This window comes from Microtus oregoni, unplaced genomic scaffold (genome assembly GCF_018167655.1).
Source record: "Microtus oregoni isolate MIOR12 unplaced genomic scaffold, Mior012 000015F_ref0000493, whole genome shotgun sequence".
Taxonomy (NCBI): Eukaryota; Metazoa; Chordata; class Mammalia; order Rodentia; family Cricetidae; genus Microtus; species Microtus oregoni.
Window position 1 is genome coordinate 20,204,783 of NW_024543074.1, and position 282,497 is coordinate 20,487,279.

At 45.5% G+C, this 282,497-nt stretch overlaps 11 protein-coding genes and 2 long non-coding RNA genes across 21 annotated transcripts; 6 read left to right on the forward strand and 7 right to left on the reverse strand.

Moving 5' to 3' along the window:
* Positions 1-3,267: 3,267 nt before the first annotated feature.
* Nlk (nemo like kinase) lies at positions 3,268-130,217 on the forward strand. Of its 2 annotated transcripts, XM_041664682.1 has the most exons (11): positions 3,279-5,003; positions 77,265-77,394; positions 83,564-83,619; positions 108,865-108,971; positions 110,403-110,488; positions 113,317-113,526; positions 117,105-117,206; positions 122,315-122,401; positions 124,465-124,663; positions 125,332-125,425; positions 128,428-130,217. In XM_041664682.1, the coding sequence occupies exons 1-11, from the start codon at positions 4,549-4,551 to the stop codon at positions 128,480-128,482; spliced, it is 1,581 nt and encodes a 526-aa protein (XP_041520616.1). In that variant the 5' UTR covers positions 3,279-4,548; the 3' UTR covers positions 128,483-130,217. The 2 variants fall into 2 exon arrangements, with proteins under 2 accessions (XP_041520617.1, XP_041520616.1); XM_041664683.1 differs by lacking the exon at positions 124,465-124,663 and having other exon boundaries at positions 3,268-5,003.
* LOC121456491 lies at positions 91,891-97,500 on the reverse strand. Its single transcript, XR_005975640.1, has 3 exons — positions 97,465-97,500; positions 92,845-92,926; positions 91,891-91,923 (listed from the first exon to the last, which is right to left on the reverse strand). It is a non-coding gene; the product is annotated as an uncharacterized LOC121456491 (long non-coding RNA).
* Positions 130,218-139,280: 9,063 nt separating the features above from the next.
* Positions 139,281-147,024, forward strand: Tmem97 (transmembrane protein 97). The gene is made up of 3 exons (XM_041664976.1): positions 139,281-139,510; positions 144,975-145,119; positions 146,061-147,024. The coding sequence occupies exons 1-3, from the start codon at positions 139,385-139,387 to the stop codon at positions 146,318-146,320; spliced, it is 531 nt and encodes a 176-aa protein (XP_041520910.1). The 5' UTR covers positions 139,281-139,384; the 3' UTR covers positions 146,321-147,024.
* An 84-nt stretch (positions 147,025-147,108) lies between these two features.
* Positions 147,109-152,730, reverse strand: Ift20 (intraflagellar transport 20). Of its 4 annotated transcripts, none has more exons than XM_041664979.1 (6): positions 152,597-152,730; positions 150,689-150,942; positions 150,410-150,538; positions 149,250-149,335; positions 148,036-148,139; positions 147,109-147,494 (listed from the first exon to the last, which is right to left on the reverse strand). In XM_041664979.1, exons 2-6 carry the CDS (start codon positions 150,759-150,761, stop codon positions 147,413-147,415), a joined length of 474 nt encoding a protein of 157 aa, XP_041520913.1. In that variant the 5' UTR covers positions 150,762-150,942; positions 152,597-152,730; the 3' UTR covers positions 147,109-147,412. The 4 variants fall into 4 exon arrangements, with proteins under 4 accessions (XP_041520913.1, XP_041520912.1, XP_041520914.1 ...); XM_041664978.1 differs by having other exon boundaries at positions 150,689-150,950; XM_041664980.1 differs by having other exon boundaries at positions 150,689-150,919; positions 152,597-152,724.
* Positions 152,731-152,926: 196 nt separating this feature from the next.
* Positions 152,927-165,822, forward strand: Tnfaip1 (TNF alpha induced protein 1). The gene is made up of 7 exons (XM_041664248.1): positions 152,927-153,063; positions 158,508-158,826; positions 159,771-159,940; positions 160,306-160,395; positions 160,472-160,524; positions 161,256-161,451; positions 162,748-165,822. The coding sequence occupies exons 2-7, from the start codon at positions 158,622-158,624 to the stop codon at positions 162,982-162,984; spliced, it is 951 nt and encodes a 316-aa protein (XP_041520182.1). The 5' UTR covers positions 152,927-153,063; positions 158,508-158,621; the 3' UTR covers positions 162,985-165,822.
* Positions 165,823-165,998: 176 nt separating this feature from the next.
* Positions 165,999-177,656, reverse strand: Poldip2 (DNA polymerase delta interacting protein 2). The gene is made up of 11 exons (XM_041664247.1): positions 177,419-177,656; positions 175,895-175,976; positions 173,886-173,983; positions 171,941-172,037; positions 171,705-171,780; positions 171,398-171,505; positions 170,639-170,775; positions 169,845-169,871; positions 169,556-169,681; positions 167,501-167,580; positions 165,999-166,967 (listed from the first exon to the last, which is right to left on the reverse strand). Exons 1-11 carry the CDS (start codon positions 177,577-177,579, stop codon positions 166,853-166,855), a joined length of 1,107 nt encoding a protein of 368 aa, XP_041520181.1. The 5' UTR covers positions 177,580-177,656; the 3' UTR covers positions 165,999-166,852.
* A 96-nt stretch (positions 177,657-177,752) lies between these two features.
* On the forward strand, positions 177,753-182,922 carry Tmem199 (transmembrane protein 199). The gene is made up of 6 exons (XM_041664919.1): positions 177,753-178,001; positions 179,172-179,245; positions 180,199-180,288; positions 181,277-181,319; positions 181,519-181,631; positions 182,042-182,922. Exons 1-6 carry the CDS (start codon positions 177,791-177,793, stop codon positions 182,135-182,137), a joined length of 627 nt encoding a protein of 208 aa, XP_041520853.1. The 5' UTR covers positions 177,753-177,790; the 3' UTR covers positions 182,138-182,922.
* A 1,921-nt stretch (positions 182,923-184,843) lies between these two features.
* Positions 184,844-186,757, reverse strand: Sebox (SEBOX homeobox). The gene is made up of 3 exons (XM_041665575.1): positions 186,379-186,757; positions 186,050-186,210; positions 184,844-185,916 (listed from the first exon to the last, which is right to left on the reverse strand). The coding sequence occupies exons 1-3, from the start codon at positions 186,473-186,475 to the stop codon at positions 185,536-185,538; spliced, it is 639 nt and encodes a 212-aa protein (XP_041521509.1). The 5' UTR covers positions 186,476-186,757; the 3' UTR covers positions 184,844-185,535.
* A 1,181-nt stretch (positions 186,758-187,938) lies between these two features.
* On the reverse strand, positions 187,939-190,915 carry Vtn (vitronectin). The gene is made up of 8 exons (XM_041664158.1): positions 190,781-190,915; positions 190,572-190,691; positions 190,158-190,493; positions 189,939-190,078; positions 189,638-189,794; positions 189,340-189,492; positions 188,399-188,752; positions 187,939-188,129 (listed from the first exon to the last, which is right to left on the reverse strand). The coding sequence occupies exons 1-8, from the start codon at positions 190,842-190,844 to the stop codon at positions 188,020-188,022; spliced, it is 1,434 nt and encodes a 477-aa protein (XP_041520092.1). The 5' UTR covers positions 190,845-190,915; the 3' UTR covers positions 187,939-188,019.
* A 2,467-nt stretch (positions 190,916-193,382) lies between these two features.
* Sarm1 (sterile alpha and TIR motif containing 1) lies at positions 193,383-214,548 on the forward strand. 4 transcript variants are annotated; one of them, XM_041664153.1, is made up of 10 exons: positions 193,383-194,027; positions 199,080-199,698; positions 201,141-201,353; positions 201,628-201,719; positions 201,826-202,061; positions 203,847-204,059; positions 206,238-206,340; positions 206,406-206,595; positions 211,025-211,146; positions 211,277-214,548. In XM_041664153.1, the coding sequence occupies exons 1-10, from the start codon at positions 193,561-193,563 to the stop codon at positions 211,404-211,406; spliced, it is 2,385 nt and encodes a 794-aa protein (XP_041520087.1). In that variant the 5' UTR covers positions 193,383-193,560; the 3' UTR covers positions 211,407-214,548. The 4 variants fall into 4 exon arrangements, with proteins under 4 accessions (XP_041520087.1, XP_041520088.1, XP_041520089.1 ...); XM_041664154.1 differs by having other exon boundaries at positions 201,634-201,719; XM_041664155.1 differs by having other exon boundaries at positions 203,994-204,059; positions 211,277-214,547.
* A 17-nt stretch (positions 214,549-214,565) lies between these two features.
* On the reverse strand, positions 214,566-221,417 carry Slc46a1 (solute carrier family 46 member 1). Of its 2 annotated transcripts, XM_041664159.1 has the most exons (5): positions 221,118-221,417; positions 219,906-220,758; positions 218,038-218,121; positions 215,878-216,034; positions 214,567-215,368 (listed from the first exon to the last, which is right to left on the reverse strand). In XM_041664159.1, exons 1-5 carry the CDS (start codon positions 221,343-221,345, stop codon positions 215,311-215,313), a joined length of 1,380 nt encoding a protein of 459 aa, XP_041520093.1. In that variant the 5' UTR covers positions 221,346-221,417; the 3' UTR covers positions 214,567-215,310. The 2 variants fall into 2 exon arrangements, with proteins under 2 accessions (XP_041520094.1, XP_041520093.1); XM_041664160.1 differs by lacking the exon at positions 218,038-218,121 and having other exon boundaries at positions 214,566-215,368.
* Positions 221,418-255,903: 34,486 nt separating this feature from the next.
* Slc13a2 (solute carrier family 13 member 2) lies at positions 255,904-280,138 on the forward strand. Its single transcript, XM_041665089.1, has 12 exons — positions 255,904-256,119; positions 270,515-270,643; positions 272,399-272,535; positions 272,631-272,830; positions 273,847-274,018; positions 274,138-274,260; positions 276,497-276,715; positions 276,893-276,981; positions 277,284-277,405; positions 278,279-278,440; positions 279,010-279,147; positions 279,594-280,138. The coding sequence occupies exons 1-12, from the start codon at positions 256,018-256,020 to the stop codon at positions 279,759-279,761; spliced, it is 1,761 nt and encodes a 586-aa protein (XP_041521023.1). The 5' UTR covers positions 255,904-256,017; the 3' UTR covers positions 279,762-280,138.
* On the reverse strand, positions 259,829-264,012 carry LOC121456694. Its single transcript, XR_005975653.1, has 3 exons — positions 263,904-264,012; positions 262,966-263,093; positions 259,829-259,911 (listed from the first exon to the last, which is right to left on the reverse strand). It is a non-coding gene; the product is annotated as an uncharacterized LOC121456694 (long non-coding RNA).
* Positions 280,139-282,497: the final 2,359 nt, after the last annotated feature.

Genomic DNA, 282,497 nt, shown 5'->3' on the forward strand with positions numbered 1-282,497 from the left:
GGAAGCCTGGTTAAGTTGCCAGAAACATGGAGCTGGCAAATGACAGCCCTCGGGTTTGACTCTCCCTGACCCGAGCGGCTCATACAGATCTCCAGTTCTTTGCTTTTTTTTCAGGCACTGTCCTATGAACAGGGTGTCCGACATTAAGTGAGACAGACAAGCTCTCTGTTCTGGCCAAACTCAATAAGCAATTAGAATAGAGTTCTCAGGGCTTGAGGGAGGCAGTGCCATGGAGATCTATAATAGAGTCATAGTCTAGATGAGGGGCAGTGAAGAGCTTTCCAAAAGAAAACGTGAAATTCCCGGAAGTCCGAAGGGTGCACCAGAGGAGTGGAGCATGGTGGAGAGATCTTTAAAGCTGAAAATGAACCATGACGTCTTAGAGACATCAAAGCGTGTTAGGAAGCAAAGGAAATTTAGACCGTCTCAAGCAGAGAGGGTAGAAGTGAGAGAGAGGTCCCCTGGAGTAGACAGGAAGCAGCTCATGCCAGGCTATTTATGCGTATTGACTTTATTCAAGGCTAGAGGCATGGTCAGACGTGTACACCGTTCTCCGGTAACCACAGGGAAGGAGTCCAAGAAACCTAAGAGAGAGCCTGAAACCGTGACTAGTACCAAATCCTACAGATATTCCCTTTTTCCTGTACATACATGCCTTTGATAATGTTTCATTTATAAATTAGGCACAGTAAGATGAAATAACAAAAATTATGAACTAGAACAGTTGAACAGCCATTAGCTTTAATTCTTGGGATCAGAAGTGTTTCAGATTTGGGATTTTTATTTTTAGGATTTTGATACCTTTATACATATAATAATATCTTAAGGTTGGAATCCAACTCTAAACTCAATATTCATTTATATTTTACATAAACCTTAAATGCATAGCCTTAAGGCAACTTCAAGGATTAAGGTAATAATATTTCAGTGATCTGTCACAGGACATCAGGGATGGGATCTTTCTTTCTTTCTTTTTCTTTCTTTTTTTTTCTGATTTTTTTTCAAGACAGGGTTTCTCTGGAGCTTTGGAGCCTGTCCTGGAACTAGCTCTTGTAGACCAGGCTGGCCTCTAACTCACAAAGATGCGCCTGCCTCTGCCTCCCGAGTGCTGAGATTAAAGGCGTGCGCTATCACCTCCTGGCCCAGGATTTTTCACTTGTGGTATCATGCTGACCCTTGAAAAGTTTTAGATTAGGGATATTTCCAGTTCTGAATTTTCAGATTAAAGGATGCTCAGGGTGTATTCTGTGTTCTCTAACACAAGTGATGTGAACATGGCCCCACTTTCAAAAACCTGTTCTCCCAATGTTTCTTGGGATGAATTGAGGTTATACAATGCCTGTGAGATAGAGGAAGTGAGAAGTGGCTTATGCTTTAGGATGAGCAAGTAGACTGCCTCGTGGTGCTGCTTCTACATAAACCCTACAATATGTGGGAAACGATTTGATGCCTGAAGGCTAAGTCAGGATTTCATCCCACTGCTCAGAATGGTGCGCCTTTCAAAATGTGTTTATTTCTGGAATCTTCTATTTAATGTTTTTGAATTACAGTTGATTATGGATAACTGAAATCATAGAAATCGAAATCTCAGATAAAAGTAGACTACTGAATTTTTTCCCTTATTTATTTACTTGTTTGTAAACGGTTTGTTTTTCAAGAGAAACTATTCCTTATTACGCCTATTGGTATTTGTGTGTTTGCTTGTTTTTTGAGACAGTGACTCACTATGTAGCCCTTGCTATCCTGGGACTCTCTTTGTAGACCAGGCTGGCCTTGAACTCACAGAGATCCATCTGCCTCTGCCTCCCAAGTGCTGGAATTAAAGGCATGTACCGTTATGCCCTGGCTACATATTTATGTTTAATAGTTCAGGAATACAGATCAGTAACAAACTTCTATGAAACTCAACCCAAAGCAATTCCTTACATTTCAAAACCACATTGAACTCTGAAATGTCCCCAGAATCTTTCACAAATCATGATTTCTCTCAAAAACCCCATTCCTTCTTTCTTGGTTTAATGAACAAACTTACGGGCAGCACCAACACCTTCGTACAGATGATGGGAACTGAAAAGTTTACTGTGTCCTCAGCAACCATTGGTTTAAAGGAGAGCTGCCCGCAGGGAGGGAGAAGCATTAAATATGCTACTATGTTAAGTTCCGGTGGTACTGTGGTGAATGAGAAGTGGAAATGGAAACATGTTCAGAATGTTTAAGACTACTTTCTTGATAGGAAGGGAGGAGTGGATAGGCAAAGAGGAGTAAAAGACAGCCACCAGGATTTTTGGTACACAGTTTTACTATGAATAACAGTTGTTAGCCTAAATATTTAAGAGTAAATTCAGTCTAAGTGAAATAATACCAAAGAATGATGATCTAGTAAAATGTCAATAACTGGAACTTACTTGACCAGAAAACTTTGGGAGAATATTACTGCTTGGGACTTTAACTGTAACTGTTTTTTTTTTCTTCTGGGTTTTAATTTGTATAAATTTTGCAGTCTGTTGAGAGAGCATATTGAAAATAAAGCCTTTTTTTGTCAAAATCAAGGTTAATCGACGCATCTACTGAGTTTCTTCTTATTAAGTAACTTTGAACCTTGAGTTTCTGAAGCTCAATATGCTTTTTTGCTCCTTCTATTTTTTCCCATAGCTTATGCCTTAGAGTTGTAGATGGCTCCTATCAATGGACCAGTGATGATTTGGACTCCGCCTTCTTCATCTAAGTCCCGCCCACACCAAGCCACACCCCTTTCTATCGACCCCGCCTCCTGAAAATGTCGTCTCCGATCTGACAGCAAATTCTCCACAATCCTGCCCAATAGGACATGTGAAAGGCGGGACCTATGTCAATCTTTTTTTCTTATTTGTCCAGTTATATGTCTATCTGTACTCAGTTCCATCCCACTTGGTCTTCATCCCAAGGATTGGTTTCTCTGTTCTTTGTTCCTGGCTCATGATTGGTTTTTTTCATTCCGCCCCTCTCTTCTAGATCTTGCAGGCGGGATTAGCACGCAGCTTCCTGCTCTTGCCAAAAAAATAAAAGAAGAAAAAGAAAAGAGGAGAGCGGCGAAAGAAAAAAAAAAAAGTCACGGAGAGCTTTGGTTTTTAATTGGCTTTCACCCTTGTCTATCAGGTCAAGATTTGCCTTTTGATTGGTCTGCCTGTCTGCCCATCCCGAATCGGGGGTGGGATTTCCCCAGGAGACCCACACCTGGTTACCACTGGTCGGACAGTGCGCCTGTCTGAAGCTTCCGGCCAGGGATTGGAGGCGGTCGCGGACAGGTGGGCGTGGATTGGCTAGGGGAGCCGGTCAATGTGAGGCGGGGGCGGGGCCTCGGCTGCTGGTTGCGCGTGTCCGCCGCTGGCTCCGCTCTATCCGGCTTTGCTAGGGGAGGTGAGTCCGGCCGCGGCGGCACTGGCGGCTGAGAAGGCGGCGGCTGAAGAGAAAGCGGCCACGGCGGCTGTGAAGAAAGCGACCGTGGGCACGGAAGCCGGGTGGGGGGGAGGGGGGGAGACGGAGCAGCCTTGAGCCCTGCAGGGGCCGTCGCGCGGGGGACCCACCCGCTCTCCCCCCCAACCCTCCTCAGCACAAGCAGCCGGCGGCGGCGGGGGCAGGAGTCAGCCTGCTTCCGACCGTCCCCCGCCCGCTTCCCGGGGCTCCTATTCTTTGGCCCCGGGACCCTTACCTCCTCCCGGGGCGGTTCCCTGTGTCTGGGCGTCCGAGTGCTGCCCACCGCTCTTTCATTCCCTCCCTGCACCTCCTTCCCTTCACTTTTGCCGGGGTTCTCTCTCTCCTCTTCTGTCCTGGCTGTCGCCTTCTCGCCTCACTCTCTTCTTCCAGCCTCCTTCCCTGGCTCATTCTGCCCAGTAAAGTTTGGTGCACCCCCCCTCCTCCCCAGACAGGTCAACCAGACTAGGAGTAGGGGGAGATGTAGGAGGGCCTGAGAATTCGAGGGGGGGGGGGAAACTGGAAGCTGGTTTCCCTGACAATTTACCCTCATCTTTTTGATTTATTAGAGTGGTTGGAATTTTTTTTTAAATTGTGTTTTTGAGGAGGTAGGAGGTGTTTAGAAAAGGATGTGGGAATGGAAGGGGTAGATGAGTCAACCCTCTTACAAGATTCCAAGGGTGGTGTGTTACCAGATCCTTTTCGTGTGTGGAGTTCAGGGGTTCGGGAGGTTTGGCCTTTATTCCCACAGTCAAAGTTGGAACCTCCCCCCCATTAAGAATGGAGTTTTAGTATCCACTTGTGGCAGGAATCCTGGGGGGAAGGGGCCCTTTTTCCTTTTTCTTTTCCTTTTTCCCCTCTTATTTTATGTTATTAACTTTTATTTTGTCAACCCACACCCTTCCACACACTCTTACCCAAAAGATCAAACACCCAAGATCCTCTAACTTCTCTGGATTGACTGATGAAGACATAAAGCCAGTTACGCTCTATGTTTTTTGAGGTGGAGTGGGTGGTTTTCTTCATTTTTTTTTTTTAAATGGCCAAATGACAGCTTGACCCAGTTTGCTTTCCAATCAAAGGGCATTTTTGTTTTGAATGTCTCTTTGTGGCGCAAGAGCCAACGCAAAAATGATGGCGGCTTATAATGGCGGTACATCTGCAGCAGCAGCAGGTCACCACCACCACCATCACCACCATCTTCCACACCTTCCTCCTCCTCACCTTCACCACCACCACCACCCTCAGCACCACCTTCATCCGGGCTCGGCTGCTGCTGTCCACCCCGTGCAACAGCACACGTCCTCGGCAGCTGCGGCGGCCGCAGCAGCAGCCGCAGCCGCAGCCATGTTAAACCCTGGGCAACAACAGCCATATTTCCCATCGCCGGCACCGGGTCAGGCTCCTGGACCAGCTGCGGCAGCCCCCGCTCAGGTCCAGGCTGCTGCAGCTGCGACCGTGAAGGCGCACCATCATCAACACTCGCATCATCAACAGCAGCTGGACATTGAGCCGGATAGACCTATTGGATATGGAGCCTTTGGTGTTGTCTGGTGAGTATCAAAACTACGGCTCCACATGGTCCTCACTGGGCAGTCCACGGTTCCTGGTTTACTTCCTCTTGACCAAAGGAGAGCAAGCTGCTCAACCCCACTTGAGGAGCCACCCTTGTTGGTGATGAGGCCTGGTGTATTGGCTCTCTGGGCCTGCAGTTTTTTGAGTCATGACAAGTGGTAGTGGAGCCCTGTCACCTAAGTGACACACGTTTGCAGACTGTTGGTTAAAAGTGCCTGTGAAGAACCTCAGTTGAGTGTAAGATACTCCTACAAAGTAGTGTTAAGTGAGTGTGTTAGATACTCCTCCAAAGACCGTGGTCATCTCTCATGTGTGGTAGTTTTGATTGGCCGCTCAGTTACAGAAGGCGTCAACAACTGACTCCCCCAACTTGGTTTCTTTATGGTAGTCCCCAGCAGAATATAGTTAGTATCATCAACTTTCTGGCCCACTATGACTTTTCATCCCTTACTTTGTGATCTCGGCCTTTTGAAGAAAGGTAGGTTTCATTGTTGAACCAATTTAAAAAAAAAAAAAATCATCACTTGAGTGGCTTATTTTAAACCGTGAAGCTAAAGTTGGGAAGTATGTAGCTTAACCTTCTGATAAGAATGCATTAAATATAGCACCACACACGAGCAGCACAAATGAGGTTAGTAGACTGGAGCTATGCCGTGGCCCACATTTGTGGTGATGTGGTGTCACCGACTCTTAGGGTGCTTTTAGTCCTTGGTCAGTTGTTTTGGTAGGAACTTTTGCTAGTAGTCGGGTGTGTGTTTAAAAGTCTGAAGATTTCTTAGATGCAACCTCTTTGCGTATTTGCTCTTCCTAGGAAGATTGGTGAAGCACAGACCGAACTGAGGATTTCTTCTTCCCTCCCAAGCCTTAAGAATTTCAGTGTAGAGAGATGATTTCCTGTTTTCAGTGCATGCAAACGTAGATTCTTAATGCCCAGCAAAGTCCTTGTCACAAAAAAAGGAACTCCTTCAAACTAGTCTGTAAATAATTTCTTTTTGTCTTTGTTTTTAAGGCTGAAGTTCAGCTAGGTATCATTTGCATAATAGCTATCTATCTTCATGTTTCAGAATTTATAGTCTTGGCACCTAAGTGAGCTGATTCTTAATTCTTCTTTTAAAATGAAGAAAACAGAGTCCAGTTTTTCCTCAGCTAGCCTGCAAGGAGGTTATTGCTGCTTTCGATTCCTAGTGGGAAAGAGTGTAGGTTATAATGGTTCCTTTCCAGTCACCCTGTTCAGGGACCTGTCTGTTCCTGCTTTCCTCTTTCTCTTCCATAGCACCCTCCCCAGGGACTTCACTATGAACTTCCATTCCTTGCCTAACCCTTGAGGTTTTCCAAACTCTGGGGGATGGGAGGAGAGCAAGAGAAAATTGGTTCCTCCTTTGACTCTTGCCATTTTACAAACTTTGAGTATCTGGATTTTCTAGATGTGGTTGTGCCTGTCAGTGCTGAAAACCAGGAATACAAAAAGGGAAACGGTTTTTAGAATTTACTCACTACCTTTCTGTCAAAAGGCGAGGTTACTTGTAGAAGTTTTAACTTCAGGTCTGTGGCAAGAATAAAGAAGGCTGAAAGGGAGTGCTCCAGCTTCTCATTGGCAAATGTTGTGCTAGTGGGTGTTAGCAGTCGCTCACATCTGAAAATGCACAAGCGCTCGGCAGGAATCCGTCCTACACCTCTGACACCATCTTCTGTGGTTTTGGGTTTGCCTTCCCTTACTGAATACAGTGTAAGTTCCTTGAGGATAAGAATTATATACCAAGGTACTTTTTTTTGTAACTTTTGGATACAAAGTATCAATACTGGCCTACAGCTCAACTATATAGAGCGCTGGGCCTCAAGTTTGGTGTGATCCTGCTATCTCTGAGTGCTGGGATTGCAGAAGTACCAGACTATGTTTAGTCTAGAACAGTGAGTGAGTCTCAACCTTCCTAATGCTGCGACCCTTAATACAGTTCCTCATGTTGTGGTGACCCCAACCATAAAATTAGTTTTGTTGCTACCTCATAACTGTGCTTTGCTGCTGTGTAAATGCCTCAGGCGACCTCTGTGGAACCGTCCTTTGATCTGCAAAGGGTTCGCAACTCATGTGTTGAGAACCCCTGGTCTAGAAGTCATTTTTTTTCTCTCTTAGCACCTAGGATGGTGCTATAGCATCTTACTGCTTTTTTGACTTACTGACTTCTTTGTTGGTTGGTTGATTGATCTACTGACTTCTTTGTTTTGGCGTAAACAATAGGCATTTATTTCTCTCAGTTCTGGAGGCTGGAAATCCAAGATCTAGGTGACAGCAGGTTGGGGTCCTTCTGAGGCTTCTCTCCTTGGTTTGTCAGTGGCTGCCATCTTGCTGTGTCCTCGAATGGTTTGGGTTTTTCTTTTCTTCTTAAATCCAAATGTTTTTTCTTTTTGATCTGTCTTTATTTCACAGTCAGGTTTTGCTAGTTCTTTCAGGGATGTTTTTATTAGCTGTTTTAGGTGAAATACAGTTTAGTTTGAAAAAAGGGAAGAGTACCAGGTGTGTGTTTTTAGTATGCAAATGCTTTTCTATTTTTATATTTACATATTGATGACTTACTGTCTGAATTGCTTACTTGGAATTTAACTGCAGTGTGACCTAAGATCGCTAAAACTAGAGATTGGATAACCAAACCAGAGTAAATTGCCAGTAGTGTACTGAAATTGGTGAGGGTTTTCACCATTTACCTTACTAAAACAGGCTTTTTCATTTTGATTTAAAAAGTTCTTTTTGCACCTGAAACAATTATTTCCTAAAATAATTAAACAGAAGATAAAAATATCCTTCTAGTAATACATCATTTAAGCCAATACTCTATATGTAATTATCTGGGTACCATAAGATTCACTTAGATTCAAACAGTCAGTTATTTTTTGAATACTTTTCTGGCATAGTTTATGACACGGAATTATATCTGCCCCCATTTCTTTTTATGGACATGCACCTTGGGGTACTAGCTAATAGCCAAAAGGTGGATATAAGTATTTTATACTAGTCTTCAGTGCAGCCAGGGAGTAATAGTCATAGAAATGATGCAGTATTTTACCATTCAGATTTATTACTGAACAATTTAGTGTACCTGACTTGATTTATGTTTCTTCTGAATTTTACTAGTAGAATAACATATCAGTCTTGGACAGTTGTGTAAAAATAGTGAGTTACCCATTAGCTTGCTGGTAAAGATGGTGCTTTGACAGTTCAATTAAGGTTTCATTAACAACTGTCTGCTGTGTTTTATCTCAGAGTAAAGGTTCCAGCTTACCTGGTAATGTGATCAGGGGTAGCCAATGATAGATGTTTCTCATTGGCTCTTAAAACATCATCTATAACTCGACCTGCATTATCAAATGTCAGGACTTCTGTGTGCTCATATGGATGTTTTCATAATACGGAAACAAAACACAAACACTAATTTTTGTCATTTGGTAAAGATAATATAAATGTATCCCTTTGTTTGTAGTTTACCTTTGCTAGAGAAAAATACCATGCTTTAACAATGTGACAACTTTGGGACAAAGTGCTTTTTAGGGTCTTATAAAGTGTATAGTTTAAATAATTGGAGTAAGCTGACCACACAACAGTTTGAGGGCTGCTAAGCCTAGGTGGTTTTGACATTGTCAACATAAAATATGGATTGGATTAATGCTACATGCTTCCTTGATAAAAGTGTGTCCAAGAAAAGCCTCTACTTTATAAAATTAATGTTTTAGCTTTTGATTTGTCTGATTAATTAAAAGATCAAAGATCCTTGGATTCATCCAGTCTGTTGTCTTTGTACTTCAAATATAGTTGGGAAGCTTTGAATGTTTTTATTTTAATACCTTTAGCAAGTTACTTTTATCTGTATTTCAAAACTTCACCGTCACTGTGGTGACACTTAGTGACTTATCGCTAAGCTTTGTGATCTTGATAATTTACTATTTCGGTCCCGCATCTGTGAAATGGGGATCATAGTGCTTATGTTAGAATTGGTAGGGAGTTACCTGAGGTGATCCTTATAGACCAATATATCTAGTATACTGTAAATCCTTAGTGTATGCTATTGTAGTCATTGCTGGTTATAAAAAAAAAAAAGGACAAAATGCTCTTGTTAATGTTCTGAAAGAATCTTCCTAGGTTGTCAGATTTTCCATGTGATATCAATTTGGAAATTATTTTAGGAGGCATGACTTTAAACTACCATACAGTGTCCCTCTCAGTTCTACTCATGCCAAGGAGATAAAGAAGGTTGAATTCGGAGCCAAGGAGAAAATACTCTTGTGCTCTCTCAATCAGACAACAACAAAACAGGTACTATGGGTAGTTTAGCAAGTGTTGTAGTCATCTTCTGAGCCACTGTAGAAACGACTGTGGATTTACATGCTGGGAAGTAACAAGTGAAGGATGTCATCACTGTCTAAGTTACTTTAGCGGAAATTCACTTGTGTTTAGATGAAAAGTAAATTTCCTGTGAGGTGGGGAGATGTGTGTGATTAAATGAAAAATTATTCAGTGTAAACTTTCATGCATGGTAGAGATTCCCAACTTGTTCATCTTGTGAAAAATTAGAAGTGTGTTTTCTATGGTCCTCTTACTCTGTAAATAAGAAATTAGATGTTGGAAAAATCGGGGAATGCTTTTGGGATGTTTGGGGGAAATCCTTGATTTAGTTACTTCAGAATAGTACACTAAAAGTGTATTTTGCTACTGTTTTCCAGGTTAAGAATCTGTAGTGTTGAGAAGTTTCTCTTCTATCAGCTGAGATTAACAGGCACTGTGGTTGGGGGGGGGGAGTAGTCTGCTTTGTGCAGAGAGCTTTGAAGAAGCAGAGCCTGCGCCATAAAAAGGAAATGGTTGCTCTTGTAGACATAACAGAGCATCCGTCTGAACTAGCAGTGTGGAAATCTATATTGTTAATTCAACTACAAATAAACATAGTTTTAGAAACTCCAGGTTCTTGATCATAAACAAAGAAGAGTCAAAGGATAAAAGTTACACAGTCTCATATTACTGTATCTGTTTTTGGTGATTGAGAGCCTGTAGTCTGTAACATTCAAAATGATTTTAGAGTTCAACTCTTTGGAGATTGTCCATACTATGTTTAAAAAAAAAACCCTGCAGTATAACAAAGTGTAAAGTTGTTTTATCATTGGAAATTAATTTCATGATATACTACTAAATATCAACTTAGAAAAACATTTTTTTTTCCTGGTTTTATTCAAGACAGGGTTTCTCTGTGTAGCCCTGGCTGCCCTGGAGCTTACTTTATAGACCAGGCTGACCTCGAACTCACAGAGATCTTTCTGCCTCTACCTCTCAAGTGCTGGGATTTAAGGTGTGCAACACCATCACTGTCTGGCAAAAAGACTTTTCATTTTCTTTGAAAAAAAGAAGTACGTTTCAAAAACTACCTTTCAGATCAGCTAAAACAACAATATCCCTAAAGTTAAATGTCTTCTTGGGCACCAGCTTGGGGGCTGATACAGCCCTCCTTTCCATTGCTGTGCCAGAGGAAGATGTTTGTCAAATGCATTAATATGTGTGAATATAGATTTTGGTTTTTTTTTCTTGCAAAGCATAACATCTGAAGATCAAAGTTATTCTTTGATGTAAAATGACCTCTGCTAGCCTACTGGAATGTTTTCCTTTATAACTTGAACTTGTCCAAGTTTTTATTGACTTCGTGGTATAATCGAGTGGTGGCTGTCTTATTGTTTTAAACCTTTTTTTTTTTTTTTAAAATCAGGCTTATAGCTGGGTGGTGGTGGCTCATGCCTTTATTCCCAGGAGGCAGGGTCAGGTAGATCTCTGTGTGTTCAAGGCCAGCCTGATCTACGGAGTGAGTTCCAGTATAGCCAAGGCTGTACAGAGAAACCCTATCTTGAAAAACCAAAATCAGATTTATTGATGTACTAGCATTTCAAGGATCAAGTTCATATAGGGTATGTTGCCTTAATATGCTGATTTACTTTGTTTGATGGAAATTGTCAAGGTTAAAGCAATTTCTTCCATTTGTCTCCTAACCAGTAAGTGGAATGAAGCTGCTTGGCAGATTGTTTGAGTTTTAGTTACGATTCCCTGTGCGTCCATACTACTTCCGTGAATTATTTGTTAACTGGGCCATCTAATGCACATCAACAATGATTTCCTAACCAAAAGAGCTTGTCACTGTGATCCTGTTGTTGCTGGGGATAACGGAGAGAGTGCCTGAGGCATCAGTGACAGTGTACTCAACGAATATGTGAGAAGTCACGATAGATTTCGTTGGGAGTTCAGAGGCGCATGGGCAAGAAATAGCAGCAGAATTCTAGCACTCTGAAACTCAGGAAAGATGACTTCTAAGGAACAACTGTTCTGAGAGTGAACTTCAGCAGTTCCTTGTAATGGTGTGAGCGGGAGCAGTGTATGCAGCGATGTCTGACAAGGATAGTAGTGATGTCTTCCTACACCTAGGTTCGCATCTGTATTTTGATAGTTTAGCTAAATCTACTGTCAGACAGTGAAAGTTTTTGGTACTTGGAACTCATTAGTCCATATTTTTGTTGTTGTTGTTGTTTGCTATGAACTGGCACTATTAGGAGACAGTAAGTAAGGATATTTAGTTCTGCGACTGATTTTGGAAGCCTCTTTGAAGCTGCTTCTGTCATTTCTGTTTGTGTTGTGTTGTCCTGAGCTACAGGGAATTAGCTTGTCTTCTAAAGGTCCTGATCTTATCTTGAAGGAGTTTATATTAGCTAAGTAATTTGAAAAATGTGTTCTTACTCTTAGATAGTTCATAAAACCTTAGTAAAAACTGAAACTAGTTAGGAAGATGAGCATAATGTCTCAGCCTCTTGTCTGTAACCCCAGCACTCCGAAGGCTGAGGCAGAAGGAATGCTGTAAATTCAAGGCCAGTCTGGACCAGTGCTGAGTTCCAGGCTACCCTGGGCTCAGAAGGATTCCTTATCTAAAGAAAAACAAAACCAAAATTCAACAAAACAAAACTGAAACAACAATCCTAACAATGCAGTATTTTCACTTCTGATAATACTAGTGTATTGTGTGTGTCCTAGTCCTTGTGCTAGGGAGAGCAAGTTGTAAATGGGTAGTTATAATTTAGTGTCATGAATGCAGCAAGCTAGGTGGCCGGCCCCTGAATGTTATTGAGAGCTTAGAGAAGGGCTTCTTGTGGACGGTAAGCTATTCACGCAAGAAAGCCTGCTTATTGGCAAATAAGCAGTTTCTTTATGTAAATTTGTGTTGTGTTTTTATGATAGTAGGTGAATGGGCCCAGATGCAAGAAACCACTGTTGCACATTGGGTGGTAGGAGATGCAAGCTAGAGCCAAAAAAGGTTGGACTGTCATGCTGAAGTGGAGGTTATTGATGTGGCAAGGGTGATAGGGCAAGAATCTTCATCTTTTCATGAAGAAAGTACCATATATACATACAAGGCATCTATAGTATTAAAATCACACAAGGGAAATGATTAGAGGAACTTTTAAAAATTTTTATTTTTGTGCTCCTGCTGCTGCTACTGCTGCTGCTGTGTGTTGTGCTCTCGCACGCGCTTGCCAGATGTTGATACTGGGTGTCTTGTATCTTTTTTGAGACAGGGTCTCTTACTGAAGAGCAAGCCCTAAGAGCCTGCTTCTGCTTCCACAGCGTTGGGATTACAGGTCCATGCTACCACCCTGACTAAAATGAGTTCTGGGGATCTAAACTCGGGTTCTTGTGCTTGCATGGCAAATACTTTACCAATTGAAGCAGCCCCTCCCTCTCCAGTTTATAAAATGAATTTCTTGTAGGGGCAGTGAGAAAGGAAAAAAAACTGAAACCCTGTAAATGGCAGCTCTTGAAAGTTTTTAAGTAAGAGAATGATGGATTAGATTTAATTCTTTGAACGTTTAAATTAAACGGTAGAGTTGCTAAGGACTGTCTGAGCCTTGGGGGATGTTCTGCTGTGGTGGAAGAAGTTGCTGGAGGCCAGACTAAAGTTCAGTCAGATAGGAAATGCATTCCCCAGGGTGACAACCCTGTGTGGTAAGAGGCTGTTAGAATAGGGGTGAGAGTTGGTTCACATTAAAAGTCCAGGAAAATTAGCATGGAGAAAAGGCCATTGCAGTTATTAAGAGATCATTGATGGCTTTCGAAAGAATGATTGTATCTGGTTTCTCCCTCAAATTGTGTGTGTGTGTGTGTGTGTGTGTGTGAGAGAGAGAGAGGAGAGAGAGGCAGGCAGAGAGAGCGAGATTCAGGGATTTTTTTTTTGGGGGGGTGCTGGGAGTTGAACCCAGGTCCTCTGGAAGAGCAGTCAGGGAGGTCTTGTAACCACTGAGCCATCTCTCCAGCCCCAGATTTTAAATGTTCTAAGTATCAGCCACACTTTATTGTTACTAACATTTTTTTAGACCCTAAGTTTGTGTTTGTAGTTTAATAAGCCAGAAAACTTGATGTTTATTGTGTACAGATACTGTTTTCTTTGGGAGAAGTTTATTCGTTGATGCTAATTACATAATAGAATACTAAACTAAGCTTGCCAGAAGACAAGATACAGTCTCATTCTGACTTTGCTATCAACAATCCTGTGACTCTACTAAAGTTATTAAAAGTTTCTGAACCTTGGTTTCCTTGTTTATAAAAATCCTGTTTCCTAAAAGTCTTATAAAATGGCATTAATATTTGAAAAGCACAGTGACATTATTTGTGGGCAAGTAAAATCTGCTAGTGACCACACAATGATTTTCTTCAGGGCAGGTAACTATGGAAACGTTTAAAGGTAACTGTTTCAAAGGTATAAAGGAAGAGTGAAGGCCTAGGATGAAGCTCAGTTGGTCGAGTCCTTGCCTAGCATGCACACAGGAGGCTTATCCTCAAATATATATATAGTTGGAGGTTGGAGACCAGCATGAGGTACGTGAGTACGTAAGACACTGACTGGAGTGTGTGTGTGTGTGTTTGTGTGTGTGTGTGTGTGTGTGTGTGTAAGATAAATGTCACCTTATCCAACTTTGAGATCAGATTTTAAAACAAGTTGTAATAAATTATGAATATTTGCTTTCATGTATGTACGTACATACGTACGTATGTGTGTGTGTGTGCCTGGTCTGGAGAAGCAAGAAGTGGGGCAGATTCCCTGTAATTGGAATTAAACATGGTTGTGATGGGTGCAGGGAACTAAACCTGGGTCCTGTAAGTGTAACAAGTGCTTTTTTTTGTTGTTGTTTTTCCAGACAGGCTTTCTCTGTGTAGCCCTGGTCTGTCCTGGAACTCACACTGTAGACCAGGCTGGTCTTGAACTCACAGAGATCCGCCTACCTGTGCCTCCCAACCACAACCACAACCACTACTACCTGGCTGCAACAAGTACTCTTAACTGCTGAGCAATTGAGACCAGATGATAAATATCCAGTTGTTCTTACCCTCCTTTTACTGACTGATTGATGAGAATTGTACATGTTCAGTAGCAGAGAAAAGCCTTCCTGTTTGGGCAGTTAGAAGCTATGGTAGTGAAACAGGATTTTAGAGTTTAGATTTCCTCTTTTGGGATCAGTGAGATAGCTCAGTGGGTAAAAGTATTTATTTACTGTGTGATTCTGAAGACCTGCGTCAGTACCCCGAACTCACAAGTTGTCTTCTGGCATCCAAAGGCCTGCCATGGAGCATGCACAATGCCCCCGCCCCCAACATAATAATAACAGTGAAAATAAGAGTTTCTCCCTCTCCCTACTTTCTTTTCCCCTCCCTTTCTCTTCTACTAGACATTAAACGCACCAACCTTTTAAAAAAATATTTATTTTTAATTGTGTGTGTGAGAGTATGTACGTGTTGGGGCCTGCTGATGGCCCCTTCTGAAGCTGGGGTTATAGGCAGTTATGAGCTACTGATAATTGAACTCAAGTCCTCTTCAAGGACAGCAGTAGGTTCTCTTAACTGCTGAGCCCTGCACCACCAGCCTTTATTTGATTATTTTTTTTTAAACACTTGAGATGATTTTCTTTTTTATTAATTTTTTTTTTTCTCTTGAGACAGGGTCTCACCATTGTCTCTCAGACTGGCTTAAAACTCTTTGTGTCCTATCTTAGCCTCTCTGCTGCCAGTACTGGTTTTTAAATTTGCTTTTTGCATAATTGGGAAATGAACCTTGGGCATTATCCATGCTTAATGAGTTTTACCACTGATCTACGTACATTCTAAGCCCTTCTTATACATTTTATTTCTGAGACAACGACTCACAAAGTCTCCCAGGCTGGCCTTGAGCTCACTGCTGCGTCTTAGTGCCTCAAGCTTCCAAGAAGTTAGTATTATAGGCTTGTCAACATCAGGCCCTGCTCTTGTTTTTAAAGTTTTAAATAAAACCTAATAATAAATATTTGGGTTTGTTTTGTTTTGTTTTTGGTGTATCATCAAGTAAGATGACTGGGGCAATAGTGTGTGGGTTTTTTGTTTCTGTTTTTTTTGTTGTTGTTGTTTTGTTTTTTGTTTTTTTGTTTTTCGAGACAGGGTTTCTCTGTAGTTTTGGAGCCTGTCCTGGAACTAGCTCTTGTAGACCAGGCTGGTCTCAAACTCACAGAGATCCGCCTGCCTCTGCCTCCCAAGTGCTGGGATTAAAGGTCTGCGCCACCACCACCCAGCAACAGTGTGTGTTTACATTGCTTTGTAAGTTAAGTTCTGAACTTGGGTAAGGGACTTACTAATTTGCACATGGATTTCTTAGAAAATGATTTTTGGCCCAGCTTTAAGGTTGCTGCAGGGAGAGACTGTGACTTCCCATAGTGATTTTGCAAGGGAAGGAGCTTTCATGGATGCATTTAGTGAAGTGTAGTGCTGCCCAGAAGGAAAATAATGAAAGCTATGAGTGTGATTTTACATTATCTAGACACAGTGGGAAAAGAGGGCTAAAGAAACAGGTGGAATTGTTTTTAGTAATATATTTTATTTAACTCATTATATTGAGAATACTGTTATTTCTATTAAAAATTATTGATGATATAGTTTACAGTTTTCATACTTTTTGTTGTAAATAGGAGCGGCAGGGCTGCGTCCCCAGCACCCTGGCCGCCTGCTAGCTTATGCCCCGAAATAATTACACGGACACTGTATTCTTTTAAACACTGCTTGGCCCATTAACTCTAGCCCTTACAGGTTAATTCTCATATCCCAATCAACCCATCTCTAATAATCTGTGTAGCATCAGTCTTACCAGGAAGATTCTAGCCTACGTCCATGCTGGGTCGGAGTTCATTGCATCTGCCTCAGAGAGAGCAGAGCTATAGCGCCTGCCGGGGAGAGGGGAGCATGGCGTCTCTGAGCTCACTTCCTCTTCCTCCCAGCATTTTGTTCTGTTTACTCCACCCACCTATGTTTTAACCTATGAGGGCCAAGCAGTTTATTTATTACTTAACCAATGACCTTCCTCCATCACATACTAAGACTACAAAAATCCATTTGCTTAGAGCACGTTTCAGTTTGGACTAGGCACTTTCAGCCACATGTTCTGTCTGCCTCACTGACCAACACAGTTCTAGTCTTTAGCCCCTCCTGGATTCATACACAGGTCTGTACCAATCCCTGTTAATGGAGATAGGATGTTAAAGATAACTATTTAAAAAGTTTAAAGGAAGAATGAAGCCTGAGAATACAGTACAGTTTGTAATGTGCTTATCTAGCAAGGACAAAGCCTGGGTTTTATCTCTTAGTACCGTGTAAAATTGGAGCACTCTGACCTACACCTTCCTGGCTGTCAGTTGTAAGTGGTGGAAGGGCTGACACCCCCCACCCCGCACCCCCACCGGTGAATTTGAGAAGGGCAGTCAGTCATTAGTGACTAAGGTAACACATTCATGAAGTAACAATTTATGTCAGACTTAGACAAACTAGAATCTTGTTCTTTGTAGAGGAATTGTTGTGTCTGTCCTGAGTTACTTAGGGGTATTTTTCTTTGATCTGGAGCTTTCTAAAGTAGCAGATTGTAACATTGGTACCCAGTCCTTGCCATATTTGCTTTCTGTCAATTAGAGCAGATATCTCAATTGACTCCTTTCTTTTCTTTGTGTTGTAGTTCATTATCTAGATGAGGTTCTCAGTTTTGTCTTCAATTCAAGTAATATAGAACTCAGTGGTGTCAGACAGCTAAGTCCTTACTGGGGAATAAACAATGCAAGCTTTTGCTTATCTATTCCTTGACCTAAAATTCTTGCTTTGAGCTACAGAGAAAGGTGAAATGAGGCATTTGAACAAATAGATAAAATTAGTCATTTGACCTAGATTGCAGCTTTTCCCCCTTCTGTCTGCATGGATAAAAATCACCGTCCAATTTACATAAGCAGGTGATTTTTTTTCTTACATGCTAATTTTCTTAATGTTCCATAGCAGAGAGCTACAGAGTTGCAAATTGTGTAAGTAAATTGAAATAAAGCAGGTGACTTTATTTCACGGTATCATCTCACTGTACAGAAGCACCCAGAGGGTGGAGTTCTCAAGTGCTTCTCTGGGACGCTGCTGCCAACCCTTCCTCTCTTCTCATTATTTTTATTTCTACAAAACTGTACGCTTAGTAATACAAATGTGGGGGGAATTTAAGCACATTAAAAGTAATCTAGAAGCTTAACAATAAGCATGTGGGTTCTGTGCATTTACAGGTGTGCTTGGATTAGTCTTTAAGAATAATGTGAAGCCGGGCAGTGGTGGCGCACGCCTTTAATCCCAGCACTTGGGAGGCAGAGGCAGGCGGATCTCTGTGAGTTCGAAACCAGCCTGGTCTACAAGAGCTAGTTCCAGGACAGGCTCCAAAACCACAGAGAAACCCTGTCTCGAAAAACAAAAAACAAACAAACAAACAAAAAAAGAATAATGTGAGAACTTTTAACCTTGCTTAATTGGTTGCTGTTTGTATTTGTTTTACCAGGCCCTTTGCATTATCGTAATTGGGATTGTGAATTTAGTTAAGTGTGTACTACAGCCACAGTTGGAAGTAAAAATTGATGTGGTTTTTAAAAAATTGATGATGTGATTAAAGCATTTCAATGGAATAGAAATTTTAGAAAAGTACAGCAATTGGTTTTAGGGACTGTTTCCAAGAAATTGGAAAATCAATAAGGCACCTTTCTTTATTAAAATATTTCAGTGTTAAAGTTACTAAAGAATGCCATTCAGTTCCTTTCATGTTTTAGTTGTGCGTGTGCCTTTGTGCACACAAAGACTTTAACAGTGCTGGTGACAGATCCAAGGTCACACATGTGCTCTACCTGTGAGCTACAGGTCCATCCTGTAGCTTAAAACCACAGATGTTACAGTTTTGTTCATTTACTGACATGTATGGCAACTAAATTATACTCTGTGGCTTTGAAGCAATGACTTGAAAATGGGAAATGAATCATAATTTTAAATAGTAAAAGTTCACCTAGACTCCCTATATTCTCTTTCCCCCCGAGTTTCGGAAAAGTAGAAGAGCTTGTAGAACAAAAGTCGAGAGCAAATGGAGGGGCAGCATTTAAATCCAGAGGGACAGTGGCAGTGTGACTTAGTGTCTGTCCTCTGATTAGGTCCTGGCTCTGTCCCTCATTGAATGTGGGTGCATTGTTTTCTCTCTGTACCCCACAGTCTTCATGCATCGGATAGCATGTGCAGTGACAGTAGGCCATCCAGAAGTAAGTGAAAGCTTAGAACTGTGCCTGCTACCATGTAAACATTAGCTGTCACTTACTGTCCACCTTAGTAAAAGTAACTTACTAACTTATGGAAAGCGTGCCAATCCAGCACTTTTTATGTTTGTTGACAGGCTATGTATGTGCCTCTATTTGAGATTTTTTTTCAGTTGTGTTTTTAAAGAAAGTCATTCTGATTTTAGAATGGCTGCTTTCCAGACACAAATTTTCTTTAGTGAATAAAAGAGAGATTTTGCCTGTTTGATTCTCTCTCTGTATTATCAAAGTAATAATGTTTATTGTAGGCTTGAAAAGTACAAAAAAGCCAAATGAAAAATGTGTTTATAGTCTACAACTCCAAGGGCAGCACTGAGTTTGACCTGAGCGGAATGACTTGAGGAGTCATACTTAGAATACATCAGCCTGCTTCCTGAGATTTGTGCAGTCACATAGCTGGCCAATGGCGAGCCAAAGCCTTTGTTCGTTGTTCTCATTAGTGATACTTCTCCAGCTAATATCCTTTAAAAATAAGGTCCCTGTATTAAAGCAAAGTCAGACCAAAGCAAACACAACTATACCTGAAACCTACAGAAGGTATCTAAAACACACTATTGATTTTGTGTGTACCAGTGACTTGAGGTTTGGTTTGGTGTCACAAGAACTAAAACTTCTAGGTAAAGTACTGTAGTAGGGGCTAGAGCAGTGATTCTCAGCCTGTAGGTTGTACCCCTTGGAGGTTGAATGGCCCTTTCACAGGGGTCACCTAAGACCATCAGAAACACAGATATTTACACTACAGTTCATTACAGTAGCAAAATTACAGTTATGAAGTAGCAACAAAAATAATTTTATGGTTGGGGGTCACCATAGCATGAGGAACTGTATTAAAGGGTCACAGCATTAGGAAGGCTGAGACCTGCTGGGCTAGAGAGATGGCTAGCAATTGAGAACATCTCAGTTTAACATCCTGTTAAATGTAACAGTTTTGTATGTCTATTGGATGCTGTATCATGCCTACCCCCTTTTGTTTTAAGATTAATTTATGTGTATGAATGCTTGCGTGATGTTTGTATACCATGTGTGTCTCTGGTGCCTAAGGAAGCCGAAAGGTGTTGGATCCCCTGGAACTGAAGTTACAGGTGGTTGTGAGCCACCATTTGGGTGCTAGAAAATGAACCTGGGTCCTCTGGAAGAGCAGCCAGTGCTCTCAACTGCTGATCCACCTCTCCATCCTCTTTATTTTTTTCAAAAACACTGTAAGCCCCAGAAACTTAAGAATTACTCAGTCATCTATCTAAATCGTCTTTTATGACTTTGGATTTATCTGCTTTGAGACTTTTTGCAGAAATGGCTGAGATTGAGTTAATTTACACTTAAAATGTTAAGAAATTTCTGGTCATTGCATCAGCAGCTCACTGTTACATAGTAGGTTTGACAAGCTTTCCTCTAGACCAAGGGTCTTAGAGCTTGTGTCTCTTGGAATTCTGATTTCTTAACCCTTAGCATGCCATCTAGTGCAGATCACATGTAGAATGGAAGCGTGCTGGTCAGAGCCAAGCACCCGAGCAGGAATAGCTCACTCTGCAAGGGTACTCTTTCTTGAGGAGGTCAGAGAGCCTTTTCAGAATATGGGCCCTGACTTTCACAGTTTGGGGATAGAGGACATGATCTAGACTGTTATGTGGTCAAAACTAAAGTTTAACTTAGCATAGTTTTTTAAAATTTTAAAGTAAATTGCCCTAATCTAGTCACATGAGCTGCTGCTGATGTGATTTGTGTCACCCAGCTCGCTGCTCTGTATTTTTCCATCCATACCAAATAATTCCTTTGTTAAACTCAGTTTCAGTAAATGAATCATTGTTTCCCAAAGAGTAATGATTATTTCTATATATAGGACAAAGCCCTAAGAAATAACTTTTTCAGTCTACAACATTAGCTAATGATTAGGAGTGACTGTCGCGTCATTCTGTAGGTTAAACTACAACTGTGTATGAAAGGGCAGCTGCTGTGTCAGCTCTGGGCCACATGATATCCCAGCTTTACCAGAAATGAGCTGACAGCAAGACTTGAACCATGAAATCTTTTGATATAGCTATGAAAGGGGTTTTCTGTCGTCAGCACAATTATACTATTAGGACAGGGTTTGGTAACCGCCTTGAAGAAGGTGATTGGAGTTGAAATCAAAATGACCAGTAGGCCACAGTTAATGGTTACTTGATGCAGTTGATATCAGTATCCGCAGATAAATCCCCTCAAGTCCCTCAGCAGTCAAGACAAAGATAGGAACACTAGACTGGTTAACTGGGCTAACTGGTTATAGTGTGTGTTAGCCGTCTCTGTGGGCGGATAAGCTTTAAAGAACTAGGTTTTAGGTGGAGTGTGGCTCTAGTCTGTAATCCCCGTGCAGAGGAAGCTGAAGTGAGAAGACAGCTTCAAGTTCAAGGCCAGCCCAGGCCAGCCCGCGCCACAGAGTAAAACTAAACTCCAAGAATCTAGTTTTCATAACTTCCATTTTCTTCTAATGTAAATGGTCATCCTGAAGACACATACAGGCTAATCTTTGGCCTTTGTGCTAATGAAGTGAAAACTAAACACTTAAACCGCCATAGCACATTATCTTCCCCAGGGATCCCCTGAAAGGGCCCAGACCTCATTCACTTCCTCAGCCGGGCACTTATTTATTGTTTGTTCTTTAGATGAAAGTTTCTAGTGCAAGTTGGTATGGGATGGTGGTTCTCAAAAACGAGTGCTGTCATGTATTTCAGGGTCCCTTCTTCCTCATGCAATGGAAGGCGACACTTTTAATGGTGTTTAGACGACCCCTCTGGTAATGGTTTTGTTGTTGTGTTTGGTTTTTGTCTTTTTAAAGAGCCCTAATCTAAAAATAATATAGGATAAATCAATTGTATTTTCAAAAACAGCCCTTTATTTTGAAAAGGAAGTCGCTCCCCTTTCTTATCCGTTTTCTATGATCTACATAAAGAATATTGCTGGACTGTTAGGGAGAACAGCACTTCAGTACAGTGCTGAATCTTGTGTAGAAAACTGAGTCAGTAAGCAGAAACTGTTCAGAGTCACGTCTGACATCAAGACACGCCAAAGCACTCCGATGCTGCTAACATAGGCAGAGTTTAATTCTGAGCTTGTTTTTCTTATTTCCTTGTTTCTGTTTTGTAAGTTTAGCAATAAGTGATGGCTTGGTGCCACTGAACACCTTAGACAGACACGGTGTGCTTAGCAGAGTGTGAAAGCCAGAGCAGCCCTGCTTGCTCCTTATGTATCTTAGAGGCTAGTCCTTATTGGATGCATGACTTGTAAGTACATTCTCCCAGCCTGTGCCTTGTTTCTCATTCGTTTGAGGCTTACTTCAAAAGCACTTTGACTGAGGTATTTGACTTATTTACAGAATTCAGTGAATTCTTAGACAGTTGTGCCAACGTCACGACATCCAGTTGTAGAACAGTTCTGTTAATATCTCACCAAAGTACCTAAACTGTGTTGTTTAATTTTGCTTATTTGAGGGCTTTATATAAATTATGAAGATTAAGTTTACTTTATTTTAAGTGGCTTAGAGGAAAGTATATAAATAGTGTGTGTGAAACGTAATAATTTTTTGTTCGTTTTTCTAATTAGCGAAAGTAATAAAGAATTGAAATGGGTTTGCTTTATTCTGTGTCAACATTTTAATGAATCTTTGAGGAAACAAATGATTCAAGGTTTATACAGAATCTGTGTGGCAACAAGCCTGGCCACCTGAGTTGATCACTGGAATTCACAGTGGGAAGAGAACTGCCACCCAAACGTCCTCTGACCATCACGCATGTATGTATATAAATACATCCATATCACACAATAATACATTTTTAAATTATGAAAACTTAGAAAAATGAAGGGATCTACTAAATACCTCATAGTATGAGTACTCTCTCTATTTAAGCTCCACAAGCTAGAGGAGAGGCTGAAGGGGCTAAGTATGTCTTTTGAGAGCCAAGTGTGACAGCCCACTCCTGTAATTCCATCTCTTTAGATCTGAGTCCTGAGAACCGTGTGCTTGAGGTTAGTTAGCCTGGGGTATGTAGTGTGGCCTTAATTCAGAAAATGTAAATGGACAAAAATACTCCTTTATGGCAGGCATACCCATGATTTTTCTTCTCTAGCTAAGTTTTGTGGTATCCACCACTGTGTACTGTTTGCATATTTTCACCATATAAAATTTTGTTTAAAAAAAAATTAGACTTGAACTTTTTCTCCTTGAGCCTCCTAGGCAGTCAGCTCATGAAGGTAAAGCTTCATGTCTCCCTTCCACTGACTGCCAGAAGCTCACTGAGTGGACTTTATTCTTTATGTGACGTATACTTTATGTGACGCGTTTGGCCGCAGAGGTTGCTGTTGATGCTTGGGGTGAAGGAATGGAAGGATTGTGTGGTCTGAATCAGTGGTGGAAACAACAGTTTTCCCGTGAAGCAAGGTGTCTTGATGCATGACCAAGTGAACCTAGTAGTAAGTAAGAGGCATCCTGCTATAGCCCAGGGGAACTGGAGAGAGCGTGCAAATCTTTTTGGTGTCTCATAGTTGGTGCCCATCTGAGTGATTTCAGCTTGACTGTTACTACAAAGGAGAGAGTACTCCTGGATTTTCAGCTAACTCCTTTGCTTCTGATCTGTGACTGTGCTTGCTAGTCTTATGTCAATTTGCCCAAGCTGGAGTCATCTGAAAGGAGAGAACTTCAGTTGAGAAAAATGCCGCCATAAGAACCAGTTGTTGGGCATTTTCTTAATTAGTGATTAATGGGGGAGGACACTGCCTATTATGGGTGGTGCCATCCTTGGACTGGTGGTCCTGGGCTCTCCAAGAAAGACTGAGCATGCCAGTAAGCAGTACTCCTCCATGGCTCCATCAGCTCCTGCCTCAAGGTTCCTGCCCTCACTGCTTTTGAAGATTAATTGATAAATGGGATAAATCCTTTCCTTTCCAAGTTGCTTTTGGTGTTTCGTTATAGCAATAGTATCCCTAACCAAGACAATGAAAGAGCTTGCAGGATTTGCCACTTTCAGTCTCTCTAAACAAAATGTCTATCAATCTATTGTCTAAAATCCCTTTAAAACGATAAGAAACAGAAACCAAAGCCCCCAAGACTCACTCAGCCTCTTGCTAGTCTGTGTCCTGTAATGCAAACATGGTGTTTTGGTCAGAAGAAGCAACATGCTAGAAACAATAATGAAGAGGCTGCAGACTACCCTAGACTTTTAGCCAAGGCAGTGATGGAAGCCAAAGAAAAGTACAAGGAACAGAGTGCAAACAGATGGAGAGGCAGTTAGTACTGCCATCCTCTGCTTCCAACCTGAGTCTCGTCAAACATAAGACCCGGGACGGATGAGATGGTTCAGCAGGTAAAGGCACTTGCTGCCAAACAAGTAAGTGATTAAGCCTTAATGAGTAGATGGTGGTGGGGGAGAGGGGACTAAGGCAGGGAAATCACCTGAGCGTTGTAGGCCAGCGTGGGCTATAATAGTTCTAGGCTAGCCTGGACCACAGAGTGAGATGGTACCTTAAAAAATAAAATAAAAAACCTGAATCTGAATTTGGGAGAAATTTTAGTTTTTTTGAGAATTGAATAATCCTTGGATTAATTGATCTTAAAAATTGTATTTAGTTATCTATTTTGTATTGTGGCAGTCAGAGGACAGTTTGCAGGAGTCACTTCTCTCCCTCCTCCATGTGGGTTCCTGGGGTTCAGGTCAGAAGGTTTGGCAGCAACTCCCTTAGCTAAATAAACTATCTTCCCTGACCCAACTGATTGATCGATACAGTCTCACTATGTAGCCCTTGCTGGCCTGGAACCCACAGAGATCTGTCTGCCACTGCCTCCAGAGTTAAAAGCATGTATCACTTTATTTTAGTCTTTATCACGTTTGTATTGGGGAATGGGCTTATGCTGTGGTGTACATATAGAGGCCAAAGGACAACTTGCAGGACTTGGTTCTCTTCTTCCTCCGTGTCGGTCCAGGGATTAAACTCAGGTCATCAGGCTTGGTGACTCACAACTTCACCAGTTGAGCCATTTTGATGGCCCCAAACCCAGAATTTTTTATCTTGTGTGGTCTGTGTGTGTGCGTGCACACACATGTGCAACATACTAAGAAATAATGAAGATGCTGCAGAATATTTTAAATTTTTATCCAAGACAGTGATGGAAGGCAAAGGAAAGCACAAGGAACAGGGTGCAAAGTGCCTCAGTCACTCCTTGCTGACATTTGTTCCCTAAAAAGTATTTGCTGAAATGACATCCTAAAGAGAAGATAATATTACAATCTAAAAGTTCTTTTATGTTGCTTCTGATTGTCTTCTATAAGGTTCCTAATTCCTGTCTCAAAAGATGTTGCTTGTCAAATCAACTCCTTTGTCCTCAGAAGTTTACTTAGTAGTGTGGAACATCTCATTTCTCATTCCTGGGATTTTTATTTATAATAAATGAGGATTAACAGAAAGGACTTAGGACCAAATAAGAACCTTAAGAAATAAGTGAATGAGATGGGAAACGGGTGTTTACTTGAAAAACGGCAAGCCGGAGAAAAGTTTGGGTAAAGTAACGCTTTATAGAAAGCCCAACCAGCATAAGAGAGGTCTGTGCTTTTAGCCCTTTAAATAGCTTAAATAGCTATGATTTCAGTTAAATGGTTTTACAAATGTCCAGATTTAAGATGTGAAAAGCAAAGTTTCAAACCCAGCTATAGGAGTTTGTAACATTTTATCGATAATTTGGATACTAACAGAAAGCTTATCATATTTGTAGATCATTGGGAACCAAGAAAAGATGGCTGTAAACATGGTAGATGACAGCTATTCAGCGTGGAGTAAGGGTTACAAGCAGATTTAATGGAAGGACTTGTTGAGCTTGGTGTCATCTTTAGGTTAGGGGACAAATTTGTTGAAGACCTATGTACTAGGCTTTGAACACTGAAGTAAACTGGATAAAAATTAATGTTGTACAGGGAAGGCAGACATTAAACAGGTTACTTTTAAGTTCTTGAGTCTGTAGAGAACTTGTGGTGCTTAGCTGGTGGTGTAATTTTTAGGTGTATTGGCTTCACTGCATTATATCTCCTATTTCCTCATCTGTAAAGTAGAGACCCATGGTATTTAACTCAGATTTTTTTTTTTTTGGTGAAAATTTAGTGTAATGATGATCATAAAATACTGCTGTGTTTTATTCTTAGTAAACATCAAGACATTAGCTGTTTGCATTATTATATATTAGCACATCTCATCCTGGTTTTATGGAGAAGAATGAGTGATTGTGGTAACTAGTTTTGTGGAGGAGGCCAGTCCTTTCTGGCACTGTCCCTATCTGGAAGAAACTTAAGTATTTGAATATTTGTAAATAAACTGTAGTTAAAATATACATCCAGGGCTGAGCGTGTAGCTCAGTGGTAGAATGTTTGCTTAGTATATACATGGTACACACAAGAGTAAATACAGGGTTACATTATGTACAGGCTGCTTATTGTGAAAAGATATGAATGATATACCCAGGGCTTCAGTTTGGGCAAATCTTAAAGGACACTTTTCCAGCATTACGTTGTCCATAGTATCCTGGCAGTTATAATTGTCTTGTTAATTAGGCTCGATTAAGGGAATGACTCCTTAATGAGATTTCGATGATGAAAGGATGCAGGCACATCCAACTTTTTATGTTGCAACACGACATTGTCATTTGCAAAGCTTACTTGAGAACTTTTTAAGGGCACTTGTTGCTCTTCCATAAGGAATGAATGACCCAGCACCCAAATCAGGTGGCTCACAACTTCCTGCAACTCCAATTCCAGGAAGTCTGACACTTTCTTCTGGTCTCCATGAACATCTGTGTGTTTGTGGTACACATACAAATGCCCTGCCCCACACGAATTTTAAGAAAAATATTTCAATGTTAATGATGTTTATGATTTTGTGTTGAGCTACATTCATAGCTGCTTTAGCATCTGTAACCCAAAGGCCACAGGTGGGACACAGAAATTTCTTAAAAATTACAGTGTAGCCGGGCGGTGCTGGTGCATGTCTTTAATCTTAGCTCTCAGGAGGAAAAAATAAAGAAGACCAGAACTGGGGCTGGAGAGATGGCTCAGCAGTAAGAGCACTGGCTGCTCTTCCAGAGGACCCAGGTTCAATTCCCAGCATCCACATGGTGGCTTAAAGACATCTACAGTGGCATCTGATGCCCTCTTCCACCATAAAGGCATACATGCAGATAGAGCGCTCATGTACATTAAACAAATAAATAAATTCTTCTTAAAAATTACAGTGTAGAAGAAAATATTTGTACACTACACATCTGAAAGATCACTTATAGCTGGATTCATAAAGAGCACTCAAAACCTAGAACTGAGCTAAGGAGCATAGCTCAGTACCAGATAGACTGCCTAGCATGTGCAAGGCCATCAGCTAGATCCCAGCATTATCCAAAGGAAATAATGGTAACGAAACGAGCATACCTTTAATGTGGGCAAAGGCTTGAATAGAATTGCTTTGTTAATAATAATAATAATACTGAAAAGCACTTGAAAAGATGTTCAACATCTTCAATCATTGGGAAGAAAAAACCTGCAATGAGACAGTACTACATACCTATTAAAGTAGCAGTAATTAAAGAGAAGAACCATAGACATTACCAGATATTACAAAGATGTGGAGCAGATCAAACTTTGCTGGGGGTAGGGTGAATGTGTGTAAAATTATAATCAATTTTGAAAACAGTTTTCCAGTTTCTTATAAACTTAAATATGACATGGCCATTACACTTCTAAATATTAACCCAGAAGAAATGGGATTTGTTATCTATACAAGATGTATAAATATGAATGAATGTTCATCACAGCTTTATTTGTAAAGGCCAAAACTAGCTGTGCATGGTGGTGCACATCTTTAATCCCAGCACTGGGGAAACAGAGAGGCAGGTGGAGCTCTTGAGTTTGAGGCCAGCCTGGTCTGTAAAGTGAGTTCCAAGCCAGCTAAAGCTGTACAATGAGACCCTGTCTCAAAACAACAAAACCTCAAACTATAAGAGTTGGTGAAAAGGTCTTAAGTTACAGTGTACAAATGCAATAAGAAACTGTTGGTGTTGAAGTGTGCATGTAACAATGTAACACAGATAGTAAGGATTGAAGGCTGGACAGGGTACCTTTAACTGCTGGATAAAAAGTTACTGGGAATTTGTTAGAGCAGTTTGAACTGTATGGCATGTGTGAAAATGGTTGTATAGCCTCTTGTGTGAGGACAAGGAGGCTTTCTTGACACACACTTGATTGTTTGTAAATAAATTGCATCTATGACATGTATACAGGACTGAGGATACAGCTGTTCTTCCCAGAAAGGTGACTGTAAAAGAAAGAAAAGTTCAGTTGGTACTCTAGGTGAGGGTTAAATTGAGAGGTGAGCCTTGGGCCGATTTTCAGACTGAAGGGAAGTACCATAGAGAGGAAGAGGTTGAAAACTGAGGATCAAATGATACTGGAGAGAGAACATGAAAAGAGAATAGTATCCAGAGACAAGAAGTAGAGGAATGCTAAGTATATTAATAATAAACTGGACTGAGGGTGGAACAGAAAGCCAGCCAGTCCTTGCATCCTTTGGCTTTATTTTCTCTGTAAGAGAGCAGCTGGCATCACTAGTAGAAGCGAGGAAAAGGTACACTAGGAACCTAAGGAGAGAGGCAGAGCTTCAAACAGTCAAGTTGAGGAGTCAGGAAAAGAAATAACTTGAGACTAGTGCTAAGATTTGTGAGAGAACTTTGAGGGTCCCCTCGCCGAGAGTATAAATATAAAACTATGAACCACTGTCAAATAACCATAAAAAATTCTCAGTGTCTGGAGATAAGAACGCTGTACGTTATGGGATATGTGTTTTCATGTCACTGCCAATCTGTCATACAATCTGGGTGCACAATGGGAATATCACTGACCCAGACTTCTATAGTATACTACTATACTACACTACATTCTCCCAGCTTCCAGATCTCTAGTTATTCTACCAGTGGTTCTCAGCCTTTTAATGCTGCAACCCTTTGATACAGTTCCTCATGTTGTGACCCCTAATTTTATGAAATTATTTCAGTGTACTTCATAACTGTAATTTTGCTGCTGTTAGGAATTGTAATGTAAATGTCTGTGTTTTTTGATGATCTTAGATGAACTCTGTGAAAGGGCCTTTTGCTTCCCAAAGAGATTGAGATCCACAGGTTGACCTGGCTCTAGACCATTCTCCTTACTACTTTTTGAGCCACTTTTTAAGAGAAATCTGATCATTTTAATCATCTGCTTGAGTCTATCCAGTAGCTTCCTAGATTCTGGTAAAATAAAGAGATATTAGCAAATAAGGGCCTGCATAATCTGACGTCTGACTCTCATTTATTAGCGAGTGCTCCCTCAACCTGCATCTAACCACAGTGAACTGATTTTAGGTTTCAAACATACCATGGTCTCTCATGTGCCAGTGATTTTGTACATGAAATTTCCCTATATCATGGCTTTCTACATGCTAGGCGGTCTTTGCTGCTGAGCTATGCTCCTAGCTCAGTCAGTCCTAGGTTTTGAGTGCTCTTTATGATATTCTTTTTTTTCCCTTTATGATATTCTAGATATAAGTGATCTTTAAATGTGTATTGTATAAATATTTTCTTCTACTCTGTAATTTAAAAAAACTGTTTCTTTGTTTGAGATTATAATATTAAATCATTTCTTCCTTCCCATTCCTTTCTCCAACATTCCCATATACTCCTCCTTGCTCTTTTCCAAATTCTTGGCCTCTTTTATCATTGTTACATTTATGTGCTTATGTGCATATGTGTATATGTGTACATATAGATATATATTCATTAATAAATACAACCTCTTCAGTTTGTATGTATGTTTTCAGGGCTGACCTTTTGGTATTGGATAATCCACATTAGCATGTCTCTTGTTGAGCTCATGTTTAGGCTGACAGTATTGGTGAAGCTTTATAGGTGTAGTTTTAAAATTCCTAGGAGCAGCCTCCCTGTCCTCAGGCACTTAAAATCCTCTTCAACACTGATCTCTGAGCCTTAGGTGTGGGAGGTGTATTGTAGATGTGCCAGTTGACTGGGCTCCACAATTCTGCATTTTGATTGGCTGTGGTTTTCTGTAATGGTTCCCCCAATGAGGAGTGAATACTTCACTCTGTTTAGACCCTGGAAAAGGATGTCCACACTGTGATTAAAATATTTTTTCTCAAGCTGGGCGGTGGTGGCGCACACCTTTAATCCCAGCACTTGGAAGGCAGAGGCAGGTGGATCTTTGAGTTCGAAGCCAACCTGGTCTACAGAGCAAGTTCCAGGTCAGGCTTCAAAGCTACAGAGAAACCCTGTCTCAAAAAACACAAACAAATAACAAAAGAACAACTTTTTCTCTCCTTTGATGTCTTTTATAAGTCACATATTTTAATTTGGTTAAATCTAGATAGTTTTTTTCTTTCGCATATCTTTTTGTTTTTATCTAGGAACTCTTAGCTACCTCAGATATTCATATTTATTCTACTTTCTACTGGAAGTTTGTAGTTTAGTAGTTTATGTTGCAGAAACATAAACCATTGTATTTTTCCTTTAATTTATGTCTTATATAGAGGTGTGATTTTAATTCTCTAAAATCATATTTTCTTTTTTGTTTTGTTGTTTTCAAGACAGGGTTTCTCTAGCTTTGAAGCCCGTCCTGGAACTAGCTCTTGTAGACCAAACTGGCCTTAAACTCACAGAGATCCTCCTGCCTCTGCCTCCTGAGTGCTGGGATTAAAGGCATGTGCTACCACCACCCTGCTAAAGATCATATTTTTAAGTTACTGCCTTGTGATAAAGTTGTTATGATGAGAATATATGGTCCATATGCTATCATTTTTTTGGAATTTGTTGGGATATAGCTTGTGGCTTTGTGTGAGATCAGTTGTTACATTGTGTTGCCTTTTCAGTGTTGAGTTTAGTATGGTAGTTTATATATGCCCACATATATAAACATATTTTTAACATTATTTTAACATATATTTTAACATTAGTTTTATATCTAAATCTTTTATATATGAGTTTGGTTTATTCCACTTTTATTTGTAGAGGTAGTGAGGATCAAACCCAGGGCACTCTATGTGTAAACAAGTGCTTGATCTCTGTGTTCCTCGTTCTTTTTTTTTTTTCTGTGTTGAGGAAGGCACTAAGTTGCCCAGGTTGACCTTGAACTCACTGTGTTGGGTGTGGGGGTTGAGTTGAGGCTAGATGTGGCTTAAACAGATCGCAAGTACTCATTTTGATGAGATTTTAGTCAGCAGTCAACTAAGATTCACAACATTTTCATCAGAATTCAGTCATACTTCAATCAAAATTGATTTTTGTCTCCACAGGAAGTGCACCCCAGTGAATTCTAACCATGCACCTCCCTTTTTCTGCCCTAGGCAAACACTTTGAGGTTTGCCATCTTTGATTAGCATTTGTCTGTTGGATTTTATACAGCTACCCATGCAGTGAAGCTGTGTATACTCTTAGGGATCAGGCTGTTGGCTGTGTGTTTACAGTTCGTCCGTGACACTTGTGTTTATCAGTGTTTTTGCTTTTGCTTTCTTTTCAGTACCGAATCACATCAGTGTGTGCACATAGCACAATGTATTCTGTATGTTGTTTCCAGTTTCAGGCTGTTAACATTTCTTTTCTTTTCTCTGGATAAACATCTAGGTGTAGAATTGCTGAGCTGTAGATATATATTTAACTTTAGTGAAACTGCCAAACAGTGTTCCAAAGCAGTTTTTTTGTTGTGTACCACTGCCCCAGAGGTGAGGTTCCAGTTGACTGTGTGTGTATACTTGGAGCATATAATAGTCTTTGAATGGGGCCATTTTAGTGTGTGAAATGGTATCTCGTTTTAGTTTTAATTTGCATCTCCATGGTGACTAATGATATTTGGCTCATTTTTGTGTGTTTATTGGCCGTTAGAATAACAGTTTTTGCCCTATGAAAAGAATTGGTTATCATCATTATACTTTTAGGAATCTTATATTCTCTTTCTGGATATCAGTCCTTTATCCATATTTTCTCTTAGTCTCTAATTTGCCTTTTCATGTTAAAGTATTTTTTGGTGATAAGAAATTTTTATTTTATTTATTTATTTATTTATTTATTTTGTTTTTTCGAGACAGGGTTTCTCTGTGGCTTTGGAGCCTGTCCTGGAACTAGCTCTGTAGACCAGGCTGGTCTCGAACTCACAGAGATCCGCCTGCCTCTGCCTCCCGAGTGCTGGGATTAAAGGCGTGCGCCACCATCGCCTGGCAAGAAATTTTTATTTTGAAGAAACTAAGCTTACCTTTTTATTTATTTTTTTTTTTTGAGAAAGTTCTCTGTGTTTTTCTTGATTGTCCTGGATCTCACCTGAGGCTGACCTTGAACTCACAGAGATCCACCTTCCTCTGCCTCCCAAGGGCTGGGATTAAAGGCGTGCACCACAACTGCCCTGCTAAATTTACTATTTTTTTCTTCTCGTACTGTTAGTATCTTTTGGTTTGTATAAACCTTTGCCTACTCCAAGATTATGAAATTATTTTTCTTTTTTTATCTTAGAAATTTATTTATTTTTATTTATTTATTTATTTATTTATTTATTTTTTATTTTCGAGATAGGGTTTCGAGACAGGTAGCTTTTTTTGGTTCCTGTCCTGGAACTAGCTCTGCTAGACCAGGCTGACCTCGAACTCACAGAAATCCGCCAGCCTCCCGGGTGCTGGGATTAAAGGCGTGCACCACCACCGCCCCGCTTATCTTAGAAATTTTATAGCTTTAGTTTTCATGTTCAAAGCAGTGTCTGTCTCATTAGTTTGGCCTATGGAATGAAACAGGGTTAAAGAGTCTGTTGTTACTGTTGATTCCTTTTTGTTTTGTTTTCTCGTAACACTGACCTATTTTTGCAACTTAAAAACTTTCTTATTGAATAGCTTCGATCTGCCTGGAGAACCAACTAGTTGACTATGTAGGCGTCGTAGAGTTTTAGATTTTTATTCCGTGTAGTTCTTTTGTCTGTTTTGTTTGTTTGTTTGAGCCAGGGTTTCTCTGTGTGGTCCTGGCTGGCCTGGAACTCTGCCTGTCTCTGGCTTCTGAGTGCTGGGATTAAAGGTGTGCACCACCAGTGCCCATCTTGTCTGTTGTTACCAAAACCACATTTTCCCAATTATTATAGCTTTGGGATAGGATTTCTCAATCTTAGCACTGTTGACATTTTGGCTTAATAATTTTGGAGGATGGCTATTCTCTGTTTTATAAGGTGAACAACATTCCTAGTTTCTACGTACCTACTAGTGACAGTCTCTCCAGTTGCAGCAGCCAACACCTGTCTCCATTTAATACCAAATTACTTTGGGGTGACAAAAGCAACCCTTGGTGCATTCACCAAGGTTAAAGTAACCCTGGACAATCAGTTAGTGCAGTTTCTCCAGTTCTTTTGTTTTCATTCAAGGGTTCTTTTATTCTAGAAACTTTCTAATTATTAGAGAATTAGTTTGTCAGTTTCTAAAAAAAAAGAAAATACAAAGTTGTTTATCAGGAAAATGTTAACCCTATAGCTCAAATAAGAGATTTTACTTCTTACGTTGAATTTTCTCATCTATGAACATGTTATATTTGCTGACTTATTTAGTCCTTATATTTCTTGAAAGTGTTTGGGAGTTTTATTTTAAGGTTTTGGATGAAAGGTTGCGAAAAGATTTTGTTAGAGGGTATGGATATGACTCACTAATAGAGTGCTTACCCACCATGCGTATGGTTCTGCTCTCAATCTCCAGCACCCCTTCCACATACACACATTTTGTTAACTTTAGTACTAGATAGTTGGTAATTTTCAATGTGAGTAGAAGTAATATTTTATTTTCAATTTACTCCCAATTATCAATGGCAAGTAAGCCCTCTGGCTTTCTCCCAATCTTAAACTCAATTAAAACATCGTATTTCTTGAGGGAAATCTTTTTCAGCAGCCCTCTTTGTTCTACATGAAGGCCCCATGAGAAAGAACCTGTGGGTGTGGTGCAGACTCTTCAGATTTCTGATGAATCAGACCAACAGTTTTCAACAAGGAAAGGCTGCTAAATGATTTTGTTAAGGGCTAGAAATGTAAGTCCATGTGCAAGACCCTATCTTTGTTCAGTTCCTAGCAACACACACACACGTCTTTGTTCACTGTTCTTAAGAATGAGAAGGATTAGTGTTTTCTCTTTTAGCAAGGGCTTGTCTTTTTTTCTGGAAGTTTGTTCATTTACACATTCCTTAAGCTTCCAACTTTCTCTGTACAGTCACTTAGCCAGCCAGCCAACAAAAGCTATGACTTTGTGGTATACCCAGTTTTTTTTTTAGTCTCTTGTTTTATTTTTAATCCTAACTAGAAATGTTTAACCAGTTTTTTTTTGTTTTAGTATTTTCATATGTTTTTTTTAATATCCCTTATGATACTTTTCGTGTGTGTGTGTGTGTGTGTGTGAGAGAGAGAGAGAGAGAGAGAGAGAGAGAGAGGAGAGAGAGATGTGTATATGCATGCATGACATAGTGTGTATGTAGAGATGAGAGGGCAACTGTGGGTGTCAGGCCTCAGCTTATACTTGCATCTTGCTTCAGATAGGATCTCTCTTGTTAATTGCTACTAGCTGGCAATTAACTTCCAGGCTTTCTCCTGTCTCCACCTTGGCTTTTACATAGGCTCTGGGGATTTGAACTCAAGTCATCAGACTTGTGCAGCAAGCACTTTACCCACTGAGCAATCTCTTCATCCCTATTATTTTACTTTTGACATTTCTGTGTGTTTTATTTTATGTGTCTGATAAAGTCTAGTTTAACAATCTTTCAAGTGAAGCATTTAATCTATTTATGTTAATTATAAATAATTCTTCTGTATGTTTCAGAGTTTGGTTCTGTGATCAGTCTGCAAATACTCAATTAATATCATAGTATTTCTGTATAATCTACATACATCTTGTATCTATCTTTATTTGTAGTTGTTCTGTCAGTTCTTCACTATGTAGCCTAGACTAGCCTCAGAATTCATGGTCTGTCTGCTATAGCCGCCTGAGTGCCGAAGTAAAACTAGCTTCCTGTGTACTTTAGAGCAAATAAATTCATTGTAAACAATTGCTATACTATATTGCTTAGGGAATAATGACAAGAAACATCCATTCACTACACGTGTTTAGTACAGATTTTCCCTCACGAATATTTTAGTTGCTGCATCCTTTTTCCTCCTTTTGTATTTCTTGGGACATGTTGAGGATGCTTCATTTTTGCACTGTGTAAGCCTCTTACCTGCAGTCTTTTTGATATGCTCTGTAGTTGGTCGTTAGGTCTGATTTAAGTGTTGCTTTCTTGTTTTTTTGTATTGCATCCTCACAGTCATTGGAATTTCTGGTAATTTTTTTGAAGCCAGAAATTTGGGGGTTTGTTTGTTAGAGGTGATCTGGGTCCTAGAATGGCCTTGAACTCATGGCATCCTCCTGTCTCAGTCTCCAGAGAGTTCAGATTACAGGTGTGTGTCATTACACCTAGCCCCACCAATGAGTCAGTAAATACTTGCCTTGAATTTCTTAGGGCAAATAACTTGCTTCAATTCTAACCTCATAGGGTACAAATCTGTGGCCAAGAATTCACAATGGACAAAATCCTATAGTATAACTTACTTAGTTTTAGCCTGCCTACCAATATGGATCTCAGTCAGCCCCTCTGCGGTGATCGTGCAGCCATTCTGAGGCTGTTGTGGAAGAAACTTGAGTTTCCTTTGTGCTCAGCATCTTTTCACGTATTTGGAGGTGTATAAGAGCATGAGCTAAGCAGTAGCACAGAAGGGTTGAGAAGAGTTCCTTCTGGGAAGACTAGCTGTTTATTGAGAAAGCATAGGTCTGGTCAGAGGGGAGGATAGGAGACAAGCTGGTTCATGGTGCTCTGAGGAGCATAATTCACTTTAAGAAACATTTTTCTAATAGGGGCCTTTTGCTTAATGTTTCCCAAATCAGAATGCTTCTTAAAATTTACATCCTGTAGATTTGAAGTACTGTTTTTTATTTTTATTATTATTAATATTATTATTTTGCTTTTTCGAGACAGGGTTTCCCTGTGTACTTTTGGAGCCTGTTCTGGAACTCGCTCTGTAGACCTGGCTTGCCTCGAATTCACTGAGATCCACCTGCCTCTGCCTCTCAAGTGCTGGGAATAAAGGAGTGTGCGACCACTGCCCAGCCAATAATGACATTTTCTGCTAGTGGAGACTTTGTTAATGAAATATGGGATAATCTTATTGCTCATTAGGGAAATGGCTGTATTTATACTATGTGATCTGGCAGACAAATCAGTTTTAAAAGCATTCAGAAACAGACTCTGAGCATTAAATTCTTTCAGACACTGTGGTGCTACTCCGATGGAAACAGCTCTAAGGTGATTTGTGTGTAACTAGTAGTGGTTTTTATACAAGGTCCTGCTGAGCAGACTGTTCCAGTGCAGGCAGTCACTAGTCAGAGATGCACTCTCCACCCCCGCTCCTGCCTCTGAGGGGCTGCCCATGGAGTGTGTACAAATTATTAGGCAAGAGTGGCACGGACAGCAGCTTCTTGGCATTGCTTAGGCACTGTCCCTGTACACTGTGCCTCGGTTTCATCTGTTTCTAGTCTGGAATTTCTTTTGGAATTTTTGGCATAATTGGAGCCCACAAACTTCCTTCTCTTGTTTTGCTAAATAGGCATTTGAGTGAAAAAAAAAAATGCCTTAAAACTTAAAACCACAGTAAGTTTCCTTCTTGAGTTCTGACTGCAAAACCCCGAGCTGGTGTAGAGCCTCCTCTGTTGAGGACTTTGGAAGCCCAGGTTTTCAGTATAGACCATGTTCACAGTACCCTCACCTTTGGGTCATCTTTCTGACTCAGTTTCCTCTCCTCAGACTGTTTCTTCTCTCTTTAAAACATACACTATGTGCTCTTTTCTTAGCTACTTTCCATCTGTTTTGAAATGGGTGGGATATAAATAAAAGCTAAAACAGCAACAAACAAAATCTATGTTTTAGCAGTGTTTTGCATATAGTGAAAACAGTAATTGAAGCTTGTGAAAAGAAAAGTCCAGTTTGTTTTTTCTGTGTCCTCAATGAGGTTAGATGTTTTGAAGAAAGAATTTCCATGTGGGGTTTCTCAAAACCGTTGTGAGTTTTCAAGTTATTTCTAACATAGAGACATGGGACCTTTACACAAAATGATAATTGAAAATTAGGATGGGAGTGGCAAGATGGCTTACTGTTTGCCACCAAGCATAATGGCCTGAGTTTGATCCCTAGGACCCACCTGGTGGAAAGAAAAACTGACACCTGTCATCCTCTGACCGCCACATTCACATCTTGGCCTGTGTGTTTGTACAAGCACTGAGACATATACATAAATTCAACAGTAGTTTAAATAAAAGTTTGTATGGTTTTAAATGTTACTGTTGAATTCTGTTTGGACTGTTAGAACAGGACGCATAGGCTGTGTAGTGTATAGACAGCAGGCTTCTTGGTGGCCCAGAAGTCCAAGATCCTGTCTTGATTCCAGACACTTTGTGTCCTCACATGGCTATGAGCGGGAGCCCTCTGGGGGCCTCTTTTTCTGTGGAAGTGATATTTATCTGTGTAAACTAGGCTGCTCTGGTGCATACCGTCATCCTGACTCAGCCTCTTACGTGCTGAGATTACAGGTGTGCATGCGTGTTACCATGCCTGGCTGTGGGTAGTTCGGTAGTTCTCACTGTGTTGTGGTGTATTCTCTTTATACCTGATTTGTTGAGGGTTTTTGGTTTTGGTTTTGGTTTTCGGTTTGTTTGGGTTTTTTGATAGTTTTTGTTGTTTGTTTACTTTTGTTTTTGAGTCACATTTTCATTGTAGTCCAGACTGGTCTCAAACTCATGACATTCCTGCCTCAGCCTCCTGAGTCCTTGAATAATAGACAGGAGCCACCATGGCCTGGCTTAAAGCACGCATTTTCAGAACTGTAATTGGACTCATCTCAGGACATTTTGATCTCTCCCCAGCTGTACTTCATGTGAAGTATATTCAACCAAGAGCCCAAATGAAATGATCCCAGTTGAATGCTGTATGTCATTCCCAGCCCGTCTTTTGCTTTGCTTTACACTTCTCTTTTCACACTGGGTACAAACCTCATTCCTTGCTTTCTCCTTTCCCTTGTTTGCCAGTCCTTTGGTATAAAACTTGTTACCGAGAATTTATTTTTTGGGAATATTTAAATAATACCTGTACCATCTCTAAGTTAAAGACATTAATCTAGCGATAGCATTAGGTGTCTTGATCAGTTTGATGAAGCAGATGCTAAAAGCTTGCGTTAAGTTGTGGGCATTTCATATTTTTGACCATGCTGTGTTTAAATTCATTCATACTAGAGACGATAGACTAACTTTAGATTTTTCAGGTTTTTGTAACATTAACATTGCTTTACTGTTTTAGTCATTGTTCTGTTGCTGCATAGACACCGTGACCAAGGCAACAAAAGGAAGCATTTAATTGGAGGTTTACTTGCAGTTTTAGATTAGCCTGTGATTATCATGGCATGAAGCAGACATACATGGCCTTTTAGTAGTAGCTAACCGAGAGTGAGGGAGGGTGGTAGGGAGGGGGAGAGACAGGGAGGAAGATTGGGATTAGTGTGGATTTTCGAAATGCCTCCTCCAACAAGGCCCCACATCTTAATCCTTCCTAAACAGTTCACCCACTGGAACTAAGCAATCAAATACGTGAGCCTGTGGGGAGCATTCTCATTCAATTATCATAGGCCTCCTGTAATCTTGAAATTTAATTATTTTAAAGGGAATGCAGGTTTAAAGAAAATTCCACTCATAGCTGTGGGGTGGTGGTGTCGGCGGCACTGCCTGTAATCCCAGCACTTGAGAGGCGGAGGCAGGCAGATCTCTGAGTTCAAGGAGTCCAGCCTGGTCTACTGAGTGAGTTCCAGGATAACCAGGGATACACAGAGAAACCTTGTTTTGGAGGAAAAAAGAAAGAAAGTAGTACTTTTTTTCTCAAATATGTTATCATTGGAAGATCAGGAGTTCAAGGCCAGTCTTGTCAATGTCATGAGTTTGAGGTCAACTTGGACTACATGAGACTGTCTCAAAAATAAAAGGGGAAAACAACCCATTGGAGTTCTTAGGAGGATATCCTACCCTAATATATACTTGTGCACTGTTACGTATTTTGGCACTGAGGAGAATAACAAGAAGAAAAGGAAGGGGAAAGGAGACACTATGTGGAGCCAGTTAGCCAGCCTGAGGTCCGCAGACTTCAGCCCAGTGTTGCAGCATCTCCAGTGACACAGGTTTGATGTCAAATGAAAAACTGCAACAAAAGTGGATATGTAATGAGTGCTGGGGCCAGCTCAGAAGTGCTCATCCTGGCAGTCTAGGAGTCCCAGCTCCCAGAGGGTACGTGCGGTTATTTGTCGTGAAGGCAGCTAAATAGGAATTTAGAGCCTTGCATATCCAATATAAAATAAATAAAATCAAATTATCCAGGCATAGTGTACACATCTGTAACCCTAGCACTCGGGAGGCTTGCGGGAGGGAAATTCATTGAAAGCTTGAAACTTAACTAGGTTTCAGGGTGAGACCTGCCTCAAAAAATTCATTATTAGATCTTCTGAAATAACAGGACAGTATGCCTTTTTTTTGCATTGAAATAAAAATAACTTTCAAGTTTCCTTTGAGGGTCAGTAAGATAGCTTAGTGGAGAAAAGCACGTATACCAAGCCTGACAACCTAATTTTGATCTCTGTCCACATGGTGGAAGATGGAACTGATTCCCCAGAGTTGTCCTCTGGCCTTCACATACTAACCCTGGTGTACATACGACACACACACATACACACACTAAATAAATGTTAAAAATACTTAATTTTGCCAGGCAGTGGCAGCGCACACCTTTAATCCCAGCACTCAGAGGCAGAGGCAGGCAGAGTTTTAGAACAGCCAGGGCTACACAAAGAAACCTTATCTCAAAAAAAAAGAAAAAAAGGCTCTTGATTATCTTATAAAATAGATACCAGTTTTAAAAAGAGTAGGTTTTGCTTTTCAGATTAGCTTTACTTTCACAACAGTTGATCTTTGTAGTTTATATTAAATTAATTTTATGGCTAAATTGTTGCAAGAATACAGCTTTCCTGTCTGTTTCCCTGCCGCCATGCACACACACCATTCACAACTCACAACAGCTTTGCTCTTTTGTTTTGTTTGGTTTTGGTTTTTCGAGACAGGGTTTCTCTGTAGCTTTGGAGCCTGTCCTGGAACTAGTTCTTGTAGACCAGGCTGGCCTCGAACTCACAGAGATCCACCTGCCTCTGCCTCCCAAGCACATTGGGCACATTGTGGCTACCATTGGAACAAAGGGAGCAAATGCATCTGTTCATGAAGCAGAAGAGCCTGGTGAGGAGCAGGATGGGACCAGTGTCAGATTCAGCCTGCAGCCACTCCACCTCTTTGGTTTGTTGGTGGCTTCTCACAGCCAAGGTTAGCAGATCAGTGTGGCACATATCTTGTCAAATATTTTGGAAGTTCACTGAAACCAAATTGTACACCCATAATGTTAGCATTAGTTGCTTGAAAAGATTTCTTTGGTGTGAGTTGTTTTAATTGTTTAATTTTTTTAAAGGAGCCTTTAAGTGTGAAATTTTAACAAATATGTGATAATTGTCATATATTCTTGAGTTGCTATCAACAGTAAATCTATTTAAAGTTAGCATGTTGACCACTTCTTACTATACATCAAATCAAAACTGCAAGTACAAACCAAAAAACTAGAGGGAAGTCTTCTATTAGAGGACAGACTGAGTGAAGACCCAAGGCAGGCTTTATTCTGATATGCTATTAACCCTTTACATGGCAGTGCTGTATCTGCTGCGTTCGTAGAAATAATTGGGTTTTATGTTGATTTGGACGTTACATATTCTCTGGTTTTCACTTGATACTGACCTCTTTAAGCAAATTTTGTGTCCTGTAGCAAAGCAGCTGCCAGAACATGTTAGGTAGTTAGGTAGGAACACATTTATGCCCACATCGCTGAAGCCTTGTTGCCTGCATAAAAGGAAGTTTCCCTCCTGACAGCTGCTGCTTATTAAGAAAACCCTTGAGTAGCAACCTTGCTGCTGCAGCATGTTAGGATTGGTTTCTTCTGACAAGTTTGGCCAAAGACAGTACTTTTCTGTGTAATCTTGTGTATTTAATTAACTGCTATTAGCTACTTAAAGGTGCTTGGGTGTATACAAGTGTGTTCATGCTTGTGCATGTGTATACACATTTGTGTTTGTATACATGTGCATTGTGTGTGTTTGTGTGTGTGTCTGCCATAATACAGAAAATCTGCATTAGCTGAATTATAAGAAAAATACTTTGGCAGAATGCAACTTTACAAGACTGATGCTTAAGTATGAATTTCTGCTGATGCATTCATCCCACTTTTATGAATCCCTTGTTTCTGAAATTAGCACACATCTCCAGCCTTTTGCAAAGGGTCAGGTGGAGTTAAAAGTACAGTCCCCTCTGTTCCCTTCTGCTCCTCTTATCAAAAGATCAGTTTGGATTGTGAGCTGCAGTTGAAGAATGCAGTCTCTTAATGACCTCTAAAGTTGATGGTCCAAAGAGGTTTATTTGTCTTCACCGAAGCTTTTCAGGTTTTGAGTTAGCTAGAGTGCTTTTGGCTGCGAAAGCCGAAATGTAAACATTGAGGGATAACATGTTTGTAGGGCTAAGTAATAGAACATGAGGAGGAGCACATTCTAGAATTTCCTCATTAACCCTAAAAGAACTTTTAGCTATTGGGCTTTTTACCATGCAGTTAGTGCGAGCTTTTGTGGTTCTTGCTAAAGAGTGTTTTAGTTGGTCATAAAACTATCAGGACTATTGGAGTTACGGTCATGTGGGTAGAAATAGGCAGAGGAGCACATGCTAGGTTGTTTTATTAAATCTCCCCTCCTCCATGCTGCCTTCTGCTTGCTGCCTGTGCCTTTGTTTTCAGAGCGCTGTGCGCCAAGGAAGTGGCGTGAGCTCTAGAATCTAATGTTTCAGTACTGATACGAAGATGGTGGCTGTTGGGATGATGCCTCCTAGCACAGAGCCTTGTTGAGTAAGGAAGTTGGTGTATGTATCTCCCCTTTTGCATAGCAAATGAATTTGTATATAGAGATCTTTATTACTTTTTTTCCTTTTTTTTTTTTTTTTTTTGAGGCAGGGTTTCTCTGTTTAGCCTTGGCTGTCCTGGAACTCACTGTGTGTAGACCAGGCTGGCCTTGAACTTGGAGATCTGGCTGCTTCTGCCTCCCAAATGCTGGAGTTAGTTAAAGGTGTGCACTGTCACCACCTGGCATTCTTTATTATTTTTTATCAACAACAACAAAAAAATGTTTTTGGGATGGAGAATATTATTTTATGTGTTATTAATTAACAGGAAGTCACATTTGAAAAGGAAAACTTTCTTATGAGATTCCTATATAGATTCAAGAGTCTTTTGAATTTTTTTTTTTTTTTTTTTTTTTGAGATAGGGTCTCTCTAAGTAGCCCTCCCTGTCCTTAAACTTTATAGACCAGGCTGGCTTTGAACTCATAGAAACTTACCTACCTCTGTCTCCCAAGTGCTAGGATTAGGTTTGTGCCACCTTACCCAACCCCAAATGTCTTTTTATGTTTCTTTCTTTTAAAAAATAATTTATTTAATTTTATTCTATATACATTAGTGTGAGGATATCAGATTCCCTGAAACTGAAGTCACAGTTGTTAGCTGCTATGTGGGTGCTGGGAATTGAACCCGGCTCCTCTGAAAGAACAGCCAGTGCTCTTAACGTTTGAGCCATCTCTCCATCCCGTTTCTTAAATTTTGACACCAAATCTCATTAAATTTCCCTGGCTGGCCTTGAACTCAGTCCCCTTGACTTACTCAGACTTCCAAGTAGCTGGGATTACAGGCCTGCGTCACCAGGCCTTATTTACGTTTGTTGTTGTTTTGTTTGTTTTTTGAGACAGTGTTTTACACTGTAGACTAGACGGCCTCAACCATTGGAAGTCTATCTATTTTAGGCTCTTTAGTGCTGGAATTCTAGATGTGAGCTCTGCCAGTAATCCTGTTGTGGACTATGGTTGGAACTGTTAGATGATGGCTTTATAGCAATTAAGCATTCTTTCTGCAGCATGGAAATAAAGCTCCGTGGCCATAAGCCTCCTGTATATTTGCATATATTAACTATGGATCTCTCTGACCATTCAGTAGAAATGCCTTTTCTTTCAGAGGTAGGAGTCTCATGCTGCTAGATGACCATGAAAACTCTTTGATCTTAAAGGAATAAACATGAAGAGACTATACAGAAGTGGCCATAAAGGAAAAATTAAAACACACTGGTTCCCAGATTTCTCCCCCTCTAGATACTGAGTGTTCCTGTCTAACACAAAGCAGTTATGAGAGAAACTTTATCATGGCACAGTCACTTAGGACTGTGACCAAAACCCCCTAGCCTAATATCTGAGAAGACAAAGGCCCACTGGACTTCTGGTGAGTTGGAGGCAGGGTTCAGAGTGAGGAGACAAAGGCCCTCTGGAGTTCTGGTGAGTTGGAAGCAGGGTTCAGAGGAAGCAACCTGGCTATGAACACTTTATTTTTTTTTTAAACTCTGTAGTTATTTATTTATTTATTTGTGTACAATAGTTTATGCCTGCATGCCAGAAGAGGGCACCAGACCTTATTACAGATGGTTGTGAGCCACCATGTGGTTGCTGGGAATTGAACTCAGGACCTTTGGAAGAGCAGGCAATGCTCTTAACCACTGAGCCATCTCTCCAGCCCCTGAACACTTTAATCAATATGTCTGGGCTCCTGATTATGATCCTGGCTCTGCCTCCTGAGTTCTGGGAATACAGGCATGTGCCACCAGACTCAGTGATTAAAAAAAAAAGTTATGAATTAGAAAATACTATTTTATTAAGTGTGTGAAAACTGATGAATGACTGAGTTAGCAACAGATGAAAAATGAAAAAACAGAGAGGCAGTAATGGAGGATAAGGTTTTCATACCCAGAATTCTGAGACTTCTCTCCACTGCCTTTGAGTGTCTGCAGGTTTGTCCTGTGCTGTATAAGTGAGTGTCAGCACATTGAAGTTCAGCTGATTCATCACAAAAAGTGTTGCTGCGGTAGTGACTTTATTTCTTATTTGAAGTGCTTAAGATTTCTTGTTTGTTTGTTTGGTTGTTTGGTTGGTTTTTCCAGACAGGGTTTGTCTTCTCTGTGTAGCTTTGGAGCCTGTCTACTCTATCTGTAGACCATGCTGGCCTCGGACTCAAAAAGATCCTCCTGCCTCTGCCTCCCAAGTGCTGTACACCACCACCGCCTGGATGTGCTTAAGAATTTTAGCTTATCAGATCAGGTTAAAATTGTTGTCTTATGTGCCCTCCCCCGAAAACACTATTCTGTTAGCAAGTTTCTGTGACTAATTGGCTTGAAACAGTTTATTGAATCCTGCAAAAGGAGGTTTCTGTTCATCCTCTCCCTACCAAGGGCATTTTCCAAAGCATCATTCTAAGTAAATAAATTCACACCCAACTGAGAGGTAAAATACCTATTTTAAATGTTTTAGGTTTCTTCTGGAAGAATAAATAGAGTTTGTATGAATATTCCGGACTCACGTGTATTAATTTGGAGTGTTTACATGAGTACTGTGCTGCCTTCAGAGTTCCTGCTTCCAGGGCTGAGGAGATGGCTCAGTTGGCACAGCACCCCTTGTGCAAGCATGAGGACCTGAATCCAACCTCTGGCACCCCATGTAAAAAGCCAGAAATGCTGGTGTGCACTTGTAGTTGAAAGAGAAAAGAAATAAAAGGAACTAGAACCCTGCTTGTTTACCAAAAAGCATCCCAGCGCCAGGGAAGCAGAGCGCTGGGGCTGTCTGCCAGCAAGGCTACCTAATGAGTGAGCCTTGGGTCCCAGTGAGAGACCCTGTCTCAAAAACAAACAAACAAACAAACAAGAAAGTTGGTTCCTGGGGTTGCCTTCTGTCCACCACATACAGGTGTACTCACCTTCCTGCACCCCTGTCTCCACAGATCACCACTTCTTTGATGTGGGTTAACAAATTCTACTGAGAAACACAGTTCTAATCTTGATCTTTCTCTTCAGTAAATCACAATTTAAAAAAGCAGCCATGAGAATTTTTGTTTGTGTGTTTTTTAAATTTACTTAACTTTATTTTATGTGCATTGGTGTAAAGGTGTCAGATCTCCTGGACCTGGAATTATAGATAGCTGTTAGCTGCCATGTGGGTACTAGGAATTGAACCTAGGTCCTCTGGAAGAAAGCCAGTGTTCTTAACCACTGCACCATCTCTCCAGCCCCTTGTTTATCTTTTTGTTTGTTTGGGTCTGCCTTAGGTTGTTTGTTGATTTGGTTAGGTCTCTCTGTGTAGCCCAGATTGGCTTCAGTTCACAGTCCTTCTGCCTCCTCAGTGCTGAGATTACAGGCATACACTACCTTGTCTCATAACTATAGTTTGTTTTTTAGTGTGTTTTTAATATGACATCTGTTTATGATTCAAAAGCCACAGATTTTTTTTTTCATATCTTCTATCACCCAATTACCCTCTTAGAGGCAAAGAAAAATGATATTGAGGTTGTTTTTATTTTTTAGGGTCCTTCCTAAAATCATGCATAATTCCATCTATACTAAATTGGCCAAAAATAAGACACACCAGCATTGTGGCTGTGAGAGGAGGGAAACCCAGTCTTTTAATTGGATGTATTGTGGCCTTTACAAAGCTTACAGTTCTGCTTCTGATGAAAGGGAGAATATACTGTTAGCAAACAGAAGTGTGTGTAAGACCCTTCTGATCTGTATTTACCAACACAATATGGAAGTATGTTTATGTAGGGTGATGTCGGCACACACCTTTAAACTTGGGAATGGAAAGCAGAGGCAGGTAGATTTCTGAGTTTGAGGCCAGCCTGGCCTACGAAGAGAGTTCCAGAAGAACCAGGGTGGTTACACAGAGAAACCCTGTCTCAAAACAAACCACCAAACAAAAAGCTATGCTTACGTTGGTTACTGTATATGAAGCACATAGGACTCCTAATGGAGATAGACCCTTCTTACACTTATGTCTCATTTTAAAATGAGAATTAAATTTACAATGGGTGCATAGCTAGCAGAATAATTTTTGTAAGGATTTTGGTGAATATTTTACTATCAAGTAAGCAAATAAGTGGGTTTTCAAGAGGCAGAAAGTCTAAGCCCCTAGATATGAACATTCTAGGTGTGAACATTCCTACCTCATTTCTAACATGCCTAGAGTTCATATTTTCACAAGTTAGGATGTCATTTGGTAAATTCAAGCCTTTTATAGGTTGCCTATATACAGGGACCAAGTGAGAATTAACTGAATCAAAGGTGAGTTGAAGTGGAGGCAGCAACTGGTGGGATTGGAATCAGAAAGGTCTATTTGAGTCTTTGATTTTTGTGTATTTTATGCGCTGGCCTCAATTTCAGGGACATCAGAAATGATTGTTATGCTTGGGAAAGATTAGGTCAGGTCAGGTAGGCGTATTTGGGGAATAACTGCTGTCTAGTATGGCAGTGGAACGGAGTGTACATGAAGGAAGGAGATAGAGCCAGAAGTAGATTTGGCTTCTAATGTTGGATAGAAATTTAAATTTTATTTTTATTGTTTCTGTTTTTGTTTTGTTAAGACAGTTCCTCTATGTGGCCCTAGTTGTCCTGGCCCTCACTATATAAACCAGGCTGGACTGGTGGCCACTGAGATTGGCATGTGCCACCTGGCATCATTTTTCTTTTGTTGTTGTTCCAAGTTTTTGAAAAAGGGAAGTTTTGCATTAGATCAGAATATTAGGTGATAAATCTATATAAGATTCCTTTAGGCACTATGAATTGTAATTTGCAATGCAGTTGGAGTGTAGGCATGTGTCTGTGGTGTCAGCTTGAGGAATGCAGTGCTTGCAGGATTGTAACTAATACAACAGTGAGATTACCAAGGGGAAAGTTCAGAAAAAAGAAAAAATGGGGTGAGCCGGGCGGTGGTGGCGCACGCCTTTAATCCCAGCACTCGGGAGGCAGAGGCAGGCGGATCTCTGTGAGTTCGAGACCAGCCTGGTCTACAAGAGCTAGTTCCAGGACAGGCTCCAAAAAACCACAGAGAAACCCTGTCTCGAAAAAGCCAAGAAAAAAAAAAAATGGGGTGAACTTTTGTAAACGCCTACATCCTCCAATGCTCTTCCATTTTTGTTTTGTTTTGTTTTGTTTTCAAGACAGGGTTTCTCTGTATCTCCTGGCTGTCGTGGAACTCACTCTATAGGCCAGGTTGTCCTCAAACTCACAGAGATCCACCTGCCTCTGCCTCCCAAGTACTAAGATTAAAGGTGTATGCCATTACTGCCCAACTTTGTTTTTTTTTGGGGGGGGGGTGTTTGTGTGTGTGTATCACTGACTGTCCTAGAACTGTCTCTGTAGGCCTTGAACTCACCAAGATCCTCCTGTTTCAACCTCCCAAGTGCTGGGATTAAAGGCTTGTGACACCATCTCCTGTGTGCGCTCTCTCTCTCTCTCTCTCTCTCTCTCTCTCTCTCTCTCGCCATGGAGTTTAATTTTGTGGGGTCTGGGTGATTTTAGTTTCTTACAGTCTACACTTTACCAGCTGCAGCCATGTTGTAGGATGTTACTCTGGTATCCTTTTTCTTTTTTGGTGGATAGATATTACTACTTCACTTGGCAGTGGTCTGTACTTAATCAAGAAACATGTAATATTGGAGTGTTTCTCCTGTTTGATATTAGACATTGATGATAAAATCATTCTGTGTTTATTTATTAGCTAAGACACTTGCATAAGGAAAGAAAGAGAAAGAATTCATATAGTGTTTTGAATTCAAGTTAATTATTAAAGTCCTGACTTTACACTGTGTTTCCTTCCCATGTGTATGTGTTAGGAACCCTGGTATTCAGGGCTCTAGAAATAATAGAACTGCATATGAGTCCTCATTTTTTTTCTCCTAGCTCTTACAGCTCTCAGGATAACAGCAGTATCCTTGCAGTTAGTGAAAGCAGCTTTGTTAAAGTATGCTTGCTTTAGCACACATCACATACTGAACTGTGCAGTTTGTTAAGTTTGATACACACCTGAAGCCATCCTCCCATTTTTCTCTTCTATGCTTCAAATTCCACCTTCATTTCTAAGCCCTTTTCCATATGTTAGTTTTCACTTTTCAGAATTTTATATAAATGGAATTGTATAGAATGAACTCTTATTATCCCATTTTTGCACTACATTTTCAGGTTCAAATACGGTGTTACCAAAATCAGTAGTCATTCTTTTTCTTTTATTGCTTAGTAGTAATCTCATAGGACTGTACCATGGTTTTCTTTTTTTTATTCACCTGTCAATAGACATTTTGTTTTTTTCCCCTCGTTTGGGGATCTTACAAATAAAGTGGCTGTGGAATACACTTTCATTTCATGTAGGAGAGGAATAATTGAAAAACACAGTGAACATATTTTAACCTTAACTTTAGCTTTTTTCATTGTACTTCCTCTTTTTGACACTTAGGTTGAAGATTTTGTAACTTAGACATTTTAATACCTATGTTAGTGGTATGATTTTACTATTAGTATTTGGTTAACTGGATTTTTGGGATAAATATCTCTTCAAGTCTTTTCTTATAAGTGTGTTAATAGAACTTTAAGAATTTTTTTAGACTTGCAAATCAACTGTATTATTTGAAACAAGTTCTCCTAGTTTGTGGCTTGTGTTTATAGGCTCTGAGCAGCCCTGGCTGTAGTTCAGGCAATAGTCCAGGCTAACTTCAAACTCCCCGTCTTCCTGCCCCTGCTTCCCAAGCACGGGGACCACAGTTGTGTGCTGTTATGTGCAGCTGTGACTTGTCTCTTGCTTTCTCTTAACTGTGTCTTTTGAAGAGCAGATGTTTTCAATTTTATGACTACCAATTTATCAAGAATATTTATGGTTCAGAGTGTTTTATGGCTCCATTTTATCCTCCTTGTTAGCTTTTTAGTTGTTAACTTTTTGTTGTGTAATTTCATTGATTGAGGATTTGCAATATACATTTTTAGAAAGACTTAGGTGTTTCTTCTTTCTTTGTTTGTTTGTTTGTTTCCTTGTTTGGTTTTTCGAGACAGGGTTTCTCTGTGTAGCTTTGGAGCCTGTCCTGGAACTCACTCTGTAGACCAGACTGGCTCAAACTCATAGAGATCCTCCTGCCTCTGCCTCCCGAATGCTGGGGTTAAAGGTGTGCACCACCACCACCCAGCAAGACTTAGTTATTTTTATTTAAGTGTATATATGTGCCTGCATGACTTTATATGTACCATGTTACATGCAGGTGCCTTCAAAGACCAGAGTACATCAGATCCCTGGAACTGGAACTATAGGTCATAGGGGTGCTGGGAACTGTGCAGCCCTTGCAGTACACATCACATGTATACCTTTACTTGCTATTGCACTACTTTATGTGCAGAATAAAACTTTCCCATCATCCACCTGGTCCTGCTGCTGCTGCCATGTCTTATGTTTTATTCCATTTGTTTTAAGTTCCACACTACATGTTTCACAGTTTTAGTTTAGCCTGCCTGCCTGTCTGCCTCTCTCTCTCTCTCTCTCTCCATCCCTTCAGGGTTTCTCTGTGTAGCCCTGGCTGTCGTGGAACTCACTCTATAGACTAGGCTGGCCTTGAACTCACAAAGATCTGCGCTTCTTAATCTCCTGAGTGCTGGGATTAAAGGTGTGCACCACTGGCATAGCTAACTGTCTTTTAAGATTTAGGTAAACGGGAAACTTTTTATTCAGCTATGTATTGTTAATATTTCCCATTAAAAAGCACTTGTTTCCAGTGCTTTTCTTTCCTTTGTGAAGATCCAGTGTTTTACCCAGTATCATTCTTTCGGCTGATATATACATTGAGAGTATTTAATAGTAAAGTGTATCAGAAACAGGTATAACATATAGATAACATTGATAGCGTGTGCTATCTTAATAAAATGTGTCAGATACACATGTGACATATTTTATGTGGACAGTGGCTTATGACAAATTTCTGTTTGCAGATGTGTCTAAAGCATAAACTTCCCTTAGTGATGTATGTCATTGAGTTGAGAAAAGAGTTATTATGACCTGCTTTATTTTATTAGATGTAAAATAACTTCTCCCATATAAATTTCATCCACTAGTTACATTTCAGTAAACTATCAAATAAAAATTATTACTATCAATGTAAGACTTATTTCCTTAAAAAGTAGTTATGTGAACGTTGATGGTATAGTAGTACCCGCCACTTCTCCAGTGGTGCCCGAGCCATGGAAGGCTATATGGACTGTGCTTTTCCTATGTGCTTGGTAGTGTTAGTGCCACAGTTCTCTGCCTAGATGTCTCATTTCCATCATGACTTTTGTGTTCCGGGAACATTGTTGAGCAACCCTGTGATGCCCTGACAGTCCAAAAGGGTACAAATCAGCAAGGAGGCAGGTAGTATATGTACTGTGGAAGTGCTGACCGAGGGTAGTTCACGTCTTAGTGAGCGGTGGAATGGGAAACCTTGGTTTGTGTCATCCTGCTCAGGCAGTATTTGTTCATTTAAAACTTGCTTCATTCTAGAATTTTCACTTAATTTTTTTAGACTGTAGTTCACTGTGATTAGGTGAAATTCAGAAACCGACCTATAGAGAAGAGGGTTCGACTGTACTCAAATGGAACTCTGGGGCTGTTCTGTCTGATGTTAAGAGACCCTCATTAATTTTACTTTGAAGTCTCCCAGAAGACACATCACAGGTTTCATGGCATTTAATTCAAGTAAAATATCATATGGTCAGTGTCCATCTCTTTACCCTTCCTTCTTACTAACACACTTGTCATGTGTCTTCCAAAAAAACCTTTTATCATGCTGACATCTGATTTTTTTTTTTTGACAGCCAGCTTGCTTCTGTATTCTGAATTCCATTTTATCATCTTTTGAAATATTGCCAGGTAGGTGCCCCTTGTTGAACCAGAAAGACCAGAAATCATTAGAGCTGACAACACACAGATTTTTCTTACATGTGCTGCCAAAGGGCATGACCTTTTTGGATTGCTGCTATGTGGCACAGGCAGCCTTTTCTGTCCATTTCTAATGGAAGGAGTGAGGATCCCTGACAGCACTAACTTGTCTTCGGCCGTATGCTTCTGTTCTTACTGCAGGAAGATTGGTCTGTTGCTCATAGGACAAAGGAAACCAGGATAAGTGAGGGTATAGAGACAGTAGTGATAATTTTTCTCCTAAGAAGAATTTAGGTTATCAGTTTTGGAAAACATGGTGCCCGTTTCTTTCTCTCTTTGTTTTTCCTCCAGTGCTGGGAACTGAACCAGGGTCTTGCTCATATTTACAAATGCTCCACAACTAGTCTACAAGCCAGCACCTTTTGTTTTTATTTGTGGGTTTTTGTTTGTTTGTTTGGTTTTGTTTTTATCATTGGTTTGTGTGAGACTAGGTCTTTTGTAGCCTGGGCTGACCTCAGACTACATTTTCCAAGTGCTGGGTTGTAGGCATACATCTCAGATTTGTTTTCTTACCCCATCCTCAATCTTATTATGAGTGATCTTCTACTTCACCCTCCCAGGTGCTGAGATTATGATTGTATGCCACCATTAGGCTAAGATTTTCTTCATTTTAGCAGTACTGGAGCTTGAACCTTTAGCCTTATATTTCCTAAACAGATTGCCTACAACTGAGCTACAGCTAGCCTCTCAACCCTTTGTTTTTTGTTTTTGTTTTTTTTAAGATAGGGTTCCAATGTGCCTACCAGACTGGCACATTGAACTCACTGTATAATTCTGACTGACCTTATACTCGTGATCCTTATGCCTTTTTAAAAAAGTGCTAGGGTTGTGGGCATGCACTATCACAGATTTCTTTATAACAAAAATGGATTTAGAGAACAAGACAAGCAGTACAAAAACAAAATAAATAAGCTACACATGCACAAATCTAGAACATTTACTTAATATATGGCACTTCTCCCATTTTGGTTTTGTTTTTCTTTTAGGAAGCCCTGGGCTGGGAATTTCCTTGTTGGACCTATGTTCAGTTCCCAGCACCTATATCAGGCAGTTCATAATCACCTGTAACTCCAGCTCCTGCTTCCAGACCTGACACACTGATATCCATGGGCATGAGTATTCACATGAACATATTCACACACAGACATACACACATATACATGCTTTTTTTTTAAATTTAAAACCATAGAACAGTGTTGTAGGAATTTTAGTAGGCTAAAATTTAATAAACCGTATTTTATAAAATTTCTGTTGTCTAATTAGGTTTAAGTTATTAAAGCTGTCCTTTCAATAAACACTATTATGTAATAGATGGTTAGGAGGTAATAGTAAGTGACGTGAAATGCACTGTGTATCCTGCCCTTGGAGAAGCAAGTAAGAAACTAAATTGCTTATTTTTTTGGTTGTCTTTTTAAAAGTTTTTCTAAACTAGATTCCGAAATATTCTCCCCCACACATAAATAACTGAGCAGTAAGGGAGTTGGAGTGATATACCTTAATAAAACAAACAGTTATGTTTTCTTTGAAATATTCTTGTGAGCACATATTGCAAAAAATAATACAGTGGTTCTGACTCTGAAGTATGCATGTCGTTCCTTTGTTTCTTCTTCCAGATAGGGTCTTGCACCCACTGTGTTACCTAGGCTGACTTCTAACTTATGATCCTCCTGTTTCAACCTCCTGAATGCTGGAATTAATCAGATGCCTGTCTGAATGACACACAAACCTAATGAAACCAAAATTGCATTCTTCCAAAGTAGCTTGATCTGTATATAGCAGGCATTTCTAAAACTAGAGCTTTTGTGAGTATCTCCATTAAGGCTCCCTCCATGTTCTCGTTGTGCCTTCTTTAACTTACTCCACAGGCATCCCAAGAGGATCGCAGTTTATAATAAAGAGAGGACTCCTGGTAACGGAATTGTGGTTGGAGGGCCCATGAAAGTCCTTGGAAAGCTGTGTAACTGCTGCTTCACACTTCAGAGAGAGAAGCTGACCTACAGTACAAAGGACACTATCTGTAGAGCCCAGTAGACTAACTGAATCCCAGGTCAGCTTCATTGTCTGTGACCCAGGACAAGTTTGTTAACTTTGTGCATCACTTTTCTAGTTTGACAAATGCAGGTAATGATCCTTGCCATGAAAATTACACATCAAAGGCCTCACTGTTCGTTATTTCATTGGTTCAACAAACTTATTGGTGTTGTACTGGACATTTGAATGGTTTCTGCTACTGTTAACAGTTGATGAACGTTATGTCAAGCCTTACCCTGCTGTCAGACTGCCTGAATCAGGATATGGTCTGCACTGTAGCATGTTAGCATTTCAACCGAGCATCTCGAAGAAGGATGACAGGAACAGCAGAAAACAGAAAGACTCCTGCTTATTAGTGTGTGATTGATTCACAGAGTTTGCCAATGCTAATTACATTTTTGTCAAGTGATCCTTAATATCTGTTGAATGCATAAAAGGTCTTGCTATGGTAGGCTGAGGAGGTGGTTCAATAGGCAAGAGTCCCGAGTTCAAATCCCCAGCACTCATGTAAAAGGCTGGCATGGCTGCATGTGCCTGTGACTTCAAAAATTAATTGGTAGGCAGAAAGATGCCGGTCCTAGGAACTCCCTGGAATGTTGAGTCTGGAGAGAGAGATCCTCAGCAGAGCAAACTAGAGGAAGACATACATCACATATATGACCACATACATCACACACACACCCCCAAGTAGAGATTAAAGTGAACCAACTTGTTCTTATTTATATTAGGTAAACTTAAGGTTTTGAAAGGTTGTAATTTTTTCAGAACTTTACTAACTATTCCTTAGGTTTCTGAACAAATAGTTTGTGAGTCTGATTTCCTTTTTAGGAGCCTAAAAGCAAGAATTTGTTTCAGTGTATATAATCTGAAGGCAGGGCAATGAAGACAAGAAAGTGTAGTTTTGTGCAGGTGAAAGTGAGGGTGAGTGTAAAAGCTGGGTACTTGGATTAAAAAGATTATCAACATAATCTCTTAATTTACATAATCAGACTTGAAGGTGGATATAAGTAGCCTTAGATACATTGAATGCAAAAATTTTAATTGCTAAGATTCCTGTTTTCTTTATCTGTGTGATTGTCTCAATGAACCAAGAAGCACTCCATCTGCATCCTTACAACTCTTCTTTACTCAAAGTAAAAGGGGCCTGTCCCACTGGCTCCTTTTTCATAGTTCTAGTCTTTTGGGGGTTGATGGAGGATTTGTGATATGTTTACTGGCAGAGTAAAATGGGAAAAAACATTGAGAAAAGAAACAGTAGGCACCTGAAGCGGAAATTGACAGAGAAAGACTGTCTTCGTGGAGCAAGACTGGGATGAGACACAGTGTTAGTTAATGTTGCATATGCTGCAGCTGCCACCTCCCTGTCTTAGGCCCCTTAGCTCCCTTTTCCTCTTGAGAGTGCAGTGCTTTCTCTAGCTGTGAAGAAGTCAATTTGCATAGTGATATGGACCCTGGGGAAGAGTTTGCTGAAAATCCTACGTGGCAGCATTGTCAGGTTCATTCCATTTGTAGTTTGAGATTAACAGCTTTGTGAGTTGGAATTTTATTACTTTCTTCCTTTTTTCTTTTTAATTTTCATACTGTACATCATTGTAGAAGAAATTTAGATCTCATGGGAAAAGATGATACATATCTCTATCTAGCTTCTGCTTATAGAGGCAACGATGCCAGTGCTGCAGTGTGGCTGTATATTGCTATTGTCAGGGCCTTTAGTATGAAGCAAGGTGCAGGGCTGGAGAGATGTCTCAGTGGTTAAGAGCACTGGCTGCTCTTCCAGAGGATCAGGGTTCTTTTCGTAGTACCCACATGGAGGCTTACGACTATCCATAATTCTAGTTACAAGGGATCCAATTCCCTCTTCTGACCTATGTGGGCACCAGGCATGCACATGGTACCCAGATATATGAGCAGGCGAAACACTCATACACATAAAATAATACATGTTTTTATTTTTTGTTTTTTTGTTTGTTTTCAAGACAGGATCTCATTATATAGCTCTGGCTGTCCTGGAACTCACTGTTTAGACCATGCTGGCTTTTAACTCACAGAAATATGCCTGCATCTGCTTCCCAAGTGCTTGAATTAAAGGAGCGTGCCAGCACAGCTGGCTAAAATATTTTTTTCATTTTAAAAAATAAAGCATGGCATGAGTAGAATTCACTTCTTGATCAAGATTAAACATCTCTACAGTTGAAAGGAACATTCTGTTAAATGACCCCTCCTGTCATGCCCAGGAGTAGTCTGGCATAAGTTTATGTGATGTTGGCATAGGGTGAGACATGATCTCACCAAGTAGCCCAGGATGGCCTGGAACTTAGATTAAAATTCTTCCTGCCTCTGCCTCCTGAATACTGGGATTAAAGGCATGCACCACCACACTGGACTCCGGCGTAGCTTTTTAAATGTGTCTGCTCTTTCAAAGGAAAATATGCACAAATCTCTAAAGTAGCTGTTTAGAATTACATCAACAGTGCGGCCAGATGGCATTGAGACACTCACTTTAAGTATTCTAGGATTTTCTAAAATAGCTGGCAGAAATAGAAAAGCCGCCTTTTCTCCCTAAATGTATTCCTGTCCTTTTATCTTGTGCGTTTTAACTATTGCATTTAGATTAAAATCATAATGCCAGAGTGGAGAAATTTTTTGAGAATTAAATTAGGTTTTATTTTACTTTAAACTCACAATTATTCAGGTCTAGCAATTTCACAGATTAATGAGCTTCCCTGTGACATTTCCATATACACGATTGTTCTAGCTGTATTCACTCTCTACCACCCTCTTAGTCCTTCATGCATTCCCCGTTCCCCAGAGTGGAGAATTCATGAAGTCCTAAATGTCCTGTGCTTTATTAAATACCGACATCGCAGAAGTTGTCAGTACAGGTGTTCTTGTATAGGTCAATGATATACTTAGTTTGGAAAAGTCTATTGAGTGGTAACATTTCAGGCAAATCTGGTTTAAATAACAAGTAGATGTCAGTGAAATAGGGACTAATTTTTTTTTGGTTTTTCGAGACAGGGTTTCTCTGTGGTTTTGGTTCCTGTCCTGGAACTAGCTCTGTAGACCAGGCTGGCCTCGAACTCACAGAGATCCGCCTGCCTCTGCCTCCCAAGTGCTGGGATTAAAGGCGTGCGCCACCACCGCCCGGCTAGGGACTAATTTTTGAAGAGAACTTTTGAAAATGTCTACATCCTTGCTTTTAGTGTGTAAAGTTTACCTTTAAAGTGTTGGTTGCCATGATTAAGGCGGAAACACAGAAGGGACCAAAGCTCGCAGAACTATTCCTGTAACTCATTGGCTAGAAATTTGAGTTTTTTTTTGTTTTTTTTTTTTTTTTAAGGAAAATTTCTTAAATATTTTTCAATCCTTCAGTATTGCTTCAGATTTCTGGAGTATTGAAAGAAGTGAAATGTCTGCTATTTATATTTGGGTGGAGAAAGATATAAGAGCCTTAATATTGGGAACCTGACACTTGAGCATCAAAAGGGAAGCTTAACGAGCCATTGATGAATCTATCAAAAGCCCATGAAGGCTCTGGAGAGATGGCTCAATGGTTGGGAACCAGTGTTGATTCACAGCCCCAAGTGACAGTTTGGGCTGCCAACTTTTTATGACTTTAATTTCAGGGATTCTTTTTTTTAATTTTTTTATTAAATTTATTTATTTATTAAGGATTTCTGCCTCCTCCCCGCCACCGCCTCCCATTTCCCTCCCCCTCCCCCGATCAAGTCCCCCTCCCTCATCAGTTCGAAGAGCAATCAGGGTTCCCTGACCTGTGGGAAGTCCAAGGACCGCCCACCTCTATCCAGGTCTAGTGAGGTGAGCGTCCAAACTGCCTAGGCTCCCCCAAAGCCAGTACGTGCAGTAGGATAAAAAACCCATTGCCATTGAGAACTCAAGAATAATTCCAGGGATTCTTACACCCTCTTCTGGTCTCTACAGACACTGCCTATTCATGGTGCACAGACATATGCAGACAAGACACCAGTGACACTCGAAATAAAAATAAATCTTAAAGGCACTACTGTAATTCCCCATTCAGACTTCTATTTCCAAGTATCAGAGGAAAAATGCACTTGTGTGTACATGTGTCATCTGAATATTTCTTAGTAAAGAAATGAGGCCTCAGGAGGTGGTGGTGCATGCCTTTAATCCCAGTACTCGGGAGGCAGAGGCAGATGGATCTCTCTGAGTTGGAAGCCATCCTGGTCTACAAGAGCTAGTTCCAGGACAGGACAGGCTCCAAAACTACAGAGAAACCCTGTCCTCTGGAGGAGGGGAGGAGTGGTGGTGGTACACACCTTTAATCTTAGCACTAGGAAGGCAGATGCAGGTAGATCTCTGTGAGTTTGCGGTCAGCCTGGTCTACAGAGTGATGAGAGTCAGGACAACCAGGACTACACAGTGAAAGTGTAACCCTGTCTGGAAACTCACACCCTCCCCGCAAAAAAAAAAAAAAAAAAGAAATAAAAAAAGAAATGAGGCCTCTGACTGGGAAGATGGTTGAATAGGTAAAGGCACTTGCTACCAAGACTGATAGCCTGAGTTTGATCCCCGGAACTCACATAGTGGAAAGAGAGAACCAACTCTTGCCAAGTTGTCCTCTGGCCTTGTGAGCTATGGTACGTGTGTACACACTAACATACCACAAATAAATATAATTTAAAATGTTGAAAAGAAATGAGCCTTAACGAATCTACTTTTTAATACACTGTGATCAGGAACACGGTTGATGAAATCTTTTACCAATTTGGCAGATGAAAATAATTTCTGTTGGGCTGGAGAGATGGCTCAGTGGTTAAGAGCATTGCCTGCTCTTCCAGAGGTCCTGAGTTCAGTTCCCAGCAACCACATGGTGGCTCACAACCATCTGTAAGGGGGTCTGGTGCCCTCTTCTGGCCTTCAGGCATACAGACAGAATGTTGTATACATAATAAATAAATAAATTTAAAAAAAAATAATTTCTGTTGCAAAACAGAAATATTCTCTTCTGCAGCAGTTGCTTGCAGAGACACAGTAGCAGGATGTGCCTGCCCCTTGCCCCCATGCTCGCCTTAAACTGTGTCACGTTTGGAAAAAGCAGTACACCCACCATGTAAGTTATTTTTACCACATAACTTGTGTAAATGCCAAACAATCCATAGAGCAGAGGGTTTCTTGTTGATAATGGAAAAATTTAAACTACACTATTATTTATAATTGACCACGTTTTTAATGTTTCTTTTATTTAAGAAGGTTTAATAAGTAAGTTTCATCTTTTTGTGTATGTGTATACCTAACATGTTTTATTTTTCAATGGGTAAATAAAGCTCAAATCTTTATACTTACAAATTCACATGCTCATCACGTGACATTGTTGCCTCTGCTTCTGTAACAGATTGAATTTCCATTTTTGTTTCATGGCAGATGTCACTTGGGTTTTTAATTATTTTTCTATTTGTTTATTGCCTTATTTATTTATCTTATCTTCCCAGGTTGGCCTGGAGTTTATTGTATAGCCCAGGCTGGCCTGAATCAACTAGAAGCAATCTTGTCACAGCTTCCTCAGTGATTGAATTTCAGGAGTAAGTCATGGTTCTCTGCATTTAAGTTCAACCATGTTTTGTTTTTTTGTTTTGTTTTTCACCAAGATTTAATATAAGGACCCTGTCCCCATCCCTCAGCTACAGAGCTATTTAACAACTGTGCTTGTTGACAAAATGTTTGGTTCTTCGCATTTCGAACTTTCCGATTCTAAAATTTTCAAAGACATTAACTGATTTTTAATAGATTAATTAGTCATTCTTGTTTAAGGAAGTGGCTGGTTCTAGCATTGTGACATTTTCCTTTTATAGATAAATTACAGTTCCAATAACCCTAGTTTAAAAGGTGTACACACAGCTTGTTTTTACTCATCTCTGAGAGCAAACTGTTTCATAAGTTTCTTACAGTTGGCTTTTTGAGACAGGGTTTCCCTGTGTGGGTAGCTCTGGCTGTCTTGTAACTCACTCTGTAGACTGTGTTGGCCTCAAACTCAGAAACCGTCTTGCCTCTGCCTCCCAAGTGCTGGAATTAAAGATGTGCTAGCCTCACCACTGTCACCATCACCTGGTGCTAAATCTTGTTTTTGCTTTTGAGACAGTCTTACTGTGTAGACTAGCTGGTCTGGAACTCACTGAAATCTACCTGCCTCTGCTTCCCAAGTGCTCCGGTAACCCCCCATATCATTTATCATAAGAAATAAGCAGTTATGTCCTTTTGTGTTCATAGGCTAAAGAGGATAGGAATTAAGAATTTTCTTCTAATAGTAAATCTGGATGCTTTAATAGCAATAATGTAGAATTCCCTCGACTAGGAAATGAACTCAGCCTCTTTGGTGCTCTGATTACAGGTATTGTTTGTTGTTGAAATTCACCAGGATTTAAAAATGGGCCCACTCCTTTCTTCTTTTTATGCGAGGTCTGCTGTACTAATTGACAAAAGTTTGACATCTTCATTCCTCAGAAGGACACATATATGTTAATGATGGATAGCTTGTTATTTAAGAAAACATCTAACTTTGGGTGTACAAGGTTCCCCTGACTCAACTATTTATCACAGCTAGACAAAGCTTTTCAGTGACACTCTTGCATAAGTTTCATTTGATTTGGTTGTTCCTGTAGTTAGACTTCACGGAAATAGAATTGCAGGTCAGAAGTTCCAGTCATTTTTTTTAAGGATCTAGGTGTACAGTACCAATTTATTCTCTAAAAATATTGTGCTAATTAACACCTTCCATCATGAGAATAAATTTTCTAAGTCCATGAGAAAATAGCCCATAGTTTCAATTTAATTCCTTTTAATAAAAGTGCAAAGAACTGTTTGTTTCCTCATTTTGCCTTCTCTTAAAATTAACATTCACATACAATAATATTTACCTAAAAAAATTTTACCTATTTTAAGTGTACAGTTTAATAAATTTTGGTGACTATGTATAAATATGGGGTCATCACTGCAATCAAGACATAGAATATAGGCTAGGAATATAGTTCAGTTGCTAGAGTGATTGCCTAACATACATGTAGCCTGGGATTTGAGCCCTCGCACTCTGTAAACTGATCACTGTGGTGTGTGCTTGTAATCCAGCATGGAGGAGGAAAAGGCAGAGGGTTGGAAGAGACTGCACAGTAGTTAAAGATGAGCCTGAGCTATATGAGATCCTATAAAAGAAAAAAGAAAACAGGGAGGACCCGGGAAATGACTCAGTTGTTACAATTAAGATGATCTGAATTTTGGTCCTCAGATTTCATGTAAAGTCATGCACAGTGATGCACACCTGCAATTTCCCACACTCCTGCAGTGAGATGGGGGCTCCCTAGCCAGCTAGCCTAGTGTTTACAACTGCAACCAAGGTACCCTGTTTCAAATTAGATGGGAAATGAAGTCTTCAGCTTCCCACATGCACATGGAACAAAAGCACGTATAGTCATGTAGAAATACATGCACGTGGGTATACACATGAACAAAAGGCAGCTGTGTATATTACTGAGTTATATTCTACAATATAGCTGTGCTAAAATTTGTCAACTGGTTACTTGATGAGTCTAGACTGCTGAATTTTTAGCTTTTTTTGTGCACAGATCTTTAAATGAGTATATATTTTCATAGCTTTTGGGTGACCTGTTTAGGAATAGCAAAGCTAGATCACATAACTATATTTATTTATCCCTGTACAATAGTGTGATACTGCTTTACAAAGTGTTTGTACACTTGACATTCCCACCAGCAATAGATGAAAAGTTCAAAATGCCCCACATCCTTATTGCTACTTATTTTTTAGTCTTTTTTTTTTCTCCATCCACTCATGTCTTGGGAGCAGAGAAACATGAATCCAGTCAGAAATACAGTATTGTTAGAGGCGCATATGGCAGTGTTTAACTTTCACCGTTCTTGTCCTTGTGAGATCTTGCTGTGTTTTAATTTCCATTTTTCTGGCTGGTCCTATTGGAGTTTGTTTGTTTCTTTGTTTATTGACTATCTACAAATGTGTACAAAATTTTTGCCCATTTTGAATTAGATTGTTAGTGATTCTGGATAAAGGAACCTTGTTAGATATGATTTTAAAATCTGCCTTTGATTTAGTAACTTGTCATTTCATTTTTTAACAGTGTCTTTGGATGAGCAAATTTTTAATATTAAAAACTCCACTTCGTCATATATATGTATGTATGTACACATACACACACACACACACACACACACACACGTTTCTTTGGGTCCTGGTGAGAAACTTTTTTTAGCCTGAAGTCACAAAATCTTCTCTATGCAATTTTGTTTTTCTCTTTCTTCTGAAAATTTATTAGTTGCAGCTCTTAAACTCTTAACATTATAATTTGTAGATTGATATATTATATTGATATATTCTTCTATTAATTTACCTTTTTTATAGGTTCCTCAGAATTTGTTAAGTGAATTATCATGCATATTAACAGTGATGACCATCCAACTTTCTCCCCATCTGTGTGCCTTTTATTTACTTACTTTGATCCTTCTGTACTGGATAGATATCCTTTATATATTTATAACTGCTAGCTCTTGCTCATAAACTACCTTTTGTGTGTGTGTGGGGGGGGTGTTGTTGTTTTGTTTTGTTTTTTGAGATAGGGTTTCTTGGGCTGGAGAGATGGCTCAGGGGTTAAGAGCATTGCCTGCTCTTCCAAAGGTCCTGAGTTCAATTCCCAGCAACCACATGATGGCTCACAACCATCTGTAATGAGACCCTCTTCTGGCCTGCAGGCATCCATATAGACAGACTATTGTATACATAATAAATAAATAAACATTTAAAAAAAAGCTACAGAGAAACCCTGTCTCGAAAAACCAAAAAGAGAGAGAGAGAGAGGAGAGGAGAGGAGAGAGATAGGGTTTCTCTGTGTAGCTCTAGCTGTCTTGGAACTTTAGACTAGGCTGGCCCTGAACTCACAGAGATCCAACTGCCTCTGTCTTCCAACTGCTGCCGCCCAGCCATAAACTACATTCATTTATTTATTTATTTATTTAGGTTTTTTGAGACAGGGTTTCTCTGTGGTTTTGAAGCCTGTCCTGGAACTAGCTCTTGTAGACCAGACTGGTCTCGAACTCACAGAGATCCGCCTGCCTCTGCCTCCCTAGTGCTGGGGTTAAAGGCGTGCACCACCACCGCCCAGCCATAAACTACCTTTTTATGAATATAAAAGTCCTTGATTTCTTCTAAAAACTTTCTCTTGAAATCTATTTCATCTAAATTTAACATAAGCATTCTTGTCTCAGGCTTGTTTTTTATTTGGTGTCTTCTTTGTTTTCATTTAATTTTACCTGTCTTTATGTTTAAAGTATCTCTTTAGACAGCATGTAGGTGGACATTATTTATGTTAAAAAGATTTGAGAAGTCTTTGTCTTTGTGTTTGTTGTTTCCAACAGAGTCTTGGTGTGTACTAGACTTTCTGCCCTTCTACCTCTGCCTTCTGAGTGCTGGGATTACAGGTGTATGCTTACATGCCCTGCTAGTCTGCTCCCTGCCTCCTGCCCTTTTTTTTTTAAATTGGAGGTTGCAGGTTATGAATCTTTAAGGTAATTAGTGATCTACTGAAGTTTTGTTTTCTGTTGTCGTCTGCATTTTTAGATTTTCCTCACTTCCTGTCCTCTTCACTTTTTAATAACTTGAACCATATTTTTTATCAAAATACAGAGGCTTGTATTAATTTTTAATCATCTCTAGAAGTCTGCTATTAATAGTTACTTTGCTCAGGGGCTAGAAAGATAGCTCAGCAGTTAGGAGTGTGGGTATTGTTCTTGCCCTAGCTAGACGTCTTATGCCACCAAGTAAAACCTCCAGAAGACACAACTTACTTATGTCATTGAAAATTAAGAAATTGAGCTTGTGCCCAACTAAAGCTTTACCCTCACTGACTAGCCTTCACATTGCTGGAAGGCATTTTCCATACTACCAGAGCAAAAAGTAGTAATAGATATCACACAAGAATAAACCCTGCCACCTATGATAGTGATCTACCTGCAAGTTATACTTGTGTAACAGTGACACAAAAATGTTATGGGAGGATTAGAGAGATGGTTCAGAGTTTAAGAGCACTTACTGTTCTTCCAGAGGTCCTGAGTTCAATTCCCAGCAACCACATGGTGGCTCACAACCATCTATGATGAGATCTGGTGCCCTCTTCTAACTTGCAGGCATAAAATCTTTAAAAAAAAAAAAGAAAAAGAAAGAAAGAAAGAAAAGGAGGAGGAGAAGAAGAAGAAATGTTATGGGAGTAACCAGTCACTTTTTAAAAAATTGATTTAAAGACCACTTCATGAGATGAAACCCAAACCTTACACTGCTGAAGTGGCTGAAACTAGATAATCATGGGCCTTCAGGAAAAACCTGCTGCTATTATTCTATAAAAGGAATATAGTAATAAAATTATTCTTAATGGCACAATGCTGTACCCATAGATAAGTGCATCCATCACTCAATCCTCATTAGAAAATCTTCCTCTTGAAGTAGGTGGTAATTAACACGGAGACCCCCAACTGAATTATAGTATGCAGAGTACCTTCAGCAACAGGGCCTTGACCATAGCCTTGGCAGTGCCATGTAGCAATGGAGCCTATGGGACCCATTTGGCCACAACTCAATAAGATGTAACACATTTCTGGCACTGGAGGTTTTACTTGGTTGGCATAAGATGTCTAGTTGGAGCATTTTTTTCTCTTGATTGTTTAAATTCTTTTCATATATGTATATATTTTAGGAAACTTCTGTAGTAGATTTTCTCTCTCTTTTTTTATTTTTTGTTTGTTTGTTTGTTTTTCGGACAGGGTTTCTCTGTAGCTTTGGAGTCTGTCCTGGAACTAGCCCTTGTAGACCAGGTTGGCCTCAAACTCACAGAGATCCTGCCTCTTCCTCCCGAGTGCTGGGATTTATTACCGCCCAGCTCTGTAGTAGATTTTCATAGACTTTTGAAAAGCCATAATCCTTCCTTTACGCTTGTCTTAGTTGGGGTTTCTATTGCTGTAAAGAAGACACTATATGGCCATGGCAACTCTTGTAAAGGAAAACATTTAATTAAGGTGGCAGTTTACAGTTTCAGAGGTTTCATCCATTATCAGTATGGTGGGGAACATAGTGCCTTGTAGGAAGACATGGTGCTGGAGAAGGAGCTGCTACGTGTTGAGATGCAGGCTACAGATCGATGCACTGGGTGTGCCTTGAGCATTTGTGAACTCTGAAAGTCTGCCTCCACGGTGACACCCTTCCTCCAACAAGACCACACCTACTTCAATAAAGCCACACCTCCTAATAGTGCCACTTCATAGTGCTTAGCATTCAGTCCAACTTCAAACAGCCAAAAACCGGCTGGGCAAACTCCATTTCTGATGTCAAAACACTCTCCAACTTGACGGCAACACACTTCTTTTTCTTGGGCTGGTCCCACTCCCTGTTAGCAGCTCTCCTTGGCAGGTATCCCTTAGCTATGGAATCTCCAACATCTTGGGGTCTCCAAGGCAATCTAGGCTTCAACTTCACAGCTTCATGCAATGGCCTCTTTAAGCCTCCATTTAGGGGCACCCCTGACACATGCCTGGCACAGCAGTTTTTCTTAGTCATGGAGGCAAATCCCTTTCTTCTATCCTGAACTCTAAAGCCAGAAGAATCATGTGGCTGAAGCTGCCAATTATGCTGCTTTCTGGGGCTGGAAGATGACACTCTTGTTCAATTAAATCTGCACTAGCTTTCTGTTTTCCTTCACTGCCTAAACTTGGCTGTCTTGGAACTTGATCTGTAGATTAGACTGGCCTCAAACTCAGGATCTGACAGCCTCTACCTTCCCAGTGCCTGGATTAAAGGCATGTACCACCGTACCTGGCTCTAAGCTTTTCCTTAATTCCTTATTACAGTTTGGAAATTTAGCTGGGTCGGATCTTACCCTGAGGTTACCACTTCCTTTATTCCATTTCTTAGTCCGTTTATCTCCATGAACACAGGACTTTTATTTATTCATTCATTCATTCATTCATTTATTTATTTATTTATTTAAGATTTCTGTCTCTTCCCCGCCACCACCTCCCATATCCCTCCCCCTCCCCCAATCAACTCCCCCTCCCTCCTCAGCCTGAAGAGCAGTCAGGGTTCCCTGCCCTGTGGGAAGTCCAAGGACCTCCCATCTCCTTCCAGGTCTAGTAAGGTGAACATCCAAACAGTCTAGGCTCCCACAAAGCCAGTATGTGCAGTAGGATCAAAACCCAGTGCCGTTGTTTTTGACTTCTCAGCAGTCCTCATTGTCCACTATGTTCAGCAAGTCCGGTTTTATCCCATGCTTTTTCAGACCCAGTCCAGCTGGCCTTGGTGAGTTCCCGAAAGAACATCCCCATTGTCTCAGTGTGTGGGTGCACCCCTTGCGGTCCTGGAGTTCCTTGCTCATGCTCTCTCTCCTTCTGTTCCTGATTTGGACCTCACAGGATTTTCTTAAATTGTACATTTTCAATTTTTTATTTGCTCAGCTTGCTCCTTTTCATTATAAATCTTCATTAGAGTTAACACTAATAACCATACAATAGTCTATACTTGGCTGTTTTGAAATTTGCTCTGCCAATGGAATTAATTTAAAACTCTTCACTTCAGCCATAGGCAAACTTTTCAGACAAGGGCAAAAGGCAATTTGTCACCAAAATATTACAAGAATAATAGACCACACTGCATTCTAAAATTCTTCTCCTCTGAAATCTCTTGAAACAGCCCCCCACAGCTCAAATCATATCAGCACCACTGTCTTCCATGTTCCTACTAGTGTGGCCCATTAAGCAATGCCTAAAGCATTCCACTGCTTTCTGAATCCAAAGTACCAGTGTCCAAATGCCTCAAAAAAACAAAAAAAAAAAACATGGTCAGGCCTGTCACAGCAATACTGCAGTCCCTGTCCACAATCCTGTCTCCCATCCTGGTCTCCATTTAATCCTTCATTCTGGTTTTCTTATGACTCTCCATAGTTTCTATTTCCACTTCCTCGTGAAACCCCCCTTTCCCCTGGTTTCTTACTCAGAACCTAACCTTTTGGTTATTTGGATTGTAGCACATATTTATAACATCTATACATAAGAAAAAAGATGCAAAACTTTTTATTTTGGGTCTTAGATCTTACTTGGGAATGGTTGTTTTTAGCTCTACCATTTACCTGAAGATTTCATAATTTAATTTTCTTAATAACTGAGTAATATTTCATTATGTAAATGTATCACATTTTCATTATCTGTTAGTTGATGGATATCTAGGCTATTTCCAAGTTACGGATATTATGAATAGACAGCAATGAATATGGATGAACAAGTATCTCTGTAGTAAGATGTAGAGTCCTTTGGGTATTGTCAGTTTTGTTGTTCTTTGTTTGTTTTGTTTTGAAGACAGGGTTTTTCTGTGTAACAGTCCTGTCCGCACAGGAGCTCATTCTGTAGACCAGACTGGCCTTGAACTCACAGAGATCTTCCTGCCTCTGCTTCCCAAGTACAGAGATTACAGCCCTGTGCCACTACTGCCCAGTGGTCAGTTTTTTCTTATCTGTGGATTGGGCTGGAGGCTGTCATAGTTACTTTTCTATTGTCATGACAAAACACCATGACCAAGGCAGCTTATAAAAGAAAGTATTTAATTTGGGGCTCATAATTAGAGTCCATCATCGTCAGGCCGGGAGCATGGTGCAGTAGCTGAGAGCTTATATCTGATTTACAAGCACAAGGCAGAAAACGCTAACTGAAACTTCAAAGTCCACCCTTGGTGACATATGTCCTTCAATATGGCAACACCTCCTAATCCTTCCTAAACAGTTCCATCAAGTGGGAACCAAATATTCAAATATGAGCCATTGGGGGCCATTCTTCACCAAACCATCACATTCCTTTTCCTGGCCCACACAAGCTTGTGACCATATCATAACACAAACTGCATTTAATCCAACTTTAAAAGTCCCATAGTCTTTCACAGTTTAAAAACACAGAGTACAAATTCCAGCATGGTAGTCAGTGCTGTCTGGCCTCTGCTGTCTCTGGTTACTTATTAATGTCTCATTGTTATTTCTGGTATTCCTTTTTCACCTTGATATGTTTGACAGTGAAGTGTCTATGTGTGGATCTCTTTGTGTTTGTCCTATTTGATTTTATTATGATATTTGTAAATTTCTATTTTTTGTGTATGAGTGTTTTGTGTACATGTATGTCTGTGTACCACATGTGTGCCTGGTGCCTGAGGAAGCCAGAAAAGGGATCAGATTCTCTGGAACTAGAGTTGCAGACAGTTGTGCGCTCCCATGTGGATAGATACTGGGAATCAAACCTGGGTCCTCTGGAAGAGAAGCCTGGCTCCAAACGGCTGAGCCACTGCTTTCCTTTGGTCTGAGTGTGGGCTTAGCACTTTTCCTCACCCTTCAAAAGCTTGGAGTTGGCCTGATGTATGTGGAGGTTGAGCCTTCTCTGGTATCTTTTGAGCATTTACTCAGCCTCTAGTCCTCCAGGGATGTGTTGGTTAGAAAGCAGAGTATCTTTGTTGACTTTTCTCCAGCCCTCCATGGATGTGTCAGGGTTAGGAAGCGGAGTATCTTTGTAGATTTCCAGGTTTGTGTTCACCTGTTGGAACAGCTGCCTGGGTCTGGCAGGGATGTTAGTCTTCTCTGCCCTTCTTCAGTGGCACTTGATGCCTGAGCACACAGGTCCACTGGGTGTTGATGTCCACTCTTCACTTAAGGTCACATTGCCTTTGGGTGGAGAGAGAGGCTGTTTTCACCCTCTCAGGTGACACTGGCTTCTGTGAAGGTGGAGAGGGTGGCTCCAGAGCAGCCCCTTGCAGCAGCCAGTGACCTCCCACTGTTCTTATTCACACTTAGGTCATTTTTCATAAGTACTTGTAAATGTGTCACTTGATTCTGGCCATTTTCTAGAGCCCTGACATTGTCTTTTTCCATGTTGTCTGCTTTCTGCTTGTTCTCAGCAGAGGATTTGCTGACCTCTTCAGTTTGTCACAGCTGGAGGTCTTGCCTCTTGTCTTTACAGTATTTTTTGTTTTGTTTTGTTATTTTTAACAGGCTAACTAATTAAAAACCTGAAGCACATCTATATATTGTAGCTGCTTCAGCATTTTGCTTCACAATGGAAGAAGTTGGAAGATTGTGATTAGATCAGATCGGGGTGGGACTGTAGTCTTAAATTCTGCTGACAACTCTCCTGTGGAATGCTTTTTAATAGCATGTTCTTGTGTAATGATGAAGAAATGTTTATTTTTTTAAGCAAGCAAATTCCTTTGAAACTCTACCAAAACTCAGAAAAGATAGCAGCCTAATCCTCTCTGCAGAATGAATCTTCAGCATAGAAAGAAAAAAATATCAAATCCATTGGGTTAATGTAGATGTGTGTACATGAGAAAAATAATGGACAAGATTGTCTTCGTTTTAAAAAATTGCTTACTATGAAGCTGAAATGCTTCCCTCCCCCCAGGAAATTAAACTTGGCAGTTTGTTTCAAAACCATTGGCCAGATGTGGTGGTGCACACCTTTAATCCCAGCACTTGGGAGGCAGAGGCTCTCTATGCATTCAAGGCTAGTCTAATCTACATAGTGAGTTCCAGGTTGACATTGTGAGACTGTATCTCAAAAAAGGATGAGGGCATGATCCGGGAGATGGCTCAGTCATTAAGCACTGGCTGAGTTTAATTCCCAGCAACCACATGGTGGTTCACATCCTTCTGTAATGAGATCTGGTGTCCTCTTCTGGCCTGCAGGCATTCATATATAATAAATAAATAAAATCTTAAAAAAAAAGAGGTCCTTTTGCAGGGAGCCCAGGTTTGGATGAGTACCCACGTGGAAACTTAAAACATCTCCGACTATAAGGGACCTAGCACTCTCTTATGGCCTCTGTGGGCACCTGGCATGTACATGCATACTTATATGTATGTACATACAGAAACACATGCAGGAAAAGCATTCATATGCATAAAATAAAAATAAGTAGATCTTTTAAAAAAAATTTAAAACCAGGCCAGGCATAGTGGCACACTATGGAAGCAGAGGCTGGGGATCTCTGAGTTCAAGGCCAGCCTGGCCTACATAGGTTTCAGCCCAGCCATAGCTACATAGTAAGACCTTATCTTGAAGAAAGACAATTTAGTTTTTAGTTACATATTAACACATGTACAGGAGCAGTACATGGAATGCTGGGCTCTGTGGGTTATAGTAGGTCCAGACCTCTGTGACCACCGTGCTAGTGGGAACAAGACTTTTCTAGCACCAAAATGTCCCTGTGCCTTCTCCTGCCACTGCCCCCTCCAGAGCAACAACTGTCCTGACTTTTGTGGTAAGGCCTTCCTTTCTTAAGTGTCTGTTTTCCAGGTATGCCTCCATGAGCATCTTGAGTTCAGCATTGCTCATATTTTTAGTATTATGGAAATGAAAGTTTACAGTATGGTTCCTTCTTTCAAAATTATGTTTGTTATTTATTGTTTTCCATAGCAGTACTTCATGTTAATTGGTGTAGAATATTCTCAGTGAGTTTATTTGTTCTGCTGTTTGTATTTGAATTATTTTCACTATTAAGGATGGCACAAAGTTTGCTGCTATGAACATATGCATATATGTTTTTTCATACATATGCATTCCTTTCTAGTATATACCAAGGAGTCAGATTTTGGGTCTTTGTATCTTTAGTAGACCATGCCAACTGCTTTCCAAATGATTTGCCATTTTATACCCCTACTTGTTGTCTGTAAGAATTGCTGTCACACAGCCAGGCGGTGGTGGTGCACGCCTTGAATCCCAGCACTTGGGAGGCAGAGACAGGTGGATCTCTGTGGGTTTAAGGCTAACCTGGTCTACAGAGTGAGTTCCAGGACAGGAAGGTTGCTAGTGTTGGTATCTAGCGTAGAGGATGCAATGAAGTTAGTCAGTCAAGAGTCAGACTGTACACTGAACTTACCTGTTCCTGTAGTAAGCCCCTACTGCTGAGAGTAAAGAGTAGTGCCAGGTAGCATTAGAGAAATAAAACACAGATAGGAAGCCCACTGGAAAGAACAAGTTTCTTCATCCTCCAGCCTTGCATCCTCCCTATTGGAGAACCTGAGCCAGCTGACAAAGCATAGTGTACAGAGTTAGTCCCCCTCCCCCCAATATCATAGAGCAGTGTTAAACTGGGTGACTTTGAAGTTAACTTAGTACCTGGCACAGCCTTCCTACCTCCCCTGTTCTGCAGAAACACTTTCTCACTTTGAGAGTCTCACAGGGTAGCTCTGGCTGGCCTGAAACTCTGCAGTCTGTTGTCTCGGCCTCCATAGTGATGCCATTACAGGCATGGCCATGAGTCCTGCCTTTTTGTTGCTGAGACACCTTGTGGTTCTCAGGCTGCATCAACTGACTACGTAGCTGGTGCCGGCTTTGAACTCCTGATCTTACTGCCACCTCAGGTGATGGAATTGCAAGTACACCACCTCCATCACCCTGCTAGACAAGTGTTATGAATCTTTCTGTAAGTTTTATTAGACTATGTTATGTCAAAATCATACCATGAGGTTTATTGCTTGATAATAATTCCCTGTATGTAGTAGGATGGTTTCTCTAACATTGTTCTTGTATATTTTTAATGATTCTGGAGCTCGAACCTAGGTCCTTATACTTGCCAGGAAAGTTGTCTGCTACTAAGTTGTAGCCCTAGTTTTTCCTTTCTTTTAATCTTGAGATAAGTGGGTCTCCCCTCACCCCGCCCCCTTACTGGGGACTGAACTCTTACGTGCCTATGCCATGACTCTGCTGGTAAGATCCTCAGCCTACTTTAAGATTTTTTGTAGTCTGCAAAGTTGCACAGTTGTAGACCTGCTGCTGCATTAATGGGACTGTTCTTTGTGTGACATTTTCTGTCTTTATGAAACCTAATATATCACAAAAACTGCCTAGTCTTTTAAGAGTTTTGGTTTTTTCTCTGTTTGCTTGGAGTTTCCATTCCAAACTGTTATTAAACACCTGTCTTTAGGAAGTCATCCCTGGGATTAAAATGTTTTGATTTTAGTTGCCTGTTGTGACCCCTTCTTTCCCGCAGTTGTTGAAATGCACATGAGAGATGTCAATGATTTTCCACTGTGGCTTTGCACAGTGGTTTTGTGAAACCTTTCCTTCATTGCCACTGATTTCCTACCCATGTAATATGTAGGTCTGTTTCTGAGAGAGAACAGTGACCAAAAGGCCATGAGAACTCTTGTGGCAAACTGGCCTGTGTCATATTTACCCTCTGACATAAGAAGATGCCTATTGAAATGTCAGGGTGGCTACTTTCTTGCAGGCAAAACAGACTCTTCACAGAGCCCCCTGACAGTGACTGCACATAGACCATAACCCCCATAATAGGTTTCTCCACTGATACAGTAAGCCAGAACAAGGTGTATTGAAACAGTATAACAACAGGTTTATTGGAGCAAAGCAACTCCCAAGTGTGTTCTCAAGTCCCAGAGATGGAGGCCATTGGAGCTGCACCCTTGAGCTGAAGCAGGGAGACTTTAGGCTTTAGGCGAAGGGTGATGACGTGTCCACAAGTTGGGTTTGTGCCTGAGTGTGGTCAAAGCTGAGCAGTTAGATGGGGATTTGGATTGTTGGTGGCAATAGGAGAGGCAGTTTCAAAAGTCAAGAATGCAGAACTGGGCCTTTTGGCACCTTTTCTTTGTTTGGAGACTCTGAGCAGGTGGAGTTTAGAGGGAGAGAGAGAGAGAGGGAGGCGGGGGAGAGGAGAATGAGAATGGGGCTTTCTGGATCATGCAGGGGTGAGCTGAAGGTTCCAACCAAACAATATGTAATAGAGATGGAGCTAATTTATGATCTTAAAAACAATCAGATGGGGGCTGGAGAGAAGGCTCAGCAGTTAAGGGCATTGACTGCTTTCCCAAAGGACTCAGGTTCAATTCCCAGCATCCACATGGCAGCTCGCAACTCCAGGATCCAACGCCCTCAAACCAATAAAATAAAAATTCAAAAACCATAAACAATCAGATGCTCTTAAGACCACAGGAATTAACATAAAATGGCTCTTAGTTATGTTTTAACTTATCCAGCATTATTGGTTTGGGACTGAAGAAGTGTTAAAAGTAAAGTATGGGCTAGCAGGTACAGTCTTTATCACTAGGCCAGAAGACCCGCGGGGTTTTTGTTGTCGTTGTTTTATTTTGTTTTGTTGTTTGTTTGTTTGTTTCTCTGTATTGCTCTGGCTGTCCTGGAATTCACTCTGTAGACCAGGTTGGTCTTAAACTCATAAAGATTCACCTGCTGCCGGGTTGTGGTGGCGGCACGCCTTTAATCCCAGCACTCGGGAGGCAGAGGCAGGCAGATCTCTGGGAGTTCGAGACCAGCCTGGGCTACAGAGCTAGTTCCAGGACAGGCTCCAAAGCCACAGAAAAATCCTGTCTCAAAAAAAAAAAAAAAAAAGAAAAAGAAAAAAAGATTCACCTGCTTATGCCTCCCAGGTGCTGGGATTAAAGGTGTGTGCCACCACCGCCCAGCTGAAGACCTACATGAGTCTGATCCCCAGAACCACATAGTGGAAGGAAGGAGCTGACTCCTATAAGTTGTCCTCTGATTTCCACATATGTTACGGCTTTTGATTTTTCTTTAAGTAAGGTCTTACTAGCAAAAATATTTGAATACAGTTATAACAGTCTGGTTGGATGGCCTGCCTATTCCTTATCAGCACTCATGGGTTTCACTACAGATGCAGGTGGTGGTGGGCAGTGCCATTTACTAAAACACAGAGGAAACTTAAGTTCACATTGAACTCTTTCATTTAAAGAAATTTCATTTGCTTCTTCTAATCAGTATTATCTGGGAAGGTGGGGGGTGGGGAAGAATGAACATTTTTCACTGCCTTAGGTTAGCTATCTTAGAAGGCCCTTTCCCTCACAATAGAGATTGTTTTCTTATGCATATAGCTAACTCAGATTCCAAGTTTGAATTGTAGAAATTAAAAAACAACAGCAATAACAAAAACCTGATTAGAGCAAGTGATCTAAGTAAGGAAGATATGAAGGGGTAAGAGGCTGGTAAGCTTGAAGTCCCCAGCTAGCAAGCCCACAGCTTGGCGCAGACTTACCTGTTGAAGTTCTGATGAGGAAGAACAGTGAGACATGAAAATATATTCTTTTGCTGGAGAGATGGCTCAGCGGTTAAGAGCACTGCCTGCTCTTCCAAAGGTCCTGAGTTCGATTCCCAGCAACCACATGGTGGCTCACAACCATCTGTAATGATATCTGGCGCCCTCTTCTGGCCGCAGGCATACATGCAGACAAAATACTGAGAATACTGTACACATAATAATAATAAATAAATAAATCTTTAAAAAAAAAAAAAAAAAAAAACGGGGCTGGAAAGATGGCTCAGTGGTTAAGAGCATTGCCTGCTCTTCCAAAGGTCCTGAGTTCAATTACCAGCAACCACATGGTGGCTCACAACCATCTAAAATGTGATCTGTATGCCCTCTTCTGGCCTGCAGGCAGACACACAGACAGAATATTGTACACATAATAAATAAATATTTTAATAAAAAAAAAAAAAAGAAAATATATTCTTTAGTCCCTATGTTTTTGTGTCCTTGAATATATAATAAGGACTAAAGTAAAACATTTTCTAGACTTGTCAGAAATTTTACCACAGTTTGCTATTTTCTTAAGTTGACTTAACCTATTTGTAAAAATAGCCTCTAAATTATTTTCAAAATTAATATGAAAGCATAGTGTTTAGAGTTTAGTAAAGATTTTGTTGCCAGGATGTAAACTGCATTGGTGTAGTTGAGAGACTAATTGTGTAGGTGACAAAACCCAGCCAGTTGTGGATAACAGTGTAACAGGAGTAGAATGAGAAGGGCTTGATTTTGTTAAATCATTTTCACTATAAATTATTTGATTCGAATGGCTAAAAGCCTGTGTCAGAAAGATAAACTTTAAGAGTGCCATATAAAAAAAGACTCTTCATATAAAACTGAATGAGGAGCATAACAGTTTCTTGGAGATTCTCGCCAACCAGCCCAGTGATACTTAAACAACAGTTTTTAAATGTTTTTCTGGTTTAACAATATCTTAAGTGGCATTTTAATGCCCAGGAAAGTGTCTCTAGGGATAAGTTCCATCTTGGCTCCTTCTAGCCGTTGGCTTTGTCTATGATGGAAGCAGATATGGTTCAATGTCCAGGTTCCTGGACTAAGAGAGCTTTATTTCATAGTGACCACAGTGGTCTAAAAAGCTTCCTGCTTTGTGGTTATACTCTTAACAACCTCTGTCTCTGAAAAATGGCTTGTGGGTTCTTCTGACTTTTAAAAATAGTTGAACTTGTGTCCTAAATGCAAAGAAGGATTGATAGAATTTGGGCAGATGCAAAGAGTGATTCTCAAAACCTTTTTAATTTTTATCATGGTGCTTGAAAATTTGAGTATTAGATTTGTGGTGTAGCTCTGTTGATAGAGTTATGGCCTAGCTTGCATAAGGCCATGAGTTGAGTTCCTCAGCACATTAAGCACATTAACTGGGCGCGATGGCACATGCCTGTAGTCAGAAGGTAGAGGGGGAAGAGGGCCAGAAATTCTAGGTCATCCTCAACTACTTAGCAAGTTCAAAGCTAACCTGGCATATGTGGGACTGTTGAAGGAAGGAAGGAAAGAGGGTGAGAAGGAAGAAACAAATGAATAAATGAATCAAATACTAATTTAAAACTTAGGAAGTTCCACATGCTGATACAATGGGAATGCTTTTAGGAGGTCAACTGTGTGAATAGGGCAGTGTGCTATTTCGGGCCTCTAGTATTTAGCAGGGAAAATGACTGACCGCTCAATGAATTATAATTCTAAAAATGGCTCCCTTTTCCCAAAATAAAGGTGCCCTAAGTGTTATCTGTGGCTGTGGAGCCTCATTAACAGGTGCAGCTGGAATAGCCACAACATTGCCATGCAGAAAAACTAAATACAGCAGGCCTTTGAGTAACAGAGCAAATATAGGAATACCTGCATTCTTCTTCCACGTTTGCCTCTGCTCTGTTGTATTGTTTCTACTGAAGTATCTGCTACTTCAAGTTAAGAGAACAAACTCAAAATGGCCTGAATTCCAGCACAGCCATTCATATTCATCATAGTTCTATTTTACCAACCACAAGCTCGACCAACTTCTTTGTAAGTAAGAATAAACTGTTACACAAGGCACAATAGTAGCTTTGACCCTATGTAAGTGTTTACAGTGTGGGCTCACCTGAGAGTAACTTTACTTTACCACAACAGGGTGACTAGTAGAACAAATCAGGCTAGGAAGAACAGTACGAAACCCTTGCTATCCATTTTTAAACTAGTATTTATTGGACTGGGTTGCTAAAGATGCTAAAAATTATCAAATTAATAATAACAATTGACTTAGGTAAAAACCGTCATTGGATGCCTACAAATGTGATGAGGACTAGATTTACCTGGGAGATGCCTCATTGCAGTGACTAACGTTATTACCAATAGTGACACCACGTGCCTCCTAATATGACACCTCCTGAAGGTACTTCTTTGTCAGCAGTACATAATCTGACTCTAATGGGAAAACACCAGAGAAAAACCAATTGAGGGACAATCTACGAAGTGACTGACCTGTATTCAAAAACTGGTGACAATACAAGGGCATAAGTAACTGTTGGATCCGAACAGACTCAAATACAAGTTTGATCCAAAATTTTTCTTCCTTTTTATTTTATTGCCATTTTAATCTTGTACTAGATATTGTTCTATACTGAAAAGGGGAAATGACTTTCAGTTAATAGTCTGACTGTAACTTACATTTGCTTTCTCCTCCCTTACTCTCTGATTTTATATGGATTTTAAGTGGTGGTATAGATTTTGCTTTTTATTTCCTGTGCAACAATCTATAATATCAATCATTGGATTAATTTAGCTACATTTTAAGCTGTTGGAAACTCAGGCTAGAGATGTAGATTTAGTGGGAGAGCTCTGCCTGGCGTGCACAGAGCCCCGGATTTGAGCTTGAGGACTGAAAGGCAAAAACAAAAACAGCTTTTGTGTGGTGCACACCAGCCATCCTTGCACTTAGGGGCTGAGGTGGGAGGATCACTGCCAGCCTGGCCTACATCGGGAGATGCTGTTTTTTTAAAAAAGTAAAGTAAAATGTGATAATTCTTATTTTACCAAAATATGAGCGTGTATCTCTTAAGTCTCATGAACACTTAGTAGGGCCACTAAAATGAAGGAGTTCAATGTGAGTCTTAGACAGACAGGTAGATAATGGGATGCTTCATTTGCAGGAAGGCAGACTTGGATGGTCATTTGATTTTTGTGCAAACAGGATAAGGGAATTGAGTGATTGTAGTTAATTGAATGAGTAATTAATTAGATAAATTAATTAATCAGATAACTGTACCCAAGATTATGATTGGCTGTTAGTCCCATAAATGGTTTCTGGTGCTGTAGTAGCTGCTGAGAGCAACTTGCAATCCTGTTCTAAGATTTAATTAGTAACTTGAATAAAGGCCCTTCATGGCACATGGGTCTCAGTTTTAGGTGACCCAAACCTAAAGCACAGGGTGATAAGAGCAAGAACTGAAAATGATAAGCAGGGTCCTAACTCAGGTGGACAGCGGCCAGAAAGAAGCAACATCTTATGGGTCTTTGGCTGCCAAAGAGCTAGCTAATGATTTAAAGTATTTGGTTTAGTGTATGGATTGAGTCTTCAGGAACATGGTTATAACAGGTGGTTATAAAGCTGTGAGGTGAAAGGGAATGCTAGTTGTTAAAGAAGCTGTAACCATAGGACAGCCCATGCGACAAGAATGTTGAAGCAAAGAAGGTCACCATTCAGGGCTCCCCCACCCATCACTCCAGCTTCTGAAGAGGGAGCATTACTGTATAATTACAGATGTCCATCTGTTTGAGAAACCAAATTATATAAGTTGTATTTGACTATCTCTTCAGTCTTAAAAATGGTTCTGAAAATAAAATATAATAAGATTTTATTTTATCATGTTGTCCTATGCTGTTGCTTCCCCCAGTCTTCAAAATAGCGTTCCCACTAATATTCCCACCTCAGTTGGATTAAATGATCTTTAAGAATATTCATAGAAATGTAAATGAGAGCGGGCAGCGGGGGAGGGAGAGAGAATATATGAGCTCTTTGAGACAGGGTTTTCCTTAAACTCACCATCCTCCTGACTCAGCGTCGTATTAAATTCTGGAATTGCAAACTAGTGCCACCATATTTGGCTTCAGATAAGGTTTCCCTTCAAAATACGGCAGCTGAGCGGGGTGGTTAGACGTTCTCTTTGTATGTGTACTCTTGTCATCTTTTGCACTGAAGCCCTTTAGCATTATTATGTGGACTTGATAACAAGTGTTTTAAGATACAAAATATTTGTCATTATCTCTGAAACATTGGAGAATGAGGTTTAGAATTGATTTCTCTTTTTCCCTCCCTTTTCCCCCCCAAATATTGCTTCTTTAGGTCAGTAACAGATCCAAGAGATGGAAAGAGAGTAGCACTCAAAAAGATGCCCAACGTCTTCCAGAATCTGGTCTCTTGCAAAAGAGTCTTCCGGGAATTGAAGATGTTGTGTTTTTTTAAACATGATAATGTAAGTGCAATTGGTGTTTGGGGGAAACTATTTACTAGACTTGGTTCGCTGACTCAGTTGAGAACAACAGTGAGTGCAGAGGGAATAGAATTCAGTTGTAGTTTTATGTCGAACTCAGAGCAGAAAGTATAGTGTGGTACTTTGAAATACCTGTTGGCAGGCTTCATTCCACATGATCTTGCTGAAAAGGTCACAACAGAGGAGTCTTATGTCTCCACTGTTGGTGAGTGGTTCAAAGCTTCACAGTGTCTTAGAATCACTTCAGAGTCCATTTTTGCAAAATTTGACTTGGAGGTTTGAAAATTCTACTGCACAGCTCTGACTTACACAAGGCCTGATCCCAAATTAGAAACACCACGCACATTTGTTTCCAGGCTATCTTGGAATTACAGTGTAAATCTATTTGCTGTTTTTGTTTTTTGAGACAGGGTCTATGTAGCTCTGGCTGTCCTGGAACTGTTTATATAGGACCAGTCTGGCCTCGAACTCAGAGATCCACCTGCCTCTGCCTCCCAAGTGCTGGGATTAAAGGCGTGCGCCACCACACCTGGCTTGGGTTGTCTTTTTGATTCAAAGAATTTAAGCTACTAAATAAGTTTAAAAGCCCTCCACAAAGGAACATTTTTGTTGGGAAATAGATTAGAAAAAAATAACATAGCCAAGACTGAAACAAATTAGACTTTTTCTGTGATTGAACCATGAACAAATTTAAGTGGGTTCTAGATCAATTAACTGACAAACTAATATTAAGTGAAGCAAAACAAATGTTGGTATTTAGTTGAGGAATAATTCCAATATTCAGCACAAAAGTAAAGCATGTATTTATACGGGTAATTTAAGTTCAGGAATCATTGGCCCTTGATTTTAAATGTTTTGTTTTTATCTTTTAACATTTAGGTTAGAATGTAGGAAAAACAGTTTCTGCTATAAAGACAGGATAGTCCTGAAGGTAAGATAGATAGTTTGCTTCCGGCTGTTTAGAGATACAAAGACTCATTGCACTTTAAGAAACCACATCTCCTCAACTAATCCTGAGTTAGGCATCAGATTCATGTTAAGTTTACTTGGAGTTTCTTAGCACTGAACTGTTTTGTTTTCATGTGAAAAGAGCTGCCTCATTCTTCACATAGTACTCAACTATTTTTATTGTTGTAATTAAAACCTATCAAAAAATATTCCTTGTGAGTCTGTGCTTGACTGCACAGAAACCTTAGTAATTTTGGCCTAAGTTCCAGTCTCACTTCTTTTTTTTTTTTTTTTTGGTTTTTCGAGACAGGGTTTCTCCGTAGCTTTTTGGTTTCTGTCCTGGAACTAGCTCTTGTAGACCAGGCTGGCCTCGAACTCACAGAGATCCGCCTGCCTCTGCCTCCCGAGTGCTGGGATTAAAGGCGTGTGCCACCACCACCCGGCCAGTCTCACTTCTTATGTGCTAAAATGTATTTGCTTGGACTAAGACTATAAGACTTATTATATGGCTCACTGGAAGCTGCTTGGCTTGACATGTCTTGATTTATTGATTATCCTTCATGAACACCCTCCCTCTCTCCCTTCTTTCTTTCAAGACAGAGCCTTACTCTATCACATAGGCTGGCCTCAAACTCATGACAGTCCTTCTGCCTCATCCTCTAAGGGTTAGAATTATAGCTGTGAGCCACCATACTTTACTAAAATCACTTTTTTTTTCTGAGACAGGGTTTCTCTGTATAACAGCCTTGGCTCTCCTGGAACTGTGTAGACCAGACTGGCCTTGAACTCATAGACGTGTCTGCGTCCCACGTGCCAGAGTTAAAGGCGTGCGCCACTACTGCTTGGCAAAAATCACATTTTATTAAATTTTTCTAAAAAGTATTGCTGGGCTGGATAGGCATATGCAAGGCCCTGAATCTAATTCCCAGCCCTGGGGAAATGCTTCTTGTAGCCCACTCAAACTGCCTAGCACTGGCGTCTGTTTAAGTTTCAAAATGCCATTCAAGTTGTTGGTTTATACCTTTATAAATCAAGGCCCCTAGATTTTGGAAATGTATGCTAGAATGATGTCTCATGCTTGCTTAGTTCCTCATTTCTTGAATTCACCCCAGTACCACCCAACATCAGAGCACAGACCTGCTGTCCAATGCCCCTTTCCAGTGAAAGGATCTGATAAACGCTTCTTTCAGAGGAGAACTTTTAAAAAGGCAGTGGTATCACAAACTGCTGTTTAGCTTTGCTCACAACTCATTCCTATAAAGTAATTCAGTTCCTAAGGCAGTGCCAGAGTAAGTAGTGCAAGAAAGGAAACAATTCAGAAAATCGCTCCAGTTTAGACACACAGCCAGTTCTAATGGGGTTTGTAAGAGGCACCCTAAGATCAGAGCTGGGTTTGAACTGTAGTTCTGATAATTTGCTAATGATGTGTCTTTAGTTTGTGCAAGGTTTGAGCTTTCTTGTTTGCAAAATGAGCATGATAAAAACAGAAATAGTTGTCTTGAGTGTTATAGGAACTCAATTTTTTTCATGATGTGGACAGGTATATACAAACACTTCTTAGATCTCCCAAGCTCTGTCAGAAAAGTACCTGTGACATCCGTAGGAATATTTGACGTGAGTCACTAGTAGGATGTGAAGATGGTGTGGCAACACTGTTTTATACATAACCAGTTTCTTCTTTGTTTCAGGTCTGTCTCAGCACCAATGTGCTTGGTATATGTAGACTGCCAATCTTAAGAGGCAACCGATATTTGATGTAGCTAAGCCACAATTGGTCCTGTGGGGAAAGTGCAGTAACAGGTCAGATTGAGGATGCAAAGAGCTGGGCGTGGTGGCACCTGCCTTTAAATACTCTGAAGGCAGAGGCAGGTAGGATCTTTGTTGAGTTCAAGGCCAGCCTGGTCTAATACAGAGTTCCACACCAGCCCACACCAGCCAAGGCTGTGTAGTGAGGCTTGTCTCAAACAAAAACAATTTTGAAACACTGTCATTTTTGAAGGGGATAAATCCAGCTGTTTAACGCTTACTGTTATATATAGAAAAGTGTGCTATATGCTTACGTACACTCATTTATTTTCTTCATAAAAATCTTACAAAGTAGGACTCGTTAATCCCACTTTACAAAGAAACCAACGACTTATCTCCCACAATCTTGATCACAGTTAAAAATCTGGCTCCAAACATGAATGAGCTGCTAATTCACATAGCAACTTGGATAAATCTTACAGGCATATGTGTATAAAAGAAACTGTGTAGACCAGCAAACAGTACGCCTCAGCCAAGAGAGATACCTGAGTCACCCCTAGGACCCCCGTGGTAGAAGGAGAGGATTGATTCCCACAAGTTGTCCTCCACCCCAACACTTGCCACGACACACATTCACCCCTCCACATACACACAAAAGAAATGAATGAAAGTATAATTTGGGGAGATCTTTTTGTTTTTTGAGACAGGGTCTCTGTAGCCCTGACTGCCCTTGACCTCACTCTGTAAATCCCACTAGGCTTAACTCACATCCATCTACCTCTAATTCCCCTACTCCTGAGTACGCCACCATGCCCAGCTTGAAAAAAAAAAAAGAAAAAGAAAGACAGAAAACAAGAACATCTTAAAAGCTGTACATAAGAGAGTGTGTGTAATTTTGATTCAATTTATGTAAGGTTTAAGAATTATAGTGTCAAAAGTTAGGGTTGTTTCTAAAAGGGAGGAAAGGCACTTTTTAAGATGTTGAAATGCTTAATTTCTTGTAACTTTTACATGACTGTATATGCATAAAATTCATCAAATTATGTTCTTAGAATTTGTCACTTTGTTACAAACATGTAGCAATGATATCGTTCCTCTCCCTTAAGAGAATGCTAGTCGTAGAACTTCATTGGTGTGCTTGTGTTTTACTCTTGTCTTTGCATCCGTGGCAGAGTAGAAGCTCTTGTTTGTTTGGTGAATGATGACTTAGGTTTCTGTCACCTCCACCACCACCTAAGAGGAGCTTGTGCGTGCTGGTCAAGTGCTCTACCACTGAGCTAAATGGCTAAAGTTCTTGTCTTTAGACTTAAGATCATTCCTCATAATGGTTTTACTGATAAAAAGACAACTGGAACTTAGTTACATGGTCACCATGTAAACCCTGTCATGAATCTTCTAAGTCATCTTTTCACCAGTTCTTCAGAGAACTGAGGAGTGTGCACTTCTCGTCATGACCATCGTTTTTAAAAAGTAGATAAAATCTGGTGGGGTTTCTTTTGATTTGGGGTTTTGTTTTGTTTTATGCTGGATCTCATTATGTAGCTCTGGCCGGCCTGAAGCAAGTGGACCGGCTAGGCCTTGAACTCAGAGATCTTCCTGTTTCTTCCCGAGTCTCACCACACTTGGCTACATTTTAACTCCTTTGGTTTTTTTTTTTTTTCTTGTGGGTGATGGGGATACTTGGCTTCCTTCCGAGGCACCTTTATAAGTGCCTTTCTGTTTACATCAAAAGGCTAATTTTTCTTCCATTTCCCCAAGTGATGGTGGAGTCGAGAAATTCCTGGCTGTTTAGCTGGGAGAGTTGCGCAGCTCAGTGTTGGCCATCTCTAGCATCCTGTATCACTTGCTCATCCACATTGCTTTTGAGGTCCTAGGCCCTTTTTGCTGGTCTGAGTACTGCTTTTGTTCGTGGAAACACTGTGCTATGCACTGCTAGTAAACATTTAGATTAAAACAAAACAACAGGCATAAAAACTTCCAGGCAGAATTAAAGCAGTCAGCAGCGAAATGGGGTGGGGCAAACGTCTGACAGTGTTTGTGGCTTTTCTATGGGAGCCTCATCCAGCACGGAATAAGAAAGCCTCATTCTTCTTAAAATAGGGTTGTCACTTCCCACTAGATAACCTCTAATTAGCACAGATAGATTTGAAGTGTAAAGTAGCTGTGCCTAATAGACACTGTCACTCTTTGCGTCTGTTTTCTCCCAAGCCGAGTGCCTCTTGCTCAGGTGCAGAGGTGAGAATCTGGAAGATACCTAGTGACATGCTGCTTTCCAATCACTCCCGAGCTTCAGACATTTCTGTTAGTTTTTCTGATGTGACACAAGTAGGAAAGTTATACAGATTTGCTACACTGTCTGACTAAAGATTTTAAAGTATATAAAAGTGAGGTAATTGTTTTATAGGATAAAAATTTTCTTTGAAGAAACTGGAAAACATTTTCTGCTTATCAAAATTCTAAGTATAAACATTTTAATTTAAAAAGAAATCTTTATAGAATCATCCAGACTATTTAAAAACCTCTATGTTCAACTGGTTTTAACTTGAGGGAAGGCTCTTTCATTAAAGAAAGGTTTAACTGAAAACAAATTTTTGAAATGGGGTCTCACTGTGCAGCCCTGGCTGACCTTGAGTTTCTTGTATAAACAGGCTGGCCTCAGACTCAAAGAGAGACAGCTGCTTCTCCCTCCCAAGTGCTGGAATGAAAGGCTTGTGCCACCTACCTGACAACATATCTTAATTTAGAATTTTAAAGTGGGGCTGCAGAAATGGCTCAGTGGTTAAGAGCTGCTGTTTCAGAAGGCCGGTATTCAATTCCCAGCACCCACAAGGCAGCTCACAACTGTCTGTAACTCCAGTTCCAAGGATCTGACACCCTCACACAGATATACATGCAGGCAGAACACCAATACACATAAAATAAAAATAAATTAAAAAACTATAAATAAAAATTTAAAGTGAAGAACATGTGATTTAAAAAAAAAAGAGCAACATGGGCTGGAGAAATGACACAATAGTTAGGAGCACTGGCCCTTCTTCCAGAGGGCCCGGGGTCAATGGCCACCAACCACATGGTAGCTCATAACTGCTTGTAACATCCATTCCAGGGGTTCTGATACCCTCATAAGACAAACATGCAGGTATAAACACCAATTTACATGGAATAAAAATAAGTAGTTTTTTTAAAAAAGAACAACCATTAAAGTAAACACGTTTTCTTGCACAGTTAAATTACAAAAGGAAAGAAAAGGGGTAGAAGAGAAATCTTTGTATTGAAATTTAAAAGTGATAATCAATCATAATTTATCTGTTTTTACTAATAAGCAGTTCATTTCAGTAGCCAGTTGTTACTTGTCATTAGTTAACAGCATTTACTTGCATTTGTGTCAAACTTTGTTTTCTTTTTCATTCTTTAAAGTTGACTTTGTGTTTTATTTTGTTTTTTTCCCTTTTCTCAGGTACTCTCTGCCCTTGACATACTCCAACCTCCACACATTGACTATTTTGAAGAGATGTATCCTAACCAGGGAATGTAAGAGAAGGGGACATTTAAAATTATTATTGTTTATTGCTTAACCTGTTTTACCACCTTTTGGTGGTTCATGTCATAAATTACATTGTCTCATCCTTGCAGAAGTGGTTGAGTACCTACCTGAAAACCAGGTAATTTTAAATCCTAAGTATGTAGAGGAGCTCACTGTTACCAAGAGGTCCTGTGTGGTAGCAGATGGATGTCTGGACAGATCTTGTATTTATTCTCCCATGTGGTTTTGTCAGCTATGTGATTACTATCCCGCTTGGCAGGCAACCAAAGAGGCAGCCATATTGTAGAGAAACCCTATGGAATGAGTGGCTTTGTTGTCATAACCGACAGCTGTCTGTCAACAGGATAATATTGTGCTTGCTTTTAACACTCAGGGTGTGGTGAAGTTAAATGTGTTCCATTAAACAAAATGACAGTAGCGGTGGTAGTGGTGGTTCTAACTATTACTATCTAGACGCCAAGCACACTAAGTTCTTTACACATATTTATTCCTTTAACAAACTGTTGTGTGAGGTACTGTATTTTCATTTTACAGATGAGCAAATTGAGGCACAAAAGGTAAGAAGCTTGGTGGAGATCACAGAGCTAGAAAATATTGGGATCAATGTTTAATTCAGTCTGGCTTGAAAGTATCATGTTCTCAATTCCTGCCTATGTGAATCTCTTCTGTTTCCACTAATGCTGCCTATAGATTGCTTGTTGGGTATCCAGAGTAATAACGAACAGTAAAGTAATGCATGTAACAGCTGTTGAGACTGCATGAGAAAAAGTGAAATATAGACAAGGCTGTCTGATAGTCGTAGGCTGGGTGTCACCAGTTTCCATTTGAAGGAACCCAGTGAAGCACCACGTTAAAGATGGGAGCTGGGTGAAGTCCCGAGTGTATGGTCTGTTGGTACAAGGGTTTTTATGGATACTTCAGTTATTCAGAATGAAAGCCAATTATCTGTTTCTTTTCTAATTCAGCACTGAAATGAAAATATTTACTGGTAGCAATAGCTGGTAATCCCATCCTAGACAACTGTAACCGGAAAGTGCTCCCAAAGAGTAAGAGAGCAGCTCAGTGGGCTAGGGAATGAGGAAACTTAGAAGGTGATTGTGGAGGCAGTGAGCCACACAGCTAGAGTGTTTCAATCTGATAAACCAAACTCTTAAGTGCTGTCACCCTTGGCAACATTTTAATCCATGAATCATTTATGAAATTGATCCTTTGTTGCAATTCAACGTGGTGCACTTGAGGTGGCTCAGCAATATACATTCCAAAGAAAGGACTTCTGACTTTTGTCCCTTGTCCAGCTCCTTGTTGATAAAAGAGACTTTGCATGCCTAATACTTTTGGGCCAAGCCAGATCATCTTGAGTGCATAAAACTGGTCCAGTTTGGCAGCACACATCCATAATCCCAGACTCAGGAGGCTGAGACAGGATCTTGAGTTTAACGTCAGCCTGGACCACATCGTGAATTCAAAGCCATCTTAAGACCATATCTTGGATGGATGGATGGATGGATGGATGAGGGGAAAGGAGGAGAAAGAAAAATTACCTAAGTGTCTGAAAGAAAAAGTGTTGGAAAAGTACTTTCTACTCAGTTTGCTACTCAGGCAGAAGCATTAATTACTGCATTTCATAGGCTTCGTGAAGTTGCTTGGAGAAAAGAAAGGTGCCATGGGAGTGAGCAGCACTTCTCTCGTCCCACAGAAGTGCCCTCTTAGGCTTGCCCAGGAGCTACCTTCTTTAACCTTTAAGTTGGTATTCTCAGTCTGAAGTAGTATTCCTACCTCTTTGGGAATGAAGTTGTTGAAAACAAACCTTTCTATCAAGAGAAATGTTCTTTTAGATACATATTTTACTCTATTACAGTTTGTATCAGAGGTTCCCAAGATTAACCTCAGGATTGTTAGACTTTCTGGAAGAACTCAGAGGACTCAGAAAAGCTGTTATTCTCGTGATTATAGTTTATTATAGCAAAAGACTACAGATTACAATCAGCAAAGGAGAAGGCTCATCAGGCGGGTGTGGGGTTCCAATTGTGCTCTTTCAGTAGAACAGGTGTCCCAGCTTTGATGTATAACAACGCGGGAAAGTCATGCCAACCAGAAAGGCTCCTTTGAGCCTGTATTGTGGGTCATGCCTAGTATGGAACCACCCATGTACCCAACTTTCATCTTCCGCCAATTCTCCCTCCCCTGCTAGAGGCCAAAAGAATACAACACAACACAAAGCCCTGGGCATACAAAAACAGGTGCTCAACAGGAATCGTATTGTAAGCATAAACTTAATGTGCCATAGCCAAAACCCCCAAGGATACAGTGATATCAGTATCAGGCAGATATTCTAGTGGCTCAAAGGTGATTTCCCAGCCTGAAGACTTTGGAATATGTAGGGTTTGACTAAATGTGGATAACTGAATTTGTCTTTGCTGTCCATAAATTATCTGTGGAGAAAGAATGTTTTCATTTAAAAGAAAACAAATGAGTATGCGCACACTAAATAGCACATTTAAAGGTTCAAGTGAAGTGAAAGTAGCACATTTCAATTGACTTCATTGAACATTGTCTAATTCTAATAACCATGTTGTCTACATTATAGTTGAGTCACAGATTGTTTATATTAAAGATTAATTTTGTGTTCTAAGGTTTGTTGGTCCTTTAAAAAGGATGAAGATGGCTTAGCAGGGTAAGGGCACTGTCTTCAAGCCTGACCATCTGAATTTGATCCCTGGGATCCACATGTTAGAAAGAAAAAGCCAGCGTCTGACCTCCACACATGCACGTCTCTCATACACACTCACAGACACACAATAAACATGTAAATGTAATGGCATGGAATCTCTATCAGGGAGGGATTTTTGGTCACTTATTATCAACCACCATTTCATTGTTCCTGAGAAAATCTTGATTCATCATGATTTCATATATTTCCAAAAGAAAAGTTAGGAGAGTTAGGTTTTAAAATCATGGGTGGCATAGCTATCTTAGTAGTGCTAGTAGTCATTTTCAACCCATTTTATTAATTAGTACATGTTTATGATTCATTAAGTAAAGGACCTTTGTCATAAATACTCAGGGAGTCTTCTTAAAGTTTTCTTAAACATTTACTCTTTTTATTCTGCTTTATCATATCACTTTGTAGCTTTCTTTTAAAATTGACTCATTGCTCTTAAAGTAATGGAAAGAAATCTTTTAACTCTAAACCTCAGTATTCTTATGTTTCCTGTCTTATAATTTTTGCTTATATATAGAATCATGAAAAGAAAAAAGGCAATTAATCTCTGTGTGGTGTTATTTGTAAAAACTGTATGCTTTAACCATGAGGAGGGCCATACCTGTGGCTGCCGGAGAAGGCGTGGTTAGCTTAGACAGCAGGAGAGCAGCTGGCAGGTGAGAGTGAAGGAGACGCCTTGGTTCCATGTGTGCTCTGTCATTCTGAAGCTTTCAGTGTCCTAAAAGGAGCTGTCTGCTTTTGTTTTCCTGTGATGCAGATGAAAAAAACAGTCTTTAGTTTCTCTTCACACAGATATATTAAAGATTATATATTAAAAATACAGCTATATTAAAGATTAATAGAGGCTCAAGTTACCATATGAATTGGATATATTATTTGTCTATGTCAGAGCCCCCTCTATGGTATCTCAGAAATATGCACACATATTATACACATGGTTTTAGATAGTGGGTCATTTTTCTCTTTTGGAGTGTTGCTATGTCTTTGTGAGTTTTAGAGTAGATAATATTTTGGCTTTTAAATACAACTGGCCGTCTTCTGGTTGTGCGTTCCATAGCTAGATTTCAACCATCCTTAGATGGAAATATTCATGAGAAAACTTCATCTGTACAAGTGTGCACAAATTCCTTATCATTTTTTCCTAAACAGTATGACAGATATTTACACAATGTACATGTTACATTAGGTATAAATCAACCTGAAATGTCCTAAAGTAATGAGAGGAGCTGGCAATATAGACCAGTGCTTAGAACATTTGTCCAGCGTGCACAGGGACCTGGGTTCAGCATCCCTGCACAGGAGGATCTATGTAGATGATATGCACCATGTATTTGAGGTATTTTAGTATCTGATGTAGGGCATAGAAACAAGCTCACAAAGATGCTGTGGGAAGCACATTGTATATAGTCATGGCATAGTGCTGTTAGGCACTGTTTCTGAAGCCTACTTGAGACTTGTTTTAGACAAGTTCTAAATATATTTATTCTTACACATGCTGGACTTGTTTGTTGGGTATTTAATTGAAGAGATCAGTTCTTAGACTCAGTCTATCTCTTTGTTTCAACTCTCTCCCCCACCGCCCTCACCTCTTGTGTGTGCTCACACATATATTGCCTAAATTGTGAGGGGAAAGAAGTAATCTCCTGTTGTACATACATTTACCACATAGTTACACTTTGTCTAAGGTAAGGAAAATTGTTATGTAATTCACTTTTAATACACAAATATTTTTAAACCAGAAGGTGGGACTGGAGAGATGGTTCAGCTGTTAGGAGCATTTACTGATCTTTCAGAAGGCCTGAGTTAAGATCCAGTATGTATATTGAGTGGACCCACAACTACTTGTGTCTCCAGGGAGATCCTACCCTTCTCACCTCAGATACACATACCGACATGTAATTAAAAATAATAAAAGTAAACCGTTAAAACCAAAAGATGATTTGAGACCTAATTGAAAGCTGGCCCTGGTAGCAAATTCTTGTAATCCTAGCACTTGGGAGGGGAAAGGTAGAGGATCAGGAGTTTAAAGCCAGCCTTTGTTACATGAGACTCTGTCTAAAATCTCCCACTATTTTCCCCAAAGCCCTAGTTGAATAGTTAATATTGTTCTAGAAAATCTGAGTTTTATGACCATTTTAATGTGATCAGATGTACAGAATCAATATATAGCTTTGTACAGTTAATTATCTTTTTCCCCAGAGAGACTGAAACTAATTAAAAAATTATTATATTGGTGCCTTATAGGAATTTTGCTTATATTTTTAAATAGTATGATTCTGAAGTTATCCAAGCAACTAAAAATTAGTCAGTATATAAATTATAATTGTCTCCATACCTCCCTGTAGAAGGCAGCAGATTCAGCCCAAGTCAAGTGCAGAAGTAGCAGGAAGTCCCACCCACCAAGACCTATTACACCTTCCAGTATTATTTTATTTTACATTTATAAATTGTGTTAGAGTAGGTGTGAGCACATTCATGTTATAGTGCACACGTGGAGGTGTGAGTACATTCATGTTATAGTGCACACGTGGAGGTGTGAGTACATTCATGTTATAGTGCACACGTGGAGGTGTGAGTACATTCATGTTATAGTGCACACGTGGAGGTGTGAGTACATTCATGTTATAGTGCACACGTGGAGGTGTGAGTACATTCATGTCATAGTGCACACGTGGAGGTTGTCAGGCTTGATCGCAAGCACCTTTACCAACAGGACTGCCTTGCCAGCTCCAGATTGTTGTTGTTGTGTCTTGTTTTGTTTTGTTGGGTTTTTGTTGTTGTTTTTGTTTTTTGAGACAGATTTTCTCTGTACCTTTGGAGCCGATCCTGGAACTCACTGTATAGACAAGGCTGGCCCCAAACTCACAGAGATCCTCGTACATCTGCCTCCCAAGTGCTGGGAGTAAAGGATGGCCTGCCACTGCCGAGCCAGTCCCAGTTTTTAACAGAAAAGTATCAACATGGGTATATTATTTGACTTTCTTAAAGATTATATATATTTTTCTAAACTAGTGAATTAGCTTTGAATGAATTACATTTTTGTTTTGTTCTCTGAGTTTCTGCTAGGAAAACTAACTGTATAAAAACAGTTTGCAGCTTAGTTACATTCGGCTGCTGAAGTTAAACTCAGAAACAGTTCTAACTGTTTGACTGAGAGACAATATCTTCTTCCGTTAGGATTCTGCACTCTGTAGTGCACATAAACAGGCCCAACACAGTACCAGATGACTACTGGATTAGAAATAAATACTACTTTGTTTTGAGAAAGGCTTATTTTTTGCTTGAGATGCTGTCTTAGTGTCTTGTGGTCTACTGTGCTAGACAAAGTTACTCCTTCACTTGGTGGGATGAGAAGTCTAATGGAGTGACCACACGTCCTCGTCTGTTTCCAGTTTTGGATTTTCCCTTCATCTCCTGGTCTAGTTACCAGTGTTAGTTATTTCGCTCTCAGAAGTACCCTTCTTTGGATGCTAGATTTGCTTGGTTTGCTTTGCTGGATGTTGTCTGTTTTGAGACATGATTTACTGTGCCTAGGCTGGGCTTGAATTCAAAATCCTGCTGTCTCAGCCTCCTGAGTGCTGGGAGTTACAGGTGTGTGCCACTATGACCAGCTCTTGGACAGTCGGCTTGGGTATTACAGGAGTGTTTCATGATAGTAGTTCCAGCCCATTAAAACCTCTGATGCTGGAAGACAGCCATTTGGCCTTTGGAAAAGCTAGGCGCCAGTGCAGAGAGAACCAGCAAATGAAGTATATGTGTAATCTCACTCTTCTACACAGCAGCAATATGGCACAAAGCAGAAACTCGCCCTGAGAGTTTTAAAGAGACATATTAAAAATTTCTTGTTGATATCTTCCATGAGCATAAGCATTATTAACCTTATTTGCAGGAATTTGTCCCTTTTCAGGACTATGTTCCTGTCACTCAGAATAGTACCTGACATAGTATGTACATTTTAAATGTCTTTAAATATTTAAAATATTTAAATATTTAATATGTCCTAAATACTTTACCCCTCTCTTCATTTTAAAGTTGTAAAGTCAAAAGTCTCTGCACTACAAATTTTATAATCTAGTGTACATTCAGTCATATAGATAATGATTAGAATACAGATCTGAAAGTATTGTGATGATTTAAAAACAGAGACGTCCCTGTAGTTCCCGCTCCTAGGAGGCAGAGGAATGAGAACCAAGGGTTCAGTGATAGCCCGAGCTACATGATGTCTCCAGAAACACACAGGTATAGTGAAGACACTGGAGATCTGATTTTCACTGTTCCCATTTTAATTTTACAAGCCAGGTTACTTAGAAGAAAAGCATTTGATGATTTAAAGCAGAAGCTTTCACTTACATAGTGTCACCAAGCATAACCTTTTACTGCTGATGCATAGGACAGAGGTCGAGGCAATGCCGAGAAGAATATATCAGAGCGAACAAGTAGCCAGATTCCCAGTCAATGATGATTTTTTCTGTGTCTGGTCGGCGTTGTTTATTCATTCAGCCAAACAACTGTTATTTGTGTGACTTTAAACTAACTTCTGTGAATATAAACTTTATAAATTAAAGACATTTAATATGTCCTAAATACTTTACCCCTCTCTTCATTTTAAGATAAAGGAACTTGGGTCTAGAGAGATGGCCTCCACCTCCCAAACAATGAGTTACAGGTATGCACTACCACATCCAGTTTTATGCAATGCTAGAGACTAAATCCAGGGCTTTGTGCGAGCTAAGCAAGCACTTTATCAATTGGGCAGACATATCCCCAGCCCTCTTGTCTTATTATGTGTAGAGTTTTAGTGACAAAGACTCAGCCAACAGCTTTCCTGGACAGTTGTAGGCTAGAATGATAGCTTTCTGTCTTGTTCACTGTTTTTCTGTTGATACAGTAGGTTTTTAGTCAGTTTTGTAAAATTATTTTTGGGGATGTGTTTGTGTATCTGTCTGCCTGTTTTGTCTGTCTACATGAGGTCAGAGATGTCTCATCCCTCTGGAGCTGGAGTTACAGGCAGTAATGATTCACCTGCTGTGGGTGCTGGGAACAGAATTTGGGTTCAGTGCAAGAGCAGTCTGTGTTCCTAGAGCCATCTCTCCAGCCCCCATGATTTTTAAGTCATTTTAAGTTGAAATTGAGGTAGTTCTAAATTTTGACATTCTGTACAATAAATTAGTTTGCTTTAGGGGGGAAGAAATTTGTCTTTGCCTGGGAAAGTTATGCCATTCAAATAGTTGAACAGAATGACCTTTTATCCCATTGATTTCTGTAGAGAAGCACGGGTATGCTTCAGGAAAGGTCAGTGGTTCTGATTGAAGCACACACAGATTTCTCTCTACTTTTTGTTGCAGGGATGATGATGAGATTTAGAGCTGACCATTTGTTAAAAGAGAACATAACTTGCTTACTCTGGCATGTTGCTGTTTTTCTTTTCTTCAGAAAGCATTATTTGAAATTTGAATCGACACTGTCCACAAACCAGAGTCTCTTTGTCCATGTATTTAATGCTTTCGTTTTCATTTCAGATGAAATCTAGGTTGAAATTTCCTTCTCTGGACTTGATTTGAAAAGGATAAAGAAATTAAAGGAAGAAAATTCATTAAGTCTTAGGTATTTATGGTTGGAATGTTCTTTCAACCAGGAACGGCAGGAGTTTAGAATTCATATCTGAAGTGGATTAGAGTATGTTTTAACTCTCATTCATGTATAAGAGAAACTGGCTGGAGGGTTTAATAAACTATAGTATACAAATCGAGAATTTACTGTGTCCTTTGGGAAAGTCGCTTGGCTGCCATATTTGTTCCAGCATGTATCACATCAGGATGAAGACGTTTTAAAGGTGCTTGAGCCAAGCCTGACAACTTCAGTTTGGCCCCCAGGTCTCCCGCATAGTGGAATGAGAGAACTGACTCCCCAGGGTTGCCCTGTGACCTCTGTAGGCAAGCTGTGGTCTGTGCATGCACACACAGACTCACACTCTGATTCTTGATCAATCCAGAAAATGAAGACAGGTTCAATCGTAGCACCTGGGAGCCAGAGTAGGCAGATCTGTATGAGTTTGAGGCCAATTTGGTCTGCATTGTGAGTTCCAGGCCAGCCAGGGCTGCATGATCAGATCTTGGTGCACCTGATAATAATAATAATGAGAAAGATTATTTTTTAGAGGCAGAATTTCAATATGTATCACAGACTAGCCTTAGATTTAGAGGTCTTCCTGCCTCAGCCTCCTCTGTTCTGGGAGTAGACATGTGACTACTGCACCTAGTTTAAGATGAAGATTCTTTTAAAAGAAAGAAATAATAATTATAGAACTCTCCAAGTGTGGCACCTACTTAATATTTAATACTACAAGGTTTCTTTTGTATATCCTGCTTAAAGTTGGTTGCTATCAGTATAAACTGGAACTAGACTGATGTTTCTATTATTCAAAATCAGTTTAAACAAAAGAAAAGCACTGCTGGGCAGTGGTAGCACACACCTTTAATCTCCCAGGACTGGGGAGGAAGAGGCAGACTGGCCTGCAGAGCGAGTTCCGGAATAGTCAGCCCGAACTAGCCTGTCTTGGAAAACAAACAAACAAACAAACAAAAATCAGTAATAAATAAATAAAAATTGTGATTAAGGTTAGTTTTAGCTTTTCAGAGCTTTCTGTTCATATTCGTTCTACAGGAAATAGTTCGATACGATGAGTTCTTGGTTTTCCTAATCCATTTAGAGGCACTGATTTTCTGTGAAAGTATATAGCATCTGTAGTTCCTTGCATATAGAGAACATTGTGTTCTTCCGTTGAATAGGAAAGCTAGCCTGCTCTACATTTGAATTCTAGATAGTTTTTTTCCTTTGAGACAGGGTTTCTCTGTAGTTTTGGAGTTTGTCCTGGAATTAGCTCTTGTAGACCAGGCTGGCCTCAAACTCACAGAGATCCGCTTGCCTCTGCCTCCTGAGTGCTGGGATTAAAGGCATGTGCCATCTTGCCCATCTAGGTAATTTTTATGTGACTGTAACACAACTTTTCTATTGTGCTCAACTTGAACTGCTTCAGTGATTAGCCCAATGCATGCTTGGCCATATTTTATTTGGACATACTTGCATAACCTTGTAGTGTAGAGGAAGAGTTTCTAATAGTTTATGGACTCAAATACTTATCATTCTGTGTGTTATGTTTCTTTTGGTTTTGTTTAATTGTTTTAATTCTCTATATGTGTTGGTACATGTGGAAGCCAGGAGTCAACATCAGCTGGATTCCTCAGTTGCTCTCCACCTAGTTTTTCTGTTCTGTTTGAGACAGGGTTCCTCTATGTAACAGCCCTGTTGTTTTGAAGCTTCCTTTGTGGACCAGGTTGGCCTCAGACTCACAGAGATCCTCCTGCCTCTACCTTCGGAGTGCTGAAATTAAAGGCGTGTGTGTGTATGTGTGTGCCCGTGCGTGTGTGCGTGTGTGTGTGTGTGTGTGTGTGTGTGTAAAATAAGACGATTATTCTATGTTTATTTCAAAATCCTTGCTAGGCAATGGTGGCACACACACGCCTTTCATCCCAGCACTTGGGAGGCAAAGGCAGAAACACCTTTGTAAATTTGAAGCCAACCTGGTCTACAGAATGAGTTCCCGGGACAGCCAGAGCTGTTATACACAGAGAAACCCTGTCTTGAAAGACCAAAAAGAAAAGAAAAAGGAAAAATCCTTGTGATTAATTTAGACTTTGCTCGCCTGAGGTCAAAGAAGAAAAATCTGTTGTGCCAGAAGCTGACTCCTAGGTTTGAATATCAGCTTTACCTCTTACTGCTTATGTGATCTCGGGGCATGCTTCCTAATCTCTCTGTGCCTCAGTTTCCTCATTAATAAAATTTAAATAATAGTGGTACCTGCCTCAGAGTTATTTTGAAGATTAAGATGAGATGGATGGACAGGAGAGCATTTGGAACAGTGTGCGGCAGCGAGTGCTGGAAGAGTAGTCAGGGAAGGTCACCCAGGAGTAGACCTCATTGAGACCTCAAGGTAGCAAGGTGTGTTCATCCACAGGTCTGACTCATTAACATAAGCGGGTGGACTCAAATATATTTATAATCTGATCATATTTACTGTCTACTCCTCCCAGCTACCCACCACCACCACCAGATTCCATTTCCTTAAAGAAAACTGACTTCCTCTCTCCAAGAAATAAATCATCAACTGTAAAGAGCCCCTCCATTATAAAGGCAAGCTGATTGGCTTGATCTCATTCGGGTCTGTGTAGGCGACTGCTGGGAGTTGATGGTGCCCAGATGGACTTTTGCAAAAGTCTAGAAATAAACCTACTCTGCATGTGGTGGGGAAAGTTTTAAGTCTTTTCTTTTTGTAATTTTTTAAGTTTTATTTTTATTACTTTTATTTCTGTGTATGAGTCTGGTTCATGCCCAGAATAGGCCATTGATCCCCTGAAGTCCTCATGAATAGTAGCAATTGCTCTTGATCTCTGAGCTATCTTTCCAGTCCCTGAGTTTTATTTTTTTTTATTATGTGTATAAGTGTGTATGGGGAGTGTATTTTCGTGTAGGTGCAGATGCCCATGGAGGCTGGAGTGAGAGTTATGGGTGGCTATAAGCTGCCCAGTTCTTCTGTAAGAGCAGGAAGCACTGAGTCATCTTTCCAGTCCCTGGAAGAGTTTTTTTTAATGACTTATTTTTATATTTTGTGCATTGATGTTTTGCCTGCATGTATACCTGATGCGAGGGTGTTGGGTCCCCTGGAGTTACAGACAGTTGTGAACTTTCATGTTGTTCTGGGGATTAAACCAGAGTTCCCTAGAAGTGCAGCCAGTGCTTTTAACCACTGAGCCATCTCTCTAGCCATATAATAATAGACTTTTGTAAAAGTAAGATTATTTTTTAATTTTTTTTATTTTTAGCTGGACTGGGGAGATGTCTCAGCTTGAAGAGCACTTGCTGCTCTTCTAGGCTATCCGGGTTTGATTCTGTAATGCCAGTCCCAGGAGATCCAGCACCCCTTTTGGTGTCTGCGGGCACCTAACATTCATGAGCATGGATATACATTCAGGCAAAACACCCACACACATAAAAATAAGCATTTCTTTAAAATAAAGTTTTAGAGGTGTTAGCTCTTAATTTGGAGTAGTTCTGTGTTCTTTAACCTTGGTTCAGCTCAGCTCAGCAGCACTCCTAAACCTGCAAACCTCTGTCCAGACCAACTCCGCAATAGCTCTCTCTTCCTCTCCATTACCTTTACCAAACCTTTCTTACATGTAGGAATTATGGCATAAATTGCTCCATCAGCCTGAAACCTCAAGAGCCTCCTCCCTGTAGCAGTTTTGCCGTCTCCTTTAGGGCTTTCCTGTCCTCTGGAAGATCACCCAGGCCTTAGTTCGTTATGGAATCCTAGGGTTGTGTTAAAAAGAGCCTGTTTAAAAATTCTCACTCAGATTTTTCCCTTCTCTCCTTTTAAGAGAGCCACTACAGCTGCAACAACTTTTTCACACCAGCTCTTTGAAGCACTTCTGTTCCTGATGAGATTGGGGGGCAGTGGGGGGAGGCCTCCACTCTAGTCTTTTCACCTCTCTATTAAAATATAAATATATCTAAAACTCGCCAGCTGGCGCAAAGGAAATGCCATCAGGTTCTCAACTTCAGAGGATCAGATCTACAAAGGCACACCTAATTTGAGCCTCTGAAAAGCCTGAGAACCCTATTATCATCCCCAAACTGCTTAGCCTTCTGCTTAACCTTTGATTGTGAGCTGTCTGCCGAACTTAATTCAGGTGTGAGGGTTTAAGGAAACTCGTGGGACTGTATTTATTTGATCATTTCTGTCATGTCCCGCTGTTGTTACTCCACTTCTATTTTTTTAGGATGCATGTGTTATGTGGGGACCTGGAGGTTTCAGAAGCCACTATAAATATATCAGACTCACCTTAATTGGAGGATGTGGGGAATCAGTGGGGCGCTTAGCTACTTCACAGAACAGCTGTGTCTCCTGCTATCAAGTCTACTCGAGCGCAGTACCTCAGGAAACTTAATAGACCTAACACTAGCACAAGTCTGCATTTTATCAGCGTGCTCTTTATTTCTATGCTACTGGTTCTATGCTTTTGCTCTATGCATGTTGTTAAATATTAATACCCCTGGATCACATAATTGGCTGTAGGTTTACTGTTACATGTCTAATTAGAGCTCTTTTCCTCTTACTGGTGTTCACTTAGAGGAGGCAGGAAAACCAGATGGTAGAAAATAGGATTAGGTTGTACTGGGCCTGGGGTGAAAGCTACTGAGGAGGCTGAGTTAGAAACTGCAAGGCCTGCCTAGACTACAAAGTAAGTTCAAGGCCAGCTGTTTTTACTACTTTAGTCCATTTATGAGGGAGGATTGCTCATATGGAGGCTGAAGAACACTTGCAGAAATTGGTCAATCTAGCCTGGCGGCAGCTGCCTTTACCCCACCATACCACTTTACCATCCCTGGGTTTGACTTTGGATGTGTGTGCTGCTCGGTTGCAAGATGCTAACTAACCACTGTGAGCCCACGGCTGCAGGACTCTTTTTCCAGTGCCAGGAACCCACACAGGAAGTTCCCTCAGTTCTCAGAGATTGACTCTTGGAATGAAACCAACTATATATAGACCTACTTCTTAAAGTGACAAGTCCTGTAGAAAACTTTGTTCTGACTCAAGAACTTTTTGGCCATATGTGACTGAACTCTAAAGAAAACGTATTTTCCAGTCAGAAAATTTCACATAAGACTGCATTAATGCGTGAACAGTGGGAGCTGGAAAAATGAGCCATCCCAGTGGTTAAGGGCATCAGCTGCTTTTCCAGAGGACCCGGGTTCAATTCCCACCACCTACAAGGTGGCTCACGGCCATGTGTAACTCCAGTCCCAAGAGATCTGACACCCTCTTTTGGCCTCCATGGGCACCAAGCTTGCATGTGATACACGTGTGAGCAAAACACCCATACACATAAAATTAAACAAAAACAAAAAAAAAATGTACTATAAGGCCAGAAAGTTAAAAAAGATAACTAAGTGAAGAGCCAGGAGTGGGCACATTTATAATCTCAGCACTTGGAAGGCTAAGACAAAGAGGCTAGCCTGGACTACAGAGTCTTACCTCTCTTACTTAAGAGTGAGTAGTTTTTCTTCTTTTTCGGCAGTGATGCTCTTTTGAGGTCACACTGGCTTAGAAGAACTTTGTTGAATGGTTCTCAGTTTCCTTTTTACCTGCCATGTTCAGTTTGCCTGGAGTCTTCCCCTACTTCACCCCCACACGCACCTGGTAGGAGGAGAGACTGATGGGAGGATAAGAGCACAGTTGGACATTTGTATTTCAAGCAGCCCTGAGTTCCCGCTGCCCTGCCCAGCTTGCTAACCTTGAGAAGGTTAGTGTTCTTCTCGATGAGAACGAAGCCTGCACTCTTCCTCCCAGAGTGAATGAATAATGCAGAGCGCCCGGCACAGCTCCTGGCACTAATGTTTAATAAACTCCTCACCCTTCTCTCTGGAACGATGATTGGGGTGACTGCAACCCCGTTCCTTCCCCCTTTGTGCCAGACTCCATGTGATTCTAAACCTCAATGTCTGAATCCTGGCAAGAACAGCGTTGTGCCGATTTTATCTGCAAAGAAATGTGAAAAGTTACGTAACAAACCTAATGTCACCGAGCTGGTAAATGGCAGTCAAGACTGTAACCCTGATCATTGGGGCTCTACATCACACCACCTTCCCACTGGCTAAATCTGTTCAGCCTCTCATTTTCAAAGATCAGTTTGCAGGCCTTTTTCCTTCTGAAGTGTAATTATTTTTGCTTTTAGCTTGTCGTGTGGTTTTATATTTCTGGGGTTTGCTTCATCTTTTAGCAGACAGGGTATAGTTGAGGACAAGGGTGGAGTCTAGCACCAAAGGTCTGCTTCAAGCTAGATGTGACCTTTGATTCATCATTTACCCTTCCCTTCTAAACCTTTCGCTTCCTTACGTGGTGATTTTGGTAACAGGACTGACTTCTTGGAGTTAGTGGACAAGACAAAGCAAAATAACAAAATGTCAAGCATTTAGCAACTGTTTTTCCTTTTCAATCAAACAACTGTGTCCGTGTGCAAAACTCCAGCTTCCTTGTCCTTGTGCATCATTTTGTATACCAGTGTCCGTCTCTCTCCAGTCCCGTGACTGTTTGCCTTGCATTCGTGTGTCTTTTTTCTCTGTCCCGTCATTGAGCCAGCATGCTCTCTACACCCACTTGGTACCCAGTCAGTATTTATTGATGTTAATGATGATGGTTAAACAAAGATGCTCTTGGCATCAGTCCTGCAGCCTCTGAGACTGCTTGAGTAATCATGACTTCCTAAAAACAGAAACGTTCAATCATCATACTCTAATCGAAGGTCAGAATTTAATGTCAGCGTTTGTTTCTGTGGTGATTGTGCCGCTTTTTATCTGCAGCATTATCTCTGACAGTTAGGGCACTCGGGGTTTCTGGCATGAAGCTGATTATTCCTGCGTTCTTAAATTACTTCCTGAAGGAGATGTAGCATCCTAGAGGTAAATGTGTTGAATAAATATTGATCATAGTTCAAATTTGTTTTAATTGGAGCATGAGGTCAGGGAAAGCTCAACATTGAGGTGTTTGTTGTTGGAGAGCCCTCTTTTTTCTCTTCCCTTCTGTCCTGCCTCATTTGCTTGATCCTGAGGTTTCTTAACCCCGCCCTCTTCCTCTAATTCTGTCCTAAGCCACCTTTGTGGGAATCTGGACAGTGTTCACTCGGAGCTCAGCCCCTGACACATGAGTGTGTACTAGCTAAAATGTCCTGTCATCAGGGTTGAGTTTCTAACTCAGTTTATAGCTGATTTGTTTGCATGAACTTTTTAAGGTTTCCCTTTGTGTAGGAGTACATGCACACGGTGCTGTTGCCTGTGGAGGTCCAAAGAGTTGGGCAGCAGAGTCCCTACAGTTGGAATTACAGGTTGGGTTCCAGAAAAAAGAATTCAGCCCATTTACAAGAGTAATACATGCGCCTAACCACTGAGCCATCACTCCAGCCCCATAATTTTCATGCCAAGATTTTTTTTAATAAAGAGATAAAAAGGGGCTGGAGAGATGGCTCAGTGGTTAAGAGCATTGCCTGCTCTTCCAAAGGTCCTGAGTTCAATTCCCAGCAACCACATGGTGGCTCACAACCATCTGTAAAGAGGTCTGGCACCCTCTTCTGGCCTTCAGGCATACAGACAGAATATTGTATACATAATAAATAAATATTTAAAAAAAATAAAGAGATAAAAAGTGTGAATTTCTTTTGCAGAGAAATGTGAGACAGTAGCCAAAATGAAAATGCCCTTCACATGACCTTTCACTTGATAGAAAGTAAAGATTGCTATTTCTTTTTCCTTTTCCTTCTGTCTGTTGGATTGATTGGGTTTGGGTCCTGGAGACTGAGCCAGTGCCTTGTATGTATTTTTCTAATGAGCTGCATCACCCGCCTTCGTATTTTGAGACCGAGTCTCACTGAGTTGTACAGGCTGACTTGAATTTACAGTGTGGTACACACAGGACTCAGACTTGAAGTCCTCCTGAGGACTCATGGCGTCACTAAGCTCCATCCCTGACCCAAAGAGTTAACAGTGGTAGCCGCACTTCTCTCCCCCTGCCACTGCTGGGGATGGGATCCCAGGGCCCTAACACTGTCTAAGCAAGCAGTTTTTTTTTTTGTTGTTGTTGTTTTTTTTTGTTTTGTTTTTTCGAGATAGGGTTTCTCTGTGGCTTTGGAGCCTGTCCTGGAACTAGCTCTTGTAGGCCAGACTGGTCTCCAACTCACAGAGATCCACCTGCCTCTGCCTCCCGAGTGCTGGGATTAAAGGCGTGCGCCACCATTGCCCGGCTAGCAAGCAGTTTTTAATGAAGGTAAATCCCTAGTCCTACTCTAATAATTCCCAAACTTATATTTTATTTCAACTTTGACTTCTCATCTAAGGCTTAACTTAATATTTCCAATAATCTAATTTATAATATTTTCTTTTTTTCTGTTTTTCTATCAAGGGCCAATAACCAACCCCTCTATTTTACCACAGCCCAAAATTTCCCTGGAATATCTTGTCACATAAACAATAAACAAACAAATAAATGTTAACATATATACATGGAGGGGGCACACTCTTTTTAGTTTTCTCAAAAGTATTTTAATAGAGACTGAGTGGTTTGGGTAACCACATATGATTCATAGATGGAGAGAAAATTTTTCTGGTTTTTTTTTTTTTTTTGGTTTTTCAAGACAGGATTAGCCCTGAAGACCAGACTGGCTTCAGACTCTATCTGCCCGCCTCTGCCTCTCGAGTGCTGGGATTAAATGTGTTTTCCACCACTGCCTGGCTGAAAAAAATATTTCTTGAGTTGTCAAGAGTTTTATAATTTGCCTAACAGGATAAAATGAGTAAGTTTGGAGACAGAGGATACTCAGGAGGTAGAAGTGGACAAAGATAGTAAAATAGATATGTTCGTTGAGGTACTTTTTAACCTTGGTTCTTTTTCAGATAGGGCTGAAGGGTTGATGGAGGAAGGTCATTGGTTAAATAAAAAGAAACTGCTTGGCCCTCATTGGTTAGAAGATAGGTGGGAGGAGTAAACAGAACAGAACGCTGGGAGGAAGAGGAAGTGAGCTCAGACTCCACAGCTCTCCTCTCGGGAGCAGACGCCTCAGAGAGACGCCATGCCCTGCTCCCAGGCAGACGCACGACCCAGGATGGACATAGGCTAGAATCTTCCCGGTAAGACCGGTGCTACAGTTTATTAGAAATGGGTTGATCAGGATATCAGAATTAGCCAGTAAGGGCTAGATAGAAATGGGCCAAGCAGTGATTAAATGAATACAGTTTGTGTGTTGTTATTTCGGGCATAAGCTAGCCAGGCAGCCGGGGTGCTGGGGACACAGCCCCGCCGCCCCTATTTACTACAAAGGGTAGCATGATTTGATCTATCAGTCTGCTGCTCATCACTGAGAAGGCAGGCCAACACTGTTACGAGTAGATTTCAGCGCATATTGTGCTAGCACCTTAGCCACTCCCAGCCTCTGTATACTGTGTCTCTAAATAGGAATAGTTGCAAGTTAGTTAGGAATGAAATGACACAGAAGCAAATACAGGTTTTCTAATTTGAAAAAAAAAAAAAGGCCAAGACTTTCTGCTTTAGTCCTCATAACCTGTAACTAAAAGTTCAGAATTCAAGCATGCTTTATTTCAAACTAGTCTGCAGCCCTGGATGGTTTTTATTGTCAACCTGGCACAGGCTAGGGTCATCTGAGAAGAAGGAACCTTAATTGAGAAAATGCCTCCTTAAGATTGGCCTGTAGGTCAGCCTGGGGGAGGCACTTTTCTTGATGCTTGATGTGGAAAGGCCCAACCTATTTTGGTTGATGCCACTTGTGGGCTGGTCCTGGCTGTATAAGAAAACAGACTGAGCAAACCAGTAAGCAGCATTTCTTCATAGCCTTTTCACCACTTGCCACATCCAGGCTCCTAGTTTAAGGTCCTTCCCTGACTTCCCTGCATGATGACACCCTGCATACATACATAATTTTAAAATAATAAAAATAAATCCTTTTACAAAAAAGAAAGAAATGTAAGATACTTTATGCTGACAGGAAGTGTGACCTGGGGTAAGTCACATAAACCCTCTAGCCTAGGTTTGTATGCCTGTTAAGTAACATCCTCTGGTAATCAGTATTTGAGAAAGCAGTAAAGGAGTTTGAAATGGTAACTTTTGAAAGGAAATCAACTCCTTAAGGCAGCACAGAGGCTTTGTCGTCTTCAGCACCTGAGCTGAAGAGCTGCAGTGCCTGCTCCCAAACTCACCCATTTGTCGCTCATTTGCATCATTCATTTTCCTGAAACAAATCAGAACATTTTGAAATTCATATTTCATGGAGCTACTTAACTAATTGCCGCAATCAGCAGCAATTTATTTTATACCAGGGCTGTTCAAATCACTCTGAGGTTGGCTCACCATGCACAGTGTGTTTTTAACGGTCTTATTTTTAATGACAAGTTTTTATCTAGGAAATGGTTAATCTGCTGATATTCTCCTGGAAGTCCAAGCTCTGGTTCTGTAGGTCATTTTCACCCAGTCATAACTTAAACGACCATAGCAAAGCCATTGACTCAGTAGGTACACCAGCTGTTAGAGAGGCTGTCCTATTTAGAAGGACCAAGAGAGGGTAATAGCACCCTGTTTCTACTCTTGCGTGGAGACCCTCATTAAATTACTCAAACAATAATCAGATAGATGCTGTTCAAGTTAATGGCACCTCTGAGGCCCTGTCAAGAGAGCTTTATTTAATGTGCAACAGACCTGGAGTGATGCAGGTGCCTTTTCAGGCCCTCATTTAATTTAAGCTGCTTTAGTTGGCATGGCAACTAGTTTAGACATCTGGGATATAGTATGCTGGGGATTGAGACTTCAGAGGATTTTTCCAGAGCAAAGCAGAAACCTTATCATAATGCAATATGTGTTACCACTGAGTTTGTGCAGTTACAAATTTTCAAATTCAGCAATTGTGTTTTCCAAGAAAAATTTAAAATTTTTGTCCTAGGGGTTTGTTTTGTGTGATTCTGTAAAAATGCTCCATTCATGGGATAAAGATGTATTTCTCTTAAAATCTACTGTGCTAAACTTAAAGTATAGAAAACTAATTTTCTGCTATTTTAATAATTAAAAAACCTCATATCAAACTTTTCAGTGTTGTATGTTCAAGAGGGATTAGAGGGAGTGAAGACATTTCTATACAGAGGTGACAGAGAAGCATAGAAGTCGACAGGAGCTCTGTGCCATTTGGCCTAGACTTCTGGCTTAACTAGAATTTACTAACCCAACATGTCTTCTCCTGAACAAGACATTCATTTAAATTTCTCCTTAAACATCTTCCTGGAAAACTGGAAGGGTTTTCAAGTCGCTCGACCCTGGAGACAGTGGTATAGTGATACAGCTGCTTGGGCTTAGCATAAGAAATGCCAGCTGGGTTATGTTTTTTTTTTTTGTTTGTTTGTTTTTTTGTTTTTTGTTTTTTTTTGGTTTTTCGAGACAGGGTTTCTCTGTGGCTTTGGAGCCTGTCCTGGAACTAGCTCTGTAGACCAGGCTGGTCTCGAACTCACAGAGATCCGCCTACCTCTGCCTCCCGAGTGCTGGGATTAAAGGCGTGCGCCACCATCGCCCGGCTTGGGTTATGTTTTGTGGGGGATTTTGCACTTGAATTTGTGGTCTTTGTTTGGAAGAACTGACTTGTATAAACCGCTCTCTGTTCAATGGTATGAAATTTTTGTCTGATTCATCTAGCTCTGTTAGGTATGAGCCTCATCTTGACTTGGTGTCTGTAAATGCTGAATGAAGTGTCATATTTTATTCAGAAATTAGTCGTTGGTTATAAAGTATCTGTTGTGGCTGGAGAGATGACTCAGCTGGCAAAAGTGCTTCCTGTTCTTCAAGTCACAATGACATGCAGCTATTGCCACCATCTCTCTGTTCTGGTTCTCAACATTTGGAGGTCAAACAACCCTTTCACAGGAGTTGCATTGATATCCTGCTTATCAGATATTTATATTACGATTCCTAACAGTAGCAAAATTCACTTAACAAAGTAGCAATGAAAAAATCTATGATTGGCAGTCATCACAACAACAGAAACTGCTGTATTGAAGGGTCTCAGCATTATCAAGGTTGAGAACCACTGGACTATCATGATGACTATACCCTGATAATGTGAAAATGATGCTGTTGCCCTCTGCTTGCCTGTACACCAGCTGCCATGCTAACTCTGAAGTTTCTGGTATCACAGCTGGACTGCCAGTCCTGTAGTGCAGAAGACAGAACAGAGAGAGCCTGTTCTTTATCCAGGCAAGAAAAAAGCATTCAGTGCTGGAGAAGAAGGCTGTGGGTAAACTCAGCAGATGTGACAGATGAGTGCTTTAGCGTATCCTTTAGGACTTCTTTCCCCTGAATAAAACCTCAACTTGACAACTGTCTTACTCCATTTGGGCCACTATAAAGAAATAATTGAAACCTTCATAGCTTATAAATGGCAGGAATTTGTTCTGGAGGTTGGAAAGTTCAGAGTTAAGGCGCCTGATGGATTTGATGTCCAGTAAGGGCCTTCTTCCTATTGAAGATTCTTTTCACTATAACCTGCAATTTTCGTGGAGCTAACGAGCTCCCTCGGGCCTCCTTTATGGGGACACTAATCCCATTCATGGGGCTCTGCCCTCATAACCTAATCACCTCCCAAAGGCCCTCCCTCCCAGTGTTCTGGGGTTAGGATTTCAGCATGAGAGCTTTGGGGGGTGGGGATGGGCATCAGCATTTAAACCATTGGAAGACAATAATGGCATCTGTGCAGGTTTTTCTGTTTCATGTAGTTTTCCTCTATATAATGTTCATTTACTTGATCCTTGAAACTTAAGAGAGCCAAGAATTGAATTCAGTCACGACATACACTTTTAATCCCAGCATTGGAGAGGCTGTGAAAGTTGGAGCCAAGCCTAGACTACAAATAATTAGTGAAACCTTTTCTCAAATTTCTGTGTGTGTATGTGCAAAGTAGTAGTTTTTTTTTATTTTTGTCCTGTGATTAGTATTTCTTAGAAAAAAATGGTGTATACAGAAGGATTAATATTCTTAACATGGAATCTGTCTTACAAGTGAAATATATTACACTGTACAAAATACAGCAAAGGGCCAGGGCATGTGGCTCAGCTGCAAGAGTGTTTGTCTAGTGCTTTAGTTAGGGTTACTATTGCTATGGTAAAACACCATGACCAGAAACAAGTTGGGGAGGAAAGGGTTTATTTGACTAACACTTCCAAATCACTGTTGATCATTGGAGGAAGTCAGGACAGGAATTCAAACAGGGCAGGAATAAATGCAGAGGCCACAGAAGGGTGGCTTGCTCCCCTTGGCTTGCTCAGCCTACTTACTTTCTTACTGGGCCCTTCCCGTTAATCACTAGGAAAATGCCATGCAGCCTTGGCTACGGTCCGGTCTTATGGAGCATTTTTTCAGCTGAGGCTCCCTCCTCTCAGAAGCTTGTGTCGAGTTGACATTAAAGTAGCAAGCCCATCTAGCATGTTTAAGCCCTGAGGTTTCCATCCCCAGCATCTCATGGACCAGGCATGGTGCTCATCCCAGTACTGAGGAGGTAGAGGCAAAAAGAACAGGAATCAAGGTCATTCCCAGCTTCATAGTGAGGCCCTCCTTTTTGAGACATGGGAACCTTTTAAATGACTCAGTGACTGCAAGAGGACCTGAATGTTAGGGCCTAGAACACAAGGTTACCATTGGCTATCAAGTTGGGCCAGCCTGGGCTGTAGTAAATCCTGTTTTTAAAAGGGGGGGAGGGGACAAGATTGGCTCTCGTTATCATGTTCGTCTTTTTCTCTCCAGCTCACACATGTGACCTGTAAACATGTAAGTGGTTTTCAACCTGAAACTGTCAGTTTTCATTCCTTTCTACACCCATCCAAAAATGTTAGTAAATGATTAAAAGCTAAGACTTAAAAGGGCAGAAATCTAAGCTGGTTATAATGAAAACACAAAACAGGTTCATTTTTAGAGGATATAAAGAAAAAGCATAGGAACTGGAGGATTAGGTGTTGCCTCAGAAAGCAGGAATGCAGATGAATCATAAAAGATTGACTACACAAGGTGGGGGGGGGGAGTACCAAGACTGCATCATCGCAGTACACACAGCATGCTGATCCTTGGCATCTCTGGCTCTTCACCCCACTCAAGCAGGACCCTGGCATCCCAGCCTATGCTTCTAATAGGGCTCTTTTAATGGAAAATGAATTCACCAGAGGAGCCACGCATAATGGAGGTACTCTTGGATAGCAGTACATACAGCTTCAAGAGCAACTCGTGGCGTAGTATAGAAGGGGAATATTAAATAAGCACTTAATATAAAAAGATCTGAATAGCATGAGAAATTGTTCACTATATTTTAAACTTCAAAATGATGTACTATAATTCTGCTTGAAAAAATTGATTAGATTTACATAAAGCTGTATGTAATTTTTGTTTCAAGATTGTTTAATACGGTAAAAAATTAAAGATAACTTAGATTTTCAACAGTGATGGATTAGTTAAATGAAAATTCTGGAAATGGGGATAGTAGCATAAACCTGTACTCCCAGTACTTGGGAGATAAGGGGCAGAACAGAAATTCAAGGCTGTCTGCTACATGGTGAATTCAAGGCCAGTCTGAGCTCTATGAGACTGTCTTGTAAGAAAAGGGGACCTGGGTAGTTTTCATCTTCTCTTTCATTTACCAAGTTTTGTACAAAGAAAGTTTTTATTTTACTTTGCTTTTGTATTTCAGGGAAAAAAATATAGAAAACTTCAAAAATACACCAAAGTAGAGATAAGACTATAACTCCATGTCACTCTGGATGCAGAGGCAGGTGGATCTCTGAGTTTGAGACCAACCTGGTCTACAGAGTGAGTTCCAGGACAGCCAGGGCTACACAGAACTCTGTGCCAGAAAACTAAACAAACAAAAAATATCCTGAAATGCCCAGCTTCTATATTTCTCATTTTTTCCCCATTCTTCTCTATCCCTACCCCTTCTTGGAGGAGGGCAGGATTGTTTTAAAATAGATTGCAAACATCACATTACTTAATTTATAAATGATTTATGTGTTTTTGATAAGGACCCTCATCAGAACATATGAATGTGTCATTATGGTATCTTAACATTGGTTTATCCTTAATACCCATCCCTAATTGCCCCCAGGGCTCTCTTTGAACCAGGTTCTAAACAGAACCCACATAGTTGTACTTGGTTATTAAGTCTCTTAGATTCTCTTTGATCCCAAACATCGCTTCTTGCCTTCCCTCCGTCTATCGCATGCACTTTTTGAGGAAGCAGGCAAGGGAGCATATGTGACTTAGGCTGTATGATAGTGGTTACTCTCTGGGTAGAGGAATAGGGTTTGGTTAACGTGTGATCTTCAAGAGTGACCAGTGCCAATTAGTCCCAGTACTCTGGAGGCAGAAGCTGGCAGATCTCTGAGTTTAAGGCCAGCCAGAGCTCTATAGATTCTGTCTAGAAAAAGGGGGAAAAAAGATTTTAAGATGTGACTACTCACATAACTTCCTGCCTGGATCGCACTGGGGCTGGGTGTATCCCCAGCCTGCTTGCAGCCCTCTCTGCTTAAGACCTGCTTCCTAGAAGGCTTGAGTTCTGTACAGTAAATGCCAGTTCCTACATAAAAACACAGGTTTACACTGGCTGCTGTATTGTAGGGATGTAGGGTCTCCAGTGAGAGTGATGGCAACAGGTTGGTGAATGAGAAGAGGCCTAATGGTAGCTCTGAAGGTAAAGCCAGCAGGGCTTTCTCTTGGAAAGATGGAGAGAGTGAGATTCCAAGGATGCCTTCCAGGTTTGTGTTTGGTGGTGTGAAGAAAAGGAGTAGGTTGGATTTGAATATTCAGGAGGGTGAGTGTGATGAAGAGAACAGAGGACCAAGGCTGGGATGTTCTAACATTTGGAGGAGAGGAAAGGAGAAGAAATAGAAGACAGCCAGAAATAACAGCCAGTGAGAGACGAGCAAAGCCTCCCAAGTGTCCTAAGGCCATCTAAAAGTATCACTAGGAGGGGGCAGTTTTCACCCATTGTGTCAGATGTTAGCACAGATTCTCCCCTGCCTCTGTGTTGTCCTCATCTGCTAGCTTTAAAAGCTGTGAAGGGAAGATTATCTAAAGAAAAGTTCCAGTTAAATCATAAAATCATGCAAACTTTTAGTGAGTTTTTAATTACATCCAGGGTAAAACATACGTCTATTATTCTAACAAATATAGCAAAGGGGTTCCTTAACATTGATGCGTCTTGTCAGAATTCTGGATTTCACTTCTCCATGGCTCTCTAGTCTCCAGCTTTTGATCTCCTGCCATGTGTCAATTGAACAAATGCCTGAGACTACACCTGAGCACAAAGTATCAGAAGCATGAACTACATGTACTAATAGGCTTTCATAAACACATGCAGAGTTAAGTAAGTGGAAGGCTACATTGTTCTGATTGTGAGGAGGCTTGAATTAACTGTTTCATGTGTTTTGAGCAGTACCATACTTTATAAAGTACTTAAACCACAGTTGATGGGTAGATTGTGATCATTTTTGCTGGTGTTTTAAAATGGGCTCACCAACCCCATATTTTCATTTAAAGGACACCCCAGTTGCTCACCAAAATCTTGAGATTAATGGATCTTCGTACTTCTCCTTGGCCTGGTGGTTACATGTACATTTCTCTTGTTTGTGATTATTGTAGAGGATCGCTGGTTTTTTACTTCAGTTCTTAAACTTGTGAATTCTTTTAATTTAGGCACTGTTAATCCTGTAGTGTCTGGAATTCTCACCTTCATCAGTCTAAAAGCTAGCTGTCTTCACTTCCCAGCCTTGAGAATGAAGTTATTCTTTAATCTGATGACTTCACTGAGGGGGTTGGGGACAATTCTCTGACATCTCCTTAACTTAAGATTTGAAGATACGTTGTCACAGAATTGATGCAGAGTGACCTACATAAAATCATCGTCTCTCCTCAGCCACTCAGCTCAGATCATGTCAAAGTTTTTCTTTATCAGATTTTGCGAGGTAAGATTTTTCCTTTACCAAGAAAAAGGCAGCGTGGTGGTAAAAATGAGTCGTTTTGCTCTTCATTTGGACTTTATTCTGGCCTTCCAAGCCTTGTTCTCCAAAGATCTTTTTGTCAGAAGCAAAGTTGTTTCACTGGGTTTTTTTTATTTGATGTTAAACAAGAGGCGTGGGTGTTAGAGGTGGTAGGCGTTGACCTTGGATCCTTGAGCATGCTAGTCACATCCCTGCCAACCAGAGGTCCTTAAGGTGGCCAAGTATTTTTTATTTTTATTTTTATTAGGGCAGAAAAGGCAGGCGAGTGGGCTGATCTAGAAAGGCAAGTAAACAGTGGTTTGTCACAAATCCCACTAACTGCCTTTAGCTCTTCACAGCCTGTGGCATCAGATGACTAAGTTAAAAAGTGACTATCCTCTATGGAAGACATCCATCCTTCAAGTCTGAGTACCGCCTGGCATAGCTGAGCCCCACTTAGCTCAAAATGACCATTAAAGCCCAAAGCAGATGGAGAAGACTGGTAGAGAGAGCAGCTAAATAACTCCAGACTGTGCATCAAGAGCACAGACCTGACTGAGAAGCAATTTAGGCCACTATGACTGATGCCTTCTCTAGCCCCCAGCTGTGTCCAGAGCTCTACCTTGACAAACGGAGAATTATTTAAAGGTGAAACCACTTTCTTGTCTGGTGAATACATTTTTTTAACAGTATTCACAGAATTACATTCTACAAAAAAAAAAAATTGAAAACGTCTTCCAAGTATTAAAACGCATAAGCAATATTACTACAACAACAGCAACAACAAAAAGTTCACCTACAATGAATTTGTTGATATTCTGTGGTGGGGGAAATGAGAAAGGTTCTTGACTCATTTACAGTTGTGAAGAAAATGTCTTACAAAGGTTCATTTTTTAAAAAAGAAAGAAAAGAGTGAGTGTAAGATTGAGGCTTAGAGCAGTACTGATGATGTCACATAGATTTTGAGATGACTTAGTGTCCTCCTGACTGTCAGCAGTCACAGTGCTGCTGGCAGATTTGGGCACGACCCTGAGTTTTGTCCTGTCACTGAAATGCCTATCCTGGGAAAGGCCTCCCACAGGTTAATGGAAACTTCTTCACTGGAGCAGGTTCAGAGTCACAGGTTGGGCATATCAGTAGCAGAACTCCATCCACATGGAGGAGCATGGCCTGACAGCCTTACCTATGCTTTAAGCCATGTAATCTTTTCAATTATACACATTGTCTCTAGCGTGGGCAGACACTATTGTGACATTTTACCCTACTGCAACAAAATGACAGTGTCTTAAAGGGGATTAAGGCAAACTTTCAGAAATATTATATTCTTTAGCTTTTGTTTGGGGAATAATTTTAAATCTTCTAGTCCATTTCCATTTAAGGTTAAATATCTGCAATTAAATGTGTTTATTATTTCAGGTTTGAAATATCTCCATTCGGCTGGCATTTTACATCGAGACATTAAGCCAGGGAATCTCCTTGTGAACAGCAACTGTGTTCTAAAGGTAGCTTTTCAGTTATTTAAAGGTCTAGAGAAATCAAATGTCTGGCTCAAGAGTATTATTTTCCCTACTTCACCAGAAATAAAGAGAACAGTTTTCTTCAGCTCCATCATTTATCAAAGCCACTGGAACTACTTTGTAGTCCTGGCTTTTTCTTTCTTTCTTTCTTTCTTTCTTTCGTTCGTTCTTTCATTCTTTCTTTCTTTTAATTTTTATTTATTATGTATACAGTGTTCTGTCTGCATGTCTCCTTGCAGGCCAGAAGAGGACACCAGATCTTATTACAGATAGTTGTGAGTCGCCATGTGGTTGCTGGGAATTGAACGCAGGACCTCTGGAAGAGCAGCCAGTGCTCTTAACCTCTGAGCTATCTCTCCATCCCTGACCATGTCAGCTCTTATAAAGGAAAACCTTTAATTGGGCCTGGATTACAGTTCAGAGATTCAGTCCATTATCGTCATATTGGAACCATGATAGGCAGACATGATGCAGGAGAGGTAGCCAAGAGCTCTTCATCTGGATCCACAGGCAGCAAGAAGAGAGTGAAACACAGTGGGCCTAGGTTGAGTATCTATGAAACCTCAAAGCCCGTCCCCAGGACACACTTCCTCCAACAAGACCACACCTCCTAGTAGTGCTACTCCCTATGGGCCTATGGAGGCCATTTTCTTTCAAACCACCACAGAATTGTTTATCAGAAGGAATTAGACTCTCAGCTTCTTCATCTGTGACAGTGAAGTGTGGCTTTTAGGAAGGTGTCTGCGTCTTAAACAATATGGTGTTACACTTCAGTAGCAAAACGCAGCGCAGGCATGTTTAAAAGTTAAAGTGCTGTGCCAGGAAAAGGCAGATGAATGTATTTCTACAATATGGTAGTCATATCTTCCCCCTCTGAATAAATTTATATTTAATAATCCCCAGGTGTCAGTTTAGGTGCCAAAATGAGACCATGTCCCAAAAACTTAACAAGGCTGCACATGCTTTTGCATGATGGTAACCCCGGTATTTCAGAAGTAAAGGCAGGAGGGAAAAACGCCTAATACAATATCCCCAAACCTCAAATCATCAACTTAATTTTTACTACTTTCCTGGTTCTCCTCACTGCCCTTTGTTGGTTAAAAGAGACTTATTGATAGCAAGATCCATAGTGTGCATTTCCCAGACTTCTAACATACAAATATATTTCCAAATTCCTCAATAGTGGAAGGTTCATCATAATTTTCCTCTTGATAGAAATAGGGACAGGAGAGTAGGGTCTGGGGTTAAAAAGCTTACTGTTCTTGCAGTGGACCAGGTCCAGTTCCAGGTCCAGTTCCCAGCACCCACCTTGTGGTACACAGCTAGGCAAACTCCAGTTCCAGAGCATCCGATGCCTCTTCTGACTTCTGTGGGTTCCTGTACACATGTGCACATACATACACATAAAATTAAACACTTCTTAAAAGAAAAGTAGAAGCTGGGTGATATTAGCAAACACCTTTAATCCCAACACTTGCGAGGCAGAAGTGAGCAGATCTCTCAATTTCAGGCCAGCTTTGATCTACAGAGTAAATTCCAGGACAGCCAGGGCTATACAGAGAAACCCTATCTCCAAAAAGCGGGAGGGGAAAAAAAAAAGAGAGATAGAGAAAAACAGCATTTGTGCCAAGTCTAGCAAAATAGACCTCTCTTATGAGGCCTTTTTATACCTCCTCCTATGAGTCCATCTGAAAGTAGCTTGGTTAAGCCTGAAGGATGCATTCAGCTATGTTGGGAGTTCATTGGTCTTGATTTGGGTTTAATTATCAGTTTAGAGTAGGTGAAAGTTTTTGTCTATCTGTTGCTGGGCGTTGAACTCACATCCTTACACATGAGCCTGGAGAATATTTTTTCAAAAGAAACATAATTTTAAAGGGGGTAGGGACTCTAGAGAGATCAGTGGTTAAAGCACTGAGTTAGAGTCCAAGCACCTACACTGCAGATCATAATGGTGTGTAACTCTACATCTGATGCCAGATCCTGGCCTCTCTGGCTACCGAGGCACACATGTTCCACAGATATACATACTGGCAAAACTCTGATACACATAAAATAATACAAAATTTACATACATATAATTTTATATAGAAACGTTAAAGTTGGGATTTTCTCCCTTTTATCCAAATAAGATCATATTTTTACACTGACAGAAATATACCTGTATCACTTTTTAAAGCTCATGGGCCCATTAAGGTTTTTTTCGTGTATGTGTTATGTGATTTTCTTTAGTGCTGCTGCTGTTTTTCTGGCCGTAAATGTGTCTGTCTAGCTGAGCGTCTTAGTTACTTTTTATTATGATGTGATAAAGACCATGACTAAAATCAACTTGGGGAGGATGGAGTTTATTTGGCTTACATATTCAGGTTCATAGTCTATTAAAGAACACAAAGGCAGAAACTCCAGGCAGGGACTGAAACAGAAACAATAGAGGGGTGCTGGTTTGACAGCCTCCTCTTTTTTTTAACTATCCAGGACCACCTGCCCAGAGATGGCCCACAGTGGGCTAGACCCTTCCACATCAATCATCATCAAGAAAATGCCCCACAAGCCAATCTTATGTGGGTTTTTTTCCCCATTTGAGGTTTCTTCTACTCAGATACATCTAGGTTTGTGCCAAGTTGACAAAATCTAACCAGAACTGGGCATAGTGGCACATGCCTGTGATCCTAGCACTTGGGAAGTACAAGACAGAAGATTCAGATGTTCCGGGATATCCTCAGCTATATGGTAGGCTTAAATCTCTGCTGTCTCAAAAATGAAGAAAGGAAGGTAGGTGTCTGCTTGATAATGTCTTAATTGTCTTTTTTATTTAGATTTGTGATTTCGGATTGGCCAGAGTGGAAGAATTAGATGAATCCCGTCATATGACTCAGGAAGTTGTTACTCAGTATTACCGGGCTCCGGAGATCCTGATGGGCAGCCGACATTACAGCAATGCCATTGACATCTGGTCTGTTGGCTGTATCTTTGCAGAACTACTGGGCCGAAGAATATTGTTTCAGGCACAGAGTCCCATTCAGCAGGTATGATTTTGCTTCACAGTTTTACTTGCTTTTAATTCCACTGTAGATTTGAAGGAAATGCCGTTTTGCACACATCATGAGTTTGTTCATTGTACTGTCTTAATTGACTTTTAACAAATCAGGTTCACTCGAAAGCCAGAAAGGTATAAAGTTGAAGACTGCAGAGGTTCGTTTAGTTAGAAGCCTTTTAGAGAAAGTGTTGACTTTATTCTGTGCACTGGTGCCTGGCAGCAGACTCAGCTCTCCCATTGCGTAGGTATGACCTTGAGTCCTTCCAGCTGAGTGGCTGCGACTTCAAACTGTACATTTCTACTATTGATTTCTTCAAATCTCAAAGCAAGCTGGGCGATAGTGGTACAGCACTTGGGAGGCAAAGGCAAGCATATTTCAGTGAGTTCAGGGCCAGCCAGGTCTTACAAAGAGAGTTCCAAGACAGCCAAAACTGTTAAACAGAGAAGCCTTGTCTTGAAAAAAAAAAAAAAAACAACTTTATTATTTTGCTAAAATATTAGATAAAACACCAGAAGATAATTAAAATATAGATTCAAGAAACCATTTGTGGCCAGGTGTGTTGGGACATACCTTCAATCCCAGCACCCCTAAGGCAAAGGCCATAGGATTTCTGTGAGTTCCAGGCAGGCCTCATCTACATATCAAGTTCCAAAGTTTCAGTCTGGCCAGAACCATATAGTAAGAACCTGTCTCAATAAAAAGAGGGCTGAGCAGTGATGGTGCTCACCTTTAACCCCAGTACTCAGGAGGCAAAGGCAGGCATCTCTGAGTTCAAGGCCAGGCTGTTCTACAGAACAAACCCCAGCCAGAGCTGCGCAGAGAAACCCTGTCTTAAGAAGGAAGGGGTGGAAGGAGCTGCAGAGAAGGCTCAGTGGTTGAGAGCACTTGCTCTTCTCCCACAGGCCTGAATTTGATTCCCAGCAGCCGCTTCTGGTGGCCCACAGTTGCCTATCACTTCAGCTCTGGGGGATCCACCTTCTCTGATCTCTGAGGGTGCTTGCACCCAAGTGTACGTGCACAATTAAAAATAATATTTTAGGTTTAAAAATAAATTGAAGGCAGCCATGTTGGCATATGTCTGAATCCTTGTACTTAGGAGGCAGAAGTACACTTAGAATCTCTATGAGTTTGAAGCCAATCTAGTCTACATAGAGAGTTCCAGGCCATCCAAGAGACCTGTCTCAAAAAGGGGGCTAGGGGTCAGTTTAGTGTGTTAAGAGCACTGGCTGCTCTTGCAGAGGACCAGAGTTTGATTCCCAGCACCTATCGGGCAGTTCACAATTGCCTGTAACTCCAGTGACAGGAGTTCTGACATTCTTTTCTGGCTTCTTCAGGCACTTCATACATTTGTTGCACAGATAAAATATTCATAAAGTAAAAATAATAAATCTTTTTTTTTTTTTTAAAGAAGAAGGAAACCCATTTAGAGCCAAGTGTGGTAACACATCCCTATAATCTCAGCACTTGAGAAAGAGAGAGAAGGCCTCTGTAAGTTCAAAGCCAGCCTGGTCCACATAGCAGGTCCTGGAAAAGTATGAGAAGTGTCAGGATGAGCTCTCCAGTCTCACCGAACCACTGAAGAACCTCTGCTCATCATCACAGAGCAGACATTGTGTACGCAAGTAGTCTTTCATGGGGGAGTGGTATCTCTTGATATCTCTTTTGATATCTGGGTATTGGACAGCCAGCAGACTTTATAAAAGCGTTTCTCATCCATAGATCTGTGCTGCCTTGTGCAGCTTTTGAACATGTCCATTAGGCAGTCATTTCCTTCTGCCATTACTGTGGTCTTTAGAGCAGGTGTCACTGCCATGCTTCCCTCAGAGGCCGGCTAGAGATCTTCAGGGGACAGCAAGCGTCTCAAGCAGTTCCCCTGCCTCGATGCTGCTTCTGTTGGCCGTCTGTTGTGTAGATAAGTGTGAGCAATGGTGTTCTCCTTGTCAGCCGCCTGTTGTGTAGATAATGCAGACAGTGGTGTTCTCCATGTCAGCCACCGCCTGTTGTGTAGATAATGCAGACAGTGGTGTGACATCTCCATGTCAGCCGCCGCCTGTTGTGTAGATAATGCAGACAGTGGTGTAACATCTCCATGTCAGCCGCCTGTTGTGTAGATAATGCAGACAGTGGTGTTCTCCATGTCAGCCACCGCCTGTTGTGTCGATAATGCAGACAGTGGTGTAACATCTCCATGTCAGCCACTGCCTGTTGTGTAGATAATGCAGACAGTGGTGTAACATCTCCATGTCAGCCGCCTGTTGTGTCGATAATGCAGACAGTGGTGTAACATCTCCATGTCAGCCGCTGCCTGTTGTGTAGATAATGCAGACAGTGGTGTAACATCTCCATGTCAGCCGCCGCCTGTTGTGTAGATAATGCAGAAGTGGTGTAACATCTCCATGTCAGCCGCCGCCTGTTGTGTAGATAATGCAGACAGTGGTGTTCTCCATGTATGACTTCCCTTTCCTAGGGGATCCACATGAAGCATTGCTCTTCATTGGGTGATAGAGTCAGAACACTTTCAGCACTTCAGAAAACTGGTGAGGTGGCTTGCTACCCGCAAAGACTTGTTTACAGGGAGACCAAGGCCAGTCTCCTTTACTGTGCCCAACTAGATAAATGTGGCATCGTAGTTTTCTAAGTTTCACATTTTTCTGCCAGTGTTAAGAGGTTTCTAGAATGTAAGAGGTATGTGCTGGTGCAAACATTGAGTGCTTAACTTTTATTTCAGGTGTGAATGTTTTGAATGTTTATTATATCACACATATCTGATGTGTAGATTAGCTTGATGAGCTTGAATCCATTTGAAGCATTAAAATCTATTCATTAACTGTTTGAAAAGAACAGGCATTAAGCCACTGTCTGCAAAGATAATAAATGCTATAGGTTGTTTTGTTTTGTTTTTTCAAGACAGGGTTTTTCAGTAGCTATGGATCCAGCTCTGGAACTCACTGTGTAGACCAGGCTAGCCTCAAACTCACTGAGATCCGCCTGCCTCTGCCTCCCAAGTGTTGGGATTAAAGGCGTGTGTGACCACCACCCAACATGCTATAGTTTTAGAACAGTAGGGCATATAGATACAGACTACAAAGTTACCCTAGTGTTAGAACACTGTCCAGTTTTCCATGGAATGTAGCTTGACTGGCCTCAAACTCAAAATTCTCCTGCCTTAGCCTCCCAAGTGGTAGAATTATAGCTGATTTTTAAAAGGGGAGTAGGGGGCAGAAAGTAAAAGAAAGGATTCTTTTTTGTTTTTTTTGTTTGTTTGTTTTATTTTATAAGATGGGGTTTTTCTGTATGACTTTGGAGCCTGTCCTGGAGCTCACTCTGTAGACCAGGCTGGCCTCACACTTCACAGAGATCCTCCTGCCTCTGCCTCTCAAGCACTGGCATTAAAGGCATGCGCCACCACCACCCGGATGAGAAAGGACTCTTATCAGAGCTTATTTGAAGGTTAGTGGTTCTAAGGCTTAAAAAAAAAAATGACACTCACTTTAAGGCTGGAACTTGAGTCGAATGAAGTTGTTTCTGTGAGCTCCTGTCAACCTGTATTTCATGTTTCCTTGCAGTTGGATTTGATCACAGATCTGTTGGGCACACCATCACTGGAAGCAATGAGGACGGCTTGTGAAGGTGCTAAGGCACACATACTCAGGGGTCCTCATAAACAGGTAAAGAGGTAAAGAGGGAACAGTCTGTCTCTGGCAGCTAACTGTGGGGAGGACTTCTATTGCAAAGATGTTGCTTATAGATAATAGACACACATATAGGTATAAGCATGTAAACACAGAGATATTCCACAGGATCTCTGTTATATGCATATGACCATAAATAGAAAGTGGCTTATAGCCATGCCTAGTATAATAGAAGAATTCATGTTTTTATAGCCCTATCATTTATTGACCCCTTGGTGGTTTCCTGGTTTACCAGTATGTGGGAAGAAAGCTTTGGCCTCAGTGTGTATGAGTCAAGATACCGGTCCAGATACTGAGCCCAAATAGCTGGTTGCCTTGCAAGGATGTAAAGCAGTTGCTGTTGCGCTCTTACCACTAAATCAGACCCAAGCACAAAGAAGGAGTGCCTGCTTCTTTCTAATCAATATCATTTGCAGCCAGCCAAATCATGCTGAGAAGCCGAGGTCTTTCTGTCTGCACTCTTGATTAAGCAGTCTTTTCTGCCAGCACTTTCCAAGTCCCCTTTAGAGAAAACAGCTTAGTGATGTGAGGAGGCGTGAGGGGAGTGCTCTTCCCGGGAGCAGGAAACAAGCAAAGCCAGTAGGGCTTTAGCCAAGGCTAGTTTTATCAAAAAGACAGACGGAGTTTGGCATTCTTCCCCTGAAATTGCCCAGCAGACATTTGATGAAGGCTTCGCCCTCCGCTTCAGTCCCTCTCTATAACCCCCAGTGACTCCTGTGTCCACAGGTGAACACAGTAAGGGAACGTGTTCTCCAGTACTGGCTCAGGCCAGTAAATAGAGATACATAGGTGCTTATGGTTTTTTTTAAATTCACATTTGTTTATTTTTGACGCAGGGTTTCACCATATATAGAGATATAGCTTCTCTGTAGCCCACTGTGTAGATCAATCTGGCCTCAAGCTCACAGCAGGCCCTCAGGAACGTTAAACTAATTTGTTAGTGTCTTATAGTAAGTGTGTCCTTGTAAATAGAATAGTTTTACTCCTTTATTGACCTCATCAGTGTAATAAATATACCTGGCCAAAGGGAAACAGTAATGAAATGCGAGGATCAGGCACCCTGGTGTCCTCAGAGTGTTATAAACAGTAGCCTAGAGGGCTGGCCTTTCTGAGATGTTCCTGACATGTCCAAAGCAGCTTGAAACTGCCTTATGGCACCAAAGTCGCTGTGTGCTCCTTTGAGCATTCTGGGCAAATGCGTTGGTTTTCTCATAACAATTTTGAACCCAGCAGCTGTAAAAGTGTAGAGCCCTCTACTGGGTATAGTGACACACTCCTATAACTCCCAGCATTCAGGAAACGGACAAGAGGACTATGGGTGGAAACCAGCCTGGGATACCCCTCCACAGACACTGTTTCAAAAAAGGACTTTTCAAAACCTAGATCTTTCAATTTAAAAAAAAAAAAATCACATTATTTTCTAAAACAAAAGAGGGAGGAATGGAAAATGTGAAAGTCTTATTTTTATTTTAAGTTAAATAAACTTAAGTTAAATGAATTCTATGAGAGGCCTTCCTTCTACATTCTCACATGGCTTGGTCTCTTGGTGAGGGGGAGGGGTACCTCCTGAAGGTTAAGGTTCTGCTCACCAGGTTGTCTGGTGGTCTGAGGGGAGCACCACAGAAATCTTCATCTTGGCTTCAGAATATTTGATTTTAAGAAAAAGTAGGGTGAGAGTTAGAAGACCCTCCTGCCCCTCCACCTCCACACATCCAGTCACTGTTAACGTAGCTCCACTGAAGCTATCTCTGTTCGTGTCCTAACTTCTTACAGCCGAGGTTAGAAGACACAACGGCAGACAAGCTTATTTGGCATGTAGATAACTCTGTATTTTCACATTTTTTTCTGTTCTTATTTTAGTTTTTAGTTACTTGTTTTGTTTTGTTTCAGTGTTTTGAACTAGAGTCTGGTCTTCTTGTGGCCATCTTGCCTCAGCCTCTCCAGCCCTGGGATTATATGTGTATGCTACTCCTCCCAGTTTATGTACTCTGCTTCAATAGTCCCTAGGATATAATGTGTAGCTTGTGTAGTTTTATATGTCATGACTGTTCCACTAAATGCATGATGTTTAGTTGGCTCAGGGTTAGGCTTGGAATATGCGCACTCAAGTTTTTCTCTGGACTGGACTGAAGAAGAATGCAGCCTGTGGTGTCAGGCTCAGGCTTATCACATTACCCAGCAGGTGAATGGTTTCCTGGTGTGGGATTCCGCACAGTATGCTGTCAATACCATTGGTTAATAAAGAAACTGGCTTTGCCTGATAGTGTAGAACAGAGCTCGGAGGAGGCGGGGGCAGGGATGTTAAACTAAACTGAATGCTGGGAGAAGCCATGGAGCCACTGCTGGAGAACAGACATGCTCAAACTTTGCTGGTAAACCACGACCTCTTGGCAACTAATAGAAATGGTTTAAATTAATATGTAAGAGCTAGCTGATAAGAAGCTAGAGCTAATAGGCCAAGCAGTAATTTAATTAATACAGTTTCTGTGTGATTATTTCGGGGGTCTGGGCAGTCAGTAAATGAACAAGTGGCCAAGCAGCCTTCCTGCTACTGTGTCCCATGTGTTGTACAATGCAGTTTGTAGGCAGATTGTGTAAGGACCCTGGCCCTATTGATAACTCACTCTATGACCTTGGGCAAATTACTTAACCTCTGTCAGCCTCAGTTTCATTCTTCAATAAAAAAGAGATAAAAACTGTTTCTCTGGCTGATGAGGTAGGTCATTGGGTGACGTACTGGCCTCCAACCTTCAGGGCCTGCTTTTAGTCCCTGGAACCCATATGGTGGAGAACACTCACTGCTAAAAGTTGTCCCCTAACATCTGCACATGTGCTTTGCCACCAGCACCCACCCACACACCTACACACACAAAGTAATAAAAATAAAATTAGTGCCCTCCCACATCAGTCAACAATCAAGAAAATGGCACAAACATGCCTACCAGCCAGGCTGATAGAAACAATCCCTCATTGAGCCTCCTCCTTTCCAGGTGTATGAAGTTGACAACCAATGCTAGCCATCACACTAAGCTTTTAAGTAGTTTTTATGTAAACTCTTCCTACCTTACCAACTCTTCCAAGTTAGGTGGAAATAGTTATTTTGTTAGTAGTGATTTCTAGCACTGATTAGAAGTTCACTCTGACATCTTCTGAGACTACTCATAAATACCTTATATTCTACTCATAAAAACAGTTATTACCACTATTAATCCTTTGTCTATGGAAGAAAGAGGACTGCAGAGATTAAATAATGTTTTAGGTTGTAAGTCTGATCTTTAAATTAAACATTTCTTTCTCTCTTCCTTTCTTTTTCTAAAAAATGGCTTATTCGTGGCACAGTACACAAGAGGCAACGTGTCTCATATCACAGACAGCATATCCAACTCCCTGCAATATTCACTTCTTTGACATAGAGGAGAGAATGAAGGGAAAGCCAGGCAATGCTAAGGCAGCTAAGATGGGGAATGGGTCTCTATTGTCATCTTCACAGGGTAAAACTTAGAGGTCCATTAGTGGCAAGTCAATTCTCTAGCATCAATACTGTGCAGGTGTCTCCAGTAGGCCCAAGATCACTGTCTGCAGGTAGCCAGATAAGGCTGTCCCCAGTACTGATAGGCAAAGACAGTGTCTTGTCTGCACATTGCTGTGTTTGGTTAGTCAGAATGTTGATGATGACGACCTCATCCATTCGTTTGGTCTTGCGAGCTGTCTCAAGGTTCAGAGTAGCCCTCTCTACACTAAAGTTGGTGTAGGCTTTGACTGACTATAGGCACTTGGGTGTGTTATCACCCTCCAAGCTGAGCTTGTACAGGGTTTTATAGGCAGTAGATGTTTTTTGTAGAAATCTGAGCCAGGCACCATGCCCTGAGAGTTGACTCTAAAAACAAAATTAAGCTCTTAACTAAGCATAGTGCTGCTAATCTAAAATCCCAGCACTCAGGCTGAGGCAGGAAAGTCTGTAGACACAGCAGGCTGAAAAGATGAGTAGCCAGCTTTCTGATTCTAAATGGGAGGGGTGGTTTGGGTGTGTTGGACCTGGCCATCTCATTGCCTGTTTAGGGATTTAGACTATGAATCCATTCTGGAGCCAGGTTCATTTCTTAAAAAATAGTGTTACTCAGTTGTCTAGACCTGTCTGCGAAGATGGTAGAATGAAGTCAAGCCAACCAAACCCCTGGTTTTGAAAGTGGAAGAATGTTCACTGCAAATCAGAGGTTCTTGGCAGGTAAAACCACTATATAACATTCTTATTGTATTGTCTTTTCTACAACTCAAGAGTCTTAGATGGAGGAAAGCTTAGCTTAGTCAAAAACAGTCCTGTCTCCTGCAGGGACCTTGTCTGACGTCAGCAGACTCAGAGGGTAATAGAAGTTGGTTCTGGTGGAGGTTTCTTTTATGTGCATCGTACTCTCCAGTATACATGGAGTGTCCTCAATTAACATGCTGACTCAGTCACAGTGAGTCACAGTGGTGCCAGCCAGAGTCTCTCTCTCTCTCTCTCTCTCTCTCTCTCTGGAGACAGGGTTTCGAGCCTTTCCTGGAACTCAGTTGGTAGACCAAGCTGGTCTCGAGCTCATAGAGATCTTTCTGCCTCTGCCTTCCAAGTGCTAGGATTAAAGACATGTGCCACCACCACCCAGTCCAAATTTTTTTATCTCTTTTTCTTTTCTCATCCTTAAACATGTTAGTCTTCCCTTCTTTGTCAAAGCAGCCTCCTTGCTTATCAGATCAGTTTTCATTTGTCATGATATTTTTTGTACTCTGATTAGGTGTGTTGCTGGAAGTCACTGAGAATTATCCCTTCTGAAGACTACCTTTCATCTCCTTCCCCTGCCCCCCTTTGAGCTGTTCTGAGACAGGGTCTCACTGTGTATCCCTGATTGGCTTTACACTGTAGACCAGGTTGGCCTTGAATTCACAGAGCTCCGCCTGCCTCTGCCTCCTGAGTGCTGGGATTAAAAGTGTGACCTGACTCACAACATCATTTTAGCTGGCTGATTTTTGTGCTGTGAATTGGCTATATTCCATATCCATCTAGAATACCTAAAGGTCTAAATGGTTAAAAATTTTTTCTCTTTTCACAGCCATCCCTTCCTGTACTCTACACTCTATCCAGCCAGGCCACACATGAAGCTGTTCATCTACTTTGCAGGATGTTGGTCTTTGATCCAGTAAGTGTGTTTACTTTTATCTTTTTATTTCTGTAATTTTGTGTGTTGACTCTTGTGCCTGCATGTATATCTGTGCACCACATGTATGCTTGGTGCTCTCAAAGGTCAGAAGAGGGAGTCAGATGGTTGTGAGCTACCATGTGGGTGCTAGAATCTGAATCCTGGTCATCTGTTAGAGCAACAAGCCATTGCTCCAGCTCCTATTTTTAGATTTTTTTTTTTTTTTTTTTTTTTGGTTTTTCGAGACAGGGTTTCTCTGTGGCTTTGGAGCCTGTCCTGGAACTAGCTCTGTAGACCAGGCTGGTCTCGAACTCACAGAGATCCGCCTGCCTCTGCCTCCCGAGTGCTGGGGTTAAAGGCGTGCACCACCACCGCCCGGCCTTTAGATTTATTAAATAAATTTTAAAATAGTTTTCTAAGAAGTATCCTGGCTTTGAGTAGACTGGCAGTGTCATGATGACTGTAATGATAGGCTCCAGCCCGTTTTGTGTTCCCCATGCTAACCCATTACATGGACATTTGAGCATTGGTGCTCAGATATAAGCAGAGCTTAGGCAGAGACCTAGAAGATATTACCATTTTTATGATCCTGGTGTTTATAAAAGGGTTTGACACCAACGTTAAACAAAAAGGGGGAAAATTTGATTGTTTGAAAAATCACCCACTGTGTGGCATGTGAAAATGTCTGCTCTTTGGGTGGAGGGCTGTAACTTTCCTAAACCTCTTTTCTGGGCTGGACATGGGCTACTAACTGCTCTGTGATCTCTGTCATTTATTTGTTCATTCATCCAAAGATTATTTATCATTCATATCTGTGACAATAATTATTGTCAACAAAGATGAAAATGGAAGCATTTAAAAAAGAAAATGTTAAAAAAAAAACACAAAATTATGGACAGTAAGTTTACCTTGGTCTGTGGTGAGAAGAGAGCATCTTTCTCATGATCCACATGACTGTCTGTAGGTAGGTTCGCGAGGGGGTTGGGTGTGGCTGCACATGCCTGTAATCCCAGCACTTGGCCAGCAGATCTCTGTGAGTTCAAGACCAGCTTGGCGTGAGTTCCAGGACAGCCAGGGCTTTGTCAGAGAGAGAGACAGAGAAATTAGGGGCAAAATTGTTGGGTTTGAACCAGTCTCACTTGCAGGGTGAAGTTGGGGTTTCAAGGTCCTCTTAGCCACATGGTGAATTTAAAGCCACCTTCCCATGAGCCCTTGGGATAGTGAGATGATTTAGCTTGTGGCCTTAGGAACCGGAAAGCCTGAGGTTGTATGAATTGCTACACATCTGTAATCAAGGCAGTGAGTCATCTTTGCCCTGTCTCCCATGGAGCCCATCCTTGAGTCCTGTAAGAGCCACTTCTCCGTAGTTCATTGAACACTGGTTTTCCTTTATTATTATTTTTTTTATTTTTTATTTTTTTTTGCTGGAGTTTGAAGTGTAAGGGTCAGTAAGCCTGGTGCGCTGGTGTGTTAACTTTTGGAATTGGAAAACTTCAAAAGCCCGAGGATAGGCTGCTGCTGCTGCTGCTGCTGCTGCTGCTGCTGCTGCTGCTGCTGCTGCTGCTGCTGTTGCTGTTGTTGCTGCTGCTGGGCTGCTGCTACTGGTCTCAGTCTGACATTCACACCGACACCTCTGCTAACCCTCAGCTTTGCCCTGTTGCCCTATAGTCAAAGAGAATAGAAGTTCTGAGCAGCTTCCTAAAATTGCCAGTATGATCGCATCTCCTAAATGCTGACACTTCTCCCAAGTGTGGCCTGTTGTCTAAAATGCAAAGCATTGCATATTTAAATGTCATGGTATTTGTCATTTGGGGCCCTGTGCACATCTGTCTCAAGGTAGGAACTTCCCAGATTTTCAGAAGGACATTTCGAAGTAACAGTTGTTATTCTGAGTCTACTCAGTCTCCTGTCACCCACCCCTAAATTCAGCTGTCCCTCTCTACCCAGCATGTTCTGTACATCGAGTATAAGCTGCGTTATGTAATTCAGGCTGTGAAAGATTCTACATGGACAGCCATGCTCATCTGTAGTGTTGATGTGCTGGTCTCTGAATTTGATTTCAGTCAAAAAGGATTTCCGCTAAGGATGCCTTAGCCCACCCCTACCTAGATGAAGGGCGGCTGAGATACCACACGTGTATGTGTAAGTGCTGCTTCTCCACCTCGACGGGAAGAGTCTACACCAGTGACTTTGAGCCTGTCACCAACCCCAAATTTGATGATACCTTTGAGAAGAACCTCAGCTCGGTCCGACAGGTTAAAGGTGAGTGCCTTTTGTCATCAAGTCAGACTTGGTGACCAGGGACGTCTTTGATTACACAGCAGTGATTCAGAGTCAGGGGCTTGCCAAAGCTGGCTGATGTCTGTTTCAGCTTTGCATGTAGCTTTCTGTGCAGAGCATGTGTGTGTGCAGTGAATGGCAAGTTAGCATTATTTCCAGGGGAATGAAAACTCAGTTTATAATGAAAGACTCAGAATATATCTGAATTCACAGTGTCACTTCAGTAAATAAAACGTAGTGGACTTCTTTATGTAACATTTGATGGGTTTTTGTTTTGTTTTGTTTTTAACAAAGTAAAAGAGTGAGTCCACTAAAGAGAATGGTGATGAGAAAGGGAATTTGAAAATTTACTCACACAGTTGCTCTGAGGATTCTCCCTGGGGAAGAGGGTTGAGGGGATCCCCTATAATGCTGTGCACGCAGACGCTCCCCACTGGCAGAGCTTCCAGCCTGGGCAGCGCCTCCAGGGAAGTTTTTGTCTGTTTTTAGCAACAACCATCATTTCAGCTCCAGAAAAGTAGAACTTGATTGGGACTGATAGAGGATGTGCGTGTGAGTTAACTACCCAGCAGGCCGCTGCGTTAGCTGGGAATCCACACTTCCAGCCTGTGTGCTGGCAGTGGCGTGGACAGTGTTTGTTTTCTCCACAGAAATTATCCACCAGTTCATTTTGGAACAGCAGAAAGGAAACAGAGTGCCTCTCTGCATCAACCCGCAGTCTGCCGCCTTTAAGAGCTTTATTAGGTAACTGCCTGCACAGCTCGCACCTCAGAGCTAGAGGAGGGTGCTGTGATTTTGTTCTTCAGCATGGTTTGGGTGTTTGGGGGGTTTTGGTTTTGTTTTGTTTTTTTAACTATTTTGTGTATGTGTATGAAAGTGGGAGTCAGTTCTCTCTGTGTGAATCATGTGTATTCTGGGGATCAAACCTAGGTCATCAGGGTTGGTAGGAAACACTGTTTCTTGCTAAGCTGTCTTGCTGGCCCTATTTTTTGTTTGCTTGTTTGTTGTTTTTGTGTTTTGTTTTTTGAGACAGGGTTTTTCTGTTTAACAGCTCTAGCTGTTTTGGTATAAGGTTTGCCGACCAGACTGACCTCGACCTCAGAGAGATCCGCCTGCCTCTGCCTCCAAAGTGCTGGGGTAAAGGTGTGAGCCACCACCACCCACCTGTTTTTTTGTTTTTTAATAATACAGATTTTAGGCATGGTATTACATGCCTGTCATCCTATTGTAGTGGGCCACTTGCTTGTTCTTGGCTGCTCAGCCCTGAAATAATCACACGGAAACCATATTATTTGCAATACTGTTTGGCCAATAGCTTAAGCGTATTTCTGGCTAACTCATATCTCAAATAGACCCATCTCCATTAATCTGTGTATCACCACGTGGCTGTGGCTTACTGGGTAAAGTTCCGGCGGGGTTACACGGCTTCTCCTTGACTCTGCCTTCCTTTCTCCCAGCATTCAGTTTAGTTTTCCCCCCACCTAGCTCTACTCTGCCCTGTCAGGCCAAGCCAGTTTCTTTTTTCATCAACCAATAGAAGCATCACATAGACAGAAGGACTTCCCATACCATCATCCCAGCACTTAAGAAGTAGAGTCAAGAAGGGAGTTCAAGGTCAGCCTGGGCACCACAGTGAGTTCAAGCATAGGCAACATAAGACAACAGCTCAAAAAAAACCAAAAAGTTCAATAGAAAGTTGATGTAATAAATATCAGTAAGCCTCTGTCTTCATCCTGGGACTGACTCCCATGGTGAGTTTAGCAATTTTGTTTTTTCCCGGAAAACTATGCTGCTCGGTTGCAGGGTAGGGAGTGGGTCTCTGCAGCACCAGTGCGAGTCCTGCCACCTTCCCATCTTTTTTTATTATAATTTTTTAATTTTTTATATGCGTTGATGTTTTGCCTGCATTTACATCTGTCTGTATGTGGGTGTCAGATTTTGGAATTACAGACAATTGTTGGCTCTGCCATGTGGGTGGTGAAAATTGAGCCCAGGTCCTCGGGAATGGCGGTCAGTGCTAGCCATCTCTCCAGCTCCCCTTCCCGTCCTCTTGATAAACAGCCAAGGGCGCGGGCGCTGGGAGTGGGCTTGATCTTTAGTATTTATTTATTGGTTTGTTAGTTTATTTATTTGTTCAGTTTGAACTGGGTCTTCACCAAGTGAGCCCAAGCCCGCCTTGTTCTTGATCCTCCTGCCTCAGCACTGCCAGCCAGGTGTGTACTCCACCTGACTCCCTCTTTGTTTATTGTGTGTTCACATGTTTTGTCTTGTTTCATTGTTTCTTTGAGACAGGCTCTCACCTTGTAGCCCAAGCTGCTCTCCTATTCATCTTCCTGTCTCAGTCTCTGTGTCAATAAGCCTGGGTGGGTTGCTTGTGGGGTGGGTACGGGGCAAACAGGTAGATGACTCCTATCTAGAGGAGCATCCAAGATGCTTGTGGGGAGCTGAGTTCACTTTGGATTCTAGCAAGCGTCATTCTGTCTTTCCCTTGTTTCCAGTGGGAAGACAGAAGCCACTTTTACAATGTGGGGAGATTTTAATCCTGGGGATTGCTAGCCAGGAGAAGACATCTAACTTCTAAAATAATGCAAAATTAGCTTCGGAGGTGGGGGTGGGCGGTCTCGAAGTAGCAAGTGCAAAAGGCAGCTACTCCGTATACACCAATAGAAGAAAAAAACAAGGAAGAAATTGAACTCAGAGGTCCCCTGCCCAGGAGCCTTTTTGAAGAGGGTCTGCATCTTCTGGAGCATACGGCATTAGCGGGGAGATGTACCAAGGTGGGCAGAACTGGCCCGTCAGAAAGGCGCAGAGAAACTTAGAGAAGCGCGAAGGGAAGCTGTTGCCTGGTGCTCCAGCCTGCAGCGCCCTCCTGCGCCCTCTATTGGCAAATATTAATATGAAGCCAGGTAGCAAAGAACCACAAGCTGTTTCATGACATAGGACAAAGAGTGTATTTGAGTTTCATCCCACTCCCACCCCTACCCCTGGCCTTTCTCTCTTTTCTTTTCCCCCACTCCCTACTCTTTCCTTTTCCCACACTGAAGTAGGGCCTTCCCTGCATTGAAGCTTCTGAACCAAACTCAAGAATTGTGTCTGAAATTAGTAAGATCAGTTGCCTTTCATTCCTTCCATTTTTTTCCGTGTAGAAAGCTGGCATTAACTTGCATCTTGACTTTTCTGTGATTTTAAATTACTTTGTTTAATATTTTCCCAGGAGATTAGGTGTTCCAGGTGCTAGTCATTGTTCTCCTGGGCTCTGGGCGGGAAAGTGATAACCCTAGACTCTGCCACCAATACCAGGTCTGTGATAACAATTGCTGGACCCCGGCTCATCCACACCAGTAATGCCCCTGAGAGGGTGCTCACGAGACCCCTTCTCATAGGCCCTCTCTAGCAGACACTGTTGTGAGAGGTACTTCTTACGGGGATTTCCTGATTGAATATGGATTACGTTGTTTATGATAGCTACCATTTACTTTACATCATGAAGTAGACTCCATGGAAGGCACTGTACGTGTATTTTTCCATAGAGGTAGACGGCCGGGATCCTGTCTAAATAAGATGGCCCTCTCTGTCCCTGTAAACCCCTGAAGGTAACAGATCTCTAATGAATGTTGGCAAACAAGTCAATGGAGAGAAGTTAAAGCAACAGAAACAAGAAATGCAGAAATTGCTCCTGGGCGCTCAGTGGAGCTGCCCTCTCCCCCGTGAGGTGCACTGATTGTGGGCTCTCCCTTTTCTTCCAGTTCTACCGTTGCTCAGCCGTCTGAGATGCCACCATCTCCTCTGGTGTGGGAGTGACAGTGGAAGACACTGTACTACTGAAGATGTAATGTAGCTTTCACTGGAGTCTGGGATTTGCAATTCTGGGGGGTTAATCATGCTTGTACTGTAATTTTACTAATGAAGTTTTAAATTAACAACCACTACTTGTATGATATGAATAATATTTAGAAATGTTACTAGACTTTTAATCTTGTAAAGTGGTTGTGCTTTTAGAAGAAAAAAAAATATTTTACCCAGAGTTGCACATGGTTAAAGAATTCGGTGCAGCTGTTATGGCTCGACTCAGAACAAACGAGAATTGAACCAAATTTGGGCGTTTGGGGTTTATGTTTTGTTTTTCTTTTTCTTTTTTTTTTTTATGAAGTGAGATTATTCACATGCGCGCACACACACACACACATGCACACACACACACACAGATAGTCATACATTTTGATATTTGAGCCATTCCTAAAGATTTAGGGTTTTCTAAAACTAAAGAGTCTAGAAAGCTTGCCTATGACCAATCATGGAGCCATGGGAGCTGATCGTGGCTGTGCCTGGGGGAGGCTGCGGGAGGGGCACGCCACCTAATGATCAAGCCCTATACCTGGCTTCTCATTAGAGCCGTGATGGTGATGTGTGCTGTCTGAACTCCAATGTCGTGCGTAGAGAGACTAACCCTGTTTTCCTTACCCAGTATAAATATATATATATATATATTTAATCTATTTTTATTAGAAGTTTTTCTGCTCTTTCTTACATAAAAAGAAAAAAGACCCAAGCATGCATCCTTCATGTGTGTAAATAATTCATCTCTGGGCTAATTTCAAAAGAACCCCAACACTGCTGTATAGAGAGAACTAGCTTGCACATTTTAGGTCTGTGAAATTCTGTGAGACTTTTCCTGCACTGGACAGTGAAAAATAATAAATAAAAGACAAAAAGAAATTTTTAAAAAAATTAAAGCCACCAAGGCACATAGGGAATCCTGTCAAATGTGTTTGTGTCCTTAGGCAGAGCTGTGGGAGTCTTGAAATGTCACAGTAGTAAATAGCTTACCGCTTTTCGACAAATTCTTTTTCCTGCTGGAACACTGAACTCTGTGCATATGTAAATAGAACACCAATCGAAGGCCTCTACCTCCTGGAGTTACACAACCTGGCTTGTTTACCTCCACACGCTGATGATGACTATTTTTTTTTTTAAGTTCAATGTGGAGACTTGAAACTTGAATGTCCCTTCCAACTTTTATATTAAAAATAAAAAGACAAGAAAATCGAAGAGCGTTTTTCACCTGTACAAGGAGTACTAACGGATCGTCTTAAAACTGGTCTAGGAAAAGCTTGGTGTGTGTTATGGACAATTAACTGTTAAAGTTACTGTAAGTTATCTGTATTTAGCAGAGTATTTTCATCTGGGTGATCTGAGCTGAATCTGAAGACTATTAAGTTATGTTTGGAAGTTTTAACTTCAGTGAAGTGATTATTTGCTGTGAAAGAAACAAACATTGAATTACTAAACAAAGATGGTGCAATATCTTTGTTTTTGTTTTTGTTTTTGTTTTTTTATGAGGCTCCTGAGAATCAACCCAACTGAAGCATTTCAATTCACTTGAATGAGAAACGTGTTTAGTATCAAAAGAGCCTGAGAAGACACTGGTATGAAAGGTACAATCTCAGAGGTTGGTCAGTTACCGTGGCACACTTTCTGGTCACTTTGTACAATGTAGATTTGAAGTACAGTGGTGAAAACATTAAATGTGACATTTGAAAATGATATGTCGCTGTCTTACTTCCACCCCCCACCCCATCTCACACCCCCCCCACCCCCCCCCACACACACCCCACCCCACCCCCCCCCACACACACACACCCCCACCCCCCCCCATCTCACACCCACCCCCCACACACACACTTTGTTTCTCCTCAGTGCAGCCTTTGCTCTGACTTCCACTCTTAGCTTTGTGGAAATTGCTTGTCTGTTTTTTGGGGGGTGGTATTATTATTATTATTATTATTATTATTATTATAATTAAAAATTTCTACCTCCTCCCATCCAAAGAGCAGTCAGGGTTCCCTGCCCTGTGGGAAGTCCAAGGTCCTCCCCCCTCCATCCAGGTCTAGGAAGGTGAGCATCCAAATAGACTAGGCTCCCACAAAGCCAGTACATGCAGTAGAATCAAAACCCAGTGCCATTGTCCTTGGCTTCTCAGTCAGCCCTCATTGTCAGCCACATTCACAGAGTCCGGGACTGATGGAACATACTTGTCTGTTTTTAATCCTTCCCAAGAATGTATTGGAAGCTCAGTTAAATGACACCAGAGACTGCATGATCTAAATATGTACGATAGGAATGTCTTGTTTTCATGTGGGATCTTCCCCGGATATATTGGGAATGAACACATTAAATAAAAGTAGGTGGCTATGGGTAAGCAGACTAGCGAGACACCCGACTTTCCCTCCTCCTCTCTGTCCCCTATCCCTAGAAGCCCTAGACACTAAAGAGGAAGTTGGAACTTTGTGGCAGTATAATTCAGACCAGAAACCAGACTGCCTAACCTTCCCATGTGTGTCTTGAGGCTGGACAAAATAATACCATCATGGGTTTTTTTTTTGTTTTTGTTTGTTTGTTTGTTTGTTTTGCCCATGCTGGCTGTGAACTCAGTGTGTGTCCAAGGGTTACTACCCCACCCCTGAGACAAGGTCTCTCTGTGTAATAGCCCTGGAGCAGAAATCCACCTGCCTCTACCTCCTGAGTGCTGCCCACCTGACTCTACAAAGATTACTTTAAATTTTTGATCCTCTTGTCTTTGCTTCCCAAGGTCAGTGCTGGGGTGGAACCCAGGGTTTTGCCAGCTAAACTACACTCCCTGCCCTGCTGTTCTGCATTCTTGAATCTAACAGTGGTATTTGCATCCTCCCTTTCTGTACTGCTGAGGCTCAAAAAGTTCCCAGCCTTGAATTTGGTTTGGTTTGGTTTTGTTTTGAGAGAGGGTCTCTCTGTTATAACTCTGGCCCACCAGACTTGCCATGATTGACATGATCCTGCCTTGGCCTCCAGAGTGCTGAAGTACAGGCTTGAGTACCCAGCTTCACAAGAACATTTGAAAATACACGTTTAACTTTGAAACTAAAGGTCTTCACAGACAGTAGAGAGAACTTACTGATGGCTTCCTAATATGACCCACTTATCAATCCAAGAGAGCTGTGATTTGGGTGTCTTGTCTAAATTAGTTCAGAATTGCTAAGGCTCCTAGAAGACTGAGTCTAGACAGATCAAGTCAACTACAATTATTGGCAATAATCTCTTATCTGGAATTTTTATTTTTTCTTCCATACTATATCACTCAAAATGTTACTTTTATATATTAAAAACATCAGGGGCTGGAGATGGCTTAGTGATGAAGAGTACTTAACTGTTAGAAATATTTTCTAACACGAGCTCTCTGTCGATGCAAAAATCCCAATCAAGCTGAATCAAAACAAGCTGAATTAAAAGATATTCAAGTTTAATAGGACTCTTGGATAAATCTGCAGTACCAGGCATGTGTCTCTTCCTGTGGAATAGATCTTAAGTCTAATAAAAAAGTGGTTGGTTATCCCGGAACATGCATGCCACTATTGTCTCCTTTGACGATCTTACCACACTGGTCATTATTGCAGTTCACAGCTGGGTAGGACTGCTAATTACTACCCCCCCCCCCCCCCCCCCGCATCCCCTGGCAGCCTGCCTGTCACCTTCTGGTACTGTGACAGATAGCCAGTAAGGAGGATACTTCCTGGTCAGTATCAACTTGACTTCTCCATGTCCTGTGGCCAAGGTATGTGGTGTATCCAGCAGCAGTCTTACCATCAAGTTCTGGTGGACTTCCAAGAGCAGTGGCAAATAGCCTGTACTGTTTTGGGGTCTCAGGATATACCCTAAAGATATACCTGAAAGGAAGGTATCCCATACCTGGCACTGGGATTTTTATTTGGCAACATATGACTTTTTATTCCCTGTGTAAGGTGACCAGTTAAACTCTTTTGAATGTATTTATGTATGTATTTATTGAATCAGGGTCTCACTTTGTAGCTCCAGCTTGGCCTGGAATTCACTAAGTAGACTAGGCTGGTCTCGAACTCACAGAGATCCGCCTGCCTTTGCCTCTCAAGTGCTGGGAGTAAAGGCATATGCCACCATGCCATGCTTAATATATATGCTTACATGTTTAAGAAACTTATAAAACAGTAGCTTCCATATGACTTTCAAACATCCTTAGTGTTGGTCATCCCTCTCCCATCCCCCTCCTCAATGAAACCTCCGTCTTCATTATTCCTTGTCCGACCATTGAGAAAAGGTGGCGGGAAAGACTGTAAGAGCCAGAGATCGGGAGGACACTTCTGGGTGTGACAGGAGCACCACACTCACAAGCTTATGGCTCTGTGGTTGCCTACACACCAGTCAGCATTCCAGCATGGAGTGGGAAGGAACTCGCGAGGCCCCATCCCTTGCTGAGGAGCTATTGACAGCTGATGGCTTCTGGGAGAAGGAAAGTCAGTTTTCTTACGAGTATGACTCCTGCCCGTCGGTGTGGATCATTCCTTTAAACACAGGCCATCCTGGTCTACAGAGCAAGTCACAGGACAGCCAGGGCTACACAGACCCTGACTCAAAAAAACAAAACAAAAAAATATGACTCCTGGTCAGAAGACCACAGTCCAGTGAACAGACACACACACACTCACGTATATGGACACACTCGTGTATATGGGTGGACACACTGATGTACATGTTCGGATACATACTCATGTATATGGACACAACACTCATGTATATATTTGGTCAGCATAATCAGTGAACTATAAAAAGGGGGACATGAAGTTGGGAGGGAATGGGCAGATCATAAAGGAATGGGTCACTAAGTTCACCTCCACCACCAAAATGTACTTAAAATTTGAAACCCATGTAGCTGAAAATGCCTAATGCTGGAAACTAGGTGTGGTGACACATGCCTTTAATACCAGCCCCTGGGAGGCAGCAAGATCTCTGAGTTCAAGACCAGCCTGGTCTACATACTGAGTTCTAAGCCAGCCAGAGCTCCACAGTGAGACCCTGTCCCAAAAAGAGAAAGAAAGCTGCATTAGAAGGTGGAGTTCAGTGGTAAAGTGTTTGTCCCTCCTCTGCCTCCCCCATGCTGAGACTGCTGGGGTTAAAGGCAGGTACCGCCAGGGACTGCTGGGATTAAAGGCAGGTACCCCCAGGGACTGCTGGGGTTAAAGGCAGGTACCGCCAGGCCCTGGCTAATGCAGCTTCCAAAGCTTAACTCCAGAAGAGCTAAGGATGAAACAGTTTTGTCCTTCAGGATTAACCCCTGCCCATCTGCCAACACACACTGGTTCTTTGTCACAAAAAAAAGGATAACCTCTCAAGGCAGCCCAGCCCTAGCAGCCTGGTGAAACCACGGAACTCAGGGGATGGTTCTCAGTCTCTTAGTCCCCAGTCCCCCCACCCCGTGCCGAATCTCTAGCATTAGCAGGATCCTAACTCTGGTTTGATGGCTATCCTTTGGTGAGGTATGAGCATATCTGTCAGTGAGAAGCCACAGCAGTTTTCCAGGGCTCACCATTTTCCAAAGCACTGGACCGTCTTGAATCTGATCTTACACTGCAGGCCACAGTCTGCATAGGGCAGAGGGGGTTGAGTGGAAAACATGCCCAGGGCAATGCTCAGAGTGGAAAGGGACAAGCTCTCAGAGCCAGAACGTCACAGACGGTCACAGAGAGTGACTGTCACCTGCGCTTAAATACACAAGGACGGGATGGAGGAGGCAGGCTGCGTGGTGAGGAGGGAAATGTAGGTTAAGTGGAGGACAGAAGGAAGCAGGGGTGATTATAACGCCAGGATTCCCTTCCTACCACTAGGGGTCACTGGGGTGCTTGTCTCAAATAATACATTTAAGATTTATTTATTGTCCTGCGCTCTGACCTAAGATACCCCATCGAAAAGGATTTTAGCAGCCTTTGTGACAAGCAGCCAATAGGAAGACTTCTTTTCAGACAATTCTGTGATACAAAACCAGATCTAAAGAGATGCATTGAATTCTTGGATGCCGTGACTGAGTATGAAGTTACCATTGAAGAGGACAAAGAGAGTTTGGGCTAGTCATCTTAAATAGATTCTTCAACGAGATTAAGAAATGACAGCGCCGGGCAGTGGTGGTGCACGCCTTTAATCCCAGCACTCAGGAGGCAGAGGCAGGCGGGATCTCTGTGAGTTCGAGGCCAGCCTGGTCTACAAGAGCTAGTTCCGGGACAGGCACCAAAGCTACAGAGAAACCCCCCCCTAAAAAAAAAAAAGAAGAAGAAGAAGAAATGACAAATCTCTTAGAATATTGATTCAAAGAATTCTGTTTATTTGCCTAATTTGGAATAACATTTATTTATTGTGTTAACAGCATTCTCCCTGCATGTCTGTCTGCCCGCCAGGAGAGGGCACCAAATCTCATTTCAGATGGTTGTGAGCCACTATGTGGGGCTGGGAGTAAAACCTCTTGGAGGTTAAGAGCCCTACTTTTTTTTTTTTTTTTTAAGAGCCCTACTTTTTTCTTTTTTTTTTTTTTCCAAAGGCAGGGTTTCCCCATAGCTTAGATTGGCCTTGAACATGCCCTGTAGTCAAGTAAGTACACCCTTGCACTCCCGGTTCCCCTGCCTCTGCCTCTCAGGGTTGTGATTAGACATGACATTAGAACATGCTTAGCCTGCAAATAATTTTTCAGGGATCTTTTTGCTGATATATTTAGTAGAAAGAAGCATTGCTTGTTGTGGTTTTAGCAAATGTAAGGCTATAAAGCGTGTTTCCTTCTCTGCTAGCTTTTGTTAAGTCCAATAACTAGGCTACCCACTTACTAAGGTTTTCAGAAAGCTAAAGCCTTATCTGAATTAATCCCACTTGTTGGTGACACTCATCCGGGACTCATCACTGTATAGTGTCTGTGTATCACAACACTTGGGTCGATTGGATACACCGATTCCACAGAGCCGCTGAGGTCTTTTGCTTTGTCTAGTTGTTGTTTTTGTTGTTGCGTTCAATGTAAAAGGCCTGGTAGGCAAGTAATTTACAGAGGCCTTAAGCACAGCCTCTTTCTACAAGAACGGGCAAGTCACTGAACACGGCGATGACTGCAGAGCGGCTGTGTGCCCCTCCTCATCCAGTCTCCAGGGCCACGTGACTTCCCCACAGTAATAATTTCAGTTTGGGGGCTGCAGAGATGGCTCACCAGTGAACCGTGTATACTGCTCAGTTCCCAGCGCCCACACTGGGCAGCTCACAACCACCTGTAACTAATTCTAGTTCCTGGGCATCCAACATCCTCTTCTAGCTTTTGTGGGCACTGTACCCACATGCCTGTACCCTACACAGAGAGAGAGAGAGACAGAGAGACAGAGAAAGGAGAGAGAAAAATTGATTTAAAAAACAAATTTTTGCCGGGCGGTGGTGGCGCACGCCTTTAATCCCAGCACTTGGGAGGCAGAGGCAGGCGGATCTCTGTGAGTTCGAGACCAGCCTGGTCTACAAGAGCTAGTTCCAGGACAGGCTTCAAAACCACAGAGAAACCCTGTCTCAAAAAAACCAAAAAAAAAAAAAAAAAAAAAAACAATTTTTTTTTTTTGCTGGGAGGTGGTTTAATGCCAGCACTCCGGAAGTGGAGGCAGATGGATCTCTGAGTTTGAGGCCAGCCTGCTCTACAAAAGCTAGTTCCAGGACAGCTAGGACTGTTCCGCAGGGAAACCCTGTCTCAAAAAACAAACACAGAATAGCCAGAGCTATACAGAGAAACTCTGTCTCAAAAACAAACAACCAGGGGCTGGAGAGATGGCTCAGCTGTTAAGAGCACTGGCTGTTCCTCCAGAAGACCTGGGTTCAATTTCCATCAACCATATAACAGTTTACAACTGCCTCTAACTTTAATTCCAGAAAATCTGACACCCTCGCACAGCTTAGTAAAACAAAGAAATAATTTTATAAGATAGTTTTAAAGCTCTATTTTAAAAAACAAAGCTTTTAATCCAAAAAAGAAAAAAAAAAGAGCCAGGTGTGACTCACTTCTAATCCTAGCACTAGGGAGGCAGAGGCAGGGTGATCTCTGTGAGCTGGAGGCAAATCTGGTCTATGAATGAACTCCAGTACAGCTCAAGCTATGTAAAGAGACCCTATCTCAAAAAACAAACAAAAACTTAAAAATAGAAAAGAACTTCTGGGCTCTCACTAAAGGAACACAAGACTGGGACTGGTGGTGTTCATTTGGAGGAAGGGCCTTCCAGTGGAGGCGTCTGGCCTTGAAATCTTTATCTATAGATAACAACCTGGCCTGGTACTCAGCAGCACACTTACAGCTGCACACTTGCTGTGTTCCCTGGGCAGAAGCCTGCTTGGGGCCTCACATGTCCGAAGCTGGAAGCCACAGGATAGAGTACAGGGTCTACTCATTGTACAGGGTTAAGCAGAACTCAGAACAGCCACTCCTTCCTTAGGACTATTCTGAGTGCTGGGAAGTCTTTTTCTTTTAAAGATTTATTATGTATATAGTGTTCTGTTTGCTTGTATGTCTGCAGGCCAGAAGAGGGCACCAGATCTCATTACAGATGGTTCTTAGCCACCATGTGGTTGCTGGGAATTGAACCCAGGTCCTATGGAACAGCCAGTGCTCTTAACTGCTGAGCCATCTCTCCAGCCTGGCCAGGCCTTTCCTGGGTCCTGGTCTGGAAAGGACTACAAACCTTGTGAAGAAGGAACTAAACACCATTCCCGCTAGTTTTAAGAGTCTGGGGCTGGAGGCAGGTGCTTCTCTTGCCTTGTTACTTCTGGACAAACAGAGTCTCTTTCCTTACGAGGCGTTGGGCCCTCTTCACATACACATGAATGGTTTGGAGAAAAGGGAAGCTATTCACATAAACCTGGAGGCCTGAGCTGAGGACAGGAATAGCTTTTCTCAAAAGCCTTAACTTCACACAGACTCTCCTCAGCAGCCTAAGGTTCCTTTTGTCCTGTTTTGTTTTAGAAAAATTACCTGGGAGCACCTCTAAAAGGTTCTGGATACTGGGCTAGGCAATGGTCATCTACTCAGATGTCTGCTGCTGTTTTCCCTCCCGCCCCTCCTCACTGTCCACACCCTCAGCAGTCACCTCAGAAACTGGCACCAGGCTTACTTCCCCCACAGCCCAGGCTGTTCATTTTCCCATTCCTTGAAGCCAGCTCACCAGCCTTCCTGCTCCCCAAGGCCACATCTACACCCTCACCCACCTTCCTCTGTTACTGCCACGTCTCCAAAGCCCTTCCCTCTAAAGCACTACAGCCAGGCCATCTTGAAGGCAGAACATCCCAAACTCCTGGGGCACTGACATTCTCAGCAGGGCCTCCGCCATTTACCTCTCTACTTTCTTCCCGTCACGAGTGTCCATGGCTCATCTTTCCCTGTCCTCCTGGGGTCCCACACTCGATCGCTTCAACCACTCTTGATCCAATTTCTTCGGATCACCTTTATCTTCCTAACCATCCCCTCCCTGATGCTCCAACATCCTTTTCCTGAGCAGACCCCACACTGCAGGAAACTAAGAGACTCTGGTCTCCGGGTCAAGGACATTGATTCCTTCGAGCACACCCTAATCTTGGCTAACTTTGGTTAACCCTAATCTTTGCACTTCCCTAACTATACTTCTTTCTCTGTGGGCAGAAACTTCGAACCCATTTCTTTTCTGTTTTTTTGGCTTTTTGTTTGTTTTGAGACAAGGTTTCTCCGCCCACGGAGCTGCTCCACTCCTCCCTGCGATCGCCATTCTCTTGTTTTCTCTCTTAACCCAACCCCCCCCCCCCCCCCCCCCCGAGGTTGGAGCTTCTGTCTGTGTGCATATCTGCAGGCCAGAAGAGGGCACCAGACCTCATTACAGATGGTTGTGAGACACCATGTGGTTGCCGGGAATTGAACTCAGGACCTTTGGAAGAGCAGGCAATGCTCTTAACCACTGAGCCATCTCTCCAGCCCCATCTGTAAGATATCTTAATGCACTTCGCTCTCTAGCTCTCTAACCTTCCACCGCTTCGAAATGCTGTCTTACAGATCTAGTCACCAGGTTCATCCAACTTCCGGTTAGGCGTGTTCATCCAGATGCTGCAGCCTGCTCAAGATCTGTTTCTATGTTTTGGCTTGAGACTGTGTCTCTCTATCCCTGGCTGACCTAGGCCAGGGTGGCCTAGACCTCACTGAGGTCCGCCCACGCCCAGCCCTTTAGTGGGGGTCTGTTTCAGGTGACAACCCAGACTTCTTGAGCGCTAGGCAAGAGCGCTACCATTTAGCAACTGCCAAGTCCGATCCTTGTAAAGTGTCTGCAAGCCCAAACTGAATTAATTTCCTTTGAACCCACTTCCTGTGCCCCCTCTTCTCAACGAATGGCAGCCCCCATCTTGTCCCGAGCCTAGCAGGCCCCAGGATCGTTATTTCTGAGCTGGACAGTGATTTTTGGAGCCAGCACGAAGGCGAGGCTCGCGGAGCTCCGGCACCGTCACTGCGGCGCCACAGGCCACAAGTCCGGGTCCGGAACAGAACGCAGATAATGAAAGCTACGCCTCACGCGGGACCCCACCAAACGGAGCACCACCCGGTCCACGCGAGCCCGCCGACGTGGACGGCTCGAGCCCCGCCCCGTCGCACGGCGCTCCCAACAGCCAATGGGAACTATTGGTGGGCCGTCGCTCAAACTACAGCCCGGGTAGGTAAGGGGCGGAGCCCGTGGGCGACCGCCCACTCGCGCGCCGCGCCTGTGTCCTCTCGGCCAATGGGCGCGGCTTGCGTAGGTCGGGGGCGGTCAGCGCGGCCCACAGCGCGGGCGCCAGGTTTCTTCCCACGTCGCGGGCTCCCGGTGCAGGCTTGTCAGCTGCGTCTTAACCGACAGGACGAACATGGGGGCCGTGGCCGCCAGGCGCTGCGTCGAGTGGCTGCTGGGCCTCTACTTTCTCTCGCACATCCCCATCACGCTGTTCATCGACCTGCAGGCGGTGCTCCCGGCCGAACTGTACCCGCAGGAGGTGAGGGCTCAGGGGTCCCCCACGTGCTGTCACGGTTCCCGTCGGCTCGGTGCCTGACTTGAGCCCAAGCTGGGTCTAACAAGACAAAGACCAACGCTTTATTCCTCTCAGGAGCATCCCTGGCACTCAAGAGGTCCTGGGTTCAAGCTACATTTACTCCCCAAACCTTTGCAAACCCTTTGTCCTCGGGGTGTGTTTCGCTTAGTTCCACCCCCGGCAGGTGGCTGAGGGAAGTGGCCTGGGTGAATCAATGTCTGTCAGCAGTTGGACTTGGTTAAAGTTGTGTGGATGGGCTTTAAAACTCCAACAACCTCAAAGAAAAAGCCCCAGTAGGATCGAGCTTGCCTAAAGGGTTTAGCCTTTGGTTAGTGCTGCGTGGTAGGTCATACATCACTCCTGGGTCTGGATCTAGCTGCAGGTGCTTACACTGTTTGAATTGGATTTGAAGGGAGCTGCATTCTTTGACCCCACTTTATCTGAATCTATAACCTTCCAGGGAATGTCTGCATGCTTCTCCAAACTACGGGTAGAGCTGTAGGCAGGACTGACTTACTCACCTAAAGATTTGAACTGCTGGGCTGTGGTGGCTTTAATCCTAGCATTTGGGAGGCAGAGGCAGGGGGATTGATTTTAGTTCGAGGCCAGCCTGGTCTACAGAGCGAATTCCAGGACAGCCAGGGCTACTCAAAGAAAAGCTGACTAGAAAAAAAAGAAACAAGAACTGCCGCTGAAATGCTCTTTAAATGTTGTCTTCTTTGCAGGGCAGTTCTTAATTTTGAAATCCAGGAGTTCTCAATGGTGTCTGCAAAATTGCATGTATCTTGTGCCCTCTGAGGAGGGGGAGACTGTCGCTTCCATCACCGGAAGAGTGCCACCCACACAAGGAGGTTAGGAGTGACACAGTCAGCAATGTCACTCCCCACTCCTTTAAGTCTCCTTTTGGTTTGTTTGTGGAACCACATAACTAGGAAGACCTTTAACTTTCTTTTCCATGGGAAACTCTAGATAGTATGTGGCAAGAACACTTGGTTTTTCCAAGAACTGGCTGAGTTTCTTGGCATGTTTAGGACTCTATGGCTCCAACTTTTTTTCCTTAAAATAACAGTTCATTGAGTACACTGCACGAGGGCTGTAACTAGGGTACCGCGTGCAGCCACAGCTTTGCAATAATAGGTTAGATAGTAAACCCAAAGATAAATTGTAGGATTAACGTGGCTCCTTGGTTTTAAAAAAAAAAAAAAACCAGCATGCATGAGGCCCTAAATTCAAATCCCAGCACTAAAACACAGTGTGTGTTATGTGTGTATACAAGTTAAATCATTTTGTATCACTGCTCTCACACATTGTCAAAAATGCAGTGGCTTACTTTACCCTACATTTATTCTCAGGCTGTTTGGAAGTTAGGAATTTAAAATGGTAGGTCCCAGGGCTGTAAGGAGGACTATGTTCCTTGCTGCTTGCAGCTTTGTGGTAGTTGCCAATGTCTCATGGCTTGTTGTATAGAGCTGAGAGTCACACAGTCTACCCACTGAGCTGCATCCCTTTCACGTCAGTCTTTGCTGGCCGTCCATCATATTGCCACGTCAGAGGTATTCACATCTCCCTCTGGCTTTTATATGGTCACCTGTGATACATTGAAGACCCACCGTCTAACCCAGGAAGATTCCTTTGAATACTACATCCATGTCCTCCTGTTGGACATGGATAAGGACATTATACCTTTGATTGCCATCAGTCTTCTGCCTCCAAGGGGCCTGAAACCCTAAAGAGGCCATCAGAACGGCACTAGCTGTTAGTTAGCCTTTTGGATGGTTTTGTTGTTGTTTTCTGAGGCAGGGTTTCTCTGTAACTTTGAAGCCAACCCTTGTTTTTTTGTATTTTGGTAATTTTGAAAAAGGGTCTCAACAGGTGGTTGACAACATGCCTTTAATCCCAGCATTCAGGAAGTTCAAGACCAGCTTGGTTTACAGATAGAGTTCCAGGACGGCCAGGGCTACACAGAAATGTCTTGAAAAACAAAAAGTAAGGGATGAGGGGACTCATGCTAGCCCAGGATAGCCTCAGATCCAAACATTCACCATCTCAGCTGTACAGGGTTTCCAGGCATGAACCGTTCCACCCAGTTTGAGTGATGGGCCTTAGGAGATGGGGTCTCACTACTTACAGCTGCCTCTGCTTCCCTCACCGTTCCTGTTGTCTTTCCTGACTGCTGGTCCGCATCCTGCTTACCACTCTCCAAATAACTACAATTTAACTAGCATCATACAGACCACCAGTTCAACATTTGTTTGTTTTTGAGATAGGGTCTCACTGTGTGCTCTAGCTGTCCTGTAACTCAGTTTCTAGACCTGGCTGGCCTCGAACTCAGGTTCCCTCCTCTGCTTCCCAAATACTTAATTCTAGGTTTATTGTCACCGTGCCCGATCAGCTTTCAAGCTCGGGATGTAGCATTGGCCATGGTCTAGCATGCACACAGTGCTGGGTTTCCTTTCTAGCCCTTTATCTCTGTCCCCTTTTTGCCTTTTTTGAAATTTTATTCATTATTACTGTGCTGCGATGCCTGTGTGGAGGTCACAGGACAATTAGTAGGGTCAGTTGTCACCTCCATCTTTACAGGAGTTCTGGATAGGGAATTAGGTCATCAGGCTTGTGCACCAAGCACTTTACCCACAGAACCGTCTTGCTGGCCCTGCCTTTTTAATGTCTTGACCAAAAACTGTGGTATTAAAGGCATAAACCTGGAACACCCTGCCTGCAGCACTATCCCTTCCTCCCTCTTGTTTCATTTGGATGGGGAGTGATTTTGTTGCTTCTCCATGGAGAAAATAATAATCTGGGGATTTAAGTAAGTCACAGATTGTCTTGAATGATCCCTGAATTTAGAACCGGTTTGGTAGTACTCAGAAGGCTATGAGACAAGGATCACTCACTGGGTTGAAGGCCAACCTAGGCTACATAGCAAGACTGTCTGTAAAACAAACAGCAAAGCCCAAATTTACACCCACAAAAAGACCATTTATAAGAAGCTAAAACATATCTAGGGTTTTTCCCCAAAAAGGTGGAAGGCCTCAGTGACTGGGCTGAGTTTTGCAAACTAAACTTTGTTGTTTGAATCAAATCACCTGAGCTGAGCTTAAAGACAAGCTTGGGTTCAAACAGAAAGAAAAGGAACCATTTTGTAGTATCTCTCGCAACTGAGTGAACCAATCCTGTTAAAATAAGAAAACCATGTGAGCCCATAGATCTAAAAGCAGTCAGTCCTGATCCTAATTGAGGTTCTGCAGGATTCTGTAGCAGACCAGTTCCAGGTAGGTGTGGTGTAAATGGAAAGTTTTTTCTTTTAAATCTTGGAGTGCAGGGCTTAAATGATATTGAGCAATTGCGTGCTTAGATTTGGTAGTGTTAAACTGGAACATCTTTGGCTATGGACCAAGCACACAGGTCTTCATCCGTGTTCACCACTGTTGTATGTGAATTCACTGCATCTGAACACAAAGATGGAAAAATTGTGTGCTGGAGCCAGGCCCTTGCCGCCAGCTACCACATTCACTGCTTGTCCAGGCTGTGCTGGCATCCGGTAGGTAGGTGGTAGCCCCTATGGGCTCCAGTGCCTGGGAGCGGGGCAGCCAGCTTTGCTGATCTTACCCTGCAGCCTTTCAGCTCTGCAGTACCGCACATCGTCTGGACCTGCGGAGTAGGCCACCCTCAGCTCAGTTGTTTACAGCGTCATTCAAACGGGCAGAAATGCCTGCCAGTACTTCACTCTCAAATAAATCTTGCTAAATAAGTAGTTATAATATGAAGTTGTGTGTGGTGGTGCACATCTCTAACCCCAACACCTGGGAAGCGGAGGATCAGGAGTTCAAGGCCAGTTTCAGTTACAAGAGACCCTGTTTTCAAAAAACAAACAAAAAAATGCAATGAGGGGCAAAAACATTTAGCCTGACTTGCTCAATTTACAGGTTAGGAAGTAGAGACCCGAGAGAGGCTGACTTAACCTTTCCTGTCCCTACCTTACTGCCCAGAGTGCTCAGGGCATGCAAAGGTATTGCCAAGAATTCAGTTTCGCATCTGTGTGCTCTGATGCCTGTGACCCCAACACAACAGTGTTTCTGGGTGCTTGCTTAAAAGTTCACGGTAACGAGGCCTCCATTGCTGTTACTTGGATTTTTCTTTGGTTTTGAGATAGGTCTGTAGGCCAGACCTAGCCTCCAACTAGGCTAGCCTTGAACTCTGTCCTGCCTCTACTTCCCAAGTGCTGGGATTACTAAGTGCCACCGTATCCAACAGCCTTTATCTTTTGATTGGAAATTAACACCAAAAAACCTCCCTAAATTTTCCATCATAAGATCAACACCCCAGAGTCACCTTTAGCATCATATCTTGACACTTACTTGGCTTTGAGATACATTAGTGTTATTTCCAGGCTGTTTTTTGTCATTTCATTTTTGAGGCAAGATCTCATGTAGCCCAGGTTAGCCTTAGACCATGTAGCTGAGCATGACCTTGCTTTAGGATGTTAAGTTTGACAGGCCAGAGTGGGCAGCGGCAGGTTCCCATCGCCTACTGCCTGTAGCCAGTCAGTATGGAGCTGTATACTTTGGTCTGTTAGGTTGATTACAAGTGTGAGGCTGGAGCTAGACCCCTACTGCTGACTCAGGCCTCACCACAACCATGATGCTGTGTACTCTGGTGTAATTCTACCAATGCCCAGCTGGTCCAATAGAAAATTGAAGCCAGTGAATGAAAACAGATGTATTTGTAACATTAGGATTGAAATGTCTATGTCTCCACAGAGGTTAAATTTACTTCCCTTCTACCCTCAACACTCCCCCAAGAAAATTCAATTGCCGTCTACATTTGAGGACTCTAGACGTCTGGTTGTATTGTCAGGATGGGTTTCCATTTCCTTATCAACAGATGCGAGCAGAATGGTCCTAAGTGGCAGTTGCTGTAGCTCCCCAGTGATGCAGCTAGTGTGTACTAGTGCAGTTAGGGACAAATGCACAGTAGCTCTAAGACGATATTGAAGAGCCCAGGAAAGCTTACTCTGCAAAGAAGGTAACATTTGAATCACGACTAAGGTTTTTATTAAGACCATCTAGGCCAGTGTTTCTCAACCTGTGGGTCATGACCCCTTTGGGGGTCAAAGGACTCTTTCACAGGGGTTGAATATCAGATATCCTGCATACCACATGTTTACATAACAATTTATATCAGTAGCAAAATTATGAAGTAGCAATGAACTGATTTTATGATTGGAGGTCACTACATGAGGAACTCTATTAAAACGTGTCAGAGCATTAGGACGGTTGAGAGCCACTGGTCTGGATGTCATCAGAGCCAGGTGTGTATGTCACTGCTGCACCAGGGCTGCACAGCGAGGGCCTTGGTGCACTGGAGCCACTGAACCTCTGCCGGCCACGCCGCGTGGTAGTACTCATCGGGATCCTGTCTTTTCCAGTTCACCAACCTGTTGCGGTGGTACTCTAAGGAGTTCAAAGACCCTCTGATGCAAGACCCTCCAGTGTGGTTCAAGTCCTTCGTGTTTTGTGAGCTTGTGTTCCAGCTGCCTTTCTTCCCCATTGCAGCATATGCCTTCTTCAAAGGTTGGTAGTATGGGAAATCTTAGTTTTGCTCCGAAATGTCTTGGAGGAGCAAACCCCTGTAGCTTCTAGGATCTGGTGTCTGCTAGCATAGATGTTACAGGGAACATTAAATGGGCTCAGCTGATGTCCTGTAAACTGGGCTGCCTCGGTTATCTAGGGATCCCTCATGATATGAAGCCTGAGGCCAAGCATAAGCTTGTTCCCTTTAACCCACCACACACAGTTTCTTTTATCTGTGGCCTTATCTTGCACTTAGGATAGCATATTGCCTTAGAAGCTGGAAGCATCAAGTCAATCCCTGAAAAGCTTAACTTCTCATTTAAAAATTTTTCTTGGGGCTGGAAAGATGGGCCAGCAGTTAAGAACACTGGTTGCTCTTCAAAAGGACCTGGGTTTGGTTTCCAGCAATATAAAACCATCTGTAACTCCAGTTCCAGAAGAGCCAACACCCTCTCTGGCCTCTGGGGGACACTGTACACAGCGTGAATGCAGGCAAAACTATATATATATATTAAAAAAGTCTACATGCCAACATATAATTAGTGCCGTTATGAAGTAGCCGTGGCCATCCTTGGAAACTAAGCTCATTGAGTAGGGAAGTTTATTTCCCACTGGGACCCTGTAGGCACAGGATCCAGCTGTGGCCTCTTGCCCGTGTGGATCCTTTATGGGTGCTGTGTTCTAGACCAGACTGGCCAAGCTGCTTTGCTGCTCCCATTTCCTCGTTTGGGTCCTAGCTGTCATATAAGCTTGCCTGTTGAGTGGTATAACACATCTAGTTTTTCATGTGTGCAGTCTGACTGTCCGTCAAGAGGAGGCAGAACCATTGAGCTGAGAGGGACCAGACAAGCAGGGAAGGGGCAGAGCATGTCCCAGACACCCTGGAAGTCACCAAACATGACTTTTAACCTAACTGTCCTTTTTTTCTTCCACTGCTTCAGGAAGCTGCCGGTGGATCCGAATCCCTGCCATCATCTATGCAGTTCATACCATAACGACATTAATTCCAATCCTCTATACACTTCTACTTGAGGATTTCTCCAAAGCTGTTGCTTTCAAAGGAGTAAGACCTGAGAATTTCCGTGAACGACTGACCCTCATAGGTGTCTATGTCCCCTACTTAATAATCCCCATTATACTCCTCCTGTTCATGTTGCGGAACCCTTACTACAAGAACGAGGAGAAAAGAAAGAAAAAATAACAGACACTAGCCTGGTGGTGGAGATCCCACAGCACAGTTGCCTTCTGGACAATACAAGAAAAACTGCTCTGAAACCCATGTTTCAGCAGCATTTGAAACACAAGCAGCAGTGTACACAAGAACAAGATAGTGGTGAGAACCATGTCAGGCCCTCACCTCCCAAGAGCTGAGCAGGCCATCAGCAGGGGGAGGGACCAGCAAAATGGTGCCAAAGTTCTGCCACATCATTGCTAAACAACAGGCAAACAAGCCAGTTAGCACACACCTGACTAGATCCTAACTACCTCTATAGCTGATCACTTGTCAACCAGTGAGCACTGGGTGTTTAGGCCACCTTAATGTCACAAATTTTGTCTCTTTAACATCCATGAAAAACTACCTGTTTTTTTTGGGGGGGTTTTTTTTGCCTGTACCTCCGCCTCATGAGTCTAAGCCAGAAATGGTTTACAGTGGAAGGTAGCCCCGTCTTCAAGTTATCCTGCTAGTCGTTGTACTTCCCAGCTCTGGTGGCTCAGTGCCACCAGGCTCCCTGGTAGATATCTTTGTCCTTCCCATCTTGTCCAGACTGGGATGTGTCTGCTGTTCCACTGGCTCTCCTCGGAGAAATGAAAGATTGGTGGGTGCTAGCAAGTGCTCTTTTACCATATTGTTGTGGTTATTACTGTCTGACTTGTGTGTCTGGTCCAAATAAAGATAGCTGCTGATCACTGCCTCGTTTGTTGTGTGAATGGGGGTTAGAACACTGAGTTCTCAGAGGGGCTGGTAACAGAGCACCAGAAAAGACCACGCCATTTGCTAATGGTATTTATTGCTTTTCATTGAGAGCTTTTTGAATTTAAAAAAAAAAAAAGGTGGATCAAAGTTTAGTTTGTGCTGAGAATGCAAGAGGTGAGGAGGCCCTGTGCTGCCTCTGCCACTAGCAACGGCTGAGCACTGGAGCAGCTGCTCCAGAGGGGCCCCAGATGGCAGTACTGCCTCCTTGTACACTGCCATGACATACTTGGTCATCAGTCAAGTCACTGGAATGGTACAGAGGTTTTTCTGTTTGTTTTGGGTGCTTTTTTGCTTTCCTGCTATAATGAAAATTTCAGTTCATTTCTGAAAAATAAATTGGTCAATAAATTCATTTTGTTCTGCTTCTACTTTACACAAAGCTTCATATTCAACCCGATACCTGAAAAACAAAATTGTTAGAAGCCCTGAAAAGAAGGAAATAAAAACAAGATAATTGAGAGTATAGAGCTTTAGATAGTTGCAAGAAATGGTTAGCTATGAAGCCAGGGCAAGAGTGTGAAATAAGCAAAGCCCTACTTAGAGTCACCCAGGAGAAACCTCCATCCCTAGGGAAGGCACAGGAACCAGTGCTCAGACTGGGAAGCCATCTGGAATTAACTAAGTCCCCACTTTCTTATCAAATTTATTTTTAGCCGGGCAATGGTGGCGCACGCCTTTAATCCCAGCACTCGGGAGGCAGAGGCAGGCGAAGCTCTGTGAGTTCGAGACCAGCCTGGTCTACAGAGTTAGTTCCAGGACAGGCTCCAAAGCCACAGAGAAACCCTGTCTCGAAAAAACCAAAAAAAAAAAAAAATTTATTTTTAAAAATCTCCAGGATACCCAGTGAGGTGCTCTACCTGGGAAATGATGCATAAAGACAAGGTGATAGAGTAGGAAAATGAGGATCTGCAGTTGAGTACTGGCTTAGCATGGCTGCTTACCTTTCTAGCTGCATTTTCTTCTCTGCTATTAGGGCTTGCAGTTGCTGCTGTTGGGCTTCTCTCTGTTTTGCTATGGATTTCAGCAAGTTCCGAGCACCAATGGCCTAAGAAACATCATGGCACTTAAAGAAGGCATGGTTTAAACTCACCTAAGTTCTTCAAAAGGGAAAAGCCACTTGGGAGGGGAAAAGAGAGAAGAGCCCCATGGTTTTAATGGCTAGTCAAGACTATTAACCCACTGATCCCAAAGGGCTTGGTGAAAAATGGCAAAAAAAAAAAAAGGTGGTCTGGCTTGCCCAAGTGTATGCAGTGGCCCATTGAGAGGCATCACTTTTAACTGATCGCCTTTTACCGAGCCATCTGTACCCGACAGTCTTTCACATCTTCATGTGTAAAAGGAGGGTAAAAACACCCACCAGTACTACCATGAAGATCAAAAGGAGTAACAACAAGTGTGTACTGGCCAGGCTGGAAAGGACTCAGTGGTTAAAAGCACTGGTTGCTCGTGGAGAGGAGCCAGGTTCAGTGCTGTAAGCACCCATATGGCAGCTCACAAGTATCTGTAACTTCAGTCCTGTGGAATCCAACACCCTCTCTGACCTCCAAGAACAAGGATACCAGGCACATACGTGGTGCACATACATGCAAGTAAGCAAAATAGTCATGCACATAAATCAATCTAAAAATCTGGGGACTGGAGAGGTGGCTCCATTAAGCACTAGCTGTGTTTGCAGAGGGTCTAGGTTCAATTACTAGCACTCATAAAGCAACTCAACCAAACATTTGTAATTCTAGTTTCAGAAGATCTGATACCTTCTGGTCTCTAGACGTGCACATGTGTGTTCACAGACATCCATGCAGACAAACATTCGTTCACATGAAATAAGTTTAAAAAAAAATACTGGGGCTAGAGAAATGGGTCAGCGGTTATAAGAGCACTGACTGCTCTTCCAGAGGACACTGGTTTGATTACCAGCACCCCACAAGGCAGCTCACAACAGTTCCAGGGGATCCGACGCCCTCACACAGACAAACATGCTGACAAATAGCCAATGTGCATAAAAGAAGAAAGAAAATACTGGCATAAGCTCACCACATTAACTAGGCCAGCATCTATTGATTATTAAATACCTGTGTTAAATAAATGAGCCTACCATCCCTATAATAAAGACAAGGCCACAGGGTTCCTGGCCAAGGCCAACTGCTGATCTTACCTTCATCTTCTCGTTCTCTGCTTCTTTTGCGAGCTGATCCACAAGCTCAATTAGACCACCAACTATTTTCTGAAACTGGCCAATTTCTTTAAGGGAAAGCACAAAACATTCTCATTAGCATTTCTTTGAAGTAGAGAGGCAAAGCCAACTGCCCCTTCTAATCTGTGTAACAGCAGCCTGGTGCCTACTAACCTGAGCCTCCCACCATCTGGTCTACCATAGAGAAGAGGGACCAATACCAGAGTTAGACTTGGAGCACAAGCCCCAGAACGGATTCTAAGGACACAAGCACAGCCTTTGGACTGGCCAAAGTTCCAGTAGAAGGTAGTGTGGGGATCCCCACCTCTAACCACAGCTGGTAAAAAGCAAACATCATTTAGGTGCCCCATTTCCTAGTCACTCTTTTCAATGCTCTTGGTATGTTGGAGCCCTGTTTTATTTTATGAAAATAGGCCAGAGAAGTGGGCCACAGCATACAGCAACCACTAAACTGGGAACAGACACCAAGCAACCTGCCACAACACCATGGCCCATAAATCTCTTGCTTCAGCTGAGTATGTGACACAGGTCTGGAACCCTAGCACTAGGGTGGCTGAGTTAGGAGAATCCTAAGTTTGAGGCCAACATACAACATACACAGTGAGACCCTCAAAAAAAAAAAATGAAAAAAAATTCCCTTGCTCCAGCTTAATCTGGCTTTTTCCATTGGCACTGAGCTGGCTTAGCAGTTAGGAAAGAAAGCCTTCTGGGGATCTGTAGCCTAAAGGTCACCATTGTGCTGAGCTGCTCCTGGAGACTTCAGTTACCACCTCTAACTCCAAATAACACAGATCCTGCCACCAAGACTATTCTACCAAGAAATCAAATCAGAATATATAATTTATTTCCCACCTCCAAGTCATAATTCTCTATCAAGAATTTTAAGGTTATTCATCTAAAAAACACCCACCCCTTCCCCCAGTCCATTTAGTGTTGTGGGGACTAAATGTGGGACTCCATAGCGACACAAGAGGGCAAGTAGAGAAGGTTGGGGACACATGGGAATCCAGAGACTAGGCTCAATCCAGGCAGCAAGCACTCCGTTCTGGCAGACCTAAGAGCGCTAGTCAAGGTGGGGGAGTGAATCTGCTCAAAGCACTGTGTCTCCAAGTGATACTCACTGTCCACAAAATCCTTACATTCTTCCTTGAGCTCTATGGTCTGCTGGGTAACCTCTGGGTCCAACACCCGAAGCTTGTTCAGCTCATCAAAGTGCAGCCCTGCTTCCCCCAAGATGTCCTTGGCCATAGCTGCAAAGAAATCAGCCCCAACCCGAATTTCAGCCCAGACACCCAAGGAAATCCAGGCTCGACTTCAGCCCACTCCAGTCCCCAATACCAACAGCAAGCCCGCCTCACGCTCCCCGTTCCCTCTGCCTCGCCTCCACCGCCCAGCCTCACCTGTTTCCCTTCCAGGCTCCCTAGAGAAGCTCTGCTTTGAAGGGGTGACAGTGGCAGTCAGGAGGTATGTCATAGGAGCAAGGGTCAGGAAAGAATAAAGTCCAGTTGCTTGTCACAGGCATCGTTCATTCAACATACATTTCTTGAGTGCCTACTACATGCCAGCACTGCTAGATGCTGGGTGTGAAGATGAACGCAACACGGTGCCTGCCCTGGAGCAGCACAGTTTAGCTGGAGGAAAACAGCCATGGAACCTGAAAAACTATATTGCATTAAGTGATTTTAAAGAACTATCACTAAGCCAACAAAAAAGTAAAAACAGCAGCTCACTTGGGTGCATCTGGCCTAAGCTGTGAGCCATAAGCATAGTTAGAAATCCCCACTTGTGCACCCCAAAAGGCTTTTCAAATGCATGCAGTGAAATGAAAAATGAAAAAATCTGAGTGAATTTAAAAAAATTAAAGCGCTAAAAGCCAGCTATAGTCATAGATGACTCGGATCCCAACACAAATTTAGGACCAACCTGGACTACAAACCAAGTCCCAGGCTATCCTGTGCTACATGAGGCCCTGTCTCAAAACCAAATTGTCTTCTTGTGCTGTTCTATTTGGACAAACAGTTGAGCACTTAAGAGCTACCAGGGATTAACTGGGCCAGGAGCTACAGAAAAGTCCGTGTAATATGAGGGTGCACACACCTATCTAAACTTCCGTTTGCAAGCATTTTTTCAAAAAACTGGAATCCCTGCTCCAAGGACAGAGTGAACACAGTGTCTCTAGTCAGACACAGCAGGCAAACAAGCACAAACTGTGATAAGACCACGAGGAACAGCGCTCAGCGCTTTGTGAAGCCGCTCCAAGAGCGCGGCACTCACAGGGCAGAGGGCAGTCAATAAAAGCCTTCAGGGAAAAAAAAGATATGAAACCTAACTAAACGTGTCCCAAAAAATCTTCTATGAGAAGGTGGAAGAGAGGCATTCTGGGCAGAGGGGAAAGCGCATGGGAAGATCCTGAAGCTAGAATTTGACACAAAGGCTGTGGTATCAACGACAAGAGAGAGCAACGAGGCTAGACTGGCTAGAGCTGGATGCTGAGAAGCTCCAGCCCTGAACTTGGCTTTCTATAACGGTAACAGCTAGCAGTGCTCGTCGATCAGATTAGCAAAGATCACTACCTTGGCCTACGGGAGGGAAAACGAACATCTGCTCCCAGATTCTTCGCTGAGAGCCTAGCATCTAAGCAGGCTGCCTGCAAGTAAGTGGCACTCTGTTAATGTTTGCGGAATGAATGGATGTGGAAACGGTAGGCTTAACAGAAGAAAAGACTTGAAGCTGAAGGCGAGTTCGGAGCTGAGATGGTTTCTGAGTCTACGGAATTTAGTAACAGATCTCTTAAAGCAGCAAACTGGAGATGAGGGAAAAGAGCCGAGCGTGATGGCCATGAATGTGGGGTGGACCGAATGTGTGGCTGGAAAGGACAGTTGAATGAGATGGGTAAGAAAGCGAATTGCAGGGAAATGGTGCGCAGCGGACTAACAGAACCCCGCCTCGCCCCCAGCTTCCACCAAATGTACCAAGGACCTGGGGTTGAGGTTCCTAAGCATGAGGGCGGTGACGGGCTCCGCAAGCACTATGGACAGCTGCGGCTGTGGGGTGCGGAGAAGGCGCGGGCACAGTCAGGAACGACTGGCAAAGGACGTGGCGGTCTTTACTACGCTATCCTCCTGCACTGTCCGAGCCTCGGTTTCCCGCGGAGTTGGCAGGGAGCCGCGCTCTAGGGCTGAGCTGGGTGTAAACCGGCTTTCTCTAAACCACCGCTATCGGCCTGGGCCTGCCAACCCTCAGCGCGGGGTCACCACGCCCTCAAGTCCCAAGTCCACCAGGTCCCCCGACCTCAAATCACGACATACCTGCCGACCCGTCGCGGCGGCACGCTACGGCCCAGACGGTAACCGCAACCGGCCGCTGCCACGGATACAGGACCAGGTAGCCACACGTCACACCCTGACACCAGAACCACTCGCATCCGCCCAGCCCGCAGTGCCTGCTGGGAAATAGAGGCAATCCGAGAGGAGCAATAACGGCCCACGAGACCCAGAAGCCTTTGCGCCCGAGGCCGGCGGAAGTAGATTTGCTCTCATACCCAGAAGCGGAAGAAAGCCAAACCTCAGCGGGATTCCCGACTCCACCGCCTACTCGCGCGCTGTGCATGCTGGGCCTTGTAGTATGTTTCCCGAGCTGTAGGGCTGGGTTGTAGGTCCGGAGTCGGCGGGCGCAGGATGTGAGCTCACAGCCGATAGTGCAAGCAGCCTACAGGCCAGAGGCGGCACCGAGTCCGCTCGCCACTCGGCTGAGAGAAGGGGCGTCCTCGCGGACGGTGAGTACCAGACGTGTGGGTGCAGCGGGAAAGAGCAGACTCTGCCGGGTCCTGGGCAAAAGGCACAGGACGGCGCGCGGGATGGAGTTCAGGTCCTCTCTTGGGACCACGAATCTCAGTTTCTCAGAAGAGGAGGGGTGTGGCGGGAGAGCACCCTGCACTGCCAGGAGAGAGGTGGGCTATCCCTTCATTTCCACAGGGGACCCTTTGGGTAAAGCCTAAGCGTCGCTCCCAAGATTTCTGACCTTTCTAGCGAAAATCAGCCTTCCCACCCTCTCTCTGTCCATTGTGTCCTTCCTTTAGGACCCCAAGTCTGCACTACCGCGATCGTTTGCCCTTTGTTCTGTTTTGCTCCCCTTGAGGTTCCCGTAGAGACACGTGTAGGTCCCTAGCGAAGTCCCGAGGGAAGAGCACTGAGGCTATCGGTGGAAACTTCATCCTCGCAGAAATTTCTTTCTAGGGCGTCACCTGCCACTGGACTCTTGGAACTCATTGGTCTGGTGGAATTTGATCTGACGTCACGCAGGACTCAAAAGTGGCTGCTTTGTGGGAAAAGAATAGATTAGCTTCGGATTTGATTTCTTCAGTCGGCAAGCCTAGTCATTGAGTTTCTTTGATTTGGTAGAGCGTGTATATATGTGCTTCCTTTGATTCCGGGGAAATAGGGATTGAACACAAAACATGTGAGGAACTTGCTAAAACTATTTAAAGGGTTATTTTTGCTTTGAGGTAGGGCAATTGCTTACCATTCTAGCATGCTGCTGTCACTTATTGTTAGTCTTCTGGGGCTCGTTTCATTCATATTCTACCAGAGAAGCAGATAAGCCACCAGAAGGATGTGCTACATCACACAGCACCACCCTAGCTCATCCCTGACAGCCCCACTCCCAATCCAGAGACATACCTGAATCTTTTCCCAAACAGTTTTAGTCTTAACAAGCTGATGTGTGCTGAATACTTAACAGTGTGCCATCCTCATTTGAGGAACAGCATCCTGGGTTTCACCTGGAAGGCATGAGGGGTAACAGGAATCCACTGAGTGTTCTGGCATTTAAAGAGGTCGACTCCACTTTGGGATTTTTGTTTCTGTCTCCAGCCTTGCTTCTGTGATCCATGCCTTCATCATCTCTTGCCTGAACCACTACTTCCTCTGATCTCCCCCTTCCCTCTCATGCACCTTTGCAGCCCTACACAGCATCAGGTAGTTCTTGGAAGCTAGAAATAAATCAGATCATACATACCTCTTCCCTGCTTAAAGCCTTCCAGTCGCTTCCCAAAGCATATTTTAATTCACAGAAAACCCAGCTCTTTGTGGTCATGTAGCACTTGCTTTCCCCTGCTTTCCATCAGACTGCCTTCCTCCTTCTTTAGCTGAACCTTAGCCACGATGTCACTACTGTTCCTAAAACTTGTTCCTTTTCGGCAGTTTGTGTGTGTGGTAGCTTTGCCCACGTGTTATGACTGGTACCCACGAAGACCAGAAGAGGGCTTCGGATCCTCTAGAACTGGAGTTAGAGACCACTGTGAGCTAGTAGTGTATGAGTGTTGTGAATTGAACATCAGTATTCCGGGAGGCCGCCAGTGCTCTTAACTGCTGATCTCTCCAGCTCCATAAAACTTGTTTCATTTTTAAAAATTTAAATGTATATGTGTGTGCCTGAGTGTATGCATGTGCATGTAGCTGGCAGCAAAGGCCGGAAGAGGGTGTCAAGTCCCCTGGAACAGGAGTTACAGGTTACTGTAAGCCTATTGATGTGGGTGCTGGGAACTGTACCTGGGTCTTCTGCAAGGGCAGTACACGTCCTTGCCACTGAGCCATCCCTTCAGCCTCTAAACCTCGCTGCACATAGGAACTTTGCACTTGCTGCTAGAGTATACTTTCAGGCCTTAGCTGAAATGCCATCCTCCCTTGGTCTCAGGCCTGATAGTTCTCATGCCATTCTCGTATTCTCGGTTACATCAGTCATCTGCTTCTTGGTTCCCTTGTTTATAGTCTGTCTTCTGGTTTGTATTCTGTTTTTCTTTGAGACATGGTTTCTCTACATAGCCTTGGCAGCCCTGGAACTTCTAAGTACTAGGATTAAAGGCATGCACCATTATGCCCATCTTGTCTTCTACTATAGTGTGAGTTCCACGAGGACAGGACTCTTCTATATTTGTTCTTTTCTATTTCTAGTGCCTGACACAGTAAGAGCATAGTAAATGATAACTTTATTACTATTTTTAAAGTCTGGTTGGGCTGGGGATGTAGTGTTCCTTGAACTACCTGAAGCAAGGACACTGTCTTTATATGGTTCCTACTGCTTAAGTAACAGGTACCAAATAGTTTTATTGTGAAGTGAATTAAATTAGATAAAATATATACCCAATGCCTATAATATTCTCTGCTACATACTAAGCATGCAGTGAATTTAGCTATGATACTTTTTTCTTTGGTGAATGGATATCATTTTTTAGTTTATTTAAATTTTTTTTAACTTTATGTGTATGGCTGTTTTGCCTGCATGCTATCTATATTCCATGTGTGCAGTGCCCATAGAGGTCATAATTTGGCATCCGATCCCCTGGAACTGATGTACGAGATGGTTGTGAGCTGCTATGTGGGCCTGGAAATTGTACCCAGGTTCTCTGGAAGAGAAGAGCAGCTGGTGCTCATAACAGCTGCTGAACCATCTTATCAGTGTGTGATGGGTTTTTTTTTATTATTGCTATATTCTTTTTTGGTTTCTTGTTTGTTTGGGTTTTTTTTGGTTGGTTGGTTCGTTTTTTGTTTTTTGGGGTTTTTTTGTGTTTGTTTGTTTGTTTGTTGGGGTTTTTTTTGAGCCAGGGTTTCTCTATGTAAGAGTCCTGGCTATCCTGGAACTTACTCTGTAGACCAGGCTGGCCTCGAACTCAGAGATCCGCCTGCCTCTGCCTCCCGAGTGCTGGGATTAAAGGCGTGCACCACCACCACTGCCCAGCTTTCTTTTTGTTTTTTAAAGACACAGATCCTACTATTTGGCCCAGGTCGGCTTCTGTCTCACTCTGTATTCAAGACAGGGCTTGGACTTGAAATCCCGAGTGCTTGCTGATATCACAGGTGTATACCTCTGTACCTCACAGTACATAATAATATTTGGGGTTTTGTTTGTTTTTGAGGCAGAGTCTCTTGTAACCCAGACTGGTCCCAAACTCTCAAGTTAGCTGAGAAACTCCTGGTCTTTCTGCCTCCATTGGCCTATATCTAGATTACAGGCAAGGGCTCTATTTAGTTTATGTGCTGCTGGGAATCAAACCCAGAGCTAATACCTGCTAGAAAAGCGTACTACATTAAGCTACAACTTACTCTTTCTTTTTTTCCCTCGAGACTGGGTCTCTGTAGTTCAGACTGCCTCAGCCTTCCAAGTACTGGATTGTACGTGTGAGCCGCCACCCTTGGCCTGGTTAGCTATAGTTTGGATAAGCCAGAACATTATAGCCAAGGGTGTGGGCACACACATTTAATCCTAGCACTAGGGAGGCAGAGGCAGGTGGATCTCGGTGAGTTTGAGGTCAGCCTAGTTTACATATCGAGTTCTAGAGCAATCAGGGGTATATAATAGAGAGACCCTGCTTCAAAAAGCTGTCATTATAATACAATTGTCTCAAATACCAAATCTGAGGATGCTCAAGTCCCTTACATTAAAAGTTGTTGTTATATTTGCATATAATCTATGCACATCCTCCTGAATTCCTTCTGTCATCTCTGGATTATTTAAAATACCTAATACTATGTAAATGCATGAAGTATGATGCACGTAGTTGTATCTATATGTATACAATTGGTTGTTACAGTGGGAATGATAACCACAGTAAGTCTGTACCTGTCCTGTTCTGTAAAGATGTAATTTTGTTTGTTGGAGGGTTTTGTTGTTTTTTTGGTTGTTGTTTGTTTTGATATAAGGTCTCTTTTATAGTCCTGACTGTCCTGAAACTCCCTCCATAGATCTGGCTGGTCTGGAACTCAGAGAGTCTCTTGTCTCTGCTGAGTTTTTGGGTTTTTTGTTTGTTTGTTTGGTTGGTTGGTTTGGTTTTTTCGAGACAAGGTTTCTCTGTAGCTTTGGTGCCTGTCCTGGAACTAGCTCATGTAGATCAGGCTGGTCTCAAGCTCACAGAGATCCACCTACCTCTGCCTCCTGCGTGCTGGGATTAAAGGCATGTGCCACCATATCCATCTAGGACTCATTTTTTTTTTTAATTCAGAGTCTACGGGTTTAGAATTTAGAATATAGGTCACAACAACAAAAACAGAATGCAAGCCTGAACAGAACGGAAGATGAACCAACTTTTCCTTTAATCATTTCTCTGATCGCTGAACTGTTAGTTTTTCTTTCCATATTCCTTGATCATTTTTAGGGTCATCATCATATCTGTTCTCCCCATTCTTGGTGGAAAGGAAAAGAAGAGAGATAGGGCTCTCAGGAAAAAACAACAAAGTAGTCATCCTGTGTTCTGCCTTGAAAAATGGTGACAATTACAGGAACTTGGGACAAGGCTAATGCCAAGATAGGGGAAGGTCAGGAAACCCCGTGGGAACTCAGGTAGCCCCTGCCAAGCTCCCTGGCTGGCTGCCTCCAGGGCTGACCCTCTCCAACCTCTTAGAACCACACTCATGTTATTCCCAGATCCAGGCTTCCTTTAGCTGGTGCTAACCTGAGTCCTGGAGTGGGCTACTCCTGAGACAGGAAATGCATCCTGTCCCTCTGACTCTGGGGAAACTCCTAGGCTGGCTAGATTCCCAGTTGATTAGTCTGGAAGTCTGGAATCCTGGGAATATTGGTAAAACATTTTCTGGAGTCAGTATGGTGGATCCCAGGGTGACCTGTTCATCTGGCAACCCAGAGCAGAGCTGAGCGTGGAGGAGTTTATGCTCCCAGACCTGTGAGAGAGTACTGAGAGCAGCACGGGGTCGTTTCTGCTGTTGCCCAGTGTCCTAGTTTGCTTTCTGTTGCTGTGATAAAATGCTGTGACCAAAAGCAACTCGGGGAGGAAAGAGTTTATATTTTGCTTACAGATCCCAGGTCCCAGTTCTTCACTGAGGGAAGCTGGCGAAGGAACTGGTGACGGGAACTGAAGCAGAGCCCATAGAGGAATGCTGTTGGCTTGCCAGCCTGCTTTCTTATACCACCCAGGACCACCTGCCCAGGGATGGCACTGCCCGCCGCATCAATTGTTAATCAAAAAATGCCCCCACAGGCTTGCCTCCCGGCCAATGTGCTAAAGGCATTTTCTCAATTCAGGTTCTCTTCCCAAATGACTTTAGCTTGTGTCGACTTGACAACACTAACCAGCACACCCAGGAACTTGGCCTCTGCTCGGGAATGTATGGGCTTATCTAGAGAGTAAACTGTGTCAGAGTTCCTCCTGCTGTCCCCTTGTGAGCTCTACCCTGCTGACACCCGTGTTCTCCTGCCTCTTACTTACAGCACTGAGAGTATGAGGTCCTGGCCTCTGTGGGCCACTCATTCGTGACCACCTCCACCACGGCAGAGCCTTCCAAGCCTACCTCCTGCCGTGTGGTGATCTACCTGCAGCGGGAGATGTCAGGGGACACCTGTCTGTGCCCAGCCTCAGGGGCCAAGCCCAAGATAAGTGGCTTCAAGGGAGGCGGGCTGGGCAACAAGTACGTGCAGCTCAATGTGGGTGGCTCCCTGTACTACACCACAGTGCGGGCCCTCACCCGGCACGACACTATGCTCAAGGCCATGTTCAGTGGGCGCATGGAGGTGCTGACCGACAAAGAAGGTGAGACATGGTATCCGGGCATGCTGGGCAAGGGAGGGAAGGAAGGGGGCATCCTGGGATGACATCAGGGCAGGGCTTAAGCTCCATAGATCTAAAATCTGTATCTTTTCCTCTTCACTTCTTACAGGTCTTAATAGAGCTTCAGAATTCCTTGAAATGGTACATAGAATGCTGTATGTTCATATATCATCCAGAGGAAAAAAGACTATACTTAAAATTTAATATTCAGGCTAGGTGTGGTGGCACACATTTGTAACCCTAGCACACATTTGTAACACTTGGAGATGGGACAGGAAGATTAGAAATTTGAAGCCAGCCTCCACTACATAGCAAGTTTGAGGCCAGCCTAGGCTACATGAAACTTTGTCTCAATGAGAAAAAAAAAAGTTATCTCCCAAATAGAATCCAGGAATGCTGACACATGCTTGTAATCCCAGCACTCGGGAGGTTGAGACAAGTCAATCTCAAATCTGAGGCTAACACATGGGCCAGGCATGGTCAAACATGCCTTTAAATCCCGGCACTTGGGAGGCAGAGGCAAGTGGATGTCTGTGAGTTCGAGGCCAGCCTGGTCTATAAAGTGAGTTCCAGGACAGCTAAGGCTAAAAACAAAAGGCTGATATATGTGTATGTACCCAAATAAGTAAGATTGTCATAAACACAGTAGCAGAGACTGGTGGATTCTGTATTACCAGGGTGACCTGAGTATCCCCAAGCCTAGACATTCAGTCCTCCGCTCTCAGGGATGCATGAGTTCCTGGACTCGGAATGGGAAAGAGCAGCACAGACCTGAGGCCTGGAGTCTGCGTGCATCCCTGGCCTGGGCTCTGCACTCTGATGGAGCTTCTTTCCTGGCTGCCTGCTGCCTCTCTCAGGTGGCCTCTCCTGCATCGGACACAGCTGGAGGCTAACAGTAATCCTTTTGGATCCCTCCATATTCCTAGGCTGGATCCTCATAGACAGATGTGGAAAGCATTTTGGCACCATCTTGAATTACCTCCGAGATGACACCATTACCCTCCCACAAAACCGGCAAGAAATCCAGGAATTGATGGCTGAAGCAAAATATTACCTCATTCAAGGGCTAGTGACTATGTGCCAGACCGCCCTGCAGGTACAGGAAGAGGTGGTTGGCTTAGCAGGTCGGGAATCGTCTCTGGAGACATTAGGTTTGGCTCCTGCAAAGCTGTGTTGGGAATGAGGTTGATGAGTCCAAACTCAGAGCAGCGGGTGCTGCCCAGGCCCAGCACACTGCTTGGCAGCACAAACAGGCTGTGCCTTTAGTTCATTCACTTAACCAGCTAAGCTTGAGACTTGGCAGTGGGGATCTGCTTACTGGCTAGCAGTTACCTATTACCAAAAACGTCATCATCTGCCTGGTACCTCCTCACCAGGCAGGGGGTGGCAGTGGCCGAAGGCCTGGGGAGGAACCTCACTAGCGTAAGATCCTAAAGGCGGCTTTCTGCTCTGTGTCACCAGGACAAGAAAGACTCCTACCAGCCTGTGTGCAACATCCCCATCATCACCTCCCTGAGAGAGGAGGACAGGCTCATCGAATCCTCCACAAAGGTATTGGGCACTCTGCGGGCCTAGGTCTGGGGACACCAGGCTCCTGGCCCTGCCCTTACTCTCTCTTCCCTCACAGCCTGTGGTGAAGCTGCTGTACAACAGGAGCAATAACAAGTACTCATACACCAGGTATGGCAGGCATGGGGAGGGTGGCAGAAGCAGCTAGAAGGCTGAGCTGCCAGAGCCGATTCTGGGCAATAGGCTCAAGGGACTTCACAGATTCCTGACACACACAGCCTGGGGCTGGGTTGAATCCACCTTTCCTAAGGGCAATGAACAGGCATAGGATGGAACTCGGGACAGAGACATTTGGGATTTGTTACATGGCCTGGTTAGGATGTAGATGATAAAACGTGAAACACGCCTGTAATGTGTCATAACAGGAGCATGCCAGGGATTTCCGTCCCTACTGTCTTAGTGGGTGGAGAGGGTTGCTAGGAAGTCATGAGCTGAGTCCTCCTGAAGCCTGTGCTCCTGACCATGTCCACATGACAGGCCATGGTTAGGTAGACCTAGGCTCAGCTCTAGAGTCTCCTGGTCCCCCGTGGACACTGCATCACCCCCACAGTAAAAGGACCCTGACTACCAAGTAGCAGTGAGGGACCCTTTCTTCCAGGCTTCAGGAGGGGTCATCACTTCTTTGCCTCAGTGTTCTCTGCTGTAACTGAGAGCCAGTTCCACCCCTCTCTTTCCCTCACAGGCCCCAAGTCCTACAGGTTCTTCTCTGCCTCCCTGTTCCTCTGCCATGTCTTCATTTTAGCATGATAAGGGAGGGGGGGAAGGGAAAACTCAGAATGTTCAAAAGCCCTCCCTCGTGCTGGAACCTCATTTCAGGCTTGCTGGCCCTTGTGGTTTTCCAGCAATTCTGATGATCACCTACTGAAAAACATTGAACTGTTCGACAAGCTGTCTCTGCGCTTCAATGGCCGCGTGCTCTTCATCAAGGACGTGATTGGTGATGAAATTTGCTGCTGGTCTTTCTATGGTCAGGGTCGCAAGCTGGCAGAGGTTTGCTGTACCTCCATCGTGTATGCCACAGAGAAGAAGCAGACCAAGGTATGGGCTTTCCTCTGCTAGGAGACAGATCCCACAGACTCCAGGCTGGAGAACTGCTCTTGCCTCAATGCACCCTTCCCACAGTAACAACTTTCCCAAACATGGTATGTTGCTGCCAGGTAGGACAGGGCCAGAACAAAGGGGAGGGTCAGAAACTGTTACCAGCTCTGAGAAAGAAACCCACTGACCAGCAAGGAACTTTCTGGTGTCCTGGAAGGACCAGGTCTTTGAAGCTGTCACAACTCATCAAGTTGTAGTTCTGGTCCCACCACTTCTCAGTTGTCTGACTTTGTGAAGCCATTTCAACCACATCAGTCTGTTTTTTCCTGCTTAGAGACGGGGATGAGTCTGAGTGTAGCCAGTACATGGCAAGGGTACAGCTCAGAAGCAGCAGCATGGTGCGGCTTTCCACCGCAGCCCCGCTCTAGCAGCCAGGCCAGCAGGGAGTTCCCGGTCAGCTGGCTCCTGAGCCAATGGATGGCATCACAGTGCCAGATGAACACAAGGCACCTTATGTATCCTTTTCTTTTTGGAACAGGGTTAGTGAAGCTCAGGCTAGCGCTTGCTACATAACCTAAGTTAGCCACAAACACATGGCATTCCTCCTGCCACAGCCCCTAGGACTACAGGGTTACAGGTATGGTCCACTATAATCAGCTGTATGAATTACTTGGTAGGAACGATTTACATAGACTCAGCTCCTCCTTTCTGCAGAGGCTAGCAGGTGTCCTCCCTGGAGTATAGACTTGGATACAGCTGGGTTTTACTGAGTGGAATACCAAGCAGATTATCTGGGAAGTGACGGAAAAGAAGGGCTCAAGCATCCAGACCCAAGAACCTTAGCCCCGGACTGCCTCATCGCCTGAGGCAGAGCAGTCTGCTGAGGACTGTGTGTGAGGTGGGAGTCTGGCGATGGGTGTGTATGAGGGCGACATGACGTGCAGTGGAGTCAGTCGGGATTCAGGCCTGAGTCACAGCAGAGGTGGCAGTGCCTGTCTTTTACCTAGGTGTCTCTTCCTTCTTCCGTGTACCCCTCTAACCCTCACAGCCCAGCTGGAGAGGAATGTACAGCAGCTCAGTGTGACAAGTTTGCTAGGATTGTGGGATCCTGATCTCTTCCCTCCACACTGGTCCTAGGGATGGGCTTGCTGAGCCAGAAAAGCAACAGAACTGCTTATCAGAGCTCCTTCTTCATTCCTACATTTATTTGTGTGGGTGGGTGGGTAACAGACAGGACAGCCTGACTTCCAAGGCTTCGTGGAAGAGCAAGACTCCATCTTGTCCCCTTCTCCCTAGGTGGAATTCCCAGAGGCCCGAATCTATGAGGAGACACTCAACGTCCTACTCTATGAGACCCCTCGAGTCCCTGACAATTCCTTGCTGGAGGCCACAAGCCGGAGCCGCAGCCAGGCTTCCCCCAGTGAAGATGAAGATACCTTTGAACTGCGGGACCGTGTCCGCCGCATTCACGTCAAGCGCTATAGTACTTACGATGACCGGCAACTTGGCCACCAGTCTACTCATCGAGACTAATGAGACCCTTAGGAAGTCAGAGCATGAAGCCACGTCTGCTGTCCTGTGGAACACACCCCATTGGCCACCTATGCTGCTCCTGCTAGCTGGGAGCCTGTTCTAGCATGTAGCAGTGCCAGGCCCTGCTTGGTAGGTCAGGGAGCCTGGCAGAGGAAAGGCCACATTGTCTTACCTGGTCCTCCTCCCCCATCACTTCTAGATGCCACCCCACTTCCTGTCTGACAGGGAGCTACTTCTGCTCCAGGATGAGGGCACTGACTTCCACCTCCTGCTGAGAACATTCCCTAGGCCTTCGGCCGAGTGCCCCTTTCCTCTGCTGAAGAGCTCCTTCAGTTCCTCAGCTGAGGTACATGGGAACATCTCTGTTCTACAGGAAGGGAGGCTTCTGGTGCTGCAGGATTCAAGTTTGAACAGAAAGGGCAGCCTTCTTTTTTCCTAAGGTTTTAAGCATAGGTATCACCTGATTTTTTTTGTTTGTTTTTAAATCTAATTGTTAATATGGTGGCCTTGCCTTTAATGCCAGCTATGGAGAGGCTGAGGTAGCATAACAAGTTATAGGCTAGCCTAGATAACTTAGCAAGACCCTGCCTCAATATAAAGTTTTAAAGAGAGGGCTAGGGGCATAGCTTAGTGGTAGAATACTTACCTCGTATTGAGTGTGGCCCTGGGTTCAATCCCCAGTACTGCCACACTCACACAGAGCACCTAGGAAATGACTAGTTTCTAGTCTGGTGAGGGAGAACCTAGGACTAAGCATTTGTTACCCCTGCAGGATGCCAGGACCCCACCTAGGCGGACACATACACACTACACTACACTTTTTCAAGGCCCTAGGACTCATCCTTTTTGTTGTTGTTGTTATTGTCTTTTTTTGAGACAGGTTTTCTCTATAGCTTTGGAGCCTGTCCTGGAACTAGCTCTTGTAGGCTGGCCTTGAACCCACAGAGATCCGCCTGCCTCTGCCTCCTGAGTGCTGGGATTAAAGGTGTGCACCACCACCGCCCAGCTTCTAGGACCTAACTTAAAAGCACTTTGGACACCGTCATTCAGGAGTATATTCTGCCTTGACCCAGAGCTTTTTCTGACACTAAATCCCCTCTTGCAGATTCTGAGGGAAGAGATAAAGAAGCAGTTAATAGCCAGGTGTGCTGGCGGATGCTATGATGCCAGCACTCAGAGGCTGAGGCAGGAGGATCATAAGTTGGAGAGCAGTCTGTGCAATGTAGTTAAAGTTCCAGGCTAGCCTGGGCTACAAAGAAAGACTCGGTCTCAGGAAAAAAGTAAACTGACTAGCTCTGGCTTTGTCAACCTGACTGGCCAGCCCAAAGAATACCAGGAGGGGAAAGATGCCCAAGTTGAGGCTGTGGTTTTAATAGCACCCTATGGGAAAAGATACCTCACCCCCTGTGGGGTCACATCACTGACTCAGACCTAACACAATTGTTTGGTTTGGGTCTCATACTTGCATATACTCAGCTCTAAGACATGCTGTACCCATAGACCATAAAGCCAAAGGCTATGATGTAGGCCAGAAACATATACTGCAGCAGAAGGCTATGGAGCCATCAGCTAAAGACCACAAACTCTTGGAGCCCCATGCTGCCAGTAATGCCCACAGATTTGGCCCAGGTTTGGCCATGCCCAGCTCCTAATGTCATATCCCAGTTTATGTTCTGGCTCTGGGTGGTGGTTCTAGTAACCAGGGTGACTTAAGCCTTTTGAAAGGCCTTTATTTCTTTTGGGTCACCTGACCATGGAGGTAGCAAGGTCTAGACTGGATGTGAACTATTCTTCTGGGCTTTGGTTTTCATCCCTTTGCTGGTCTTGGCCCTCTTAACTGGATTCTTTCCAGAGAAATGTTGTCACTGGAGGGAGCTGTTTGCAAGCCTGACAAAGTGTGGCCCTCAACAGTGCTCACAAGAAACACAGGTTGTCAACTCCATCCCTTGACCACTCTTATAATTGCCAAATGGCTGCACGTAGCTCACCTATGGGCAAATGCCAGGCCCAGGGTTGGGCTCTCATAAGGCCCTGACCTGACATGATAGAGCAGGGGAAGTGTGACTTGGTAATCAGGCCTTTGATGTGTCTTGACTGTAGAAAGAGATTTGAGCTGTTCGGGTCAGGCGCCTGGCGACCAGCAGCTACTGGTCCTTCAGATTGCACTGGAAGGAAGATGACAATCCATTTTTTTTTTTGGCCAAATTTAGGCTTTGGCTTTGAGGCTTTCCCACAGACTTTGGAATGTTGTAGCATGAGGCCACTGATCTATTTTCTCAGCTGTCCCCAAGAAGCCCTTGAACGTTCAGATTCCCGGCTCCCTGCTGCATATTTCTAGTTTGTTCCTTGACCTCCACATCCCCTTTAGCCTCTACTTGGTGCTTTGAGATCCACAACCTCAGGTGTTCAGTGGTGTCTAGTCCTTGGGCCTAAGGAAGAACAGTAACAAGAGTCCAGGGCTGGTCATTCATCTTTTACTGAAAATATCTTGGTTTAAAGAAAACACTAACACCAAAGTGATTGACCTTCTTTGTTTGGACTTTGTGGGATTTCCCACTCCTAGTCCTACAGTAGCTCTTGGCAGGATGAGTTTTTCAATGCAAGCAGCCCAAGGGTAGTAAATACAAAGTATGGATGAAGGTCAAACTGGGAGCTGTTAACAAACACCAAGCAGCTACTGGCTTTGATGAACTGGGGTGGGTGTGGCTGGTCTGCCTGAAGAGTAGCACAGGTTCCATGAGAGAATGTGTCTTTTACTGTATACCTGCAATCCTTGATTGCTTACCCTAAGTGACAGAGGTAAACACTAACTTCTAATAAAATTGTGTTACACTGCTATGGTGCTGAGTCATGTTTCCAGTGAGTAGAGCCTGGCCAGCTCACAGCTGTAGGCTCAGTTCTAGTAACCGTTCTCTCCATGACCTTGTATTCTAGGGAGGTCACAAAACTCATTGCTCCTTTGTCCCACAAACCCACACTCCCCCTGGTGGGAGAGTAAGAACAATACTCACAAGGACTGGAACTGAGATTTAATGCAAGAATGAAAGGACCTCTAACAGTGACTACAGGGATGAAGGAATCCTGAGAACTGCTGCAAAGTGCAGCCCAGTTCTGCCTCCCGTTGATCTGACAGAAGCTCGGAAAGCAGCTTGGCTTGGTCACTGTCCATAACTTAAGCTGCTTCTTGGCTGAATTCCTGCACTTGTGGTCTGGATGCCTGACAGACTTTTGCTCAATGCTCAGAAGCCCACAGCTCCAAGAAACCTGACTGGTTTTGCCTCACCCTTCTCCAGGTCTTGTGAAGCCAGAGGTGCTGGTGGCTAATCAGTGTTTACAGTCAGGCTACTCGAACCCTAAATGCTGGCCTCCTGGCCTCTTCTATACTGGGCAGAGGGTAAAGAAGAGACTGAGAACTTAGTCCAGCACAGCCCACTGTCAGCCAGTGCCCCCAGGAGATGCCCAGCCTCTGAGGAATTCACACTAGCAGAGGCTCCCTAGAAGAGACTTGAAAGCAACCAAAAGTTCCCAGAGGGCCAACAAGGGAGCCTGAGACCCTGGGGATAAAACGGCCAGCATGGCCAAGTGAGCACTGGTTTATTGACCACACCTCACATTCCAGACAACCTGTGACAACTGAACATAGTTCCCTGACAGTTTTGCTGGAACATGGTGTAGGCAGGGCCTGGGCAAGGGCCAACCTTGGAGGAGTCTTATGTGGGTCTTCCAAGAAAAGTTATAATTCCCTCCAAAAACAATCCCAAAAGAGGCCCACTTGGCCCTAATAGGGAGAGATTTAGAGTTCTGCAGCAATTATGGGTTAAGAGCTATTCTGAGGGCCCAACCTGAGCACTCAAGGACCTCAGCTGGCCTACCAGTGAAGGCCTGAGGGTGGTGTCTTCTCGTCTTTATTGCTTTCCAAGGAGAAGGGTGGGATCCGGACATCAAAGTGGGAGCCATCAGGTCTCTCAAAACGAAATGTGCCCCTAAGGATTAGAGAAGCTGCTTTAGAGGGAGAAAGGGCTGAAATGAAAGCCCTCTTGATCCGTGTACACCCATGTCCTCTGATCCAGAGCCACAGCTGGATAAGAAAGATTGGGGTTGTCATCTGCCTAGCTCATGACAGGACAACCAAAGATCCAAGAGTCCCATGTGGCCACACACAAAAGCCCAGCTATTCAGATTCTGTCACTTGCATATGTACTATATGAGCAGCCCGCTTGTACTTGAGATTAAGGGAGGAAACCCAACTACAGTACAGTCCCAAGTCTTGGAGCCATTTCCTTAACCTAAAAATTGTAAGGAACTCATAGCCATAAAACCCAGACAGCAGTGAGTAACACCCATTTGTGCCCACCTCAGGACCTCACTCTGAACTGACCACAAGCCCGGCTTGCTCAGGGTTCTCCCAAGTGCTGTGATTACAGGTATACAACTACCACACCCAGCTCCAGCTCTCACGTCTCGAACTGGCAGCTGTCTGAAGCTGAGCAACATATACTCTAGAGAATACACTCACCACATGTGCCCACTGGAAGCTTGCAGGGAGACATGGCTGCTATACTGGAATGCAGGCTGCTCCTTGGATAACACTGGTTCCTATAAGAATTCAGGTGAAATTGGTCAGACCAAGCCCCAGAAACACATTCCCTCCACTCTGGGGTTGCCAAAAACTGACTGGATGCCTCCTTCCACCCAAGCAACCACAACAGCAGACCATCTTTCAGTACTTCCTCCTACATTAAGGGCAGTGGCCTGAGCCTCTTATTCTATCTCTAGGAAAAACAAACTGGGGGCACTGAGGGAAGGATGCTAAGCAGACTCTCTCTAACTACATCTCTTCCTGCATTCACTCACATGAACAACTGCCAGACACAACAGCAGGCCTGTGCCTGCAGATTTTATTCTCTTGGTGACTATTTAGTACTATGTGTGATCCCTATGTTAGCAGCAAGAAACAGATTTGGGTTTGGGTTACATATTTGCCCAAGCCAGGCATGATGGCACACACTTTTGATCCCAGCACTAGAAAGGAAGAGGAAGGCAGAGTGTGAGGCCAGCCCGGTCTACAAGGTGAGTTCCAGTACAGCCAGGACTATTACAAAGAGAAACTCTGGGCCGGGCGATGGTGGCGCACGCCTTTAATCCCAACACTTGGGAGGCAGAGGCAGGCGGATCTCTGTGAGTTCGAGACCAGCCTGGTCTACAGAGCTAGTTCCAGGACAGGCTCCAAAGCCACAGAGAAACCCTGTCTCGAAAAAAAAAAAAAAAGAGAAATTCTGTCTCCAAAATTTGAAAAGAAAAGGGGGGGGGGGAAGGGAAAGAAAAAAAATGCCCCAAAGTTATATAGTATATGAGTATATGGCTGGAATTTGAAGGCAAGCCCTACTCAGAATTTTTTTTCTTTTTTTGATTTTTAAAGACATACCATACAGCCCAACTTGGCCTCAAGCCCACAATAATACTGCCTCAAATCCCAGGTACTGGATTATAAATGTACGCCACATACCCAGTCCAAACCCTACTGACTTCTCACCCCACTTTCCCAAGTGTCTTCTAAGTGGTGCTGGATGACACTAATACCATTTGTGACTTAATCTCTCAAGAGACAGGGTAGGATAGGGAGGAAACATAAAATCAAATCTCTTTAAGAAACACTAGATAGAAGAATACAAAAAGAGACACAACACAGGTGGTACATGTCCCCAAATCAGAGTGATTTTGTTAGGGGAGGAGGGATTAATATTGTGTGTGTATGTTTGTGTGTGTGTGCAACTTGTCTTATGTGTGGAAGTCAGAAGGTAACTTGAAGGAGTCAGTGCACACCTTCCACTTTGTGAGTTCCAGGGATCAAACTCAGATCAGCAGGCTTGGCAGCAAGCACTGAGCCATCTTATCAGACCTTTTTTTTCCCCAACAGGGTCTCATGTAATCCAGGCTGACCTCAAACTTTCTATGTAGCCCAAATATAGCCTTAAATCCTGATCCTTCTGACTCTATTTCCCACAAATTCAGGGCTTTAAAAGGCATGCCATCTGGGTATGATGTAGCTAGAGTGTTGGCCTAACATGCACAAAGCCCTCAGTTTACCTCAGGCATTGGAGTATGGTGGGAAGACTAATAAGACATGCTGCTCAAGAGTAAGTCCATGAGCTTTGGGGCCAGAAAGAGAGCCCAGCAGTTAAAGAACTCTTGTGGAGGACCAGGTTTCCAGAGGTGTTTCAAGACAGGGATTCCTGTATCCCAGGCAGTCAATGATGACCTTAAACTCCCCAAGTGCTAAGATTATAGGCACATAAAACCATGCTCAGTTAATGTAGTACTGGTAGTGCCAGGCAGGCACTCTACTAACTGAGCTACATCCCATGTCCCTTATTAATTAGCTTCTAAGTCTCACTCTTCGTCTGTGAAACAGGTTACAGACAAGCTACCCCACAGGGCTGTTGTAAGACTTTTAACCAGAGAACCCAGTGTGTCACTCTGTCCATAACCAGAGAGGAAGAAAACATACCCGAAGTTTCCAGGGTTGCTAACAGGACTAGCAGCTAGGCCATAGTGGCCCAATGATGCTCACCCTGCCCACGACCCCTCGTCCTCGAACTGTCTCCAAGGTGCCCGAGAGACTGAATATCCGCCAGTGCCGCTCCCGAAGCTGTACCACATCACTGTCCAAGTTCTCCAAGCGTATACAGTAGCGCCACTGTGAGGCAAACGGTAACCCTTAGCCCATCCAGATTCCACAGAGAGTAAAAAGCAACAAAAGCTGACGCCTACTTTTACATCCACCCTGGCCAAGAGGCAAGCACTGTGCCTCCACACCTCCCCCAGGCCCTTCCTGAGCTCTTGCCAAGGGAGACACTCACCCAATAGACGTGGGAATTCTGGGCTTCCTGGAGGGGAAAAGGGTTGAGGATGAGACTAAGTCTGTCCAATCAACACATCTCAAATGAAGTATCCCTGGAAGGCGGCAGAGACTGATCAAGCTGAGAATGTCTGGGAGCCAATGGCGAATGTGATAGAACTATGGTCAACAGCCTCCCGCATCCTTCCTGCTCTGCCCCCTCTCCAATCCTGTCAAAACCAACAGATTGGATGCCAAGAGAAATCCATTACAGGGCTCTGTTCTCACCAGCCTCCCTGACAACCCTGACCCCATCATTGCCACCTGAGCCCCTGTCATCCTCCTTCCAGCCCTCTTATGGCCATTCTTTGATGGATGCTGACATTCCTATGCCTGAGTCCTAATAGACAGAAGTTTCTGTATACTTGTATCTGTAGGCCTAGCTTGGAGTGAGGCAAGATATGGATCAATAAATATTTGGCTACTAAACACAAAATGTGATAGTCAGCCCACATTAGTTTAGGCAAGTATATGTATAGATATTTTTCACAAGAAAGAGTCCCTCTACCAGAAGGGAGAATGAGGAGCTGACTTGGAGGACTATTTCCTGGTCTATGGGTTTTCTGCTCTAAGTCATGGTGTTGGCCATTATCAAGAGGTTACTCAACCACACCGCACACATGAGCACTTGACAGGAGAACCACGAGCAGGGTTTGGGGTCAGATACACTCCCACCCTCACCCCAACAGGCACATCAGGGAATCACACAGAGGCTGGGGCCTAGCCTGGCAGGAAGAAGCCCAGGCTAGCACATACCCTCATGCCCATATAGAAAGGGATGACGGTGACGCGGATGTTCTCGGTTGTTTCCCGGTGCACATCAGAGAGCTCTAGCCAGGGGTGATTCTTCTCTTGCCAGGCCCGTAGTGTTTCTCGAGCCACAAAAGGGGGTGCTAGAAGAGACAACAGGTTAGTGCAGACCAGAGTCCTAGGCACAGGCTCTCCGACTGTCTCCCAGAAACCCCTTCCCAGTTACGCCCAAAGGAACGAGACGACAGACAGCAAAAGCAAGACTGAAAGAAGGGCCGAGCGGTGGCGGCGCACACCTTTAATCCCAGCACTCGGGTCTGGCCGCTTAGCTCTGTTGGTTAGAGCATGGTGCTAAAAATCCCAGCACTCGGGAGGCAGAGGCAGGCGGATCTCTGTAAATTCGAGGCCAACCTGGACTACAAGAGCTAGTTCCAGGACAGGCTCCAAAGCGACAGAGAAATCCTATCTCAAAAAAAAAAAAAAAAGACAGGAAGGTGCAGAGCTGCTACTGAGATTATGTCCTGAGGGGCGTGATGCCATGGGCCCTGGTTTTCACACCTCTAGTTGCTATTACCTAGCAATTGTGAACTGCTTCTCATCACGAGCCTATTTCTACTGGTGTAAGGAAACAGTAGCCACCAAGCACAGAGGAGAGGAGAGGAGAAATTGAGAAGGGATATGGGACTAGATCTAGCTGCCAGTTATTTCTGATACTCTGCTTGAAGAAAGGGCCCTCCCTTCCTGACTTCTTTCCTAAGCAATTACCTTTTGTCTGGTCATAGAGAAGAAATCTTTCAAAGAGCTCATGTTGGATGGGAACCTGATCCGTGGAGGTGTAGGGGAGGATGTCTTCATGGCTGACATAGTCCAAGCCTGGCACAGAAAGGCAGAGTTGGTAAGACTCAGAATGGAGGAATGAGACAGAGAGGAAATACTTCTGGCCTTGCCCAAGCTGGCACCACAGCTCTCAGTACCATGATCCCTCCCTGCAGATGACAGGACATCAGATCCTGCTCCCTGGGACACACCAGACCCCTGCTCCTCAGGCACCATTTGCATGATAACTCCTCACCTGGGATGGCATAGAGGGCCCGGCTGTCATCGTGGTTAGCCAAGAAGGTCACAGCTTCTGTCTGAGATCTCTGAGACTAAAGCAGAAGGTGATGCAAAGGTTTCTTGGCCACTACCCAGCTTTGTGGCCTTGAGGCCCAGAGCTGATCTGAGCTCTGTGTGAGCCCTCTTTGTCCCTAATTGAGTGAAAACGTCTCCCACGGAGAGGACCCCAGGCCCAGGCACTTGCTGACTTACTATGTGTGGGCAGTCACGGGCGTCAATCAGCACCTGATAGTAAGTGTGCGTCTTGCCTTTTACCTCCTTAGAGCCATGGCCAGCAGGATTCTCTGCTCTGTGGAGTAGAAGAAGCCCATATCACCACAGAGAAGTGGAAGCTGTACCTGGCTCAGCTAACCACCTCCTCTCCTAAATGGACTGGTTCATGACCAGAAGGGCCTTGGCACAGGTCAGGTTAGCACCTGCTCAACACCACCTCCAGCTAGCCTCTCCCCAGTGAGAGCAAACAATGGACCCCACTGGACCCATGCAGTTACCACTCTCCGAGCACCTCCTACAAGAGGGTCATTACAAAAGAATCCAATTGCTACCTGAGTCCCCAAGGGCACAAGGACCCTGTGCTTCTCCCACCCCAGGGTGCTCTAGCACCATTGAGTGGCACTTCCTTCTTTTTTTAATGTATCCTACACCCTCTTTTGGCCTCCAGGAGTACTGCATGCATGTGGTGCACAGACATGCACATACGCAGAACACTCATATACATTATATAAAAATAAAATCTTGCTGAGCAGTGGTGGCACACACCTTTAAAGTACTTAGAAGGACTGAGCTCCCAAGGTCCCAATGAGGAGCAGAAGGAGGGAGAACATGAGCAAAGAAGTCGGGACCACGAGGGGTGCACCCACCCACTGAGACAGTGGAGCTGATCTATTGGGAGCTCACCAAGGCCAGCTGGACTGTGACTGAAAAAGCATGGGATAAAACTGGACTCTCTGAGCATGGCGAACAATGAGGGCTGATGAGAAGCCAAGGACAATGGCACGGGGTTTTGAACCTACGTAACGTGCTGGCTTTGTGGGAGCCTAGCCAGTTTGGATGTTCGCCTTCCTAGAAATGGACGGAGGGGGGAGGACCTAGGACTTACCACAGGGCAGGGAACCCTGACTGCTCTTTGGACTGGAGAGGGAGGGGGAGAGGAGTGGGGGGAGGGGGAGAAGGGTGGGAGGAGGGGGAGGGAAATGGGAGGCTGGGAGGAGGTGGAAACGTGTTTTTTTTTTTTCTTCTCCTTTTCTCAATAAAAAAAAAGTTTAAAAAAAAATAAATAAAGTACTTGGAAGGCAGAGGCAGGCTGATCTCTGTGAATTCAAGGTCAGCCTGTTCTACACAGAAAGTTCCAGGACAGCCAGAGCTACACAGAGCAACCCTGTCTCAAAAACCAAAAAATAAACAAACAAATAAGTAATAAAAAAAGAGCAGTAGGAGCCCATTTTGGGAGGCCGAAAGAGAACCTACATAATTAGTATTAGGCACTTTTTTATCCATGGTTATGAGTGCCAGAAAAATACTCTGGAGTTATTTATTTTGTTTGCTTTTTGAAACAGGGTCTCTCTACATAGCCCCAGCAGTCCTGGAACTCACTATGTAGACCAAGCTGGCCTTGAACTCACAGAGATCCTCCTGCCTCTGCCTCCTGAGAGCTGGAATTAAAAGTGTGTACTACCATGCCTGCTTGGGATTGTTGTTTTTGTTTTTTAAAACAGGGTTTCTCTGTGTAGGCCTGGCTATCCTGGAACTTACTTTACTATGGTCTCAAACTCGGAGATCCACCTGTCTCTGCCTCCCGAGTGCTGGGATTAAAGGCGTGCGCCACCACCGCCCGGCCCGGTTGGGATTATTTCTAAAGCCCAAGAGGATGCTGTTTTCCCCCTGAAGCCCCAACTGAGTCTGTCTGCCACAAATCAGGCCACCCAAGGACACCATAACACATGACAGGGCAGGGCGATGGTGGTGCACGCCTTTAATCCCAGCACTCGGGAGGCAGAGGCAGGTGGATCTCTGTGAGTTCGAGACCAGCCTGGTCTACAGAGTTAGTTCCAGGACAGGCTCCAAAACCACAGAGAAACCCTGTCTCCAAAAAAACCAAAACAAAAAAAAAAAAAAAAGATATGACAGGGAAACTTACTTTTCTGGAGCTGCAGAAGCCACATCCCGGTCATACAGTCTGGCCTGCCAGGGAAACAGGACAACCCCTCGGTAGCCAAAAACGCTATGAAGGAACAGCTGGAAGGAAAAAGAGAGCTCACTGAGCCTGTAGTCCAGCAAATCCATCCAGGTGGGACCTGACCATGAAGTAGTATGGGTACAGGCAACTGTAGCACAATCTTGCCCGCTTTCCCCGCAAACTCTGCACTTAACCTAAATTGCAATATGCTCATGCCTCATCACTGGGTGACCCCACTCACCTTTGGCCTTTAGGGAACTTTCCTTGACCCTCCTCTTAGTCCAGTATATAGTCACTGGTTCTATTTCTTTGTCTTTTTTAAAGATTTATTTTACTTTTAATTGTGTGTTTGTATCAGTATGTGGGTACATGCATGTGAGTGCAGGGACCCAAGGAAGTCAGACATTGAATCCCCTGGATCAGGAACTGTAGGCAGGTCCTCTGGAAAAACAGAAAGCACTCTTACCCACTAGACTATCTCTCCAGCCCCTACTGACTGTATCTCTATCATTGTCCTGGACCTGTGAACTCCAGGACAGAAAGAACACTAAAGCTTAACACCTGGTCAGTTTTAGGCATACAGATAAATAAATAGCTTCCATTACTTACAATGGCCTTTTGCTTCAGAGGGTTTTGAATTTTTGTATGCCAGTCTGGCCTCAATCTTGCTAGGTAGCTAAGAATGACCTCAAAGTCCTCATCCTCCCACCTCCGCATCTCAAGTGTTAGGCTCACAGGAGTAGGCCACCACATTCAGTCTGTGCTGTAGGAGAATGGAAACCAAGGCTTCAAGCCAGCCAGGTACTCTAAACTAAACAACATCCCTAGCCTGATTTGTATTTTATTTTTAATATTTTTTTATTTATGCATTGGTGTTTTGCCTCATGTATATCTGTATGAGAGTGTCAGATACCCTGGAATTGGTATTATAGATAGTTGTAAGCTGCCATGTGGATGCCGGGAATTGAACCCAGGTCCTCTGGAAAAACAGCCAGTGCTTTTAACTGCTGGGCCATCTCTCCAGGCCTTGAGCCATCTCTCCAGGCCTCTGATTATATTTTTAACAAGGATCTTTTTAAATAAGAGTTGTTATTATTACTTTGGGAAGGTGTAAATGTACAAGTGCCATGGTGTGTGGAAGCAAAGGATGACTTTGTGGAATCAGTTCTCTCTGCCATTTTTACTTCCAGGCTTCCTCAGTAAGAGCCTTTACCACTGCGCCATATCACTGGACTCTTGCTGACCTCAAAATTGAAGCATTCTTTCTGCCCTGCTTCTGGAGCAATGGGATGAGATGCTACTGTGTACCTATCTCCAGACACCTCTTCTTTAAAAAGCTTGTGATTCTAATGCACACAAGGTGTGTACATGCACCAACACCCAGGCACACTAAATAAACAAATGTGAAAGATCTTTGGGTCAGTTAGATGGTTCACTGGGTAAAGACAATTGCCACCAAACCTAATGACCTGAGTCTGATCAGAGCCCCAAATGGTGGGAGGAAAGAACCACTCTCCACAAGCTGTCCTTGGATCTCCAGGCATGGGCGCGTGCTCGCTCTCTCTCATGCACATTAAGTCAACATAAACTTTTTTTAAATTTGTGATTCTGAGCTGAGCATGGTTTCAAACATCTATAACCTCAGAATTCTGTAAATTAAGGAAATAAGATTACAAGTTCAAGGTCAGCCAGGATTATAGAATGAATTCAAGGCTAAACGAAACTATATAGAAGACCCTGCCTCAAAACAAAACCAAGACTTATGAACTTGGTCTACCACCAAACATGAAGACGGATAGAAGCTTGAGGGTTCAGCTCAGCGATACAGCATCTGTCTCTAGCATTATGGGGAAGGGGATTTGGAATGAAAAGAAAAAAATAGCACTGAGATTCAGTACTGTGGCCAAATATAGCTCAATTTCAAAACAGAATAGTCCATGAAAACGAGAGCTGACCCAGCACATACCTACCTGCCCAGTCTCATATTTTCCGTTCTGTTTTGGCACCTCAAACACACCAACTGTCTCCAACACCTTGCCCTCTGCACGGTTTCTGGTAAGGAAAAGAATAAGCAAATGAAATGCTAAGAAGGTAACAGTTCTTCCCCATCAGGAGAAACAAAACAAATAAAAAACCCTCGCATACTAAGGAGCCAGCGTGCCGGCATTCGGAGGGGCCAGGGCAATGATAGCAGAGAAGGCCAAGAATGCTGCCTTTTCTCCTCTAAGACTCAGCCATAGGCGTCTCCCAGTGTCAGATCTAACTACTCCAAATTGACTTTCTCCTGCCTAAACTTAGCATGCCCAAGGTCATGCCTGCACACCGTGTTTAAATGTACATCTTCACCCACCCCACCCCGCCTCCCACAGCATTTTAGCTGTCCTTCCAGTTCTGCACTTCAGCCACTGGTGTCCTCGCCTGAGTCCATGAGAGACTATTTGTTCCGAGAGCAATGCCTGGTGCGTAAGAAGTGCTCACAAAGCGGATGTTCTGAGGCAAGCCGTTCTCTTTCTGCTCTTACCCACTCCTCCTTGCAGTGCACTCAATAGACCTGTCATCCCCTACTCTGAAAAATTGTTCTGAATGAATATGGTTCCCCACGTCTGTAATCTCAGGGCTCTTGAGGCTGAGGCTGGAGGATCACAAGTTCTGGGGCAATCTGGGTACACAGCATGACTGTCCCAATTCTACACATCCATCTACCCTCTAAACTGTAACCGTCTTTCCGCTGACCTCAGGACTTAACATCTCTAGATTGCCCAAGGTACAGCATACAGCACACTTAACTACTGCAGTCTCTCGACATAGTGCCCCTCCCCCCCAGAATTATTTAAGTCTTAAATATAGCAAATACCTCCCTCAGCTACTATCGAGTTAGTTCCATCTTTTTAAATAGGACTAATTTTTCTGTGGGCCCATCAAAGCACTGTGATTTTATTTTGGAAATGTTGACTTCATACCCAACTCGATCTGTCCTGCCTGGTCCCTAAAAGGCTTTGTTTACACCTTTCCCAAGCCTCGAATCCTCTTTCCCAAGTCACGAGGGCAAAATCAAGTTTCCCCAAGGTCACACGGAAACCTAGGTACCCACAAAGGTAGACACTTAAATCTACTTGTTTCCCACGTAATAGCATCTTATTGAGAGAAGCCATGAGCCAATAAGGACTGGGGATCAAAGTCAAATCCCTGTAGTTGTATTAAAAGGCAGCCCACTTAAAGGTGCTGCAGACCCCAGGAAGGGAGGCAGGATTCGCTGAAGAAGCGTTACTCGTTCTCCCTCAGAGTGCCCTGCACGCCAGGGCCCTGGGCCATGCTCCCTTCTCTGCTCCTGGCACATGTCCCAAGCAGCGCATGTCGGCTCCCTGCTCGGAATCCTTTCTCTGTTGACACTCGGCTGCCCACAGACAGTCGGGCCTTCTGGTCTCCTTAGTGGCTAGGAAAATGCTCCCCAAATTCTGGGCCCGGCTCCCTGGTCCCCTGGCTCCGTCCCTCACCGGGACGACAGATGCCTTCGCGTCGTCGCTGAGGCCACCGGCGGAAGGGCCCCTGCTCCACCGACCGCACACAGCGGCCTCGACCCTCGGGCCGTGGCTAGCGATCGAGACCACCAGCGGCTGCCCACGGCCAGGGCCCGTCGGGCCACACAGCCTGCCATGTCCCGCCCGAGCGCCCGCTCGGCTGCTGACACAGGGCCCGACCCGCGGCGGGGCGGCGTCCCGCCCCCGCCCCACACTGCCCCGCGCCGAAACCCCGCCCCTTGGCCCTCGGCCCCGCCCCCCGCGGCCGCGCGGGCTCGTCCAGCTACTTCCGGCGCAGGTGAGCGGAAGTCCCAGTCTGGGATCAGCTGACCAGAGAGTGAGCTGGAAATGGCGTCTTCCTTGCTTGGGGGCGAACGATTGATTCGCGCTTTGGGCCCTGGCGGAGAACTGGAACGGGAGCAGTTGCCCCGGAAGCTGCGTGCCCAGCTTGAGGCTACTCTGGGGAAGAAACACACGAGCAGTGATGGCACCACGGGCCCCCGGCGCCTGATTCCCTTCCGTCTGATCCGAGAACTACATCAACACCTGAGAGAAAGAAGTGAGCGGACCCCAATCAAGAGTCGTCGCCTCATTTTCAGATCTAATCCCTCCTGAGGCTTTTCCCCCCATCACTCACGCGTGCCTACCAAGTTCTCATTTAGCCAGTACAAACCCCTCTTAAACCAGGTTCACCACTTCCATCTTAATTTCCGTGGGAATTCTTCGGATTTGTGCAGATTTTGTTGAGTGCCCTCTTTTAAAGTCCACCTAAGTCCACCTGACTCTTAAGGAATTAGAGATTCTAGCCCAGTACTATTTACCATTTTAAGTTTCTACATTGCGGGGGGGGCCATTTAACATAGTGAGCTTCTCCCGTGTGGGAATAGTGATTTTCCTTTCATCTGAAAGGCAAGGGCAGGGGATTTTTAATTTTTTTTTTAATGAGCTATGTATTTTTTCTTCTCTGCTTCCCTCTCTTCTTCGCTCAAGAAGGGAATTATGATCCCGCCTCAGCCCCCGTTTAGGGGTGATGGTAGGGAAATAGAATGACAAAAAAAAAAAAAACAACCAAAAACCTATATTGAAAGGTCTGAACCGAGAGTCAAATCTAGTTCTAGTCCTTTCAGAGAAGTCATTTCTCTTTGGATCCGTTTCCTGTCTGCTAAGGGAGGGATAGGGTAAACTGGCATGTAGCATGTTTTGCCAGAATTAACATATCCTGGCCAGAAGTGCAAAGAGTAGATACTCAACTATTAGGACTGAAAAGGACATTAGGGAAAGATCCTCCAATACTGTGTCCTCTGAATGTTTAGCCCCACAACGACCCAGACCTATCTAGGACAGATCTATTATTTTCACAAGACTAACCTACCATTGGCAGGGATGACTGAAGACTGATAGCTAAAGTCAACTGTGTAGCACTAGGAAATACTAAGGCAGAATTGTTCTGGACTTGTCTTGGTTGAAATTTATCTTAATTTAATAAAAAAAAATGATCATGAGGCTGGGAATGGCACATGCATGAAATCCTAGGACCTGAGGGGCTGAGGCAGGTGGCTGGGTGTGGTGATGCATTCACATGTATACACACACGTATAACACACATACATATTTATGGGGCTATATATCCTAGGGATGGGTAAGCCGGAATGGCCATGTTTTATTTGGGTAAACTTAGTCTTACAGCCTCAGCTTCATGGGTCATTATGTGGAGCCTTTTTCTTCCCAGATTCCAACCTGTACCTTCATGAACTCCTAAAAGGCAGTGAAATCTACCTCCAAGAGGTTGTGAAACCTCCTCGGGTATGTAAGGGATATATTTGTGAGAGTAAGTACATGCTGAGTTGGGTATGGATTTTATTAACCAGTTTTCAGGTTTGAGATCTTGTATTTTAATTATTTGGAATAGCTGGAATGTGGCTTTGTGGAAGAATACTGGACAAAGCCCTGAGTTCAGTTCTTAGCATCAAAAAATAAATAAATAAGATTTGGGGACCAGTGAGATAGCAAGTTGGGGCAGTTGCCACCAAACATGGGAACCTGGCTTTAGTCCTCAGGACCCACATGGTGTAGGGAGAGAGGTAACTTCTAAAGATTGTCTCTTACCTCCACACATGCACCATGGCTTGTATGTGCACATATACAAAGGATTTTTCTTTTTTCTTTTTTTTTTTTTTTTTTTTTTGGTTTTTCGAGACAGGGTTTCTCTGTGGTTTTGGGGCCTGTCCTGGAACTAGCTCTTGTAGACCAGGCTGGTCTCGAACTCACAGAGATCCACCTGCCTCTGCCTCCCGAATGCTGGGATTAAAGGCGTGTGCCACCACTGCCCGGCTGTACAAAGGATTAAACAGCAACAAAAAAAAAAATATTTGGAACCAGGCAGTCGTGGTGCATGGCTTAGATCCCAATACTCCAGAGGCAGAGACAGGCAGATCTCTTGAGTTTAAGACCAGCCTGGTCTATAGTGGGAGTTCCAGGACAGCCAGGGATACCCAGAGAAACCCTGCCTAGAAAAAAACAAAAACAACAATAACAAAATCTTTGGAATCTAAAATCAGAGAAGGAAAAATTTGTCTGACAGATGTGGAAAACTGAGATCCAGTAACCCATTTTCCAGGCAATGGAAAATGGTATGCAGTATGCAGAGGCCCCCAGCACCCTTCGCAGTACATTGCACATTGGAATCAATGATATATTTTGTATCAAGAAATATGTGGAAGAATTTCATTCTTCTCATGTGGTTGTTTTTGCTTTAGAATCCAGAGCTGGTTGCCCGACTAGAGAAGATTAAGATACAGCTAGCCAATGAGGAATATAAGCGGATCACTCGAAATGTCACTTGTCAGGTAAGGCCTACTCCTGCAGCAGAAATACCTACAGAATTTTAATTTAATTTTTATTTATTTTTTATTTAGTTTTAGTTTTTTGATACAGGGTTTCTCTGAAACAGTTCTGACTATCTTGGAACTAGCTCTTGTAGACCATGCTGGCCTCAAACTCATAGAGATCCACCTGCCTCTGCCTCCCAAGTGCTGGGATTAAAGGCATGTGCTACCACCACCCAGCCAGAGTTTTAATTTTAAAAATAACAGTAACAGAGTATAGTGGCACACACCTTTAATCAAGTACTCCTGATGCAGGGGCAGGTGGATCTCTGAGTTTGAAGCCAGCCAGAACTGTATAGTGAGACCCTGTATCAAAAAGGGAAAGAAAAACATGACAATTCAAGCTCACTTTATGTACTGTTCTAGAACTGTAAGATCTCTATGTTCTGTCAGGCGTGGTGGTGCATGTCTTTAATCCCAGCCAGGGCTGTTAACATGGAGAGGTCCTATCTTGAAAAACAAATAACAACAAAAAAAGACCTCTGTGTTCTATCTAGAGCAAACATAATCTTGAGTGTGTTCACTGAGACTCGGCTTAGATGGTAACCGATTCTTAAATATCATTGAAGTGGAGGTGAGCCTTGGCGCTCTTTCTTCATTTAAGGAAGGGGTTCTGTGGCCCCGGGCAGGCCTGGAATTCTGTATTCTCTTGTCCAGCCTCCCAAATGTTAGGGTTACAGGTATACCTATAGCGTTTTATTTTTCCTGACAAGACTCCTTTGGCATGTTCTGCTGTAAGGTAGGAAAGGAGATGGATCCTGGGAGCCTGCGTCCTCCTTTTTATCATTTAAAAGGCATCATACAAATCCAGGGAAAAGAATCCCTGGAGAGGGCAGAATTAGTCTGTTGAGAAGAAAGGGCTGAGACCAGACTGGCAAAGATAGATTTCTGAACAGAATTTCGTTCTGAAATCATCTGGGTTTTTTTTGTTGTTCTGTTTTTTTCCCAGGATGCACAGCGTGGGGGGACTCTGAGTGACCTAGGAAAACAAGGTGAGGTGCTAGGAACCCAGGCTGCTCAAGCCTCTCAGGACTGGTCCTGGCCTTCCTTCCCACTGCACACTTGGCACAAGGCTAAGATATTCAGTCTTGGTCTCTGAAGGAGAACCCAGTAGATGTGGGGGCAGCTAGGAGGCAATAGGATCTCCCTGAGAACGTTGACCTGAATGTTTCTCTGAACTGCTTTCCCAAGTGAGGTCGGTGAAGGCGCTGGTCATTACCATCTTCAACTTCATCGTCACGGTGGCAGCTGCCTTTGTCTGCACTTACCTAGGAAGCCAGTATATCTTCACAGAAATGGCCTCGGTGAGTAGGCACTGGGCAGGACAAAGTGCCCTTGTTGGGGTTAATGGGAAAGGGAGGATGTGTGTTAAAGTGCACAGGTTATCAGTTGCATCTATTTATTCAATGAACAGGGCAGTGGTTCTCATCCTTCCTAGTGCAGAGGCCTGGTAATACAGTTCTCATGTGGAGACCCCCGGCCATAACATTAGTTTCATTGCTACTTCATAACTGTGATTTTGTTGCTGTTATGAATCATAATGTAAATATTTGATACGCAACCCTGTGAAAGGGTCATATGGGGTTGTGACCCACAGATTGAGAACCACTGACTTAAGGACTGGGATAGGGAATCTCCATTCTTGTTAGAGGTGCTTGGGGCTGCAGATTTAGTTGTTAGCCTGCATCCCCTACCTGGTTCTTTCCACTGGCAGAGAGTGCTGGCTGCATTGATCGTCGCCTCGGTGGTAGGTTTGGCAGAGCTGTACATCATGGTGAGGGTGATGGAAGGCGAACTCGGGGAGCTGTAACTGGTGCTTCACATCAAAGTCTGGAAGAAGTTTGGGGAGCCCCAGACTGTCCGTTGTCCATCACTGACTCTCAGTCAATCCACGAAGCTCTGTGTACTCAGCTCCAGTTAGTTAGAGGACCAGGTCAAGTTCTTCTTTGGGGAGCCATATCTGCTGTCAGTTTCCTTGGAGAGGAATTAGAGAAGATTCAGACAGCAGTGATTCTTTAAAACTGAAAGAACTGCTCTCAATAACTGCTCCTGAATCCAGTGCTCATTTGCCTTCTGTGGTTCATTCTGAGTCTGCTGAGTCTGGGGTTTTCCCATCAGAAGAACGAATCCAGACCTTCTCCCCAAATGGGCCAGACTGCCGTGAACTGGACCAAGTGCATAAATCAGTCACTATCCTTCATCCACATATCTTGGCAGAAGGCTTGTAACTGAGAGCAGAAGACCCTAAGGAAGCAGAAGGAATGAACCTGAGAAGAACCAGTCAGAAAACAGGCATCAGATAAAAGTGGTTGATACAGGATGGTGGAGCTGGAAGCCAGGCAGCTAACTTTTTCTAGAAAAGAAAATGGGATCAGGCCATTTTCCAGAAGTCAAAACAGGCTGAAAACCAGATGATCAGCTGTGATCCTTCTGTTCAATGGAGCCAAGGGTGTCCGCATTGTCCTGTTGTCTGTGTTGTGTTGCACTTTTCAGAACGTAGATAAGTTAGAGCATCTGTGTTCAGAACTTAAGTTGGAGAAACTGTTTAAGACCCTTGAAAAATGTTATTTATCTAATAAATATTTCTTGTGTTCAGTGTGTTTTTATTTTAGATCCTATAAGAGTACAAAGCACAAAACCTCCTGTGATTCTGAGAATTGCTCAATATCTGCCCTCTCTTTTGTTTGTGACAGGGTCTTACTATGTAGCTCTGGCTGACCTCAGGCTCATGGCAATCCTCCACCTCTGCCTCCTGAGTCCTAGGATCCAGGCATGTGCCATCATGGCAGGTCTTTGAGATCTGTCTGGCCTACCAGCTTTCCTTCCTTCCTTTCTTGTGTATGTGTGGCTATATATGCATACAGGAGCCTGTGGGGATAAGAGGAGGAGCTAGAGTTCAGCTGCTGTGTGGGTGCTGGGGCTGAGACTCCATTCTCTGCAAGAGCCATGAACCACTGAGCCATCACTTTAGCCCTCTTAATTGTAGACTTGATGTGCTCAGATAGTGTGGTTTTTTCCTTAATTTTTTTTTGTAATTTATTTTACTTCCATGTGTGAATGCATGTGAGTACAGAGTTTTCATATGAGTCTCTTGTTTGTGTTACTCCGCTACCTTTTCCTGTCTCTCCTCTCTATAAATGCTGGGATCCAACTCCTTCTGTGGACTCTGCTCATCAGGCTTGTACAGCAGCTGCTTTTACCTACTGAGCCATCCCTCTGGACCATCTGGTTTTCTCTAATCTTGTCTCTTATATCCTTACTGATCAGTAGATATTCTGTCAGTTGTTTTTGCCAGTTCCTGTTAGTAGGGAGAAGTGTCAAGTGCAAGAAAATATAGGTAGACCAGGCTGGCCTTGAACTCACAGGGATCAGCCTGTGTCTGCCTCCGGAGTGCCGGGATTAAAGAAGTGAATCATTGCTGGTTCTGGTGGCGCAGGAAACAGTTTAGACAAAACAAAAACAGTTTCTGATCACCAGGGCTGCTAAAGGTTGGGTCAGAAAGCCTTACTGAAGCCTTGGGGAGGGGGAGGACGACAACACATAACACATGACTCGTGGTTCACTTCCCTGTGCTCTCTGTATGCCAGGCTGCATACATATGTATGCCTATATATCATTAAGTACCTGGATTTAAGTCGAAGCCTTCTACGTGTTAGAGGTTTGACTTCAGCAGAATCTCTTCCAACAGACTTGGACCAGCCTAGGGTATCTCACAGTAAACTTGGGGTCCTTTGTTGGAAGGAATTGTCCCCTAGATCCTGGTCCCTTCCAACAGGCCAGTACGTTTTAGTGGCATCAAGCTCTTACGAACAGTAGTTCTATAGGCCAGGCACTATGCTAGCATCTGGAGATAATAAGCCAAGATCTAGTTTATGCCTTGGTGCAATGAAGCAAGAGGCAAGCTCCAAGGATCCTTCCATCTGCACAGGCAGAGGGTGTTGGGAATTAGGTGGCCAGTTCACAACAGAGGAGAAGGAACTCTTCCAGCCCCTTCCTCTCTGCCTCATCCAAAGCGCCCAGGGTCCAGGAGGTGCTTGGTAGAGGGACAGGAAGTTGGGGCCTTACCCATTTCTCATGACTTCCTATATGGAGCAGAGGGAGCTAGCATTTATTGAGTTTTTATCACATCATCACATGAAGTTTTTACCTATATTTTCCCAGGACAGGAATGATTGCATCCTGCTTTGCAGATGTAGTCACATAGCAGAGCTAGGGTTGGAAGCCAACACAGACTGATTGCAGACTCCATGCTTTTCTCTCCAAAGCAGCTCCAGAGGTGGAGGTAACTAGAACATCCTGGAGTGCAAGCCAGCTACTGTGTCCCCAGAGCCTGTGTGAGCTCTGAGCCCTTTAATTAACCACTCTCTAATCCCAGCAGAAGCCTGGAGACTATTCCTACCCGGAGCCTGTGGCACCTGGCCCTATTTGGGGATTTGGTGGTGGGAGATAAACTTCCCAGGCAAGCAAGCCTCATCACCATTTGCAATACAACAATCCAGATTAAAGTAGGGTTTTGTTTTATTTGGAGATTAGTCGGTATTACAGATGATAGTGATACAAAAGCCCAAGGCTACCACACCCCCTCCCCAGGTCTGTCAGGTTGTCCCCACAGCCCACATCAGAGGACAGCCAATCTGATCTTTGGGGAAATTCAATCAACCTAAGACCTGGGCTTCTATTTCTGTAACTTCAATATCACTTCCTCTTCAAATCCACAATTCCGATTAATTTGTCCAGGTGACAGGAAGTCAGGCAAATGAGGCTCTGAACCATGAAAAGGTGGGTCTCCCAGCAGTCCAGCACAGGAGCAGTACCCTTCCCCGGCTCATAGATAAGGTCCTGACAGACCTACTCAGACTGGTGGCTGCCCCTTCAGAGGGAAGAGATCATCAGCTAAGATAATGGGAATGGTGGAGCCAAGCCTGGCGGTAGAGGTCGACAACATGGTCCCTTACCTTGGCGATACCTCCTGATGAGATAATGGGCATATGCCTCCAAAATGACCAGGAGAGCTAGGCTCCAGCCACTGCACGGAACCTTCAGCTAGGTTGCTGGAAGTTGGGAGTGGAGGGATGGGTCTCTGAGCTAGACTCTTAGAGAATATTCCCTGTGTAAAAAGAGGCAGGAATTCTTAATGTGCTCCACTCCAGGAGAGATAGAGTGGGCTACAAGAGCCAGAGCCAAACTCCTAAGACCTCTACAGCTAAGTTAGGAGTGATCTCTATTGGTGACAACAACTGAAGTATAGATAAGGTCAGACAGGCTGCTCAGTGAGGACTGAGGAACAATTTGCTCTAAAGAAGGGTGAACCCCTAAAACCCCACTTGGTCCCCATGGGGCTGCAGCTTTAGCCTCTGCTCGACTCTGCCCTGGACCCAAGCTGGGAGCTCCACAGGAGGTCTGTGGGCATGCTGAAACCTGCTGAACTGAACTGGTGGGGTGTAGAGGCTGGCCTGGTGTCCCAGAGTCCCAGGGTTGCTGGGGAGTGTCTGGAAGAGAAGAAGCGTTTCGAGGAAGCTTCAGCCTAGGGTTTAGGGCTCCTGGCTTTCTGTTGTTGATTCTCTTGGCTCGGCGGTTCTGGAACCACACCTGATAGGGAAAATAAAGGGATATATTTTGGCACCAGCACACTCTCCTGGGACAGAAATCTGAATATGAAGGCAGGATTCCCAGAGAAGAGAAGTGCCGTGTCAAGCCCAGAAGTTGGACTATTGCAGCTCACCTGGATCTTGGCTTCAGGCAGGTGAGTTACTTGGGCCAGGTACTCACGGGTACTGATGTCGGGATAGGGCCTAGCTGCAAAGACCCGTTCCAGCTCCAGCAACTGCCCAACACTGAAAGTGGTCCTCTTTCTCCGATGGGGACCCAACCCACTGGCACAGCCTGTGGGCCGGGATGGGAATCAAACCAGGACTCCCTAGCAAGAGCCTCTCAGCCCATCTTCAAAGCCTTGCTGAGCCTCCACAGCCCCTACTCCTTATACTCCTCACCCTTCACCATCCCTCCTTGTTACTCTCCCTCACCCTACCCACCCTTTCCCCACCAGATCACCTGGAGATGCTTCCGCTTCCACAGGACTGGCCATGGAGCTGGCACAGGGCGAGGAGTCAGAGGGCCGTGCCAGGGCTGTTGCCCACACCAGGCTCATGCCTTAGGGTTTTAAGCTGTTCGGAGTGGGTGGCTCCGCCTCCAGAGGGAAGAGGCTTAGCATTCACTCAAGGGAGGTTGAAAAGGGAAGCAAGGCAGGATTGGGGCTAATAGAGTTCTAGGTTGGACCAGAATGATACACATCCCAGCTTTCACCAAGAATCTGGTCACAGTGGCTGGAGAGATGGCTCAGCGGTTAAGAGCATTGCGTGCTCTTCCAAAGGACCCGAGTTCAATTCCCAGCAACCATATGGTGGCTCACAACCATCTGTAATGAGGTCTAGTGTCCTCTTCTAGCAGGTATATATGCAAACAGAATATTGTATCCATAATAAATAAATATTTAGAAAAAAAAAAGAATCTGGTCACACCTCCCTCCTCAAACTTCAGCCTCTGGCAGTCTCTGCTCTTGGTCCTGTACTGTGAGAAACCCTTCCCCCAAACACAGAAATCTACCTCCCCAAAGTTCCCAGGGCTTCAGCTGCCCTCTAAGATCCCCCAGTGCCCGGGTCTTGGCGCCTTCAGGGGAAATGAGTGAATTCCTGTCCCACTCTCTGAGGACTGGGCAGTGAAACTGGGTGGGATGAGGTTGTTGTTGGAGCCACTTACTGTCAGCAGGGCTAGGGAACAGTTGCCACCACCAGTTTACCCCCAGGGCTACTATAGAAACCCTTTCTGGCTCCTCAAAAGGCCAGACAGAGGCTGGGCGGTGGTGGCACATGCCTTTAATCCCAGCACTTGGGAGGCAGAAGCAGGCAAATCTCTGCATTTAAGGTCAGCCTGGTTTACAGAGTGAGTTCCAGGACTGCTAGGGCTACACAAAGAAACCTGTCTCGAAAAAGAAAAACTAAAAGGCCAGACAGGCTTCCTGAAAACCAGGATCCTGGAGCCAGGGGTTCACAAAGACTTTCACTTTTACAGCCAAGCTTTCCTCCGGTGAGGGTCCTCTGAGCTGCTTTACTATGAGAAAGGGGATGTATGCCAATGTTCTTTCTGCCCCCCACCCTATGCCCAGGGCAGAAGCCTCAGAGAAAAGCCTCCGTTAGGCAGTGTTGTGGGAGTCTATCCCTTTGTTATTTGGGAATTACATGTAATCTAGATTCACAGTGGAGAGCAAAGCTGAGTTGAATTCTACTCTCTAGCTCCTCATCTCCTCTGAGGCCCTGGTTAACTCCACCATCAAAGAAGCCTCACCTGGAGAGGGTGGCTGGGTAACTTATCACCACAGGGGCTGGAATTCATTTAACTGTGGAGCAGGATGGACTGGGGGGGGGGGCACCGAATGTGATGGATGGGGACTTGGAAGTGTAGCTCTCACAAGCCTCCAGTGTTTCTGGTTTAGGAAGAGCACCCAAGCCAAGTGGGGTCTTCTCTGTCCCTCTCAATCAGCCCTGAGAGCCCCACTGGTCCTCCTTTGTCCAGGGGACAGGGCTGCCCACTCTATTCAGGACAGTTGTCTTAAACTCGGGGCCAACAGACTTTATTGGGCTGAAAGGAAAAGGCTGAAGGATGGGTTTCCTGAGTCTCCGCTGTGTGGGCTGACTCCTACTTTTCAGGGACTGAGCAGCCCAGCCAATACTGAGCAATAGAGCGTGGGTATGGAGGGTTCACAGAATCCACGTGCCGCGTTCTAAGGTTGACTCGGTAGTACTTGTCTGAAAGAGAGAATGGAAAGAAAGTGTGTGAGTGTGAGATCCTGCCTGGTCCTGTCGCTGGAAAAAAGAAAAAAGAAAGAAAAAACAAAAACAAAACAAGGGTTTCTCTCAGAAGTGAAAGTGAACATCCACCAGGCAGATAAGGTCACCATCTACAAGTAGTGTTCAGCACTCAAGGACCAAAACATGCAGGAAAGACACATACACACACACACACACACACACACACACCCCGCAAAACCAGCTTCAGGGGTAGCAGGGACTCCCACCTCCAGAGAAGAAGTAGACGCTCTGAATGGGCTCACAGGTGGCAGGTACGAGCCAGTTCATATCATAATAATCATCATTGTAGGTTCCTAGATCGCTCTCCTCACTAGAGAACAAGGAGAACCAGGATGAAAGCGATGAACGACGGGAGTTCAGGCTGTGGCGGCTGCGGCGGCTGCGGCGGCCATGGCGAGAACGGTAGCGTTTTCGGCTGCGGCGCCTAGACTTCTTTTTTTTGGCCGGGAAGGCATGAGATGTGGAGTCTGCGATGTAGATGTGGCCGGCCATAGCAGCATCCACTTTCCCTGGCACACCATGCCAGTCCCGGCTGATGAACTGGGGTCCGCTGGTGCCTTCTGTAGCAGGGAAGGGGTTAATGAATTTTGAGGATCCAGGCTTTGATTTCTCCAGCAGGACACACACACACACATATTGAAACAAGGTTTCTCCCATGGCTGGTCTGGAACTCACTATGAAGACCAGGCTGGCCTCTTAACTCACAGAGATCTGCCTGCCTCTGCCTCCCAAGTGCTGGGATTAAGACTTGTGCTACTACAGCTAGCTCCAGCAGGCCCTATAGAGTTCATCTACTGTATCCTGCCCAAGATACACAAGGTCATGCTAGAACTCAGTACCCCTATCCAGTGCTTTTTCCTGTGTCCTCTCTCCATTGTATCCCTTGCGTCTCTGCCCCCTCCCAAACCCCTTATCCTCTGGCCCCTCCTTCTGCTGTGTTAGGCAAAGTTCAAGGTATGGGGTCCAAATGGAGCCAAGCCTCACCCCCAAAAGTCAACAGAAGCAAAGTCTAGCCAGAGCAAACAACTTTTGATCAATGGTGCCACAATTCCAGTCTCCTCCCCCCTTAGCCCCCCACCACCATAGTCCAGCCCTGCTCCAAACCCACTTTCTGGAGAAAGAAGCCAGACTTGCTCTCCCTCCATACCTGAGGAACTGTCCCAGAAGAGGAGCTCAAAGATGTTGTCCCAACGGCCTCGGTGAAGCAAGGCAAAGCGCTCAAACACGGTTGACAGAGAGCTGCCTTCACAGTCCTCTTGGCTGGGCTGCTGTTGGAATTCATACTCCCAGTACTGCTTCCCTGAGGAGCAGGACAGCTGGCATCAGAAGGGCTGGGGAGCTCTGAGGCAGGGTAGGAGCATACCCCCAAAGCCCTGACTCAGGGAAGTGTAGAAGAGAACAGGGACTCCTTCACTCCCTGCCCCTGCACCTCCCACCCTGAGTACCCTTAAAGAAGTAGGCTCTCTCCCGGCCACTGTAGCGGTGGGCAGGAAGGGCTAAAGCGGCATCGATATTGTCTGGTATGCCAATGAAGCCTTCAGAGATGTTCCGGGGATAGTCAGGGTCCAAAACACCATCTTCGAAGCGCCAGTACTGACTTCCCTGAGAGGCAGGCAAGATGGAAAGGTGAGGACCTACTGCCGGGCAAAGAGGCAGTCCTAGATCCTGAACGGGCTCTCAGCAGCTCCTGAAACCCCTGTCAACCTTGATACTCTTTACCTTGACTCATAGGCTTGGGTCTGGTACCTTGAAAAAGTAGGTCTTCCCCTGACAGTTGATGCGAGTGAAGGCAGCATCAATGGGACCCTCGATGCCCCAGACATCTCGAATGAGTTTGGGGTACCCAGGCTTCACCGCCGTTTCATCTAGCTCATAGCAGTACTGCCCTAGAATAGGGGAAGCTGTGTGAGAAACAGATGTTCCTAGGGCAGACCCCACCACCACCAGACTTGTCCATTGAGGCACCTCGGAAGGCAAAGATGGAACCGTTCTTGAGGTCCGTGAAGGCGTCAAAGGGCTTCCCATTACACAACTCTTCCTCTGGGAAGTCAGAGGTCCCTTGATCAGTGGTGTCAGGCCTTTCCTGGTACCCCACTTCAGGTTCTGGGATGCCTGCCTGCGGTTTGGGAGCCTGTTCCTCGGGCTTCAGGAAAGCTGTTGGCTTTGAAGTGCTTTCAGTTTGGGGCTGCGGAGAAACGCTTTCTGGTTGCACAGGGGAGCTGGTGCCGTTCCCGGTCCCCTCTGAATACTCGTAGTTCCAGTACTCATCTTCCGGCATAGTGAACACATCCCCCCGAGTCACTGCAGGCAGAGAGGGCAGCAGTGAGCTTCCAGGAGCACAGGGGACCCCCACGCCCACCCACAGGGCTCTGAACAAACCTTGGGGCTTGCACTGCTCCATATAGTCAGCACAGCAGCTCTGATAGTAACTGCAAAGCTCGTCACACTGACACTTCCTGGAGGCCACAAACCCCTGCGCACAGCGGCCCTTGCATGACTCTGAGGGAGGGAATGCCAGTCTTTACAGCCCAGGCCAGGCAACCTGCCCACCCTGCACTGCCCTAGATGCCCACCAGTCACCCCCATACCTTGGTCAGCTAGAGAAATCCACGCCAGCAGGGCTAGTATGAGGAAGGGCCTCAGAGGTGCCATGGCAGGCCTCTAGCAGAGGGCCTGGCAAGCTGGCCTCAGAGCTTCCGGAGCCTCGACCGTCCTGCCTGGAAAAGGAATCAAACTGAAGAGAAGTTGCTATTTCACTGGGTTTCTGCTTCTGTTTGCTCATCCTCTGGCCCAGCCCTAGTCCCCTCCTCCAAACACAGCTGCAACAAAGGGTCACATTCCCAGAACCCTACCCCTAGGAGCGCTGGGAAATAGAACCCTCGCCAAGACCAGAGTCAGGAGGGTCATGGGCAGCTGGGATAGCATGGTGGGTTGGGAAGGCAGAAAGAGAGCAGGTGTTGTCCCCCTGTGAGCCGGTTACATCCATCTCTCCAAGTCTTGCTTTTCATAAAATGGGACCATGGCGCCTGGCCTCATCAACAGCAAATACACAGTTAATGATTTATTGTTTGATTAGGGCCATCCCCAACTAGATGTTTGTCCCATCCTACCCCCACTTCCCAGTTGAATATTTGGGGCAGTGGAGAGGAGAGGGGTGGGAGGAGAGCTGCTAAGCGCCCTGGGGGAGGTTTCTCTTCTTATCATAAAAGAACAAAGCTTCATTTCTTGCTTCTCCTTGTGGAAGCATAGTTCTCTCAGCTGGGCTCCACAGCACAGGAAGCAGTGGCCCTAATGCTTTGGGTCACAACCCACTCCTTTCTTCTCTTTCCTTCTTTTTTTTAATTTTATTTTTAATTTTATTTTTTATTTTTCGAGACAGGGTTTCTCTGTGTAACAACAGTCTTGGCTATCTTAGAACTTGCTCTGTAGACCAGGCTGGCCATGAACTCACTAAGATCCACCTGCCTCTGCCTCCCAAGTGCTGGAATTAAAGGCATGTGCCACTACCACCCAGCCTCCTTTCTTTACCTTTAGATTTATGTATTTTACTTTGTGTGTGTGTGCACCTCACACATGCCTGGTGTCTGTGGAGGTCAGAAAAGGACTTTGGACACCCTGGAACTGGAGTTTTGAACAGTTGTGTGCTGCCGTGAGCACTGGGAATTAAATCAGGATCCTCTGCTAGAATGAGTGCTCTCTCTCTCTCTCTCTCTCTCTCTCTTTAAGATTTATTTATTTATTGTGTATACAATGTTCCTCCTGCATATACACCTCCATGCCAGAAGAGGGCACCAGATCTCATTACAGATGGTTGTGAGCCACCATGTGGCTGCTGGGAATTGAACTCAGGACCTCTGGAAGAGCTGCCTGTGCTCTTAACCTCTGAGCCATCTCTCCAGCCTCCTAAAGATAAAGGTTTTTGTTGTTTGTTTGTTTGTTTGTTTGTTTGTTTGTTTGAGACAGGGTTTCTCTGTAACTTTGGAGCCTGTCCTGGAACCAGACTGACCTCGAACTCACAGAGATCTGCCTGTCTCTGCTTCCCGAATGCTGGGATTAAGGGCATGCACCACCACCGCATGTGCCACCACCGCCCAGCTAAGAATGGGTGCTCTTAAGGACAAAACCATTTCTCCACTCCCAGAGCCCATTCATGAGGCTCCCACTAATCCACTGGTCCTCAGTGGACGAGCCCTGAACACACCTTCAGTGATCCCGTCTATAAAGACTCGTTGAGCATACTTTTATACTCACATAGAAAGTGTGATCCCTCTATGATGAAAATGCTCATTGGTACAGAACACCAGGTCTTGAATCAAATCCCAAGCACCAGTATGCTTCTGAAGCCCCTAAGTTCTCTGTTCTGAAATCACAGGGGAGTGTGCCCAAAGGCACACTTCTTCTCTGTGGGTCTCAGTAGTCTCAGCAGCAAAATAAACAAAATAAAGCACTAAATCTTACTCTCTATAGACACATGAAGCCTAAGTGGAAACAGGAATTAAAGGACCTTAAGAATCTCAACTGAGGGGCCACTGGCAGTGGCACCAGGATTTATCCCTACTGCTTGTACTGGCTTTTTGGGAATCTATTCTATTTGGATGTATACCTTGCTCATCCTAGATATAGTAGGGAGGGCCTTGGACCTTCCCCAAAGCAATGTGCCTTACCCTCTTTGTGTAGTGGATGGGGTGGGGTGGGAGGTAAGTGGAGGGAAGGGAGGAGGAGAGGGAGTGGGAACTTGGATTGGTATGTATAATGAAAAAAGACAGTGTTTTTTTTTTTAAAAAATAACAAATTAAAAAAAGAAAAGAAAAATTCAACTGCACCCTGTCGTCTAGAAAAACAAAAACAAACAAAAAAGGAGGGGGGAAGAACCTCAGCAGCGATTCTTTAACCATCCGAAGGGCTGTGGGTACATTCAGCCTGTTCGCTTCCACATCATCCGGGGCAGGGCCAGCGATGGGGAGCGACGACTGCTCTTTCCAGCCCTTTCCATAGTCTGGCGCACCTCGAAGGAGGCGGGGCCAAGTGATGCCTGGGGTGGGGCTTGCGCCGACGGTAAAGTCGAGCTTGCGAGACCAAGAGGCGGGGCGTCAAATCTTTGACTCGGCTACTCAGAGGCGTGGTTGCTGTTGAGCATCTCAGCATCATCGAGCAAGAGGCTGGAGCCGTGCTTTGTTCTGGGCACTGGCGCCTCTCTTCCCCCGTCGGTTCCATTCTTTGCTTTCCTCTCCCCGCATCCCCTTCCCCAGAAGCTGCGGCTGAGCGCCCTTGCCAGGTTCTGGTTTTTGCTTTTTCCTCCCAAGGCGGGGGGTCTCTCCACCAGGCCCCGCCCCTCCAGGCCCGGCATGTCCCCTGCTGCCCCGCGCCCATGGTCCTGACGCTGCTCTTCTCCGCCTACAAACTGTGCCGCTTCTTCGCCATGTCGAGCCTACGGTCGGGCGCCGATCGGTTGACAGTGCCAGGGCAGGATAGGAATGGAAGCGCCAGCCCGTGGTGGGCCGCGGGCCGCGGATCCCGCGAAGTGTCGCCTGGGGTTGGCACCGAGGTGCAAGGCGCCCTGGAGCGTTCTCTGCCGGAGCTGCAGCAGGCGCTGTCCGAGCTGAAGCAGGCAAGCGCGGCGCGGGCGGTGGGCGCGGGCCTCGCCGAGGTCTTCCAGCTAGTAGAGGAGGCCTGGCTGCTGCCGGCCGTGGGTCGCGAGGTGGCCCAGGGTCTGTGCGATGCGATACGCCTGGACGGTGGCCTCGACTTGCTGTTGCGGTTGCTGCAGGCACCGGAGCTAGAGACCCGCGTGCAGGCCGCGCGCCTGCTGGAGCAGATCCTGGTGGCTGAGAACCGGTGAGGGAGAGCGCCGTGAGGTGTGGGGAGGCCAGGGCAGAGGAGGTGGTTGGAGCTGGCATCCCATTGCTGATAGCCGCTTGAGCCCACAGTTCTCCCCTGCATCTGGGTGCCCTTCTGTGCTACCTTTCACCAGGCCAGCCATGACCTCATTCTGCAGTGTCTGATCAGGAACAAAAAGTTTTTTGCTGGATTGAGAGGGTGGGGGCAGAGAAAACTGAGACACATTCCCTTCCTCTGTATGTGGGAACAGACTAAGCCTGGCTGGCTGTCCTTCACCTACCTCTTGGGACCTTCTCTGAATTATGAAGCACTCAGAGAGCTCACTTTCCCAATCCTCTGGTGCCAGAGCAAAACGGGTTGTCGCATTCCTAATTCTCGCCCAAACCTCAGACTCTTAGCTCAGAAATTTTAGAAAAGTCACTTTCAGCACGCTGCCCTCACAAGTACCAGGGAAATGAGCGAGGGGCGTTTTGAACTACGCGGAAAGACTACAACTGTCAAAAATGTACACACAGAACAGTTTAGGTTGGGAGACCCAAGGTAAAATGCTGCTTGCCTTACCTCTCTCATCTAACACCTGGTGGCCTATAATGGGCTTGGGCCATGAATATAGAACCCGAAAATAGAGTGGATGCTTGCTGAATGTGTTGGGGCCCAGTTTGACTGGTGAGGGCTTGGTATGTGGGTTAAGAAGCTAGAACGAGTACCTGTGGAAAGTGGGTACAGGGAGCACCCTAGGAGAAGCAGGACTGCATGATGCAAACATACTGGTATATTTTCAACAATGACAATGACTGTTCTCACTCACCGAGAGCTCTGAGAGAGTAACCACTAGGGACCAGTCCCCAAACACAGGGGGTGTTGCTTCAGGACCAAGGACAGGGCACAAGTCCTAGCCTTCATGCTCTTGCCCCAGAAACCCGGGGGGCTCTGCGATCTTGCTGAGTGTGCAGGGATAAGACTGGAAGGGGAAGAGGGAGGAGCACACTGAGGGTTTACATTGTGAAGATTCCCCTCCTCCATCAATCGGCCTCCTCACCGATTCTTTTTGCCATTCTACTCTGGCAGCTTTAGTCTTCCCCAGGATGTTGCTGCAGTCACTTCCCAGAATCCTAAATGACTTTCTCTCACCTCTGAACTGCCAATAGTGCAGGGCTCTTCAGACCTGGTACCATGACCCCCAGTGAGGACGCCATCTAACAGTTCTGTAAGTTGTAGGCCCCCTCACCAGGGGAGCAGAATGAATCTAAAGGACATACCCTCAGGGAAGCTAAATGGCCTCCCCCAGAATACTGAGTAATAGAGGAGACTGTTTCTTAATATAAGGAAAGAACAATATTGCACATAAATTCAAAAAATGCAAAAGTGTGCAAAAAAGGTATAACGCTGAAAATTCTCAATGAAGCCTCCTCTAAGGAGGAAAACCACTGGACTAATTTTTTGTATATCCTTCCAGAGAGGTGTGGAGCATACACGAACATTTGCTCACAGTCACATATAAGCAACTGTCCCCTACTTGGCAGCTGGAATTTGAAACTAGAGCTGCGTACCTCCAAAGATTATGGCCATTTCATCAGACCCACAGTCTCAGACAGCAGAATTGGGAAGGGAATTAACAGTTTTCACAACCAACACACAGCTTTAACTTCAGGACTGTGTCTGGCTAAGACTTAGGGGTCAGAATAAAGTTCCAGATGTGAACTGATGTTCCCAAATACGCCTTTACTTCACAGGGTCTTCGGTGAGTCCTCTGAAAATATGAGTGTTAGATGAGATGGCTTCTTCTTTCAATTTTCCTTTTTTTGTGTATGAATGTTTTGCTTGCATGCATATCTGAGTACCATGTGTGTGCAGTACACACAGAGATCAGAAGAGGATATTAGATACCCTGGGCCTGGAGTTATAGAGGATTGTGAGCCACTATTTGGATTCTGGAAATTGAAACCAAGTACTCTAGAAGGCCAGCCATTGCTCTTACCTGTTGAGCCAACTCCCCAGTCCTGAGATGACTTCTTAGGCACGTCTAGCCCCGATAGCCTAAGAGTTGACCTAGTCCAAAGTGAAGGTGAAGGATCTTGAACTCCCGAGACAAAGAGACTGACCTCGGGTTTGGCATGACCTCTCTCTGACCTTAGATTTCCTCGCTGGTGAAAGGAGTGCCTGAGTTCCTATTCCAGGATGGATAGTTAGGACCATTTGTTCCTTTGGGGGTGGGCTGTAGAGAGGCGGAGTAATGAGGTCAGGAAAGCTTTGCTGAACTTACGGCATGTCCAGGACTTAGCCAGGCCACACAAGTGTGCCATGCCCTGTACACTGCGCACTATGATCACTGTGGCATCCACAGAGCAAGAATTCTGTTGTTCACTAAGTCTTTGGAAGTCATCTGACTAGGGGACATCGTCTATGGAGGTAGGTGTGGCAGGAAGCCTTCATCTCTGCCTGGAAAGGAGAGTGGCAGCTTGCTTACTCTTCTAGCGGCCTTCGGGATCTGCCTGGGGCTAACCTTCCCTGCAGCAGCCAGTTCCTTAAAGCCCAGACACAAACTAGACATCCCTTCCCTGAAGCTCTTCAGCAGCTTCCTGTTTAAAGTACGAAGGCCTTGAGGAAGCTGAAGAGACTGTCAGGGCTGATTTCTTCCCCTCTCTTTCTTTGGGCCCTCTGCTTTAGCATGTGGGAGCATGGTTAGCTCCCCAGGGGGTACCAGCTCTCATCCAAAAGTTGCAAGCCTGTGCCTGCACCCATCTGCAATGCAAGATCCCCTTCTCCCAGCTCACATCCCAACCATCCTCCTGACCTAATCCCTAAGCAACCATTGAACATATTTCATGTAGCTGGTGAGTTCTTTTCTTCTCTTTTGTGATGCTAGGATCTGGAGTCAGGACCCTGAACACGTTAAACAAGCACTTTGCTGTTGAGCTACATTCCCAGCCTGCCTGTCTGTCTGCCTGCCTGCCCAACTTTCTGTTTGTTTGACATAGGGTCTAACTAAATTATATAAGCTTATCTCAAACTCACTATCTAGTTGAGTTTCAATTCTCAACTTCTTTTTTGTTTGTTTGTTTGGTTGGTTTTCTGTGACAGGGTTTCTCTGTGTAACAGTCCTGACTTTCTCAGACTCACTTTGTAGACTCATTCTGTAGAACTCACAGAGATCTGCCTGCCTCTGTCTCCCAAGTGCTGGAAATAAAGGTGTGTGTCACCATGCCCAGCTTAATTCTCAACTTTGGAGTAGCTGAGATTAGAGATGTGTGCTGCTGTGCCAACCCTGGTAAAACCTCCAGGCTTGTTCTGAGTGCAGGCATTTTTAACTTACACAAATGTCGCGGTGGTATATAGTGCATTATGTTTCCTTTTCCAGCTCCATGTTAGGGTCATAAGACCCTTCATGTTACATACCAGATGTACTGGGACACACCTTTAATCCCAGCACTCAGGAGGCAGAGGCAGGTGGATCTCTGTGAGTTGAGGCCAGCCTGGTCTGCCTAGTGAGTTCTAGGATGGCCAAAGCTACATAGTGAGACCCTGTCTGGAAAAAAAAAACAAAAAACAATAATCATGAAAAAGATTTTTCATGTTACAATGCTACAAATCTTCTCAGTCATTTATTACAATGGATGAGCACCTGTCCAGTTACTTCTGGGCTTGGTATTGATGGCTCTAACTTCCTCGCTTCACAAATAGCACCGTGTCAAGCATCTTGACACCTGTGCCCTCAGTTGGACTCTTTTTAGGAGAGTTTGCCTGCTCTCCAGATTAACCTGCCCAGCTGGCACCCCTCCCACAGTGCTCAGGACCTTTGCAACCCTCCTGCCCTCTGTGTTTGCCCACTTGCCAGGCAATTGTTACTCCTCTGACTACCCAGAAGACTGTGGTGTCTCTTGGTTGCAGTGTCTCTTTATGCTCGCCGTATTTTGAATTTTCTCCTTCACATATTGTCTAAGACTCTGCTCATTTTTCTATTGAATTCACTACATTTTGTTGGTTTGAATATTTATTTACACACTCTGTGCATAAGTAAACGCTTTATTGTTTTTCTCTTTTTCCTGACTGATGTTAGACACTGTTTATCCCTGGCCTTCCTTCTCTTCCTCAGACATGCTAGCTCATCCATGGCGGGGCCTTTGTCCTGGCTCGTTCCACCCCATCCCCCATTAGGCTCTTCTCTGAGTCGTTTGCAGGCAGGCTTCTCAATATTATTTCCCTCATAAAATCTCCTTAGACACATCCCGCCTCCATGACATCATCCAGTTTGCTAGCATGGTGCCTTACTAACTCAGAACTTGAGTTCTTATTGGTTACTTGTCCACCCCTGGCCTTGTTGGCTGAATAAGATGTAGCCAGGCTTACTCACTGCTTAGCATCAGCCTCTAGAGTGTCAAGTCGGGAGCATGGGAAGTCCTCAAACAATATCGACCGAGTGAATGAATTAGCACACACCAGTCATGGACTGAAGGGAGGAATCATTCAAGGACAGGCTTAAGAGTGATGTACTTCCACTGACACCTCAAATGACGGGTTCACGTTTATTGTGTTTTACGAATGATCTTTTTAAGAATTTATTTTATTTTTTTTTATTGTGTCTCTGTGCTTGTGTGTGCATGTGTGTGCAGGTGCACTCCAAGACCAGGAGAAAGCAAAGGTTCCCCAGAACTGGAGTTATAGGCACTTGTGAGAACTGAACTCTGGGCCCCTCTGCAAGAGCATCAAGCAGTCAACGGCTGAGCCATCTCTCCATCCTCTTTATGGATTATCTTGTTAGTCCTGATAATATTTTTATAAGATAGGTATTATTTTTCTGTTCGTAAGGTGAGGAAACTGAAGTTGACAAATGAGGTGTTGGCAATTAGAAAGCAGCAAAGAAGAACCCGGGGGGCCCAGGGATCGGGCGTAGAGTTGGAGGCATTCAGCCAGCTAAAGAGGACAAGGATGCTGCCTGCGGTGTCTTTTCAGACACTAGTGAGGCCCAGAGATCAGGCCAGGCCTCCGTGAGAAAGCCAAGCTCCGGAGACTGCAGCCACATCACGTTCTCTTTCTCCTGTCGCCCGGCAGGGACCGTGTGGCGCGGATAGGCCTGGGCGTGATTTTGAACCTGGCAAAGGAACGTGAACCGGTGGAGCTGGCACGGAGCGTGGCGGGCATCTTGGAGCACATGTTCAAGCACTCGGAGGAGACGTGTCAGCGGCTGGTGGCGGCCGGCGGTCTGGACGCAGTGCTGTACTGGTGCCGCCGCACCGACCCAGCGCTATTGCGCCACTGCGCCCTGGCGCTGGCGAATTGCGCGCTGCACGGGGGCCAGGCGGTGCAGAGATGCATGGTGGAGAAGCGCGCTGCCGAGTGGCTCTTCCCTCTTGCCTTCTCCAAGGAGGACGAGCTGCTGCGGCTGCATGCCTGCCTGGCGGTGGCGGTGTTGGCTACCAACAAGGAGGTGGAGCGCGAGGTCGAGCACTCTGGCACGCTAGCGCTCGTCGAGCCGCTCGTGGCATCGCTGGACCCTGGCCGCTTTGCCCGCTGCCTGGTGGACGCCAGTGACACAAGGCAGGGTCGCGGACCGGACGACCTACAAAGCCTGGTGCTGCTGCTCGATTCGTCGCGTTTGGAGGCTCAGTGCATCGGGGCTTTCTATCTGTGTGCTGAGGCTGCCATCAAGAGCCTACAGGGCAAGACCAAGGTACTGATGTAGAGGAGGTGGCTCAAGGGTTAGAGAGAGTCTGGGAAGGTTTCTCAGAGGAAGTGATTTGCAACTGGGGTTTGGGTACTGGTAAGAATGAAGGGTCGCATAGACAGCGACATGGAACATGTCTGCAGAGTCAGATAGGTCTCTGTGACTTTGAGGCTAGCCTGGCCTACATATTGAGTTTCAGGTAGGGCTTAAAAAGAAAAAGTATAAGGACTTAGATGAAGCAATCAGAAGGTAGAGGGACCAGTCATTTGGGCCTTGAAGACAAGGCTCAACGTTGAACTTGGTCTTTGGGGCCAGAGAAGGTACTGAGAAGTTTTAAAATAGGAGACCCTCGATTTTTACAAAAATCAACCTGGCTGCTGTAGAAGTGGGGGTGACAAGGGTAGCTCGAGGCTGTTGTGAGTGCTGGGAAGGCAAACAGAGAAAGTGGAGGAAGGAAGGAATGTGGACTATCGCAGAGAGAAGCAGACAGATTAGGGATTTATGCTTGGGAAGGGGCGAGGGGACTGATGGTGCTTCTTGGCCAAGAACATGAGGCGGTAAACTGGGTGGAGATCACAGGGGAAGAGGGGAAGACCCGTGGGCACTACTGAGCCCGGGGTGCCCAGCAGAGGTTGAGTTGGCAGCTAAGCCACCTGCATCTAGAGTCTGGGAAAGAGATGGCCCCCGGAGAAAGAGGACCTCGATGTAAATGGCGGTCTCCTGAGTCACAAAGGGTCCCTATGGCCAAGATTTAAACCACAGCCTTTGCCTGCTTCCCGACTTACCGTGACCTTGGGCAGCTAGCTTTCCCCCTCTGGAACACGTTTTGGCTTTTTTTTTAAAAATATTTATTTATTTATTATGTATACAATATTCTGTCTGTGTGTATCTCTGCAGGCCAGAAGAGGGCACCAGACCTCATTACAGATGGTTGTGAGCCACCATGTGGTTGCTGGGAATTGAACTCAGGACCTTTTGGAAGGGCAGGCAATGCTCTTAACCACTGAGCCATCTCTCCAGCCCACACGTTTTGGCTTTTTGTAAAATTGAAGGAGTCACTGGAATGCATGGAGGAGTCTCTGATCTGTCTGTATTCCTATGATTTAGTGGGGTTCCAATCAAGCTAGAAAAAAACTAAGGGTTTAGGAACACTTCTGATGTGGGAGTTGGGAGTATGGGATTTAGGGTCTGCTGCCACCTAGCGTCCATATTGAGGCTTTATTCCAGGGCGCATGGGCGTGGAAGTTGGAGCTCATAATCAAGAGCGGATGCGTTTCAGGAGGGAAATTGCATGGGGGACGGAGGAGAAAGGACTACACGCGTGACTTAGTAATCAAGGCTAGGACAGTTTGTGGGCCTTTCCTCAGAAGAGAGATGGGACTGGGCACGTCTGGTGGCAGCTGGGGGGCTGAGAACCTTATGCTCCCTCATTCGTCCTCCTTCCTAAGGTGTTCAGCGACATCGGTGCCATCCAGAGCTTGAAACGCGTAGTTTCTTACTCCACTAATGGCACCACGTCGGCGCTGGCGAAGCGCGCGCTGCGCCTGTTGGGCGAGGAGGTACCCCGGCGCATCCTGCCCTGCGTGGCCAGCTGGAAGGAGGCCGAAGTCCAGACCTGGCTGCAACAGATCGGCTTCTCCCAGTACTGCGAGAACTTTCGGGTAGAGCCGCGGGCAGTCATCTCCCCCTACACCAAGTGGGCGCATTCCTGACGGGCGTGCGGCTGCTGGGGGCGTCCTGAGCACAGGCGTCCGCGTGCCCTGTAGGCCTCACGCCAGCAGCGCCACCGCGGCCTTTTAGGGGTGGGAAACCCTCAGTTAGCCACCCTCAGAGTCCCATCGGCTTCCACCGCCACCTCCTGTTCCTTTCCCTTGCATCTTGCGCTGTGGGGCGGAGGGAGGAGGAGAGCCTTCCTTACCTCTCCCCCTCCCCCAGGATCAGCAGGTAGATGGTGACCTGCTTCTGCGGCTTTCAGAGGAAGAACTCCAGACAGACCTGGGCATGAAATCGAGCATTACCCGCAAGAGGCAAGGAGCCCCCAGTCAGTCCAACCCAGTCTCCCCCTCTGCCACCAGCCCATACTTAGCATCCTTAGCATCAAAACTGTAACATCGTTTTTTACCTGCTGAGCAGGTTCTTTAGGGAGCTCACGGAGCTCAAGACCTTTGCCAGCTATGCTACATGCGACCGCAGCAACCTAGCAGACTGGCTAGGCAGCCTGGACCCTCGCTTCCGCCAGTACACCTACGGCCTTGTCAGCTGTGGCCTGGATCGCTCCCTGTTGCACCGCGTGTCAGAGCAGCAGCTCCTGGAGGACTGTGGCATCCGCTTGGGGGTGCATCGCTCACGTATCCTCTCTGCAGCCCGAGGTAAGCGCGCCCACCTGGGAACCCCACCCAACTCCAGCTCCAATCCTGAAAGGGAGGGGCGGCCCCGGCTGGAGAATCTGCCTCCCTGAGGTGTGAGCATCTGACTGGGTTAGACTGACTTTGAGGATGAAAAGATGAGCATGTGGCCTTTTGCCCTTAAGAAGTCCTCCACCTGAGATGGGTACCAGGGAGGGAGATAGGAGGTATACAATCAGCAGGTGGCCGTGGTAGGAAGTATTCCCAGGACTCCTGTGGGAGCTCAGAGGAATCACTGCCTGTCTTGGTCACCCAAGTTCAGACTTGGAGAGGAGGAGGTGTTGTCCAGGTTTTGAGGGATGGGGGGGGGGCAGGGAGAACAGGAAGGGCAACAGGCAAGAATAAGAACAGGTAGGGCAGTACGTGGGTGCCACTGAAGGGCACTGGTGGTTTGGGGAGGAGATGTGAGAGTTGGAGGAAAGCTTGCCCTAGTATCCGGCAGCTTACACAGCCTGGGTTCTGGCAGTACGTCCCAGCAGAGCCTAGGGTACTGGCAGTCTCCTTTTCTCACTGGCTTCTTTCATTGGACAGTTGCTCTTTGGCTAGCTCTTACATGTCCATAACTGTGTATTCCAGGTATCACAGTTTTTTTAAGACTGATTTTTACTTTGTATATGAGAGTTTGAGTGTGTATGTGTGTGTACCTCATGAGCTTCTGGTGCCCATAGCAACCAGAAGAGGGGGCTGGAGAGATGACTCAGAGGTTAAGAGCACTTGTCTGCTCTTCCAGAGATCATGAGTTCAATTCCCAGCAACCACATGGTGGCTCACAACCATCTATAATGGGATCTGGCGCCCTCTTCTGGCCTGCAGACACACATGCAAACAGAATACTGTACACATAATAAATAAAATCTTTAAAAAAAAAAAAGCAGACTAGAGCATCAGAGCCCCTATGACTGGAGTTACAAATGGTTGTGAGCCACCTTGTAATGCCAGAGACTGGACCTGGGTCCTCTCGAAGACCTGCAAGTGCTCTTAACTTCTGAGTCATCTCTCCAGCTCTCGTAGTAAGTTTTTAATGTATAATCTCATAACTGAGTGTGGAATTATGCACATGTAACCCCAGCACTTGGGAGGCAGAGGCAAGAGGATTACTGAAAGTTCAAGACCAGCTTGGTCTACACATGGAGTCCAGGGCCATCCAAGGCCGCGTGAGGCAATCCTGTCTCAAAGAACAAACAGATCAAAAGATAACCCGCTTATTTCTATAACCATTCTATCTAGTAGGAGTTCAGTATTTTAAATCAACTTTTAAAAAACTTTTAAAGAGCAATAAGAGGTAAGGTGGCTCCGTGGGCAAAGGTTCTTGTGGCTAAGCCTTTTGCCCTGAGATCAATCTCCATGACTCACACTGTCGGAGAGGATACACTCCCCCAAGTTGCCCTCTGGCCTCCACAGGCTCCGTGGCACCCCACCCCATGAATATATAAATGTAAGAAAACATTTTTTTTTGAAAGAGACCTGAACTTGAAAAATAAACATACCAGCGTCCAGCTTGAGGTATTTTGAAAAGTGTGCCCTGTGCAATCAAATGTTTCTATCATAGGCTTTCGTTTTAGAGATAATAAAATGAAAATAAAAGAATTTAAAAACATTTCCCAAGATTATAAAAGCCATTAAATGACTGGGATCTGAGCCCACTGTTTGATTTTTCTTTCTGCATCATAAGCAGACAAATGTGTGTGGTGTTAATTATGAATATTATTAGAAAATGAGTCCATTTCATTTATCCTTCTGTTCAACAAGAACTGCTAGAGCATCGACATGGCGCTGGGGACTGTCTCCTCTGCCTCAAGAAGGTCAGCTTTTATCTTTTAGCTCCCAACGAAACTCCACGATTTCTTTTGTTGCTGTTGCTTGTTTGTTTTGCTTTGTTTCATTTTTTTGAGACAGAATCTCTCTACGGAGCCTCAGAACAGACTGGCCCTGAACTTCCCACATGCTGTGCCAGGGTTGCAGGTGTGAACCACCATGCACGGTTTATATTTTTCATGTTTTATTGCTTTGGTGTGTGTGTGGTATTGCAGTCAAGCCAATGGCCTTGCACTTGAGAAGCACGTGTTTCTCTTCTGAGCCACATTCCCTGGCCATGCATGGTTTCTTAACTTATTACACTTGTGCGTGTGTCTGTCAGTATTGGGGGGCAAGCATGCCATAGCACCCGTGTGGACGTTCAAAGTCAGTTTTGGTCACTTGGTTCTCTCCTGGCCACCGGAGTTCCCGGATTTGGACTCAGGTTGGCAGACTTGATGGCAAGTGTTTTTACCGCTGAGCCATCTTCCTGGCCCATGCAGTTTTTTGTTTTGGTTTTGGTTTTCTCATAGGGGCAATGACCTACTCAGAGGGCAATTTTAGGGAGATCTCTCTGGTGATATGGCATGTGGAATGGGATGGTTAATCCTAAATGGCTTGGGGAGCTATCTTAGTTAGGGTTTCTTTCTTTTTTTTAATATTTATTTATTTATTATGTATACAATGTTCTGTCTGTGTGTATGTCTGCAGACCAGAAGAGGGCACCAGACCTCATTACAGATGGTTGTCAGCCACCATGTGGTTGCTAGGAATTGAACTCAGGACCTTTGGAAGAGCAGGCAATGCTCTTAACCACTGAGCCATCTCTCCAGCCCTTAGTTAGGGTTTCTATTGCTGAGAGATGCCATGACACAGCAACTCCCTTCGGAGCATTGGAGTGGCTAGTTTACAGTTCAGAGGTTCAGTCTATTGTCACCATGGTGGGAAACATGGCGGCATGCAGGCAGACCTGGTGCTGGCTACAACTTGATCAGAAAGGGGGCTGAGATATGGGCAGTATCTTGAACACAAGCGATGGCAAAACCTGTCTCCATAGTGACACACTTCCTCCAACAAGGCCACCCTTACTCCAACAAAGCCACACCTCCTTATAGTGCCTCTCCCTATGAGATTACGGGGCCACTTGCAGGAGCCCATTGAGGAGGCTGGTGCTGGACATCTGCAGCAGGGAGTCCCAGATGTTGAGTAAACCGAAGGGAGACTCCACACAGTAAGAAGCCTGTGCTGACTACCGCACAGCAGTGCCACGAGGGTGGAGTTTGCTCTGTTTCGTTTCCTGCTGTATTCCTAGCACTGAGGCTGACAGCCAGCATCCTGTACAAGCTTAGTGAATTAGATGATCCTGGCTGGGAGCAATGTGACTCTCTCTCCTGCTCTCGTGTGTGTCAGTGTGTATGTGTGTCAGTGTGTGTCAGTGTGTGTGTATGCGTGTGTTAGTGTGTGTCAGTGTGTATGTGTGTGTCAGTGTGTGTGTATGTGTGTATTAGTGTGTCAGTGTGTGTCAGTGTGTGTGTTTGTGTGTGTTAGTGTGTGTCAGTGTGTATGTGTGTGTCAGTGTGTATGTGTGTGTCAGTGTGTATGTGATCAGACAGGGTCTCATGTAGTTCAGTCTGGTCTTAAACTTGCTATATAGTTGAGACTAGCCTTGAACTTGTGATCTTTCTGCCGCCACCTCCCTGAGATGACAGGAACACACCACCATGCCCAGCTTTCAGTTCCCCTCACGGTGATGTGAAGCACAGCCGCGTTCCCAATCTCATCACAGTTCTCTAGATTCTGTGAGGCCGGCTTTGCATGGGCCGTCTTAGCTTAGCTGCAGGTTGCTGTGGCTGTTCTGAGCCGGGCTGAGGTGGGGTGTCCGGAGGTGTATTCAGTACACCTCCCCTTGCCTCCCCACACTCATCGTGGCTTGCCGGGACACTGACAGCATTTGAAGTTGAGGAGCACCAGCTTTTACTAAGATGTTAGGCAGGAGTTGAGGCAGAAGCCTGGGTTCCTGGTGGAAATGAGGAAGAAGGGCCAAGGGGAAGGAAGGGCTCAGTTTGGAGTGCTTGTGGGCAACTGGCTAGAGTCTTCAGTTCAGAAGGCAGGGAGAGCTAGAGAGCCATGTCAGTGTCCCTAACCACTGACCCTTCCTGCCCAGGACTAGCAGAGGGTTGACTTTCCTTCCCATGGGATCCTCTTCTCCATCTCAGTGACCCTCAGTGACCTTTTCTGCCCAGACTGGCCTGAGAAGTTTGAGTAGACAGGGGGCTAAGAGGACAGACCTGGTGCTGAGGTGGGGAGGGGCCACCTTCACCCCCATGTCTCTTTTCTTGGCCCCAGAAATGCTACATTCGCCATTGCCCTGTGCTGGCAGCAAGCCCAGCGGAGACACCCCAGACGTCTTTATCAGCTACCGGCGGAGTTCGGGTTCCCAGCTGGCCAGGTGAGGCGGGTGGGCAGGTGGCTGGGGTTTGGGGCGGGGCCACAGTGTTGACCCTGTTTCTTCAGCCTCCTGAAGGTGCACCTGCAGCTGCACGGCTTCAGCGTCTTCATCGACGTGGAGAAGCTGGAAGCCGGCAAGTTCGAGGACAAGCTCATCCAGAGTGTCATGGCAGCTCGAAACTTTGTTCTGGTGCTATCTGCTGGGGCGCTGGACAAATGCATGCAGGACCATGACTGCAAGGACTGGGTGCACAAGGTAGGTGCTGGCCTGGGCCTCTGTGGTGAAACACTGTGTGGGTGGAGGAGACGAAGCTTTCCCCTCATCCCACGCCCCCGCCACACTCAATCCAGATCATCTTTCTGACTTGGCTGAAGTCAGGAGCCATTGCTGAGTCTGGAGTAGGATTTTAGCTACCTAGGCTCTCGCAGCCTCAGTTTTCTCATCTACAAGGTAAGGATGGCTTACCTGTCCTATTCGTGTGTAAGGTTGTACAGTGAGACCAGGGAGGGATAAAAATGCATGCAAGATACAACATCTGTGAGCTGCATATGGTGGTGCATCCTATAATCCCAGCACTCGAGAGGCAGAGGCGAGATCACCTCAAGTTCAGGACCAGCCATGTCTAGTTATCTATTTCTGGACAAGCCAGGGCTACCTAGGAAGACCCTCTCTCAAAACCCAAAGTAAACCCCAAAACAAGACCCTTCACAAGGATCACCTGAAGTCATCAGAAAACACAGACATTTACATTATGATTCATAATGGTAGCACAACTGCAGTTATGAAGTAGTAACAGTAATAGTTTTATGGTTGGGTCACCACAGCATGAGGAACTGTACTAGAAGACTGTAGCATTAGGAAGTTGAGCCACTGATCTAAGATATTGTTAAAAGGACCCAAAGGGCTCAATTAGGAAGCCTTCAGCAGAAAGCCTGGCACATAATGGCAGCAATTATTATTATTAATTGAATTTTTGTGTCTGCATCTGTTTAATTCACCATTGTACCTCCAGTGAATGATTTAGCCCACGCAGAAGGCACAGACCACGGATCCATAGCACACCTATAGATTAACAGTCATGCATCGGTCAGTCAGAATCGGAGCCTGGGCTGAGGGATGCAGTAGCCAGCTGAGGTTTGGTTGCCTCCATGCAGCCGAGGACAAGGATATGGCCACAATGAGCCTGAGCTGTGGCACTGGCCTGTAGACCCAGCCACTCAGGAGGCTGAGGCTGGATGATGGCTTTGAGCCCAAGACCTTATCTCTTAGAGACAGAACAAGACAATGAGGCTGGAGAAAATGCTGTGTTATCGATGAGGACCAGAGTTAGTTCCCAGCACTTACAGCCTCCTGCGATCCCAGTTACAGGCCATCTAAGGAAATCTTTTGCCCTCCCAGGGCACCTGCACTTGTGTGCACACCACACAATCACACACACACATGCCCCTCACATGCTCACACAAGCATGCATATGCACATAGACATACACACAAATACACGTAAAGTAAAAAATAGAGCTGGGGGTGTTAGCACATGCCTTTAATCCCTAAGTTAGGGTTTCTTATTCATGTGAAGAGACATCATGGCCCTGGCAATTTTTTATTTATTTATTTATTTTTGGTTATTCAAAACAGGGTTTCTCTGTATATCTCTGACTGCCCTGGAACTTGATTTGTAGACCAGGCTGGCCTCGAGCTCACAGAGATCCTCCTGCCTCCGCCTCTGCCTCTGCCTCCCTGAGTGCTGGGATTAAAGGACTCACCCAGATGCTTAGGAGAGGCAGCCAGGCTTGGACAACACAGCCCTGGATGCGCTTGAACTCTGAAGGCCCGGAGTCCTCCCCGGCTGCTTGTTTGAGGGGCTTGGGAGGAAGCACCTTCCGCTCTTGGCTTCCCTCCCCGTTTTCTTATGATGATGAGGCTCCAGGAGCACAGTCTATGTGAAAGCCCATAGCTCTCTTCCCAGGCTCCACCACTGAGCCTGGTGAGGGTGGAGCATCCAGGCAGCTGGCGTGGCTCGCTCCTTGGATTTTGTCCCAAAGCCTGTCATTCTCTTGGTTTGCTTGTGGGGCCTAATTGTCTCTGGTTTTCATACTCCCTTCCCGGAAGCCACATTTAGTGGCTAATCAATACACAAACCCACAAGTGAACTGCACTTTAAAAAGTCCCATCCCTGATGGGACTTGAAAGGTAGAACCCATTTGGTAAGTGCTTACCAGATCACTATTAACGGTGAATAATGTCCCTGAACAGTCTGTGGGGCAAGTTTTACCTCTGTACTTTACAGAGAAGGAGCCCATTATTTCCTTTTTTAAAAAATTATTTTTCCCTTTTTTGGAGATAGGGTATAGCTATGTATACCCCAGGCTAGCCCCAAATTCACAATCCCCCCACCTTAGCCTTCCCTTGTGCTAGGATTACAGACCTGAGCCATCACACCCCACTGCTCCTTAAATATGCAGTTTTAAGAGCTAGCCCCTGCTCTACTCACTTGCTGTGGAGCGTTGCCATTATTCCACCCAACAACCCTGTAAGATCACTGCCTGGCATTAACCCCGAGCTCCATATTGGAAAACAGACTTTGACAGCCCATTATCCTAGCCTTGGGTCGCAGAGCCTGTGTTGGAGACCCCACACAGTCCTTATTTCTTTTGAGGTTGTAACCGAACACTGGACAGGAAGAAACTCCGGGGAGGAAGGGTTTATTGTAGCTGACAAAGCAGGGGCGACCTCCATTGTGGTAAGGAAAGCCAAGAGGTCAGCGGCAGGGGGAGACTGCTAGCTCTCACCTTTGGAGCAGGAGGCAGAGGGCGTGACATTCATCTGGCTTTCTCCCCCTCCCCGCCCCTGCAGTCAGTCTGGGACCTCAGCCCATGGAATGGTGCCAGCTACATTCAGGGCAGTTGGTCCCCCCTTAGTTATTCCCTCCCCTCTAGAAACACCCTAATAGACACGCCCGAAGATATGAGCCTCACTAATGCTCTGCGTGTTTTACAAATGCATTCTGCTTGTGTGTGTGTGTGTGTGTGTGTGTGAGAGAGAGAGAGAGAGAGAGAGAGAGAGCATGCGTGCACACACATGTACATGCACACGAGTACATGTAACAGCACAATGAGGAAATGGGGAACAACCCACATGAATCAGTTCTTTCCTTCCACCATGGAAGCGACTGATCCCAGGTTGCCAGGCTTTGTGGCAAGCATCTTTGCCTGTTGAACCATCTCACTGGCTCTCAGGGGTTTTTGCTCATTTGGTTTCTTGAGACAGGGTTTCTCTGTGTAACAGCTCTGACTGTTCTGGAACTCACTCTGTAAACCAGGCTAACCTTGGACCTTCTGGGTAATTCTGTTTTGTTTTTTGTTTTTATTGAGCTATACATTTTCCCCACTCCCCTTCAACTTTTTTTTTTAAATCCAAAAAAGTCAACAATCAAAATTAACAATCAAAATGAACCCGGATTCTTTTTATTTCGGAATACAGCCCCCAACTACTATGTGTATCGCTTCATGCATTCATCCGTCCAGTCAGTACTCAAGAAGGGCTGACTGTGGGCGGGGCTTTGTGAAAGATGCCAAGAAGTATGGTTAATGAAAACCAGGCACGCCCCTGCCCTTAGTCACCTTGTGACACCAGGGAGAAGAAACTTCAACTACATCACCCCTGAACTGAATTAGTTGAAGTTTGCCGCAGAGCCGGTGGGAACCCGCACGGGAGAGCTGACTTGATCGGGATGTTCAGGCAGGTTCCTTGGGGAAGTACTGATTGAGCTTAGACCAAAGCCGTGAGTGGATCTAGGTGGGAGAGCAATGGTCTAAGGAAGAGAGGCAAGGTGAGAGATCAGAGTGGTAGAACCTTGGTGCTTACTGAGTTCCACCCCCATGGTCTATGAACCACCCTGGATGCTCTTCAGCCCCACTCATGAGGGGATCTTGTGGAGGTTTTAGACAGAGGCACAGCTGATGAAATTGTCACTACTGGCACTGAACTCATCCTGCAGCCCCTCCTGAAAAGTGGGTGGACCTCAGAAGTCCTAAGCCCCGTGCTGTGGTTGGTCTTTCTGATACCCAACCCCCATCAGGAATTTTCTAGGCCACTTCCCCCATCCAAACTCTGGCTAGGATCATGGCAATAGTAAAATTACACTCGGGAGACTCCAGTAGTTTTAGGCGCTCTAGGCACGCCTGTCCCGGATAAAGACACACGGTTTATAAATCACCGTGAAAGCTGAGAGCAGCCAGGGTACGTTCCAGAGGGTCTCAAACCAGGGGTGCTCTCACTTGTGGTGACCTCAGGGTTGTTGGGTGGGATGGAGGTCTTGTGTCGGTCAGATCTCCATCACATGACAAACATCCAGGACAGTCAACAGGAAAGGGAAGATTTACTGTGGTCCATGGATGCTGAGCTTTTGGTCCATGCTCACTTGGCCCTGCTGCCTTGAGTCCTGCTGTGAAGAAGAACATTCACGGTGGCCAGGAGGCACAGAGGGGGAAAGGCGCAGGGTACCTTTCTAGGGATACCCCTTCCTGCCCCCCCCATGACCTACTTTATGCAATCAGTCCCCACTCCTGACATCTTCACCAATTCCCAACAGCGTCATCTGCTGGGGACTGAACATCCAAGACATGAGCTTTGCAGGGGTTATTCAAGATCAAACCACAACAGTCTCTTTCTCCTTCTTTTCCCAGGAGATTGTGACTGCTTTAAGCTGTGGCAAGAACATTGTGCCCATCATTGATGGCTTTGAGTGGCCCGAGCCCCAGGCACTGCCTGAGGACATGCAGGCTGTGCTTACCTTCAACGGCATCAAGTAAGACCCAGGGAGAGTTAAGGAGCTGTGTGTGTGTGTGTGTGTGTGTGTGTGTGTGTGTGTAGAAAATGGCGCTGGCCCACAGCAGCCCCTGCCCACCCTCTGACCCATTTGGCCTCTGTGTCCACAGATGGTCCCACGAGTACCAGGAGGCCACCATCGAGAAAATCATCCGCTTCCTTCAGGGCCGCCCCTCTCAGGACTCCTCTGCCGGCTCTGACACCAGTCTGAACGGAACTGCACCAATGGGTCTGCCTTAGCCTGTCCCCAGTTCCCACGCCCTGCAGTGACCCCTGGTTCCATTATCTCCCCACCCTTAAAGGAATAGCTCCTCTAGAGCCGCCCTGGGCTGAGGCAAACCAGACCCTTCTCAGGAAATGGCTTTCCCTGCTGCCACACAGTGGCCCACTTCTAACCCAGAGATTCCAGGCACGGGGTTAAATGAGAGGACTCCTCTGTCAGGCCCTGCCTTCAGGTCCCAACATCCCATGCCCCCGCTTAGTTCTGGACACTCAAGATAGTATCTCTGGTCTCCTGCCCAAGAGCAGCCAGCTCGAGTAGGGTGAGCTTGGCAGACCCTGGCAGGAGTCAGGACAATACCTAGGCCCTCTATTTGGGCCCAGGAGGCATCTGGGGTTGAGGATCCCCCAAAAGCTGTCTACTCACATTGTGCCTGGCCCCTGGCTCACCTGGATTCCTGCTGCCTCATGGCCTTGCTCTAACTACTTAGTACCCCTGCCAGATTTCTTTAGGCAGCCTCCTTTGCCATACTGGGAGTCAGGGTCCATCTGAGCTGGCACTCTGCCTGGCCTTGCTGCCCTTTCTGGTGCAAGAAAGGACCCTTACTTGTTCAGGGAGACCGTAAGAATCCACCCTAGCCCAAACCTCTGTGCTGTGCCTAAGGCTCTTGCCTGGCCTGTTCTACCTGGCTTCTCCAGCTCCTCATCCACACAGGGCTAAGAGAAGGAGACCAGGGAAGCTTCAGCAGCACCGGTAGCCAGGGCAGAGCCTGCACCCTGGGAAAGAGGCAAGACCTTTGCAGACAAGGGCCAGTTCGTTGGGCCGTCTCTCCCACAGAAGTGTGTCCACATCCGCTGGGAATCTTATCAAAACACACAGCAAGCCATCTGGGAAGTTCCTGAGCCGCTGCCATCTGCAGATTCCCACGGGAGCTCATGCAAGGTCCTCACCAGCCCCTGTCACGTTCCAAACACCCCAGTCTGGTTCCTAACCCTCCCTGGAGGCTTTTCCAGTCCTGTCACCCCAGTTTTACAGAGAGGAATGGCTGAGTTATAGGCCCAGGTCCCCAAATCAGTGGTGGCAGCCTCAGATTCTGCCCTAGTCCTGACACCCAGCACCAGTGTCCAGCCCATTGGCTTTTGCCAATACCCAGCCTCCAGCTTGGAGTCAGCTGGCATCACCCTGCTGCTGACCTCTGGGGTCACACACTTCTCCAGAAGCTGGCCAGGTTACTTGCCCTCAGTCCCCACTGTCAGAGAGTCAAAGGGCTTTCTCTCCAGGCTTAGGGACACCTTCTCCTTGACTGTCCTTCTTGCCAAAGACCCCATCGTCCATGGGTCATGGCTGGCCTCTGGCTGTGACTATCTGTAGTCCTGGTCCTGCCACCAGTACCAGCCCACACCCTGTTCTGAGGTGAGGCAGATGGAATGGTACCCTTGATGACGAAGTCAATAACGATACAGTGTGAGTTCCTCCAGGGAAACCTATCTATCTCCAGTCCACACTTTCCAGAGGGCCCCGTGGGCAGCACTCAAGAAGTTTCTGGGTTTTCTTATTTGGGACACAGGTCGCTACTACCTCTGTTGTCTGGCCTTCCGTTGACCTGTCCCCTCCTGTCTTCCTGGAGAACCAGAGCACAGCCTTCTGCCCCAGTCAGGGTAGTAGTGCCAAGCCTCCTCTAGCAAGGTACTCTGCTCTGTAGTGACACAGCTCAGACTGCAGGCCGAGCTAAGCAAGGCTGACCACACTGACCTCAAGACGGGCTCTTCAGTAGCCTTTCGGGCTGCCCAGGTTTGCATGGTCTGTGGGTGCAGCGTTTTCTGCCTGGCTGGGCTATATAGCTGTTGTCCCAAGCTGGAGCTGAGTCAGGGTGGTCACTACACTACACCCCTACCCCTCTCTAGTGGGCGACATTAAGAGGGTAAACATCCAGCCACAGTGAGTCATCCCTTCACTAGGCATCTCATCCTGGGGTGCAGGGAGATGGAGGGATCCAGAGCATCCGACCACTGTGCTTCCTAACATCCAATTAGAGGGACCCTTGTAACCAGACAGTTTGGGTGGAAAGCCGACCCAGCTTTCTTTATTCGAGGTCAAGATGCCAGAGTGGAGCCTTTCCTTCCTCACAGTGGCAGGGTCAGTAGAAGGCCTCTTCTTGCTGAGTTCCCACCTCCAAGGGGGCAGTGAGGCAGGAGTGGACCCCGCTGCAGCTCAGTGGGCCTTAGAGGGGCAGTGAGGCAGGAGTGGACCCCACTGCAGCTCAGGGGCCTTAGAGGGACAGTGAGGCGGGAGTGGACCCCACTGCAGCTCAGGGGCCTTAGAGGGACAGTGAGGCGGGAGTGGACCCCACTGCAGCTCAGGGGCCTTAGAGGGGCAGTGAGGCGGGAGTGGACCCCGCCACCTTAGTTTTCCCTGGAGACTTCTCTTTCACTTGCAGGGTGGGTGGTAGGTGCAGGTGCAGGGTCTAGCTCTCACGGACAGTCCCGGCTGGAACCCTAACAAACCTCCCACTTTGGTCCGGCTTGAAGAGGACTGCCAATTGCCAAAAATCAGCAGCTTTACAACAGGCCAGAGTCTGCCTCTCAGCTCTGGGCAGGAAGGATGGTCCCAGTGCACGGCCCTGCTCAGCACTGAACTAACTACATGGAGGGCCAAATGGCAGCCAGCAGAGATCTTGCTGGGGCTGGTGGAGCCATGAAGCCAGCGGGGTAGTGACTCAACAGACCCACAGGAAGGAGCAGCTAGGGCTGGGGCCCAAGTGTCTCCGCTGCTCTGAGAATGTCTCAGAAGCCCTTCACCCGTCAGCACCTTAGAGAGCTGGAGCTCTAAGGGACATGCCTGGGACTATCCCTGCAGGCAGCTCAGGAACTCCAGCCCAGCAGCTGCTTGTGTCTGACCTGTGCCAAACAGGCCGAGAGCGGGAAGACAGAAAGCCCCAAAGCCCAGTGACTCTTCAGTCTGACTCAAATGATTTATACTGTGACAACTGACAAGCTGAGGTCAAAGGTGAACAGGCTGAGGTCAAGGGTGAACAGGCTGAGGTCACGGTGAATAGGCTGAGGTCAAGGGTGGACAGGCTGAGGTCAAGGGTGGATAGGCTGAGGTCACGGTGAACAGGCTGAGGTCAAGGGTGGATAGGCTGAGGTCAAGGGTGGACAGGCTGAGGTCATGGTAGACAGGCTGAGGTCACAGTGGACAGGCTGAGGTCAAGGGTGGATAGGCTGGGGTCACGGTGGACAGGCTGAGGTCAAAGGTGAATAGGCTGAGGTCAAGGGTGGATAGGCTGAGGTCAAAGGTGAACAGGCTGAGGTCAAGGGTGGACAGGTTGAGGTCAAAGGTGAATAGGCTGAGGTCAAGGGTGGATAGACTGAGGTCAGGGTGGATAGGCTAAGGTCAAAGGTGAACATGCTGAGGTCACGATGGACAGGCTGAGGTCACGGTGGACAGGCTGAGGTCAAAGGTGAACAGGCTGAGGTCACGGTGGATAGGCTGAGGTCAAGGGCTAATTCCCATACACAGACAGTGCTTCTCCCTCTGGGACCAAGTCTCCCCACAGGTACCACACTTATCATTAGGGTGACTGGAGGCCACAGCACTCATCACGGACCTAGTCCCATGGGCTGGAAGGAGAGGTCGGTCCCCATGCTTCAGGTGGTCCCTGAAGTGCTGTCTCCTTCATTTTGGAGGCTTCTGAATCACAAATAGCTTAAAAGGGGGGGAAAAAAAAACACCCTTGCCTCAAATGGCTCCCTGCAGCCTGCACTGAGTGGGCGTATCCTGGTCAAGACTATAGATCCTATGCAGGGACTGGCTCAGTGGGAGACCAGATGATGCCCATCACTGGCTTGACCACCCTGTCCAAAGTGAGTACCGCCCTCAGAGGGCTGGCTGGTGTGGGTCCACTGTTCCATGGCCTCGAGCGGATCAGGAGCTCTGCGGAAACTGCTGGAATTCAGGATGTGGAATAGCTTTCTCCAGTACCCTGCGAGAGACCAGAGAGATAGTTCAGGATAAGCCCATTCTAGAGAGGTGACATGGGACTGACTTGGGTGAGCAGCTCCAGGTGTGTCCCTTCCCAAGCCAACAGGCATAGGACAATGTCCATAGGCAGAGGACTCTGGAGAAGAACTCTCACGACTTCAGTGGGTCAGTCTAACCTGGGGCTCAGCCACAAGTAGCCGAGTAAGTTTTCTTTCTGTTAACACAATTCGAGGATGGGGCAAGCTGAGGGGCCTGAGGGAGAGAACACAGCCTTGTCAAACAGTAGTGTTAGCCTGGCCCCTCGCTACATGGCTCTACCTTACTTTGGAGATGGCCCCTAAAAGATCAGGCAGCCACCTGCGTGGGGTAGGGTCAGCCCAGGATGCCATACCCAAAGGACAAGGATTCCAGAGGCAAAGCTGCCATTTTCAGTTAGGAGCGGGGGAAGGAGGAAACCTCTCGGAAATTAAGACACCATGATGAACAGGCAAGGTCAGGGCCCTCCATTACCCAATCAGAATGGCTGGGATGAAGAGGAGGCCAGCTCCCAGGAGGAAGGGGAAGCCCTTCATGAAGTTCAGAGTGGCTGGGTAGAGCGAGTTGAAGACGCTAGAGGCCACCAACATGGCCAAGCTGTTCACACAGGCCACCGCAGAAAAGAGAGCACCTGGGAGGGAAGAGACACCATGCTTCAGAGCTGGAAAAACCCAGGGTCAAGGGAGGGCAGTGCCACCTCACAGCTGCATGACCTGGGCGGGACACCTGCGTCCCTCACCTGTGCCTCCCACTCTGTGCTGTGGTAAAGACTCTATGACGTTACACACAGGAAGTGCCTGGCAGAGGGGCTGTTAGACACATAGCTGTCAACTGTTATTAAATTCACAGAAAAGCCCGCGTGGTGCCTCCTACTTTAAAAAAACCCTACTTTATTTAATGTGTATGGGTGCTCTGCCTGCATGTGTGCCTCCGGGCCACGTGCATGCCTGGTGCAAGAGCAGCCAGTGTTATTAAATGCTGAACCATCTCCACAGCCCCAGCTTGGTTTGTTTTAAGAAATGGTCTCGGGTGCAGTCCTCCTGTCTCAGCCTCGAGTGCTACGATTACAAGGCTGTACCACCATGACAGCTTCTTTAAAAAATGTGTTATTATGTTCACGTCACTTGTGCCAGGCATGTGTGTGGTGGTCAGAGAACAACTTTCAGCAGCTGGCTCTCTTCTCCCACGTGGGCCCTAGACAGCGAGCTCGGGGCATCACGTGCGGTGGCAAGAGCTTGAAAGCCTGCCGAGTCTTGCCAAGCTACACATGATGTCTACGAGAGCTTGCCAGCTTCCCTTCCTGAAGCGTCATTTGATCCCATGTTCCACACTCACAGCCATGCGATTGCTGAGGCGCTGAACTTTCTGGGTCGCTGCTCCGCCTTCTGTGTACGAAGGACAAGAGCTACTGCGTGGACTGCCAGTAATTTTAAAATGGAGAGTACCTATCACAGGTGACCTCCGAGAGGGGCCTGCTATTTTTTTTCCCATACTGGGTACACAGTGAAACCTGCTGGGTGGGAAAGATCCACTGCCTGCAAACATGGTGAAACGCGACTGTAATGCCAGCTCTTGGGAAGCTGAGGCAGGAGGATTTTACTTCAAGGCCAGCTTGGGCTACTTAGCAAGAAGATCCTGTTTCAAAATAAACAAAAGCAAAAGTATATTGAATGAATGAGGCGTTTTAGCAGACACCCGAGCCTGTGCCAGAACCCGGCTTTGTAACCCAGTTGTTGCAAACTGAGCAACAACACAATAGATACAGAGATTCAGCTGCCAGACTCTAAGGGTCTACAATGTCCTGGGGAACAAAGTCCTCATGTCACAGATGAAGAAACAGGTTTAGAACAAGCTAGGGCTGGAGCCCAGTTACAAGACCAAGTGCTCTTAAAAACACATGGAACAGAGGTGTGTGCGGGGAAGGGTGTGTATGCGTGTGTATCTAGCTGGGTGAGCGGATGAAGCACCTATGCTATCATGAGGAACAGAGTTCTAATGCCCTTAACCACAAGAAAGTTAGGTGGGTGTGGTGGGCACCTGTAATCTCAGGGCTTGAGAGGTGGAGACAGGAAATCCACGAGGCAAGTAGCTAGCTAGACTGCCCAAGTCAAAAACTCCATGTTCCTCAAGACACTGAAGTCACATACATGTGAACACATACACATATGCACGCACGCATCCCTTCCCATTGTTTACTGAACAACCTTGAAGAACTCAGTTTAACCCTCTAGGCCTCCCTTTCTTCATCTGACAACTGGGAACAAAGAAATCTCTGGCAGAGGCTGTTTATTCCCTCTGGGCCTGCACCCTCTGACCCCAGCATGGCAGGAAACCCTGGTATCATCACACCCACTTCACAGATGGGAAAGGGAAGCTCTGAAGAGATAAGCTCTGCTGTGCTGCTGTGGTTACTCAGAACTGGATTGTGCTCTACTGACAGCAATCTTAGTTCTGAGGAACAAAACCCCACAGCATTGGTACCTAGCCAGCTCTGAGCACATGGCGGAAGAGCATCTGTCTTGCCTGCTCACTCCTCCAGGTTTGAGGGTAGAAGGCAGACCCTCCTTGGCCAGAACTGCCCATCCAGGCAACACTGGACATGAAGGACCAGGGACAGATGACTCTGACACTCACCATGCTCCGACTCGCTCACCAGCTTGGAAAGCTTGGCCCGGATGACAGGTGTAATCATCAGTGACAGGAAAAGCAAGCCATATCCTGCGAGAGAAACACTGGTCAGGAAAGAGCCATCAAGGACGGGTGTCCTGAGAGCAGCTGGGCTCCTACATACAGCCCAGGAAGGGCAGATGTGGACCCGAGGAAAGGACAGCACTTTCCCCAGCTCACGGCTCATCTGCTCACTCTTTCTACATGAGAGCTAAGCCCTACCAACTGCTTCCTCAGAACACCTCCAGTGGCCACGTGGTACTACGGGGGAGATGACAGGACCCAGAAAATGAGTATAGGCTTTGGGGTTGGCCCTGAGTTCAAACCCTGTTACCACTGCTTACTGTGTGTGTGACCTTGTCTACTGGACTTCCCTGAACCCATCTCCTAGCTTGTAAGAGGAAAACCATAGGCCTCTGTCGGAGGGTGGTTGACTAACAGCCTCAAAGACAGGCCCTGAACCTGTAACCTGTCTTCTGTGGCGAATGAGTCTTTACAGGTTTAAGCAGGAAGGACCTTCAGGGAAGCTCTCCCTTCTATCAGACTGATAAAGATGTGTCCAGTCTCGAAGGAGGCCTGCCACAGCAGTCTCAAGCCATTGGGATAGAGCTTCTCCAGTGTCCCTGAGGGAGCAGGGACATTCTGATTTCAGCCGGGGCCTCTAGCACTGAGAGACTACCAGCTACACAATGTGTGGGAATTTCCTTCAGCCACCTTGGGATAAGGAGGTGGCATCGGTGAAGGGCGAGAGTTGAGGGCATACCATGTGAGTTCCTTTGCTCCTGCCATCCAGCTACCTATAGGCATACGATGTTTGCAATTCTGCTGAGACTCTGTGGTACAACGTCTTTATCTCAGCACTTCTGAGGGCTGTGGCCTTGAGCGAATGGTCCCCGTCCCCGTGGCTTCACTGTTGGTCCAGCAGTGGAGTTAACATAGCTGCTGGCTGTCAAGACAGATGACTGCACAATGCAGAGCCAGGCTCCAGCAAGAATACTTTTTATTTTTAGAAAGTTAACCTCTGGGATTGGAGAGATGGCCCTGTGGTTAAGAGCACTGATTGCTCTTCCTGAGGACCCAGGTTCAATTCCCAGTACCCACATGGCAGCTCACAACTCCAGTTCCGGGGCATCTGGCACCCACACACAGATATGCAGGCAAAACACCAATGCACATAAAATTTAAAAAAAAGAAAGCTAACTTCTTCATTTTCTAGCCAGCTACTCCTCTTTTCAGGAGAGCGGGGAGGGGAGCAGCAGCAAGAGGAAGGAAAGGAAGAGGAAGCAAGTCAGCAGGAATGTTAGAAAGTCTGGCGTTTTAACAAACACAAAAGAAGGCAGAGTAAGGTTGTTAAGGCCTGTGAGTCCCCGGGAGGTAGAGGCAAAAGGATTGTAAGTTCAAAGTCATCTTCAGCTACGTAGAAAATCACTTGGTCAAGTCTGAGCCTGTCTCTAAACAAATAAACAGGGATCCCTGAGGAAGGGCCCTGCCATTCTTATCCAAGAGCCAAGGATCAAGACATTAGCAGCATGGACTTTGCTTAAGAACACTGTAAATAAGGCATGAGAGGCCAAGGGCTGAAGCAATTAGCTCATGAGCTATGCTCTTGTCTTTGCTCTACATTCCTAACAATATTTATGATTGATAACGTGCACTAATTACTTTAGCCACTGACGCTTTATATTTTCTGTAAATTAGAGAAGGTATTTTTCTGGGGTTTCTCAGTTGTCTGTCCTCTGCACAGGCTGAGAGTGTAACTCTGGGTCCAAAGACACAGGCTTGAGGCTTGAACCACATTTGGGAGCAATGTGTGCATGGCCCCGTTTTCAGTTTACCTGTAAACATGAGGGGTGTGGTGGTGGCAAACGCAAAGACCACCATGGCCAGGATGTTGAAGAACAGGCCGATCTCAGCCACCCAGGTGTCTGCCAGGCAGTACTGTAGAAGTTTTAGGCCTACCAAGCTGGTGAGGTAGGGTATGTGCTGGGCTGCCGAGCCGTAGCCAACCAGCTTGGAGTCCCAGCAGAGGGGTGTGCTCAGCTCATACAGCGTCATGATGTCTTGGGCCCCAAAGTGCACAGTGACAACAACGAAGATAGCCAATGAGTACAGGGCTAGATGCTTCCTGGACTTCTCTGGGGCTGGGACCGCATACAGCCGGAAAATGGATCGGTGATGGCGGAGCGTGAAAAGCCTGGTGGACTTTGGCTCCTTCACTGTCTCACCAAAACAGAATGCTGCATACAGAGTCAAGACGATCAACAGGGCCAAAGCCAGCCAGAAGGGGTTGGCATAACCCTGGGCCCGGAGCCAATGACCCCCAAGAAGGCTTGCCAGGGTCCCAGCCACACCAATGCATGCTTCCAGCAGAGCCATGCGGAAGGTGCGACTGTGTTTAGAGCTGACGTCCGCCACAGAGGCAAAGCTAGCGGCCAGGAGGCCATTGAAGTCTCCTAGAAGGGCACAAAGGGCTCGGCCAAGCACGAAGAAGCCAACGTGCAGTTGCAGCTGCACCACAAAGATGTACACCACGACCTGGACCAGCAGGCCAAGAGAGGACAGCACCAGCAGTGGGCGGCGACCCACACGGTCACTCCAGGCTCCCAGAAGGGTGGACCAGAAAAGTCCCACCAGGAAGCCGCCCAGGTTCATGTAGAGGGTCCAATGGGAAGTCAGGGTCTCCACTTCCTGTGAAAACAGAACCGTCAGGGCGTAGGCCCTTGATTTGGTTAGCTACCATCATCAACCTGGCAGCTACAGGGTTGAGGCTTTGCTTTGGAGCCCTAAGCCTCTTGAAATGTTCGTTGAACTCTTAAAAAACGGGCCTCGAAGAAGCATTCCCTCCATCTCCGCACTTGGATTAACCCTCCAGGCCAGGCATTCTCTGAATCCACTACCTGCACCCCCAAGCAGTCAGCACGGGAGGCCCCCTTTGCTCTAGCTCCGCCCACCATCCTCCATGTGCGTCCCCCCTTCCAGGGACCCCATCTTCCACAGGCCTCGACCCGTGCCGTGCTCCGCGTTCACAACCCGGTGGTCCCCGCTACCTGCATGACGGGATCCGCGCTTTGGTTCCCGCAGTTTCCCCTGTGGCGCGTGCCATTGTAGCCGAGCTCGGTGCTGAACCGGTGCCACAGGTACTGCGTGGTGAGCGGGCCTTGCAGGACCACGGCAAAGTTGGCCAGGAAGACGACGGGCTCCACGGGGCCGCGGAACAGCACGGCCGCCCAGGGCATGCTGCGGGACGAGCCCTTGGGTTTCGCGCGCCCCTCCATGCACGAACGCAGAGGGGCTGGCACCTCCGAACCAGCTGCGGGAGGCCCGGGTCAGTCAGCACTGTCTGCGCCGGCGCGGGCCTCCTACTCCTCTCCCAGTTAAAGTCTGGAGGGGCGGGGCATGAGATCTCAGCCTCCAAAACTTTGGCCTGGGTGCTCTCGGCTGGGTGTAGTCGAGTTAGAATCCTTGCTGGGTGACCTCACTCCAAACAGCGCAAAGATACCGCCTTGCTGTAGTCCTCCCTCCTGGACCTAGGAACACTCAAAAGAATAATTAGAGTATCAATAATTAACATTTATCGAGCATTCACTTTATGCTGGGGCCAGAAATTCTGAGTGTATTATCCATCTCGTGGCAACCTTATAAACTAGCCATTTATTGGTCCGAATTCAGAGATTGGGAAGTCAGGTCAATGGATACGCAGGGCTAGAACGCAAGACTGCTGTGTGGCCTCTACAGCGCTGCCTAGGGGCATCTGTACGAGGGCTGGAGCCTGCTGGCTCGCACTGAAGCACTTGGCCTGCAAGAAAAGAAGAAAAGCTGCGTGGAGGCGGGACCGGTTGGCACATGCTTTTAATCCCAGCACACTAGAAACAGAGGCAGGTGGATCTCTGTGATTTTTTTTTTTTTAAGATTTTTGAATCAGGGTTTCTCTGTGACTTTTGGAGCCTGCCCTGGAACTAGCTCTTGTAGACCAGGCTGGCCTCGAACTCACAGAGATCCGCCTGCCATTGCCTCCCGAGTGCTGGGATCTCTGTGATTTTTGAGGCCTGTTTGGTCTACACAGATAATTACAGACCAATCAAGGCTTTATAGTGAGATCTTATCTTGAAAAAGAACAAGATCTGGTACCTTAAAAGTGCCATTACTATTTATATATACTTTCAGACCAGGTTAGCCTCAAACTCATAGAGATTCTCCTGCCTCAGGCTCCTAGGTAATGGGATTAAAGACATGCCCCCTTGCTGTTATACTCGATAGTTATGGCTATTAATGATTGGTAGGTTGTCCCTTGCCCCTGCTCCCGCCCTGGGAGCCTTTCCTGGTTCTGCAGCTCCCTTAGAGAGCAGAGTAGAGACCAGATGAGTGAGGGCATCGTTGAGGCTCCATGGTTGAGGCTCCTGGGTATGGTCCTGAGCTTTTGTGTGTTCCGGGTTGTAGGAACTGGGCCAGGAAACAGATGCCTGCACTGTTGCTGAGCAACGCCTACTTCCTGCCTGTCGGGGCTTTTGTGTTATTGCTTGAGAAAGGAATTCACAGCCTCCATTTCTTCGTTCATTCATCTCGAGCCCTAACTGATGGCCGTGGAGGTCAGAACACAACATCGAAGGAAACAGACAAAGCCTCCCCCACCTCCCCACCCCCAATTTGACAGCTTCTAGATTGAGGGCGAGAGACAGAGACCGGACTGAGTAATCAGTGTAGAGTCCAAACATGACAGACACTTTAAAGAGTAGGAATACGGGCTCCTGGTGCTCATGTGGGGACCTGGGAGCAGAGTCACCAAAGTCCCCAAGAACTCCTGTGTGTTACCTGAAGGGCCCTGATTCTTGGGGTGGAAAGTGGTTCCATCTCTGCCTGGGCTGACCAGTGACTGTCATCTTTGAGGCAGTAAGAGTCTAAGGCTCAGAATAAGTGGATGTCAAGTAACCCTCACATGGGCTTCTAGAGAAAGAGAATTCTACTTCAAATAACCAGGCCGCTGTGCACACCCGTCCATCACTCCCCTCTATCCCCGCCCATACAGAGCACAGGAGAGACTGGCTAAAACTGTGGTTCTCAACCTGTGGGTCAGGACCCCACAGGGATCTCATAGCAGATATTTACATTACGATTCGTAACAGTAGCAAAATTACTCTTATGAAGTAACAACGAAAATAATTCTTTGTTTGGGGGTCACCACAACTCGAACTGTATTCAAGGGTCGCAGCATTAGGAAGACTGAGACCCACTGGGCTAAAAACTTGCAACTATTTCCTAGATAGGAGCTAAGGTCAGGAGCGGTCAGGGTCTCAGTGGAGCGTGGGGTAGGGTGTGTGTGTCCCAGTCTACACGTCCATCACCTAGAGGCCTCTCCAGACCCTTTGTTGCATTCACTTGGTAAATGGCGATTCTACACAAGTCTGGCTTGGTGCGTCTGGTCTTATTTACAGGCGCACGGGAGACAGCCGTTTCATCAAAAGGCTCACTCTGGCAGGGATGATGGCCGGCTGGTAGCTGCAGAGCCAGAGTCCCCCTTTCAGTCAGCCTTTAGTCTGTATCCTTTTGTACCCCCAGAGGCATCCTGCAGCAGGGGCAGGATTACAAACCACAGGGAGATGGCCGAGAGGGAAGAAGAAGCCAGACTCTCAGTCATGGCCCGGTCGTCCTCTCCACTACCTCCTTCTTTGAGGGATGCTCAACATTCCTTGAACATAGCTCAGACCATCCAGTGATTTCCACTTCACTAGCGAAAGTCAAGTCATCCTGAACGCCACAGTCACCTGGGCCACCTCCACCCTCTCCTGCTTCACCCACCCCACTCTGGCCTCCCTTCACTCTGGTTTCCCTGGCCTCCACAGGGTCTTTCCAATCTGCCCCTCAATCTTATTCCTGCACCTGCCATTTTCTTTACATCTATCATTTCGTCTACCCGGAATGCTGTTCTCCCAGATGTCCATGCCACTGGCTGCCCCACCTCGGCTAAAAATGTAGCCTGGCCCTGTGATTTATGACAGCCACTCCCTCCCCCTCCTCCTGTTGTTGTGAGTCTCTTGTATGCGTTTGTTGTCTGTCTCCCTTTCCTAGACGCCAAGGATCTTGGGTCCTTCAGTCCTGTATCTCCAGCCACCAGAATGGTACCTTGCACGCGGTAGATGCTCTAAAGCTGTTAAGAGGAAAGGGTTCCCCAGCTGGAGCCCAGGGCCATGCAGAGACCTGCCCATGTGGAGCTGCGCTGGGGAGGACAGAGTCCAAGAATTTATACTTAGAAGGAAGCCACGCGATCACCTGTCAGCCACCCTCTTGGAAGACAGGGAGAATAAAATGACGCTGCCTTTCAAATCTTCAGAGCAGGAACGATGTGATCATGGAGCCGAAGGGCTACAGACCGGCTCCGTTCCAATTTAACACCATAGTTAAAAGGCACACAACAGAGCAGTGCAAAAATGTCTGTCCCCCAAGCCCCTACTGTCTTGTACCAGGGACCTCACACTAACTAAGCAAGCAACTTCTCACTGAGCTAAATCCTCAGGCCCACAAAATGTTCCTTAAAAAGTGTGGTGAGGGGTCTGGAGAGTTGGCTCAGCAGTCAAGAGAGCACTTGCCATTCCTGCAACAGTTTCCACCACCCACAGGGAGGCTCAGTGTCTGTAACTTCAGTCCAGGGACCTGACACTCTGTTTTGACCTCTGCAGGCACCAAGCATACCCACGGTACAGACACACATACGGGTGAACACTCATACACACGAAATGAATCTTTTAAAATGTTTTAAATCATGATGACGAATAAATTTTTTAACTATACATGATAACGGTATTAAGATTTCTCCATATGGGTACTGGAGAGATGGCTCCACAGTTTAGAACACTGGTTGCTCTTCAAGAGGACCCAGGTTCAATTCCCAGCTTTCATATCCTGTGAGTAACAGCCATCAGTAACACCAGTTCCAAGGGAATCTGCTGCCCTCTTCTGGCTTCTTCAAGCACTGCACACGGTACACAGACATGCAGGCAAAACACCCGTCCACATAAAGTAAATGTTAAAAAAAAAAAAAAGACCTAAGCTGCTGGTGGCATATGCCTTTAATCCTAGCACTCAGGAGGCAGAGACAGACAGAGGACAGTCAGTCAGACACAAAAAAATCCCTGTTTTTTAAATTTTTTTTGGGGGGGGGGACAAAAAAATCTTTTTTAAAAAAGCATTTCTCGAGTGGGTGGTGGTGCACGCCTTTAATCTCAGCACTTGGGAGGCAGAGGCAGGTGGATCTCTGTGAGTTTAAGACCAGCTTGGTCTACAAGAGCTAGTTCCAGGACAGGCTCCAAAGCTACAGAGAAACCCTGTCTCGATAAACCAAAATAAACAAACAAACAAATAAATAGCATTTCTCCCTCTTTAGTAATTGGATAAAGACTCAGCCCTCCTGAGAGGTCACTGCACAATACCTTGGGTCACATACACAAGTTCTTCCCCAGCATGTGAACACAACACCACACACACACACACACACACACACACACACGGCTTTAAATAAACAGGAAAGGACGTGACTGCTCCTTGGTATGTTGGAGAGGAAAGTTTGTTGTAAAAGGGAGAGCATAGGCAGAGGCAGGGACATCTGGGGGAGTCCAGAGTGGTTGTAACCCTGAGCCGTGTAAGGATGGGGGCAAGAGGAAGGGAGAGGGGAAAGAAAGGAAGCAGGTACAGCTGCCAGGAAGCCCAAAGAGGATGGGTAACCAAAATGGTTGATTATATAGGAAAGAGCAGCTGGGGGTCCAGAAACAATGTGTGAAGGAGTGTGAACAGGACCAATGTGTGAAGGCGTGTGAACGGGACTCTCTGGAAACAATGTGTGAAGGCGTGTGAACGGGACTCTCCGGGAACAATGAGTGAAGGAGTGTGAACAGGACTCTCCGGGAACAATGTGTGAAGGGGTGTGAAGGGGACTCTCCGGGAACAATGTGTGAAGGAGTGTGAACGGGACTCTCCGGGAACAATGTGTGAAGGGGTGTGAAGGGGACTCTCCGGGAACAATGTGTGAAGGAGTGTGAACGGGACTCTCTGGGAACACTGTGTGAAGGAGTGTGAACAGGACTCTCCGGGAACAATGTGTGAAGGAGTGTGAACGGGACTCTCTGGGGACAATGTGTGAAGGAGTGTGAACGGGACTCTCTGGGGACAATGTGTGAAGGAGTGTGAACGGGACTCTCTGGGGACAATGTGTGAAGGAGTATGAACGGGACTCTCCAGGAACAATGTGATCAAACTTCATCAAGACTCATGCTTTGCTTGGATTTTGGGTTGGTTTTTTTTTTTTTTTTTTTTTGAGACGGGGTTTCTCTGTGTGGTCCACCAAGACTCTTAAATCCTCAGATTCCACAAACCAAAGGGATTAATCTGAAGTATGGAAGATGACATTATATACCACATTTTTCAGAACGCTATGATTACAGTCAAAAAACTTGTGGATGGGGCTGGATTGAGATTAAGACCACTCAATGCTTGTAGCGAGTCTTTCTTTGTATCACCAACTCCCAAATAATGACATGGAGACTCATTATTAATTATGAAAACTTGCCTTTAGCTTAGGCTTGTTTCCAACTAGCTCTTTATAACTTAATATTTTCATATTTTAAAATCCATTTTCTGCCATGTGGCTCTTTACCTCTCCTTAGTACAACATATCCAACTTGCTCTGAATCTGTTGGCAAAAATCTAAATGCCTAGATTCCTCCTCCCAGTTCCTCTCTCTGCCTGGAAGTCCTGCCTATCCTCTCCTGCCTAGCTCTTAGCTGTTCAGCTTTTTATCAAACCAATCAGAAGGCTCCTTAGGCAGAGACACATCTTTACAGCATACAAAAAAAAAAAAGATTTTCCCATAACAGATGCTCTTGGAGAGGACCCATGTTTGATTCCCAGTACCCATATGGCATCCACAACCATACAAAATTCCAGTTCCAAAGAATCTGATGCTCTTCTCCATTCTCCTAGGGCACTAGGTACACATGTGGTGTACATACATGCATGAAGATAAAATATTCATATGCATAAAAATAAATAAATCCTGCTGGGCATGGTGGCACATACCTTTAGTCCCAGCACTCTGGAAGCAGCGGCAGGCAGAGCCCAGTGAGTTTGAGGCCAGCCTGGTCTACAAAAGTGAGTTCCAAGACTCTCCGAGCTGATACACAGAGAAACTCTGTCTCAGAAAACAAAACAAAAATAAATAAATAAAAATAAACTAACTAAATCAATCTTAAAAAAACAACAACACAAACCTTTCAGACAACCTGTGTATCTGATGTAGTGAGCCGGACAGGATTGCCATTACAAGATGGCTTCGACATCCTGTCTTGTTGGAAATAAACAACTCCATATTTGGCTATGCCTTTGAGAGCTGTCCCCCCCCCCTTCCCGCATGCGCGGTGGATGAGGATCCTTGAGCCTATCCCGATGGGGTCTGGTGTCAGCTGTTGGTGGCAGCCAATCACAGGGCGATCCGTGTGCCATTTCCCTATTTAAGCAGCTGCCTAAGAGCCCTTTACCCCCTCGCTTCATGTTCTCCCTGCCCTTCCCTTACTGCCCCTTCGCTCCCTGCCCCTCTTGTTTCATGCTCCCCATCAATCAAGGGTACTCCAGTAAAGCGTGATCTGAGTGGAATCCTGATGTGGTGGTTATTCTTTCTCGCAGGTCGAGAGGTCCGCCACAGCTGGTGCCGAAACCCGGGAACTTCGGTTGCCAGACGAAGGGCTAAAGAGGATTCAGAACTCAACACGCGGAGTGGCGACTTCGGTAAGTTTCTCCCAGTATGCTGATTTCAGTCTTTCCAAGTATGCTGTTTGCGGGAGTTGGTTCTTGGGTGTTTGGTCTCGTGTTCGTGGCGTTTGTGGTGTTTGTACTGGCCTGCTGTCTCTGGTTGCACTGCCGTAAGTCCGCCGCAACCTCAGAGCGGGGAACAACGTGGACGTTCCGAGAGAGGGGCGAAAGGCCCACATTAAACACAAGAACAGTTTTTCAGATTCAGATTCAAAGGGAGAAAACTTGGAGAGGCCTAAAAGAAGAAAGGTAAAAGAAAAGGATCCTGATACAGTCCTCCCTAAAAGGGAGGCTAATGAGAAGAGGGGAGGTCCCCTCTATCCAGTGCTCGAGGAATTTGTGGGCCTGGATTGGTCTGAGGAGGAGTTAGACCCTCAGGAGGAGGAAGAACTGGAGAAAGCCGCCTCTGGCAATCTTAATGTGTCATCCTATGATAGGCTTGGTAGAGATCTGGCCGCTAAACAAGATATGCTAAGGAAGGGAATTATATTCTTCTGGTTTGAGTTACCGAGGCCTCCAGATTTTATAGAATGTGAACAGCTGCGGATCCAAGATGTAAAGCTGAAAACACGGGACCTGCCTTGAGGACCGACAGGCTAGAACGCTAGGCCACTCCCAGCATGGGCCTCAGGGCATAGAAGCGCATCGTGACCGTAGTAAGGCTCACCAGCTTAAATGGTCGTGCCCAGCTGCTCTGCTCAGCCACGCCTCCAAGCAAGGCTGAGCACATGTTCTTATGGTTAAACAACTTTGTATTTAGGCCAAAAAAAGGGTATTGCTAAGTTTTGAGGTAGATATTTGCCTAATTTTAAAAAATAGACATAATGGGAGACTCCCAATGCTGGGGAGACTCTCACTCAGGTCTAGGGATGGCGCGGCCCCCGGCTCGCTGGAGACTGTCCTTGCTGAGGTCACGCGCACAAGGCCTTGGTTGGTGGGGGAGGAGTTCGACCCCTAGTGACCTGACCCCTAGTGACCTGGAGAAAGAATTTTTGAGAAAAGAGGCCACAGCCCACTGGTCCAGGAGGGTCATAAATTCCAAAAATCCAATGGTGGTCGCAGGAGGACAGCTCCCCGCCTCGGGACCACTCCCAAGGTCGTAATCGGCTCGTTCCTAAAACAGCAAGCTGATAATCACAAGGAGGAAACTCACTGTTTCTCAGGATTGTTATCAGGATTGCAGTCTGGTTTTGTCTTCAGCTAGCTCCTGGTACAGGGTCGCTGAAGCGGCTAGTCCTGGATTTTTGGTTCTTCTCTTCCTGCTGGGAGAATCTGGTTTGTTCAGGTTTTTCAATATGATGTGTGATCCAAAGATGGCTGTGTCGGTTTGCACTTCCAGCAATAAGGTTTTTTCTTTAACCACATTTTCTTAAGCATAAATTGTTAACAATAATTTTTAATCTTGGTCATTTTTACAAGAATAAGATAAAATCTCAAAGTTTTGGTTTACATTTCTCTGATGGCTAAAGGATGTTATGTTTAAGAATTTTTTAAATGTCTCTCAGTCATTTTTAAGTTCGTCTGTTGAGAGTTTTCAGTTTAGGTCTGTAACAAATATTTTTATTGGATTAATTTTAAATAACTAATTTCCTAAGTTCTTCATATTTTTAAAATGGGTTTATGATAAATAAAGATCTTTTCCCACTCTAGCCTTGTTATACAAAAGCTTCTCAATTCAGGAGATATAATTTATGGTTTTTCACAATGTTTGTGCCACTAAGGTTATGTTTAAGATATGACAAAATGTGCTTCAAAAATTTTTCTCTGTGAGGTTCAACATAATTTTTATATGCTAAGGCCTTTGGCTCATTTAAACTTAAGTTTTGTACATGGAGATGGATGTAGATCTATTTTCATTTTTCTACATGTTGGGGTCAATCCTAGAGGGCTACAACCTAACGCGTTATGGCAAATGGATGTTACCCATGTGCCTAAATTTGACAAATTAAAATATTTACATATATCAATGGATACCTTTTCTGGCATTATTCATGCCACGCCCCTAGCGGGAGAAAAGGTAACTCATGTAAAAACACATTGCCTTGAGGCCTGGGTTGCCTGGGGAAAACCCTTATGCCTTAAGACAGACAATGGCCCGGCATATACCTCCCATGGATTTTGTGCCTTTTGTGCACAGCTCCAAGTGACCCACACTATGGGTCTTCCATACAATCCACAAGGACAAGGTATTGTGGAGAGAGCCAACAAAAATATTAAAGAAATTCTACAAAAACAAAAAGGGGGAATAGCTGAATCCGCTTCCCCCCAGGGAAAGAATCTCCCTTGCTCTCTTCACAGTTAATTTTTTAAACCTGAATGAGTCGGGTACTGCAGCAGCTGAGAAGCATGCAGCAGGCCCTATGGAACAAAAGGAATATGTGATGTGGAAAGATGTATTGGATAACAAATGGTATGGACCGGATCTTGTGGTGGCAAGATCCAGGGGAGCTATATGTGTTTTTCCACAGGGCCAAGAGGCTCCGCTTTGGGTTCCGAGCCGGCTGACACGCATGATCAAGAAAGTTCCTAAGGATGAGGCTGAGTCTCTGGAGAAAGTTCCTGCTGACATCCCTAATGACGTGGATCCAGGGGAAGGCGGAGCACAGAAGGGGAATCCTGTCAGCCTTCCCAAAGGCGATGCCTGTTCGGCATGATGCTACAGTTTTCCCCAGATTTTTACCACCGATAGAAACCTTGATTTACCATTTTTAAAGCATAAGTCTAAAGTGGCCCTTTTAGGAGAAGCACGTAACTTTACAGAGAAAGGGTCCCTGTGTTTTCAGTCGCGTGGGCACGTTTTTTGGCAAGCTGCCTGGGTGGCTATGTGTTGTGCCTGTGGTTGGTTTGCTGCCTTCAAGCCCAGACCAATAGGGATAAGGCTATATTGGGATAAGGTTATATATAATCTCTCAGGCATTAGCTACCCTGGAGTGTGGCTCCTTCCCCCAGATATGGTTGTCAGCACTAAGAGACGCTTAGGGCTTCCATCTTGCACAGCCTATGCACCCCATGGGATCTGTTGATCCATTGCACTTGGGTAGGTATGGGGATGTAGGTTTCTGCGGCACAGCCTATGCACCCCATGGGATCTGTTGATCCATTGCACTTGGGTAGGTGTGCGGATGTAGATTCCTGCGACACAGCCTTTGCACCCCCGGGGTTCCTCGAATACCCATTGCACAGGGGAAGGTGTGTCCATAAAAAATATCTTCCATCCTTGATCGACCAACACATCATGAGGTGGGGATCAGATTGGATGACGTTAGTCCTGCGCTCATTGCTTACAAACAATAAGGGGGATCTGTAGTGAGCCGGACAGGATCGCCATTACAAGATGGTGCCGACGTCCTGTCTTGTTGGAAATAAACAACTCCATATTTGGCTATGCCTTTGAGAGCTGTGCGTCCCGTCCCCCCCCCCCCCCCGTCCACCCCCCCCTCCCCGCTTCCCTCATGCGCGGTGGATGAGGATCCTTGAGCCTATCACGATGCGGTCTGGTGTCAGCTGTTGGTGGCAGCCAATCACAGGGCGATCCGTGTGCCATTTCCCTATTTAAGCAGCTGCCTAAGAGCCCTTTACCCCTTCGCTTCATGCTCTCCCTGCCCTTCCCTTACTGCCCCTTCGCTCTCTGCCCCTCTTGTTTCATGCTCCCCATCAATCAAGGGTACTCCAGTAAAGCGTGATCTGAGTGGAATCCTGATGTGGTGGTTATTCTTTCTCGCCGGTTGAGAGGTCCGCCACATCTGAGACAAGTGAATTATAATTATATATACACTAATACATACAATCTACCCCATACTATATAGAACTCAGAGAATGTGACATTAAAATGATATATTCAAAAATAATATATCCAGAGAGATTGCAATAATGCTTAGGTGATACACGATATTTGGGAAAGAGAGAAGTCGTTCATGAGAAAAGTTCCAGGTTGGAAAAAAATGTGCAAAGTAGAGATCAGAGCCATGACACTGAAACGTTAGAGAGGTGAGGTAAGAATATTTTCTTTGTTTTAAAATATTTCCCATTCTTCTCACGGAAGCACGTTTTTATCACGGAAATTATCAAACTTTTAAAAGTCTGCTGATGCGGGCTGGAGAGATAGCTCAGCGGTTAAGAACACTGACTGTTCTTCCAGAGGTCCTAGGTTCAATTCCTAGCAACCAGATGGTGGCTCACAACCATCTGTAATGAGATCTGGTGCCCTCTTCTGGGGTGCAGGTATGCACACAGGCAGAACACTGTATACATAATTAATAAATAAATCTTTTTTTTTTTTTTTTTTAAAAAAGCCTGATGATGCTCCTCCTTCTTAAACCTGTCCTGCCTCAGTTGGCAGAAGTGGATTCTGGGAACGCCACTGTGAATCTCTCCGGCGCCTGGCAGTGCTGAGGGACTTCGAAGATGGGTGCAATTGACTCTGTAACGCAACTGTCGCTGCCGAAGGAAGGGAACCGGTCCCAGCTGCACATACTCAGTGCTGTAAACTCGCCCTGGTGAAACTGCCTCCGAGCCGTGAGACTGGCAGGGCTTAACAGCAGGCAGATAAAGGGGGACACAGCAATCTCCTGGTACAATGATGATGCTGGTGCAGGAGGATTGCTTCACCTAAAATGCTGCCATGTGGACCAATTTAAATATTGTACCTACTTCCTCACCACACCTGTGTAGAAGAGATATCACAGATCCTAAGATATCACAGTTTCTGAGTGGCCTGCCTGACCACTGGCCACACTCTGCTAACTTCTGTGCGTGATATCTAAGTTATTATTTAACTTCATCAGTACATACAATCTACCCCCTTTCTCTCAAGCCTGGGTCTGGAAAACCCACTGGGACCCCTCTCCATTAGCTTAGTCTGTCTTTGCCTCCCTCTGTTCACGCTCCGTGCTTCCTTTCCGTAAAGAGAGGGGGCTTCCACAACATCGTGGTTTTTAACTACTCTGAGCACAGTTGCAGCCTCCGTACAGACTTCCAGGGTTTTCTATATCTCACGCGTTAGCAGGTGGCTCTGAAGTAGCTACGTTTCTGCTCCTGTGATAGCACACATTGACCAAAGGCAACATAGGGGAGCTAGAATTTATTTCGCCTTTAGGTTCCAGAGAGACAAGAGTGCATCATGGCAGTACACAGCAGACAAAGCGGCAGGAGCTGGATGCTGAGAGACCACATCTTCAACTGTAAGCATGAAGAAGAGAGAGAGAACTGAAAGTGGGGTGAGGTCATAAACAAAGCACATCCTCCCAGCCCATGACTCAGTTCCTCCAGTTAGACTGGACAGACCTCCCCAAACAGTGCTGCCAACTAGCGCCACCTGTCGGCAACCCCATGTTCAACTATCAGAGCCTGTGGAGGTTGTTTCTGGTTAAAACCACAACAGACTCCTTACCAGGAACACCCAACCCATCTTGCTTGATCAATTTAGATGTCTTTCAGCCTTCAAGTGGGATCCACTTCTGGGTCATACTTTGTGGGTGGTTTGAATTAAAATGGCCCCCATGGGCCCAAAGAGAGTGGCACTATTAGGAGGCGTGGCCTTGTTGGAGTAGGTGTGGTGTTTGTTGTTGGAGGAAGCCTGTCACTGGGGGGTGGACGTCCAGGTCTCAGATGCGCAAGCCAGGCCCAGTGTCTCCCTCTCTTCCTGCTGCCTGCCAGTCTAGACGTAGAGTTTTCAGCTACCTCTCCAGCACCATATCAGCCTATGTACCATCATGCTCCCTGCCATGGTGACAATGGACTGAATCTCTGAGCTGTAAGCCAGCCCCAATTAAATGTTTCCTTTATAAGAGTTGCCATGGTCATCTCTTCATAGCAATAGAAACCCTAAGACGTACTTCTAGGCAAAATTAGTCCTTGCCTTGTGTGCACTTCTGAAATACTACGACGTGACGAAAGTTCTCATGAACAGCTTGACTTTCATCTCCTCTTCTTAGGGTGCCAGGTTTCCTCAGTGTTCTGAGCCTGTGTGCTCCTGACCTGACTGCCTACAACCTTGTCCTGTAGAATAACTCTTCTGGCATAGCATCCTCTTGGCTCCTGATTGTCTGAAATAGTTTTTGTTTTACCTTGGGTGGTTTTGCTGGGTACCAAGGTCTAGGTTGGCAGCTGTTTTCTTTCACATCCTCTGAAGATGCCACCTTTCTGTGTTTTAGACCCCCATACATAAATAAGCAAATAAACAAAAGTGGTGGGCTTGTTTTCTGTTTTGAGACAGGGTTTCTCTACATAGCCATGGCTATCCTGGAACTCTTTAGCATGCCAGGCTGGCCTTGACCTCACAAAGATCCTCCTGTCTTTGCTTCCCAAGTGCTGGAATTAAAAGTGTGAGCCATCACACCTGCCTCTTTTTTTTTTTTTAAGTCCTTTAAAACACCCAGCCTCAGGAATTCTCTTGAAAACTCAGAAACTGTGGCAATATTAACATGGGCAATGGCTGGTGGGTGCTGGAAGGGGTTGTGCCCTCTCTTCCTTCACCACTGGTCCACTCACCTCAGGAACACTTACTGCCAGCTGCCACACTTACCACTCCTTCCCTGAGCTGTGACAAATCTGGAAATAGATTCTTAAAGATCTACAGGGCTGGACAGGGCTTTCTCCATATGCCAAGCCATTCTTCCGAGGGTCTAAGAAGCAAAATTTTCTCAATATAGGTCATTTTTATTAGCTCCAGGGAACACTTTGGTGTCCAGTCCAGTGTGGTCTGGGAGACAGTGAGACTGGAGAACTCAGGAGGTCAGGAGCCCAGACAAGGCCTTTGGAACTTAGTTTGTTCACAGTAGTTGGAGGGTCTGTGTCCTGATGGGTTGGAGGGGCTCCTATCATCTATGCCTGGAGTTCACAGGGCAGGGCAGGCATTGTTTACAGTATACAAGGTACAGCTGTGGCCGTGGGCAGAGAGCCATGTAAAGATATGACAAGTGACAAGGATCCTGGGCAGGGGGCCATTTCAGGATGGACAAAGTGGAGGAAGAGGAAAAAGGAGGAAGGAAAGAATTGCTGAAGGAGCCACAAGAAAAGGATTTACTGGTTAGGGTAGTGGCTGAGTCCCAGAGAGGCCCAGGGAAACCTTGGCAATCAGGTCAACAGTGATCAGGTTGGAAGTGTCAACAACTGTGGTAAGGGAAGAAGAAACAGAAATTAGAACACAACGGGCTAAAGATCCGCACCCTTACTCCCCACATAAGGTCACCCTTAGAGCATCTAGCGGGCAAGCCACACCCCAGCCTAGGCTGAGATCAGCACCTATAGAGGGACAGGCAGGCCTAAGCTAATGCTTGTCCACCCTGGGGTTCCGTAAACAACTGAGACAGCTTTTTAAGGAAGTCTAGCTGCCTACTTCCATTAAATGTCTGAGCCTGGGGGGAGAGATCACATCCTCCATTCCTCTCCTTAGCCCGTCCTTCTGCCTCGATTCCCTTCTCACCCATCCTTTCCCAGACCCTACTCTCTACCTGCCCAACCCCCACTTTCCCTGGATCCTCCAGCTGCTTAAGGGGTCTCCTACATTCTCATCTTGATCTGTTTCCAGCCCTTTCTCTACAACAATGCTTAAAACTGTGAAGAGTACCACCTCCATGTTTGTGTGTATTTAATTGTGTGTGTGTGTGTGTGTGTGTGTGTATCTGTGTGTCTGTGTGCTTGTGCCCTGGGAAGCTAGGAGAGGCTGTTGGATCCCCTGGAGCCGCTGGGGTTCAGGCTCTATAACAGGATGTTGAGAACGGAACTGTAGTCCTCTGGAACTGCACTGAATCATCTCTCTAACCCCAGGTTTTGTTTTTGAGACAGGGTCTTGCTGTGTAGCCCAGGCAGCCTCAAACTCTCCATCCTCCTATCTCTGCTCCCAAATGCTGTGTTTAAAGGTGCCTCCCTGCTCTGCATGAATCTCATTTTGTCACTCCCCTTTAAAAGACTTTCAGTAGTGTGAGGCTCTCACTCTCCTGACATGAGCTCCCTTGCACTTTGGGGCACGTGTCCACACTACACAGAGTCCAGACACCTGTCCACTGCTCCCTGCTTGGAAGCCGCCCCTCCTCCCTGACATTGCATCATCTTCCTGCTCAACCCAACAGTCTTCCTTCCTTCCCCAGGAAGCCTATTCCCCATCCTTGTGTTCACTTTTCCTGGGGACAGATGACTACTGGGCATGAAAGACCGGTCTGTGGACGTCTCTGAGATGCTCCCTGCCAGCAGAGTGACAAGACTCAGAAGGAAGGAAGGCATTTCACCTCAACACAACTCAGTAGCCAGTGTTGGTTCAAACGTTGGGAGTCTGACTCCAAGCTGTTTATTTTAGGCATTATATATATAGAGAGAGAGATGGGGGGGGGGGTTCTTATAGCCCTTGCAGTCCTAGAACTACCTCTGTAAACCAGGCTGTCTTGAACTCACAGAGATCCTCCTGCCTCTGCCTCCTGCGTGCTGGGATTAAAGGCGTGTATCATCACTGCCCAGTTATATGTATATTTGAATGTGTTTTGTGTGTGTGTGTGTTTGTGCATCACACACGCGTGCTTCGACCCTGTGGAGATGAGATGAGGGCATCAGATCTCTGGAACTGGAGTTATAGATGGTTGTGAGTCACCTTGGGGATGCTGGGAATCAAACCAGGGTCTTCGCAAGAACAAGTGCTCTTAATGGCTGAGTCATTACTTATGTGTACAGTGTTCTGTCTGCATGTGTGCCTGCAGGCCACAAGAGGGCACCACATCCCAGTATAGATGGTTGTGAGCCACCGTGTGGTTGCTGAGAATTGAACTCAGGAACTCTGGAAGAACAGCCAGCGCTCTTAACCTCTGAGCTATCTCTCCAGTCCTATACACATACTTTATACACACACACACACACTTTAAGGGACTAACCTGAAGTTTCAATACATGTACATATTATATAGTGGCTGTATTTTATTTGTCAAGGAATTTGTCGAAGGTTCTGGAAGGGTAACTCTCAGAGTATAAGACAGCCCTAGGAAATCTAGGTGACAGAAGCTGGAGCCAGCTGATGCTTGTATCTGTGGGACATCACTGACTGAGGACAGCAGCAATAATCCTGCCTGTCACTCAGAAACGGCCAGTTAAATGCCTCAGAGCAGAAACCACAGGTCTTCTGGCCTCTGTCTCATCGTTTCTATAAACCGTAAGGCTAAACTGCGAGTAACCCAGCTTCCTTTCACAATTTCTATCTCCCGAGTTCTTGTGGCATACAGGGCAACTCAGACGGCAGATACAGAGCAGACCCCAGGAACTTGAGGTTTTGGCCCTCAGGGAACAGAACAGCTGGCTTCACCGAGTCCTGCACCTCCCCTTGGTGAAGTGTCTTGTCTTCCCCCTCACAGCTTCTCCACAGTGGTGGGCGCAGCAGGGTACTGTTTTCAGGTGAGAGGAATGGGCTGATACTCATTTCACTCTCTTTTAGTTAGGACTCGAGCAAATTCTGGACACAAAGGAAGACGCAATTGGGAAGATTTGTGGCACTTTGGGTCAATCTCCCACACCTTGCATCCCTGGCCCTGTGGCAAGTGGACTATTAAAGGGAGACCCCATCCTGCTACTGGGTGAGACTTGTTTAACCTACGAAATATCTAGGATTCCCTGGAGATTGATCAGAGTGGCCTTTCTGCTGAGTCTTACACTGTACAATGGCTACCCAGGCTAGAGATATATTTGGGCCTTCTAGTAAGAGCCAAATCTCAGAGAATTCTTTGATTAGTGCATTGTGGGCAGTGAAGGGGCCCTCTTTCCTTTAAGTCTCGGTCATGACCCTCGCTGGAGAGTCATAGTAAGGGCAATTACCTCTACTTTTCAGGAAGACATGGAAATATCTGAAAAGAGGCCCTCAGTCTATGACTTCTGAAACTAACTATTGCATACCACAAAAATGTATTTCTTGCCCCCATAAAACTACTAGCATTGGCGACCCAGGAAGCTCAGCTTGGGAAGGCATCTAACCTAGCACTTCAGGCTCCACAAAGTAATGCTATCGAGAGGGCTGAGGGACAGGTCAAAATGAGGCAGCAGGATTTGAAGATTGGTCAGGGCTTCTAGTAAGTGCTAACACAGTGGTTCTCAATCTGTGAGTTGCGACCCCTGAGGTTTACACCCCCTTTCACATGGGGTTGCCTAAGGCCATAAGATGTTTATATTACAATTCATAACAGCAACAAAATTACAGTTATGAAGTAGCAACAAAAATAATTTCATGCTTGGGGTCACCACAACATGAGGAACTGTATTAAAGGGTCGCATCATTAGGAAGGTTGAGAACCACGGGTTAGGGTCTGTAAGAGAACATCTGGTACTTTTTGATTCTGCTCTCTGAGACCCAGTGAAAGGCCCTCAAGTTGAGAGCTTCAAAGACCCGATGGGACGGGGGTCTCATCATGCTATGTCCCAGGGTTACTTAGACACAACCTCCGCACTTCAGGCTTTGACTGCTATTGGGGTCCTCAAGGAAAACTGGAAGGGTCCTTTCGGGGCAGCTGTGACAGGGGTTGCAAATGAACACTCAGGAGTGGAGACGCCGCAGACTTGGGGGTGATGTGGATGACGGAGAGGTGGGCTCTACAGGGAGGGACTAGGAGGCTCCAGACAGCTCCAGACCATCACAGAACAGGGTGCTTGGTGTTTGGAGTGACATAAGAACCCTTAGAGTCTTAAATGAGCCTGAGGTTTAGACATGATGTCCCATGCAGGAGCAGAAGGGGGCATCTAAGTGGGACCAAGAAGGGATGAGTATAAAGATTTTTTTTTGTCAACTATACAGGTTAAAAGGTATGTAAAGCAGGTTGATTGGGTTTGCTATCAATACCAGTGAGCGGGCTCCAGGAGAGACATTAATAAGGTTCACCCATAGAGATGGGGATATGAGACCAGTCTTTGGCAGAGAACCTCTGTACCAGGTTTTTTCCTTTAGGCCACCAATCAGCTCCCAGATCATGACACAGAGATTTAATGTTAGTTAGGATTGCTCAGTCCAGCTTGGGCTCATTTCCAGCCAGGTCTTTTAACTTACATTAACCTGTTTCTCTTTGTCTACCTTTTGCCTCAGGACGTTTTACTTTTCTTTCACTGCTTCTTTATGTCTGGCTGCCTGGTGTCTGCCTGGCTTCTTGCCCCGGGCATCTCTCTTGTTCTCTTCCTGCTCTTTCTCTCATTCTTCCCTTCTTCCTGTCCTTCCTTTTGAGCCTAGATTTCTCCTCCTATTTATTCTCTGCCTGCTAGCCCTGCTTATCCTTTCTCTTCCTAGCTACTGGCCATTCAGCTTTTTATTAGACCAAGCAGGCACCTTAGGCAGCCAAGGTGAAGCACATGTAAATATCTCTACACAATTAAACACACGTCCTTACATTATTAAACAAATGTTGCATGTGTTTAATTGTCTGATTTAAGGGATTGCAGAGGTTCCCCCCCCCCCAAGTTATAGCAAAAGAGATGCTTGTAGGATGCAGCTAAAGCTTAGTGTGCCCTGAGGTGACCAGATTTCCTGCTCTAGAAGTGGGTAGGAGGGCCAAATTTTGTTACGATGAAACATTAAGCTTTCTTTTTTCTTTTTAAGGGTGTGAGGACCAGATTTAGAGAATACATCCAGGATGTCTTGGAGGTGATAGAGGGTATAAGACCCACTGAAGGCCCAATTGGAGGTCCAACATCCACCCAGAGGGCGTCTCTTGAGGGCAGTGCATCTTCTCTATTGTCAGGGCAGGGCTGGTGTCATTGCTTTGACTTGACTGGGGTGGGGTGTGCTCTCAGCTGAGAACGAGACCCTCATGACTCATGGGAGTAAATCCCAGTTTCACTCTGCAGCCAAACGTGGCTGGCTGGTTAGGCTGGATTGACTTTAAGGGGCAAACATTACACGCTGCACCAGTCCAGGAGTCAGCAGTGAGGGAAAGAAGACTCAGGACCCTAAAGGAAGTGCGTACCTGGTTATCTGTGGGTCTTGGATCAGGAGGTCATCCTGGGAGGGGAAACATCAGGTACAAACACTGTGAGCCATCAGCCCTGCTCCCTTCCTCACCAAACAGCAGAGGGAAATGCAGAAAAAATATGGGAAAGGGAGTGAGAGGAGAGATGATGGGAAGGGGTGGGGGGAGAGATGATGGGGAAGGGGTGGGGGAGAGATGATGGGGAAGGGGTTGGGGGAAAGATGATGGGGAAGGGGTATGGGGAGAGATGATGGGGAAGGGGTGGGGGGAGAGATGATGGGGAAGGGGTGGGGGGAGAGATGATGGGGAAGGGGTGGGGAGAGATGATGGGGAAGGGGTGGGGGTTAGAGATGATTGGGAAGGGGTAGGGGAGAGATGGAAAAGGGGAGTCTTTACACCCTGGACCAGATGCTGCCTGCTGCCACATGCTGAGCGTGGGCACACAGGAGGAGAATAGCCTCTTACAGCCATTTTTCCCAGTTGCCTTCAGGGCTCGTTAAACTGTAGCCAAGACCAGAGTCCTTCAGTTACATATACAAGGAGTAAGGCACTTTGCAAGGGGCTGGAAGGAACTTTTTAGCTTGTAACTTCATAGTTCTGGATTTTAGGAGCACTGGAGAGCTACTCCAAGCAGGGACCTCCAGTTTCCCACAGACCTCTCAGATAGCTACCACAAGCACCAAATGTAAGGACCCTGAGAGACAAGGAAATAGTGCCCTATGTGACCACCGAGGCTCGGGACAAATGTATTTAGCAGACCTTGAAAGGTTATTAAAGACAAGATACCGCAGGGATTGAAGAGTTGCACTGTGGCCAAGAGCACTGGCTGCTCTTTCAGAAGACCAGGGTTCAATTCCCAGCATCCACATGACAGCTCACAACCATCTGTAACTCTAGGCTCAAGGAATCCAAAGTCCTCTTCTGGCCACTGCAGGCATGTGGTACACAGACGTAAATGCCAGTACAACACCCACACATAAAATAAAAATAAAATAGTCAACAAGACAGACACAAAGGACAGACTAATGGAAACTATTTTTATCACAGTTAATGAAAGTTCCTTGGTCTTATCTGTGGGATTGTATTTAGGTAGATAAGTGAGCATCTTACTACCTTATTAAGTAGTAAAATTTACAGCATGAGCTGTCTTTCTTGAGGCTGTTCTTCCGGGATAAGTGGCACATGGGTCACCAGGATGTAGGCTCTAGAGATTTTATAAGATATCACAGTCGTTAGGGGTGGAGAAGTAGCTGAGGGTCTGATTGTCAGAATCTGGAAATTTGTTTTATTTTTGTCCTATTAATCTTGTGGGGTCCAATAAACTGCAGAGCACCTTGGTGAGATCCAGTTAAGACAGAGTCATTTCAGGGCATGGGACTGTGCTGGGTGACTTCAATGAGTGTTCCTGGAATCAAGTTTTTTCCGAGTTGAGCATCATAAATGGCAAGAACAATCTGATGACTGATTGCCTTAATTATTCTTATCTGGGAAGCAGGAGGATCAAAGCTGGCTTGGAGTGGTCTTTGGTCCTCGTGCCTTAGTCATTTCTGTTGGCTAAGAGGGAGGCTGCTCGGTGAGTTCTGCTTGCATGGTGTCCTTGACATGTGGTCACAGTTAATAAGATAACATAACAATATAGATACTGGTAGCTAGGACAGTACAATGACCAGCCATCCAGGTTTGCCTGGGACTGAGGACGAGCCCAGCATGCACGACCTTCAATGCTAAAACTAGGGAAACTGGGGTGACTGGCAACCCTATCAGCCACTGGCAAACTGTCAGAATCTTTCTCTCTCTCTGTGCCTTTCTCCCTTGGTACAATGATTCTCCACAGAGGACTGGTCAAGCCCTTCCTAGCCACTAGAATACATACGAGAAAAAGCACAAGTGTCTACCCAGTATAAACACCGGTGTTCATAAATGAATTCACTACACAGTGAGGTCAAGGTCATCCTGAGGTACATGAGATCCTATGTTTAAAAAACGGTTCTCATATGCATACATATTAAAAACGTGTAATAAGTCACCCTTCCTATTACACAGAGAGAAAGAGAGAGCGAGCAAGTATCATTCACCCATTCCCTGTATATGCATAGTGATGTTTTGGTCAATGATGTATGCATGGCAGTTCTGTAAGGCTTGCTTTGTTTGAGATTTCTCACTGTGTAGCTCAGACTGAGTTTGAACTCCTCATCTACCTGCCTTAGCCTCCTGAGCACTGGGATTACAAACAGGCACCATTATCTATAGCTAGTAGTCCTATAAAATTATATCACCTGGTGACATTGTAGCCGTCCCAGTTTGCACAAGCACACTCTATGTTTGCACAATGGTGGCAGATTGCCCAACAAGGCATCTCTCAGAACATACCTCTGTTGTGAAGTGATACATGACTCTGTACCATAACTCCCACATACGTGTGGATACATCTAAACCTAGAGACAGCCGGGCGGTGGTGGCGCACGCCTTTAATCCCAGCACTGGGGAGGCAGAGGCAGGCGGATCTCTGTGAGTTCAAGGCCAGCCTGGTCTACAAGAGTTAGTTCCAGGACAGGAACCAAAAAAGTTACGGAGAAACCCTGTCTCGAAAATTAAAAAAAAAAAAAAACATACAGACAGACACGCCAAATGTAAGCATATAATTAAGGCTATCAAAGAGACGGCAGTGTGTTCCAGCTAGTCAACACTGAGAGGACCACAGCACGGGCCTATGTGAGTGGCACTGGCACCAAGTGCGAGGGTTTGAATCTTTTCTCTCTTCTAGGAATGCAGGGGTAGTTCAATAGTAGAGTACTTGCCTAATACACGTGAGGCAAGCAAATTCAATGCCTAGCATTTCACAAGAAAAGAAAGGAAATGGGAAAGATAAGAGGAAAGAAAAGGAAAAATAAGGAAAGGAATAAGTAAAAAGAAATCTTAGCCAGGCAGGGTGGTACAACTTTTAATCCCAGCACTAGGGAGGCAGAGATAGGCGGTTCTCCTGAGTTTGATGCCAGCCTGGTCCCAGGCAGCCAGGGCGAGCCAGCCAGAGTGAGCCTTTGTTTTAAAAACAAAAAAAAAATGGCAATAATTGTTCTTATGAAGGATTATGTGGATTATTTTTGTTATTTAAATTATCTGCACGCATGTGTGTCCTTGGAGGTTAGGGTGGATGTGTATACGTGTGCAAGTGCCGTGGAGGTCAGAGGCAATTGATTCCCTAGTGCTAGAGTTACAGGCAGGGGTGAGTCATCAGATGTGGGTGCTGGCAACCAAACTTGGGACCTCTGGCAGAGCAAAAGTGTTGTTAATCACTGAGCCATCTCTCCACCCCCCTTAAAGGCATTTCAATAGCGCCTTGGTGTTTATAAAATGGTGTTTCGGGAGAAAAAAAACCTTTATATACGTCATTATCATATCCCATCTGAATCTGGAAGCGAAGGGTGCTGAGACACCCTCTTGAAGCATGTAGTTGGCTTGCATTGCCTGAGATGTCCAGCAGGAGGCGTGATCCAGTGCCTGGCTGGGGTGCGGAACCCGCTGGGCACTCAAGTCTCCCTGGTGCTTCAGGGCTGGGTCCAATTTAGCTGAGCAGAGAGCTGTCCTACCGCATTCCTAGGAGATTTAGGTCTTATTTACGTGCTGTGTAAAGCAAGGCCATATTCTGCCAGAAGGCCACTGTTCCGACCTTTTGCCATCATTAGTACCACGTATTATCTCCAATGGGCCTTGGTCTTTTCCCTTTTCCACTCCCAGCCAGGAGTGGGAACTGGGTCTCCCGGTTACCTTCTGGCTTTGGAGGCCCGGGACCACTCACGTTTGCCTCTCTGTTCTGTGGCAACAGTGAAATTGTGGTGTGGAGAGGGGTCCGTGTAGGAAGGGGCGGTGGCACTGGGGAAGCCGGGAGAAGGAAGATCGGCAGGAATCTACGTGAGTCGTGAAATAGAGAAAAGAGAGAGCCAGAATGTGCAGATTTGAGACTTCATTCTCTGAGCCCTGGCAGACAATGCTCTCTAGCGCCGTCCAGCGGCAGGATTCTAGAATTCTCAGAACATGTCCTTTAAGGGCAGAGCGTGGCGTGTTAAGGGTGTCAAGACTAGAGAGGGACCCAAGATGAAAGACGGCCCCCATCCTAGGCACCTATATACTCTGCAAACTAAATAGGATAATACACTTCGATCTTCATTCATTCATTCTTTTCTTTTTTATTTTTTATTTTTGTATTTTTATGTAGACCAGGCTGTCCCTTGAACTCACAACGATCTCCTTGCCTCATTCTCTCAAGTACTAGAACTACCAGCAGCGAGCCACCACACCCAGTTCTGGTACCCTTTTCCTTTAACCATACTATTGTAGTTTCTTAGGATTGAACCCAGTGCTCCACGCATCGTAGGTAGGCACTCTACCACCGGCTTGCATCTCTTGCCCGATTTTGACTAATTATTGAAGGAAGTAGATCACTATGTGTGTGGGGGAGGGGTGGCTTATAGGACAGTGGATGAGGAGGAGGTCCAGCATGTTTGTCTGCCAGTCATGCAGTGTCTGTCGCTGGGCACCCACATTCTTCAGACTCTGCTTTCAAGAGCCCCGAGCTACAGCACACGCTGAACCTCTAGCAGGGAGGTGAGTCTGAGCTCCGCTTTCTTCCCCAGGCTCTCACAGTCCCATTGGGGACATGCCAGGGACAGATAAACCACCAAAAGGACAGATTGTGCCAGAGACCAGAGCAGCCTGTATGTCCTAAACACTTGGGTCAAGATGAGCCAGAGCATCAGACAAGGCTGGCAGCCAAGGGTGCACTTTTGGGGGAAGGGAGAGATTTCGTGGTAGAAAGCAGGTGGGTGGAACCCTCTAGAAGCCCAGGCCTTTTCAAGGCAGTGGTAAAGAGCATGGGAGCCTGAGGGAGGCTGGGTATGGAGGGGGCACACCTGTCACACCTGTGTAAATGGAGGCTTGAGAATAGAGGGAGCTGGAGGGAGGAAGACGGGGCCTTTGCTGCCTCGGAAGCTCCTGTGTGCGGGATGCTCTTGCATCTTCTCACCCCGGCAGCACACCTTCCTTAGTATTTTTCTCATGTTCGTATTACAAACGAGGCTTCTGAGACGCCAAGAGCCAGGGTCAGAAGTGACGGGTCAGCCCCGGGCTCCCCATCCCAGCTTAAGTGCTTGGAATCTTCTCCTGGCCTGCAAAGACAAGACCAGCGGCTCCTCACAGGACTTGGGGTCTGGGGAAGGCCACTCCCCGTCTTGGCAGCTTTCCAGGCCCTGTCCTTACAGAGTGCAGCGCTTACCTTATCTTCTCCTCCACCCAGGGCAATCAAATCCCTCTGCTCTTCGTAAAACTTAAAGGTCAGAACTTATAAATTAAAAGCTTCCTCGCCGTTGCCACCAGGGAAAAGCAGACAGGATTCTGCTTACCTTACCGTTGACCTCATAGGGAAATAATTGAATTCCCAGGAAACATCAAGACTTTTTGTTTTGTTTTCTTTATTTCCCTTCAAGGTGGGGGGAGGTCTCAGTGTATAGCTCAAGCTGCCTGCAAACCCAGAATCCTCCTGCCTCAGCTTTCTGAGCCCTGGGATCATAGACATGCACCAACTTGCCAGCTTAGCATGTGCTTGTGTCCCTGGAGAAGCCTGAATCCACCCTGAGCTGGCCTGGGAAGCAAACAGCCTGGCAGACCCTCTCCATTGCATGGCTAGTCCCTCTGGCAGCATATCTTGGGTGTGGTAGGTGAGCGCTCTTCTTTGAGTGGCATCCCCAGTCCTCCAACCTTGCCTCTGACACTGTCAACTTCCTCCCTGCTTTTCAGAGACAGAGTGGAAACGCAGAAGGCTGACTTGACCCAGAGTCACGCTAGGCTTACTCGGAAAAGCCTGCTCGATTCTGAAGCTCTGCTATTCCCTCGGCCATGAGTGCTGGAAGAATGAGTAACAAAGTGAGGGACGGTGTGGAAGCATAGAACGCAGGGATGGAGTCAGGCTCAGACCCAGAGACGGAAAGGCGGCATTGGTCGTGTAAGTCCGTCTGGCTCCATGGCCTTTTCATTGTAGTAAGCTGGGTGAAATTAGGTAAAGATTAGCCTCAAATGCAAGTTGAAATGCTAAAACAGGTCTCGAAAGAGCAGGGCAGGTGCACCCAAGGAAACAATGAGCAGAGGGAGAAGCCCCCTGCAGAAGTGAAGGAAACACGAGATGTGCCCATGCACACCTGTAATCCCGACACTCAGAAGGGGAGGACACACGGGATGTGCCCACGCACACCTGTGATCCTGACACTCAGAAGGGGAGGACACACGGGATGTGCCCACGCACACCTGTGATCCCGACACTCAGAAGGGGAGGACACACGGGATGTGCCCACGCACACCTGTGATCCTGACACTCAGAAGGGGAGGACACACGGGATGTGCCCACGCACACCTGTGATCCCGACACTCAGAAGGGGAGGACACATGGGATGTGCCCACGCACACCTGTGATCCCAAGACTCAGAAGGGGAGGACACACGGGATGTGCCCACGCACACCTGTAATCCTGACACTCAGAAGGGGAGGACACACGGGATGTGCCCACGCACACCTGTGATCCCGACACTCAGAAGGGGAGGACACACGGGATGTGCCCACCTGACACTCAGAAGGCCAAGGCAGGAGGACTGAGAGTTGGGACTAGCCTGGCCTCTACAGTAAGAACCTGTTAAAGGAAGGAAAAGAGAGGGGAAAATCTAAGTCTTTATCTGAGAAGAGGTCAATACCTAAACTATGTGAAGAAATACAGTTCAACACTAACAACAGAAATCTCTATGGACTTCAGCAACATTTCTTCAAGGAAGATATGCAAAATGTCTGCACGGATTTATGGAAGATTGCCCAACATTGCTACTAATTAGAGAAATCCAAAGAATCACAATGAAATATTTCTCCATACAGATTAAGATGGAGTCTTTAAAAAAAAAAAGTCAAATGGCGGACTAGACAGGTTAAGAGGACTTGCTGCTTTTCCAGAAGACCCAAGTCAAGTCGTTCAGAACTGCCTGTAACTAGCTCCAGGGGATCCGAAACCCTCTTCTGACCCCAGGGGCACCTAACACACAAGTGACACACACTCACATACACACAAATAAAACTGTTTAAATCTAAATCTAACAAAAATGTTTTAAAATCAAATAATAAGGAGGCTGTGTTGGTGAGAACGTGGAGGTTTGGAACCCCTCTGTGCTGCTAAAGGGAGCATAAAGGGTCACAACCACCATGAAAAACAGCACTGTACATCCACTAAAAGTAAACAAACAGCCGGGTGTGCTGGGGACACCTTTAATCCCAGCAATAGGGAGGCAGAGGCAGGAGGATCTCTGCAAGTTTGAGGCCAGCCTGGTCTGCAGAGTGAACTCTAGGCCAGTCATGGATACAGTGAGATCCTGTGTCAGGTAAATAAATATCTGGGATGCTGGCACCTGCCTTTATTCATAGAACACAGTGGACAGAGGCAAGCAGATCTCTGTGAGTTCAAAGCCAGCCTGAACTACATAGTGACTTCTAGGACAGCCAGAGCTACATAGGAAGACTCTCAACAACAAAACAAAACATAGAAATAAAATCCCTGTGATATCCAGCCGTAATACTGTGTGTATGTATTAGTTATTTTCTCATTGCTGTGGCCAAATATTTGATAAGAAGTTACTTAAGGGAAGACGGCTCGGTCCGTTATGATGAGAAAGACATGGAGCTCGTAGTGGCTGAAGCAGCCTGCTCACACTCAGGGGAACAGAAACCCAGCACTCAGACTGTTCTAACCCTCCAGTCACACATAGATAGTTCTATGTCTAGCAGCTAGACATATCCAAAAGGCCACCCAATCATCCCAAACAGTCCTCTGGTCTAAGGATGGAACATTCTAGTGCACGAGCCTGTAGAGGCGTCTCACATTCAAATGACAGTCTTCTGCTGCTGGCCCCCACAGGCTCGTGGCCATCCCATTATGCAAAATGCATCCAGTCCCATTTCAAAAGTCCCCATAATCTCACGGTCCCAACACTGTTCCACAGTCTAAAGTTGAAAGTCTCCTCTAAGACTCCAGACAGTCTCTTAACTGTGAGCCCCTGCAAAATCAAAAGACAAATGACCTGCTTTTAAATGGAAGATTTTCAGATGAGATACACCCAGGAGCTTTCAGTTTCTGTTACCCCAGGATCAACTACAAGGTTTCTCTTTAAGGGCACTAATCTTTTTAACATGTTAACCCCTGTTCATATTCCCTGTCTGTAGGAGGAACAGCTTAAAGAAAACACTGGAGGAATCAGGCTTGTTAAATAGTTGGGCCCATTTTCTTCAAAAAAAAAAAAAGGGGGGGGGATGACTGGTGCCTGCCCCCCTGGAAGGCTGGAGTGGATGTTGTCTGATAACTGGTGATCTTTTTGCTCTTCTCTGGAGCCAGCCTTCCTGAATCCCCAATATCCTGAGCTTAGTCTCTCGGTGAACAGAAACTCATCTTATGAAAGTGGTCCCATGCACTTTGTATCCTCCATCAGTAGAATCTTACCACAAACCTTCCTCCACAGGCCCTTATCCTCAGCCAATAGAACTCACTCTTTCTGTGAAGGAGCTCTGCCACTTTGCTAGAGAGTTTCTAGGTAGCGATGCCTACAGCTTTGCCGTGATAACTGTCACATGAAATCCCTTTCCCAAAGTTCTACGCGATCTAAATGTGTAAGAGAAACAAGCCCTGAGGTCAAATTCTGGAAGTCTTTGTGAGCAGACTCAAGTCCCGTCTCTCACCTTGTGCATTTGGGGTCATTTTTCCTGTAAGGTTGCGGAGTCCATCACCTGTCTACAGCAGTAGGCAGGTTAACCAGGTTCCGGCTCCTTTCCTTACCAAACTGCACCCTTTTCACACCTTTCTGTTTCTTTTTGTTTTGTTTTGTTTTTTTTCTTTTTGAAGACAGGGTCTTACTATGTAGCCCTTTACCGTCCTGGAACTCACTTTGTAGACCAGGCTGGCCTCGAACTCACAGAGATCCACCTGCCTCTGCCTCCTGAGTGCTGGGATTAAAGGCTTGCTTTACTATATTTGGCCTCTTTCTGTTTCATTTCTCTCTCTGTGTGTAAATCTGGCTAAACACAATGAGTAATAACTATCCCACAGTCTGAATGCTATATCATCTTGAAATTTCTTCTGCTAGACAATTGAGTCTGGTACTTTTGGATTTAGCCTCACTCAGATTTTTAGGTTATGAGCAGAATGTAGACAGATTCTTTGCTGGTCTGGGTCCTTGTCAGGACCTAGCTAGAGTTCTCGTTACCCTTCTAAAACCCTGTGAACTGACTCTTCACTGTCTATGCGCTGTTGGTATTCTGGCCCTCTAAACTCCTACCAGAACCGCCCACTAGGGGCTGGAGAGATGGCTCAGAGGTTAAGAGCACTGCCTGCTCTTCCAAAGGTCCTGAGTTCAATTCCCAGCAACCACACGGTGGCTCAGAACCGCCCACTTACACCCTCCCTAGTAGAATCCCAGACTTCTCCAGACTCTTCCTCATTCCTCCCAAGGCTGAGAATCCACCAAGCAGGGTTTCTCACATCAACAACCCCACTTCTCGGCACCGATTTTCTCTGTCAGTTTTCTTTCTTGGGATTGTTACTAATCACCCAGCAAGGGACAGATAGAGATAAAGGATTTATTTTGGCTCATGGATTGAGGGGATACAGTTCACCGTGATGGTGAAGGCATGGCGGCAGGTGATTCTATGGTGACAGGAGCACAAGACACCTTAGTCTTATCTTGGTGACCGATCAGGAACAGACAGTACATACAGAAGGTGACCTGCCTGAGGTCCAGAGTAAATTCAAATCTAGTCTGGGCAACTTACTGAGACTCTGTCTCAAAAAATAAAAATAAAAAGGCTGGGGTGAGGCGGGCGTTGGTGGCGCTCGCCTTTAATCCCAGCACTCGGCAGATCAGGCAGATCTCTGTGAGTTCAAGGCCAGCCTCGTCTACAAAGGGAGTTCCAGGACAGGCTCCAAAGCTACAGAGAAACCCTGTCTCGAAAAACCAAAAAAAAAAAAAAAAAAGTTGGGGTGTCGCTGTTTTTCAGTGTGTGGCAGCATGTACAAGGCCTAGGGATCAATCTCTAGCATGATAAACCCTCTGGCCTCACCCCTACACCCTTACATCTGCCAGCTGGATCCCATGTCTAAAAGATCCTACAACCTCTCAAAACAGTGCCACCCGCAGGAGACCAAGTGTTCAAACACCCGAGAGTCTGCAGAGGACACTTTGCATTTAAATCCTGTCAGCACATAGCCTGACATGTTGAAAACAAACTCTTAGAGACGTCTGCACACTCACTGGGGCCGTCACACTGCTCACAATAGCCCGGAGGTGAAAACAGCTGAAGACTCATTGGCAGACAGACGGATTTGTAGACATGGTGCGGATCTACAACGGGGCATCATTTGACCTTCTGAGGGAAGGCATTCTGAGACCTAACGCATTATAGATGGACCTGAGACGTCAGGCTGAGGGCAATAAGCTGCTCAGCTAAAGACAGCCCCTGTACGATGGCCTTTCTAGGAAGTGTCCAGAGCCGTCAAACTCACAGAAACCAAAAGCAGAATGGCAGTTGCCCGGAAGTGGGGGAAGAAGGGGTGGGAATTGGTTAATAAGTATAGAGTGTTGTGTTTGCAAAATGAAAGGTTCTCAAGTCAGTTGTGCAACTGTGAGTGTACTGAGCACATCTGACCTGTTGGCAGAAAAAGGTGCCTAAGATAATAGCTTATATCATGTTTATTTTACCAGTGTCAAGAACAGCCTGGCATGGCAGACCTGGTAGTACAGGACTCCCAGATCTTCAGGAGGCAGAGTCAGGAGGATCAGAAGTTCAGCCCTACCTAGGCTACAGAGTGAGCCCAGACAAGCCTGAGCAACCGACAAGACCAGATCTCAAACTAAAACAAAACAAAGAAGTGAAGACAGGAGAGGATGTAGGCGAGAGGCGGAGTGTTGCCTAGAGTGGAAGGTCCTGAGCTGGATCCCCAAAACTCCGCCCCCAAAAGAAAAAAGAGCTGGGCATTGAGGCTTAAATGAGAAGCAGCAGCTGAGGAGACGGCTCAGACAGTGAAATGCTTACTGTCCAAACATGAGGACTGGGTTCAGGGTCCCAGGACCCACACGAAAAGCTAAATGTGGAGACACGCATTGTTCTCCAAGCGCTGGGGAGACAGAGACAGGAGGATCCCTAGGGTTTGCTGACCACCTAGTTTAACCAAATCAGAATTCCAGGTTCAGTGAGAGACCCTGTCTCAAAAAAATACTGAGGAGAGTAACTGAGGACTAGAACTGGCCTCTACCTCTGGCCTCTACACTAGCATATGGAAAGATGATGACTTGAGGCTGGCTTCCTCGTGATGCGGGGAGGTGGTTCTCGGGATGGTTGTAGGTAGATGAGCCTCAGGTCTCTGAGGAATGAACCCAGGATCACGGTCTTGCTTCCAGAAACTAATTCCTCACTCTCCATGGGGATCTTGACAGAGGCAAAAAAGCCATTCACTTCTTTTCTCTGTTGTGTGACCAATGATTCCCACATCCCCTACCCAAGCTCCAGTATGTGCCAGGAAGAGGGCTGAGTCCTCCAGCTCCAACCTTAGGGATTATCTCATGGGAATACTATTTTATCCAGCTACCATCTCCCCATGCGTTCAGTCAACACCCATCTGTTGGGAACCGACTTCTGATGAAGCCTGGCCTGGCAGAGGACCCTCACAGCACTCAAGAGAATGTGGGGTGCGCTGTGACACCTACCTTGAGAGAGCGATCTGGAGCACTGAGCAGGGGCCTCACCTACCTGGGCTGACAGTACACAAAGCAGGTTCAGTCTTTATCTGAGACTTGAAAGATCAACAAGACCGAGCCAGTAAAGTAGGGAGGAGGAGACAGGGACAAGGTACCTAAGCGACACAGAGCATGGGAACTTCCTGGAGACCTGAAAACACAGAGCCCAGCTAGGCTTCTGAAAACAGAATCTGGTTATGGAGGGAGAGGCAGGAATGAGGAGGACCAAGCCAAGGGGGAAAGCCAGCAATGGGTCCCATAGGGCTATTTAATCACCTTCTGAGCACTTTGTCAGGTGTGGGATAGGGGTGGGTATAAATATATGTATATATACACACACACACACACATATTTAAGTTGCGTGGACCCAGTGGGAGAGGCAGTAGAAGATGTGAAGATGGTCAAGGATTCTCAGAGCTATAAGCTAGACAACACCCACTCCTTTCCCCTCTCCCTACCATCTCAGCTGGTCTGTGGGAAGATGCTTCTTTTGGTGAGGAAGTGGTTTTCTTGACAACAGCCCCATGCACCTACCCAACCTCCCGGATCCATGGTCCATTCTTGGCCCTTGAGAACATCCTTGCCCTCTTCTTTCAAGATATGGCATCTTCATCTGGCCACCTCTGCTCTGGGCTGCACAGTTCCATGTCTGACAAATCATTCCAGATGCTGGCATATCTGCCTTCCCTGTCATTCTCGGGGTTGCACTGGGGCCTCTGAATGCCCTCCCTTCACCTGTCCAGGTATGAACTTGCCAAGAGTCACCTTTGCCCCCTTAGCCCAGATCTACCTCCAGCTTATCAGTCATTTGAGGGCAAGATGACTCTCTCAATCTGTGCACATGTCCCATCAGCTGAGACTTTCAGCTGTCTCTGAAGGCCCTCTCCAGGAAGGTCACTGGGCAAAGCACAAGGCAGGTGTCTTCTGATTCTGGTTTTCCCCTAAGATAGGACACAGGGCCCCCAGGAAAAGTCCCCAGCAGAGACTGAAGAGGGCTGGTCTCCTTGTATTGCCCATAGCCCATCAGGAGTCATACAGAGCATTAACTGAAGAAAGACATGGTGGCAGGCCTTGTAGAGTGGGGCCCAGGCTTAGTTACTAAGCAAGGAGCAAGTTCTTGTGTTGCGTGTAACAGCTGAAGACTTCCCAATACCCTCGGGCCACTGACTTTGAGACAAATTAATCACGGAGTTGAGGTGCCTGCATGCTTCTGATTCAATCATTTTCAGGACTGAGCCTCAAAAGAGCCTCGGAGGAGGGGGCTGGAGAGATGGCTCAGTAGGTAAGAGCACTGGCTGCTCTTGCAGAGTGCTAAGGTTCACAACCATCCATAACTCCAGTTCCAGGAAACCTGATAATTCCCTTCAGAAGACCAGGAATGAACATGGTGCGCAGACACACATGCAATAAAACACTCACATGCCTGAAATAAATAAATCTGTCTTTAAAAGAATAGCAACAGTAAGGCTGGGGAGATGGCTTGGTCACTAAAGTGCTTGCCACACAACTATGAGGACCTGAGTTCAACCCAGGCGCCCCTTTAAATAATAATAGCAACCCGGGTTACACACCTGTAACCCCAGTGCTGGAGTAGAGACAGAAGGACCTCGCGGACTTACTGGCCAGTCAGACTAGTCTAGTCATGAGCTCCAGACCAGCGAGAGAGCCTGTCTCTGAAATCAAGGTTGGGTGGCTGCTAAGGCATGACATCTTAGGTTGCTCTCGGGTCACACGTGTGTCTATACACACATTCACATGTCTATACACATATGCATGCATAACCTCCCTGCCCCCACATGCGTACACACACCAAAAGAAGAGGAGGAGGAATAGGAGGAGAAGGAAGTAGATAAGCCAAGGCCCCCAAAGTCCATGGCATGGAAGAGGGTTATTGGGAGAAACCGAAAGCAGTAGCTGACTAATTTGGAAATACTGAGTTCTGTCCCAGCCCCATCAAAGTAGTCCAGAGCAATCGAAACAACTGAACCAAGGACATGGGTGATATCGGAAAAATGAACCTGACTTCACTCATGCATGTGTTGTGTGACCCTAGACATTTGACCCCACTGCTCCGAGCCTACACTGGTATGAAGGAGAATTAGGATACAGATTTTACAAGTTGTAAATGTTGTTCTTGGGGGGGGGAAGAGAGCCCAGCCTGGCTGTTGTAGTGGCTCCTTCAGAGCCCAGGGCCATGGGAGAGGCTTCCTTTAGGGAACTAGAATTGGGGTATTGTCCTGTGAGGAACTAGAATTGGGGTATTGTCCTGCACATCTGAAAGTCTTTGTCTGCCGTCTTCCTGCCTCTTGCTCACCTGGTAGCTCTGCAGGGCTGGGAGTTGGCTGTTATTTGTGTTATTGTAACTTCCCATCCTGTCTGGCTCTGCAACCTGGGCCCGTTCGTACCTCTGCAATCATCCTGCAAGGCATTGGGGTGTCTCTTGCACAGACCCCCACTGGGTCCAGGGGTGCCTTGGTGGCCTAACAGCCTGGAAACATGAGTGACAGCTGACAATCCCACCCCCTGCGGTGCACCATGTGGTTTTTCTACGCCCCCACCTCAAGCAGTCTTTCTAGCATCCTACCTTTTTAACCTGGTCACCCACAGGTAGCCACACTGTGATATTATCAGAAACACCCATCAAACACCTACTGTGTGCAGTATGGGGCCAGGAGGGATAAGGGCACCTGAGAGACAGCGTTTCCAACTAGATTCCCGACACCACAGTAAGTACCCCACCCGACCCCCAGCACACCACATTATGTACCCCGCCTGGCCCCCAGCACACCACAGTATGTACCCCGCCTGACCCCCAGCACACCACAGTATGTACCCCACCCGACCCCCAGCACACCACATTATGTACCCCGCCTGGCCCCCAGCACACCACAGTATGTACCCCGCCTGACCCCCAGCACACCACAGTATGTACCCCACCCGACCCCCAGCACACCACAGTATGTACCCCACCCGACCCCCAGCACACCACAGTATATGTACCCCACCCGACCCCCAGCACACGACAGTATGTACCCCACCCGACCCCCAGCACACCACAGTATGTACCCCACCCGACCCCCAGCACACCACAGTATGTACCCCGCCTGGCCCCCAGCACACCACAGTATGTACCCCACCTGACCCCCAGCACACCACAGTATGTACCCTGCCCGACCCCCAGCACACCCACTGGCCTTCTCCCCACCCTCTAAGTCCCACTTTGCCCTTCCGTGCTGTGTGCTATGCCCCACCTCCTCCTGCCCTGTGACTCCACTCTAGAGCCTGGACCCACACAGTCCTCTTCCAGACATCCTTGTTGGGGTGTCTCCAGCGCTCACTCTTTCCCCAAGCACCCACGGTGGGTTGGCACCTCCCCTGGGGCACTCACTGAACACATTTGAAATCTGCCTGGCTCTGTGTCTTCAGGCCTAGTATCCCCACTTGTAAAACAGAACAGGAACACCCAGTGGTTTTGAAGCTGCTGAAACAGTTCATCGGCCAGCCTGAACTAACGCTGGGGACATCATGCCCTCGTGTGTAGCGTTTTAATCGCTGTATCCTTAGCAGCAAACAGTGCCCACGACTGGTGCCAAAGGCTTTGCTGAGTAACTGGCTGATGTGTAGAATGGCTGAATGTGTAAATAGAACACGAAACAATATTTGCTGTTTTCCCCTAGCAGTCAGGGGACGGGGACCAGGAAGATTCTGAAAGAAACTAATCTTTACTGTCTATCTATCACACATCAATGCTCAACATACACAAGGAAAGATTTCTGCAGAATGAGGAAGCGGCTCGTGGCTAGGATAAGTCAGCGGGCCAGTCTCCTGCAAAGGGAATGAAGACAGACTCCTAGGAGGCGGGGGCATGCTTGCTTGCTGGCTAGCCAGATGCCCCAGGCCTCTCAGTCCTGATCTTAGGCTTTGAAACTCCTGAGGATGGGATGCCTGGGTAGGCAGGGTAGGGGCAACACCCAGCTCCAAGGGTCATGTGTCAACTGCTCAGCTGAGAACTTGGTTTGGGGGATTCAAAGGCTAGAGGTGGGCTGGGCTGGAAGGAGCGCTTGGCTCCTGCCCTGTACAGCCCTGACTGAGGGCTCTACCAGCCCAGTGCCCCAGCAGCTTCTGTGCCCAGCAGGAGTGAAGTCCGGGCTTTCCTTCAGTAACCTGAAGCTTTTCTTTCTCGTCTTGGCCCTCCCTGGCCCCACTATGTCTTCCTGGTTGTTACTCCTCCTGCGGTCCCTCCTCCTTACTCCCACCTCCAGATTCCAAAAACACTCTGATTGCCAGGGTGGGTCAATGGTTAACACTCAGCTGGCTTTATATAAGCTGCTCCGAGTCACCTGCTGTGCACAGTCTCCTTGGTCCTTCAGTTTCGTGGCTCCTGCAGGCGGCTGCTCTGGCAGCCTCAGCCCCGGTGGGCTAGTCCTCACCATGGCCACCTGCTGGCAGGTCCTATGGGCCTATCGTTCCTACTTGATTGCGATATGTCTGCCCATTTTCCTGTTGCCTCTGCCAATCATTGTCCGAACTAAGGTAAGGATTGTGGGTCTCCCTCAGCATAGGTAACTCTAGGGGTGGCAAGGGAGAGATCACTGGGGCCAAAAGGGGGCATCTTTAATTTCCTCTTCACTTCCCCTCCCCTGAAAGTGAAGCCACCACTTCCTGTCTCCCTGGGAGCCAAGGGTGGTTTCATTCAGCACCCAATCCCTGTGCAAAGTGCTCAGGTACATTGGAGCCTGCGGTTTGAGGGACAGAAGCAGTTGCATAAAAGAAATGCAGGAACAGGCAGATGAGTTTCTCTGTGAGATGACGGCTGTGTGTCCACTCCGTCCTGAACTTAGTGCCAACCAGGGACAGAAGAGGCAAATGCATAGCTAGTTTCTGAGAGGGAGGGCAGGAGAAAGCTGGCCTCAGGCAGTTGTACCATCCCAGGGAGAAACAGAACAAGTGCTGACCTGTAGTCTCCAGGTGGGCCACCGAGGAAGAGCCCTTTCTGTGACACGGCTGGTGCACACGGCTCCTGCCTTCTTCCCTACTTCAGAAAGTCATGCATAACCCTGCTCTTATTCATCTGTCTCCTGCCTATACTGTGTGCACCTAGGAGCCTTGTTCCCCATCCTATGAGGCAGGTCCCCCTGTCCCTTCTACAAAAGGGGGGAAAAGTGAGGGTAGAACTCTGTTCTGTGGAGTTTCGGTCATACGCCCTCTTGGGTTCCTCTATAAGAAAATGAACATTAAATAACAAATCTCAGATTAGTCTGGGAGCCTGGGAATATAGTTCAGTAGCAAGGCTCTTTCTTGCCTGCCACAGGCAAGACCCCAGGGTTTGACCCCTAGCAATACCAAAACTAACAAGAAATCCCTAAATTTTAGCAAAATTATCCTGGAGCTTTGGGAAGGAAGCCCCCAAGAGGGTCTCATACCTTAACTTTGCAGTCTAGCTACTTGGGCAGATGGCATGGCTTGAAAGAGACAGAGCTGGAGGTGTGGCCCTGTCCCTAAAGCTGATACTGAATCTTGGCCCTGGACCATCCCACGCCCCCAGGACTGCCCAATGAGCCACTATCTGTTGCTACAGATAGGGAAATCAAGAAAGGCTTTGGTTATGTTATCTCTGAGAGAGGAGGCCCAGAATATGGCCCCTAACACCTGCTTAGGAATAAAGCCTGACTGATTTTTGAGATGACCTTCTCGGGCCCAAACCGGTGGCGTCTCTATGCCGGGAATCTATCAGAGAGATTTCAGACAGGCTGGAACCTGTGTGACACCACCGCCACCGTCCTGGGAGAAGCACACACAGTGCAGAAAGATTCCCTGTTTTGCCCCAGGGTAGGGAAATCCTGAGTTGGAAGCTGTGCCTCTTGGTGGGAAGGAACTGTATTAGGAACCCCGGCCTTCATTCGATTGTACGTGGTCCTGCTACTTGCCTCTGGCACACAGCCTTTGCTTACTCTCTCCTAACTCAACCAACTATCCTAAGAGGCCAGGCCGACCTCTGGACCTTGGGTTCCCACCCCACACAGGAATTCTAACCCTAAATATGATCAATTTCGTCTTCCCTGCTTGGCCGCGCCCATCAGTATATAAACAAGCTATTATGTGTCTCATGTCAAACAAACAAGCTTCCTTCAGCTCACATTCATTCCTTCTCTGAGATGCCCGCCCCCAAGAGCAAGCCTCAGAATGTGCCTGTATGCATACACACCCATATTCTTTCTCTCACCACCTCAGACTCTGCTATCTAAATTCCCATCAGCTTCCAGGGTCCCAACCCAAGGCCCGTGCTCACCTTCCTCAACCCTGAAGCAGGATTTGTCCCAGCTGGTCACATCCTCTTTGCTGTGTTGTCTTCACTTGACTTTGGTGACACCTAGTTTTGCCTCCCCTCCCTCCCATGCCATTCCCAGACTCCTTCTCCATCAGACTCTGCAGGTTTCCCAGCAACCCTCCTGTGCCCCCACACCCCTCCCAACTTCTGGCCAGGTAATTGTATGTTGTCTTATGATCTGAAAAGCATCCTCTAGCCGGGTGTGGTAGCGCCCACCTCTAATCTCAGCATTCGGAAGGTTGAAGTAGCAGGATCATGAGCTCAGCACCAGCCTGGGCTGAGTTGTGAGAACTTGCCTCAAAAACAAAACAAGAACCCCACCCGCCACCCCCAAGTGTCTCGAAGCCCACAAATCCTCAGTCTGGGATCCGACTGCAAACCTCTACAGCTGCATGAGCCAGCTAATTTGGTCACGTGGCCCACAATATTTCTCTATATGAAACCTTTGCTTTTCCCCAACCAGCGTGAAGCTCAGGCCGCCATCTCCAGAAAGCTCTTTCCACAGTCTTGCTGAGACATGTTTTAAGCTACCGCCTTTTGATGCTAGCCTTGACTTAGGTCGTTCTGGTTGGTTCAGCTTCCTCCAGCTGCTCACACAACCAACAGCAGGACCTGTGTGCTCACTGTCCCCTCCACACACTACACATGTTTCCGGTTTATGATCGGATCAAAGGCCAGTAAACTCATTCTAAGTCAAGACTTTTACAAATGGAAAACACACTGAGTGTACCCACTAACACCCACCCACTAATCACAGCCTTGCGATGCAGCGGGGCAAGGCATGGTTTGTTCCTTTTCCTTACTCTGCCCTGGAGCTGTGGCTTGCTACCAACACCCTTTATCACCTCAGATGATCTTACCACAACTCTCCAGCCTGGGGAAAGATCAGTTCGTCACCTCTCCACCTTCCTAAAACCAGGAACTGTCAGAAGTTAGGAACATCTATATTCTGGAAGACAGGGTCCCCACCTGGGCAGTCTCTCTACCCTGTCTTGTCTCACCTGGCCCTGCCTTCCTGCCATCACTTTCCACCCTACTGTCAGGGAATCCCTAAGACCTCCTGCCAACCCCATACAGCCTTCCCAGTACAGTTAGAAATCAATTTGAACTAAAGAAGCCCAAGGCCCCGAGACTCCACACCGGCAAGCCTCCCGCTCAGACTCCATTCCCACCATCCCACCTCTGCTCCCAGCGGCTTCTCTCTGCTCCTGTCTGGGCTCTTCTCCTCCCAGATTCATTCTCCTCCCATTCCTCTTACTTGTATCTCAGAAGCCCTCTGCCCCACTAGTCTCTCTGGCCTTCTATTTGCAGAGAAGTCCCTGTTTAAAAGAGTGTGTCCAGGGCTGGGGTTACGGCTCCGTGGATAGAGAATGCTTGCCTAACATACATGAAACCCTGGGTTTAGACCCCAGCACTGAAGACACTAAGCATGGTGGTACACTTCTGTAATCACAGCAGCTGGGACGTGGAGGCAGGAGAATCAGAAGTTCAGAGACGTCCTTAGCTACACAGTGAGTTTGAAGCTAGCCTGGGATAGACGAGGTTCTGTCTCAAAAAAAAAAGTGTATATTTGTTTACTTTCTTCCTATTTTTTGAAGAAAGGACTTTGACATACTCTCTGCAGACTCCCATGGCTGGGTGTATCAGAGATGTTGGGTGAGTTAATGAAGGAATATGGGCAAAGGAGGAACATTTCCTGAATTCCTATTGAGTCTGCTCTCTGTAATTAGCCCCCAAACGTAAAACTGAGCCTCCTAGCTCTGGCCCCTAGCACGGGAAGGAGAGCCCCCACCGAAGTTCAGCCCTCTGTAATAAAATAGCTAACATTTATTGGATGTGTTTTATGCACTCGGCATCGGGCCAAGCACCTCGAAGCCTTAGCTCACTTGTTTCCCACGGAGGCCTCTGCTCAGCCGTGGTGTTACTGCTGCTGCCTCCATTCCACAGCCATGTAAACTGAGGTCCAGAGGGATGAGGTAATTTGTTTTCAATGTCATCTGTAAGAAAAGAAAAGGTAGAGGCAGTCATCTGGTCTTGGGGTCTCTGCCTGAAGCTGTCTGGAGAGGCAATGAGGCTCCCATTACAGCTCCTCTCAGGCCACCCAGCCAAGAGTTCCACACTCATTCTGTCACCAATGTGAGGGACAGCCTCTCTTTTTCCCAGGGGTAACTGGACAAAAATACACATATTTTACCCCCAACCTCGTCAGGGTCCAAAGTAGGAGGCACGTGTTTGTGCCACACGGATGGCGCCAGGGAGCCAGTGAGCTCAGAGTAGGCAATGACTTCTCCTAAGGAGTCCAAGAGGGCTGAGAAGCCACAAAGGGGCGGGTGAAGCCACCGCCAATGGAGGGCCCCCGAGGGCAGGAATGGGGGAGCATGGGACCAGCAAGAGCCATTAAGTGAAAAGAACGACCATCAGCCTCTTGAACTGCTGTCGCCTTTGACAGCTGACAGGGCCTGCAGTGTGGCATTTGCTCAGCCCTGCAAGCAGAAGCACCCCTGTCCAGAGACCTCCTCCCCACTCTTCTCTTCCCTTACACATAAACCTCGTTCGTACGCAGTTCTGTGAGTGGCAGGCACCATTCATGTTCTGGAAAGAGGGTGTGGAGGAGCCATCTTTCCTATGGGGTGACATGGGACACACACATGCAAATGTACTGCCTGCCCAAGCTTTGCAAGCAGTATGGCAGGTATCGCCATATATGGCCCGGGGAGGAGCTGCCCTCAGTACAGGGCTCAAGTAGGGCCCCCCAGGGAGTGGACAGTTACCCTAAGACCAGAGTGGCAGTAAGAGCCAGATCAACCCAGCTCTGGGTGAAGAATTGTCCAGGCAGAACCTGTAGCAGGTGCAAAGGGCCAATACAGGGGTGAGCTTGGCAAGCTGACTGGGCAAACAACAGTGTTGAGCTGGGGGCCTGCGCCATTACAATGTTGGGATGGTCAAGTTCAGAAAGGAGAGGAGAAGGCAGCCTATGGCAGGCCTGTGAGGCTGGGGAAGAAGTGGGGACTTTGTTCTTCAGGCAATAAGGAGTAAATAGAATAGTCACGTCTATAAATGTCAGCCAAAAATGCAAAAGCCTCTTGGAACCCAAAAGGATCATCTACAAAAAATAGTAATGGCGCCATGTTGGTCAGAGATCGACTGAGACAAACATGTCTCTGCTAAGAACAGAAGAGAGCAGCGTCTTTAATCGCGGGCACAGGATGCACAGTTCTGTGCACTTTAGAACTGGTGATAAGTAAGCATCCTCAGGACAAGCCGAGGCCCAATGGCAGAGGATATCTGTGCAAGGAATTTAGACCCTCTATCATGCTCTGAGGAAGCAGGGTGCAGAGAATAGAGCATGACTTTTGGAGCCAGGTAGATAACCGAGGGCACTTGAGAGCATGTGTGGAGTATATGCTATCACTTATCCCCAGATCTGAACACCACGGCTAGGAGGAGATGCTACAGCCAGCTCCAGGGCTCGGGAAACTCCACGAACTTCCTGTCTGCCGCTGCCTCCTGGAGGCACAGAAGGCCTTGGGCCCTGTGTGGATGGCGCCCTTTCCCATAGCTGCTCAGATGAGCTGTGCCTCCACCAGGGCCTCAGACCCTCCTGTCTATGAAGCAGGGAGGCGTGTCTTGTCACACAACCCCAAGTGGTGAGCTGTGGTCCCTAGGAGCGGCAGAGAGTGGCACCTGGGATGGATGGAGATAAGTTTTGCCTGGAAGATTTAAAAGAGGAGTCACGCCCCCTCCCCAAAGCCAGGAGGTCCCTGAAGTAAAGACAGAAAGTATTCTGACATAGACTTTACCCCCTGATAACTAAAACTTTACCTGGCTCATCAGTGCCCTTAGGAACATTGTGGGAAGGAAGGTAGATTCTAGTGCGGGTGGTAGCCCTGGGCTTCCGTGAGGACCATATTCGCTGAGGGCTGTGGGATTGCCAGTTCACTCAACTTGACTGAGTCCACTCAGACACAGCAAGCCTGGCTCCAGGCACAAACCGTGATGTCAGGAGTTTTCCCCAAAGCTTTGTTAAAACCCTGTGGCAACTGGTTGTGGTGGTGGCACATGCCTACTCAGAAGGCAGAAGCAGGAGGATGTCTGTGAGTTCAAGATCAGCCTGGTCTACAGAGCGAGTTACAGGATAGGCTCCAAAGCTACACAGGGAAGCCATGTCTCAAAAAACAAAAACAAAATAAACCAAAACAAAAAGCCTGTGACATTGTGAGCCCACTGTTTCAATCTGATGTGCCGGAAGCCCCAGCTACTTGGTAGAAGGAGGCAGTTGTTTGAGCCTAGAAGTTCAAGGCCATCTTGAGCGATACAGTGAGACCTGGACAAGGAGAAAGGGAAAGAGAGAGGTGGGTGTCTTTAAGATTTTTCAAGTGATTGGCTAAAACTCTGTGACTGTGAAGAGTTGGAATGTGGCCGATCAAGAATTGCAGAATTACCTTCAGTTCCCGTAGTAGTGGCCACTTGCTACTCAGCTCAGTATCTACCCTACCATCGTCTCAATGGCAAGGTAAGGCTGATAGAATCCTTAGAATCCTAGGAGCCTCTGCTAAGCCTGGAGCTGAGAAAGCCATCAGCCTCTCGTTGCCTTTCCCTACCAGTGTATTCAGGAAATGATTTGGTATCAGACTTTCTTCTGCTCTGCAATCAAAATTGTGCATGTACCCAGGTGTGGTGGTACAGCCAGGCGGTGGTGGTGCACACCTTTAATCCCAGCACTCGGGAGACGGAGGTAGGACGATCTCTGTGAGTTCGAGGCCAGCCTAGTCTACTGATCAAGTTCCTGGACAGTCAGGGCTACATACTGAGGCCCTGTCTCAAAAACATCAAGAAAAATATAAGTGCACATGACCTTTCCCAGACCTGCACCTGGCCAAGGATGTTCACGCCTGCCAAGGATGCTTACACTTGGAACAACAGACCCTTCTTTCTGAAAGAGCTTTGTTTTGGAAGTGTAGGGGTTGGATGGAGAAGATGGGTGGTGACTTTCTCTAGTTCCCAGAAGGTAGAGTGAAGAAGCCAAGAGGAACCAAGTAAATGGCACTCACCCAAACGAGAATAAGGCTGTAGTCGCCATCACTGTGCTTGGCAGAGCCTCAAAGGCAGGCAGGGGCACGGGAGGCTTTTGTGGGGATGATGGCTTCCGGTGCCCCTCATGGAGGCTGCTGGGGAAGGCCTAGAAGAGAGTCACACAGGGCCATTGCTTGGTGAGGTGATACTTGGCTGTTTCTGGCTAGCTTGGAGTTGAGAATGGGAGAGAGGAAAAGGACACACTCCTGCTGAGAGTTAAAGAAGCTGGATGTAAGGATAGGGCTCTGAGCCAGGTGTTTCAGAGACTTGGAGACAAATTCTCATAGCTGAACTGGCCATTGTCCCCTTTGTGATATTCATCGATTCGGTCATCAAAGGTATTGGGCAATTAACATCTGCCTGTTATTCCTGGGAAGGATCACACACACACAAACACACATACACACACACACACACACACACACACACACACCCGAGTTCTCTCTTCATTTCAGTGTAGCTCATTTTCTTCGAAGTTCTGTGTTGTTTTACTTTGTACATTTTAAAAGTTTAGTCTGAGGAAATGCAAGGCTCCTTCAGGTGTGAAGGGGTCCTGGTTCCCTCCCAGGGTAAGAAGCCCTCCAAGGTCCCTCGTGTGTATACAAATGGTGGGCTCTCACATGCCCACCATAGCACCCGTGCGGCCTTCCTCCTTTCCCTTCTCCTTTCCTTCATTATTCTTTTCCTTCTTGGGCTGAGTCGGAGCCCAGAACCTCTCGTGCTAAGCAAAGTCTCTGCTGCCAAAGTTTTCCCGGCCTTTGTACAATCAGGTAATTAAAAGACCAGGCTGCCATCTGTCCCTGTTTCAGCCTCCCATTTCCATGGTCCTGTCTCTAGATAAAGTTCTTGACCTCTCTCGAGGCAGACAGAACTCTTTTTAAGTACGTACATCTTCAGGAACCTGACTTAGGCCTACCTCAACCCCTGGATGTCTTCTCCAGTCTAGCAGTAGGGGGCTCAGGAAAGGTCATTTCCCCTTGGGACTCTCACTCTTCCGGTCTGTCCTTTGCAGCAGTGCCTGTCAGGTTACAGCCTAAATGCCCCAGCTTCCTCCAGGCCCTGGGAATGTCCCTGTACCCTACAGTAGCATCCATGTACTAGAGTCCAGGGACAATGGAAATGCCCCGCTGTAAGCCAACCATCCCCACCCCAAGTTAACCTTCAATCCCCAGCAGGGACACATTTGAGACTGTGGGTGTTTGCTCCTGCCTCAGAGCCATGTGCTGCCTGCACGGTGTCTGTGATGGGTAAAGGCCATATCACCCACAGCCCTTCCCTTCCCTGCCTTTTCTATTCCCCAGGGTCCAGAGTCTGCCCTGGTTTCTCTGGCACCCTCATTTCCATGTGTGCCTCATATAGTCACCTGGTTCTCTAAAAGTTCAAAGCTACTCTCCAGTGAACCCTGCCCTCTGTGTCCTAGGTGCACCCCACCTCCACCCCTCCCTACCTGCTCCCCACTTCCTCCCTATCCTATCCCCACCAGAAAAACTGTCTCTTCACTTCCTATGCATGTATGGCTGGAAACGCTTCGTAGTGTTTTTTAGGGTTAAAAAAAAAAGCTCCAAGAGAGGTTAAGTGACTTGTTCAAAGACGTACAGTAATAAATCTGGGTCTGGGTTCTTAGGTTTGCTGAATAGACTTTTTTTTCACTGTGAAAGAACCCTCCAACCTATACCTGGAGGATCCTCAAAGGAGCTAGTCTTCCTGTCCCCTGCTGACTCTGCAGGCCAGCCCACACAGACTCCCTGAAGACCAAGCTGGGTATATATATATATCACGCTTCCCCCCGCCCCCCGAGACAGGGTTCTGTGAAACAGCCCTATCTGTCCTGGAACTCGCTCTATAGACCAGGCTGGCCTCAAACTCACAAAGATCCCCCTGCCTCTGCCTCTTGAGTTCTGGGATTAAAGGTGTGCGCCACCACCTGTTATCATTGCCTTTTAATGCTGGGCATTGGCTCACCCTTTTGGCAGAAACAGCCTTGGACAGCTTATGGTCCAGTGACAAAAATTAATACCCATTTATTTCATAAAGCTAAATGCTGCCAAGCAAGGCGGCACACACATGTCATCCCAGCACCTGGGAGGCAGAGACCAAGAGATCCCATCCATGACCCATTGAGTGAGCCTCACTCTAAAAAAAAGATGGGGAGGGGATCCCCTGAAAAAGGAATACCCAACTAAGATCTAGGAATGAACTGATGTCAACGAGGCAAAATGGGGAGGAAAAGGAAGTCTAAAGAGAGGGACCTCTGCAAAGATCTCTGTGGCCAGACAGAGGACGGAGTGCTCGAGGAAATCCAGGGAGACCAATGCCTGCTGAAGTGGAGCAGAGTAGGCAAGATCAGAGTGTTGTGAGTAAGGCACCCAGACCCAGCTGTGGGACTCGGTGGTAGAGCATACCCCTCAGCTCTGAGACCCCTAAACAACAAAAAATAGTTACTACAATAAGAATAAACTGCTTTAGTGTTACAGAGAGGACCCAGAACTGGAAACAGCTCCCCTCCTGGGCCTAGGAAGCAGAAGGCAGAAAGGCTCAGCACAAAACTCTCTGCTGTTTACTGAGCCCTGGACCCAGGACACCCCTAGCACAGTCTCTGCCTTCGCTCCAAATGGGAAACTGTGCTCCTGGGATCTGTACCACATAGTGGTCCTATGGTGCTAGGGGGCTGCCAGAGGCCAGATGTAAGCCACTGGGGCTTCGTGTCAGGGTTGCCAGTCCCCAGTGTGGCTTGGAATCCCTGGATTCCCCATTCCTAGAGCTGGGGATGCCGACCTGGAATCAGACATATTGTGGGACAGAGCAAAAAGGTCCACCAATGCCTCTAGCAGTGCCCAAAGGGTGGCATCTAAACACAGAGCCTTGCAGCTCCAAGCTGGACCGTCCCACCTACAACAAGTGCGTCACTTCTATTTTTCCCAGAATATTACTTGCAAAGGAAAGCAGTTAGGAATCCTGATTTCCAGGAAAACCCTGTTGCGTTTTTTTTTTGTTTGTTTGTTTTGTTTTTTGTTTATTCGAGACAGGGTTTCTCTGTAGCTTTGGAGCCTGTCCTGGAACTAACTCTTGTAGACCAGGCTGGCCTCAAACTCCCAGAGATCCGCCTGCCTCTGCCTCCCGAGTGCTGGGATTAAAGGCATGCGCCACCACCGCCCGGCCCTGTTGTGGTTTTAAAATACACATTCATTGTTGGTGCCTTAGAGGAAAGTACGGTGTAGAAACTACTGCATTGCCAAACAGTGACAGTGTAAACAGCATGCTGACTAGATTGGGAGGTAGCTGCTGGAACTGATGTGGGCAAGCGTCCAGTGTCTGATAGCTACAATCCAATATCTGCGACAGAGCCAGGCCTGGTGGCACATGCCTGTAGTCCCAGCTACTTGGGAAACTGAAGTCACTTGAGTCCCAGAGTTTGAGGCTAACATGGATAACTTAGTGAGACTCTGTCTCAGAAGCAAAATATCTGTAACAAAGTCCCCCAAAATAATGATGACAAGGAGCTGGGGAGACATCTCAGTGTGTAAAGGGATTTCTGGGAAAAACGAGTCACAGATCCCCAGTGCCTGAGTTTAAAAACAAGTGCAGGGGCTGGAGAGGTGGCTCAGAGGTTAAGAGCACTGCCTGTTCTTCCAGAGGTCGTGAGTTCAATTCCTAGCAACCACATGGTGGCTCACAGCCATCTATAATGAGATCTGGTGCCCTGTGATCCCAACTGTGTGGTGCTGGAGACAGGAGAATCCCTGAGATCCTTAAGGCTTGCACATGAAACGTGAAAACCATACAGATAAGCCTCAGCTTCATAAGCCTGTTTTTCTTTTGTTGGTGTTGTTTTGTTTTTGAAACAGAATTTCTCTGCCCGAGCTGTCCTGGACTCATTCTGTAGACCAGGCTGGCCTCAAACTCACAGAGATCTGCCTGCCTCTACCTCCTGAGTGCTGGGATTAAAGGTGTGCGCCACCACCATCCGGCCATGAACCTGTTTTAAGTTCAGATACTTCTAAGCTAAAGCAGACAACTGCCTTGCCCGCTCAGACATCCTCAGAATGCTTCGCTTGTCTATGTGGGCAAACTCATCCAGCACAAACCTACATTTTTGTTTTTGGATTTTGAGTTATTTTATACATATGTGTCTGTTTATATATAGTGTGTATGCACACATATGTGCTGTACATGTATGTGGAGGTCAGAGAACGGCTTGAGAATTGGCTCTCTTTCCACCATGTGAATTCTAAGTTTTGAACTCAGGTTATCGGACTCGACAGCAAGTTTCTCTGCACACTGGGCCATCTTTCTGGCTGTTTTTGTTTCTTTTTCTTTTTTTTTCCTTTTTCTTTCTTTTTTTTTCTTTTTCTTTGAGTAAAGGTCTCATATAGCCCTGAGTATGGCCTTGAAATCCGACCCTTCTGCCTACCATGCCAATACTAGGCACCGCCACGCTGGCACAAGCACCGCACAAAGCCTACTTTATAATGAAGTGTTGAACGCCTCTTTTTATTTATTGAACACTGAATTCAAAGTTAAAGACAGAGTGGTCATACATTGAGAACAAGGTATAGCAAGATATGGAAGGCTGTGGAAAGGTGTGTTAGTATGGGAAGGCGTGGTAAGGCGTGGTAAGGCATGGTAAGTATGATAAGATGTGGCAAAGTATGATAAGGTGTGGCAAAGTATGATAAGGTGTGGCAAAGAATGACAAGGTGTGGTAAGGTATGGTATAGTATGGTATAGCGTGGCAAAATATGGTAAGATACACTAAGGTATAGTAAGATGTGGTAATGGATGGTACAGGGTTGGTAAAATATGGTAAGGCATCTTAAAACATGGTAAAGTATGGTAAGGCGTGGCAAAATATGGTGAGATGTGGTAATGCATGGTAAGAAGATGGTAAGATGGGGCACAGTTTGGTGAAGTATGGTGATGTCTGGAAATGTATGGTAAGGTGTTCATGGTAAGGTAAATCACTTCATGGTAAGGTGTAGCAAGGTATGGTTCCTAGTGAATGCTCATCAGTTTGAACATTACGGTGTAGAAGACTCACAGTGGAGCCATGTGTGAGACAGGACAATCTCTGCTGACTTTGTCGGCTACGCTCATAGCCTTCACAAGATGCTCCCAAAGAGAGAGCATAGTTCTTCCATCAAAGTTCATGGGTCCTCAGGATTCCACGTCCAAGCTGAGAACCCATAATCCAGGGAGAACAAGCTTTGGCAGTTTTTTGTTTTGTTTTGTTTCTTGCATTTGTTTTGTTTTCATTTTGTTTTGGTTTTGGTTTTTGAGCCAGGGTCCCTGTGTAGCCCTGACTGTCTGGGGACTCACTCTGAAGACCAGGTTGGCCTAGAACTCAGAGATCTGCCTACCTCTGCCTCCTGGGTGCTGGGATTAAGCACTACCACCCGACCGTGTCTTTCTCTTTTCATCTGTGAACTGGGGAGAGCATTTGGGACCTCAAGGAACAGCTGAATGTTACTGAAAAGCATTTCAAACCCACTGGTCATGGGACTTGGCAGGGAGACGGCTTGGGATGCTCAGCAGGGCAGTTTTTCTGGAATCAGCAGTGTTGACCCCTAACCTCCTTCTGTCTCTGGTCAGACAGCATGAGGGTACAGAGGGGATGGCCTGTCCTTAGTCTGAGGGGTGGTGGGTAAGCAGTTGTCTGTCCAACCAAGGCAAGTACAGAAGAGCAAGGAAAAACTGGCATCAGCAGAAACCAGCTGGTCGAGGAAAGAGGTGGATCTCTGGTCAAGGGTCATGGGGGCCCTACCCCTGAGCTAATGAGTTCAGGTTCAATGCTAGAAGGGGCAGAGATTGAGTGTGTTCAATCAATTTCTGGCATCGCTAAACAAACGAGAGCTTGCCCAGAGACAGCCAAGAGCATGGCACCCAGTACAGCTCCAAGAGCACCTTCCTATGTGTTTCTGAGGGTGTGTTCTCTGGAACCCTCGGCCTTATGCAATCCTGCCACTCAAGCCGAGTGCCTGTTCTAATTCCTGTCCTAACTCAGCCACTCCTCAGCTGTCCTGAGACCTTGAGCAAGCCACTTGATCTCCAGACACCTCCATAAAGTGAGACCACCACACCCACCTTAATGGCGCTTATGTTTTTAACAAAGTCCTAAAAGTTGCTCAATAACAGCTTCCTCTTCCCCCAGGCCTCTCCTCCTCACTCCCCGAGAGAGATACTCTCCCTAGCATCAGAGTACTAAGGCTGCAAGGCTGCAGGTGCTGAGGGTGAGCCTAGTGGTAAAAGAAGGCAAACAATTGGATGGATAAGGGAGGAGAGTCCCAGCCCATAGCTTATAAACACCCCCTCGCCCCACCACCAACCCTCCCTACCCCCCTCACTCCACCCCCTCCCTGTTCCTTCCTCAGCCAACAGTCTGGGCCAGTGTCTCCCTCTGGCTAATCATTCTTTGGCCCTGGGAGAGGCTCTGACAAGGAGACTGGACCCTTGATGTCTTGGGCCCATGTCTGGCCTCCGTCTAGCCTATTCTTAAGATCAGGATCTGTGGCCCTAAAGAAGGAAAGGGGGATTTCTGATACCCAAAATCTATGCCTCGGAGTGACCCCAAATTCTTTGCATAATGCAAAGATGGGAGACACTCTCACCTTGTCTGAAAAAGTGAACCGCGCCTTGGTTTCTGTGCTGAGCAACCCCAGCAGGAGGCAGATGTTCAACCTCCCAAAACTTCTGGAGATCCCTTCCCTTGGACAAGATTAGCTTCAAAACTAGGGCTCCACGGATCCAGATGTCACCAAGCTGTCCTGGGGTGGAGCTCAGAGGCAGAAGGCTTGCCTAGCATGCACAAGTTTGACTCCCACCAAGAGTCACTTAGTAAAGAAACAAACAAGAGTTGAAGAAGATCAAGGTCCTGGGCCATGCTTTCCACCCTCTCCTCTCGCTGACTCCCCTGGAGTCTTCTTGAACTAAGTGAAGCCTCTTATAATGCCCAGCCCCAAGGTCAAAGACAAGAGGAGGACACTGGTTTGTTTTGTTTGGGATGGGGTCTCATTGGTGGTATACACCTTTAATCCCAGCTCTTAGGAAGCAGAAGCAGGTGGATCTCTGTGAGCTTAAGACAAGCTTGGTCTACATAGTGAGCCTGGAGCTTGCCAGTGCTACACAGTGAGACTTTATTTCAAAACAAATACAACAACAACAACAAAAATGAATGAACCCAAACCTGAGACAGTGTCTCATGTCTAGTCTAGACTGTCCCTAACCTTGCTATGTCGCCAAGGATAAGTTTGAACTCCTGAACGGCTCGCTAAATGCTGAGGCTTACAGGCTACATGGTGCTTTGGATTATACACAATGCAGTATACATGCTAGAAGATGCTACCAAATGAGCCATGTTTCTAGCTCTTTCTTCTTTGTTTATTTCATTTTGAGATGGGAACCTTGAATTTGGGAATCAAATATTCTCAGGCTCTCCTCATGCTGGCACAAATGGCCTGGTTTCTCCTGAGGGCAGAAGGGAAGGTGCTATACCTTCTAAGCCCTCTTCTGCTTCTCTCCTCCTGCCCACAGGAAGCCTACTGCGCTTACGCCATCATCCTCATGGCGCTGATGTGGTGTACTGAGTCCCTGCCCCTGGCTGTCACTGGCCTGTTCCCCATCGTCCTCTTCCCCCTGATGGGTATCATGGATGCCTCTGAGGTAAGCACCCCCGTCCACAGGAGGAAAGGCTACAGGGGTGGGGGGATCTTACCTAGAGCCTTGGAACCAAGGACACCACTTCACAGAGTTGTGGAAGAAGACAGCCAGCTAGGAGGCAGCGAGTATCCTAGAAGCATGCATAGCTGTTGTGTGAGTTCATTCACAACAGGAGGAATGAGTTCTGCTGGAGACGTGCAAGGCCTGCAACTGGAGGGGGGCGATGAAAGCCAACTGAGGAACTCCCCCAGCAGCGGGTCCTGCTAGCACATGGCTGCAAGTCGGGCACTGAGAGGTTGACCATGAGGATCTTAAGTTCAAGACCAACCTGGACTACCTAGGTAGACCCTGTCAAAAACAAACAGAAAGATAAACTGTCACCTGTCTCCGTATCCACAGAGCCAAAGTGAGGATTTTTATACAAGACACCCTTTGGATGTCCCCGGATGCTCAATTCTCTTACTTAAGATGTGTAGTGTTTCCATAGAGACTCACACACCTTCCTTGTGATACCCGATATGAGTACATGGTTGCCATAATGTATTGTTTAGAACATAGGGCTGAGGAGGTGGCTCAGCAGATAAAGGCACTTGCTGCCTAGCCTCACGCCGTGATCCACTTAGTGGGAGAAGGGACCGACTTCTACAAGTTGTCTCCAGACCTCCACACTCTAGCCATGGAACATACACACACACACACACACACACACACACACGTAAATGTAAAACAAAATTCAAAATTTAAAGACAATCATGTAGAGGCAAGCATGCATACCTTTGGCACAGATGCAGTTTTTGCCTGAGTATTTTCCAAACAGGGGTTACTTCATCCATGAATGCAGACCCCACATACAAAGGCCTAAGAGAGGACTGGCTGCATATACTTTTTAAAGGTGTATGTGCTAGATGTGTGTATTAAGTCTGTGTGGATGTATGTATTTGCATCACATTTGTGCCTGGTACCCTCGGAGATCAGAAGAGGGCATTGGGTCCCCTGGAACTGGGGTTAAAGATGGTTGTGAACTGCCATGTGGGCATTGAAAACCGAACCCAGGTCCTCTGGAAGAGCAGCAAGTTCTCTTAACTGCTGAGCCATCTCTCCAGCCCCTGACCCTATTCTTCTAATGTAATGGCTCTTTGGTTTGAACCGCACCAGAACCACCGGCACTGAGAAGCAGAACAGATAGACGGGACTCACTCTGACCTGACTCGGATGGAGCTAAAAAGGGGATCTCATCTCAACCTCATTTTTTCTTCTCTTCCCCTTCTCCACCACCCCTTCTTTCTCTTCTTTTTCTCTTCCTCCTCCCCATCTTCTTCCTTCTCTTATTCCTCTTCCCCCTTCATTTTAACACTGGGTCTTGCTGTTCAGCCCAGGCTAGCCCAGTCACATGCTTCTTGCTCCTGGGGTTCAGCAGAGCTACCAGGCCTGGCTAAGCGTTTTGTTTGTAACAAGTCTCAGGTGATGGTGATGATACTGGTAGAGACGGCACATACTGTTAAGAGCCGGGGAGTTGGTTACCTTCCGTGCTCTGCTTGAAGCACAGCTGTTCAGGCTACAGTCTCTTAGTCTCTCAGAGAGAAGAAAAGCATTGAGTTTGGCAGGAGCCTGGCTCCTGTAGAACAGCTGATTGCCCAAAGGCCATTTGCATTTGGTTCTGAGGTCCCAGAGGAATACCAGTTTGTGAGGATGTCATGACCGGTCCCCAAAAGTATCAGGAGGAGACACCAGAGTCTCAGGTCCATCCCCACTCCCCAGGTCGGCATAGAGTACCTCAATGACACCAACGTATTGTTCATCGGGGGGATGATGGTGGCCGTGTCTGTGGAACACTGGAAACTGCACAAGCGCATCGCCCTCCGAGTACTCCTCATCATCGGAGTGCGGCCTGCCCTGTGAGTCTGCGTGGGATCCAGGGTGGAGAAACATACGGGCATCCCATGTCTGGAAGGAAGCCAGAATGGCGGAGTGTCTGTCTGTTTGCCTGTAGGTTGCTTCTGGGCTTCATGTTGGTCACAGCCTTCCTCTCCATGTGGATTAGCAACACAGCCACCACAGCCATGATGGTGCCCATTGGGCATGCGGTCCTGGAGCAACTTCAGGGCTCACAAAATGACGTGGAGCAAGGCAGTGATAACCCTGCCTTTGAGCTCCAAGAAGCAAGTTCCCAGAAGGAGGCGACCAAACTCGGTAAGAGACCTGAAGCAGACTCCATCCCTAGACCTAAAGCAGTCCCTGCCCCCAGATCTGAAGCAGATCCTGCCCCCCAGACATGGCTTCCATTCTGAAAGGCCCATGGGAAAAGAGACAGGAGAGTGACTGACCTGACCAGGTCTTCCTGAGGTTTTCCCGCATGTAAAATGCCAGTGGAGACTGCTGAGATAACCCAGGAGGTGAAGGTGCCTGCCACCAAGCCTAAAGACATGAGTTTGATCCCCAGGACCCACATAATAGAAAGAGAAAACTGACTCCTGCAAGGTGTCCTCTGACTTCCATAAGTGCACTGTGGCATGTGTGCATGTACGTTTGTATGTAAAAATAATAATGTCTCAAAAATATTAAATGCCAACATCCGTGAGATATGTATGTAGCTGAAGCGAGGGTGCTCGCCTGGCATGTGCAAGACCCTGGGCTCCATCAAAACAGCAACAACAACAATAATAAACACAGAGCACAAAGCTAAGCGGCCTGGGCTAGCACATCATAGCAATTCAAGAGTTTGGTGAGAGGGGGCTGGAGAGATGGCTCAGAGGGTAAGAGCATTGCCTGCTCTTCCAAAGGCCCTTAGTTCAATTCCCAGCAACCACATGGTGGCTCACAACCATCTGTAATGAGGTCTGGTGCCCTCTTCTGGCCTGCAGGCATACACGCAGAAAGAATATTGTATACATAATAAATAAATAAAAATATTTTAAAAAAAAAAGAGAGAAGTGAGCTGCAGTCTGGGGAACAAGAAGTGCTCCAGGCTTCATCCCTCCTACTTGGTCTAGGCAACCCTTCTCGCTTCTCTGTGACTATTTCCCGAGAGAAGTTGAACCGGATTGTGTCTGAGAACATCCCAGCCCAAAGCTCCAGAGAATGCTGGAGCCTGGGCACAGTCTCTGTCCCCCTGGAAACTCAAGTCCAGCTGTGGCCCCAGAACCCAGCCAAGATTCCTGCAACTCATCTTGCACCTGTCCCCATGAGCCTTCTTTCCTTGTTGGCAGATAATGGACAGGCTGTCTTGGCCTCTTCAGAGCCCAGTACACAGAAGACTCAGGAGCATAGCCGCTTCCACAAGGGCCTGAGTCTGTGCATTTGCTACTCGGCCAGCATCGGGGGCATCGCCACCTTGACAGGCACTACCCCCAATCTGGTGCTCCAAGGCCAGATGAACTCGTGAGTGCCAGGGGAGAGGGGGACATGATGAATGGGGATTTGCACTCTTGCTGTGGTGAAAATGGGACCAGGGAGTTTCAGGGACAATGTCACACAATAGCCCATGTCTCCTTCATCAGGCTCTTCCCCCAAAATGGCAACGTGATAAACTTTGCTTCCTGGTTTGGTTTTGCCTTCCCCACCATGATCATCTTGCTGATGTTGGCTTGGATATGGCTGCAGGTCCTCTTCCTGGGTTTCAAGTAAGTGGTGCCATAGGTATGAGAAACCCAGCTTCCTATCTGTACCCCAGGAGCCTCTGATTCATCCAAACAAGGTGGGAGACCATACCATGAGAAGCCCTCTTCTCCTCTAAGTGACTGGTCTCCCATGCGATGAAATGAGCAAGCTGAGTCTGGAGGAATGGTGAATCCTGGGATTGAAAGTCATATCTCGTGTGTGTGTGTGTTCATATGTATGGGCAGGTGCACATGTTTATATAAATGTGTATGAAGACCAGAGTTTGACATTAGCTATCTTCCTCAACCATTTTCCCTTTATTTTTTGAGACAGGGTCTCCCAGTGAACCCAGAACTCATCCAGGTTACCATGGCTAACCAATGAGCTCCAGGGAGCCTTTGGTCTCTGCATCCCTAGCTACATCTTTTATGTACAAGTGCTGGGGCCAGAACTCAGATCTTGATGCTTACGTAGCAAGCATCTTACTTAGTCAGTAACCATCTCTCCAGCCCTGAAAACCACATCTCCTGGTACCCTCACCCCATCCCCGCCAGTCATACACCTTCCCATAATGCTCCATGGTCCTTGGATGAGCACTTGGGGATTCCGCATGGAGCACAGTCAGTTAGAGGAGCATTTGAGGTGGTCCTTCTGTTTGCCTGCCCATGTCCTGAACACTAGGACTCTTGCACCTTAGGCAAAGTCTCTATCCTTGCCATTCTCCATCTGATGAGTGATGATATGATGGGGGCCACAAAAGAGGAGAGCACAGGGAGTGGGCATTCCAGAAAGTTCCTGGACATGAAATCTCAGTTGATTCTTGCAGGACTGATAGTTAGCCAGGGTTAGAAGTGGGGAAAGGTATTCAAGCAGGAGAGGCAAGAAGCACAGAAGCCAGAAAGCCCTGGGAGTGTCTGAAAACACTGCTTCCCAAGGGCTGTCATGAGGCTGTCAGAGAACAATCACAGAGGACTTTGTGTGCCACATAGAGTTGGGACCTTGTCCTTGAGGCTAAGATGAGGAGGTAGATTTTATCTTCATGCAACCCTGAGTTACTCCTCATTCCAGTTTAGAGACCTATGTTGAGAAGTATTGGGTAGCCGGGCATGGTGGTATATACCTGTCATCTCAGTACCTGGGGAGCTGAGGCAGGAGGATCATGAGTTAAAGGCCAGCCTGGGTTACATGATATCCTGTCTTAAAAACCCAAAGTGAAGTAAAATGGTCAGAGACCCTGCTAAGACTCAGCTGAACTCAAGTCTGCAATCAGTTAGTGATGTCAACGAGCACACGGACCAGAGTGGTGATCTGAGTATTACTGGGGTGTGAGCCATTATTCATCCATTCCTTCCAGGCAGAGAGGAACCACAACAAGTTCTTAAGCTGTACTTTGAACAAATCACTTGGGCAGCTGCAAGGAGGCTGGCTTCAGGCTGGGAGCTGGTGAGAGGCAAGGCGGTAGTTGATGAAGTCAGCATAGTGTTGGATACTGGAGGAGCCAGAGATGTGTGAGACATGGTCTTTGCCCTGAGAAACTCACAGACCAGCAGATGATAAGATTTACCCAAGTGTAAAGCAAAATGCCAGCACAAGGTAAAGAGACAGCATAAGGGGGAGGCAAAGCCTTCTGAATGGCTAAGGACTATGAAGGTATTGCTGAGGCTGGCAGAGACAGCTGGGGTTGGCAGCAGGGAAGGGAGCAGTTCCCGGACTGTTAACAGAAAGGGGAGCTCAGAATCAAGACCGAAAGGACACTCGGAGTCTGGGCCACTTATCCCTCTCACTCTGGCCATCAAAGGCTCAGAACAAGAGACCCTTGACAGGAAGGGTGACAACGGGGAAGACAAAGAAGATACAGCTTTCTTGTGGAAGAAAATCCACAATCCCAAGCCAGGTCTGGTGGTACACACCCATAACCCCAGTACTCAGAAGGCTGAGGCAGGAGAATCAGGAGATGGAGACCAACTTGAACTAAAAACGAAACAAAGGGTTAGAAATGTAAGACAGAAGAGAGTTTACCTAGCATGCATGAAACCTGGGTTTGGTTCCCAATCCCACATAATCTGGGCACGATAACGTGTGCCTAGAATTCAAGGTCAGTCTGTGTTATATGAGACGCTGTCTGAGGGGAAGGGGGGGACTATGCCAAGATGCCCCTTTGGGTCTTGGACTCTCTTCTAGATGTGAAGCCAGGACCTAAGGGTTTTGCCCCATGCCTGGAACAGACTGTTCACACACTGCCCCTGCCTCTGCCTGCAGCTTCCGGAAGAACTTTGGCTTTGGGGAAGGGGAAGAAGAACAAAAGAAGGCAGCCTTCCAGGTCATCAAGAACCAGCACACGCTGCTTGGCCCCATGAATTTTGCAGAAAAGACTGTCACCGTCCTCTTTATTTTCCTGGTGGTACTCTGGTTCACCAGAGAGCCAGGCTTCTTCCCAGGCTGGGGTGACACGCTTTTTGCCAATGAAAATGGCCAAAGGTGAGACCTGCCAGAGGGCAGAGGGGAGACTGCCGGGGACTCTGAACTAGAAAGGAAGAAAAGGAAGGCAAAGGGAGTGAAGGGAGTTGAGGCAGGGACAGGATGTCACCAGGCATGTTGATGGTGGGGTCCCTTCTCTGTCCCTTCCTCAGCCTTTCCCTCCTGCCCCTTCCACAGCTTAGCATCAGATGGAACAGTGGCCATCTTCATCGGCCTGATTATGTTTTTCATCCCCTCCAAGATCCCAGGACTGACCCAGGACCCAAGTAAGCACCTGGCCTGGGACTGGGAAGGGTCTCCAGAGGGCCCCGCCTGCAGGTGCATAGCTTACTGCCTTCTACCACACCCAGCAGGAGCTAGCAAAGCTTAGAGGGGTTGGAGTGACCTGCCAAAGACACAGGGACTCAGGGACAGAGGTGGGATACTACAGGGATGGAGACTGAGGGACTCCCTTCTACCTAGCTTACTAGGAACCTACTTAATAGGAACCCACTCAGGAAGGCCTCAAGTGGAGGGGAGGGAAGGCCTATTGACTTTTGGTGACCATCTTTGTCTGCTTGGGGAGCAGACAAACCAGGGAAGCTGAAGGCTCCTCCTGCCATCCTCACCTGGAAGACAATGAACGATAAGATGCCTTGGAATATCCTGATCTTGCTGGGTGGGGGCTTTGCCCTGGCCAAAGGCAGTGAGGTGAGAGCCTGTTTGAGGGAAACCCTGGGATAGTCCCTCACCAGCCTTAAGTACCTCTCCCCAGATGGGTTCTTGAAGCCCAAAGGAAAGTAGGCCTCTCTCAGCGATGCGCCCCACCCGCACACAGCCACTTAATCTTGAAGCCAATGCGATAGGCCTGAGCACCCACAAAGCTGGTATCGACTTGGTGCCATACCAGATGAAGCCTCCAGGGGGCGACAAATAACAGTCTTCCAGGGACCAGAGCGTCTTTTTCTTGACCTTCCATCCAAAAGAGCAGAAAGATTAGGGATATGGCAGCCCTTGACCCCGGGTCCTAGCTCATGTAGGAGATTCCTGGGTCTGTGGTTAGTATATCCACAGACTGTGACAGACACTTTGCTTGATGTGAAGGAGACAGGAACTCAGCGCAGGGCATAGCATCAGGTCCCACAGCCTGGCATGACAGTGGACAGGGACAGACCCTGGGAATTGCCCATTTTCCAAGTAGCCTCTTCCAGCCTCTTCAAGCTCCATCACCACCACCAAAAGCAAGATCCCTTCAGCCCTAACGTGTGTGTGTGTGTGTGTGTGTGCGTGTGTGTGTGTTTGGGGGGGGGGAAATCAGATGATCCAGGAGCTTCAAGTGAGCCAGGAAAGCAAGGTAATCACACTCACAAATTGCGGGTTTCCCACTAGAACCTTCCCCCCTCATCCCACTGGTCCCAAGGAGCAACAGGGAGCCCCCCTTGGTCCTAACTGGGCACCAACTTCCTTCAGAGTTGTTTGACTTGAAGGCCATGGAGGTGTGGGCAGGGCCAGGGCCTCCCAGAGTTCCAGCTGGGCACCCGGGAGCTTTTCTGTCTCCTATCTGTTGCCTCCTTCTGCCATCAGCAATCAGGTTTGTCTGCGTGGTTGGGAGAAAAGCTGACCCCGCTGGGGCACATACCACCAGCAGCCACAGCCTTCGTCCTCTGCCTATTGATTGCCATCTTCACTGAGTGCACCAGTAACGTGGCTACCACTACGCTCTTCCTGCCCATCCTGGCCTCCATGGTGAGCTGACACGGCACCCTTTTCCAGGCGGCCCTCCTGCCTGTTCTCTACCCCGCAGCTACTCAGGGGGCTGGTCCAAACCTCCTCTTCTGCACGGAGAGAGCCACCTCCCAGGCTTCCCCCAGCTCCAGATGTTGAACTTCTAGGTCCCAAGGCCGTCTGGCCCCTGAGTCACCTGTCCCAAGTGACATCACTCTTTGAGTATCCCAGTGGGGCTGACTGGAGGCCTCACCCACCTCCCCACCCAATCCCTGTTCTGGTCATTCCAGAAGTGATGGGGGTAAAATTGCTCCCTGGAGCGTCCCCAGCCCCTTCCTCCTTAGGCGTGTTCCCACAGCCTTTGATGACACCTCCTGAGCCCCTTTGAGATCGGTTTTATGGGCCCCTCCCCTCACTACACCCCACAGGGCAGGGCAGCACATTCATCTCCTCCAAGAGGTCAAGGGGCCCTCTCCAGGTCACCCAGAACACTCTGCCCAGGAATCAGGTTCATGACCAGGGGGGGAGGGACGGGGTGGCCTCCCCACTGATCCGGGGCCAGGACCAACTGTGCCCCTGTCATCCTCCAGGCACAGGCCATCTGCCTTCATCCTCTCTATGTCATGCTCCCCTGCACCCTGGCTTCCTCCTTGGCTTTCATGCTCCCTGTGGCCACTCCGCCCAACGCCATTGCCTTCTCCTTTGGAGGCCTCAAAGTGTCCGATATGGTGAGTGGCTAGGAGATGGGAATGCCTCAGCCCGCCACCTGCCCTGTCTCTCCCTCTCAAGGCACCATAACGCAGCTGAGGGACACTGAGGTTCCCAGAGAAGAGCTGGCCCTGGGGCTGGGGGATGGCAGAAACTCTGGCATCTTTATACTCTACAGTCCCAGGTCGCAAATAAAGGGAGGGGACATTCGGAAGTTCCAGGGGTGGCGGCATCCCCACTTAACAAAATGGCCTAAGAGAAAACAAGGCTCAGAGCCCGAGAAGCTTAGGAACCCCCACCTTCCCTGTTAGGATGGGCAGTCAAATAAATGACAAAGACATTGCGCAATACTGCAGTTTAAACCGAAGGCAGGACTTCCCAAGGGCTTTGCTGATGAGAGGAGTCCTAAGCACCCCCGAGAGCTGAGGAGTGTGTTTCTGATTCACATTGGCTTGCCTCACTCTAGGCCCGGGCCGGATTTCTGCTCAACATCATCGGGGTGCTGACTATCACACTGTCCATCAACAGCTGGAGTTTCCCCATCTTCAACCTGGACAAATTCCCATCCTGGGCTAACTCCAACACAAGCCAATGCTTTCCCAGCCTGCCCAATTCCACCGAACCAGGCCTTTAGACTAGGATACCACCTAGTTCTGCTGGGGAAAGCCCACTGGTGCCACTCCTCACAGCCAGGAGAGGGCGCTCCAAACGCCAAGTCCGGGGCCAGTGTTGGAGAGTCGGCCGGCGCATGTGCAATCGTGTATTCCTGTGTCTGCAAAGATCGTGTGTCTGCTGTTTCTCTGGGGTACAAAGGAAGATGCTCGTATTCCGTATGCTGTGCGGGGACGCGCGTGTGTAGTATGGCCTAAGGGCGCCTGGGTGGCTTTATGTAAGGTGACAGCGCCCGCCCTCTGTCTTCCAGCTAGACCTCCAGACCTATTTGCACTGTATTTATTGAAACTCTGGGCTGGAGGCGCCTGGGAGCGGGAACTCCAAAGTTCATTAAAGATGTTTTCAATAGAGTCCGGGTCATTTTCCCGGTGCGCTCAGGGCCTGGAAGCAGAGGTCGCTCACCCCTGCCAGACCGTTTGGAGTGGGCGCAGCCACCCAGCAAAGCTGCAGTGACTTCACCAGCGGCTAATTGGGAGCTGCCAGTCTCTGCGTGCCTTTGGGAAAACCGGCCTCCCCGTTCCCAGAGCACTCCCTGGACATTTACATAAAACCCTCTGCCCCTGCCAATTCCTCACCGACCCTTCCTCCAGCTGGAAAAACCGGTCCCGCTAGACCGGAGGAGACAGGCTGACCCATGCCAGGATGCTCAGAAAGATGGACCCTCATCCAAAATGGCAGCCCACAGGAAGATAGATAAGACACCTAGATAGGCACACAGGAACAGGCTCAAACCTGCTGTGGCCTTCAGAGTCCAGAGCCAGACAGTATACAGCAATCTGTCTCCTTACCCATCCCACACGACGCTCTCAGAGACCCCAGATACCAGCGTCTGGCAAGGTAGGGATGGATGGCACGTCACCATCCATTCTAGCATCAACACCTCACCCAGTTTGGAAGTCCATCGCCGTGTCTGTGTGTCTGTCCTAAGTCTCTCAGTGCAGGTGGTGCTCTGCGAGCCTGGGATTCATTTGTGGAGTTTCCTAAGTCTTACCCAATTCCCTTCTGCAGCAGAGGGAAAGAGAAAAAGATATTAACAGAGGGGGGTACCAGCTGTGAAGACAGAAAGGAGTTCATCCTGTTCACCATCTTTACAGAGCTGGGGACCCGTAGGGAGAGCAGCCAGGAAAGAATATGGCTGTCTCCGGGGGACATAGATCCTGACAGAACATGCCAAGCATCCAGGGGGAGTGAGGTGTGTTAAGAAAGTAACTCTGCCCTTACCCCCACCTCCCCCCGCAAGCTGGCATTCCTCACACATGAAGTACAGCCACAAACCACGTGAGCCCACCCCCAAGGCCTCAGGGGACTGTCCCCCAACAATGCAGTGGGCTCCCAGGAGGGTGGCGAGAAGGGTCTTCTCTGCTGCTACGGGTACCTGAAGCCCATCTCTGGCTGGGGATAGCTTCACAGGGCACAAGCAACTGCCTGCCCATTTGTTGTTCTGAGTTTTTGAGGCATAGTTTCCTTATGTAGCCCAGGCTGGCCTAGAACTCCCGATGTAGACTAAGCTGGCCTTGAAGGTAATTTTCCTTCCACAGCCTCTTGAGTGCCACCAAATCCAGCTGGTGCCCATTCAACTCTAGACCCTGTTAGCCCTGCTCAGAGGGGCAGGTGGGTTTCCTAGTCCTGCCCTTTTCAGGGCGGATGGACACCAGCCAGGCTAAGGCCAGAGTTGGTGGGCCATGCATGTACTGTCCAAGCCTCCCTCAACTGCTCAGACATTCCCCTCCTCAGCAAGCTGGGTCTAGGAGGGCTAGGCTGCAGGTGGCCCTTCGGCCTAGTCCCCATCATTAGCTGGGCCATAAAGCACAAGGACTGGTCTGGCCTTGGCCTGTCAGCCTGGTCAGGGCCTCACAGCAGCCTAGATGCTCCAGGCTGCAGCAGGTAGATCAGGCCTGCTAGCCTAGAATCCCAGGGCACCCCGCTAGGCACACATGCCCCATTGCTGCTGTCTTCGGGGACAGGGTAGCAAGGGGTCTGGGGTGTCTCCGGGCCGGTGGGATTCAAGAACTCAAGACATGAGTTCCCCAATCCTGTGGAAAATCAAGAAGCCGAAATGCTTCACCACAGCCTGCCAGCTGGAGCTGTGTGCCCAGTTCCTTCCTGCGACCTGGCACAGGGACTGTCATACGAGCAATGGGTGCACAGGAGCCCAGCAGTACGTATGCCTTCCCATGGAGGCCAGCAGGACACCCTGTCCTCAAAGCCCTTTCCAGTTGCTTTATGGGCCACTCTTGACCTCTCAGGCCTAACCTCATTGTAGCCTCAGCAAAGAGATCCAGATTTCTGGGCCAACTTTAGATGTTTCCCCATTGCTGTGGCCTGAGGCCCCGGTTGGAGGTGGTCCCCGTTTCCTACTCTCCCCGTGCCAGCTAGCTCAGTCTATATGGCAGCCATAGAAATCATACCTCAGAGGCTGCTGCTAGCACAGCTGTGAGAGACACCTACTAGACAGAAAAGAGCTTGTCAGGTAGATAGGAACAAGTCAGGTCACCCCCATTGTCATGTTCATCTTTGCCTGAAGCATTCTAGGGCTCAGCCCCTCCAATTAGGACCCCTTTGGGGGGTCTCTGTCTCCCAGTCTCAGGGAGGGAGGGGCTGAGCAGCTGCCTAAAGTAGTAGCCTACGGCCTCCACCCCAACTGGTTGGAAACAGGAGGCCAAGGCAAAGCCAGTCTTAACCTGCAGCACAGATGTGT

Coding starts and splice junctions, on each gene's coding strand:
- Nlk (XM_041664682.1), top strand. CDS start 4,549: ATGTCTCTTTGTGGCGCAAGAGCCAACGCAAAAATGATGGCGGCTTAT. Junction 117,207..122,314: donor TCAGGGGTCCTCATAAACAG/GTAAAGAGGTAA, acceptor CTCTTTTCACAG/CCATCCCTTCCTGTACTCTA. Junction 125,426..128,427: donor GCCTTTAAGAGCTTTATTAG/GTAACTGCCTGC, acceptor CTTTTCTTCCAG/TTCTACCGTTGCTCAGCCGT.
- Tmem97 (XM_041664976.1), top strand. CDS start 139,385: ATGGGGGCCGTGGCCGCCAGGCGCTGCGTCGAGTGGCTGCTGGGCCTC. Junction 139,511..144,974: donor CCGAACTGTACCCGCAGGAG/GTGAGGGCTCAG, acceptor TGTCTTTTCCAG/TTCACCAACCTGTTGCGGTG. Junction 145,120..146,060: donor AGCATATGCCTTCTTCAAAG/GTTGGTAGTATG, acceptor CCACTGCTTCAG/GAAGCTGCCGGTGGATCCGA.
- Ift20 (XM_041664979.1), bottom strand. CDS start 150,761: ATGACATACCTCCTGACTGCCACTGTCACCCCTTCAAAGCAGAGCTTC. Junction 149,336..150,409: donor ATGTAAGGATTTTGTGGACA/GTGAGTATCACT, acceptor TTTCCCTTAAAG/AAATTGGCCAGTTTCAGAAA. Junction 148,140..149,249: donor CAGAGAACGAGAAGATGAAG/GTAAGATCAGCA, acceptor GATGTTTCTTAG/GCCATTGGTGCTCGGAACTT.
- Tnfaip1 (XM_041664248.1), top strand. CDS start 158,622: ATGTCAGGGGACACCTGTCTGTGCCCAGCCTCAGGGGCCAAGCCCAAG. Junction 159,941..160,305: donor TGTGCCAGACCGCCCTGCAG/GTACAGGAAGAG, acceptor CTGTGTCACCAG/GACAAGAAAGACTCCTACCA. Junction 160,525..161,255: donor AACAAGTACTCATACACCAG/GTATGGCAGGCA, acceptor GTGGTTTTCCAG/CAATTCTGATGATCACCTAC.
- Poldip2 (XM_041664247.1), bottom strand. CDS start 177,579: ATGGCAGGCTGTGTGGCCCGACGGGCCCTGGCCGTGGGCAGCCGCTGG. Junction 171,781..171,940: donor CCCGTGACTGCCCACACATA/GTAAGTCAGCAA, acceptor CTTCTGCTTTAG/TCTCAGAGATCTCAGACAGA. Junction 166,968..167,500: donor GCTTCCAGTGGGCACATGTG/GTGAGTGTATTC, acceptor TCTAATCCTTAG/GGGCACATTTCGTTTTGAGA.
- Tmem199 (XM_041664919.1), top strand. CDS start 177,791: ATGGCGTCTTCCTTGCTTGGGGGCGAACGATTGATTCGCGCTTTGGGC. Junction 180,289..181,276: donor CTCGAAATGTCACTTGTCAG/GTAAGGCCTACT, acceptor TTTTTTTCCCAG/GATGCACAGCGTGGGGGGAC. Junction 181,320..181,518: donor GAGTGACCTAGGAAAACAAG/GTGAGGTGCTAG, acceptor TGCTTTCCCAAG/TGAGGTCGGTGAAGGCGCTG.
- Sebox (XM_041665575.1), bottom strand. CDS start 186,475: ATGAGCCTGGTGTGGGCAACAGCCCTGGCACGGCCCTCTGACTCCTCG. Junction 186,211..186,378: donor GGAAGCGGAAGCATCTCCAG/GTGATCTGGTGG, acceptor CCCGGCCCACAG/GCTGTGCCAGTGGGTTGGGT. Junction 185,917..186,049: donor TGCCTGAAGCCAAGATCCAG/GTGAGCTGCAAT, acceptor TTTCCCTATCAG/GTGTGGTTCCAGAACCGCCG.
- Vtn (XM_041664158.1), bottom strand. CDS start 190,844: ATGGCACCTCTGAGGCCCTTCCTCATACTAGCCCTGCTGGCGTGGATT. Junction 190,494..190,571: donor GGAGCAGTGCAAGCCCCAAG/GTTTGTTCAGAG, acceptor CTCTGCCTGCAG/TGACTCGGGGGGATGTGTTC. Junction 188,130..188,398: donor CGTCTACTTCTTCTCTGGAG/GTGGGAGTCCCT, acceptor TCTCTCTTTCAG/ACAAGTACTACCGAGTCAAC.
- Sarm1 (XM_041664153.1), top strand. CDS start 193,561: ATGGTCCTGACGCTGCTCTTCTCCGCCTACAAACTGTGCCGCTTCTTC. Junction 206,596..211,024: donor GCAAGGACTGGGTGCACAAG/GTAGGTGCTGGC, acceptor TTCTTTTCCCAG/GAGATTGTGACTGCTTTAAG. Junction 211,147..211,276: donor CTTACCTTCAACGGCATCAA/GTAAGACCCAGG, acceptor CTGTGTCCACAG/ATGGTCCCACGAGTACCAGG.
- Slc46a1 (XM_041664159.1), bottom strand. CDS start 221,345: ATGGAGGGGCGCGCGAAACCCAAGGGCTCGTCCCGCAGCATGCCCTGG. Junction 220,759..221,117: donor GCGCGGATCCCGTCATGCAG/GTAGCGGGGACC, acceptor CTGTTTTCACAG/GAAGTGGAGACCCTGACTTC. Junction 216,035..218,037: donor GGTGAGCGAGTCGGAGCATG/GTGAGTGTCAGA, acceptor CTTCCCTCCCAG/GTGCTCTCTTTTCTGCGGTG.
- Slc13a2 (XM_041665089.1), top strand. CDS start 256,018: ATGGCCACCTGCTGGCAGGTCCTATGGGCCTATCGTTCCTACTTGATT. Junction 276,982..277,283: donor AGGACTGACCCAGGACCCAA/GTAAGCACCTGG, acceptor CTTGGGGAGCAG/ACAAACCAGGGAAGCTGAAG. Junction 279,148..279,593: donor GCCTCAAAGTGTCCGATATG/GTGAGTGGCTAG, acceptor GCCTCACTCTAG/GCCCGGGCCGGATTTCTGCT.